The sequence below is a fragment of the Peromyscus eremicus genome, chromosome 22 (assembly GCF_949786415.1).
Source record: "Peromyscus eremicus chromosome 22, PerEre_H2_v1, whole genome shotgun sequence".
NCBI lineage: Eukaryota > Metazoa > Chordata > Mammalia > Rodentia > Cricetidae > Peromyscus > Peromyscus eremicus.
In genome coordinates, this window is record NC_081437.1 from 42,088,904 (window position 1) to 42,377,261 (window position 288,358).

Sequence of the window (288,358 nt, forward strand, 5' to 3'; positions counted from 1 at the left end):
CTGCTTTCAAGCACATTCTGTTCCTTCTACGAAAACTTCTCAGAAGTAATTCATGTTTCCCTGGCACCTTGTGTAGGCATGTTACACAGATGGGTGAGAGAAAGACAGCATTTGAGGATGTTCACAGGGCACTCTTAGGGCTGTGCCTCTTCTTTCCTGTCTGTCACTATTCTCAGGACAGGCACATGGCGTTCATCTCCAGCAGAGGCTGCTGAACTTGAGAGAAGTTGCCCACATGGCAGACCTGCTGCAGGGATCCCCTGGTCTGAAGACACATGCCCACAGCTTAGGTGTTTCCTTAGTACTGCTGTCCCATGCCTGGGTAGGGGTCTATGATGGAAGGCTCACTGAGTCTGTGCTGCCAGGCTCTAATCCTGGGTTGTCAGCAGCAGTGGGGACTGAGACACAGCTCCACACTGCCTCCAGGAGCACTCTGAGAATTCCACTAATCTAGGACCTCTACTTAGGTAAAGCCGGTGAGTAGGAAGCAGAGTTGAAATTTACCCAAAGACATATTAAACATAGATTAAAAAAAAAACAACTTTTTTTTATGTCATGTGCATTGGTGTTTTGCCTGCATGTATGCCCATGTAAGGATGTTAGATTCCTTGGCTCTGGAGTTACAATTTTGAGCTGCTATGTGGATGCTGGGAATTGAACCCAGGTGCTCTGGAAGAGTTACCAGTGCTTTAAACCAGTGTGGTACTTCTCCAGCCCCTTAAACATAGATCTTAAGCACAGGGATGATGGAAGAGAAATTCTGCAGAAGAAAGACACATCTGAGAGCACTGGCCAGGATTAAGTGCCTCCAGAGCAGCCATGTGTAAGGACATATTCTTTTCATGGAAAGACCTTGGGCTGGTTCCTGCTGCTTGTGGTATGGGATTGCTGGATCACAGCTGACGAGGTAAAACCCTAAGTCACAAGGGTTGCAGGGAAGTTAAGATGTTTACAGTACAAACAAGGTTTAGTCCTGTTTTTGAGATTAGCAAAAAGAAAAAAAAAACTTGTCTAGGGAAGCTATAGACCATACTTGTAGGTCACACAGGCTTAGGTCTTAAGTTAATTGCATTGCTCTTTTAATGTTCTCCTCCATACATAAAAAGAAGGTTGTCTCTTTGTCAACAATTTCTACAGCAAGTTCTTTTAATTGTGCTGGAATTCTTGATTCTTAGCTGGAGAGAGGGAGAGGGAGAGGGAGAGGGAGGGAAGGAAGGAGAGAGAGAGAGAGAGAGAGAGAGAGAGAGAGAGAGAGAGAGAGAGAGAGAGAGAGAGAGAGAGGGGGGTTTCAATCAGACTGTGGTGTGAGGGGCTCCTTTTTCTTTTTATGTATCCATAATTTTCCAGGGTCAGAGATGAAGATCAAAGCCCACCTCCACCATGACAGCAGTTGGAGGCCTTAGCTCTGCCCCCTTGTGCCCTCACATCTCATTTTCAAACCCCCTTCAGTGGAGCTGGAGTTGCCGTTTTAATTTTATTTCTAAGAGGCAGTGGTGATCTCTGTTCATCCTAACATCATATGGTCTGGGATGAATAGGTTGAGATTCTGAGTTGATCTCCCCATGAAACCCAAGAGGAGGAGATAAGTAACTCTTTAAAATGCTTGTGAAAGCATAAAGAACATGATCAAAGACAGTATGTTGAACTAAGAGTTCATTGAACATGAATCATGCATGTGTGGACTTTCAGCAGATCATGAGAGAAGGTGTGCTGAAGCAGGATAGAAAGACCAGTGTGAGGACAGCTGAGGATGCCATGCAGGCAGTGGATGCTGGCCAAGTTCATTTCTATTCTGTTTATGGGCTGTTTCCTTTATCCCCTGTTAAGATAGCTTTGTCCTTATTATTCTAAGCTTATGTGAATTCCTCTCTCCCTGCCTCCCTTCCTTGGAACTGTGATTCACAGCCCTTCAATCCTGTCTCCTGATGGCTGAAGCCAAGGCCCCAACGTTTCGGAGATTTTGAATTTGTACTGAACCACATGTAACAGTCACTGTAGATCACAGCTTTCCTTTCACTAAAATGGGAATTAGAACATTACAGAGTGCTGCAGGTGGGGATAAGTACTGAGTACTCCGTAGCACATATCCTGCAGTGAATGTTAAATTCCAACTTCTTCCCTTTCAATTCACTTCCTTGTGTCATTTCGGCCATTTCTGGCAATGTATAGATAGAATGCAGATGATACAGAGGAAGAAATCTTTCTTATTTCCCCATGCCTCCTTGATTCTCCTGTAAATGGGAGTTGAAGCCAAGGAGAAACACAAAGAGAGGCTTGGGTGCACACCTCATCGCACTCCTGGGGAACTCAGGACTTGGGTTTAAAGGACAACAGGGGACAGGGCTCTGGCTGCTGTTTGCAGAAGTGGCTGTAGGAGGGTGGCCAGCACAGAGGTGAGGCAATGTCCTTCAGGAGAGGGGCTCGAGGTTAGAGTCACTACCTCTGCCCTGAGCTGAGCTGTGCAAATTCTTCATTTTTCAGGGCAGACTAGGAGACATGATCCACAGGTGAACATCTCCTTTAAGAGAGAAACTCCTCTCCCCATGTCAGCATTTTTCCAGGCAGTGGCTGTTAGATCACAACAACCCACATGCCAAGAGTTCAGAGATGAAACTCCTCTGTTACTGCTTTTGGACTGTGATGGCAGCTGAGTGGGTAGGTGGGTGGGTGGGTGGTGGTGGTGGTGGTGGTGGTGGTGGTGGTGGTGGTGGTGGTGGTGTGTATGTCCTTGCTTGAGTGGTGTGACATACAAATTATGAAGACTTGAACTCTATAAAGAACTAATACACCTGAAATAGAAAGAAGCTTTTGTTATTTGTATAACAAATCTTCATCCAGCACAGCTCCTTTCTGAGAAATTACTGACACACTTACAGCCTCGTAGGAAAGTTTGTACTTTCTAATACACCTAGAATTTGATTTGGTTTACACCATTTCTAGTGTGTTCCAAGCTACTTAGAGAAAACTTTATGAATGTTAGGTGTTGTGACTCCAGACGGTTTTAGTCTCTTGCTCTTAAACAACTTCAATTAAAGGCAGGATGGTGCTCATTTTGAGTGTACTAGAGCTGTTATGGTAGAGTATAGAGAGGTGTTCAATGACAGAAGGACCATTTAAGTCCTACTTAGGAAAGGGGCTCTTCCTCAAGTCCTGGGACTGAGAAGAGTTGGATCATGTTCAAGTTCATTTGCATATGCCAACCTGCCAAATTGACTCATCTCCTCCGGTGTTGGCTTCTGGACCCAGGATGAACAGATATACAGGTATCACAAGGTCATAGTTCAAGCATAAAGACTCACATGAGTGGATCTACCTCTTGGTTGGGGTTCAAGGTGACTCATGGCTGCAAGAGCTGGAATAAGGCTCAGCATCTTCCCCTCTACAGGAAGCATAACAGATGATGTAGATCTCATCTAGGTTGAAGATGCTGAGCTGCCAAGTTTCATTGTCATGCTTCTCAGAACAACACAGCAGCCATGTTGACATGGACTCCTTGTGTTCACACTTCTTAGTGGATTTCTGAGCTTTCCCAGTGGGAGTTGGTGATTGGCGAGGAGTGCAGTCTTTACATAGGCAAAGAGTTATATTCTCTCTCTAAGATTCTGTAATGAGTTAGTTGTGGGCTTCCTTCTTTCCTTCCTTTTTTTTCTTTCTTCCTTATGGTGATATTTTATTTGTACTGAAATGTGATTTTATTTGTATGTTAATAACTAAAGTTGCCTGGGGGTCAGAGCTAATAGCAAGCCATAGCAGAGCTGGGCGTTTGTGGAGCATGCCTTTAATCCCAGCTCTTGGGAGGCAGATCTAGGCGGATCTCTGTGTGTTCAAGGATACAGCCAGCATGGAGACCCATGCCTTTAATCTCAATACCAACCATAGAAGACCTGGAGGTCTGTACAGAAGGGCAGTGACGAGGAGGTCATGTGGTTGGGTTTACAACCAACGAGAAGGCAGAATAGAAAGTCAATAAAAAGCACAAACACACAGGAAGTAGGTCTCTTTCAGAGAGGTAGGACAACAGCAACAGTGAAGGGTAAGGTTTTTAGCTCTTAGCTATTGCTCTGATCTCTTGGCTTTCATCTCTGTATTGGCTCTGTGTTCCTTATTTAATAAGACGGTTACATCTACACTTCCTTTCTTTTTTTGTGGAGAGATGGTTCAGTGGTTAAGAATATTTGTTACTCCTGCAGAAAACCTGGGTTCATTTCCCAGGCTCATAACCTTTCCATAACTCCAGTTCCAGAGGATCTGGACCCTCTTCTGCCCTCCCTGGGTGCCAGGCATGCCTGTGGTGTGCTGACACAATGCAGTCAAAACACTTGTGCTCATAAATGAATAAATGTAATTTTTAAAAGATTTGCTTTACTTTAAGTATTTATGTGTATGTGTGTCTGTGTGTATGTGTGTGGATATGTGCACATGAGTGAAGGTACATGAGGAGGCCAGAAGACGGCATCAGATCTCCTGGAGCTGGTCACAGGTGGTTGTGAACCAATAGCTGTAGGTTCTGGAGACTGAACTTGAATCCTCTGGAAGAGTAGTACACACTCTCAATTGCTGAGCCATCTCTCTAACCCCAGTTATTGGCATTCTAAGTGACACTCAGGCTAGCCTCTCTATCTTGTGAATCTATATTTCAGGTTTTCCCAGAATTGTTCATTATATCCCATTAAGTAACAAATGATCTTTAAAAGCCACAGGGCAGTCTTCCTGCCTAAAACCCTTGAACCAATCAACTTCAACAATTTCCATACCTGTCACAAGGATGGTGCTTGGTGAGCAGAGTGTATTGTTTCTCGATGGGCAGTTTCTGTGCTTAGATTTAGAGCTCTTTTGCCAACGGGATGTGGATACACATTTTGACTCCATAATGGTCTGCATGGAAGATGCTGATATCCTAGACAAGGAAAACCTGCACCCATGGGTCAGGAAGAGAGGAAATGTGAGTAGCTATCCAACTGAGAACATCTATGCATTTGGGGGCATTTGTCCAAGCATGAGGTTAATCTGCAAGACCACCATTCCCAAGACTCAGGAAGTCTAAAAGGTCTGAATTCTGTGCATGATCCTGGCAGGCCTCTCCTTAGGGGTTAAGGTCAAAACATTTTCAAGAGGTTTACAATATTAAACTCTGCATGGCTGTCCCAGCGTTGGACATACAGCTTTCAGTACCCTATCTAAACATTCAAGTAACACTGCTACCAGCAAAGCTGGAACAGACTATCTACACTTGCTTTGATGCAGGAGACAGTTCTGTGAGACATGGTCTAATCTGGAAAAAAAAAAAAAAAACCTACCCAGGTAAACTCTTTGAGAATTTAATTGCTTTGTGTATAGAATTAACAATAGATTCTTATGTTCATGTATAAATTTTTTTTTTTTTTTTTTTTTTGGTTTTTCGAGACAGGGTTTCTCTGTGTAGCTTTGCGCCTTTCCCTGGAACTCACTTGGTAGCCCAGGCTGGCCTTGAACTCACAGATATCCGCCTGGCTCTGCCTCCCGAGTGCTGGGATTAAAGGCGTGTGCCACCACCGCCCGGCTTCATGTATAAATTTTATGACATGTTAATTTTGAACTAGGTGGTTTACAAGGATAGCTTAGCAACCTTGGATCCCTATACATACCCCCCCACACACACACACCCGTCCAAACAAAGCAACTGGTTACTACTCCCTAGTACCTTCCTAGCATCCCACTAGAACCTCCCTACACACATTTTTATTTGTTTGCCAAACATATGCTGGACTACATCCTGGAGCTAACATCAGTATGTCATCGAAGCCTAGAATGGTTTGTGGTATGTGCACAGTAAAGCAAACTGTGTCCTAAAATGAACTTTTAGGGGAGGGGAAATCCCCTATTTACCATCTCATGCCTTTGTATGATTGGCCACTCACATTATTAAAATCAGATGCATCTTGGGAAAGACTATGAACAGAAAAGAAAGTCTTATGTAGCCTGTCAATCAAAACAGAAAACATCAATTCTCCTGCTTCTAATGACCAATTCCTCCAGATCCCATGGAAAGAAGCCCTATGAAGTAATCTAGAGTGCTTGAGTAAATCTCACTCAGGGCCCACAGCTCTATTGCAGTGAATCTCCTCTACTTTCATTTTGCCTTTGAATACAATCTCTTTATTACCTTGTTATTTATGTGTACTTTTCAATTCTTTGACCTAGACATTAAGAACTTGATTTGTACTAAATGTTTCAACTCATAATGATGATACAACACTGTGTCATGTGATAACAAGCCTTATAATGCTTCCTATGGCCAAGTCATAGAGCTATTCTAAGGAAATAATGAGATAAATGAGGTTTTCATTGGGAAAACTATTTTTTTATGTTATTAGATAACATAAGAAACAGATTTCCTTTCTTTTTTTATTTGGATTTTTTTGCTGAGTACTTGTCAAAGCAGAATGAAATAAGAAGACAGATGACACATGTTCCTAAAAAGAAATCAACGTCTATTGTGTTAGCACTATGTCTATGAAATCCACAAACAATTGAGGTAGAAGTCTTTTTCATTTCTTAAGACAGGGTCTCACTAAATGGCCAAGGCTGGCTTCAAATTGGTGTTCCTCCTGCTTCAACATCCTAAGGGCTGAAATTACTAGGCACTACCATGCCTGTTTCAAAATTTATTTTTTAAGGAGCCAGGAGAAAATATTTCTCCAAGTTTAATACAATAATGAATATCTAACAAGGTCAAAATCTTCTTATGGACAAAGTCACAAGCTGCTTAATGTAATAAATTATTTTCAAGGCTCAGTATTTCAGGCAGAACAATATTAGCAGAGTGATAAACATATCAATAGGAAGAGTCCTCAGCAGATGGACATTTTTATGGAAATTCCAGGGGAGTCATCACTCAGTAGTGGTAGAAATGAACAGCAGAGTCAAGGAGTCAGTAAGAGAGTTTTTTTTTTTTTTTTTTTTTTTTTTTTGCAACTTTGGATGCTTGGACTGGACAGTGGACACGTGTGGAAAGGATTGATGGATGCGAGAGGAGGACAAGTGATGAGACCATACTCAGATGCAAGGCACCTAGATCCTGGCTCCCCATCTCCTACTAACCCCTATGGCTTCCATTGACATTTTGGCTTTGGGATCCCAGCAAGGGGCAGCCATTGCAGTCCTGTGTTTATTGTCCCTTTCCAGACCTTTGTTCTTGTCTGCTCTCCCTGACTTGGCTGGGTGCACTCTCTCTGTGAAGTTTGATACTGTTCTCTGAGGTATCCTGGGCACTAGCATTATTTTCTTTTGGCCAAGTACCTATCCCTTTTGCAAACCTGAGTGTACTGTGCACCATAGGTGGGGTTAGATGTCATTATCTCTGATTTCCCATCAATGGTCTGCATTCCAGCTGCCCTGGAAACCTTTTGTAAATGGAAGATGAAGTCTACACTTGAAAATCAATGGATAGTACACGTGCTGATAGATCTTGAGGTTCAGTGTTAGTCAAATTTTCCTGGTTCCACTATAATGCAGAGGCATCTGGGAGATTCAGAGATGAAAGAATGTAGCTGTGCATCTAGGGAAGGGATTCACAGAAACAGCCGATAAAAGCAGATCTGTCCCAGGGCTGCACTTTTACTGATGTTTGCTAGTCCCTTCACACTAAAAACACCGACCAATTTAAAATAGTAGAGACAGCCACACAAGTTCTGTGTGTCCTAAGTTTACAGCCAATGGGGACGCATCCAGAGGAATTCATTATTTTCTTAGTGACTGTGCTTAAACAAGGGCACCACTCTACAGCCCCATACCTGCACTGCTTTCCAGACACACTGATCTGGGGGAAGTGCAACCTTTGATAGCTCTTGGTTTCTTTTCCTGTTGCTGTGATAAATTACCCCGACTATATAGCATCTTATGGGAGAATGCATTTATTTTAGCTCACTGTCTATAGTTCATCATGGTGGGGAAGGCAACACGACAGAAACTCGAAGCTTCTTGCTGGCTACCTTGTGAGGTGGAGAAGCTCCTCTGTCACACCTTCCCACTGCCACGATGTTATGCCCAGACTAGTTATCCTAGACTAAAACCTTTTGAGACTGTGAGTCAAAGTAGTGACCTGCTCTTATGATGTTTACATCTAGCATTTTGGTCATGGCTATGCAAAAGTCACTAACCCCTCTCCTCCTGCCCCAGGATTCTGGTAGAACCTATAAATCGTCCCAAAAAACAACCTGCAAAGAAAACCTGCTTGTGCGTGCACTCTCCTCCCTGCTGGATCTGAAGGTTGAGCTGAAGAACAGCCACAAATCTACCTGAAAGGGGGGTGTCTTCCCTCTTGGCTGTGTATGCCAAGCCTTGCATTTTCTCTGAATCTCAGCTTTAAATGAGCAGTTTATCACAAGAGAAACATTTTTCATGGTGGTAAATACATGTTGTTTAAATTTCTTAGCTGTTACTCTGGTGAAAATATAAGAGTTAGGAACCAGTAAAATATCCATCCTTCACCCAGCCAAATCCTGTGGAATCTATTTTGCCACTTCCAAATATAAAATAGTTCTTTTAAAAGTCAAGTGTTCACTAAAGCTGTCTCCACTGCCTCCCCATGCACTGTTCTTTTAATACTGCTGTCATACTGCCAAAACTGTTGGGAGATTTATTTTTAAATGCAGAGATATGAATTTGGCTTTCCACTCACTTGCAGAACCATTTAAGTTTCTTCAGCTTTTAGAACGATGCTGATGCTGTTCTGTCAAGAGATGCAGTTTTTCTGTTAGATGTCTTCACTGCTGGGTTAGTCAGGGTTCTCTAGAGGGACAGAAATGATAGAGCGAGTACATATTACAAAGGGGATTTATTAGCTTGACTTACACAAGGGCTGGGTAGGTCAACAATGACAGTCTGCATGCTGGAAAGGCTGAGAAACCCTTAGCTGCTCAGTCCATGAGTTTCATGAGCCTGGTGGTCCAACATCCCTAATCTGATCCCAAAGGATGGAGATTCTAGAGAGCAACTGATCTTCAGTCCAGATTGGAATGTTGAAGCTGGGTTTTTATGTCCACAAAAATTGGCAGCAACAGTGCAGAAATGATTCCTCAGAGCTTCCTCAGGATACGATTCCAAAAAGTTTCATTTGTTTTGTCCATCTCTGTTTCCAGTCTTTGTTGACTGGGGACAAATGTTTCCTCCATGATCCAGAGAGAAGTACCTGGACTTAGTTGCAGACAGATTGGAAGTGCTCTGGGAAATGGGGTCTATTGTCTTTCTTCAAGGATATCCTGCCCCCAGGTCCTAAACATAACCAGTGGCAGTAGGAAGGGGAGGCTGTGACAGATGGACACACCAAGTTCCCATAAAATCAGGCGTATTGAAGAATTTCTTTAAAAAGGAATTTATTTTTGCTCTGTGTGTGTGTGTGTGTGTGTGTGTGTGTGTGTGTGTGTGTGTGTGTGTTTCTGTGTGCCTGTGTTAGCACACATACATATGTGCATGAGGGTCAGAAGAGGGTGTTGGCTCTCTGGAACTGCACTCACAGGCAGTTGGGTACTGGGAACTGACTTTTCATCCTCTGAAAAAGTAACAAGTGTTCTTAACCAGTGAGCTATCTCTCCAGCTCCTATTTAAGAGTTTTCAAACCCAATCTTCCTTTCTGAGGAGAGAAAAGGCTTCCACAATAATAATAGGCACAGGCACTCTACATCAATCATAATTAAAGAGTTTGCCACAGGATGAAGCCCTGGTCTTATACCCAGTGTTCCAGTCCAGCCTAAGAAGCCCCACTTATACCTGTGCACTCCCAGTCTCCAGGCTTGGGACAAGATACATATCCTGTCTCCAACCTACACATTCTGTCTGCTAGACTTTGCCCTGATAAGCCCTTTGTCATATTCATCTTCCAGGCCAGCCCAGCCCAAGCCTGGTGAGCTCATCATCCTAATCCTAAGGCTTCTATGCATACCCCAGTCCTCAAGTAGAGCCCAGGTACCACACACAGTGCTTCAGTCCACTCAGAAGCTGTGCCTTCTAAAGCTTCAAGTTTGGGCCAGGATACTTATCATGTGTGACAATCCAGTCTGCTGTGTCCACAACAGAACACAACTAACCATAAAGTCCACATGCTCAGGTCTCATTTAAAAAATACAGCAGTGTGAAAGGTCAAAACCATATGACTTCCCCTCAAACTATCAATCCTATAAAAGTGTACTTCAATGAAAATTACCTAGAAGAATCAGAGTACACAAATATTAAAAGAACAATCATAAATTTCATCAAAGATTTAAGGAGTTTAAAGAAAACACAAACAACTTAATGAACTTATAGAGAATGAATTCAAAGAGTGCCTGAATGATACCCAAGAAAACACAGCCATAAGCTTGAATGAAATGATAAAAGCAATCCAGGAGTAGAAAACTGAATTCAATAAAGAGAAACATTGAAGAGAACTCAAGTTGAAATGAAGGTAGAATTGAAAAATCCAATAACCCAATTAGAAACTCATGCGAGTGGATCCAATAGAAGACAGAATATCAGGTCTCAAAGGCAAAGTACTGGAATTAGACCACATAAGCAGGAAGTATGAAAAATACAGAAAAGAAACATTCAGGAGCTGTGGGATACCATGAAAGAAAAAAAAACTTTTGAATTATAGGCATAGAAAAGCAACAAAAATCTGAGGGCAATGGCATAGACCAGATCTTACCCAAATTTAGGAAAGACACACTCACATAGACACAAGAAACACACAGAGCATCTAATAGACAAGACCATAAAAGAAACTCCCCAAGTTATACCATAGTTAAAATGCTAAGTATACATAACCAAGTATATTGAAAGCTGCAAAAGAAAACAAACTAACAAACAAAAAAACCCAGCAAGTCACATGTAAAGAAAACCCCATCAGAATAGCTGATTTCTTAATAGAAACTCTGAAATCCAGGAGAGCCTGTAGCACTCCAAGTCAAAAGACCATGCCTGCCAATTTAGGCTACTGTAACAACTAAAACTATCTGCCATAGTTGAAGGAGAAAGAAAAAACTTTCCAAGCTACAAACAGGCTAAAAAAATTCATGTACACCAAAACAATCCCATGGACAAGTATGGAGTGAAGAGAAGTACATGCAGAACCAAGACACTTGGAAGAAACAAATGAATCCTAATTACCGAAACAATATGTCAAGGTAAAGATGAGAACTCAAGGCTTATTAAAAGGTATTAGTTGTTTGAGTCACATACTCAAAAAGAAATTCAAAGAAATACTGAAGGAGATTCTGAGTGACCTGCTGATATTCTCAAGATGATTTTTCCTTTTATTTTCTGTAAACAAATGCTGTGGAGATACCAGAATGAACTCAGAGGTCACCAAAATTCAGATCACAAAATGAGAGTAAACTCATGTGGATCTTTAAAATCTGTCTCTAAGTCAAGTCTGATTGTGCAGGCCTGTAATATCAGCTATTTGAGAGGTTGAGGCAGGGCAAATGCAGCCCACTAGGACTGCAGAGTGAGTTCAAGGCCAGCCTGGGAAATTTAGTAAGGCTTGCCTCAACATACAATGCAAAAAGAGAGCTGAAGATATGTTTGATTGCAGAGTGCTTTCCTGGAATGAACAAAGCTCTGGGTTCCATCCTGAGTATCCCTTATTGCCCTGCAAAATTCCCAGTGTTCAAAACTATTTGTTATGTATATCATTCTTACTAAAATTTAACCCTGATACGCCAAGTGTTAGTTATCAGAACGTGCCATGAAATTAATATATTTCTCTCTTTTCAAATCTAGTTAATGCTTATTGAAACCTATTTTTACCCCTTGGCTTGAGACCATAGTGTTAAGCTGAAATTGTGTCTCAACAGGCCTTTTTTTTCTAAAAGAGATGAGGTTCTTAAGTTTTTTTCCCCCTTCTATGACAGAGTTCATTCACATGTGTTAGCTTCACTTTGTTAAAATCCAAGGTGCTGTGCATGAACCACATAAGCTCACTCTGAAGGCAAGACACCTAGATGGGTTGGGTGCCACTCCCCATGACACACACAATGAAATACTTGTAACCTCACTTCTTTGCCTTTTAGGGTCATTGGCGTTCCTAGTCTTCCTCAGAAAGGCTGTGAATAAAATATCAAGATCAACAATTATCAAGAAATGCTACTAATGGTGGGAATTATCTACTTGAAATAATCTTCTGCCCATATTTGAATTGTAAATGAAATGAGGGTTGATAACTTGGATTAAAATAATTTTCAAAATGAGATTCTTCACCATTACTCACATTTCATTAATAGAAAGCTTTCTGTTCTTACTATTCAAATGAGACATAATATGCATAAATGATCATGTTTATAAGATAATCGCCGCTATCATTTTAGAGTCTACAGTTTATTTGGTAGGACTACAAACACTGAGTGGGATGTGATGAGCACTGGAGAGGCTGGGCTTGCCCCATTGCCAGTCACATGAAGAACCTCATATGTAGATGTAACCAACCGTCTTATTAAATAAGAATCACAGAACCAATACAAAGAAGAAAGCCAAGAGATCAGAGCTAAGAGCCTTACCCACCTGCTGCAGCTAGCCCCTTCAGCCAAGAGACCTCTCTGAAAGAGACCTACTTCTTGTCTGTTTGTCTTTATATAGACTTTCTGTTCTGCCTTCTCATTGGTTATAAAACCAACCACATGACTACCTTGTAACTATCTGTTGGCTGTATCCTTGAACACACAGAGATCTATCTAACTCTGCCTACCAAGTGCTGGGACTAAAGGTGTGCACCACCACCACCCAGCTTTTGCTATGGCTCTAATAGCTCTGACCCTGGGCAACTTTATTTATTAACATACAATTAAAATCACATTTCAGTACAAATAAAATACTACCATACTCATAAACCTCAGTGTCTTCACCCTGGCAGCAAGAGCCCAAGACTAATTTTACCTGCACCTAAGTGAGCTGTGAGCTTCAAGGACCCAGTGGGAGACCACAAATGGCCTCTAATCAGAGATCACAGTGATTTCTGTCATTTTCTAATAGAAATATAGAACCGAGGTGATCTTGAGATTAACTATATAATCCAAATAAAAATAAAACAATTTCTGACCCAATTCCCACTGTGAAGGGCTGAGCAGGAGCAGATACTAAGATCCTGGAGGTGTCTTGTTCTGAGAATGGTGAACGATTTGACACCTGTAGGAACCTAGACTTAAAATGCGCCGGTGGCCATTCCAGGGTGCAATACTTGGCACCTGAATAGTGTGCAGAAGGCAGCGAGCATCTGGTTGTTTTTAAAATGTGCATCTTTCAGAAAGAGCTATGCATTCATATAAATGTAAAAATACACTTTAGGGTATCATCTTCTGGGGGAAATGCTGTGACCTTCTCTGGTCCATTTTTGATACTGAGATTTTTCATAAAAACAAAATGAAAAAATTCCCCATTTCCTCAACTCTAGTCCAGAATACCTTCCAATTTTGAGTGGGTTTGGCTTTTTCTGTTTTTGTTTTTTCTTTTGTTTTTTGAGACAGGGTTTCTCCATGTAGTTTTGGTGCCTGTCCTGGATCTCGCTCTGTAGACCAGGCTGGCCTGGAACTCACAGAGATCCATCTGGCTCTGCCTCCCAAGTGCTGGGATTAAAGGCATGTGCCACCACCACCCAGCTGGCTTTCTTTCTTTTTTTTTTTTTTTTAATTTTTATTTTGCAATACAATTCAGTTCTACATATCAGCCACAGATTCCCTTGTTCTCCCCCCTCCCGCCCCCCTCAAAATCTGTTAAACTTTGAGACTATGTCCCAAAAGATGATTTGGAGAGAAGGAATTTATCATTCTTTTTCCTGAGTGAATGTTCACAGAACTCTTAACTCTTGTTGCTACAGACATTCCTACTAACAGAAGTTTGAGTAGAAACATGAGAACCAACCTCCACATAGACAATGCTGTCTGGTCCTCCATGGATACAATTTGTAGGGTAGAATGGGAGGACCACTCCACTCCCATAGCCTGAGAGAAAACTTAAGTGTTCAGAGGGGTGCCATGTACAACACATATTCTATATACATGATGGATATACACTGGGTGAGGAGGCTGTAATTTCAACAAGAGAAACACATACTATATTTGATATGCTAAAACTATTTCCTTCCTCTCAGATATCAGATAAACATGGGTGGATGGCAGTCAGGGGTCTGTGGCTGATTGCCAAACCCTTCGCTGCTTCAAGGTCTGGAGGATAGCTAGACCCCAGCAATATTTCTCTGCTTCCCACAGGGCCCATGTGTTTCCTTAGGCTTCTTTGCTCTTCAGTCTGATGGTTTATGTTCACCCTTTTCTAGAAGCCTTGAGAAATAAGAGCACAGTCACACCTTTTCCTAACCACAGCCTGAATTTCTGAAAGGAAACTCAAGAATTCCATTAAATTTTTTTTAATAAGAAAATAGAAAAGTCCCAGATTTGAAGTTATAAACAATATGAAAGACAAGGAAACCAAAGCATGTGCTGTATTTGATTAATTAGGAAAAAATAGAATTTCACATTTAAATGACATATAATTCAATTACATAACAAACATGTAAGCATTTAATATAAAACTAAATAATTAAAATTCCCTCATCCCCCCATTCATTTCTCAACCCAAATGCCCGTCCAACCTGTGACAAAGGGAGAGTTACCAACATGCCTGAGGGAAGCCCCTTCCTTCTAAGAAAGAGTAAGTGGCAGCTTCCTACTCTCCTACCAGGTTCTTTGCAAAAATAAAATTTGGATTTCACGAATGCAAGCAGTAGACTGTGGTGTTGCATCACTGTCTGTTTGAGACAGGCTGGGATGGGATGGTTTCAGAGGACCCTGAGTTCCCACCACCACTGTGCCCGGTCAGAACTGTACCCCACTGTCAGATTCAACAGTCTGACCCATCTGTGAAACTAGTGATGTCTTTATTGGTATCACAACTATAGGCTCATTATAAAACCACACAAAGTTGCAACATTGTGCAGGAAATATTTGTTTCTTAAGAAAATAATTTAATTGCTTGTAGCACTCTCCAGACTCATTTTAGTTGTTGCACATGTATCTTCTTGTCATACTCTGGCTGTCCATGAACACAGGGTCCAAGGAGGCCACCTTGGCAGCAATGAAAGAGTGGATACAATGGAGGACTGCCGTCAAGTCCTGGAACTCCAGCTCCTGAGGGGAAATGAAACAGGACTGTGGTCACTAGGAAGATGCACTGTGGCAACTGTTCGCAAACTCAGCTCTTTGTATACTCCAAGACTTTTCCTCAAATAAATACAAATACACATTGAAACAGGTAGTGTTAAAATAAAGGCAGCATAGCACAATGAACATATATCTATAAAGATGGATATACTGTCATTTGTATTGATACTCTGGCAATGCAGGATGTGTTTCCTTGATTCCATACAGGGTAACATGCAATCCTTTTATGTGGCATTCTTCCTTAGTTTGTGCTCAGTCTTAGGTAGACCTGAAGATCACAGTTATGATTTATGTCTTCACCATAAGCTGGAAATGCCAGGGCTAACAGTGACATTTAGATGAGGGTCCCATGGCAGCAGAGCTAGCTGTTTGCTTACCCTGGTTGCAAGTGTGCACTCTCCCATGTGTGGCTTGTAAAGGGCATTTTTGGAAGGACAACCCGAGCCCTGCTGTGTGAGCAGCACACATAGGGGGAGACCTTGGTTCCTCCTCATCCAGTTGTCATGCCAACAAAAGAAAGAAATGATGCTCAAGAACAGGATTCTTTAGAAGATTGTGGGCTTCACCACCACAGAGCATATGAAAAATACCTTAAATTCCTAGGTCCTTACTTCTCCACCTTGACGCTCTCAAACACTCATGGAGACCAGAGGAAAGGTTTACAGAACCAACTCTCTTCTACCATGGTTTCTGGGATCAAATGCAAGTCTCCAGCCTCAGAGCCATCCTGCTAGTCTCTGGGATTATTCCTTTCCTTACATACTTCTCCACATGAAGTCCCCAGCCCAAACCAGCAATGAGCTTTGTAGGCTAAATAGAAGTTTATCAGTCTTCAAATGTCATGCTGTTATTGGGAAAATCAGTCTTCATGTCTTGGGATACAAATCCATCCAACAGTCAGAAGAGATGTTCTGAGTGCATCATTGGTGTTTTTATTTTTTTCCTCTTCTGTGTTGTTCCAATGTGGTGAAGAACAGCACAATTCCCTTAAGGTTACTTCAATTATTGACACTCTATTTATTCAATTTCAGCAAAATTCTATCATATTCTAAACTGCCAAGACAATACCACAATACCACAGAAAAAGCTTCATTATTTTCAGGAGGACAGCCCACTCAGGCTTGTCAGTTCCCCAGTTGTGCTCCTTGAAGCCTGGCTAGGTAGGACCTCTGGGATGGGAAGTCAGTCTCCCTCCCTAAGGGAGGGATGGAGCTATCCACAGGTGCTGAAGCTCCCCCCACCCCGACATGAACCCCTGATGGTTTTACTAAGGCATTTCTCTTCTTAAAGGCAAGGATTCCATATTTCAAAACCAGCCTCTACCTTCCTTTACAAAAGACTCTACCCAAATGCCTCTCCTGTGATCTTGTCCATTCCTTTCAGAAACTGCTCCTGTCCTGGGGCTCAGGACCTTGAACCAACCAAAGTACCATGGGAGGGTGACTGGGAAAGGGGACCGGAGATTTCACTTTGGAATGACTAAGAATTTGTGCTGCTGGTACATGGAGAAAACGAAACAGCTGAAAAATGAGTCCTATGGAATCATACCTGGCCAGAGACAGAAAAGACATGGGGATGGGGTCCCTTGTACTTGGAAGCTGTCCTCCACCTCCTTATGCTTGTGACTAAAGGGCTCTCTTTTCTTTCTGCCAATGTAAGATTCTCCTTTGCATGCAGGTGAAGATTAACTTTGATTTTACCTGCATGATTTCTTTTTTTGTCTGAGTAATGAACAAGATATTCTAGATGCTTTGGGTTCTCTTTATATTGCTAAAGGGGTTTCATAGTGAAGCTCTGTACTTGCTACACAGGTGGCCCCATCCTAGTTGTTTGTAGGATCCAAGAGTTACCTAGCTCCTTTACCCAATGTCAACCCATCCACTTATTTTCTGCATACCATGAGGTGGTAGTTAGGAATTTTTTTTATTAGGTATGATTTTTCTCCAGAAGAGAAGAAGACTAAGTAATATTCTAGAACAAACATAAGATTCTTGCAAGCTTAACAAAACTCTACTTCAATCTGTGCATGCTCTTGGTAGTAATCTCCTTCTCAAGGGGACGAGTAGAAGAATAAAGCCACAAAGTCCACATCATGTGCATTTCAGCAGCTGTGCTTTATGTATGGGAACTGAAAATTGCTTTACAAATTCCTACAATTTACTCAATAACAGCATGACACACTGGAAGAAGAAGCAACCAGATGGCCACATGACATTGAGGCATAGATCCCAAAGCAGACTTGGTATTTCCTGGCATGGTAAATTTGAAGCCACATCAAAAATTTTTGAAAAGACTATCACAAGAGAGTTGCTCCATGCAAAATCTCAGCCAAGAGCATTCCTATCCAGGAATCAAGTGTAAGTCTCTGGAGCAGGAGTCAGTCTTGATCCAAATATAGCATCTGAACATTTCACAGAACATCTTTGGTTCAACCAAGGGCCAAGTCATGACACCTGCTGCTCCGCCTAGATCCCAAGCAGACTCTGTCAGCAAGGCCCTTCTGAATTGCAGCTGTGCAGGTGTTGTTGACCAAAGCCATGTTTGGTCTCTGTTGAACAGGACATTCATGGTGATCCCAGTGCCTTTCTGTGACCGCCGCTCCTTGCTGACCCCTCAAACATGTGTCACAGGTGGTGGTGTGTTGCCACCTTCTACTTGCTGAGAAAGAGAATCTATAATTGACTAGAAAAACATACAGCAGGGGCATAGCAACCTCCTCCAAATTTGTCTGACAGGCCTGAAGTTTATTTAATAAAGATAGTTCTTTTCAAAACTAGTTTTGAGAAAAGCAGGAAAAGCCAGATAGTGTTTGTAACTGTAGACTGTTGCTGCCCCTTCCCCACATCAGCTAGGCTGTCTTCTCCAGGAGTGTCATATGTACTTTTCAAACATATTTGACATTTTAAGAATGTGGGCTTCCAGATGAGCACTACCCACCAGTGCAATGGAGCCATGAGAAGCCCAGGTTAGGATAAAAACTTTCTGATTCTTGGTGGGATGTGATGTATTATACTGTTAGAAAAGGTACTTCTATGTTTAATCATAGCTTATTGTCAGTATTGTTTAGTCTCTGAGGTGAAGTGCACGAATCTGGAAAGAAGTCCTGAAGACCTGTGCCTGTTTACCTGTGCCAGCCCAGGCTGGAGCTGAGTTGATGGTTCATGTCCCTGACACATAGATATCACCTTGCAATTCAGACTCTGGCTCCTCCATTTACTGGCCCTGCAGTCAGGCAGTAGGACATTGTCAACTGCTCCCAATGTTCCTGACATTTGTTACTTGTTCTGCTGTCAATTGTTCTGCCATGATTATCTTTAAATTATAGAAAATTTTCTAAAAATTTACTCCATGAATCTAGTGTGGTTCTGATCAAATGCAGTGCATGGCTGAACTGGGCAGCCTGGAGACTGTGTACCTTGGAGGTAGTTTCCCGGTCAGTGAAACTGACACCACACCATCCTTAGCATCCCAGTGTGACTGAGGTGGCTGAGAACAGGGGACAGTTACTGGAGCCCATCAGTGTGAGATGGATATTATTTATTTATCAACATAATTAATAACATTTCCTCAGCCTCAAAACTACCACATAAACTAAGATAAAAGTCTGAAGCTATCACTTCCAGTTTCCAAAAGAGGAAATGGACTTTCAAAGCAATCTTCCAAAGTGACAAGACCAATTAGTTGCAGAAATGTTACTTGAAGTCAGGAATCCAAGAAGCTTCACAGGGCTTCCCTGCTCCCCCTGCTAGAGTTTTAGGAACTTGGTACTACAGTGTCACCATGTTGCAAGCTATCTGAGAATGAGAGTTAACCTGAGAAGCCCTGAATCACCAGGATTCCTGAGATTCTCTCAAGTGCAGAATCTCAGCTTTACCCAACCTCCTTCCTCTCTGGCTTCCTCTCTTTGTCCTGGGCATACCTTGAGGACTGGGTAGTGCTATTGAAGTGACACTCACAAGCCAGATGCCGTCATCTAGGAGGAACAGGGAACAGGGCCAGTGACTCCATAGTAAAGAGGCCAAGGAATAGAGGAGGTGATATTGATGGTACCTTCCCATGTGTATCAATCAATTTAACAAAAAATTCTGCATTTGGGCGGGGGTAGGGATGGAGGCATTACAGAAAAGGGCAGGAACCAAGGACCAAAAGCAAAAAGCAGGTGGTAGCTGTGGGTCTGTGTATGGGTACTGTCACGGAGAAAACATGCTGGGTAGGTTCTGGGAGGTCTCTAAGCTCATAGCACAGAGGACAGCCCTTTAGGAAGTACAGGGAGCTATGGGTAGAGGGTGTATAGGAGAGAGACAGAATCATGTCTGTGGGGCAAGGACACTTGTCCAGTATGAGACAGAAGGGAAGGCCTAGGGATAGGAATTCTCATCAGAAGAGGACAAGAGTCCATGAGAAAAGATGAGGGCATGAGTTAGACTAGAAAGGAAGCCAATGCCAGTTTTGAGAGAGGGCAGATATATTCAGGATTGGTGTTCTTTGGCACAACCCAAACGAGAGACTCCCCTACAGCACCAGAGAGAGGTGTGCTCTCCAGGAATGGTGAAGCAACCAGTGGAAGACACACACACACACACACACACACACACACACACACACACACACACAGAGAGAGAGAGAGAGAGAGAGAGACAGAGAGACACAGACAAAGACAGAGAGACAGACAGAGACAGAGAGATAGAGACAGAGGAGGAGAAGGGAGGGAGGGAGCGGAGGATATGAGCAGGAGAAGGGAAGATCAACTCAATACACTGATCCAACTCAAGGAGCTGGAGGGACTAGTGGAGAGTGTAAGAATATACTGCTCTCCTCAAAGGAGGCTCCTCTTCTAATTTTATTTGGAATTTAATTGCATCAGCTGGGGTAGACTGTGGTTTTACTGTCTGGGTCTTAGCTACATGTGGTTCACTGTAACATAAAGACTGGAAATTTTCAGAAGTCAACAATTTGTAGGTTTTAAAGTTGCCCACTAATCTATGCAGCTTGATGGAATCATACACTGTCTCCTCCATCTTACCCAGGATGTGAGACATCCTTCTGTCCACTGTCTACACACTGCCTACACTGCCTGCTGCTAGTCATTTAGAAGCCATCTGTTATTAGATCAACTGTCTTGGCACCACCATGACCATTATTTTACTTAATGGTGACTCTAAAGTAGAAGACTTTAATGGCAACTCAAATGTGACAATTAGAAACCATAAAGTGCTTCCCTTAAACAAAAAAAATTGTTTATCATAAACTTGTATAGGAGTACTTGTATGGCGTATGCTGGAGAAAACACAGATGCACAGATTTCAGTACTAAATTAGTAACTTTTTAGTCATTGTGGCAAAGTCTCTGATAGAGGGAACTCCACACAGGAATTTTACTTTGGTTCAAGATTTCAGGACATTGCAGTTCATCATGGTAGGCGGGGGCTGCTCATGGTGGCGGGAGTGTGTGGAGCTGTGGTGGCTCCTTACATCTTGAAAGATCAGGAAACAGAGATCTCAGCCAGAACCAGAAGCAGATATATAACCTTTAAGTTCTACCCCAAACAACTCAAGTCTGCTAGCTAGACCTCAGTATTAAAGTTTCTACAACCAGGTGGGGACCAAGAATTCAAACACATGCAGGGAACATTTCAGACTCAACTCGAAATAGGTACTATTTGGGGCTTTTGGTAGCCACTGGGTGGGGGATGTTTAAGAACGCTGCCCCTGGAAATGGAGACCCTGTCATCTCTTCTGCCAAGCTCCTGTTTGTCCCTGTCGGTGTTCTATTGCTGTGAAGGGATATCACGGCCATGGGAGATCTTATAAAAGAAAGTATTTAATTAGAGGCTTTCTTACAGTTTTAAAGGCTTAGTTCATTATCATCATGGCAGGGAGCATGGCAGCATGCATAGTACTGGAGAAGTACCTGAGAGCTTTACATCCTAATCTATAGGCAGAAAGAGACTAGGCCTGGCATGGGTTTTTGAAACCTCAAAACCCCAGTGACAGACTTCCTCCAACAAAGCCACACCTACTCCAACAAGGCCATACCACTTAATTCTTCTAATCCTTTCAAGTAGTTCAATCCTTGGTGACTAAGCATTCAATTATATGGGCATAGGTGTCATACTTATGAACATACCACAGTGTTCATTTGTCAGGATTTGAAGGTGTATATGCTTTTTAAAACAAACAAACAAACAAACAAAAACATTTGCTGTCACCTTCAGAGTTGGTTCTGTAATCTTTCTCCAGGCTGTGGTGTGTGTTAGGTGGTGAAATCTTCTAGACTTTTTCTGGTTCACATCCTTTTTTAAAAGAGGGATTTATTTTTATTTTTAATTATGTGTATGGTTGTATGTTTATGCTGGGGTATATACATGTGACTATAGATACTTGTGGAGGTCTAAAAAGGGAATCAGATCCCCTAGAGTTGAATTATAAACACTACAAGTTTCAGGGCAAGGGTCCTATAAACTAAACTTGAGTCTTCTACAAGAGCAGTACGGGCTTTTAACTACCAGGCGATCTCTCCAGCACCTCTGTGTGGTGGGATGTCTTTGTGTATACTGTGAATATATGTTGTTCCCATTGGTTAATAAATAAGCTGCTTTGGCCTATGGCAAGGCAGCTTAGAGGCCGGCAGGAAATCCAAGCAGAGATATAGGAAAGAGAAAGGTGGGATGAGAGAGATGCCAGCCCGTTGCCCAAGGATCAACAAGATGCCAGCAGATCAGTAACACCATGGCCACGTGGCAACATATAGATGAATAGAAATGGGTTAATTTAAGATGAAAGAGCTAGCTAGCAAGAAGCCTGAGCCATAGGCCATACAGATTGTAATTAATGTAAGGCTCTTTGTGTTTACTTGGGACTGAGCAGCTGCAGGACTGTGTGAGACACAGGAAAACTTTTACCTACAACTCTGGTTCACATTCTTATTCTTCCTCTTTCAGTAAATAACAGAATTACAAATTAATGCATTTTATTGACTTTGGCAGGATGTTAAGAAAAAAAAATGACTTCTGCAAATGACTCTGTTACTTTTGCTGTTTCCACATATTTTAAGATGAACAACTTTTGGCAAAGCTGTTTTAATTAATTCAGTTTTTTCAATTTGCCGTGGCTCCAGAGTAACTCATACATACACTGACAGCAAGAAAGCTTGGGATAAAGAGTGTCTGTGGTTTCACTTTTTTTTTTCCTGTGCTGGTAAATATTTTATTTAGAAATTTCCAAGTTCTGACAAAGATAAATAACTCCTGCACATTTTATTCAACCAAGGTCAATATCTTGAAGGACAGTATAAAATTTCTCTCATTTTTAATTTAATGCCAGAGGGTAAAATATTGATAGTGATGCACTGGAAAGAGAACTTCAGCTATTCTGGTGTACAAATAATTTACAAATGCACAAAACTGACTGGCACTGACTCACACCAGTATGTACTTTGCCACTTGGCTAATCATTAGCCTCTGCAAGGCTGCCAGTACAGCCTCCTGTCTTTCCTTCCTGTTCTAGTGAGGACAGCAAGATGATAACCTCCTTCTCCCTCTTCTGGGGGCATACCAACACTTGTGCTTCTGTTTCCCTTTTTAAAAGCACAGTGCTCAGATCGACTTTTCATTCTATCATTAACACGAATGATGTTTCTTTGAACCTAAATCTTCAGCCTTCACTCATCTCCAGGGCTAGTGAATAATGAGAGCACACTGGCATTCCACAACATAGATGGAAATTAGGTCCAGCTGTCCCTGCTTGTAAAATCTGTTATTTAATGAACTATAATTAGAAGAAAAATGGTTAATAAAATGGACAGGGAGTAGAAGGTATAATCTAGGCAGTTTCCTTGGATACAGAGAAATCGAGTCTACGGCACACATGTGCAGGTGCAGCTAGGCCAGCCACACTTCAGGGTGTCCAACACACATGTGTTGCTTGGCCGTGGGGACAGAGTACTCTTCGTATGTGGAGATAAATCCTTTAATAAAGCTCCCAGGAACTCAATTAGCTTTCTAGATAACACCTCTTTCCAGGTAGAGCCTCATCTCTGTGATGTTTCAGCCTACATTCACTTCCAGGGGCGAGGGGGTTGTCTGCCTTTCCCAAAAACCTAACTGGTACCCAGAGAGTGGTATTTGTACTCTAGAAGGGACCCTGGGGCATAAGAATGTGACTAAGGGACCACTCAGGGCTTTCTGATCATCTAACTGGGTAGCTTTTCCTTGTCACTAATAAAATCTTTAAATTTTAATTAAAAATTAAATTTTAAACAGACACCTATGATTTATTACTACCTCCAAAAATCTCATAGCTCATTCTTTTAAAAGAATTATTTCCAAAGGTTGGGGTGAGCTGACCCTGAAGCACACTGCATGTGTGTTGTACTGAGTTTAACTGATAGTGATGGTTAAGAGCACATTCCATGCCTGCCCACAGGTATAGACTTCTGCCCTGGAAAATGATGTCCATATCAAGAATTGGACATGTGCGTGTTTTCATGCACACTGGCCCTTGGTTCCAGGCCTCATTTTCAGCAGGATGTCAACTAGCTCTGAGTGTCATGGTTCCTGTGTTCCTGGACCAAAAGAAGCCTTGTAGCCGCCAATGGGCCATCATCAGTTTGTCTCTTGGTCACCCTTACCTATCAGGCATGGTGATGAGAATGCCACCTGGACACGCACTGCTGAGTATGGAAGACAGGCAGAAGAAAACAGTCCTCTCAGGGGAGATTCCATGCTTAGTGATAGAAGAAGGTTCTGGAGATGGTGGGGCCATATGGGTGGGGCCCACATGATGAGAGTTTTGTTCTTGTTTAAAAACTCCTTTCACTAAGTGAGGACACAGAGAAGGTGGTATTTGTGAACAAGAAAGCCTCATATACCAGAAGCAAGATATGGCTGGACCTAGGACTTGAAGCTCCCAGGACTATGAATCGACCTGTTCTCAAACTCAGCTCCATGCTGGCGTCCACCTGGTGTCCTCTGGTGCCTCACTCTGAAATAGCATCTCAGGGCCCTCTCCCCAGTGTCTAATTATGCTGATTTTTTTTCCGCTTCAGGCCCTTTTTCTTCCTTCCTGCATTCATAGATTGTTTCAGGGAACAGGCCCATAACTGCTTGCCTCACTGCACGGCCAACTCGTTCAGTTAGCTTAGGATCTGAGCTGCCAGAGTGCCTTAGAAATCTCATCTCAGCCCAGTGATATCCCAGATGGGCTAAACTTATTGTCAACTCACCATTTCCAGTGTTTTCCTGATGGAAGAAGAGTTATACACTTGCTTAGAGATTACATTGTGTGGGAGCCCGTTTTCAGGTTCCTTGTGGCTTTACTCAGCAGGTCCACATAGAGAGGATGATTAGGACCATGGGCCTGAGTGCAGGTGTCTCAGATGGTCTGCACTTGGCTGTGCTGGGGGGAGATCTTTTGCTCCACTCCTTGGTGTCTCTATAAATACCCTGGGGCAGAGACAGTCGGGGCTCATTGGAAAAGGTTCCAGGCCCTCTCAAGGCTATCCTTTATTTTCTATCTGTTTATCTCCGCAATATAAATCCTTCTATATAATATTTCCTGCTGCTCACACTCAAGAAAACTCTGGGGAGCTGTGGGGTTGGTGGGTAAATGCCCCACAACATTGAGCTATGTGTTTCTGTTAATGCAGTAATTCTAATTCCATGAACAGATAGGACACAGTAACTTTAATTCCACGACAGACAGGCACACTCAAAACCAAACAAAGGTAAAGTAAACCACCTGCTATTGTGGGTTGGTTAAGTTGTGTGAACAAGCTTGTGTGGAAGCAGACTCTCAAATGACTCTGAGGAACATTTGGGACTGGGCATTGCACCTGAGGGGCATTGAATCTCAGAGTTTCTACTCTGAGACCTCTACAGAGGTCTCTACTCTTCCTGATGCAGACAGAATTCACCTCTCCCTGATTCCTGCTCAGTGTTACAATCTGTGTAATGATTAGGTTGGGTTAGGTTGCCCACCCCTCTTTGTTCCTTCTGATTTTCTGAAATAGTTTTTCAGTGTAACTAACTCAGCAGCATCAGCAAAGCATGCCTGGCACTGGACTCTGTGGGGAGACTGAACAGCAGTGTGCTGCCTGCTGCTCTTAGCTCACAGTTACCCACACTCAGTCCTTCTCTCAGCATCAGATAGGCTTCTCTGGCTTCCTGATGATACACAGATTGCTCTTGGAGGGTGAAAATTATGCGCTATTGTTTCTCTCAAAGACAAAATTATTCTTCATTAGACTGTGTTTTGTTACATGGATACAGACGGGAATATTAGGAGTAAGATGAGTGCATCACCTGCAGTGGTGAAAGTGTTTCCTTTTAATCATGGGAAGTATTTTCTCCTCAGAAACTTGAAAAACTCTGAGTATGTTTTGGTAATACCTCCCTTTCTCTTCCCCTCTTCCTTCTCTCTCCTCCTCCCCCACTCTCTTCCTTGAGCCAGGGTCTCACGTATTCCAGGGTGCCCTTGAATTTGTTATGTAGCCAAGGATGACTTTCAACCTGTTATCCTCCTATCTCCAACTCCAAATTGCTGAGACTGCAGGTGTGTGCCACCACACCCAACATTCGACAGCATTTCCTGCACTCAGTTTCTTTTTCAGTGTTAACATATTAATTTAAAACACATTAGTAAACTACGTTCAGTGGACCTCATGCTATAGAAATAACCTATCTAAACCTGCCCTGAGAAACTCAAACTCAGACACAAGGCTGGGGGCGGGGACATCACAGCGGGAGCTAGGGGTGGGGTTGGGGACTGTTCTTCCACCGCTGTCCCATACTGTGTCTCCTCATAATCTCACTGTAAGTCACGCGTCTCGTCAGCCTTTCACTGACGAAGATTTCAGAAGTGGAGGAGATGCTCTGTTGGTAAAGTGTTTGCCACACAAGCATGAAGACCCGAATTAAGATACTCAGCAACTGCACAAAGCTACCTAGCACTAGGAGAGCAGAGACAGGTGGATTCTCAGAGCTCATTGCCTGCCAGCCTAGCTGGGTTAGTGAGCTCCAGTCTAGAGAAAGTCCTTGTCCCAAAAAATAAGGCAGAGAGAGAGAGACAACTGAGCCAGATATCAAACATCAACCTCTGGCCTCTACACACAGTACACAGACATATATGTACACCTGCATGCACGTGTGCACACACCTGCGTGAACACAGGAATACATGAACCACACACGAGAGAGAGAGAGAGAGAGAGAGAGAGAGAGAGAGAGAGAGAGAGAGAGAGAGAGAGATTGAGGCTTTATTCTAATTCCAAGAACATCTAGAGGTCTAACTATTTCCCCCCTGTTTCACATAAGCTACAGCAGATGTAGCTAGGGCCATTATTTCTGAGATGAGCAGGGTTATGTGAGGAATCATCCCTGTTTCTTTCCCTCCAAAGCCCAGGCGGTGCCCTTGGTTCTTGCTTCACTTCAGTTAAAGCCTCAGCCTTTTTCTGCCTATTCCCTGCTTGTGTCCCAAGAGAAGCCCAGGTAGTCTGAGCTCTATGAAGCCTCAGGGTTGGGCTGCAAGTATGTACATTTCAATTTGTTGAGATATATTCACACACCTTCCAAACATTGCTATGTATGTATGTATATAAGAGTTCTCATTCTTTTCCTAAAAATATTCTCACAGAGTGTTTAATTTTCAGCATTATTCATCCAGTATTCATCTCTATGGCCTCTGTAAATTTTAGATCTTTTTCTTTTCTAACAACTAGGATGGAAACCCACATAATCCAAACTAAGGGTCACAAAGAGGTTAACATTCATTTCAAATCACTACACACCCATTCACACTCATCTCATACTGATGCATTCACTCCTTTATCAACACAGCCGACCTACAGCTGACTGACTGATGGCTGAAAGATAAGAAATTATGCCTTTAAATCCCACAGTACCACCCGCTGAGGGGCATCTCAGATGCCAGGCAAGCATGTGCTGCTCTTTCAGCTGGTGTTCTAGGCAACAACAGTGCCTCAAGCATACTCTGGACCTAAGTCCTCAGGGCACTGTGACTCCCAGGCTGAAGATGTGACAGTGACAGGACCCTGCCATGGGTGCCCCATCAATGAACAGACCAGGGGGGAGAAAAAATCTTGACATGAAAGTGATACAAGTCACTCTCTGCCCGACTCTCCCCACTCAGTAATTCCCACTCAGACCACAGGACTGAACTCACAGTAGAGTGGCAGGATGCAACCTCTCCAGCCAGCCTAGTGTGCCAAGAGTCTCATCTCCCCACTTCCAGCTCACCACAGAAGCCCACAGCCTATCCCAACCCAGGACTTCACAGCTGGCCCATCTCCAGAGCTTCACACCCTTCCTCCAGCTCAAGGCTCCGCAGCTTTTCCCCCAAACTCAAGGTTCCACAGTACATTCCCTGAAGCTTATCACCACAAACCTCCATAGTTTGCCCTCACCTCAGGACTTCATAGCTCGCCTCCCCACACTCAAGAACCCAGAGCCTGAATGCCCCATCTCAGAAACCCATAGCTTCCTACTATCCTTCAGGGCTGTACATCTTGAACTGTCCACAGCCTGCCCAGTATGTGCATATCCTACTGACCTTGGCCAATTCTCCACATAGAAGAGCCAAGCAATTCTGCACAATCTCTCTTCTACTTAGAAAGCAGTTCTGAAACACTCTTTTGTGGAGTGAGACAAGGAAAAGATAAAAATAGACCCTAAACCTTTACATATAACAATATCAGGTGGGTTGTGTTGCTCAGGTTAATTTCCTAAGAAAGAAATGCAAGGGAAGAGGTGACATTCTAAACAGTGTTTGTGTGTTCCACACACAAGTCTTTCAATGTGCTAAATTTATACTTTCATTCGACCGTAGTCTGTATTAAAGCTAGTTTGTTGATGATATATTTATATAAAAACATGAAGGAAGTCTACCTATTAATTACAAGAAGATACCTCAGTGTGGTGCTTTTGAAAGGCACAGGGGACTTTTCTTACATTCACTGCTATAGACATTCCATCAGACAATGCAGTTTGCAAAACTCTTCTATTAGATTTCAGCTTCTACAGCATTTTAAAGTATTGATTTCCTGCTACTATTTACCAAGCAGTGTGTGGATTTTGATAGAATTAAGTACTTTGTTTCATCTGTCACAATTTCAGGACACAAACTCTCAGCGAAAAAATATCAGCCCTGGGTTTGTTAAGTTGATTTCCAACTTTGGGATGAACTGGTCTCCTTCTCATGCTATATTTTTACCAGCTGACCCCTCTCCTTATATGTCTGTGGGTGCAGGATATGCAAGCTTTACCTTCGTTTTGATCTGTTTGGTGTCTGGATTCTGAAACAGCAGCTTTACTTTAGTTTTCCCATCATCTGAAGATCCCTTAAGCTGGGAGAACTTGAATCTCCAGAGCACGTTCTGCAGAGAAATGAAACGAATGAGTGATTCATAAGCATTTACTTTATCATCATTTAATTAATATCTAATAAATCAAAGCACCTATCAGGGTAAATGCCATTTGTTATGACATGTCCACCCTCAGTGTGTAGAGGCTGATCCCCATGCCCAGCCAGCTCAGGGTCACACACTGGCCTCTTTAGTCTTCACCCTGCTTTTATCCTCCTGGTCTTCCTGGAAGTTTTCTAAGACCGTTGCTTCCTTCTTCACTTGCAGAACTATGAAGTCTACTGAAGGCAGGCCTCTTATCCAGTAGGATACCTGCCACAGTGCAGTTAACATAGAAAGCTTGGATCCTGGCTATATCATCCCACCGTGGCTACACACTCATTTCAGCCTCAGGTTCCCGAGAACCAACAGGACAACATGAACAGCATGACCTTACACTACTGCTTCAAGTTTGCTTAGCACTTGCTGAGATGCTTCAGAGGCAAAATGTCATCTCAGCTCTCAGAAGGCTGAGACAGGAGGATAACCACAAGTCTGAAGGTAGACTGGTTCACATAACCAGCAAGGGCTCCACAGGAAGAACCTGCCTCACAAAACATGAAAACACAATCCTTATCTTCCTAGTAAAATACCAATGGGAATTAGCATTTAGCATCCTGCAGGTCAGGATTTTATTGCAAACACTGATTTCTAAGTAATGAATAAAGAAACATTGATTTCTAAATGACCAACAAAGCATTTTCATTGTCAGCTGGACAAGGAGGAGGGGGATGGAAAGTCTCAAGATGCTTTTGTCCCTCCAGATGGCAGGCTGTGTGCCACACTGTCCACGCTAGCCTCACGATTCCATTCCTCATTATATGTTTCATACTGAATTGAGGACATGGATCAATGGAAAAGTCTCAAAAGCCCACGCTCCTTCTATATTTCAAGGCAGCTGGAATCCACAGTATCCTGGGAACCACTCATTCCATCGTTGCCTTTTCTTGGTGCTGAGGCTGAGCGTTCTGGTAGATCCAGGTACATAGGTGTTTTCAGAGAAAAATTACCAGAGTCTGTTCAGATTGAGAACTTGAGAAATCTCACCCTAGTCACTGCGCAAGACTGTCAATTTTATCACGTAGCCCTTGTTCGTGGGTGATGTAAGACAATGGTGCTTTTCTGCTTCTCCTGGTTTGGGATGTGAATACACGGTGAATTGGGTAGTAAATAGGCCTATTCTCCTTTTTTCTTTTTTGACTCATGTCCTAAGCATGGCAATGCCATAAGCACTCTTGGATGGTTGACACTTATATAGCTAGTTGTCTTTAATGACTAAGAATCATTTGTTTCAGATTTCTCATGCTTTCTCTCATGAACTTAAAATGTAATTTTTTTTCAAAGAAAACTATTTCTGAAAGCTGTGAGTGTTATTTCTGCCTGTGGTCTAAGTGAGCTACTTCATTTCTATACTCTGAGCCCTTCTCAATATGTGACTGAGCCTCCGTACACAGGTCTGGGTATGCAAGCTGGGAACTCAGAGCCCAGACTGGCTGCTTGGCAATAACAGTGCTCTCTTTAGTTAAAAACATCAGGAGATGAATATGAAAGGGTATTGGGTTTCCCACTGGAGTAATAAAGGCTGAAGGGCATCTCAACACTCAACTCTCAATCACAGAGCTGGAAGGCATCTTTGTGTGGTTTTAGCAACTGAAGCACAGGTCTCCAGTTACATGACATGCATATATTAAACACAAGACCTTCCCCCTTTGCTTTCATCATTGACAGTTTTGCTGACAGCCACTTCTCACCCTTCAAAACTACTTCGGGTTTTAAGGCATTGCAGGTGGAAAGTGACACCAATACTCTCTTTAGGGTGCCTGATGGCATCCACAGGGGCCATGATACTGGAATGGTGATGTTTTGTTTCTAGCAGAGTGACCTCCATACCTTCCCTTCTACCAGACAATGTCCTTTTTCTTTTGAATTTGGTCTCTCTGTGCCTCCACTTCCTCTAGCCTTAACTCAACCTCCAGCCTGGGGATCAGGCTTCATGGGCACCAGCACAGCATTGAGCAAACAGGAGATCTGCACTGAGCAAACTGGAGTATTGCTGCTGTGATCGAGGAACATCTCTGAGGCGAGAAAAACAGATTTCCACCATTCCAGGAGTTCTCCAGTTAATGGCACCAGAAATATTTGCCTCCTCTGATCCTGAGTGGCAGAAAATTCCCAAGTGTGGCTTCTTTCAGAGAGGGTAAAGAGCCTAGGTGTTGTTGGAAATCTGAGTGACACAAACCCTGGAGTCCTAGGCTCTGTGTTGCTGCTGTAGTCCCACTAGAGACAAGGCTGGGTGTTCAGACTGTTCACAATAGCTGGTGAAGGCAGCTCTCCTTATTGGCTTTGGGTATCTGGCTGCTCTTTATTCCACACACGTGTGTCAGGAACTCAGTCTCTGCTTCACCTCTTCACTTCCAGCTCTTCTCCTGCTTCCATGTACCATGACAAGACCAGAATGTCAGTTAGTATCAATCCATAGAGCAAAAGAAAGCTGTGATGACCAGTGTTCTAACGCCAGCTAGTCCATAGATACATCAGGTCTAGGGCTATGGCCATATATCTAGAATGGTGTTCTGGTTTATTCTCACTTTGATGATTTTGAAATGTCCTTCTAGAAATGAACAAATGTGTGCTAGACTATGGTCTTCTCACTTAGTATCCAGGTCCAAGCATGTTTCCTGCCCTTCCTAATTATTCCTTATGTTAATGAAATGGATAGCTAATAAGAATGGATTGTTGCTTGGAGACACCTGTTTGTCTCTCTCTGGTAAAAGAAAAGTAGGGATGATACAATTGAACCATTAGTGTATGAGAGATGACTGTGGATATCCACTAAAGCAGGAGCAGTTATCCAGAATTCTAGCACTGTGTGTGTGTGTGTGTGTGTGTGTGTGTGTGTGTGTGTGTGTGTGTGTGTAGGTACATGTGTCTATGCTGGTATATGCATGTATGTACTTGTGCATGTGGAAGCCAGAGGATTAACCTCAGTTGTTCCTTGGGTGCTTTCTACCTTATTTTTAGAGATAGGCCTGTCATTGGTCAATAAGCCCCTGGTATTTACCTGCCTTTGCATCCTCTGGCTTCCTTATGTGGGTTCTGGGGCTAGACCTCACGCTTTCAAGGCAAGCACTCTATTAACTGAGTCATCTCCTAAGCGCCAGTGAGTCTAAGTTTTACACACCCAAATCTCAACATGTCTAGCCCACAGATCTATTTGGTTTTCTCCACAATGACTTGGACAAAAGGCACAACTATCCATAAATATTTCATGCTTGGTTGTTATTTATATTTCAGAGTTTACAGAAATAATTTAAACCTCCTTACATGGAGTTTACAAATGCTGTACTTGTTTAGGGAATGAAGACTTGTAATTAAGGCCAAGAGGGGAGTGTTCCATGGACTCAGGACCTTGTTTACCTATCACAGCTGTGTTGGGGAAACTTTCTCAGTATAGAACTTACTGAAGAGGTCACCATGAAAATGATGCAAGGACAGGAAGTGAGAGCTCACCTTTAAAAAGGCATAGTCAGGAGGTTGTGGCCCAAGCTCAGTAAAAATCATCTTAACCGGATCTTCAGGAAAACTTGTCAGATAATGGATGAGGTAGTGATCCAGTGATTGGGTGTGAAGCTCACAGGGAGATACTGGATGAGGTAGTGATCAGGTGTGAGGCTCACAGTAGTGGTGGAAAGCTGTCTCCCAGAAGCAGAGAATCTGGGAGAACTAAATTTAGAAAAGGATCTGCTGGGTCTCCATGGGAAACCACAGGCCAACTCTATCATTACCCAGAGGTGCTGTGGGATATTCTCTACGCTGTGAATGCGTTGCTCTGATTGGTTAATAAATAAAGTGCTGATTGGCCTGTAGCCAGGCAGGAAGTATAGGTGGGACAAAGAGAGAGGAGAATTCTGGGAACAGGAAGGCTGAGTCAGGAGATGCCGCCAGTCGCCACCACCATGAGTAGCAACATGTAAGATATCGTTAAGCCATGAGCCATGTGGCAAGGTATAGATTTACAGAAATGGGTTAATTTAAGATGTAAGAACTAGATAGCAAGAATCCTGAGCCATTACACCAAACAGTTTAAATAATATAAGCGTCTGTGTGTTTATTTTATAAGTGGGCTGTGGACTACAGGGGCTTGGCAGACCCGGAGAGAAACTCTCCAGCTACACAGAGCATTCTGGGTAAGGGGAAGTCACTTTGTCTAGCCCAAGGAGGCATTAAAGGACTGACATAAATTCTAATGTTTAATGGCCAAAGTTCAGGTTGATTAGATCATCTAATCTAATCAAAGGTCAACCTCAGGAACAACTGAGGTTAACCCTCTGCCCTCCACATGCGTAAGTATACACAGTCACTGGTGAGTCCAGATCCCAAGGGCTCATAGCAGTCATGTACAGTATTAAGAAACAAATGATATCATTGGAAAACTTGGTTATGTTAATTTTAAGGGAAAGATGCTAGATTCAATGGTAAGAAATATCCCTCAGAGTACCATTTGAGACTTGCCTTGGAAATCAGGAACATTGCCTGAGGAAAAGGAGGGCAGGAAGCAGGCAGGGATTCAAAAGTGAAGGAAGGTGGCTGATGTATGACTGAGCTGATAATGTAACATCATCAGTTATAGCTATCCACAGGTTCAGTATTCAACATCCAGAGAACCCAGCCCTCACCCAAGAGGGAAAGTTTGTCCACCATGGGATCAGCCTCTACACAGGAACAAAGGGCCATGTAACCACGAGGCTAAACTCACTGATTGGGTTTTAGCTCAGAACTTCCCACAGACCCTTACAGAAACAGGAAGGGAGCTACAGAGTACTAGACCCCTCCTTCCAGGTCACCAGGAACCAGAATTCACATCAAGACCTCCTGGCAATGTTGCCTAGTCCTGGCTACTCATTGGACAGTGGGTAGACACGGTAATAGCCTCTTTTTTTTTTTTTTGGTTTTTGGTTTTTCGAGACAGAGTTTCTCTGTGTAGCTTTGCGCTTTTCCTGGAACTCACTTGGTAGTCCAGGCTGGCCTCGAACTCACAGAGATCCGCCTGCCTCTGCCTCCCGAGTGCTGGGATTAAAGGCGTGCGCCACCACCGCCCAGCATGTAATAGCCTCTTGTACAGTCACGAAAGACCCTCTGCAGACTCTTGTGTGGACTGTGCTAATCCCTATACTGACAGGAAGCCTGGGTGAATAAACCAAAGGCAGAAGCACAGTGAACCTCCGTGGGATCTCCAGCAGGCAGCAGGACTTGTGTGCTGTGTTTTGCTCTTCCTTGGTAAGGGCCTTGTCCAGGATATATTCCAGGATGTTGCCAAGTACAGCAGAGAAGACACACAGAGACTCCTACAGGCTCTGTAGACATAGACCACACAAAGTTGCCCTTAAGGTAGAATCCAGAAGGTCTCAGATTTGGTGTCCTGAAGTGCAAGGCTGTGCATCAGAGAAGCAGCAGTAGATACTACATGGGGTGTTCTCTTTCCTCAAGGGTAGATGCTATAACATCACACTCATCCCAGAAGGTCATGTGCAGCAAGAGTATTCAGGTCTGCCTTCCTGCTCATATTACTAGCAAGTACAGGTCCTGTGCCTGTCTGTGTACATACCATGGTCAACAGAAAGGTACAATGAAAATAACCCTTGACAAGGGTCAGAAAGTCATTTGCTGACTGTGGGCTATATGCATGGATGGACTTTGATGTTGGATGCAGAATTAAAATCCATTTTTGATATTAAATTTTTATGCTATTGCATTTTGTTATTACTACAATCACTGAATGAGTCCATACTGGGAAACATCATGATAATTTCCCTGGCAAGAAGTGAAGTGAATGTTTTCAGGAGCCAGGATTGTGTGACAGAAGCAGCTTCCATCTCTGTCTCAGGATTTTTCCACCTCTGCACACAGAGTGTTTAGATACTATAATTCTATATGGTACTCTCCTGTTTGTGGCAGGTGCTGAGCCGCATAGCAGGCCTCCATCATAAGCATTCCAGATGTGGCAGATGGTCCCTTCCAGGTCCTGGCAATGAAAAACCTTCTTCAGACATCTCCATGTGTCCCCTAGAGGGCACACTTGTCCTGACTGAAATCTTTGTTCTGGCAGAAGGAACAGAAGTGGAAGACTTTTAGATAAAGTCACTGTAAGTACTTATCAACCGGTTGCAGAGACTGGGTCACAGAAGATGTAAGTAGCCCAAGAGGCTTAGATAGGGCAGCTTGGAAATAACTACCAGAAGAAAATGATTGCTGGTTTTTAGGAACCTTCTATGATGCTTCACTTCTTCACTGTAAGCTCTGGGAACAGTGAAAGGCTGAAACTGAGCTTGCACAATGTATCTGAAAAGCAGGTTTCTGGAACTCTGATTATGGTTAGTGATGGTAATGAAGACAGGATCTAGTAGAATCATGTGTATGGGTGAGCTCAAGCATGAGCCCTCAAAGACCAGACCAGAAGAAGGGCATCACTCATGTCAAGTGGCACATCCACAAACTGAAGCTTTATAAAAGAAAATCACCAACAGTCCAGATTTTCCTAAGTCCAGATTGGCTCCTGCTTGGAAGGACTCAGATAGCCTGAGTGGACAATAAAGACATCTTTTCTGCTTTGTTCTTTTTTTTTTTTTTTTTGGTTTTTCGAGACAGGGTTTCTCTGTGTAGCTTTGCACCTTTCCTGGGACTCACTTGGTAGTCCAGGCTGGCCTTGAACTCACAGAGATCTGCCTGGCTCTGCCTCCCGAGTGCTGGGATTAAAGGCGTGCGCCACCACCGCCCCGCTCTGCTTTGTTCTGCAAGAGAAGCTACAGGAATCAGCTCCCTATGAGCCATGGGGTTCCCTTGCACGAGGTCCCTTGATCCTGCTCAAGACTTCCACAGAAACCACTCTTCTGCTCTGTGTGTTTGCAGTGTGCTGCCAAGCTTTGCCCTTGCTAATGAAAGCCTGTGAGATCTCTAAACTAAATACACTGGCAACCTCTTTTCACAGCAGCATACATCATAGGCATGCTTTCACAATCTCCACTCATTCTTAATTTTAAAAAAACCAGATTTTTATAAATATTATGTGATAAAACATTGGCTCTTCACTTTGGCAAACATTTTTTCTTATTACTTATGTAATTAGGAGAGCCCTCAGATGATGGTGGAAATAATCCAGTGAGTTCCACTACTCACACAGGTGGCTTTAATCAATGATGCTGGAATTGAGGGTAGCTTTCTATTCATGGATACATTTTACCAATATGTAGAGCTTATTCTCACCAAAACTACTCAGGTTTTAAGCAATGGTTGGGATTCTTTTCACTGTGTCTTAGTGTTGTGTGTTTTTTCTTCAGAGGGATCAAGAGAACCCCATTCTATGCTTTCTTCTCTCTCCTTTCCCACTTCTCTCTCCCTCCCTCCCTCCCTTCCCTCTCCCCGTCTCTCTTTGTGAATCATACTTCCCAAACACCATTTTGCTGGAGTTTTGCTGCATGGCTCTAGGGACTGTGAACACTCAGGGACCCCAAACTAGCAAGAAGGCAGGCAGGTTATATAGGCAGACCTTTGGCTCAGTGCACAGCTGGTGGGTGCTGCCTGCTCTCAGACACTTCTGAGTAAGTGCAATGTAACATGTATAGTGTCTACAGGGGGTTCCTACATCTTACCTTTGTTTTACCGTCAAAGCAGGTAAATCCCAGAGCAAAATCCACCGTGAAGCACAGCATTTCTCCTTGCCAGCTGCACAGATATGTTTTTGACTAGAAAAGAGTATTAATTTTGAGTAAGCACTCTACAATAGTTCTGGTTAACTATAGGAAGGTAGTTGGCACATTACTACTTTAGCCAAAGTATGCTGTTTTAAGTCTAAACACACAAATTATGTAGAATAAATTAGAGGGTTTGGGGGTTGCAGGGAACTGCACAGACACCAATAGGCAGGGAGATCTTCATTGTTTTCTGTGTTTAGACAGACAAGGATGTCTTTAAAGGCATCAACTAAACAAAACCAAATCATTAAAACATTTCGACAAGTATCTGTTCTCCAAGGTACCTCTAAAAACACTCACTGGAGTAGTCTAGAGCATATAAAGTACATATAGAAATAAATAGTCCTAAAATTGGAAAACGTCTTTTTGTCAACTTCAGCAATCAGTTTTCAGGTTAAGTTACCCCAGTAAACAGAAGATCCGAAGCCATCATTTGAGTGGGGAAAATCTGGGTGCTTTTCATGTGATAGGGATGAAGGTGTTGCTTAGGGATGACGATGAAGGGGGCAGGACTTGATTTTCTGTGTGTGTGTGTGTAATATCAGTATTCCCATTGTGTTATATATTTACTCCTTCTTTTCCTTAATATTTTGGGGAAAAAAAAACTGTTTCCAGTTTGCGGAGAGGAGTCTGCCTCATGGTCCATTGAGTGGGACAAAGGCATCAGAGGAGTGGTCATAAACATGACCACTTTGAAGGTACTCTTGTGGACTGCTTACATTTTTAAAATAAAATCAGCAATTTAAACCTTTTAATGCAACTGATGGGGGGCATTTTCATGACACATATTTGGAATTGCTCAAGATATGGAGGCTATAAGAATGACTTACTTAATGACTTTAGATCTACTGGTAAAAGCATGGATAAAAGTTGCACACAGAACGCCAGCTGCTGGGTAGAGGAGTAAGATGTGTCTTTTCTTGAGGGATTCTATCTAAAACATGTTATACAATGACCTACAAAACAGTGCTTAGTGGTTGACCATGGCATTGGACACCTAACAGAGCTTTGTGAATAAATTACTGTGCTCAGGAAAGAAGTACTAAATGCCTCCCACAACAACTGCCCAGACTTTAGAACAAGTTTCCAGAGCGTTTTAGAACATATTATATGAAAATGTCAGAGAGGCCTTAATAATAGCTCAAAATACACGGCTGTGAAGGTCAGCTTCAGAACAAAAGCAAAGGCAACAAAAAAGAGCAACCAATGTTTAAGAAAAATATCAAAAACTTCAGGCACAGAATCACCTGGGGAGTTTAAAAAAAAACAACAAAAAACCTAAGACAAAACCAAACGAGAATACTGGTGATCATAAAACGCCTTCTCAACTTTGTTCTGGATAAAGAGCCTTGTTGCCTAGAGATGGCGCAGAATCAACCCCAGAACAATTGCTCATGTCCAAGGAGGAAATTATGTTAAAAGAGTGAACAGTCAGTTGGGTTTAGCGCTGCTTGTCTGTAATGCCAGCTTTCGGGAAGCTGAGGCAGAAAGACTGGTAGTATGGGCTAGCCTGGCCTACATAGTCAGACCCTGTGAAAACAATAAAAATGATGATGATGATGGTGGTGGTGATTATGATGATGATGATGATGATGATGATGATAAAGACATCAAGCCAAGCAACTTGAAAAGGTCCTGGACGCCAACACAGAAAAGTGAGGAACAGGTCTAATCACATTCACCATGGAGAATTGGTTTGTATTCATGAGGAATGTGGTCACAGTGTCCTTTCTGGTGCTTTCTTTGTGCCTCCTACATTCTCGTGTGTGTGTGTGTGTGTGTGTGTGTGTGTGTGTGTGTGTGTGTGTGTGTGTATACATCTGTCTGTCTATCTCCATTTCCATCCTTCCTTCCTTCTCCCCTTGATTATGGGTAACTGTTTTCAATTTTTTTCTAAATATTTAGTAGAAATCTCCAGGTGAGGCATCTGGTTCAAATATCCCTTTCTTGGGGAAGACGATCTGCCTCACCTTGATGGAGTTCCCCTTGATTTTTGCCATCTACTCTATGTATGCCGAGCTCTGTCATGGTCTTTATCTTTCCTGATTCTAGCAATTTATGTCCTTTCCTCTTTCTTTCTTGGGAGCCTTTTTGCAAGCTTGTCAAAGTTAATGATATTTACAGAGACCCAACTTTGTGATTTGCCTTAATGCTTCTCTGACATTTTGGTGACTTAGCAATTGTTGTCTTCAAGTATTTCAGTATGCTCCCATCCATTATCTTTCAGTTATTGATTACTGTTTCCAATTTGGTTGGAGCGCATACTTTGAATGGCTTCAGTTCTTACCAGTTTGTTGTGGTTGTTTCATAGTCGTGGTATGGTTTATTTTGGCAAATGCCCCACAACCCTTCAAGATAACCTCCAGTAAGCTACTGTTCAATGGGGTGCTCTATAAATGCCTCTTGTGCATTGCTGTTGGTTTGTTTCCCTTGGCTCCATCTGCTTTTACCTCACATATTTTGCAGTTCTGTGTCTGGTGAACACATGCATGTTGGCTAAATCTCCTTGGCCAGGGAGTTGGTTGCTCATCCTCCCACAATACCTCCTGTGATAACATTTTCTGCTTTGGAGTCTACTTAATTTGACAACAGCGACCCTTGCTTTCCCTTGACCTGAGCCAAATGGTGTAGCTTTTTCTGTCTTTTCACTTCGAACTGTGTGGCGATATTTGAGGCAGCCTTTCTGCAGACATCCTATGGTTGAGTGGTACTTGCTGTCTGTAAGTCATTTCATCAGTGGCATACTCACACAGCTTCCAATTGATGGGATTTGTGGTGTCATTACCTTCTGTTTGCTTCCTTTCTGCTTAATGTCAGCCTTTAGTTTTTATTTGTCTGAAGGGTTTGGGGTTTTGTTGTGGCTGTGCTCACCCCAGGGACGTAGAGAAGCCTCACCTGCTTCCACATGGCTTCTCCTCACTGTTGCTCACTTGCTTTAAGCATTTTCTCTATGCACATTTGGACTCATCTTAGACAGTGGTATGGTTTTTGCTTTAACCATGAATGTGACAATCTCTATCGCCCTTTCCCTTTTCCAGACACTTCTGGGTTCCAGCTTTTGTCATTTACTTTCTGTTTAGAGAAAGTCTCCATCTATTCCTTTTAGGTATGTCTGCCAAAGGCAATTTATCTTAATTCCCCTTAATTAGGAAATGGCTTGAAAGACATTTTTCATTCTTGAAAGGTATTTTCAATGGCTATGGGATTCTGTAAGATAATGTCTCCTTTCTGGAACTTAAATACTGGAACCCTTACTTCTGCCATCACTGTTCATAAGAAATTTCATGTAATCTGAATTATTTTGCTCTGTAATCTTCTATTACTCCTTTCTTACTGATTTCAAGATATTTTTATTTGATTTTCTGAGCTTTAATAAACAGGGAAAGTCTTAGTATGGGCTTCACAGGGTGTTTCTGTTTTTAACGTACTGTCTTCTCAGATGTACAGGCTTATAGCTTTAAAAGTTTGAGCTGTACTTTCTTCGAGTATATTTGTCTTTCCTCTTGTCTCCTCCCGGGTCTCCAGTCACGGGCACTACACTTCAATCTGTGTCTTGAGTCTACTGTTTCTCCAATCTGTGTTCTCTCTGTTACTCACAGAGACAATTTTTGTTAGCACAGATTTGGCCACAGCTCCTCCCTCTGCCCTTATTTTACCCCCTTGCCTGAGCTTTTAACTCATAATAGTTTCCCCATCTACATTTTCATTTTCTTTATTTCTATCCTCTGTTGTGTTATATCTCTTTGTCTGTACTTATGATATTTCCATTCGTTAGAATATATTCATACTTGCCTTTTGAAGCATACATTTTAAAACCACAGCTGCCCTCAATTCTTTCCCAAATAAGTTTAACATTTCTGAATTTCAATGTTGGCACCTGAGGACTGTCTTGCAGTCTCTGAGAATTTCCTGGTTCTTGGCATGACAGGTGGTTTTCTTTTGCAATCTGGGAAGTTTTGTATTATGAGACTTCTGATCTTAGGCTAACATTCTGTTTTGAACAATTTTCTTGACATTGTTTCAGCAGGGGAGGGGATACCAAGTATGCTGGACACCCAACTCCTCTCTTGGCTTATCTTGTTCCCCCTGAATGAAGGTGGATATCCTGGCCATGTACTTGTCTGCTGTGAACCCACCTGTGAGGGATGTTCAGACTTCCCCATGGCTGACAAAGGTAGAAATCCTGGCTCAAGAAAATTCCCCACACTGAAATGAGAACCATAAAACAGGCCCAAGCCTTCAAGAAACCTGCAGCCCGAGGAATTCTGGTAAGTAGGCAATATCCATCATACACCCTGGAGCCAGGGGTTGCAAAACAACCTGGCTCATCTCTTACCTTGCAGTTCATAAAATAATAATAATAATAATAATAATAATAATAATAATAATGATAATGATAATGATAGCAGCCACAGTTTGGGGGCCTGGCAAAGCCAGCTCCTCCCCTGCACTACTCTCAACACAAAAACTGATTCTCAGATCTTGCATGACACATTCCCCTTTAACCTCAGATACTGAGCTGCAGGCTTGTGGTCACAAGCCTCTTAGACCAATAAGACTGTTCTGTTTTGAGCTGAACAGTCATTGTATAGATGATTTCTGGTTTACCAGGCTGCGTTTTTTTCATGGGACTCTTCTGCGTCTGACTGTTGGCAGTTATGGAATTTTCTGGTCATAGTTTCTTTAGCTCCAAGTCTGGGCAAGTAGCAGAAGGAAACCCAGGAATCACCCACTTGGTTCTTTCTGTCCCAAGGCCTCTGTCTAGTCAGTTTCTGCTATGGGTTGGATGTAACTGACCCTGGAAAAGATGGACATATTGGGCAGTTGGTCCCTAGATGGTGGCACTATTTTGGAATGGTGCAGAAACTTTAGAAGGTAGGACCTAGCTAGAGGAAGCTGATCACTAGAGGTGACTCTTTGGAGGATATTTTGTTCCGGTCATATCCCTCTCTCTGCTCTGTGGCTGCTGAGAGCTGAGCAACTTTGCCTGCAGACTCCCCTATGATGCTCTGCCTCACTATGGGCCCAGAAACAAGTGATTATGGGTGGAAGTCCCTGGAAACGAGAGACATTTGCCCTTTGTGGCTCTGCTAGGTGTTCTTTGGTATCAACAGTTTCCTGTTTTCCTCTTCTCAAAGCTACCCTGTACATTATGTGTTATGTTTTATTCCACTTAGTGGAACCAGAAAGGGGCCCCACACTACTCTTTAGAAGTAATAGCTTCATATTAGTATTTCCAAAAATTTTATTTTTAGTTTTTGGTCACAACATAATGAAATGTTTAATAAAAAAACACTTAAAAATAAATTTACTGCTATTGAAATTCCAGTGTAGGTTTTCTGAGGTAATCCCCAGGTTTCTTAGTACTGCACAAAATTTTGTCTAGAACACATGATGAGGCTTTCCTCACTTCCCAGTGGTCACAATGGTTCTGTCTATTGCAAGGCTACACAGGAGCACAGGAAAACACACTTCAGCTGGGTGCATGGTGGGCTGTAGAGGCAGCAGACTCTGCATGCTTTTCCATGTGAGCTACATTCAGGGACAATCCCAATCTCTTCCACCTGTCCCTGAGAAGTGTGAGAGTCCTTTGCCCCCTTCCATTTCTCAAGCATATGACTCAGTGATCAGCTACAGAGAAGGATTTACAGAGCCCCTGTCAGCCCTCAATGTGATAGGGCAGACCCTGTCTTCATAAGAAAACACAAGAGATTGGATTTGGAGCTGGCCCGTGTCCACGGACACGTCATTCTTATTAAGTATGGATTGATCACTGAGGCTGTGGAGGACCCAGCATATGGGTGTTTTCCACAGACAGCACAGCATAGATTAAACCCAGCCTCAAGCTGAGCCCGTGAGAACTGCAGATCTTGCAATGCCCAATGTGCAGAGCTGCAGGCTTCAGCTGCTAGTTTCTTTTGGCACAGTGCGCCTGTTGCTAATCAAGACTTACAGGCCCTGGGAAGGCACAATCAGAAAGGTTCTGAATACCTACCTTTGCTTTCATCTCTGAACGCCACTCCAGAAAATTACATATGTGGTAGTAGCACAAAATCAAGATAATGAAGATTAAAATAGCTCTTTGTACGATGGTGGGTTGTGAACTAAATCAGACTGTGCTAAAATGTAGTTTTAAATAGCACATTTGGGTTCATTTTCACATATTAAAAAAATATTCACACTCTGGTACCATTAAATAAACAAAGGCATGAATATTAGCTTTTGAAATATCATAGAGAACATGGCAGAATGTTTAAATGGAGGCTGATAAATAACAAAGGAGCTGAGGAAGCAATTCTTTTCATTGAGAAGAACAGGAAGCCCGGGGCTGTTTGGAGATACCAGAGCAGGGAAGAGCTTGAAAAGCAGCTGCAGCAGAGGTACTTCTCAGGGCAGAGCAGACAGAGGCCAGCCTCTAAGCCTGGGCTCACTTTACCCACCCTCCTGTTAACAGTGGTAGAACTATGCTAAGTTCTGCAAATCACATCCTCTCAGTAGCCTAGGAGGTCGGTACCTTAACTACATTTTAAGGTGCGCAGCTTGCCAAAACTAAAGGAGGTGCTCACTCTCCTTATCCTGGGGCAGGCTCCTAACCACTCTGCTTTCTGCACAAGAGATCAGAGCTGCAGCCTAAGTGTTCACATCCTTTATAGGTTGTAATGTGCTCTACTTGAAAAGTATGTTGTGATCCTAAATCAGGTGGACACAATGCTAAATGGGAGGTTTACAGTGATAAATGTGAAAGTTAAAAAATACAGATAGCCAATCAATATTATGCTTTGATGAAAAAAAAGAAAAAAAAATGGAATCAAGTTCTACAAGAAGGAAGAAGACAATATTAAAGAAGAAATATAAATAAAGGAAAAAATAGAAAAACAACATAGAACATTTACAGACTCAAAATGTGACCTTATAAAAAGTCTTAAAAAAAACCCAAATTTTATCTATATTGATGAAATACAAAGAAGACTCAAATAGCCCAAGTCAGAAATCAAACAGGGCACATAGTTACTGATTGTACAGAAATACAAAATACTGGAAGGAAACTTTAAACAACCTTGCACCAATAAACTAGATAAATTATATGAAATAGATGTGTTCCTAAGAGATACACAATCTGCTAAGACTGAATCATTATGACATAGAGAGTGGGAACATTTATTTAACTAGTAAAGGTGCTGAGCCACAGCCAGTATCCCAGATGTAAAGGAAAACAACAGACCACACAGTTTCATTGGTAAATTCTACCAACTATGCAAAGAAGAATGAAGATCTCTTTAAAACTTAAAAATTGGTGTTTCTAAACTTGTCCTCTCAAATCTATATTGTTTTAGTGCCAAAGCCAAAGAGACCCCCCAGGAGAAGAAAAGTAAACATCAGTGTCTCTCATGGATACCAACCAAGTTTACCACAGAACACAACATGAACACCCAGAATTCAACAATGCATTACGGCCATTATACACCATGACAAAGTGGTATTTATCTCTGCAAAGAAAAGAAAGCTTGACACCAGAAATCAATCAATGCCCTGCACTGTATTAAAAATGGAAGGAGGAAACTTTATAATTTCAACTGATGTAAGAAAGGCAAAATCCAACACCGTTCCATGATAAAAGCAAAGAACCCACTGCTGGAAACATAATGAAACAATCTCATGCATGTGAAATCCCACAGCTAATGTCAATGAAGAAAGACTGAAGTTGTCTCTAAAGGAAGCAAAAGGCATCAAATTGGAAATAGAAAAAAAATGTAAATTGATCTTTGCTCATAAATGATATGAACTTATGTGGAGAAAGTCTTAAAAATTCAACAAAATTGAACAGTATTTGAGCATAGGAAATTAGCAATGAAAGTAAATTATGCTTCTACATGCCAATCATGAACAGCCTAAAAAGGGTGTTAAGGAAATAATCTCATTTACGATTACATCACAAAGAATAAAATATGTAGGAGTAGAACAGTCAACTAAGGAACAAAATGAACTAACCAATGAATAAAGCATTTAAAATAAAATATTTAACCCAGGAATTAAAGAACCATAAACTTAAAATTTGAAAACTCGGGGGATCTGTGATTGGTATGTAAAATGAATAAAAAATTTTCTTAATTAAAAAAAAAATTAAAAAACTCACCTTGTGTTCCTACATCAGATTTAATGTTGAGGTGCTACTACCACTGGAAGTTACTAATGACCTCAATGCAATCCCCCAAAAACCCCAAAGGCATTTTCAGAAGATTAGAAAAAGTGTTACAATCAGGTTGTGCTCTGCTGTAAGTTATTCCAGTTCTGTGAACCAGTGTTTTTGTCTCCCACTGAGAGGGGGGGGAGTTGTGTCTTGTTTTGAGACGCATCATTTTAAATGCAGCATTTCATTCCAACTTCAGCGAAAGCACAGAAGCAGGAGAACTCTGCACTTTGCTATGAACTTAAATACCACCCATCTACACACTCCAGGAATTGTTTTAAAATTTCTAATTACCAATCATTTACCAACAGTGAAGCAACCCTCTGCGATTAATTCTCTATTCCATTTTATAGAAAAGGAAACCAAAGGCAGAGATATCAAAGTTTTCTAGCTTGTGTGCAGTGAAGCCAGGTCATTGGCCTGGCTTCTAAAGGCTGTACAGCTCACGGTTGCTGTGCGATGTCTTTCTGTACGCTGTGAATATGTGTTGCTGTGATTGGTTGATAAATAAAGCTGCATTAGCCTTTGGCAAGGCAGCTTAGAGGCAGGTGAGAAATCCAAGCAGATATACAGAGAGAGGAAAGGAAAGGAAAGGAAAGGAAAGGAAAGGAAAGGAAAGGAAAGGAAAGGAGAGGGAGAGAGAGAGAGAGAGAGAGAGAGAGAGAGAGAGAGAGAGAGAGAGAGAGAGAGAGAGAGGCAGCTGCTACCTAAGGAGCAGCAAGATGCCAGCAGACTGGTAATGCCACGCCCATGTGGCAACTTATAGATTAATAAAAATGGGTTAAGTTATAAGAGCTAGCTAGCAAGAAGCCTGCCATAGGCCATGCAATTGGTAGTTAATATTAGGCCTCTGAATTATTATTTTATAAGTGGCTGAAGGACCATCGTCATGCCGGCCAGGACTGGCCAGGACTGGAGAAACCTTCCGGCTACAGATGGTGGTGTCTGGTAATGGAGTGAGTGATTTAGGGCCACTGAAAGGAAACTCCTGTTAAGACCATCATTGGTTTTTTTGTTTGTTTGTTTGTTTGTTTTTTGTTTTTCATGGAGTCAACTTTAAAATCCAGGCAAAGAAAACAACACCTGCTGCTCCTCACCTCCATCCTGCAGTGGAAATGCCACAGGGCCTTTTCTTCACTTCATGGATGTTTCAGCCTGGCCTTTGAGGCTCAGAACAATAGACGTGTACTATGAGTATATGTATGGTCTTGCTCATTGTGACCTTGGGCCTTCTGTTGAGTATTCCACGTAATGTCTACAAGGATGGTGCTATTAATAGTGTTCTAATTTAGCTTCCAAATCAAGAGTATTTTATTGTTTCAGTTTTCCATATCACACTGATTGCTCAGTCCAGAGCTGCTTGCTCCTGAGACCACTGGCACTGTGGATACTGCAGGGTAAAGTTGAGTTCTCCATCACTGGTCTATCAATAAACATTGCTGTGAATGGATCATAAGCAGCATGTTCCATGAGGAGACCAGAGGGCAAGGCACATTGCTGATCTCCAACTTTTCTTGCTGCTGACTCAGTGAGTATATCCTGTTCCAGCAGAGACCCTTACTTCCTGGAAGTATGCTATTCATTTTAACCAGTAGTCTTAAGAAATAAAATGTTAGAAAATTTTTACAATTTAAAATCTTCTCAGTGTCCTACAAATGTAGAGAACAGCAGCTTGTTTGTAGATGAAGAATTGGAACTCAGAAGCTGTGGGCTCCCCCTGGTATACTCAACACGAAAGGCTCATGGTGGCTTCAATGTTCTCTTGTCACAAGTGTGGTTTCCTATACTATTTCCATGACCTGTGTGAGTGGATCCCAGTAATTTGGGTGTGGGGCAGTGAGGGTGTCCACTGGAAGGCATGACTTCTGTAGTTTCCCCAAGCCCATCCATACCCGAAGCCCCTGGCTCTGAGAAAGAAGAGAAACCAGGTGAACAGGCTCAGGAGGAAGTGAATAAGGAAGGACAACAGCAATAATAAAGGCCATTTGTTGACAAATTTTCTTTGAAGTTGGTTGTCCTGGCCTGGTTGAGTTGTTTTTGTTTTTGTCAACCTGACACATGCTAGAGTTATCAGAGATAATATTCTACCTGTTTTGTAAAAAATGTTGTTGTAAGTAAAAATTTAAAAGTAAACCAATTTTCTTTTGCTTTGTTCAGAGGCATATTTTCAAAGAGATCCATATACAAACTGCAAACTATAATTGTTTGGAATGTATTACAAAAGAAAACAAAACCCACTTTTCATGGTTGCTTTGTAAGTTTTGGGGAGTACCTGATCTGTGAGACAGTTCTTTGAAAATTTGGGGTTAGAATGACAAAGAAAATAGGGTACTGGTTACCCTGAGATTATGTTCTGGAAAACCATCTGGATTTGACTGTTAGACATATTACCAGGTCAATGGTCATCCCTTCCCACACCATCCACCAGAATGGGAATGCTAAAACATGGAGGGCAGAAGCTTCAAGATGAGCGCAATTAATAAAAGCTAATTTGGCAAGCTCTTCTGGAGATGGGAATGTTAATTGAAGGGTTGGATTAAACCCTGAAATAAATTAAGTTGCAGAAATAAAAACAGTACCACTACTAATCTAATTAAATTAAGCTATGATGGGCTTTAGGGTAATGCCTTGCCAGCTCTAACCCAATCTATGCTCCAACAGTTTTTTGGATAATATTCAGGGAGGCTAATTGTGCCAAGAACACTAAGCAAGAGTCTTCATCACCTCACATCATAATATATTCTGGATTTAACCACTGAGCCCCCATACAATGACATTACCCTAGATTGACCTCAACTTACTGAATAGTCACACAGCAGCTGCTAGGCACCTGGAGTGGGGAAGCAGCACATGATGTCCCCAAGCATTGGTAAGTTGTCAGGCAGCCCAACAGGGGCATGGACAAACAGAGAAGACTGATATGCACAAAGTGTGGTGAGTCTAGCTTGCTGGAGCACAGGATGGGACAGGGTATCTAGTGGCATCATGACAGAGAGGTCTATCAGAGGACAAACTCTGCAGGTCTGGCTTTGATCATGGAAGAGAGCCTCATAGAAGGATGTTTGCTCTGCAGGAACTCTGGCTCTCGGATGTGTGACAGGACTAGTGAAACTCAGTGTAGAGTGGGCAAGGGGCATATACAGCAGAGAAAAATGGTTCCTAGACATTGCTCATCAATGCCAATTGACAGGCAAATCACACCAGACACAGCCAGATCTAGGAGAGTAGCTGAAGGACCTCAGGGTCAACCAGTGGCAAAAGGGACATAGGCACAAACATGTCCCTCCTTGACAAAGCAGGATCCCAGCAAGACACTCAGAAACTATCCTTTCTTCCTTCCTGAGAATTTGGGCTTCAGAGTGGATGCTGCTTTTTGGCTTAGAAGCTGACACATATACATCCTGTCTCCATGCCTGTGTTCTATGCCTCTTGATGATGCTTTGAACTTAACACAGACAGTATAAGTGCTTGTCTGTTATCACAGGATGCCATAATGTATAAGGGGAACCCAAATGGCTTCAACGAAGAAGAACCTTGTGGTTATGGGAAATGCAAAACTCCATTCTGACTCTGTCAGTGGCATTAAAAAAATAAAGAGAACCGTACTCTTGAAACAAAGACTGAGGAACAGTGCGAAGCAGAATGTGTTGACCTGGTGTGAAGGATAAGAGATGCTCCTGAGAGTGTATACCATGAAGAGAAAGGATCATAAGACACAAACAGATGGATCTTCTTGTTGGGTGTATTAGTTGTCTGTTGCTGTGATAAAACACAATGATCAAGGTAGCTTATAAAAGAAGAGTTTATTTAGGTTTATGGTTCTAGAGGGTTAGAATCCATGACGGCAGAGCACAAGTGGCAAGCAAGGTGGCTGGAAAAGAGAGTCAAGAACTCACCTCTTGAACTTCAAGCAGGAGGTTGAGAGACGGAACTGGGAATGCTAGATGGCATTGAAACCTCAAAAATCTGCTCTCAGTACATACTTTCTAGCAAGGCCATACCTACCCCCTAAACCTACACAAAAAGCCCTACCAACTGGGGATCAGGCATTTAATCATCTATGCCCATGAAGGACATTCTCATTCAAATCACCACATTGATTATGGCTGAGAGGCCTGCAATTCAAATTAACCCAACTTTGAGTCACTGAGCCATCTTGAAGCTCAGCATTCTCAGAACACAGGTAAGTTTCTGATTTCAAAGCATGTAATACTCTCAGATAAATACCATTTCCAACAGAAAGAGTTTAAGTAAGGTCAGGAGTGATGAATGAAGAATAAATTGGAGATGCTACCTTCATCTAAAAGGATTATAAGAGAAGACACATATACAAGTATATAGTGCTATAGTAGTTTCAAGTGAAAAATGGAATTGTTATATTTGAATGTAATTCAGGTACAATGAAACTATTTTTAAAAAATAGATCCACATTTATATCTTTGTGAAAGAGGATCCTGGGCTCCTTTACAGTGACTAGAATGGGGTATGGAGGAAAGTTACTGAGGACATGTCAAGTCCAGTGAGTAATTTGGGTGCACATGACTCTCATGCACGCACCTGTTATAATCATATTCATTAATTGCTGTAGTGCATTTTTTATTGTCTTCACTAAGTGCTACAGACTGGTAACTAATAAAGAAAAGTTCATGTAATTGTTTTTATTTTTTTTATTTTGTGTATGTGTGTGCATATGTGTATATGAGCATGTATGTTGGAGCCAGAGGACAACTTCAGTTGACTTCCCTCAGGTTCTATCTACCTTCTATGTAGATAGGGTCTCACTGCCCTGGAACTTACCAAGTAGTCTAGGCTTGATGTTAGGGAGCTCCAAGGATCTGCTTGTCTCTGTCTCCCCAGGGCTGGGATTACAAGTAAATGCTACCACACCCAGCTGTGTTTTAATGTGGGTTCTAAGTATCTAACTTGGGTCCTCATGCTTGCGACGGAGGCACTTTCCAGGTAGAGACATCTCCTCACACCAGAAAGGTGTGTAAACTCATGGTTTTGGAGTGAGGTTTATCTCAGTGATGTGGATGCCAGACTCCTATAACAGCATACAAGACCCTGAGACAGTCTAACCGCTTTTCCCAACAGACCTAACTTCATATAATGCATAAACCTGCTAACCTATCAATTTATTAATCCATGAATTGATCCACCAATTAGGGCAGAGTCCTTATGACTCAACCACCTTTTAAGTGTGCTTCTTAGTCTGTCTCCTTAATACCTGCCAAAGGGGACTATACTCAAGACAAATGTTTCACTGCACTGCAATCCAGAAACAGGAAATTCCAGGAAGGTTATAGGGTGTGAAGTGTGTATGTTAGCCAGATCATCAGTGGTTGGAAATCTTTCTCCTGGAGAAATAATCTTAGAAATGGCAGCAAAGTCCCAAGGCTGAGCCATCCTGTTCTGGAAGTTGAACAGCAAGGCTACACAGAGAAATCAAGTGATACACATATGCCGTATGATGTTACTTCATTTTGTCTATACACTTGCTCATGAAGGTGAAATCTGCTGGATAAGCAAAGACCCTGGTCAGGGCTTGGGCCAGAGAACTAAATAAATCTCCGATTAAAAACAAAACAAAACAAAAACAAAAACAAAAACTCTTTCCTAAGGTGCAATTTTCTCCTTTGTAAATGTAGACTGACATTACTCAGAACATGTTTGATTTCACAGCAGCCAGCATGCTTTGAGTGCTGTGTCCTCAGGAGTTGTGCAGAATACCTTCTGGTGTCCTCAAATAGCTATAATGCACAGCGCTGTCACCCTGTGCCCTCGTGGAAACAGAGTCCCTAACATACCTGTGCTTTTGATTTGACCATATGTGACACCATTCAGATAAGAACATTTAAATATCTCAAGAATGATTTCATGTTTGAATTCAGGAGAGAGGAAGGGTCATAGGCCAGTTTCCCAGCTCAGGTGCTATCTTGGGATCACACTGTGCTGTCTGACTTCAACCTGAAATGTGCCCCGCCCATCCCCAGAAATGCAAACCCCACAGCACAAAATGATAATTCAATAAGTGTCTGTTATAAGGGAAAAGCATGCCCACTGCAAACACCCTGTTATCTCTTAGAAGGAGGTGAGTCTTGTGCAACTAGAAAATGGATGAAAGACACTGAAAGAAAAATCAGCTTCTTTTCAAACACAGCAAAGACGAAGCTGGTACACCATCTTCTGTCAGGCTGTATCGGTCACTGGTCATTCACTTCTCTGCTTCCAGCCTGGCATCTGCTCATACCCCTTGTCTAAATGTATCTCCCGAGGGCCTCCAACTGCAAGGGTACCATAATGAGTTATTTGAGGACGAGGGCAGCCCCGTGTGCCTTTCCTGATTGATATGTGCCCAGGGTCAGGTTAGAGCCTGAAGAAGATGTTTGAGTTAGTATAGACTCCAATGTTCTTTTAGGTTATTCCCTAGTGCACAGCCAAGAGCAGCCTGCCAACCTTGGAAAGTTGTGAGTGTCACATGTTAATGGCAAAAGGCAGATGAGATTCCCTATTACCCCAAGGACTGTTGGTGAAGAGCTGTCTTATCTTTCCACAGTCTGACTCCTGCCATATATTTTCATCCAACTGCCATGTTAAGCTACTTGATCTAAAGTCCTCTGCCCATTCTGGGCATCTGAAAGCAACTCTCAAGTTCCCAGATTTCTCCTATCTGGATGAAGTGCCTCTCAGGAATTCCTGTCATCAGACTTTAACCTCTCATGTAAATGACAATGACATCCTCCTGTAATCTGTCCTTGAAGAATAACTGAGCTCAGCTTCAAGCTATCCACAGAGCTGCTGATGGTGCTCACAGAGAAGGCTTTCAGGAAGGAGGTCAGAAAGAAGGTGGTTCATATGCTTTCCTCCCCAGATGCTCCTCTCACTCTCCTTAAATACAATAATTCATTTTATGAGGACGCCTGGCCCTGTCCTACGGTAGTGAGATGATATTTAATGTGAATATAATTGTGATGCATGGGGGAGTGGGACAATAGAGTCAAGAGTTGAATCAGATCATCCATTGCTAGGAAAAGAAGGCCCAGGTTTCTCAGATCAGAGACTGGACAGACAGAAGCCACTGAGGCAGAGTACTGGGCAGGCATCCAGGGAGAGGTTGAGGATCAGTGGTCTAGAAGACAAAGAAGCTCAGCAGGGCTCTGTCCAGATACTACACATTCCTACATCAGCAGGGGGTGGTGGTGGTGGTGGGGAGGGTGGGGCATGATCTTCAAGTGCATAGAGAGTGGATACACACGGGGAGGAGGGGGCTCAAGCTGGGAAGGGCAGAGAAGGGCTGGGGCAGCAGAGTGAGTAGAGGCAAGGAGGATACTGGATCATAGGACTGAGTCAAGAGGGCTGCAGTACTTGTGTGTGTTCTCACCACAGCACTCAGGAAGTATGCAGGCTCCAGCTGGAGCATGAGGAGTTTGAGCACTTTCTGGCTGTGGCCAATCATGAGGCAGGACACTGAGCTTCCTGAGCCTCTACCACCCAAGAGGAGCCTAGGAAACCTGAAGAGGGATTGCACACAGTATACTCAGTGGCTACTTCATTAGAGTCTCTGCTGTCCTTTGCTCTACAAGCTGTGCATGCACACAGGAGAGGGGACAATGGATGGAAGGAGCAGCTAAGCTTTAGGCTGCATTGCAAGCTCATGTCGGAACAACAACAAAAACTTAGAGTTAGCAAATCAGCACACAAGTGAATAGTTTTAGAATAGTTAAAACTGTTATGTATTTCCTTCTAGTCAGGTTCGCATTCCCATGGGAGTCCAACAGCAACATCAATCAATATTCTAACAAAATATCTTTGCTCAAGGGCCAAGGTCTTCTTGAAATGACTCATTTTTCTCCTCCACAAAGTCACAAGAAAAAAAAAAACTTATTGCAAACAGTTGTTTCCTGGCAACAAGAGCCAAACTTGGTCACTATGTATACCTGGTTGTATAACACACACACACACACACACACACACACACACACACACACACACACACAATCTCCAAACACTGGATAGCTTCAGGAAAGCCTGAAACTATACATACAGTGATAGCCTAGCCTGAGAAGGTTCTGCTCAGCAGCATCATGAACTCCGGACATCCATCTAGTAATGCCTAGGACTTTGGGCTGTTCACTCCCTAAAGTGACTGAAAGGGTTCTGCAGGTATGATAATTGAAAGACCTTCAGGTCAGGAAAACAAACTAGATCATCAGTCAAACCTCATGAACCTCACCATGGAAAACCTTTTGCCAGAACTGACCTATTCCTGGATTTAGATAGAGCAAAGCCAGGCCAGGAGTGTGGGGTGGAGCTTCTCTGCCAGTAGCTGGATGTGGCTCCATAAGCCCACCCCAGACCTCCAACCTACAGAGCTGCGGGAGAGATTGCCCTAGAGCCAGGTAAGCCACAAAACACATGTTAATCCCTGTAGCAAATATACCAAAGCTCTCATGCCCAGACTGTTTTGATATTACCATTTTTCTGTGATTGTTAGCAAATCCATTATCTTATTTCACTATCAAGCTTGGCTGAAAAGACACGATTTTCCAGGCTACATCTCCATTGCTTTACATTTCATATTTGCCTTTTCAAAATAGTTTCCTAGGGGTTGTTTGTGTTGGACAAACATAAACACAATTCAAGTCTAACTCCTATGTGCAAACACTAGGTGGGACAGCCACTGATAAATGTTTTCACAGATATGTATCCCCACATCTCTTACCACCCTGACAGGAAGAGCTGGTGCTGGATTCATCCCTCCTGTGCTCTCCTGTCAGGAACCATTAGTATTAGCCATATTTGATGACATGATTTGAGGTTATGAGCTAAGCCCAACTGAATACAGACTGCCCAGAGAATGAGTGGGTAGTACAAAAGGTGTGTTCAACATGAGATCCCACTACCTCTACCTTCTTGAGACTCTATGACTCTACAGGAGTTTGCTAGAGAGCTGTGAATTGTGGATATCTGAGTTTGACCGGTTATATAATACTGCAATATGCTTAACAGAGACAAAATACTAATAGAATTATAAAATTCAGTTAGATTTTTTTAAAATAAAAAATTGGTATTTTTTTGTGTGTATCCATGATGCACGTTTGTGACAGTGCACATGCAAAGGCTTACATGTAGAGACCAGAGGACAATTTTACACACTTAGTTCTATCCTCCCACCTTTAGGTGGTATTTGGGAATTGAACTCAGGTCCTCAGGCTTTCATGGCAAAGTGTTTTACTCCCTGAGCCACCTAGTCAATGCAGACTTTAAAGAAAAATTTAAGTGAATGTATTGGATAACATCCATACGAAGATACTTGTGAATTTATTGAAAGTCAATATTCCCCTCATGGCTATGAACATCTCACAGAGAACATTCAGGCAAGCGAATAACAGGAAAAGCTCATTTTAGCATGGATTTACTTGGAACTTCCAGAAGGAGGCATCCCAAGTGTCTGTCCTATGCTCTCAGAAGCAACAAGAAGAAGAACAAGATGCCATTTCAAGAGTAATGGGCACCACATTGATGGTTTTAAATTAAGATAAACCTGACTAATAACTTACTTCTCCAAACAGCTCAGCAAACCAGCACTATGGCATGCTGTTTTGTGTACAAAATTAAAACAAGCTAAAATTTAATTGCTTTTGGTAGCAAAGTGGTGATGATCTTTTAATCATCCATTAATCTAACTCAACACTCTTTAATATTTCATTTGATGTTTCATAGGTTCTTTTGTCTTTCAGAAGAAATAGTAAAACATTTGTAACAGTCACATGGTATTAGAAAATCTCTCACTAACAGTGGTTTTTTGAAGTAACTCCAAAATTGAGATTTCTCTAGAAATTATCTGGAAAATTAATTGAAGCACTTAGGGAATTATGTTTTGCATATTTCAATGTGAAGTGTATTTTAAACATTAATTAGTTAAATTACTGGTATCACTCAAGAGATAAAATAGTAATCTCTTTAGAAACAACATCCAAAAGGAAGGCTGAGGTTGCTTTCCCATTCCCTTACAAACTCAAATGAACAAAGGTCAGCAAGGGTCCACTTCCCCCAAACACCTCCACAGCACACTCTCTCACATATGGAGTTTTGATGTGCAGAAAGTATCTTCTCTGTAACCTCATGTTATCTGTGATGATCAGAACCAGTCCTCTCTTGTCTACACCTTTTGCCTACAAGGTGAGAATGCCTTTGGAGGAGATGGTTGCCATCAGATGTTGATCATTGGTACCCTAAACAATAGGCAGCTCATCAGGAAGAAAGGATTAAAGATTTACCACAGTACCTAAGATAATGCCAACCAGACCAGGAACCTAGACAAGCTAAGACTCCAGAGTCAGCAGAACAGCTCACACACTAAACTCTAATTCCGGTGTATCATCCACACTCATATCTTTACTTGGGTTTATTTGCTCACTTCTGAAGAACACTGAAGGGTGTCACTGTTTCATTTCCCTGGTGACAGAAGACATGACAATCTAATTAGGAAGAAGAGGGTGTAAGCAAGAAAAAAGAATTAATACTTAAAGGATGAATGGGGACCTAGAAAATCCATGAAATGAAAGGATGGAGCAGATAAGACATTTGGCGCTAGGTAAGAGCAGGTTTCACCAGTATACCCAGTGTGCATCCCAGCCATATGACACTCTGGTTATTTTGTGGGTTTGCCCTAACTGAGATCACTTGAAGTGTTGTAAAGAGATGAAGAACATACAACATTTGGAATCTTATCCATAAAAAGGTAGTTGTGGGTTTGTTTAGAACTGAGATAAACTTCCTCCAGTTTTTAGAAAGCTTCTGATAGTCAACCGATGACATTTGACAAGTGAAATCATGGCAATGATCAATGATATCCAGTGGATTTGATGCATGCCTTGGTGTTGGAGAGAATTCTGCTAACTGGGAAGCCATGCCAGTGTTATCTCTATCTCTTTCCTATCTGAAGTCATAAAATGGGCCAGTCACATGTCTTCAGTATATCCCTTAGGGCATGCCTTGGTACTGAACTCCTCCTTCATTTCTTCAGAGGGAGAGGACCTGCCTCCAGGACTCTACTGTACATCTATAGCCAGCTTTCCTGCAAAATGCATGTGGTAGCACCCAACGTGAGAGGCATCACCCTTGTCTTTCCTGGAAGAGAAGTGCCTGGTATCCCCATAGAGCCCACAAGAGAGACTAGCAGTTGTTTTTGTTGTCACATGTCATCTAACAGATAAATCCTCTTCAATCCCACGGCTTTGGAGTTGCTGCAGATTTCCATTGTTATAAATGTAGCTATTTTGAGCATTTTCCTGTACATTTAGGTGAGCAGGGCATCACTGACCTATGGTGAGTACTAGTCCACACTGAAGACCCTGACAAGCCTGTGACATTTTCTATTTTGCTAACAGAGTGGAGACTCTAGCTTCTTCAGTCTTACAGGTAGAACCTTTTCTACTCATGTGCTTCTTCTTGAGTCAACCATTTATCACGTACTCTCCTCTGGGAATTACTGACAAGTGAGCTGGTGATCACTGTCCCCAAACCAGCCTGCCCTGCTTTTAAATAGCTCTAGAGTTAGAACACATATCTTCTCACCATCACAATGGCTTGGTCCTTTCCTATGTACTGCTTATAGACTAGGATGAGTATCTCACTTATCTCTAGACTGTCCTTGCATGCCACCCTTGCGACATAGGACCAGGTTTTATGAAGGAAAACACCCCAAAGCATCTCCTGGATACAAAGGGGTTTACTGTTCTCTATGCCATCCCCAATTCATCTTCAGGCACCCTGGGAAGAGTCATTCAACACAGCTGAAGTCAGGGGGATCCTCAGAGGATGCCACTGAGGAGCTCTCGGAAATATGTGACCTTACATTATAGTACTCACAAAGGCTACATTCTTTCATATGTGGCTGGCTACTTTCCTGTTTTATATGGGACCACTGAAAACATCCAAGTCCATGTAAAATAAATGACACCCCCCATCAATCACATCACCCCTGGTGTGGTGACACTTCTGAATATACTTTGAAAACAAAGATTGATGCACACAAATAATTTGTAAAGCACTGGAGATCTGGTAGACAAGCAATGCCGTCTTCAGGAAATCATCTTTCAATCCTAGAGACACCAGGCAGTCAGCTCCTATGGGCAGCTGAGGGTCTTTGATGTGAAGCACAAGAACAATGATATCAGAGCATCAAATGTCAAAACCAAGGCTTTGATCTTCCTGTACTGTGAGCCTTGCTGCTTACTGTCCAGCGCAGGCATCTCAGAGGCTCCAGCTACCCTCTGTCCATTCAAAGGTGAGAGAGGTAATCTCTAGCAAGGAGATCTGGAGATTAGCTTGTTTCATCTGCTGTAGAGGGATGGTGGTGGTGGTTCAGGGAACAAATTCCATCGCAAGGGCTCTGATGCTGACAGAGGCTGTGCGCACAGGTATCTCCAAAACTATGAATGAAGGCCTGCAGCTAGGTGAGAGCAGTGCTGTTCAGACAAACCTCTCGGGCCTGAGTCTCCACATCATGCTTCTCACCTGCAGTCCCTGGTCACTCAATGAAACAGTGTCCTTACTAGCTAGTCACCTTTCACTCATCTAGCTCATACTCACTTCTTAAATTGCTCACACGCCATTTGAAAATAATTCCCTCCTTTTCAGATTTCTTTTCTATAGCCTTAGTTACCTGTACTCACTGTGGTTGGAAAATATTAAATGGAAAATACCTGAAAAAAAATTCATGAGTTTAAATGTACTGTTCTGAGTAGTGTAGTGAATTCCTGTTTCATCTCCCTCAGTGTGATAGAGGATGAGTCCTCTCCTTGCCCAGCATGTCCACACTGTGTGTACTACCCTCCTCATCAGTTACTTAGAAGTCAGAATGATCCTCAGGTCACTGTTGAAGTGTCATATTTCTCGTTTATACAGTTTATGGGTTGTTTTTTTTTTTTTTTTGTGTGTGTGTGTGGTAGCTCACATGTTACAATGGCTATGTTGGCAACTCCTTCCCTTTCATCAGGTTGGCATTGCATCGTCTTACTTCATCACTAGCAGAGGGATGAAGGCAGTATAGAAGATAGTGTAAGAGAAATGGGTCTCCACATAACCTACTACATTGTCAAGCTACATGTTTTTGCATGTATCCATGTGATTGCTAATCTCTACAAATTATACCTTACCATAGGTAGACATGCACAAATAAACATTGTATGTAGGATTCAATAATCCAAGGGTTTTTTTTTTTTTAATCCACTGGGGGCCTTGGAACATAACCACAGAGCTTGAACATACAGGAGATATAAAAATGAAGACATAGCACTGTTTTCCCACTGGATCTGAGATGGCATGTGCTTTAATAATCTCCAGGGAGAACAGAGTTCCTCTTATACTCAGATCTCCTCATCCTTCAGAAAGTCTGCAGTGGTCTGGTTGTCTGACATCTATGCCCAAGTCCTCTCTTCACATAGGGCTCATAACTGAGGTGCTTCCATTCCTCTCCCACTATGCTTCAGAGGAGCTGATGTCTTCCTAGTTCCCAGAGCAGAGGCTAGTGACAGAGACCCTTTAGCAGATGGTGTTCCCTGTATAGCCATGTGGTCTGATGAATTTCTGTTTCAAGCTGTCAGAATCAGTCTGAAGAAGAGACCTCAATTTAATCATTGACTATGTCTTCTTGTTCACTAAACATTCAAAAGGAAACATTTTGTTTCTGAGGAATGGTCTGTAACCAGGAGAGTAGTTACAGTAGTAGCAGGGTGGAGTTACTGGGGCCATTTTTTCTTCTTACTGTTGATGGCAGAATGAGTCCTGTTACTTGTAGCTAATCAAAACCTATTAGATAGGTATTTTAAAGTTGCTGGCTCTATGTTATTATGAAAAAGATATTTTATTTCCATTTTAATTGCTAACCAAATACTGATGGCATTTAAAAAATCTTTAGAGGAATTGATGTGGAAAATGCATAAAAATATTTCATGCTGCAGAAAAATATGCATTAAGTATATATTTTAATAAAAAAATATTCTGCTATATATGTCAAAGCAGCTTGAAAGCTATCCACTACAATCTTGGCATTTGAGCATGAGTTTGGGAGGCAGTAATGGAGCAAGTAGACCCATGGAAAAAGTTACATGTTTCTGAGTAACACTGAGACTTTAATAATTTTTGATATCTGTGATATAGACATTATTTAAAACAATATTGCATAGGACAATGCAGCTTGAAGAGACTGTTCAATAGAGAAGCACTGACTTTTTTGTTCTGACATCTTAGGGTTTTTCTGCACAATGCCTTGGCCACATGGGCAATACATGAGGAGCTTATGTGTAGAAATGTGTCTTGAGTTTGAAGGAGAGTCCATGAGGCACAAAGAGCATCATTCAGACATCTTTCTCTAGAGGTGATCCATTAGCCAATGCATGCAGGAAGATGAGCTCACAGCTGCCCCAGGGAAGAAGAACCTTGTTATCAACACTACAATCATGCACATAATCCAGATTTAAATTGGAGAACCTTGAGTTGGAACAAGATCCAAAGTCAGTAAACATAAAACCAGTGAAACAAGAAAAAGTAGAGATGGGAGATGGATGAAATAAATATGGCTTTGCTAACCAACAAAGTAGGTTGCTATTTATTGTGTCTGAAATATGCTAGTCACAAGGTGTTTTCCTATAATTTCATTCTGTCTCCAGGGAGGCTATATGTCTCAGTACAGTACATATATATAGCTTAAAAATTCTTAGACTATGACACTATTATATAATTTGTAGGTGGCCATGGAAAAGCCATAGAGCCCTTATGTGCTTATGAAAAGAAGATAAAAAGGAAATCAATAGTTACACACAGCACATTTAAAAATCAAGTGTGGTGTGTGGAAAAGTATGCATGGACAGTAGCACAGCTTCTAGGACAGCTTTTTGATATGCCTATGTTAGAACACTCCATTTTCAGGAATCATGCTGCAGTTTGGAGAACTACTTTGAACAAGTAGGAAGAAGGAGGAAGAAGAAGTGAAAGTCCAGGGTTGATCTTGCTTGAAATCAGAAAGGCATCCTCTCTCCTGTCTATCTGTTTCCTAGAGGGACCACAAGAATACAAGGACTGTAAGTTGCTTCCTGAACAGAGCCTTGAGAATAGCTCCAGGGACATTCATAGGTCTCTAGAAGGAAGTATCAAATAAGAATGGATAAAGAAAATGTGGCATATATACACAATGAAGTAATACTCAGCAGTAAAAAACAACCATATCATGAAATTTGCAGGCAAATAGATGGAACTAGAAAATATCATCCTGGGTGAAGTAACCCAAACTCAGAAGGACAAACATGGTATGTACTCACTTATAAGTGGATACTAGATGTAAGGCAGAGGATAACCAGACTGCAACCCACAGCTCCAGAGAAGCTAGCTAACAAGGAGAACCCTAAGAGGGACACATAGTTAGCCCAGCGAAGGAGAAACAGATGAGATCTACATGAGCAGACTGGGTGTGGGGGTAGGTAATGGAGGGCAAAGAATGGGGGATGAGAACATAAGAAAATGGGAGGTTAAAGCCATAACAGGGACAGAGTGGGAGAGCAAGGAAAGAGATACCATGATAAATGAAGACATCATGGGAATAGGCAGAGGCAGGGTGCTGGGGAAGTTCCCAGGAATCCACAAGAATGACCCCACCTTGGACTACTGGCAATGGTTGAGAGGGTGCCTGGACTGGTCTACTCCAGTGACGGGATTAGTGAATAACCTAACTGTCATCATAGAACTTTCATCCAGTGACTGATGGAAGCAGATACAGGAATCCAATCAATGAGAGAGAGGAAGAATTCTGTGGGCAGGGGACGTTGAGATCATGATGGGAAAATGTGCAGAGACAACCAACCACACTAGTGGAAACTCATGAACTGTGGACCAATAGCTGTGAACCCCCATAGAACTGGACTAGGCCCTCTAGATACGTGAGACAGTTGTTTAGCTTGAACTAACTGAATCCATCCCTGGTGCATGTGCAGGCTTTTTGGAGCCCAGTGCCTATGGTATGACACCTTGTGTAGCCTTGGCACAGTGGGGAGGGACTTGGACCTGCCTCAACTGAGTGAATGTACCAGGCTCTGCTGACTCCCCATGGAAGACCTTGACTTGGGGGAGGTAGGGATGGGAGTAGGTTGTGGGGGAAGGCTGGGGGCAGGAAGAGGGAGGAGGGGGCGATATGTGGTTGGTAAGTAAAATGAGTAGAAAATTTTGTAATAATAAAAAAAGAAGAATGGAGCCTTCAGAATCTCCAGAGTTTCTGGGACACACTCACTCCTCCCTTCATCAACCGTGAAAGACCCGTACAAGCTCAATACTGGATGCTAACAGTATTTTCTTCAGAATTTGCTTTCTCTCTTCCAATCTTAATCTCAATACTCTCTCCTTCCCTCCCTCCCTCTCTTTCTCCTTCTCTTTCTCTCTCCTGCCATCTCCCTCTCTCTCCCCCTCTTTTTGTCTCCCCCATCTCCCTCTCTCTCCCTTTCTTTCTCTTTCTGTCTCCCTCCATCTCCCTCTTTCTTCCCCCTCTCTCCGTCCCTCCCCCCTCTCTTTTCCTCCCTCCCCAACCCCCACCAAGGTTCATCAGCTCACACCTTGATATTCTGATTCTTCCTACAAGGAAGGACTCCTCCTGCTCTCTTGTGTGAACACTGTCAACTTCTGGAGAATAGATGTTGTGACTGTTATTGCTCCAATCCCTCAGCCACTTCTATCCTCTTTTAGAAAATGACAGTTCTAAATATAAAGTAGGACTTATTGACCGTTGTGAAAGAAGTTCTCCTGTCTATCAACACTACAAACACACTTATCTATCAGACTGAATCACTCACAGTGCCCACTATGAGAAGAATGGCTACCAGCTTCCAAGTTCTATGATGGAGCTTCCTCTTTATCTCAGGACATCTCATGGTTGCCCGTCACTTGTCTTTCAGGGAGACTGTATTCACCTGATTACATTGTCTCAGGTGCCTGACCTGAGCTCTGTAGAGCAGTGGCCATGGCAACCAGATGGGTACCATCCTTGTGTCTCCTACTCTCATGTTGGAAGCAGAATGTGTGCTGCTGTCCTCAGAGCAAAAATAGCTCCAAAGTCCCCTCCCTATAATGGGCATCATAGAGTTGCCTTCTGGTGGCATGGACTCTCTGTATAGATAATTTCTAGGTGGCAACAAGTCATCACATCCAGGAAGTGCTTGAAGAAGGAGAGTCAACGTTGTGGGTTTTCCTTCCAATGTAATATTCTACAAAAAGTGGCCTGGTGTCTCAGCTCCAAGATGCTAGGGAGGATCAAGAAGCAAGTTACCCCATACCATGCACAGGGACTAGTTCAGGGGAAGATCTCAGGGGCTGGGTGGAGCAAAACATTCAGTTTCTGTGGACATCTAGATGTTAGGGCATTTAGTGGTCTAACAAACTTCACATATAATGAATTCTCAGGAATGATCATTTCCCAGTGACAGCTCATCCCATCACAAAGCCCATGTGTATGTTGAAAGTCAAGTTACAGGTAAGTAAACAGAATCTTCTCATACTGGAAATGAAGTAATTGTCTTTAGTTTCTATGCTTACACTTTTAGAGTTGTCATCACCAGGCTAGTCATGAGCCCAGACTCTTGACAAGGAGACAGACCTTGTCTGATGCATTGCTTTATTTATTTTCTGTCATTCTTTTCTTCAGCAGGACATATCCCATGAAGAGGCCCATATTTATGATAACAGAAACCATAACGCATCTTTTCTTATCTGCTCAGTGGATACACATTTAAATTTGTGGATGATTTATTTGCTGTCTTCAAGAACAGAGAAGCAATTCAGACACATTGCTGTATCATATTCTCCTTTGGACTATTAAGTCTGAGAGGAAAGGCCATTAGTGTCTTAAAATATTGCACATTCAGGTGATTCAGAGCTGTCTCTGAGGTGACTGCTCTGTAGCCTGCAAACTCCTCCTACAGTGGCAGGTGAGTCCCACAGCAGAAAGAGATTTGGCCCTTTCCTCACAGTAAACATGAATGCACATATGAACTAGATGCATGACCCTATGACAGACAGCGCCCCTTATTAATGAAGGCCCTGCTCATCATGGAAGATTGCCTTGACATGGTGACTCAGATGAAAAACGTTCACCTCTCATGGTTTACTTTCCTGAAATAAAATCCTTATTTATACTCCATCCTCTAGCTGTCAGGTGCTGCCCAAAAGCTGATAGTGAGAAAAGTGTGAATCCCGTAACATACTCACCCCAATTCTCTGAACTTCCATGAAAGTTGCTCTTTGGAATGACTTCTCCCACACGGCCAGCTCACTGCCCAGCTCCACACTGAAGATGTGGCTCTTCCCATGGCTGGCCAGGACACTGAAGCAGTATGATCTGGGGTCTTCACAGTCAAAATCTTGGAGACCCAGATACAAGTTTGCCTGCAGCCAGTAGTTGTCTGAAAGCCAGAACTGAAAAATAGTGTGGATTGGAAATGGGTCAGGATTAGAAGGTTGAGCCCAGACTACAGACCACAGCCCACCGTTTGGGAAGAGGGTTGCATTTGCCTTGTCTGATGGAGGTCACCTCTTCCTCACAACCACCCAATGGGGCAAGTGCTTTAGTAACATTTTCAGAACAACAGCTGGAGCAAACGAAAAGAAGGAACGCACTAGATGATCCTGATAATCTCACAGACTGGCCAGTCCCCATCAAACAACACCTTCCAATGATGTGCTTGTTTTGGAGCAGCCACACCCTCTCAGGATTTCCTCCTGTCAAGGTTAGCTACAGGGACCTGGATGCCATCAGTTGTTACCGCTTCCAGATGAAGCGTTTGGAAGCAGGCAACAGGGAACACTGAGAGGAGTCTTCTGGAACAGGCTCCTTCTCATACACAGCTACAGAAATGACTCACAAATATATTGTACATAAGCTATGCCCAGATTCTGATTACCAGAGGTTAGCTTTTCCTCCTAAAAGAATGATAACTACTGTTTTTTATATTTTACTTTTAAAGACAAAAACTTTGAGACTCTGGTTTAGCATAAACCCAACAAACTGAGAAAAGCCCACAGGAGCTTTTTGCCTACAATGATTCCCAGACGGCCTGGGTGCACTTCTAAGGAGGAGTTCAGGCCCAGGGCTTCAGGATGGAGCTACTGTTCTAACACCTGAGTTTTGAGGTGAAATATTATTCAATAATAGGTCTTTAATGCAGAGACAAAAGTGTGCTCTTGTTCTTTCTCTTTTCAACCATAAATTGTAGTGAAGGAGTTCATAACTGAAAGAATAAACCTGACTGGGGAGAGAGACAGTACTTAGGAAACTGAGCTAAGAGGTATAAATGAAGACCACTAACATCTTCATTAATAGATTTATCACAGCAACTATGTATTTAAACTGTCTTGCTAATAGTGCTAAAATGACAGGAACTCCGATCACTAAGATACATCTTGCTTGATATCTAATAACTCTACATAATTGGTGAATAAATTACAGTTTATTTATAAAGAATTGTTTCAGAATAGACTATGAAATGCTGAGTGGTAATTCACAGATCTGGCCACATAGCAACATTCCCAGGAACCTTTATGTAAAAAGAACTCAGATATCTGAGTCACATCTCACAGCATGTAAAATTAGATCCTTTGCCTTTGGTGAAGCTCCCTCCAGATGACCACAATACAGAAAAGGTTGAGAATCCTTGCAGTGCAGCACCCTGGCCTTGCAGAACTAGAAACTACAGTCTGTGTCACAGGGACATGAAGGATATGGTGGCAGCATGTCCAGAAGGCTTTTCCCCACTGCCTGCCATCATCTTCCCAGCTCTTGGTTGACAGAGGCCACCCTCAAGTAGAGATTGAATTTGAGACCAGCCTGGGCTGCATAGACTCCAGTTTAAAAAAAAATACCAGCAAAAGAAACAAAAGACAAAACTTCCAACAACATAACTAAAAGAACCAAGACCCTGAATCTCAGTGAAATCCTATGTGTTCAGTGGCTCACCTTGGTGGGCTATGCATTTATAGGTCCTGTTCATTATTCCCAGCAGGTCAGCACAGCAGTGGAAACAGGAAAGACTCACAAAGACTCTCTCCAGGTAAGCCTGTATCCCTTACACTGAGTCCTTGTCAGCAATGACACCTTCCCACTAAGGGAAACTGACTTCCTGCCTGTGGATCTGCTACATGGGAACTGTGCAGTACACTGGACAATTCTGACAGCTTCATGGGACTGCTGTGGATACCCCTCCCCTTCATTATCTTTGAATACTTCCCTATAATTGGTTAGAATCGCTTTACTCATTATTCTGGCCTGTTCAGTCCAGGATTAAATAAGAAATCTTTTTAGGTCACAAATTTGAATTTGAATACTAAAATATTCCTCAACAGGGCTGAGATGGTTGCTTAGCAGGTAAGAGTGCGCAAGTGTGAGGACCTGAGTTCAAATCCCCCATCTGTGCAGAAAAGCCAGGATGATCCTCTGCATTTGTAACCCCAGCACAGTTAGGGGCAGAGAGAGGAGGATTGCTGGAGCTTGTTATTGGCCTACCTCCAGGTTCAGTGAAAGACTCTGTTTCAAGGGAATAAGGTGGAAAAAAAACAAGAAACCTAGCATACTCTCCTTGCCTTTGCATATTCAAGGGTGTGGGCACTTACACACACACACACCACCACCACCACCACCACCACCACCACCACCATCCATCCATCCATCCATCCATCCATCCATCCATCCATCCACCTCAATAACCAATAGCATTTATCATGGACTGGACTGGGCTGGAACAGCTAGTGGAACAAGAAAGTTTCAAGTTACTTTACTATCTCAAAATACCCCTCAATGAACATACTGCTCCTCTCAGTCTGTTATCTGAAGGGTATCTTATCTATGAAAGTGTCCAAATGTCAAGGATACCCACCTTGTGAACTTTAAACAGCACCTCACAGAGGTTATAGGCACGTTCTGCTCGTCCCCAATCCAATGTGCTTACCTGTGGGAGATAAACAGATGCATTTGTGTAGGAAGGGGAAGATCCTTCAGCTAAGTGCTCCAGTGCTTACCACTATGGAGCAATTCCATATGTCTCACCTTAGATGCTGGACTTTCCTTGCCCTAGGTGACAATGAACTTTATAGTCTGGTGTGGATTCCGAGTCTGTGTCCTCCTCTAGTGTGCAACGGGGATACAAAGGATACTTTATTGAGATACACACTGGCAATATGAGAACTTTATACTCCTGGGGATAAATTTAGGGATCCATTTTTGGATTATCTGTCAATTAAATTTTAGTTTAAATGCAGAAATGTAAGAAGAGTATGCATGTGAGATAGTGTGACAATCAAGCAGACACACTGTTGACCAGCTGTCTGTTACTCCGGACTAAACTTCCTAGACATTTCTGCTTCAGAAATGAAAGGAAAATTTACCTAATCAATTTATCTGAATATGTTTTTGGATGGCTTGTCATATCATAGCTCATAACTATTCATTTTTGAGTGATGTGTTATGATTTATAATTTACACTCACATATATGATCTCTGAGTTAAAATGTTTTTGGTAAAAATGTACATAATTATCAGCAGTGTGAGAGATTTGGGTCTTTTCTGTTGACCATGCACTTAGCCTTGCAGTTAGTAAACTTAAACAGGGATTTTCTGTGTTATCTTTGAGGCAATGAATCCACATGTATTTAATCAGCTGGTGGCTTCTTAGCAATCATTCCACCACACAAAGTGCTGCCAAGGTACTTAGATGCAAAGCTACTGAAGCCAGAGCACTAGCCAACAGTGAGTGTGACATGGAAACAACATTGATGTGTTACCATTTAACATATCATTGCTCCAGAGCCAGCTTCTGCTGGAAATGAACAACAAAAAAATACTAGAAAAATACACCTTAATAGAAAACAAGTAGGATTAAAGTGTTGACATGAAGCTTGGCTTTGGGTCAACATGCAGGCCTGGCCTGGCTTCTGGGATCAGCAGATCCTGCTGCATCTTTCAGATTCAAAATATCTAAGACTTTTGTACCCCTCCCCAAGGCCATGGTGCTCAGGGTTCCCAAGACAGTATTGTCCTAACTCAAAGACAATGCTCACTGAACCTGGAACTGCTCCTGTCCTTTTGACCTATCATACTGTTCACCTGGGTAAGGGAAATGCAGATGCCTCTCAGGGTAGAGCCCCAGGGCTGTTGGTATTACCAGCCAAAAATAAATCACACATGGGCAGGCCCTATGCTCAACTTTCCCATTAGAGAAGAGCTGATTATTTTGAGAGAATTAAAAAAGAAACACAAAGAAATGATTAAACACATTATTCAGAGACATGCTCCGTTAATAGCTGACGTGATGTTTAAATATGCGTTATACATATTCATAATTTTGCCTTTTCAAAATGTGGTTTGTAAAATAAGCATTTCCCATGCCATTAATTTTTTTTCAGAAATAAAATTTAAATGGTAGCTTAGAATTTCAGTGTGTAGATTCATCATTTTTTTAAGCCTGAACTTTATGCTGGACATTTTAGATTGTGGTTATATTTTAATCATTCTAACAGTGACTTGATTATCACATTGAGGACATTATGTTCTGATATCCTGTTGTATCAAATGCATCTTCTTCATTAGCTTGTCATCAGTATGTGGCAGAATAGCCTGCTTTCTGAGCTGTGTTCTAAGGTAAGGGCGGGAGGAGGTGGTGCTCCTCCCCTGCTATATTCAGGGTATTTTCTGGGTACCTGATTTCCTTCTGTCTTAGTTTTCCTATCAGGAGGTCATGCCTGTCTCATGAGGATGACCCCAACTCCATTTTAGCCCCTGAGTTGCTGAAAGTGACTGATGTTCCCATCTTGTGTTGTGCATAAATCATGCCTTGCCCTTCATTATCTCAGTCACTGTGATGGATTCAGGGAAGAGACCTCAACAGAGATACAGAGGAGGTAGAAGGGCTAAGATTTGTTGGTAAGAGACATTTCATCATTGGACTTGGGGCAAATGCACTACCTGAGCATTGCTGGAAGTCACAATAGGCCTCAAAGACTTTGGTTACTGCTAATGTCTTAACACTACTTCCTTTGCTATAACAACATGTCACACCAATGCAAAGTGACCCAAATGGAGGGAGTCAGGTAGGTTGTGGCTGCCTTTTATTGTCTGCTTTTTCTGTACAGCTAAAACTCCCTAAAATCAGACTGTTTAAAAAACAGGTCTCTCTCTTCATTCCCTTTCCCCAGGATTCCTAAACTCTTCTTAAAGGCTTAGCTGAGACCCAGACCAGAAGTATTTCTTCCTATCTGGAAAAAAGACTCAGTAGCCATGTACCTGGTCCCTCAACCTTCACTCACCTAACACTGCATCCTGTCAGCTTTTGCTCACCCAGTGTACCCTGGTCTGCTATCCAGCAGGCCCTGGGAGAGAAGGGACAGGCTACATGCTCAGAGAAGAGCATGTGTGCTCAGCAAGTAGTCTTAAGGCTGAGCCAGTAATCAGACTTGATAGCCCATAACCAGCCTGGTTCTAGACCGCACAGCAGCCGCTCCCCATGTGATTTTGGTGTAGATACCTCTAATCCAGTGGAAAAGCAAACAAGAGGAGTCTTTGAATTTCTCCTTGCAGAAAATCATCAACAAAGTATTTGTCACATTCTGCATGGTTCTTTTCACTTTTTATTAGTTATATCTCTAAAACCTGGCTGTGAATTCTGAATTCTGAATATAACAACCTTTCAAGTAGTTATCCTGATATCCACATTGCTTGAGTAGGAAACAGTTGACATAAACAACTATTTGACATATAGTCACATATCCATAACAGAATATAAATGCAAAGTTCAGAATCTTAGGTCTACCTGATCAACAGTATTCTGACAAAAGTGAGGGTTTATTGAGCTCTGCAGGTCCCTGACTTAGTGTTCAGGGCTGAAATCTGGGTAAAGATACAACACCCGCCAAGCTCACCAAGACAGAGGTCCTTGGCCTTGCTGTGTTTCAGATGAAGCTCAGTGACCTTGGTTTTAATTTCTAAGTAAAGTGACATTGGTGCATCAGAAAAGACTCTCTAGTGGGGCAAGTGAGGTGGCCACCTCAGCTTCTACCGACACTTGTGAGCAGTGGAGTCTCAGGTGACCCAGGACTAAGCATCTGTGCACACTGCTGAGAAGCTGCACAGCCACACCATTCTCCTTGTCTGGTGGATTTGTGAGGAAACACAGAGTCCCCCAGGCTCTTGAGAAGGGAAGAGAGAAAGACTGAGGAAAGAGAAAGGATGTATTTTGGATAAAAAAAACACTGTATTACACTGCAGACATGCGTTTAATTATTGCTATCCATACAAAAAAAGAATTCCTGATTTTGCAAACCAGGTTCTCTGTGATATCATTTCCTCATGTGAAAGGTTCCCTCACACAGGAAGTACAACTTTTTTTTTCCTGCTACAATACTTTCATAGTACCCCTCTCATGGAAGGGATAAGATCTCAAAAGAGAGAAGGGGTACTCAGCTTAACACTCTGAGCTATCATCTAGCTAGATTCTTTAGAAAGTGGCTTCATGTGTCAGTCACTGGCCCTGACTGAAACTTCGCCTGGTGATGCAGAATCAACACAAGCAGAGACTAGGCCCACTGATCCCAGACCTCAAGGGTGCATTGCAAAGGGTGCAGGCATTCATGTGAGAAGAGACTAAAGATTTCTAAATCACATATCCTTGCTCCTCCAAACAATGGCACTTGATGGCGTTCTGACCTGTCTGGCCATATGTGGCTTTTGGTAGAGCAGTATATTTTACTATAAGACACACTATGTTGGTATCTTTTAGGGTTTTCATGGGATAACAGGATGATGTAGCAATTCTACACTGGATTCATTCTTGTCTACACTCTGCAAACTTTACTTAATTCAGTTCTTTCCAGATAAACTTTTACAAGTGATAGAATATATCTGCCTAATTGACTGCTAATATTTTCTATAGGCACAAGGGCCTTTACCACATAATTTTTCCACTAATGCTACATGATGTTGTTAAAATTATTTTACAACCTTACTTTTAACACATTTTAATGGTGTTTGAAAACATGAATAGCTAAAATATCACCTTTTGGATTCCCATTTGCAAGTCAGAAATAAATATTCTGTCAATGAAGTTGAGCAGAGTGAAAGCAGGGCTGAGGGTCTCAGCCTTCCAACCCTATCTTTCCAGGATCTCTGAGGGTTTTGGAGACAGGGGATGGAGAATGGATGATGAGGTTCCTTTCAGACTAGACCCTACTTCTTCCTCAGCAGGACACCTCACTGCAAAGGATGCTGACCCCTATATTTCTCCATCTCCCCCCCCCCCCCACTTCCTGAAGGAACTCAGAAACAAACTGTCCTTGATTGAAGGATATTATTTTTTTTTAGCTCTTTCCAAATTTTCCATAATAAGAATCTTTAGGTCCTTCTAGAACCTATTTAAAAAATTCTGACAAGACATGTTGAGAACTACAGCTTAGTGAATATTTTGACTTTTCTGCACTGTCAAGCTTTTATAAATGCCTATAACTGGCCCTTAGGATGAAGGCTGGTTGTGCTGTAACCACTTCAGGAAGCTAGTGACAATCATCTAGGAATATTTACAGAATTTCTTCTCTCTAGAAGTCACTTGTGTAGCTCCAAACTCCTGGAACAGAGACTTGACCTCCTTCCCCTAGGGAGGACATGTTGACTTTACTGAGATGAAGTCCATTCTTTGGAGACATGGGTGGGTGTCCTGCTTCATGTACAAGGTCCCATCTGAAGCTCAGGCCTTTGCAGGTGAGGGGACCATGAGCCCTCCTGGGCCCACACACTGGGGAACCTGGTTCTGGATGCTCTGCAGGTTATTAACTGCCTGTCTGATCCAGGAGCTTCAAGCTTCATGCAAGGTTAATTTATTAAAACTTAACTTAATGTTTCTGATTTAGGCAAAGTAAAAACTGTTATTGGAAATTACTAGCAATGCCAAGATATAAATCCTAGGCCCAGCAAACATACATAAATATTTAGGTATAAATTCACTTACCACATTGTGTGCATTACTATGGCAACAAAAAGCTGTCTAATATTAGTAGTATGATTTTTATCTTTTAAATTTAATATGCTTCAGAGGCTTCAAGGCACTTATGTAAGTAAGCTATCCTGTGTTCACTGTGGCCCGGTGGGATATTCCAGTCAAGATTTATTATCTCTGACATATAACTGGGGAAACTGTTGGATAAGGAATGTAAATAAGTTGTTTCATGTCCCTGGCTAGTAAGCAGGACAATTATGCTGAGAACTTACAGCTCCAAGTTATTAACCTGCAGCCAATTCCACTGAGACACAGAGTAATTCCTCATTGTTCCATACCATCTTTCCTATCTCGCTTTAAAAATTGCTTTGGCTACTGCGGATAAAAGATGAATTTTTTAAAACATTTAATTTTGTCCAACACCATTCTATTATGTAAGGTAAATTTTTATCTTTCTATTTAACATGTTGTCTAGGCTGCTTGTAGCTCTTTACATCTTTATTTCATACAGGGCTGTCCATTTTGAGCACGCTGCAAGTGAATGAACCTCACCTGTTTGTCTCTAGAAATGGACAGGTGTTGAACTACGTCAAACATGAAAACCCTGCTTTCATGGTCTGGCTTCTAAGCTGTTGATGTCATGTGCTTTCGATTTCACTCCTTCTTGCTGATGCTATACAACACGTAACCAAGGCTTTCAAATTACTCAGAAACTAATCATAGCCTCTTTCTTTTGTTGTCCTTAATTATCAATGGAAACAGCTGTCATGTCTACTTAATGGTGTGCCTGGTCATTGTGGCCACCATGACATTGTCCTACACTGTGAAGACCCTTGTCCTGGATGTCCCTGCTATGTGGAGCTCTTGTCCCATGGGGCCAGCTGACTTGGCCAAGAGCTTGGATGGGCTTCCTCCATCTACCCTCTATAATTCTTTTATAGAATAAAACGATGTTTGTTTCTCCCATTCCCCGCTTTCCTCCCACCGGGGATTGCTTCATGTAGATTTGAGGGATTGAAGTACAAAATGCTTTTGAGATTTGCTACCCACCCCTACCTAAAAATATCCAAAGGGTTGATTTTTCCCCTTCATATCCCATTTAGAGAGTTTTCTTACATTTCCAATTCACTGAGCAAAGCTGTTGGGGTTTACTATCTCCTAATACAAGGGATTACCCAGTCAGTGACCATTCAGCCATCAGAGAGTGTCTATGTTAAGTCACTTAACCTCCTAACCAGCAGCTACTTTATTATCATTTTAGAGGGATAGCAATGACAGCTATGTCACTGGAGAATTGAAAATTATATGAAGACATAGGGACTGTCCAACTGAAACCCTCTACTTCAGTCTAACTTTGGGCTGAATATTCATTCACAAATCATACTGTTTTCACCATTTGGTTTCTTTCAGCATAATTACCACAAGAAAAATGGAAATATTCCAGGCCTAGAGGAAGCATGTGGCACTTTCCCCCAACCTAGCTGAGGATCCAGCCAGATGAGCACCACACTCATGTGGTCCCCACTGTCAATATTACCTGCATGCTACTGACATCATTATTTGGGTATCATGCCTGAGTATGAGGGAAGACTCTAACACTACTCAAAAATATCCACTTACTCTGTTAGATAAAACCATATAAATTAATTTAGCAACTTTAAGGAACATTAATTAGTTTACCCTCAGGAGAATTAAATCAGTGCTTATGCAAATATTTACGTGACTGTAATGTGAGTAAATCTACAACATAAGATTTTTTTAAATAAAGAAAAACAAACTTGTAAGTAGACACATTGTTGTCCTAATTCAATCCTGGGCAAGAAAAAGCACGTTAGTGGAGAAAGCCAGTGAAGGTAGCAGTACTCCTTAGTGAGCACATTTTCTCACTTATAGCTCTTCATTTTATACAGGTTGCATACCCTGAGGGAAGTTCAGTGAAGGGTGCTTCTGAAAATATAAAATTATTCCAAACATTTGTGTTACTTTATCTCATTTTAATGGTAGAAATTTATCTCACTATTTTTGTGGATCTTGTTTTTTCAGGGATGTTAAACTAAGTTTCTTTACTTATTAGTTCTAGTGGTCAGAATCCCAAAAGTAAATAAAAAAAAACAACAAACAAATAAACTTCAAATGATGAACTTTTAGGCAGAGCACTTATAACCCATTTGATCAATCTGAGAACAGTGTGGGTAGGAACTGGAAAATAGAAGTATAGAAAACAGCATCCATCCTTACAGTTATGTGATGAGTCCCACTAAAGCAGGCTGTTCGCATTAATCAAATCTGGAAATTGTGTGGGAAAGAATAACTTCAGAAATTTCATTATTTAGACATTTAGTTAGAAATATCTAAAGAGGGGGGCTGTGTTTTGCTTTGACTGCGTTTTGGATCCTTTAACTGTATAAGTCAACCAAAGAGCTGTCTGCATCCCACCTCCACACCAGCTGATGTTTGAAGCAGAGACTTGCTATGGCTGTTTGAACTGAAAGACAGAAATGGACTCCTTTATGAGTTTGCAGTAAGTCACTGGTGGTTAATCCATAAGCAGGACCCATTCTAACCAGTGAGTCTGGAGAAGGCCACGGATAGCTGCCTGTCTCTGACTTCTTCCAGGGCCCAATCTCATATGAGTAACTCTAGCAACCAGCCCCTCACCCCCATCAGATGCAAACTCCTTACCGGGGGAGTGCTGAAAATGTAGAATGATGAGCCCTTCAGGGCCAAAAACTTGGATCTGAAGTTCTGAGGGCTGTCAGCTCCCTGGCGCCTCTCATTTACCCAGCCCATGTGCACCACCTGCAGAGGGAAATCTTGGAAAATTAAAAGCCAAGCCTTAATGAGATTGTTCTAAGAACAGAATACTAACCACACTCAACATGCTAGGCTCCTTGACCTCAACCCAGTATGCCCAGAAAAGAGGGGAAATCAAAGAAGTCTGGGTGAATCTACAAGTTTCAACTCAAGTAGACAGGATAGAAGTGTAAGACAATTTGTGGTGAATACCCAGACCCTTGTGGGGTAAGGCTCTCCACAAGCAGCTGAGTTGTGGGTTCTTTGTATGTCTTAAAAATGTGGTGTTACCAGAGAGATGGTTCAGCTATTAAAAGCACAGGATCATGACCCAAAGGACAAAAATGCAGTGTTAAATTACACTCTACGAAGGGTTATACAGATGGAAAAATAGTTAATTATATTTTCAGTGTTTATAGTAATCATGTAGTATCATACAATGTGAAAAAATGATTAAGGCCTTTTTTTTTTTTTTTTTTTTTTTTTTTTTTACAGTTTATCTACCTAGCAGTGAAAAATCATATAAAACATAAGATTCTTACAACTCAAATAGTTTCAGCCTCATTCTACAAAAATACAAACTATAAGATCAGAATGTGGCTCAGGTATATAATGGAAATACTGATACAGTTTGAGTGAAATGATTTCAGCCATATTAAGAAACAACCCTCATCTTACCTTAATTTACATATGACACATACTTTGTAGTAAATGGCATGAGTAACTTCAGTTTAACTTTCCCACCTCCCCGTTTTGCCATTTCAAGGAAAACCAATTACCTAAAAAAATCATTATTAAACAAACAAACCCTAAATTAAGACAGAGTTCCCAATTACCCTCAACCTCATTCTTCCTTCTCTAACTTTTAGGAAGGGTGTTGCTATGTAGCCCTGGCTGTTCTGGCACTTGCTATGTAGACCATGCTGGCCTCAGCCTCATAGAGATTTGCTTGTTTCTGCCTCCACAATGCTGGCATTAAAGTTGTGTGCCACCATGTCTGACTTCTCAGCACTTTAAATGATATATCTTATTCACTATTTCAATGAACATTACCCAAGGTCCTTTGGGACTGATGACCTTGTGTCTAGAGTTTTGGACAAGAGTAGAAAGCTCATCAATAATCCCCATGGCCTGGGTTAGAGCAGCCCTGAATCAACTTTTGCTCAATTACTCCTGGCAGTATTCACTCTCACACATGATAGACCTGCCCTTGAGGTCAAGATGTCAGCAGACAGCTAACAAGAAAGACAGACATGGTTTCTGTTGGTAGGGATAGTGTCATTCTGTGCAAAGTAGCAGCCATGGCTGAACATAATCACAGTATGATATGTACTGACTACAAGTAACTGCTACACAAACTGTAACTTTTGTCATTTACTAGAATTTGCATGTATATGTCAAGCAATGTGTATGAATATTCAAGCATGTGTAATGCATGTGTTTACACAGGTGCATTTAATATGTGTACACATGCACACATGTAAAGTCCTGAATTCAGTCTTGGCTATCATTTCTCAGGCATGGTCTTCCTTGGCTTTTTGAGACACAGGGTCTCAGTGGCTCGGAACTCGTCAAGTCTGGTAGGCTGACTGACCTGCAAGCCCTAGGATTCTATCTAGGGTGCTCCACAGTGGGTTACAAGTGTATGCCACCATGTCAAGTTTATTTCTTACAAGCTACATGGATGAAACTCTGGTCCTAATGCTAGTGAGGCAAAGCACTTTACCAACTGAGCTGTGTCCCCAGCCTTAACTTTGTCTTACATGTGCCCCAAGAAGGTGAGTTATATCAATGTGATGTGATAAAGTGACAATATTATTATTTTGAAAATTTCATATGTGACTTGGGATGGCTTTAACATAGTTTGCTTTTTATTATAAATGGGACTAGAATCCACAATCTCATATGATAACCATAAGTATTTAACACCATGTCTTAGAAAAGCCCCTGGCACAATGTCTGCAGACAGAAGCAGGATGGTATTTGTACTCTGAGAAGACTGCTGAAATGTTGAGTCCTCCTTGAATGTCTTCTGGATCTGGCAACATTCCAGACTGAAAGCGTGACAGCAACAGGGTCTTCTGTCTTCCTCCTCTTTGTATGACCACATACACTGCCATGAGTTCTGAGAAGGAATGTGACATGCCCACACAGAAGAGAGGATGGTGACATTCATGGGCGCATACATGAATGTGGATAAACAGGAGTACACAGGAGACGAACAGGCACTGTAGACAGCTGATTAGTGAGTCAAAGATGAAGGTGTCAGTTCTGGATCCCTGGCTGAAACGGAGAAGTTGCAATCTTCCTTCCCACAGCAGCAGAATTCAAACAAGGATGAACTATCCTTGTATTCCAGGTCATTTGAAGGCCACTGTAGGTTGTCAGAGCTACAGGTATTAGCTGGGAACCAGTGCCACCTCTAAAAGTACTGCAACCAGCATTTGGCTCTCCTTGTCTGCTACACCCTTCATGTTATCAGTGTCCTGGTGAAGCTGGTCTCTCCACACTTGGTCAATGCCATGCCCAGCACATATTCAACAAAAATTCCATACTGAAGAGTGGCGGAGAAGCTTCTGCTCTAGCCACAGTGACAGCTCAGGTTAGTAATCATCCGAATCACCAATTAGCTGGATGTGAACTTAATTAAATCCCATGTGTAATTTAATTCCGCCTACATCAGTTAGCCCAGAAGTAAGTTATAGCTTTGCTGTTATTCAGAACATTGGCTGCCTTGTGAATCTTTTTTATGTATATGTAGCTCGTTCATAAATAATCTATAGGAAGCTAATCTTATCTTTTACATTATGAATTTTTTAATGACTTGCTGCATGTTGTAAGAAGTATATATCACACTTTGGTGAATTCTGACCTGATGGTATTATATGACATAATTAACTGGGGACACAGGGGCTCACCATCTCCACAGAGGAGTACTTTGTCATCTGTCTGGTGCCACTTCTGTGGAAAGTCCTGTTTTTTGTTGGGTCAGTGTAGACACTTGGTTAAGCCTATACCAGATTGTCATTACACATGTTTTTTTTCTTCTACATGAAAAGCTAGTTTCCTGTGCTACTTACATTATTCTTGGAGTATTAATCAAGGCATCATCACATCATTTCCCAAAATTAAAATCCAAGTTAGAAATTTTAGAAGACATTTATTTTGGAAATTAAATAAAGCTGTAGTTTTACTAGGTGATCACACTTTGGCTTATCTAAAAGATTTCTCAGTTTGTGCTTATTGTCATTAGATTTAGGTTGGCTATGTGCACATGTGTGCATGCATACCCACACGTACACACACACAAGCTCACAGGTCAGAGGTCAACAATGGCTGTCATTCCTCAGGTGCTTTTTTTGTTGTTGTTCATCTTTTTGTTTTGTTTTGTTTTGTTTTGTTTTGGAAAAGGGTCTCTCATTGGTTTGGAACTCACCAAGAAGACTCTCCTGGCTGGCCAATGAGCCACAGGGGGCTTCGTGTCTCTGCCTCCTCAGTGCTGGAATTACAAGCACACACCACCACACTTGACTTTTTTTTTTAATGTGGGTTCTGGGGACCAAACTCAGGTTTTTAATGCTTTCAAGGCAAGCATTTTACAACTTGAACCATCTCCTCAAGCTTGGTCTTTGTTTTAGACAAGAGTGCTCCAGTTTGAGCAACAATTTATAAGGCTAGATGCTAATTTTTGTACTAGCCTCTAGATTCTCTTTTCTTTTTATTTGAGTTTTAGCAGTTGTTAGATGCCATGCTGGATAGTTTTGTGTCAACTTGACACAAGCTAAAGTCATCTGAGAGGAGGGAACATTAATTTGAAAAATGCCTCCCTACGATCGGGCTGTAAGCAAGCCTGTAGTGCATTTTCTTAATTAGTGATTGATGGCGGAGGGCCTAGCCTACTGGGGGTGGTGCCACCCCTGGGCTAGTGGTCCTGGGTTCTATAAGAGAGCAGACTGAGCAAGCCATGAGGAGCAAGTCAATAAGTAGCACCCTTCCATGGCCTTCACATGTGCTCCTGCCCTATTTGAGTTCCTGTCCTGTTTGAGCTCTTGTCCTGATTTCCTTTGATAATAAACAGTGATATGGACATATAAGACAAATAATTTCCCTTCCTCTCCAAGTTGTTTTTGGTCTTGGTGTTTCATCACAGCAATGACAATCCTAAGTAAGACAGATGCCTTTTTCCCCCCACATTTACTCAAGTATTACTTATTTATACCAACAACCAATGATTAACTGCTTAAAGTGGGGGAAAATAATGCTTTTCATTTTTGAAGGGCTCAACGTCAACTCCCAAGACACATAATAGAGTGTGTGGAGTTTGGAGCAAATGTGTCACACCCTCTACAGGTGCACAAGCAGACACCCAGGATGGCAGGGATGGTTTGAAAGCTGCCATATAGGGTGGTTCAACTTCAGTGTCCAATGTAAGAACACCAATAAAGCCTCTAGGTAAGTCCAAAGTAGTATAGAAATTCTAAGTCCAGAAATAAGTATATGAATAAATAAAATCCCAGAAAATAAAAGTTTAGGTTTAGAATGCCCAACATGACGTTGTTCTGCTGTTCAGATGTAGGAATTGAGGTTGCCAGTTTGTTCAATGTTTCTGCCAGAGACAGACATAGCTGGCCTTAGAACCCAGGCTTTCACTATACAGGGCCAGCAAATTAAATGTCATGTGAGCAAAGTGTGATGTGCAGTAGTATTCACCAAATGAAGCTGGTGTCTCTGGTGTAAAAGGTGATTCATGAAGTACCTGCTCCTCAAAGAGTCTGCAGTTCCCCAGCATTGCCATTTCCCTGTGGCCCCTTGATATCCAATGACAGGAAGATGTGAATTCCACAGTAAAGGAGACATGTTCTGGTCACAGACCCGTGGTCTTTCCATGTAGGCCAGTTGTTAGTATCCATCTGCAAATCCATCATTCTCTGAAGCAAGTCCGATTCATGTTCTGGAGACACAGCTTTCCAGTGGCATGCTGGAACCCACTAACCTCGCCCCTTCCAGAGGACTTGATGTTTCCACCTTGTTTATCATGAGAAATCTCCTCTGTGGTCACAGAGACCCCAGCAGGCAGCAGAGCCCTGTGGTCCCCACCAGATCAGCTGGAGGACCTGAGGACAAGGACCATCTATGAAGGGGCTGATTCTCCAAACACAGAGTCTAAGGGATGCTTCAGAGTTCTGAGAGGCTAATAGAATTCAGTTTCAAAAACAGTAAATCGTTTGCAGAAATAAGCAATACAAACTCAGTTGGGCTTCCCACCAGCAACAAATAAATTGAGAAAATGTCTATGTGTGAACCAAGTGGAGGTGTCTTAGTGGAAAAATTTGTAAGAAATTTATTCTCTAACTGTAAAGTTAAGTGGGAATATAATAATTTAGTGTGGGAAAATATAGAATGAATGCTATTCTAGTTTGAAGATGTTTATAGGAGTATTACTCATAAAATAGCTAACCACTCATTAATCTATGTAAAACACAAATAGTTGATAATTTATAAAATATTGAAAGTAATAACTTATATTTAGAAGAGTTATATTTAGAAGTTGTTTCTTTTTCCAGTGTAAAAATGCTGACTAACAGGTCCGATTGAAGTGCAAACTGAATTTCTTATCTTTCTCAGTCAACATTTAATTGAGAGGAATATTCTCCTGGGTGTCATTGTCTTGAATTTGGGTTCTTTTTATTATTATTTTTTTTCATTTATTTTACATCCTGACTGCAGTTTCCCCTCCCTCCTCTCCTCCTGCTCCCTCCTCCCACCTCCCTTCTATTCATTCCCCCAATCCACTCCTCTGTTTCTGTTCAAAAAGGGGCAATCCTCCCATGAGTATCAACAAAGCATGGCATACCAAGTTGAAGTAGGACTAAACTCCTCCCTTTGTATTAAGGCTGGGCGAGGCAACCAAGTATGAGGAACAGGTTCCCAAAAGCCAGCCCAAGCATCAGGGACAGGCCCTGATCCCACTGCTAGGAGTCCCACAAATAGACCAAGCCACACAACTGTCACACATATGTAGAGGGCCTAGGTCGGTCCTATGAAGGCTCCCTAGCTATTGGTCCAGAGTCTGTGTGCTCCTATGAGCCCAGGTCAGTTGTTTCTGTGGGTTCTCTTGTCATGACGTTGTCACCCCCTTGGCTTTTACAATCCTTTCCCCCTCTCTTCAACAGGATTCTCAGAGCTTGGCCCAGTCTTTGGCTGTGGATCTCTGTGTTTGTTTCTATCAATTACTGTATGAAGGCTCTCTGATGACAATTAGGGTTGTCACCAATCTGATTACAGGAGGTGGCCAGTGAATTTGGATTCTGATGCTAACCACTGTTTAAAGGGCATTCATAAGCACCAATTAAAACAAGAGTAATACATTAGTATTAGTTTCCATAACTTAAGGCTATAACACTTGCTTCTGAAAACCTATGAAAGATGTAGTCCAGAAACTAATGAACTATAAACAATTTTCCCCTCATGTATTCAGCCTCATATGTGACTAATAAGCATTCCATGAAAGGAAGAGCCAGGAGTACTCACTAAGAGCTGATGGAGAGCTGATGTCAACGAGGGGCCTGACAGGGGAGCCTTGCCCTAGGTACTACATGATGTAAGAACACTGCCCAGAGTGGAGTGACAGGATTCCCCCCAGTGATATTAACACCTGTTGGGTCAGCACCTTCTGGGGTCCATAGAAGCTTACAGATAAGTATGTCATAAACTGAATTCCACCACTGTGTTGAGGACTCTACAAGAATGACTTGGTTATAGAGTAGAGATGTTGCAGATTGAGAGCCAAATCATCCTGATCTATCTTTAGTTCCCTTAATAACCACTCATGGCTCCCTCCATGTCTGACCTATCATCCTTGTGACAATCAGGTGAATCCTTCCAGAATTTATTAACAGACCACTACCTGCCATCAGCTCCAAAGCTGAGCACAACACCAGACGACATATGAAACCTACAGCAGAGATTTCCCCACTTTGCTCTAAACAACCTACGTGATGTTCACATCACTGTATTTGAAAAGTGCCTTTATCTACGTGTTTCTTTGTTCTGTTACCATAAAAACTTCAAGAAACTGAATACAGTATATAGGGGGAACCTCCACCTGTGTTTCTGGGCCATGGCTACTGAAATTTGATTCCAGAACAAATTCTCATATTCCCTTTGAGATGAGAACTATGCTATCGAGTCAACAACATCATATAACAAAATGATCCCAAGTCACACAGGCCTTTCTCCATCCTAAATCCCCTCTGGGCTTACACTGTCCTCTCCAAACCCTGCTAAGATCACATTTTCTACTGGATACAACCCACAGACAACATTTATCTTAGTAAACACAGGCTATCAGAACAGTCCCTGAATGTGTTTCCAAATAAATAAAGAGCACTGAGTTCACACATGGGGCATGGCATACCAAATTCAGTATGATTCTCACTAGCATATTCCTATCTGAATTTCACAAAAGGAAGCATCTGCTTTGGGGGTTTGTTATCCTACTGAGCTGAAGGCATACACCTACCTGGTCACAGGGAGAGCAGCATTTATTTGCCATTTTCATCTGTAGAGAGAAGACAGCAAGGGGTCAATATGCCACACACATTAATGCCTTCATTTTTCAGCCTGTCTAAATGGCAGCTGAAATTAATCAGCCCAGGAAACTTCTTCGGAAGTTTTTTTCCTTTACGCTGTGCTTATCTTCAAACCAGAGCAAACACACACTTACCACAATAATCTCAAAGCAGGAAAACAATGAAACAAAATAAACTTTACAGACACACTAATGTCATTGTTCCCAAATAGCAGCCATTGAAGTGAGGGTAGCTGTTGGATGACAGATGTTTAAACATGTGAAAAAGAAATAAGGAAGATGGCCTCCACTCTGTGTCGCATTAGCTAACTACAATGACTGAAGGCTACAGTGAATAGTCAATTCTTTACTTATTTCCCCAAACCCTGTAGATGTCACTTTCCATAATTTTACCAGTGAAGAAATGGAAGTCCAGAAGAAGATATACCCCAAACTGTGAGCCCACATGTCTGCCCTGCCATGCTGCCTGGGAGTCACCTTCAATATTCATCCAATCAGGAGAACCCTGCACTCCATGGCTTTCTTCAGATGCCAATCCAGCCCCACCCATCTCCTTTTTCTTTGCTTATTTATCCATTTACTTATTTAATTTATATATATATATATATATCCATCTAGATCCTAGGGATTCAAAGTGTGGAATATTAAAACCAAGAATGTAGGAAGGCACTTCTTTATAGAATAGTAGAAAGATGGCTCCTTGTGTCTTCAGAGTAGAAATCTCACATATCACTGCATCCCTAAACATCTCAGATTATTCAGCCAACTTCTGTCTGTCAATGGGCAGACAGGGGATGAGGAGTGAGGGGGCAGCAGGCACTAGGCTATGTGGTACAGAGTATCACAGGTTGTGCCAGGCTGATGAGAGCAGATAAAGGAATGGCGTGCAAACACACACCATGGGTGTTGGAGTTAAGATGGGAGCTGGGCCAAGCCTTTGGTTAGGGGCCAATCCTGCCACAGCTACACAGCTACAGCTTGTCACACTTCATGATGTTCTTCTCCCCCAAATCATCTCTATTTATTCCTCTATTTTACAAATCGTACTGACTTTGAATATTAAACATATCACCCAAGGGCACAGAATACTTTTTTTCTGGCCCAGATGCCTTCAGTGAGACACAGCATATGTTTTTGGTTTGGATAAGTCCTTTTTAATTTTTTAAACACAAATGTTCATGGTTGGGATGTGTGTGTGTGTGTGTGTGTGTGTGTGTGTGTGTGTGTGTGTGTAAGTCTGTGCTCATGTTTATGTGTGCACCTATTTGGGGAGGCTGTAGAAAACCCAGGGTGTATATCTCATATTTTTATCCCAGTTAGTAGTTTTTCCAAATAAAAAGTCACATTCTATTTAACACATTTGTGTGTGTGTGTGTGTGTGTGTGTGTGTGTGTGTGTGTGTGCGCGCGCATGTGTCAAGAGAGAGAATGGGAGGGATGGAGACAGAGACAGGGAGAGAACTAGCCTGAAAGTTTCCAAACGTCTATCTATATCTAGACACGTTTTAATAGCTTAAGTTTCAGTTATTTGAGTTAGATATTTGATCTGTTGAGACAAGTACATATTCGGCATGCAGACCCAAACGTGCAGTGGGTTAATTATACTTGGAAAATTCTCATCACTACTGCTAATGCAGACATAGGTGGGAGTAAGTCCTGCTCACATGCTGAAGTGTCAGGTCACTGATGTTGGCTGAGATTGCACGCAACCAGTCAGCACAGTCCTGGGCAGTGGGGAACTGAAAGACTCCTGTGCTGGTTCCATCCAGGGCCAACACCTCGAACGCACTGGACCTACAGCACAAGAGAACACCAGGGAGGCTATCAGCTGAGAGAGGATGACACCTGCTCCGGTCCATCCAGCAGGGGGCAGGGGCTTCCAGCACCTGCTGTCCTATGCTCAGCTGTGGCACACCTAGGAAAGAGTAGATAGTCTTAATCTTCTAGTCAACAGGCATAATAGGTTAGCTTAGCCAAAATGAAAACCCACATTGAACTCCCCCACTAGGAACCATTTCTAATTCAGTAGGCACAAGGGAAGCATGGTAGATGGTTCCCAGTGCATACACTCAGGATGGACAGCAGAGCTCTGGAGAAGCCCCGTGTCCTTACTTTGATGTGGACATGGGGAGTGATTGACATGAAGCTGACTCAGTCCCAGTACCCCTCCTTGTTGAGAAGCCCTTAAGACCCATATCACACATGTATCCACTCTAAACTGTGTTGCTATAACCTCTCAGCTCTGAGTTCTGCTACCCAAAATGAGGACTCAGGGGAGGAGGGCTGCCGAGCCTTTCCTGTGTGTGAGCAGCTTTCAAAACAGATCCCACGAGTGAATAATCTTTCTTTTTAAAACAGATATCTCCCTGACTGTCCCTACCTTAATTAGCACTTCTTGAATGAGAATGAAGCATTTAATTATTCCCGGCTGATTCTTCAGCCTGGTGGAATATGAAGGGTGATGAGTGTATTTTTGAAAGTGTCACCAGAGGATGAACCTAAGGTGAAGGTGAGTTTTAAGTGAAGGTTCAGGCAGCTGACAGGATGGCTTTGAGGAATGGGCCAGGCATTTCACCACAGCCTTCACATGGATATTTCTAGTTGCTTCTTCCCATTGCATCTTCTTGGTAGAGCCATTTGTCTCTAACTCCTTCATTTCAAGGTTCCTGGTTCCCTGTATAGCTGCCTTAGACCTGCATGTTCTATGACAAATTATCACTTTCTCTATGTGGCACTGAACAACATTAAAAATACGTCCTTGTGTTAATTTTGGACACTGCAAGGACATGGACTTTATTCTAACTGTAAGAGGAAGTCACCAGGAGGCTTTGAGCAAAGAAATAGCATGGTCAGAAATGGATGATGGATTTGCAAAAAAAACTTGTATTGGAAATGGGCCAAAGGGACAGTGGGGAATATGAGAGAAGTCTGGCAACTGCTGGAGTAACCAGGCAAGGAGAGGTGCTTAGGAAAGCCAGCCTCGGGAGGTGACTGAGGAGGAGAAATTAGTCAAGAGATTGGACTCAGATTATGGGACAAAGAGGAATCAACACTGAACACAAGGTTTGGCTGAATGCACAGAAGTATAGCTGTAATGTTTAGCAGCTCTGCTGGAGTAACTGGACCCAGCATGTGAGGAAGGCCAGACTCGGGACAGAGTTTGGGCCATCTGCTTGCTTGTGATGCTTCCCAAGTAGAGCTGGGAGTGGGTGGTGGAACAGTCAAGTGTGGGCACTAGGGACATGTCTTGTCTAGAAATAGAAAATGTGAGCTGTCCACTGTGCAGGGTCAGGCTGTGAGAAGGAGAGAGCTCACCAAGGAGCAACATGGAAAGTGAAGCAGCTGGAGAAAGGAGCAACCAGCAGAGAGAACAAGACTGACTGGCAAAGTGGGATATGCTAAGCTGGCATGTTTCCCTGAAAGTCAGCCCCAAAGAAAGGTTTCTGCAACAGAAATAAATGTTGGTGTACTGACGCTCTCTGTACACCAGATGTGAGGACTTAAAGACTCCTGCTGCCCCCAAATATAGAAAAGTAGTGCAAACCAACAGATGTGTAAATCACAACACAAGAACATAGAACACGTGAAGAAGCAAGGCAACCAGGCTGTTCCAAAAGACCAAAGTGCCTCATCTACTAAACACAGATACTAAAATAAGCAAAATGTCAGACAAATATTCTAAAGCTTTCTGGTAAAAATGATTGACAGCCTGAAAGTGAATACAGAGTAGGTGATAAATTCAATCTAGAACGTAAAGCAGGCATCAGAGGAAAATGGACCTGGATTCTATCTCTATCATCCCTCAGGCAAATAGGAAAACAAGCCAGGGCTCTAGTCCTCATTTGTCAGTGGGGAGGGTACCATCCACCCAGGGTGAGGTTGGAAGACCTCTGACGATGGAGTAAAGTCTAACCCTCTGTCTGGATCTGAATGGAATCTCAGTAAGTAGTGGTAATGGGACCAATAGAATTTTGACAGGATTTGGTTGTATTTTATGAAAGTATTATGTAAAATATATTTATACATCAAAGAAAAACTACTAAGGATATGGAAGATGGATGGAAATCTGCCAAAGTATACTTGAGCTCTTACCTGAAATAGATACCCTTGCCTCTCTTTCTTCAAGTTGCTGGAATGCCATACAAAGCCCCTTCTGCATCTAGGTATCATGAGATCCAAAGCCTTGTGCATACTCCAGCAAGGCTTTAGATCCCCAAGATGTCCCTCTCTGAGGACAGGGCTGTTTCCAAGGGGGCTATTGCACACTTGCATGGTTATCAGGTCTCATATACAGCTAACTGCCATTCACTCTCACTGAGCTGTGCAAAGCTCATGTAAGGCTGAAGGAATAGTTGAATTTTAAGCAGCAACTCCTTCCTGAAGGCTCCAGTTAGGGAGCCCTCTGCATTCTCCAGTGTTGACCAATCTCACTGCAACATCCATATCCATGTTAGTAACCACACAATCTGCTTATAAAATGAGCAGATTGTGTGGTTACTAACCACAAATGAAAACCTGCTAGATTATCTCAAAGCCAGTTGAATACAATGTATTGATCCTACAACTGAGTTCAGAAATGGTGGTAGGATATGACTTTGTCAATCAAATCCCTCACTTTTAAACCTTCATCTTTGTTTGCATCATAATTAATAAACATGTTATTTTATAACTTGTTCCACTAGAAGTCTCCTTTTCATTTCAAGACCAAATGCTAAATGATGTCCCAAGTGTTTTTGAGAAAACTTCATCAACAAATATATTGGCTTGTTAAAGGGTCTCGTGTACCAGGGAATTGCATTGTCCAGATGCTCGTGGAGCTGGGACAAGATATGATTCATCCACACCATGCACATTGCTCAACACAGAAACAAACCCTTTGGTCACTTGTGCCTTTCTGTTTCATGAGGATACTGGCAAGAAACTGAAAACAAGTTCTTAGCCACATGGAGTTTAAATTCTACTCCAAGGAGCTGCAGGCCATGTTTTCTGGCTAGTATTCTACTGATTTTTATAGAGGTGAGGGAATGAGTGAAGATTTTTCACTGGGTGCAGTGGGCCGAGGCAGGGGAATCAGTTCAAGGCTCAGGTATAGATATGTGAGACCCTGTCTCAAAAAGAGAAAAGAGAGGGAGGGAGAGAGGGAGGGAGGGAGGGGAGAGAGGGAGATGTAGAGAAAATCCTCAGATAGTTAAAACCAAGAATATAAAATTTTATACCCCTCTCCTATTTCTGTCCTTTAAAAAGATTTTTAAAAATTCTTTTTTGAGTACATGTGTTCATGTACATGTGTGGATGGGTACCTTTGAAGGCTAGAAGAGGGCATTGGATAACCTGTAGCTGGAATTACACGGGTGCCCTTTTGATGTGTGTTTTCAAACAGGCCAACAATGCGAAAAGAATTCTTATGCTTTTTCCCCTTGTATTTCTCTGTAAGTCTTGAAGTAAAAAATTTAATAACATGGGAGGAAAAACTGAGGACACTTACACATCTTATAAACAATGGTATTGAAAATAAACAATAAAGAGAGCCAGCTGGCAGCTTCCTTTGTAATAAACACAGTACATCAGTTTTCAAACATTGCAATGGTGTTATCTTTACCTTATGAAGAAGGTACTATTACTGAGATCTACAAACAGTGTATACATGGCAATCACTTATCCATGTTTACTTATAAGGTCAGGCAGGCAAAGGCAAGGGCCCATAGTCACCACCAGGAAAGAGGAGGGGCTTCTGACTCCAGCCCTCTTTTAGCTCCTGATAGTGAAGATGTCTGATCTGGAGAAACTGTAAGATCCCTGTGAACTGAAACCATGGCAACTGCTGCTTCCAGGAGCACACGGCTCATTCTTCCCCGACCACACAATTCATTTGAACCTGGTTTCTGTTTTTGGTTTGGTAATGCTACATTGGCTATGACGGCCAGTGGTCGTCATTTTACTCTTTCCTTCTGGGACAAGACCACAGCTGCAGACTATAGATGCACGGGAGTCACACTGCTACCTGGGGAAACTGGCAGGAGCTTTGAATGGGACCTTATCTAAGTAAAGACAAAAAAAACACTCTATGCCAGGAAACTGCTTGGCTGGGAGAACTCTTTACCTTCTTAGGATCACATCTAAAATGAGCAAGAAGCAGAATGCATTTGCAAAGTGCAGCTTGAGGAGTCTCCTCTCAGCTCCACACGTGAAAAAACCTTCATTCTAGGGAAGGAATCTGGGTAGAAGAGTATCCTTGGGAGAGACTTGGTCTTCATAGGTGACAGGTCAAAGGTCTATCAACAACAGTGTCCTTTTAAAGACCCCATTAGGAGCTCCATTACCATTTCTTAAATGTGAGATCAAAGTGAGAAGGTGCCAATCCACCAGAGGGTTACCAGGACCAGTTGCCATACCTGATCTGGGACTCCACACTCCATGGTGAAAGGCAGATCACTGATGCTGTCAGGTGCCTGGGCTGTGTAGCTTTGAGTTCAGACTATATTTAATGAGCCGGATTAAGCCCAAAGGTCACTTCACACACTGAGAGAATCAGGGCCTCTAGAGCCTTCTCCATCTCCTCTCCCAACCAAGGCTCTCTGGACCTGGTATCAAATTTCCTGAATATATCCCTTTCTTTACTACTGTGAAAAATCCTGCCTCTGTGGTTCCCTAATTTTATGCCAAAGATGAGGATGCTGGTAAACTGAGGACAGACAGTCAAGATAAAATGACTTTGCATACAGCAATGAGTCAGGAGCGGAGAAGTCAGATGCCTCTGCCACTGATGGAGATGAAAGATCTGTGCACACAGCGGGTGGCCAGGAGCAAGCTCAGGGGAGAAAGGCATGCACATTGTTATGTTTCTTTCATCTATTATGATTCAATTCCTCCAACTTTAAAACCTCTTCCTATTTATTTTCATTTCAGATCTTGAGAGCCTATTAAATCTCTACACACAAAGGAAAGGGGAATCAACTTAGCATTCAAATGGGAGGACTTGTGATGAGTTTATCTTGCTCAGCTAAGAAGCGATCTTTGAGTCTGAACGTGGAGGCTTCAGGATCCATCAGCACATAGGACACTAATCCCTAACAGTCAAGATGAATAATCCTCAGAGATAGAAATGAAAGATTCTACATGGAGAAACTGACATTCTGACATTCAATGCAGGGGGAGAGACAGAGAGTTTGAAGGAGTCAGGCACAGAGGGAGTAAGCAAAAAGATTATTCGTGAGTCAATCTGGAAGAAAGATGGCTGGTTGTGGCAGCAGGAGAGGTGAGTGTGGGGATGGCTGAGGGGACAGTTTCAGCAGCATTTTGCTTCTGGACCTGCATAGACCCAGATCAGGACAATTATGCACTACTAGCCAAGGCAGTAGTGACCTGAGTCCATCCAAAGAGTCTCTGTGGCTTCTGCAGAGCACTGGTTCATTTAAGTGCCCACTGAGCAGCTATAGCACAGCAGGTATCAGGAACCCATGTAGCAAGGTATTATCTCTTTATGTCAGTCTTCTGTCTATAAAATGAGGTTCTCTGTGGATTTAAAGATAGCACATTTGAGAAAGTAACAGCAATTCTATCACCTGCTTGCTGCTGGCAAGATTGTGAGGTCCCCAAGCAGAAAAAGGCCTTTCCTGGATAGGCTGGAACAAGGTGTAGGAGAGCAGAAGAACAGCAAAGCACCTGTCCCACTGCCAAGGCATCCAACACAGCTACCTGGTATCAACGGAAGATTCCATGGTCCTGGGAAAGATGAAACCTGCTGCTCCTCTCTTCTCTTTTCCAACCTCCAGAATAAACACCATGCTAGATGATGACCATAGGGCCCCATTATTGACAACTCCCCATGCAGAGTTGACCTTCACTATCATCCCTTACAATCTTTAATCTCACAGCAGGCCCCTCTTAGTACTGAGATGTGTGATGTTCAGGACTCTTTTCCTGCATACTATGTGAAGCTGGTATCTGAGACTCACAGGCATTGAGAACACTGTACTGTGGGAGAACTTGACAGCCTGACACATTCTATAGGGAAGTTTTTTTTTTTTTTTATTTTTGGAATGAGTGTTTAAACATGGCACTATCTTTTGCAAAACAGATCAAAGCATTTATCAGGGTAATTGTGACTTGCACTATCACTTTGCAAAACGTGCTTATCTGCAACATGCCTACACATTCTGTTTTGACTCCACAAAGCCCATCTGGTCCTCCATGATTCTTATATAAGGGGAACACTTCAAAACAAATGGGGTTTTCCCTAAGTTATGAAACAAATCTTCATTGTTATTTTCAGAATCTGGACAGATGGGGCAACAGGACCCAAAGTTATAGTCTTCACTTCCTCCCATTCTCTTTCCTCCTTTCCTTCCTGCTCCCCTTTCCTGATGTGCAAAAACAACAAGGTTAATGACTCCTTATCCTTTTCAAGGTCAGCATAAAACAAGAGGTGTGGAAATGGGTCCTCTGTATGGGAGAATAGAGACTGTGCCTCTTGGAAAGGATCATGTAACCCAGGATGGTGGGTGGGTGTGGGCTCCTGCACTGTTTAGCTTCATGTATTAGGGTTCTCTAGAGAAACAGAATCAATAAAGGCAATCTATCTATCTATCTACCTATCTCCAAGGGGATTAATTAGATTAGGTTACAAATTTTGGGCTGGGTAGTCCAACAATGGTTGAACTCTGGAGAGGCTGAGGTCATGATAGCTACTCAGTTCATAAAGATGAATGCCGTAGTTCCTGGTGTAGCCCAGAGGATTCTGGAGAGCCATTGGTCTTCAGTCCACAGTGGAAGGCTGAAAATGGGTTCCAGAAGGATGGCAGCAACAGCAACAGAACAGATGCACTCGTTAGTAGAGAGTGAAGGCTACTAGGTAAAAGTAGCAACTTTCCCCTTGGGCTTCCTTGTGCGTTGCTACCGGAGGGCGCCACCTACTCTGAAGTGACTTCCTTTCTTGGTTAATCCTTCTAGGAAATACCCTTATGGACCTCCCCAGAGGCATGTTTCTTTATAGACATATAGATTATGGATCCAGTCAAGTTGACAATTAACAGTTCTTCTTTGGGGACAGTCATGCTTCATTTGCTCAAGGCATCTCCCAGCTCCTCTGCCCCTACAGTTAGGCTTTATGTTGCTTTCACAAAACCATCTCAGGAAGCAGTGAAGTGTTCATCTTGTCTCTCATTCCCTTTGTTCAGCAAGAATAAAACATAGCCAGGAATACCTTCAAGTAGCCCCATCACAGTCCCTAGAGGGCAATTGGGGCAACCCCAGGTCCCAGTCCTGCATGCTTCTCTGAAGCCTTGACTCTAGTCTCACAATCTCAGTTATGAACTTTCTTCTTACAGCATCTGCCTCCAGGCTTTACAACCCCTCTGCTCAGTTTTTCTACATATACTTCGCTATCAGAGAGATTGTCAATGGTCTGCTGGCATACATATTGCTCTTGTTTTTTTATCCAGCTACACCAATGCCTTGATCTTAGCTCAGCATGAACCCAAACAGTGACCATCTAAGTCAGGCAGTGACTGCCATGTGTCAGCTGCTATGCTTTATTGATTTGTTCCACAGTAGAAAAATCAGTGTGGTAGAGCTAAGTGAAATGTTAGCTTGCCTCTATGAATAGCTTGCCTTCTTCATAGCCATGACCAGTAGTCAAGCTGTGTTTGTGAGAGAGGCACTTTAGTAGGTAACCCAGGACTTAAAGTTGCAGCATGAGGCTGAGCAGTCTGCAATGCAACATGGCTATAGTGTCACAGAGTTGAGCCTACTCTGCCCTCTGCTAAGACACTCTGAGAACATGCTGGCTATTGTTATGCATTAGTTTCACATCAACATATTCTGTCCTCAAATTTTCAGTGAATAACTAATTTCTGTTTTGTGTGGTATAATTTTAAAGCAGTGTTACTCCCCAAAGGGCTTGGTCACAGCCATACATGGCCCAGAGCCTGTTTCTGATACCATTCAGCAAGGAAGGAGTCTCATAACAGGGCCATAGAAAAAGGTCTGATTGTTTGAGAGTTTCCCCATTACTCAGTGCAGTCCCTCAGCTGTGGGTCCAGCTCTGTCCTACAAACATATGGACCTAGGGGGAGACATAGCTAACTGTACTGAGACCTTCTAATAACTGATGCTGAATGGTTCCTGAGTGTTCATGAAGCCCTTTAGACTATGGTCCAGGAACAAAGCAACCCACATGAGAGACCCACCTACTTCTGACACTGGTCAGGCCTGTTGATTTTAGTTTCTAGTAGATCTTGACGGGTCTGGAGCTCAGGTAAGCACCTCCCAACCATAGTCTTGGGGCAGTTATGTCCAGCCAGAGTTCCATAGGGAGATGATTCTGAAGTCTCTAGGGCAGGCTTGTCTGCCAGTGTCCTACAGTCACTCCTCTGTCATTCAAAGACTTGGATCTTAGCTCCAGTTCTTTGTGGCTATGCACTGAGAAAGGCTTGCCTGTATAAGAGTGGGAGAAAACATCTCCCACAGTGCCCTTGCATCCTCTTAGGATGCCCCTACACCCAGGCTTGAGTTCCTCTCCGCCACAGATCAGAACAGTGTGGCCCACCCAGGAATCTTTCTAGCATTTCCTCAGTGTCATCTAGAGACTCAGAGGAAGATACTCCATTCTATGAACCCAGCACCAGGTTTACAGTATAAAATCTTTATCACCAGCCCCATAGAACTCCATTCTGGGAAGTCCATCCTTTCCAGGATAAAATAGAACGCATACTCCTTAGAACTCTGATGTCCATCAACCATGGCTTCCACTGCAGGTACAGTTTAAACAGCTAACTTAATCATGCAAAAGACAAAATTATCAAAGTCAAATGCAGGTTATTTTAATAAGACAATTAGTGGGAAAAAGCAAGAAAACGAAGAAAAAACAAAAGAGTAAATAAATCATGGTGGACTGAAGGGATACCTTCCAATATATAATGATGGGAGTTCTAGGTGGAGAGGAAAGAAGGAACAGGCAGAAAGCAGTGTCTGGAAATATCCTGAATCTTAGGAGATACAGAGAAACCCAGAAAAGAAAACGTGAAATACTCCTAGAGTAATCAATTCAAAATGGCACAGCCAACATTATTAATCAAATTCTCAAGAAAATTCTGAAGCAGCAAAAGAGAACAAAAGTACTATATATAAGGGAAGAGCCTTCAGATTCTTGGTCAAAATCTCAGGAGAAGCCACAGACTTCAGGAGGGAGTTGTAATACTGCATTTATAGTATTAGATGGAAAAAAAAAAACCTCCCAAGTGGGAATACAATGCCTGGCAAGGTTCTCCTCTGGACTAAAGACTGAAGGAGTTTACCACCATGATGATCACAGTAGTGCTAAAAGAATTCATTAATCTGTTATGAACAAAATGCTAAATAATGCACAAAAATGCAAGAATGTGAAACCTTATCAGCTTTGCCCCAGGGTTGATGGCACTTACCAGCATGTGGCCCTGATAAGAAGAGGTCTGAGAGAAAAGCAGGAATGCTTGCCTTCACTTACTCCTGTATGGGTGTGTTTATCACTCCTGCCACCAGCCTCCACTGACATCAAGCTCCAGCTTCTTCATTCTATCTAGGTAAGCTAAACACTAGTGACTCTTCAGGGGACTCCTGGGCTTTTGAACTGGGTGGGACTTCTGAGGCCTCTAGCATCATAGACTAAACAGCTATCAGGTCCTATGTTTCTCTAGCGTTCAGGCAGGCACTGGACTACCCTGTCTCTAGTGTGTAAGCTAACCTAATAAGTTCCCTTTATAACAGATACACACACACACACACACACACACACACACACACACACACACAACTCAAGGATCTATAGCAGTAACAATGTGAACACGTGAGCCCGTAGATTACTGTGGATTACCCTCCTTCCTACAATTCTGTGTACAGACAGACCTGTCTCAATTCACAGAGAAGAGGAACTAAAAACAACGTTTGTGGGTGTATGTGTGTATACATGTGTATATTTGTGTGTGCACAAGTGTGTATATTTGTGTGTGTATATTTCTCCCCTCAACAAATAAGAACAATAGAAACAGACTAGAAATAAAGGCAACTGAAAGTATGATAAAGCCAGAAGTTGATTCTTTGAAAAAATGAAATTGATAAAAATTTAGAAAGAGCCGGGCGGTGGTGGCGCACGCCTTTAATCCCAGCACTCGGGAGGCAGAGCCAGGCAGATCTCTGTGAGTTCGAGGCCAGCCTGGGCTACAGAGCGAGATCCAGGAAAGGCGCAAAGCTGCACAGAGAAACCCTGTCTCAAAAAACCAAAAAAAAAAAAAAAAAAAAAAAATTTAGAACGATTTAAAAAAGAGCAATCTCAAATCAGAAATGAACAAGAAGATATTGGAAATGATCAATAGGAACACAAAGGATCTCATGTGGCAACTGGGAACAAGTTATACTAATTATTTGAATAACCTAGAATATTAAGATAATCTAGAAGACAAGTTCCAAGAAACACATAAATGACTAAGACTGAATCATATTAGACAAAATCTTAGTGAGTCATTTGTGGTGGTATTGTGTTTCCCAAAATATTGTGTACCTTAATAAACTTATCTGGGGTAGAGAACAGAAAAGCCACAAGATACTTAGGCTAGAAAATGTTAGCACACACCTTTAATCCTAGCATTCCAGAGACAGAAATCCCTCTGGATCTCTGTGAGTTCAAGGCTGCATTGGAAACAGCCAGGCATGGTGACTCATGCCTTTAATCCCAGAAAGTGAGCCTTTAATCCCAGGGAGTGGTGGGTGGTAGAAAGCAGAAAGATATATGAGGCGTGAGGACCAGAAACTGGAAGCATTTGGCCTGGTTAAGCATTTTGGCTGGTTAAGCATTTGGCTGGTTAAGCTTTTGGCTGGTTAAGCATTTGGCCTGGTTAAGCATTTGGCTGATTAAGCATTCAGGCTTCTAGCAGCAGTTCAGCTGAGAGCCATTGGGATGAGGAGACAGAAGCTTCCAGTCTGAGGAGACAAGACCAGCTGAGGATCCAGCGACGTGAGGTAGCTGTGGCTTGTTCTGTCTCTCTGATCTACCGGCATTCACCCCAATAACTGGCTTCAGGTTTGATTTTATTAATAAGAACTTTTAAGATTCATGCTACAGCCATTAAGGAGGCTGGATCAAGAGTTTTGATTCTCATCAAAGAAAATGTAAGGACCTGGTGGCATTACTGAGTTCTATAAAACATTCAAAAAAGAAATAACACCAATGCTTCTCAAACTCTTCCAATGAATCAAAGACGATAGAACACATCTAAGGTAATTTCAAAAGACTATCATTACCTTTGGTCTGACCCCAAAGCCAGACAAAGACGCTACATGAAAACACTAGTATGAGGAATACATGCACATTAACAAATACATTCAACAGGATAATTAAATGATCATTCATGTGGCCAAATGGAATTTGCCCTTGAGATGAAAAGATTATGAAGTACACACAATAAACATGACACACCATGCCAAGAGAATGAAGGGTAAAAATGGCACAACCATTTCAATGGATACAGAAGAAACATTTGACAAAAGTCAACACCATCTCATAATAAAAAACATTCTCAAAAAATTAGGCATGGATTGTATCTCCATAAAACCAAAGAGTGCAAAAGAAACCACAGCACACATCATTCTCAGTGATGAAATGATGACTATTTCTTGTGTAATTGAGAGCAAGAGAGGGATCTCTATTCTCACCACCTCTGTTTGGGACTGTACCAGAAATATTAAACAGCAAGCAGGAAAGAAAAAGAGAAACCTACATGTATGTGTAGGAAAGGAAGAAATGGAACTGTCTCTGCTGATGACTTGATCTTATATACAGAAAAGATATACCACAAAGACTCCACACATGCATAAACACATAACACAAGCCATTCAAACTGACGTGTGGACTCACTACAGCTAGAAGATACAACATCAGTATACACAAATCAGTAGTGTTTTTGAACACTAGGAACAAACTGTATAAAAATAAAGAAACAATCCCCTTTGCAAAATAATAAAATAGGCATGCGCCACCACCAGGCAGAGGCAGGTGGATCTCTGTGAGTTCGAGTCCAGCTTGGGCTATAGAGTAAGTTCCAGGAAAGGCTCCAAAGCTACACAGAGAAACCCTGTCTCAAAAAACAATAATAATAATAATAAAATAGGAGTAAATTCAAGGAAGTTCAGGATCTAATCACTGAAACCTGTAAAACATTGATGAAGGAAATTAAAGAAGGAACAAATAGATGTAGTTACATTGAGTTTTCATGGATTAGGAATATTAATATCAAATATCCACACCACAAAAACCAGCTACATCGGGTGCTAACAACCACCTGTAATGCGTGTTCCAAGAGATCTGGCACCCTCTTCTGGCATCTGCTGGTACCTACACCTATTTGCTCCCACACCTCCCAAAAATGTTTTCTTTTTAAAATTTTAAATGTGAATATGCATGTGGAGAGTCTGGGGGCATGTGCACGTAAGTGCAGTTGTCTGTGGAAACAAGAAGATGGTGTTGGATTCCATGGAGATGGAGTTACAAGGTGTGGGTACTGAGACCAAACTTAAGTCCTCTGGATTAGCAGTATAGGTTCTTAACTACTAAGCCATCTCTCCACCTCTAACAACAACAACAACAACAAGTCTTGAGGTAATTATCCTGATTCAGTCATCACATATTGTGTGTGAAATATCACGCTGTACCCCCAAAATACATAGATCTTTATGTTTCTATAAAAAAGATGCCTGAGAACACATACATGCTCATACCACTTATCACATGTACAACTTTATACATACACTGTACTCACACCACATATCAAGCAGTGAAACTACACACACATATTTTATGACACACAAGGTTCAATTTGCAGCGAGATGTTTATGCTATGCCTTTGCTAATTGAAGCTGGTAGGCAGGTCACTACTGTTCCTTGTATCTGGCTTCTCTCAAAACTCGAGCATGGAGCCCTGGCCTCTCAGCCTACCCAGAAGGGTACATGAGTCTTCACAGATACATCTTGAAACTACATAATTAACAGGGCTTCCAAACAAGTAGCATTTATTGAACCGTGGAGCTGGCCTAACCCTCTTACTTTATTAATGGAGAAAATGAAGATCACTAAGTTTAAATGGCTTTTCAGTATCTATTTGTCATTTAGAAAAGTATGCAGTCTTTTATAATTGAACCTATTCTGTTGATACTTAAAGCTGAAGACAGAGTTTCTTCTTCTTAGACTATTTTCTAAGCACTGACAATTGCTCTTGCTAGAAGGGAGAGCAGTTCCTATTTTAAAAAACAAAAAGATCAGCCACTCCAATTGCTTCTGTATCCCTTTCCTCTTGGCCTTCAATACTTCCTCAAATGCTGCCCTGTAGAGACACTGCCTGTGCTCGCCAACGCTTCTGTCAGACACCGATACAGTAAATGGAATTGGCACAATGTGAGGCTTGCCAGACTTTCCCGCAATGCTGAATTTACTGCCTTTTCCTCCAGTGCTGGGTTTACTTTTCCCACTTCCAACATTGGTCACATACCTGAGCTTTTCTGTTCCAGCTTTGTACCTGGAGATTCGAGCCATGGACAAAGGGACTGACAAGGTGTCTAGCCAACGCTTCTCATACTTTGGTTCATTAGCTATGGGCGAGGAAGGTGATGATGGAGCCTGTGCAAAATAAGCAAGAGTCAGTCAACACAGGACCAGTCAGTCCACTGTTCTCTGGAGAGGCTTACAGCTGAGGCACCCATCCCACAAAACTCAGATTAGCCCACTTTGATTGATGAAAGCATACAAGATAACTTCTCAGAGATCCAGACAGAAAGCAGCACTCATATTTGAATATAAAAGCTTTTAAAATATGTTTTAAACAATATTTTTTTTGCAAAAAAAATGGAAGAAAGCTAAAGAAGAGGGCAAAGAGAACTGCATTTGGAGGAGATCTTAACTTAAAAATGTGGAACCTTAAGAGAAAGTAGTTCAAAAAAAGCTGAGCTGATGGATGTTAGGCACTCAGTAATGTAGGCAGAAGCAGAATTGCTTCTGCCAATGGCAAATGAATCCCAGTTATGAGATAGATTTCTAGAACAACATCAGGCATGGTGGGGCTTGAGTTTCTTTGTTAGACATTCAGAAAAATATGAAGTCATACCTCTTCTTGACCTGAGAGGGACATAGTCCCTAATGGGGTGACTACAGCTCTTCCCACTTAATTTTCAGACTTTGGAAATCCTAAAGGTCATGGCTTTCAGCCTCAGACAATAGGCATCTTTGAAGGGAACTGTGACAAATCTAATGGGATGGGTAAAATTTGACTCACAAAAATGCCTTTATAATACATGTTTTAAAAGTATCATGGCATCTGCTACAAAGAGAATAAACAACAAAATAATCGAATAATCAAGTCCCTGGATCTAGAGAGGGTGGGAAGCCAGACAAGCCACTTAACTGAAGGTGTCAGGGCCAAGCTGAGGCCACAGAGCAAGGACTCTCAAGGGTGGAGACACACTCTAATCCAGAGCCTGGTTATGTATGCCTGCCCATCTTAGAGTCACTATGGAGCGGGGACCTTTTGCCTTCTCACCATCTCCCTTCTTAAGAGAGTGGTCATTGTCATCAACCTGGCCCATATCCTATGTCAAGTACGAGAAATATGGCTTCTCCATTGGCCTCATATGTTCAGATGAAGATCTGCCTTGAGAGTCACACTGGAACCTGAGCCAGGAACCTCACCATGTGTGTCTGGTTTTGGTGAGGTTACTTGGTCCAGTTGCCTGCACCTGAGGCCAAAGAGGTAGATCCTTGGTGATGTGGAGAGTAGACAAGTGCTTGGCCAACAGGGGACAGGCTTTAAGATTGTAGAAAAAGTCTAATTCCACTGGGCTGTGCACACATGTGTGTGCTCTCCCATGTGGGGTAGAACTTGGGCATGGGGGGGCCTCAGAGATTGAAGTTATACTTTTTTGGAAGCTCACCTTTGGCACTGCTAACAAGCAACAAGGGAGCTCCAAAACCCTGAGGGACCTGGTGAGGAGAGATGTGAGAAAAGTGGACACCCTACAGAAGACCAGACTCTGAATGGCCTCTGGGGCTAGCTACACTAAGCAGACAGATGTATCCCCTCAGCCCTTCCCAACTTGCAGATTACTTAATGACATAAAGCACTTTATTAAAAAAGCGATGACCAGAATGAGGTACAAATCCACAAATACCAGACACTGCAGCTGTGACATAGTAATTATGAAGGAACAATTGAATTTGCCTCCTTGCATTGTATCTAAAAGGGTCATGCACCAGAGGGGCCCTGCCAGACTTCCTGTTCTGCATTCTCAATCAGCTACTATGCTCTGATAATTATTCAGGAAATAGGAAACAGGTTTTGTTGGTGAAAAGAAGAATGTGCTAACAAGAATAGTAACTGTTAGAAATGTGCTTTTCATGATAGCACATGTGGATTAACTAAAATAATTTAGACTTTCTTCTCACCCCAACAACCCAGCGGACTGAAAACTATGTTGATGGTTATGGTTCTTTAGGCTAAATTCCTACAAGTCTCATGTTCAACTGCATCAGGCTGATGAGACAGTACTCTGATCCTGCCTCCTTGTTGGCAAAGGCATGTCCTTCATCCTGAGATAGTGGCTCCTATAAGCAGTTGAGAGACATTTATCACCAGGGAGAGTGAATGCTGACACCAAAATGTCACTTCAGAAGATGTGACAACATGAGGCTCCCTGACACATTCTGCAACTGTGATGAGAAAGGGAATAGGTAAGTGTCTAAGGTGTCACCTCTCTGGATACTCAGCTGGATGGCCAGAGTCAACTGCACCTCCACTCGAAGCACAGGGAACCTCAATGTCATCCAACTTGATAGCGAGCATCTGTGTTTGTCTGGCCCCTTGGTTCCCTTCCCTACATTTGCCCTAAGCAGCCTTTTCCCTGTGTATTTGTCTGAGGATTCTGCTAAATAATGGAGATCCTGGCTCTCCTGGTTTTCTCTTGTAACCTGGTAGGTTATTTCTGCTTTGTCACATGCAGTCTAGCCAAGTCAGAAATCTGCACCTGTCCCTTTGCCTTTTGAAGACAGCAGAACAGCTCATTGTTTCTTTTCCATTGTCCTAACACAGATCCCTAGAGGGGTGCTTTCCTGTGACCTGTCTTGCTGTGAGGGCTGGCAGTCTTCAACCACTGGGTTCTTGTTGCGTGAAAGCAAGGGCCTTGCTTTACCCATCATAATGCTTTTTTAACTGCTGCCTCCTGTCACTTGGAATTTTCTTGTCTGAGAATTGTGCTACACAGGAAGCCTGGGTGGCCATTTAGATTTCCATGTCTATGTCTGACAACATGTAGCATATTGACTGAAAACTTCACTGTACATATAAATCACACAGTCAATTTCTCAAAGGTAAGCTTGCAGTCCAGTTTCAATGATATTTATTGATATTGAATGTGACCCTGGACTCGGCTTTCAGTATCCATGTTACCTTGACACTGTGGTGTAGTCTAGCACCATGGAATGCTGCCTTCATGCAATTGTTACTCCAGGTGGGATCCCCTACTCTTCTTGTACCTTGCTTTGTTACAAGAAATATGTTTGTCTCCAGCTTCCCATGTTTATGAGTTGTATAAGCATCCTTTACTGTAGTGTTAACATAAATTTGTAAACGAATTTTAATTCCACTTTCCATTCATTGGAATAAAATGCAATGCTTAACCATGTTTAAAATAACTTCACCTTGGAGATGAGCATCAAGTGATATTGCCTGAGGTCTGGCTGGTAAAGCCACAACAAGCAGGTGGAACGAGGTGACATCTAGTACCTTGCCAGTAACTCCTGTCCTGCCCTTACTTCACCTGAGCATAGTTTGTGACCCCTGCCATGCTCAAATGTTGATTAAAAAAAAACACTCTGCACTCACACTCCATAATGTCTTTGTGTAATGTTTATTTCTACGAAATCGATTTTCAAAAGCACTAGAAAAATGCCTGAGGACTTTCTAAAGGTATGGATCATGGATATTCTGATATAATATGCAATAAAAAATTCATTACTTAGTAGACATTACCAAGAAGAGAACATGCAAAGTGTCAGTTTGAACACAAACAAAATGTCCCAACACAGCTTTTAGTGTGGTGTGTGTATATATCTTGCATGAAGCTCATTACAGAGTTTGTAGGTAACCATCAAATTATTTCAGTTTTAAAAGAATGCTTTGGTCAATAAATAATCACTAAACCTAGGATGAGTCTGTCTCTAGCTGTGTGGACACTTCATGTTCAATTTAAAATAATAATGGTTGCTCAGCAGACAAAACCTGCCTGTGGGTCTCAGCTTGCAATTTCCATCTTCACAAATCCTGCTGGGGCTATGAGCCCTTAGTAATGTGATTTTAGAGAACAAAACCACACAAACATAATAAAAGGAGCAATATTTGACCAGAGCAGAGAAAAACTGATGACCCCAGGAAAGCCCTGATTGAAAGTGAAAGCTGTAAGACACTATCCATGTGCATGGTTAGTGCCATTCCCATAGGGATTTGGTCGACTCTTTCCTTACAGGGAACTGTCATTTATAAATACCTGAAAAGTATTTTAAAACAGATTTCTGTGAGAAGTCCTAACTGCTGCTGTATCTTATATCTGTGTGAGATGTCAGTGTCTGAGGTCTGGCTGGGAACCCACAGCAAGCCACGGAGGAGATGCTCACTGCACTGTCAGCAGCTCGTGGCTTTGCTTTGCTTCATGTGTGCACAGCCCACTCTAGCTATACCCACTTCTAATTTTCTGGGCTATAGCATCTGACAAAGAGAGAATAATGGGTGATAAAAAAAAATTGAAGAGCGTGGTCAACCTTGTTCTATGAGATCTGAAAAAACTTGGAAAACATTTCCTGACATGGGAGGGATGGCTGTCAGGATTCCTGCCCTGTCAGTCCTGGCTCTGTACATACTTTGTCCTGTGGACACCAAGCTTTGTGCACACCTGACCCTGCACATACCTGGTCTGTTAAAACCTTACTCCATCAACACTGGCTCTTTGCACACCTGACCCTCCTCATGCCTGGCTCCTTGGATACCTGGTTCTGCTTACCCCCTTGACTATGCTGGTAGGACAGCCTGGAAGGAGTGGTTCCAGGTCCCAATAGCATCCAGAGTCCCTATACTTGCAGTATGCAGCCACAGTTGCAGAAAAACAAAACAGAGTGACTGCAAAGTCCAAGGTCTTAATAAAGACACAGAGTTGTTTTGCTTTCATGTCCTCAGAGGTATTTAGATGAGTTTCAACTGTAAACCATGCTGAAGTGGAAACATGCTGTGAATGGTGGATTTGCTGCTACCTCTACCTGCCTTAGTAAATTCTTACTATGCTCCGCTGCAGAAGACTAAGGAGGCACCAAAAATGCTCGGGGTTTCTTCCCCACCGTTGAGAGGTCTGTCAGTTGTTTTGCTGCTGTGATAAAACACCCAGGAAAAAGGAGTCATTTATCTTGGCTGTTTCAGAGCTGATGGCTTATGGTTGGCTCCACCGCTGTGGGTCTGATGGAGGGCTGAGATGTTACCATGGAAGACTGTGGTGTTGTATATCAGTTATTTTCCTCATAACTGTGAATCATATCTGACAGCTTAGAGGAGGGCAGATTTGTTTTGGTTCACAGTTTGAGAGCAGAGTCCACGGTGGTGGAGAAAGCATGGTGGCAGCCACAGCTTGCCATTGGAGCAGCAGGCTCATTGCATCCAGTAGTTACCTGGCTAGAACTCCACGGACCTGTGTCTGCCAGCTTTGTAAAAAAAAAAAAAAAAGGCTCCACAACTGCTCCAAACAATGCCACCATCTGGGGACCAAGTACTCAAACACTGAGCATGTCAGGGTTATTTCACATTCAGACCAGAACATGGGAGAAAGCTGCTGACCTCAGGGCATTCTGAAAGCTGAGTGTGCAACAGGAAGGAGCCAGGACAAAATACACCCTTCACAGTCATGGCTACCACTTTCAACCAGGCTTCACCTCATGGCTTCCACCACTTCCCAATAATATCACCAAATTATGACTCCATCAGCAGACTAATTCATTTATCAGCTAATAATCAAACCACTTTCAATTGACTGGATACAGCATCAGGGGACCTTCCTCAAACATATGACTGTTTTGAGGAACACTTCATATCTAAACAATAAAAGGTAACTAAAGCCCACTTCTAAATGCAGTATATAAAATAAGCTTAAGTCCTTGCTTTTTATACTGCTCAGGAACTTCCGTAAACCCAAGACAACTCCACAGCAGCTCTCCAGTGGCAACTAGCACAGAGTGCTTGTCACAATTCACCAACATTTAAAGTACACTCTGTTCATGTAAGAAAGAATATTCTGCATCCCTTCTCTGTGGGGTCCTCATGAGATGAGCCCCTGCTCTTTACCCCTTGGGCTCCTGCTCCTAGACATTAGCCCTGAGCAGTCTCCTCATAGTACAGGCTTCTCCTAGTTGGGCACTGCCCCCAGCTTCCATGAAGGGTTACTTTACATGGGCCAGCACAGAAAATTGCTTGGCAGAGAAGCTGCCCACTCATGCCATGGCAGTTCTGCCAAAGAACAGTGCACAGACCCTAAGCTGTCCTGGGAAACAGCCGGCTGCTGAGTTAGCAAACAGTGCTTCAGGACACCTAGGCTTCAAGACAGACAGCAAGCACAAACCTCCAATGCAGGGCAAGAAGCCTACTCCTCTCTTCCCTTTCGAGAGTGAGGATACAGGAGAGGTAAGTCTGATAGTTACTCCCTGCATTCCTGTGAACAGTGAGTTTGTGATTCTTCCCTTCTGGAAAGGCACAACAGGACAGAGAACAGCTAGGCCAGGATATACTGAGTCAAGAAATACAATTTCATTCTGAACCACCATGTCAGATAAACCTCCTCCCCCAACACACACACACACACACACACACACACACACACACACACACACACACACACTCCGAACCATCCCAGTACACATTATTACATTATTATCTGGGGAAAACCATGCAGAACAGGAAACAAGCTGGAGAGTGGTATTGAAGGTGATTTTAACAGCTGGAGGGATTGGAATCAATTCAAACATAATTGCACCCATGTATTCACAACAGAGATGAGAAAACAGGAAGCTCTGGGAGTTAAAGGGAGCTGCCTCCACCTCTGATACCTGGAGGACACTCAAAATGCAGAGAACGGCTGTGAAAGGGCGGCCAGAATGTACCTTCTGCTCAGCAGATTTATCTGGACATCTGCATTCTATTCCTCCAAATAACACAGATTTTGGAAATGATCCTTACCTTATTAAAATATGGGCCTTAAGTAAAAATTACAGTAGTTTTAAATGTGAATTGATGCTGTAGGTTGAATATGAAATGTCTGCTATAGGCTTCTGCTTTAAATGCTGAGCCCCTAGCCTGTGGACTATTATGAAGGATCTGGAATCTTTAGGAGATGGGGTCTTGCTGGTTAAGAGGGTCACTAATAAAGTCTTTAAAGGTTGCATTCCAGGCTCTGGCCTACAGTCTCTGCTCTTGCTCTGTTATGGTGTAAGGAGCCTCCACCACATGCTCAGCTATCACAAACTCTTCCATGCCTTCCCATCATGATGGGGTGAAATTCCTTTGAAACTGTGAGCCAAATAAATCTTCTCTCCTTGGAGTTACTTCTCTGAGGTATTTTGTCACAGCACAGAGAAAAGTAACTAATAAAATTGTCTAGAATATAATTGTCTATGTGGCTTTTATAAATAGGTCTCATTTTATGGGGAAAAAGATATACATCATCTACATTTGTTTAAAAATAAAACAAATACAGATTCTAATGTAGTATGAGAAAAGTATTTTTCAGTAAGATCTAAATATAGATAAAGTATAGCCATATTTCAGGTTGGATCTCAGCCCAAATATAATATGGATCTTTGAACTTCAAACTCTTCAAAAAGAGACTTCTAAACAAATAATTTTCAGGATGTAGAGGCATAAGAGTGAGAGATGAGCAGCAGCTAGACTTAAAAGTTTCCACTCACTTCCCCAGCTCAGGAGAAACTTTTTTTTTTTAAAGGAAGCACTTTTTAATAACCAGGTAATGAAGATTGCTGTCAGTATGTAATTTAAGGTAACTACGTGATGTCGGAGATGACGGGTTATTTTGACTGAAGCACTAGAGCCCCCTTTAAGAACTATTCATAGCAGATCTTACATATTTCTTATTTTGAAAACAGAGATTCCCTGCTTCATTTCAGGGGAGAGGCATGCCATCACTCTGTCAATCTTGTCATTTTTCTCTCAGCTTTAGTGACTATGTTATGGTAAATTTTACAACAGTAATTATTCACCTCTTGATTTTATTGTCTTGTTAAATGTAATAATCATGCCACTGTCAACCATAGCTCACTTCTTCCCTGCTCTTGTGATCCAGTGTCTCCAAATGGGAATCAACCATGTCTTCCCATACAGGCAGCATGTTCCTAGCTGGGTGTCTTCTCCACCTTTGGGTGCATCTTGCAGGAAGCAGGACTAAGGTGTCTATCTCAGGTCCTTTCTCACAGAGCAAAGTTCACAAACACCAAAATGTAGTCCAAGTGCAAGTGCAAGTGCTATGCAGACAGTAATGGACTTTCTACTGTGAGAGTAGACAAATGGCTCTTCATTGTGGTGGAAATACAGAACTGACTCTGTGAGTGTCCCAGTTCATCAATGACTCCTGTATCTAAGGTAACACAGGACAACAGCCACAAGAACCATTTGCTTTTCTCTGACTTGTCTCAACTGACTGTCAATATGTTATCCAGACTGACTTCCAACTCCCAAGCTCAATTGAAGCCTCTGCTTCCTGAGAAGGTGGGACAAATAGGTGTGCTGTTGTGCCTGGCTCAAAACTAATTTTTAAAATCAAGTGATGGCTGTGAAAATTAGGATGCTGTTTGTCTATGGGCCCAAGACAGGGAGATGTGACTTATGAGTATGTTGCTTATTCTTTGTTAGTTACAGAAGCCAAATTTTAAGTTACTAAAATCTATTTAAACTGCTAAAGCAAGAAATTATGGCACCATGTAATTACATGAACCAACATGAATCTTTTCCCCTGAGTTCTACCTGCATGTGAGGGTGGGAAAGGATCTACTATAAAATATACTTTAAAATAGATTGTGGAATGCTAAGATTCTACTTCTGCACTAAAGTCTCTGTGGATAGTAAGCCCACCTACCCAGAGAGAGGCTGATCCTAGCATTAGGAGGCAGACCCAGGGTAGCAGGCACTGGTGGTTGCACTTAGTTCTAGGGTCTTAGGATAGGAGAGGGTGAGGCACAGGATTAAGCCTCATGGCAAATGTACAGTGCTCATGTTTCCTTGATGTTTCCCATGAATTTGGGGATAAATCCTCACTGTTCTCCTTTCATGTGAGTCTTCTAGAAATCTCCTAAAAACAACTTGACACCCTCTTGGCAAGGCTGCCTGAAACCCAGAGGTTACTTTGAATTCTACCTCAAAATGAAGACTAGTGTTTGCTTTCCATGCAGTTATGAACTACTGGTTGAACGTGTCTTAGTGGGTATAAGGACAAAGACCCCACATGGGAGTAAATTTCAATGGAACTGACTAATTCCTGTTTTCATTGTTTCTTCCAGGACATCTGCATGTGCCTCTGCAGGATCATGGACAGTTTTCTCCTCAACCCAGGGCCCTTGGGACTGAGGTTCCCAAGTTATGAGGTCAGGGGATTGCACGTGCTTACTGTGTGGCTGCAGTGTCCATTCAGGTGCAGGCCACTGTCAAAGAGAGGCGAAGAGGCTCTGCTGCTGTGGTCACTGGATGGCCCTGGGGACCCTGAAACAAAACGAGAGGCATTCATTCCAGATGTAGTGGTCAACTACATCACGTGTGACTATATGTCTGCAAGATAGCTAAGCATACAACAAGAGCCAGCAGTCCATTGCTAGGTCCCTCTCAGGGATGTGGAACTGAGTTGGGGATGACTCTCTGGTCTATCGATTAGCCAGAGGTTTTCCCTCTTTTCCCATCAGGCCATCCTGGCCTCCCCATCAGTGCTCCTAATGCATTCTCTTGCCTGTCATGTCATAATGCACTATCAGGGTGCAGAGCAGGGCTGTGTCTACAACAGGGCTACATGCCCTGGCAGTCTCTCATCCCACTCCATTACTATGGCATATTCCCTCAGAGTTGCTGATGGGTGGGTGACATTTAGGTCTCTCATTGCTGCAGACAGGCAGTATGAGAATGTAGACAATGCAGAAGGAGTAGCCCTGCATCAGTCACACCACCACCACCATCATAATCTATGACAAACTGAGTTAAAATCCATTTGTGTATTGTGTACAAATGCAGTGGATTTGCTTGTATAAAAAGCAAAAAATAAATGTGGCATGTGTATGAGTCATAACCATCACTGTTTTACCAGTTGGGTGACAGACGAATTTTCCTACTGTGTCTTTTGGCAGCTAAGTGTCTCACTGTTATGGGAGATGATCTGACTCAAAAAGGCTTTCTCAGGTCAGCACATTTGACCCAGTCCAGAGACAACAGGTGCCAAATAACTGCGAATCCCTTTAGGAACAACCCTGCAACCAGCTTTCACACAAGTTTAACAATCAAGTTAAACTAGTAGTTTCATTAAGAATTGTTAAAGGGAAGCTTGGGGCCATTCCCAAGGCTTCAGGCCATTCACTCAAGGTCCTGAGGGCAACTCTAAGAAAAAGAGTTTTCTGTGACTACCCCCGGCCCCATTATTTTCTGCACAAACAAGAAGTGTAGACAGATCCTGTGTGTAAGTTCTTCCATTTTTTTGTGGGGATGTCTCATAAAGTCAGATGGTTGAGCACCACCGCCTGATGACCAGACTCCCAGAGAATCTGCACAACTAGAAGCACATAGGAAACCTTCTTATGAAGGAGAGAGACAGCCCTGAGATTAGGCCTTCAGAGCCTTGGAAAGCAAGCAGAAGTGCCGAGGACGGCACAGTGGTAGGCTTATCACTGACAAGCTGCAATCATGGTGATGTTGTAATGCTATCAAAAGAATGAAACAGGAAGGCAGGCCCTTTCCCCATCAGCCACTTGCAAGAAAAGGCAGTGAGAAAGGAACCGAGAACTGGATGGGCACCATCCTGCATGTCAGTACTGGATCATCTCATCTCATTCCCAGGACTGTAGTGAACTGTCAGCCCTCCTCAGTGCATATGGACATGGGGTGCCTAGTGACAAGAAGGCTCCGAGGCTGACTGCTCATTTCCAGTCTACCTCTGCACCTCCCATCATGCACAGCCCAGCAAGTCAGTGCCCCTTTCCCACCTATGTCACATCTATTAGGACAAGCACTACGAAGCACTTCACCGTATTCCTACATGTGCTGAGAGACACAAGAACTCTTCGCCTTTATTTACACAAACTGACAAGTGAGCATTTCTCTGCTCATTTACTACCCCAGATAGATACAGTTGTTGCCCAGTGGAATCTATCCCAGTCCAGGCTTTTGTTACTTTCCATTACAGAGTGCTATTTTTACATTAGCACAGTTTTTTTTAATAGCATTTCCATGTACACTTTAGGACAGTCCATGCAACTCTTTCCAAAGTCTTTCATTTATAACCAGAATCAACTTGTCATTATTTGCAAGAAAGATGAAAACATTTTGAACTGCCTAAAACCCCCTAGATAATGCTGTTGCTCTGAGTGACACATGATAAATGTCACCATAAACACATGTCTGAAGAAGCAATGTGTACTAAGCGAAGAAATTTAAAATTGATAGTCTTTTGTAGACATTGGACTCCTATTAATTTCTCAGTGACTATCAGCTTTCCTTCTGTATCCCCAAAGAAAAATTTGAATACTTCCTATATTGTTTTGTTTACCACCAGAACATCCATTTTTCAAATCTGGTCAGTGCTAGTAATTATGGTGTGTGTGTGTGTGTGTGTGTGTGTGTGTGTGTGTGTGTGTGTGTGTGTAAGGGGAACATGTTCATTTATGAGCAGGTGTATGTGTGTGGAGAGGTACATGCACAAGTGTGCACATACATGTTGAAGTCAGAGGACAAATTCATCTGTCCTTCCTCAGGTGCCATCTACCTTGGATTTTGAATTGGGGCCTCTCACTGGCTTGAAGTCCATTAAGTAGACTAGGGAGGCCGAGGAAGCCACACTTCTCTGCTCTCCTGAACTGAGATCGTAACTGTGTCTCTCAACACATGGCTGTTTTTATGTAGGGTCTGGAGGATGTTTTCAAGACAAGCACTTTATTGACTAAGCTATCACCCTAACAAAGTATTAGCAATTATTAATTACATAAAGAGTTGTTCTAAAAAAACAAAGAAAAATACAAATCAGTAGTTATAAAACCCTTTCCTTCAAAGACTGAACTATAATCTGTCCAAAGTCCTATGGCTACTTCACTAGACTCCAAGCAGCAGAGCCACAGAGGGAAGCACTCTAGAAGACGCTCTAAGCTAAACATGGCATTATTGTAGGACCCAGAATTCTCTTCTCTAGGTAGAGACTTAACAAAGATGTCCAAACAAAGCCTGTTGATGAATGTTTGCAGCAACATATTCATAACAGCCCAGAAATAGAAACAAGTGTTCATTAGCTAAAGAGTGGATGGAGCAATGCCCTACAACCATATAAAGCAGAGTTATGCAGCTGTAGCAGATGCATGCTACCTCACCAATGAACTTTGAAAGCATCATGGTAAGTGGAAGGAACAGCAAGCCAAGGTCACAAATTGTATGAATGCATTGATACACATTTCCAGAAAAGGCAAATCCACAGAGGCAGAAAGCAGTGACTTTGAGTGATTGGGGGAGGAGAACAGGGGCTGCCTGGTAGCTTGTGGAGGACCTCCTTTGAGCAGTAAAATGTCAAGAAATTTAATCAGTGGTGATGGTGTATAACATAGTGAAATACTACAATGTGCAAAGTCTATCTGTATAAAATCACCAATTGTCTGAGAGTCTGAAAGAAAAATACACAGATCTGCTGGCTCAGTCTCACTGGGTATTTATGTTCCCATTAATATCAATTTAAGAAATGTTGAAATGGACATTTTGTTTACTATTGGTATGTTTTTCTATATCAGCAATCACCTCTGTGGGACAGATGTTGCTTCAGACAAACAAGCAACCCAACAGAATCTATGCAGGCAGAAGCAATTTTCCCTCAGTGACATGTATTCACTGGAGACCATTTTGCATGGATTGATGGAATGATTATGGCCCTTGTGTTTAAATTTTTATAGATACTAAGATTTAACTGTTTTAGGTTGTAAAGAACCAAATAAAAGGCGAATGGACATTTATAGAATTAATGGAGAACTCAACATCTATCTCTGGAGTCTACACTGCCCCTGAGCAATGGGGCTCACAGGAGTTCAGGGTTGGGCTAGCCACAATGGCTGAGCTCTGCACAGGCCCTCAGCAGGAGAGTTCATAAGAGTTCCTAGATAACCAAAAGCTATGAGCGCCAAACCCTCAGATTCCAGTCAAGCCTGTGAATGGAAGTTACTTTATGGTTCCTGGGCTTCAAGAGCTCTTTTGAGGGAAATGGCAGCTTCAGAGCCATGGTGACCTTTCCTTTTCAAGAAACAGATGTTGAAATCCTTGTGGCTGTCAGTTCTACTGCTCCTATTACACCAGTGTTAGCAGCCACCAAACATTTACCCTCTCTCTTTATCCAGAAACGTTACTGACCTCTGATGGAAAGCAGGGAAAGCTGTGCAAGTGTCCTGTTGTCTCCGTCTTTCATGCTGCCCATTGGGCCAGGCTATAACTAACCCTCACTTTCAATCTCAGTACAAAGACACACTCAGAACACAGAGTTAGGCCCATGCAGGAGGCGAAAGACACTCACCTGGAGGTAGGCTGCTATGCACGAGGCTTTACTTATGCAAGAATAAGATGGAAACAAATGTTTAGCACTACTACCAATCTTCTATACCCTGGGGAACAGTGCTGTGGGGGCGCTGGCTTGGGTACAGCCTCCCTTGTACACAGCCTTAAAAACTCCCATCACTTCCAATTAAGAAATTTCCACCATCCTTATGTGGTTTGGATATATGTGCTTCAAAAGCCATGTACTAAATGGCTAGGTCTCAGCCTGTGGCTCTACTGGTAGGCAGAAGATCTGTTAGGAAGTGGCACTCACACAGAGTGAGTCTAAATAGGAAGTATCCATCAAATACTCCCCTTCCTCAGAGTTTGTGGAACCCATGGAAGAGGAGGCCAGAAGAGTGTAAGAGCCAGAGGGATGGAGGACACAGAAGAACAAGGCCCTCTAAATCAACTAAGCAGGGTGTTTGTGAGATCACAGATACTGGATCAGCAAGACAGGGCCTACATGGGTCCTCCACAAATATATTATAGCTTTTAGCTTAGTATATTTATGGGACTCCAGAGTGTGTGAACAAGTGGGTCTCTGACTTTTGTGTCTGCTTTTGGGACTCCTTTTCCCATTGGGTTACTGTGTCCAACTTCAGTATGATAATTTTTTTCTTTATCTTACTATATTTTATTTTGTCAAAAAAAAAAAAAAAACTTAGCCAAAAAAGAAAAAAGAAAAAGAAAAGGAAGTGGCACTTAGTGGGAAGAAGTCAGGTGATGTGCTCTGGGCACCCTACGTCCTTCTTCTGTGTTCCTCTTGTTGCTTCCTGACCAGCAATGCAAGCAGCTGCCTCCACCATGCATCTCTGCTGTGGTACGCAGGGCTCCCACAGGCCCAAAGCACATGGCAATGAATTGAAATTTCTTCAACTGTGATCAGACAAACCAGAGACCCTCCACAGGGCTATTCTCCCCAGGGTTTTGTTACAGCCATGGGGCATTGAGAAACAATCCTCTTCTTTAAATTTCCCCATGCCCCCCCCCCGCCCCAGAATTTCAGAGAAGGCAGATGTTTTCTATCCTTGATGATCCACGTGTCACCATATCCGTAGCAATGGGAATGGCCATTACTGTACGCCACTCTGCTAGCCACACTTCCACATCACACCCTGTTACAAAACCTCTGTCTACATTCAGCGGGCCGTATTTCCTGACTCAGCTTCCCAACTACCGAGACCGGCTCCTGACTTCACTCTCTGAGTTGATAGAACGGGTCAAGAAGAGAAAATGCTGAAAAGTGTAACTCTCTCTTCATTTTTTATATTTGTCTTCTTTTATCACTCTACTGTGTTCTTGTTCTCTGTGTGTGTGTCTCTCTCTCTCCTCCCCTCATTTAACACTCTTACTTCTTCCATTTCAAATCTCCCTGGTAGCACTGATAGAATACTGAGTCTTGCATCACCCCCTCATGTACTAAGTGACTTGTAGAAGAGCGCTCATCCTGATGTGTGGTAACACAGGGGAGCTGGAGCCCCCTGGGATCTCCGAGTGATTGATCACAGGCATCACCACATCCCTGTCTCTGTGCACATGGGAGCATTCTTAGCATCCCTCATGAATTCCACAGTGACAACTGTAACTTCCTTCTAGTCTATAATCTGTTTCTGATATCTACTTTTCTTACTATGGAGATCTTCCCATCTGTACGTGAAACCCTTCCATGCCATCCACAGATCCTCAAGAACTTGTCACCTACTGCTCTTCCTCCATTTTACAGAGATGTGGTCCCCAGGAACCCAGGGTAAGTAGCCACTCTTATCCATGTGTCTGCACATAGGGTAGCAATTTCTCTAATAGTGAATACCACAATTATTCCTTGTGGTCACTTGGAAATGACAGGCTCAAAGGTCTCAGGGAGAAGAGGATAGGAGGAAGGTCTGAATCTAGTGGCTCTTCTGACAGAGCATGAAATGGGTGCATGGCCAGAGTCCACAGCTGACAAGGCCTCAGGAGCCAGGCCACTTACACAGTAAATAAGGGAGATGCTAACAACAGGGTTACAGTGATGGAAGAGAAGGAGGGTGAGCATGCAGGACGGACCAGGGAGAAGGAGCCACCCTTTCTTGCAAGAAGAGGATGAAGAGAAGAGTCAGTCAAGACAGGAAAGGAAGGCTGGCCCAGGCCAGGAAGGCTCCTGCTGCTATCAGCTGCCCCTGTACTTGCAGCTGCAGGAAGTTTAGCTCTACAGATGCTGAGCCTTTGCTTTCAGATCTTTCCTAGAAGCAGAAATCAGTATCTAGCAGTCAGCCCACTGATATCCAAAATAAGGGCAGGACCTTCTGTTAAATGCAACAGCTATGGAGAATAAGACACAAACCATGCTCAGTAAAGTGCTTTTCTAGACTTGATGTTTACCAGTCTCCCTGGATCCAGTACAGCAGCGTATCACAAGCTCTGCCTCATCATGGTAGGTACTCTGAAGTATACATTAGCATGACTGTATACTTAATATGAAGTCAACCTAGATATTATGAATACAAACTACTCTACAGATATGCACATGAATGCATGTGTAGTTAACTGGGTGTGTGCATGTGGGTATGTTAGTGTATGTGCAAGAGTATGTGCATGTATGTATGTTACTGTGTGTGTGAGAGTATGTAACTGTGTGTGTGTGTGTGTGTGTGTGTGTGTGTGTGTGTGTAAACATAAAAGTAGGAAGTTCATGTGAAGGAAGACACAGAGTTGCTTCTGATTATGATGCCTGGAGTGCCTTAGGATCCTGTTGTACCCCTGTCTGTCTAAATCAGTCTTCTCTCTGAGAATGTGCTTGGGAAATAATTTATACTCACTGTGCCAATATATGTGGATAAATAATGTGGGAAGGAAGAAAATCCCACAACACCCTAACATCTCTCCCCTTCCCACTTACCTAATGGGAGCTTCAGAAATGAGGGCGCTTCCCTGAGATACTCCACAGTGATGGTAACGTCATCGCCAGCATTTCTCAGAAGGTGCACCTGTTCAGAAGGTGAGAACAGCACTTCACCATCACAGAAGAACCAGACATAAGTGAAAAATAAAGTCTTTGCAGATCTTTCCTGCTTTCCAAGAACTCATTTGAGAGTTACCTCTGAGACACTGACAGTCTGTAGGATGAAAACAGGGTAAAGACAATTAGCTATGTACATCTAAGTGTGCAAATCACTTGTGCTTTGTCTATGAGTGTGTGGACATCAAAGCGTCCGTGTTTATCCACAAGGCAAGGCTGCCTGCATGACTAACAGTTTAACCTACCAGAAAGTAAGATCCCATGCACAAGAACTCAATTTGCTGGCACAAATAGTCAAATGCCAGACATTGGCAAAAGACACACCAGTTGAGTGACTGTGACATAACCATATAATTTCAAAGGTCAGACATCACTTAACTCAGGAAAATGACAGGCATCATTAACTCTGATGTGACACTTTCCATTAGACTCTCAAATTATTCATATGGGTTTGGTTTTAGTCACACATCTCATGTCCATTTCACTACTTAGGGAACCTAAAGTCAGCTTTTTGTGAATAATGTATTTGTTGTTTAAGTGGATTTTATTAAAAACACTATTGGTCTACATGCTATAAATCTATTCACTAGGATTTATTGGGGCTCCATCACATATGTGATGACAAAGTTTCACCATCCGAGGCTCGTCAGCTGTCTCCTTGAACCGTTACCATTGTGTACTCCTGACAAAAATCCTATATTCTCTCTGCTCTCCAATTTCTTCATACATCACCCTCAGCAATTCTTTATTGGACAGCTACAGTATGGAATATTGGTTTAAACTCTTGGTGGAGCAGGAGGATGGACTGAAGAATGAAGAGACACAGTTAAATGTTCTCTGGCCCCCAGCAACAACATTCTTCTATGTCATGAACGGCTGCCTATTCAGCTCCATCTGATCATACCCTCTGAGCTGACCAGATCTTGATTTGGCCAGATCTTTTAAACATATCAGACATTCTGTGCCTACCAGATTCCCTGTATCACATACAGCCTGCTCTAGGCCACCTCCATGAAACATCCTTAGGTCATTACTGGACCATGACCTCATACACCCTTCCTTTCTACTGGAATTGCTGAAACCCCACCCCCACCCTGCCTACCATCATTATGGATTTTGGGTGTCCCTCCCCTTATTGTTGTCACCCATGCTGTGGAGATGTCAGGTGCATGTTCTTCCTGTCTCTATGTGATTCTGAGTATTAACTTGCCTCATACTTTCCAAAGTTCCACCTAAGGGTGAGAGACTGAGCCAACCTGATGCTATTTCCCCACAGTACTCCTTTACGTGATGCTCTGATAAGGGAACACAAACCAAGCAAAGGGAGATAAGGGCACACAAACTGAGCACAGGGAGGGGCACATCACTACCCCCACCCCAGGCAGGTGTCATACCCTAAATGTTCAGCCTCTATCTTCAATATACTATTAGTACAAACATACCAGAAGAAGTAGGCCTCACACAAAGCAATAAACATATTGAACTGAGGAGGGAGGAGCTCCTCCTTACTTGGAACATATCTCAGAAGGTGACCCATCAGCACTTGTTCCTTGGCCAGTCCAAGAAAGTGTCACTGTCTTTCCTTGGCAATTGGAATCCAGGAATGGGTGAGAAAAGGACAACTTAGCTGTACCCTCTCTCTTCAGCAAAGGGCTGGCTTTATAAATCTCACCCAAAGATACCTTATCACTGGACACCAGATGCTTAACAGTGGGCAGAGGATGGCCACGAAAGCTCGTTCGTGGACAGTCAGTATAATGTCTCAAGAGCCCAGGGTAGGTTAGTTCCAAAGAACAGGGACAGGTTGAGATGTGTGAAACCCAGGTTGTCACAGCCTTGAGCAGCACTCTTCACTCCCCACAGCCAAGTTACAATGGTCCTGTAGATCCGCACCCTGGTCAGTTTGCTCTGAGTGTGTGTGTGTGTGTGTGTGTGTGTGTGTGTGTGTGTGTGTGTGCTCCCTGTGGAATTATTAAATAAAATGAAATTTAAATCTCTTTAATGAATTTCAGAGCTCATCAGCAATGTGGCTTGAAGCAAGTATGGCTTAAAATCTGTGATCACATATTTATATGATCACATATTTATATGTATCTTGATAGATAATTTTGTTTGAGAGTAAAAGGGCCATCTGGAAGAGTGTAGCCTGAAATATTCAAGAACTTTATTTTAATTAAAGGTTGGAGACATTTGGTTATTTCTTAAATCTCAAAATGCTCACATTTCTCTGATCTGTCAGGTTAATATACGGTTGAAACAAAGGTCTTGACCTATTAGCAATCCTTTCCTTCTAGGTCAAAGGTTGTGTGTGGAGCAAGAAAAAAAAGGTATTGGCCATGGATGTTGCCATGTTCTCAGTGACCTACAGCTCTTTCTCCCTTGGCAGATCCCTGCCTTGCACTGACAGGAGCTGGAAGCAGCTCCTTCTGTCAGCAGCAACCACAGTTGCTTTCTGTGATTGCTGCTGTTCCCTGGAGACAGTTGCTTTGAGCCACATCCCTGATTGTAGTACACATCTCTCTGGGCCCATTGGTACAGGCTGCTGTTCTCATCTCTGGTTTCTAGTCATGTCCTCACAGGAAAGCCTTCTTAGAAAGGATCCCACATCTTAATTTTTCTATACTTCTATACCATCCGGGACATTCCCTACCTAAATGTGATTACCTAAAGCTGCCTTCTCAGATTATCCAGACCCACAGCAAACAAACACCACACATTTCCTTCTCAAGGTCTGGGTGCTGGAGTTGGCAGTCTGAGCTCGGCATGTTAGCAGGATTGATTCCCATGACATATTCACTGTCCTATAGCAGGAGAACTGTATGTTCACCCATGGAGAGAGGCACTCTCATGATCTTATGATCCCCTCCCAAGGGCCCCACCTCCAAGGGGACACAAGTACTCTGCCTATAACCAAGGATGGACGACCCAAGGCAAGGACTCTGGGACCCCAGATCTGTTGAGCCCCCCAGATGCCTAGGGACATGAGTGGGTGCTCTGTAGGGGTCGGCATGAGGCAGTTTCAGAAGACTCATTGCACAATTGTGGATACAAACGTATTTAAAATGTAATGAAAGAATGCATACTTTTCACCACCATTCCCATCTCAACCTTCCAGGCCAATGTAAAGATGTTTTTCTCTTTGCAGAAAGTCATAAAAAAGTCCTGTCTCTGATCTCAAGGGAAATTTGGCCTTATCTGTAAAGATTCACTGGTCCCCATTTGCCTAGTGACCACACAACTGGATCCACCAATACCTGTGGCATGTAGGAGTGATGCACCATGAGATTACTCACAACGTTGTCTCAACTTCTGCATTAATGGATACATGCCCTGAACTCTGGCAGAATACCTTCTCTGCCTAAAAAAAATCACATGCTCATGATTTTCTGGCTTTTCTGGGTCTCATGTGTCTGATTCAGGAATGTTCCTGATTTAGGTTTGCAGAGTGGGTCTGTCACTAGGGTCTTCTCACTGATCCTTGGTTCATAGGCTTTGCCTGGTGTCTTCAAAGTAGGAACCCCGCTAATGACTGCTGATATCAACTGTGTTTCTCTCAGTGCCTCATGTTTTTCCTTTTATAAACTTGCTCATCCATCTCTGTCACCTCCTTGTTTAAATTCCTATGTTAATCCTGCTTTAAAACTCCGATGTGGAAAATAGATTAAAAAAAAAAAAACTTTCTTGGATGTTTAAAAGCTGCTACCTACCCAGAGTTATCACCTAGCTGTGTCTCATAATTCTGACACAAGAAATGTTTTAATATTGTTCATGCTATCTTTTATGATTAAAAAATATTTTTACATATGTTTGTTTTAATGGTTTATATCATAGAAATGTGAAAACATTTCAGCTCATATAATCCCTCCTCTCTCTCACCGGTTGGACTCCTGGATCTCCACCTGGGGTTTGGCCGTGGATCTCTGCATCTGCTTCCACCAGTCACTGGATGAGAGTTCTATCATGACAGTTAGGGTGTTTGGCCATCCAATCACCAGAGTAGGTCAGCTCAGGTACTCTCTCGACCATTGCTAGTAGTCTATAGTGGAGGTATCTTTGTGAATTTCTGGGGACCTCTCTAGCACTCTGCTTCTTCCTATTCCCATGGGATCAGCCTTGGTGCACGGAGGAGGGGACTGGACCTGCCTCAACCGAATCTACCAGGCTGGGCTGAATCCTTGCCTTGGAGGAGGTGGGAATGGAGGGTGGATTGGGGAGGAAGGCCGGGAGGGTGGGAGGAGGGAGGACGGGGGAATCTGTGGCTGATATGTAAAATTAAATTAATTATAAAATAAAAATATTTATTAAAAAACATTTCAAAGAAGGATCATTTTGTTGACTGGGCAAAACCTATGCTAGGCTTCCTTTTGTGGCTTAAACTACTTCAAATATTCCATGTATTCTTAGCTAATTTGTATGAACAAAGCAATTGAAAAATATATGGGGAACAGGTAAATTAATTTAAAAATAGGTATGTCCAAATGTGTATATATGTGCATTAGTGTGTAAGCATATGTACAAGGGTGTAAGTGCATAAGCAAGAGTCCATGTCTGGAAATGTGTATATGTAAGTGTGAGTGTGTGCATTTATTTACCACAAATTTCACATTCTGACTAACTGAAAGAACTTTTAGTCTCTTCCATTTCTTACACCTAGCATTGAAGAGAGTTCACAACATCTGTAGAAGAGGCAGAAGGGGCATCCATGATACCATTCTCTTCATTCTGAGTATAAGACCAGATTGGTACAAGGTCTGGAAGAGTCTATCACCCAAAGAAACAAAGCTACATGGAATCTCCATGGAAAACACCTCACTTCCTTGTAAATACATCACATTCTTGACGGCAGAGCCCAGTGGATTGAACTTAATTTGAGCATTTCTCCTATATGAGTTGTCAGTGTCTTTGAGCACAGAAACCAAGAGTCAGGACTTTATAGAGGTGAGAGCAGCATGCCAGCTTGGACTTCGGCTGAATGTAGAGCCATGCTCATGGAGCCTCATCTCATCTTCACCCTGCACATCTGAGTGTGTGAAGGATATGCTCACTGTGAATTGACCACACAGTCTCCAAGTGATCCTACTTTCCAAGCTGATTCACATCAACTTAAATTGATTTAAATGATTTAAATCCAATCTTTGCCCTATCTCAACTGAGACACCAAAGTGACCCAGGCTGTATAACCTAGCCAGAGAAAATGCCTCAGGTTCGTCCTGGTCTGAAGTAGTGGCTGTGAGTGTCTAAGCTCTTAGGAATACAAACACTTCAGAATCTAGGCCCTCCTCTTTCCCAAGATGACATCTCCTTCCTCTCTCTGAGCATCTCCAATACTATACCCCTCCTTTTCACTCATCCACTGAAATAGAGATCTTCAATCCATGTTTATGCAGGATGTGCCTGTGTTCCCACCTTCGAGTCTGGCTTCACTCTAAGTCTGCCTATCCCTCTCATGAGGATCTGCCTTTTCTTCATCTCAGACTGAGTCAACCATCAGCCTTCTGAAAGCTGCACGACATTTACTCAATTATTCAAAACATCCATTCTATGCTGAGCTCCTCCCCTTGAATAGCACCATGTCAAAGTACCTTGTGCCACAGAAACAGTCTCCAAGGTGTGTTCCATGCACACCTGTGGCATTTGTACTTTTCTGTTCACAGCAAAATGCTGTTAAGTTTGGCTTGCCCTCTAATTCCTCCTCATGTCTGCCCTGCTCAGATCTCCTCACTATATCTAGTCCAGCAAGGTAGAATTCCTAAACCTCAGCTCATGTAAGTTGACCTCCCATATACCTTCAACCTGACTGATCCCTTGCTCCTTCTCCATCAGTCTTTTCCTGTGTGTTCCAGTACCCATCTTCCCATCTGGTTACCCCTGCTATTAATGCTGATTTCTGAATGCTTGCATCCTGAAGAAGAAGTCCTTGGGCGCCTGACCTTAGCAAACCTCACTTTCCAAACACTCACTTCTAAGCTCTGGCTTTCAAAATCAGACACACACTTAATGTCTCTACTTCCCATATCAAAGCCCTTTCTTCAAACACTAACTTTCAGTCAAGTGGATATCTCCCTGTAGCCCAGCCCAGCAGCAAGTAAAAAGTGTCTAGGGCTGAGACATCCTCCATTTGCACCACTGTGGCCAAAGAACACAAACTCTGGAAGTTGACTGACATAGACAGGAGAACCCAATGCTCTCAGCCAAGAGTCTGTTAACCTAAAACTCATCCTGTCCTTAAATTACTAACATTTTGGAACTATCATCTTAATAGTTTCATGTGATCATGGGAGTGCACAGGAGCAGTATGTATCAGTTTGTGTGTGTGTGTGTGTGTGTGTGTGTGTGTGTGTGTGTGTGTATACAAGTGTGTGCCTATGCATGTCATGTACAAATGTGAGTGTGATGTGAGTACAATGTGTTGGCAGGGAGGAAGGAGGCAGCTTTGAACTTCTGAGTAAATAGGGAAATCCATTTTTTATACAGGGAAAAGCAATCTAATTTTTATTTAATGCTCCATTATGTTCATTTTGATGTTCATTTTGAGATTGGCCAGAGTTCAGAAAACATCTCTGTTTGTTTTGTATGGTGTTTGCTTTACTAACTCCCTTAACTTTACATTCTCAACAATAGTTTTCAATGTATCTGTAAAAGTTAATGTTTCATAATCTAATTTTCTAATTTAACTCTATATGATCTATCTATCTATCTATCTATCTATCTATCTATCTATCTATCTATTTACTTATTTATAGGTTTTCAAGACAGGGTTTATCTGTGTAGCCCTGGCTTGAAACTCAAAAATTCACCTAAAGGCATGTACTGACATACCCAGCTATATACAATCAATCTTATTTAACATCCATCCATCTATCCATCCATGCATCCATCCGTCTATCTAGAGAGACATTTACTTTCCTTCCCACCAGTAAGAAGTCCTGCCAAGATTTGCACACCCTGCTGCCTGCTCTGTGCTGTGGGGTTGGCTGTTGCTGCTCTTTGTGTTATCAGTTCTGGACTGGCTGAAGCTTCCTAACTTTCAAGTACACTTCCACAAATCCCACTGTTTTGGAGCTATTCCCTTTAAGGAAAATACTCTCTCTTGGGGGAAGAAGGAAGCTCTAAGACTCAGGAAACAAAGGAAACTTACAAGGCCCAGCAAGTTCAGAAAGGGACAAGATTCACAAGTCCTCTCTCCAAGGCTGCAAAAGTAGCAAAGGGAGAAGGAAACCTCTCTGGAGGAGCTGCCTGCAGGTTGGGCATATCTGTTTTATGCATCATTTCCCATTCTGAGGTGAGCCTTACGTGATGCCGATGCAGCTTCCCATGAGCCACTTACCCTTTTCCAAGCAACCCCAATACACTCATTGGCTCACCAACCAGACAGGTGAAAAAATTTCTGTGGTATGTCATGCCTGAGGTGAACAGATGTCCGTTTGTGTTTTCCTTAACAAAACAAACAACAACAAACAAAAAACAGTCATACACCAGCCCTTCCCTGTGTTTTCAGTTGGGTTTCCTGTGGTTTCAACCACACTCCTTCCCACTGGTTCAAGAAACTTCGTCTTTCAAGATCCTCTACAACTGTGAAAATTTCCTGGTTTTGTTTAAATAAATAGGTATATTTAAAAAATCACCTTGAGTGACTTCATATCAGAACCAAGATTATACCTTTTCATATCTAGTTTCTAGCATTCACTTAGCGTTTTTCACCCTGGCTTATTTTAAACATAGGCTTCTACTTAGAAGCCATATGCATGCTACAGCTAAGTCTTGTTTTAGTAGCTACCCACTTCATATCCACTGTTAGCTGCTGCAGGCATTGGGTACAGCATGCTTTACTGTGATGCTGAATTATTAGTCATTTGTGTTGGGAAATAGATATAATTCTAGCATCCACTAGGGTTTGCTGCTTTCAATCAGATGAATTTTATTGCTTGACTTAGTTACTGTGCTTAAACAGATTATAAGTACAATATGAACAAGGTCTAGCCACAGGAAAATCAAATGTCTTACTTCTGTGAATAATTATAAACTTTGAAGCAGTTCCCACCTTCTCATTTTCTTTGTATCACACAATTACCATCTACTCATGTACTTAGACAATTGCATTTTAATTATCTAAGAAGACATTCTTTGGAGTATTCATCATTATCAGGCATGAAATAGCTACATTTGGGCATTTTCATATTTGGATATATATTTTTAATAATTTCACATTTTCTTTACATCTCAAAGTAGCAGGTCCTTTACTGTGTTAATTGAACAAAGATGAGACTATTTTTAAGTGTGGGTATTTTCCTTTGCTTATTTCAACACAACCATCACATAATATGGCAGTTCATAACTGATTGTAATGGTTAATTTTGTGAGTCAATCCTGCTGGGCAATACCCAGTTAGTTATTCAATTAAATATTAACCTTGGTATCACTAGGACAGGGTCTGCAGATATGGTTAGCATCCACCTCAGCTGACACTAAGTGACAGTCTCCTATATAATGAGAACGGTTTGCATATAATCTGTTGAATCTCAAGGTTTTCAAAAGGTTTATCTGAAGAGGAAGTTCTACCTATAGCATATACACACATACACAGTTGCACATATATCATATGCTTGCACACAGGTAAAACATGCATCTACATGTCTTCTCCTCTACTAATGTCTCTGGTAGAATCAAATGCATCACTGACTAGCAGCGTAATGCTTGGAGTGACAGAGGCAGTGTGAACCATCAACTGGGGCTTCAGATTGAAATCATAGATACACAAAGAGAAGTTCAACCAAGTCGGAGCTCAGGGTGTCAGGGTCCTCCACACTCAGGGTTACAATTCCTTGGCAGCCAGAGGAAGTAAGTCCCAACGCTCTCTAGATCTTCCAGTGCTCGGGATGGCCTTTCTACCATCTCTCGTGTCCTCAGCACTTGCATAGTGTTTATAGTCTCATCACTCCAAATTCCAAACCCCAGCTTTCTGGAATCTCATTTCTAATTACTCAGAACCCTCCATCCACCCTCTAGGGGCTATTAGAATGTCTGGGCTGGAAGCCCGAACACTGTCTGTTCTTCCTATTATCCGCTCAGCTTAGCCTACCCATCATCAAGACTCCAGTGGGGACAGGGTACAGCAATGGGGGACAGTGTACAGAGGGGAGGTCTGGTGGACTGCTACCATGAGAGGTGAGAGGATAACTGTTTATACAGTCAATCACACATGCCCATTAGCAGTCATGAGTTGGGGAGGGGTTCTTCACCCCCAGACTGGGAACAGCTACAGGGAAATCACTGGAGCAATGTGTGTGTGGGTGGCTGGGCTATTCCAGTGTCTTCGAAAACTGTTATGGCTAAATCAAATAGCCATGGCAGGTATCTAAAGTAGCCATGACTTAAGCAGAGTCTCCTGAAGTTGTTAACTGTGTAGCAGCCATAACAGTTGTGACTGGAATGAAGTCTCTTCTGTGTTAGTAGCTGCCTCGAAGCATCTGCGTCTAGATCCAAGTCTCCCTGAGCAGTTATAAGATATTTAAAGCATCCAGTTATCTTGATTACAGCTGGAGTAATGGTGAGAAACATGGCTGTGTGATTGACAGCTCCTATGCACAAGCTTTCTTTTTTCTTTTCTTTCTTTCTTTTTTTTTTTAACTTTCTCATTATTTCCTGTGTTCCATTTCATAACTTCTGGTTTAATTTTTATTACTTATTTTCTTCTATTTACATTCTTCAAGAAAACATCAGCTCATTTTATTATAATTCTTTAAAATTTATTTTGAGTTGATGAATAAAAAACCATGTAACATATGTAACACAATGCTTTAAAATGGATGCAAGCCTGGATGATAACAACCATCTATTTTCTTTCTCTGAGTGGCCACACATCTCAGAATCTGTACAACGAGAATATGGACAACTTGCTGTCTCCCACAGCTACTATAATACTATACAGCACTATAACAGAATCACACAGTTGTGCTAAAAAAGAGAAACTATTAAGTCATATAATTATATGTTTAAAACTTTTACCAACCTCAATTCATAGATTTTTTTCAAATCAGCAGACTAAGATTCGCCTTGCAGATAGAGTTATGTTAGAAAAATTCTTTTCTCCGAACATAACTGATAATTTTCCTTTAAGAACTAAAACTAGAATTTACTATAAGATTGAGGGGGCAAAACTGTGCAATATATGAGGTCTTTTACAAATGGAACATCTCTATTAAATTTATGATCCTGGCAAATTAAGATTACATATATAATTAACAGTGCTCCTTTAATTTATTTTGTATCACAAAATAATGTAGCTATAACATTTGATAAAAGTATATTAGTGTCAAATACTTTTAGGGTGTAACAACATTTATAAAATCTACATGCCATTTACTCAAGAAATCGTTTCTTGGATAAATACTTTTAATTTTATTTACAATACTACTAGTGTTAAAAATGCATAGCCTTTCTTTCAATTATAATATGTTTTCCTACCATTAAAAAAATCATACTTTGCAGAAGACAAACAGAAGTATTAATTACTAAGTCTGGAAAGCCAGTAATGAGTTTGCTTCCCATAGCTGATTCTAACGCCCAACTGCACATCTCTAGAGACCAAGAAACATGTCTGTCCCTTTGTGACTCTCCTCTAGCCTGGCACACAGGTAACAGCAATATATATGCCCCGAGTGAGGAATTAATAAATAAATGAGTTGCTTGTGCTGAGCAGGTCTTCATTTGTGTACAAATCACTCTACTTATTTGGTTTCATGTGAATTCAGCTCTGGGCAGTGAGGGGACTTTGCCTTAATCCAGAATAGAGTTGACTTACTGAAAAGGCACCAATGAGTGAAAGGATGAATGAAAGAATGCCCATTAGGGAATGCTAACTAATTAAAAGCCTATTTGAGTTTTACTGCAACACAGAATGAGACCTGAAAGGGACCCTTAGGGGGTCTCCTCCAATCTCATGCCTGCCTCTTGTTTCAGTAACTCTCTGTGTCTCCTCCTTGCTCTGTTCTCACACCTCATTCCTGCTCAGCCCCTATAAACGTGGTCTGCTCTGCCAGTACCTCCCTCCCCTCCTCCTCCACCTTGTTTCTCAAGGTCCAACTTTAATGGCATCTCCACATGTGCCCCCTCTCTCACACACAGGGCAACAAGGGCCCTTATTATACAGGCTCCGTGGTACCAGGTTCTCTGAATGGCTGCACTGTGGGGCTCTCTCTCCGCCCAGACACTAGACTTGATGCTTCAAGATGAGGTGTCTCTTTCATCCTTCTTTGTCCTTTTAACGCAACATGATCTGAGTCCATTTTCTCGGGGTGAACTGCTTACAAATACCTTTGACTCACATCATCTTAAGCAACCACCAAACATGCCTGTCGGCTGACTCCTCCACATTATACATTTTACACACTAAGATGCTGGAGTGAGCCAATGTGTCAGAAACTGAAGACTATTGCACAGTGAGGAGACGTCTATGCGGTACTAGAAAGACCTTGAAGGATGCCTGGCAGATTCTGCTTTATGTCTTGAGGTGACCCTCTAGGCAATGCAGTAAGTCAAATGCTTCCTGGATTTCTGTGCCCTTAAATTTAAAATTCAAAAAAAACCTGATGTGTTCTCTTCAGTACTTGTGATGACCTGAAGGTCCTTGGTGTGTTGTAATTAGCTAACTCAAACGCTCTTTTCCAATTCTAAGACTATGTCTATGAACACATTCAGATAAATGTAGGCTAATAGAAAAAATATTTAGAAGAAAGTAACACAAAAAATAGACCCCTCCCCCATGTAAGACTTACCACTTCTTCATGGGTTGCATTTTCTACATTAATGCCATTCACCTGAACAATGACAAACGAAGAATTTTGAGGATAATGATTGATTGGAATAAGTTTAAAATTTAAAGATGTAATAGAGTTAAGGATTAAAGTTTAAGGTACTGACCTGCAGTACAGCATCTCCTATGAACAACATCTCTGTCTGGTCAGCTGCAGGGTTGCAAAAGCAGCAACATTGTTAAGGGGATCTTAGCAACCTTTCTCACAGCAGTCTTTAATCGACATTGTATTTGCATGAACTGACATCCACGTGCTTCAGTATCTGCATATGTTTGTGCATGTATGACCAAATACGTATGCTCTGGTATGTGTGCATATCAGTGTTAGTGTGACTGGAAGATAACAGTGATGAAAGTGTGTGTGTTATGTGCATGCTTGTAGGTAGGTGTGAAATGTGTATTCATGTACATGTACATGTGTGTGCATGACTATGTGTGTCAGTCTGTGCTATGTATATGTTGTATGTGCATGGGTCTGTGTGTATATGTATGTAGTCACGAGTCTATGCGGGTATGGGAAAATATAAGACACCAGTGAGCTAAGTGGATGACCAATTTTAAGCACCTTAAGAGATCTGTGATGTGAAACACAAACACCACTTCCTCTAATGACGGATTTGATTGAAGTATGTGGAAAGTTTGGTTCACACTTTTCATTAAGTCAACACAGACAATAAATGAGAAATTTCAGAAGCCATTCAGCATCTCCCTCTCCTCCACATGGATGTGCACAGATTGCTTTCATTAAAGCAGGAAGGACTGCATCACAAAGCTGAATGGAATCTCACACATTTCCACTCAACATCTCCCCCGCCATTGAAGAGATAACTCAACATGACTGAACAAAGCTGTACCATGTGAGGCATTTTTCTTTCACATAGGACGAGATAAAAGTCTGTTTATGAGTTTGTTTGAATTGTCAAAGGGCTTTTATTAAATACTGGAAAAGAATAACTTTTTAAAATACTGGAATGCTCTTTAAACCATATGTACAGCTGGATTGTGGTAGCTCATGCCTTTAATCCCAGCACTCATGAGATAGATTCAGGTAGATCTCTATCAGGTCAGCCTGGTTTTAATAGTGAGTTCCAGGATAGCCAGGGCTACACCATGAGATCCTGTCCCCCAAAAAACCAACCAACTAAACAACCAAACAACTAAAAAACACATCATATGTAGAGATGACAATTGTCAATGCTATTTCTATTTATTAACAACATTAAATCATATTGAAAATGAAACATATCCTCCATATCCCTGAATCTTAAAGCAAGGACGTTAAGTAATCCACATGATGTTCTCATCTCACTGAGGCTTACCATAGACAAGCTGCCACAGAACATCCCTTGTTGCAGCCAGGTCTCCCTTTAGTTCACTCCTGATGCTCAGAATTCTCTTTCCCTCTGTCCTTACTTCCTCTGTCACCATCCCCATCCCTCACCATCTCAACCTTCCCGCTTCTGGTTCTTTCTCATGTCTTTGCATAGCATTCATCTTCAGCTGTACCAGAGTGGGACTAGGCTCAATGAGAGTCATTGATCCTCTGGCACACAGGAGAGATCTAAGGGATGTGGTCTACAAGAGCATCAAACCCACAAATTTTCAAGGAATCAAAGTCCATCAAAAGATATTGCACACATAATGGTAAAAGTATTTATAGGCTGTGTATGAGTTTTCAGGGGACTGAGTCTATGTCTTCTGTCAGAAACGTATTGAGGAGGTTTATTTTGTCCCCAGGATGGCCAAGTCCCTCAGGGAGTAGAAAGGGTATGAGCTGGTGCTCAGCCATGCCCACATCTATATGCCTGTGCTGGGCCATGCTTGCACTTGGATCTCCATATATGCTATCCATTTTCTTCTGCACCCTGTGCTGTGCCAAGCTCATATCTGTTCCCTCCAGCCTTGCCACACCTGTACCCCTGTGCTACATGTGCCCATGCCTGCATCCCCATTCTATGTCATTCCTTTTACCTGAGTAATGCCTACTTCCTGCCATGACACATCAGTACCTGTATTTCCATACTAAACTAAGCCTCAAATGTTTCCTCCTGTTCTGCCATGCCCTGTACCTGTTCCCTGTGCTGTCTGTTCTGGATGCAGTGTATTCTCACCAGGACTGGAGATTCATTAGATGACAAAGAATGCTAGGGTGGGCTGACTATGCACCAAAGCAATTCCTCTTAATGCATCTTGCATGGAATAATAATAATAATTTGACTGAAAGGAAGTCTGCTTTATTAAAACTTATCTCAGGCCATGAGCTTTGCATGTCTGATTCAACATATTTCCTGTTCTAAATCAGCTCACATGCCACCAGAACTTCCATCTGGGAGAAGCAGCCACTTCCTGTAGTCTCTGGAGTGGATGGTGTTGTGTTCTGAAGGCTGTGCTGGGTCCAGATGCTCCATGGAAGCTGGGCAACAAGAGGATAAGCCCTAAGGAACTACTGCACAATTTTGATGTGCACACAGATAACATGTTATAAATTCCCAAGTAATGAAATTAAAATGTCAGCAGCTATTTAGGTAAATAGCAAAGTACTTGTATAAAATTTCAAATGTTTTTGAGGACAAATTAGCATCCTTAAAGAAAAAGGGGAAATCCTCTTTAAGTAGAAGTCAGTGGCACGTACCTGACTCACGTCTCCAATGCCTCTCTCTTCTTGCCTTAAAAAGCAGTTCTTCTCCATCCACTGGGAGTTGAAGAGGCAGTGGAGGAAAATGTTTGAAGAACAGACAGAGGGAAGTGGACTGTGTCTGCCTATCCTTCAGGAAGGAAATGAAGGCATAGGCAGTCTTCCTCCCACACGGTTTCTTTGTTGTTTGCTATTTTGTTCTATTCACAGCAATAACTAGCTTTACTAGAACTACCACTACTTGAATTCACATCAAACTTTAAGCTTTATTTCTAGAACGATCAAGGCTCTTCTATATACCGATGCAAAAAATAGTCACAAGGCAATTTAAAGTGTTAGCCACAATTTCACTGAACTTCAAATGATTCTTGGTGCAAATTTAATTCTAGCTTAAGAAATAAAAAGACCATAGAATAGCTGTCTGCCATGTAGTTACATGTAGCCAGTACCATTAATAAAAGCTCAGATAATGGTAATATAAAACAAACAAACAAACAAAAACAACCGAGGACCATGCTCAGCTCTGGGTCAAAGCCGATGTTGGAGATTTGGCTAGGGGCACCAGGGGGAAGCAGAAAATGATCCAGTCTGAGCTGAACAAAAGTACTTTGCAGAGTCTAGTCCCTACAAGATGCCATTAGGTCCTGTTGGGTATGCTCATCTTTCTGAACTCTGATTCAGAAAGGTACAACTTGTCCTTTCTCATCTTTTTCTTCAGATGCTGGCCAGAACCTCCACTGCTTTGTCTGGTGCCTGAGGCTTTCCACCCTTTCTCCGAAGTTTCCTTTCCTACCATATGGCTGACCTCCATATCAGCTTAACTTGACGTGCCTTTTTTCTTTTCTTTTCTCTGTTCTCCTCCAGGTAGCTTCTGAGATTTAAAATTTATGTTTGATTTCCTGAATCACAAACAAACCCAAAGCAAGTTGAAAGTGACATGGTCTGTGATAAAAGACAAACACAAGAGTTGGGTTTGATTTTAATTTTAATACTCCTAAATAATATAATCTGTTTGGTCATGTTGGACTAAATTTGTGAATTTTAGCTGAAAAGTGGGTCTAGCTCATCTCCCTGGAATAAAGTTATTAAACAATAAAAGAAGCATGATCCACATAAACATCGCTTGCAAGTAGGTCTGGTGGTGATAAAGACTTTCAGCTTTCACTTGTTTCAGACTTTATTTCTCACTAATTTCTGGAGGACAACTTTGACGGTCATAGTATACTTTTTATCAGTCAGGTTTTTATTTATTCAGTTTCCTCTTTGAGCCAGGAATGGTGTCATACACATATAATTCTAGAATTGGAGAGTTAGAAGGAGAATCATGAGCTCAAAGTTATTCTCAACTACATAGAAAGTTGGAGGCCAGCCTGGGCTACCTGAGACCTTGTATCCTCGGATTCACAGTGCAGACACAGTTAGGTACAGTTTTCCACCGTGCTGGGGTCTCTTTCTTTAAGGTTCTTCCATTAGAAATGTAATGTTCTCATGACCTCATTTTGCATGAGTGTGGCAGGCATTTATCCCTCACAGAGGACAACAGACAATATCAGAGCAACCTGGGACCAGATAGGAGCATGTCTAGTTTTTTCTTAAGTGTAAATTTTCTATGAAAAAAACAAAACAAAACAGGGTAATATTAAAATTTGATTCTGTTAAAAATAAACAACAAACAATATATTAGTATTGGGAATCTGCTAAAATAATCAGTCCTCTTTGAACTTTTTGTGTTTCTAGAATAAATATTAGAGTGCCATCCCTGAGATAATCCAGGCTTTGAAACGCCAAAGCAGCCCCACCATTGCTGAGCATTCAACTATCTTTGGTGATTTTAAAATATAATTTTCTCAGAATAAGCCTCTATTTTATCTCCCCTCCCCCATTTGGAGCGTTGGGCCCAATGCATGCTAATCCTAAGCTCTAACCTGAGCTGCCTCCTCAGTTCAGTAGCCCAATATGAACAAGAGTGCATGTGAGCACACATGAACATGTGTGAGTACAGCATAGCTTGACTTATCTAACATCTGCTGGCCTCACCTTGTACTCCTGTAGCTTCCACGTACTTTTTGTTCCAATGCCGCCATGGGAATAAAATGTTCATGCATGTTCATTGTTTTGGTGAACCAGGGAAAGCAGCACACCTGCTTATGCAGCCTTTCCCATGCTGTGACTTTCACTAGCTCTGCCTCACAAGCAGAAACCAGTTAAGCCTGTCATCACCCACCCCAGTCGGTCCCTACAACCCCTGAACTCCCAGTGCATCTTGTCCAGTCATATAGGACTAGGGTAAGCAGCCAGCCACAATGGCTATGTTCCATTTAGCCATGTGTTCAATAACCCTGGCTTAAAAAAGATATCAGAGATGGGGATAAGGAGGACCATGTGGCCTCATGTTGAGAAGATGGCTCACTACTACCCACTTCAGGGAACTCACCATGGGAGTTCAATATCCAAACTCAGTTCATTTCCCAAATACTGCCTTTGTTAAGATTTTATGTCTTTCTAGAAAGGTGTATTTTACCTATAACAGGGCCATCTACACTTTTACTGTAGTTTAAAGGCTAGACTTTGAAGTAAGATATAACTTTGACTTAAATGGTGCTTTCTGTCTCCCAGGAGGTTCTTGGAAGCAAAAGCCAAGGATCCAATGACATTGGGTGACTTCAAGAGCAGAAACAGATGACCCCAAACCCCATTCCTTGGGATCTGTGCAGGTCCTATATAGGCACTAGGAGGTTCAAGTATCATGTTCTTGGGAAATTTGTGTGGGTCCTGGCTAGGCTTGAGAAGGCTCCAGGACACTGGTCTGGGGATATGTGAAGGTCCTGTTTAGGCACCCAAGTATACATAACCACCAGCTCCATAGTGCAAGCCTGTGATCTGTTTCTGACATTAATTAACAACAGCTGATAGTGTTTGTTTACTTTTCTTCAGTTCTGCCTTAACTCAGCCATTGTGATGGAAGTTTCTACATAGAATTTAAATTAAATCTGCAGTAGATTAAGTGTGCTTCAGAGCTCTTGAAATATCTCAAAATTCTTTTGGGTGTTTTCACATTTCTCACTCAGCTATGCAGTCAATTTGATTATCCTTGTCAAGTTCTATTTACTCTGATAGCTTTAAAAGCATATCTCTCATTGATGCCTTAACAATGAAGGAAAGTTGACATATTCTCCCTTTGATTTGTGATCCAACTCAGGGGTGAAACCAGAGCATTCTTTATTTAGGTCTAAGTCAGGCTAACCTGAGACCAGAACAAAACTTATTTGGCACAGTAAACCAAGAAGGAAAAAGTTCAATGTAAAAACTCCAACTCTGACTCCACATCCACCTTGCCAGGCAAAAAGGGTTCCTTGTAATCCACTTCTGACAAGTTCATCCAAACACTGAGACAAGACAGTGTCACATGGTTCCAAACATCCAGAGAGAAGACCGTCACTGTCTTTCCCAGGGGCCCTGAGTGTTCACATTTTAAACTTCAAGAGCAATTCCCTTATAGATACACAATGAAGGAAGGGTGATACACATCGAAGAAAAGCCTTGCATTTGAGAAGCCATGTGCCATAGACAGAGCAGCCTCCAACCCAGGTGGTAACCATGACGGATGCTCCAGGGCATGTGAATAATGGAGTCACAGACACATCATGAAAAGATTATTGTTATTTAATTTAATAACATTTAATATTTAAGTGCAAGTGTGGGAATCAGAGAAGTACAAGTGCTGAGAGGAAATTTCCAATATTAGATTCAGCGACACAAACAAAAAATATCAAATAGAAAAAGAAACTAATGACAAGAATGTGTCCTGGGGGTGCATGGCAGGGCTCTGATGCCAGGTGAAAGTTGGGAGGAAAGTTAGAATATGTCTTCTACCTACCTACCTGTCTATTAAACACCATCTATTTTCTGTCATCTATTCACCTGTTAATCTACATCTATCACACATTATCTATATATCTGTAATCTATCAATCTACTATCATTTAGCATTTATCTCTCATCAACCTACCAATATTTGTCCATCTGTCTGTCTGCCTGCCTGTCTATCATCTACCTATCTATCTATCTATCCATTCATCCCCATCCACCCATAAATCCATCCACCTAAATCACAGAATGGTTTTCCTGGGTACATGTGCAAACATCTGAGGAAATGAAAACATGGTCCATGTTCAGCCTGACACTAAGCCACAGTTCAAATCATGAGTCAGTCTTTGTAAGATCCCAATGCTAGCTGAAGGATTTTGCCCACACTTCACCTAAATATCACAGAAAAGATGACAAAATGATCTTAATTTATTTTTTCCTGTTAGTCAGGATGCAGTTCTCTGTGTCTTTTCTAACTGCTCCATTTGTCTTCTGAATGCAAGCATCAAAGCCATGCAGGACCCACACCTATCCAGGTTCTTAAGAAACAATAGTAGTATTTTATTAAGTTACCATTGTTGTCACTTTTTAATTAATTTAAAAAGCTGCATGTTTTAGTAGTATACAATGAGATGATCTGCTGTGGCACAAAAAACTGTATTTTTAAACAAGAATTTAAGTTCACTAAACTGCTCTGGACTAGTGGTGAGAGACTGGGTAAGTCATCATTTCTACTTGTTTCCTGACCTATAAAACGATCAGAGCCTATATGCCATTTCATAGCCTTTCTGGAAGTTCTTTTCATGTATTGCAGTTATGGTCTCAATTTTAACTGAAAACTTTTCTACCTTGCATAGTCCTACCATTCATTCTTCATGATCTATGTGTAGTTTTCCCTGGATATTAAAATTTTGCAAAATCAGAAATATCATCATTAAAGTTTATTAAATTATTGAAGAAATCTTCATTCTTCCTCACTTTGAAAGATCAGGTGGGTTACAGAAAGTTATCATGGACAGTAACAGGGGTATTAGTGAGCTAAGTGACATATGACCTTTTATCAAGATGCACACACAGCTCAAGGTTCCCTGTGGTTCAGTAGCCTCACAAACATGTGCACGTTACACATTTCTTACAAAGCAACATGAGGTGATATGTGTAGTGGGTGGGAACTGTGTTCTCATACTTTGTAGGATATGTATGATGAAGGGAAGGTAGATCCCCTGGGAGAATGCAGGCGTGGCTGTAGATAAAGGCTGGGTTAGCGCCAATGACACAAAGAAGGGTTCATAAGTTCAGCCAGCTATTTCCACTTATACAGCAATTGAGAATCATTGTCTATTTATGGGCAGGGGGCAACAGGGTCACACAGCAGAATTAAGACCAAAGAAGATAAATATTTGAAGGAAATTTACATCCTCAATGTTAGCATCTCATTCACACAAAACAATCCCATTCTAGTAAACTTACACATGCCCTTTACAGAAAGGTGTTAAACTTGCTGCCATTGGGGGAGCTGGGTATTTAGTACTTTTTTTTTTCTCAGTGTGACCCAGGTTCACAGGCAGCCATCCTGATGAGCATGAAGCCTAGAATCTTGAACAAACAGGTTTTGTCAAGTGTACTTCAGGTGCACCTCTAGATGGAAAAGCAAGTGTTCAAGTTTGAATGCCCATGTGGCTCAGCCTGACCTTATGAGAAGCTGATGGGGTTCTCTCTCATGACATGACATTACCACTTTGCAGGATGACAACTATATGCCTTAAGTGACTGATTTTTGCTACTCTGTAGCCACTCTGGTATTAGGAGGAATGAGAAAGTGTTCTTCCTGTGGGTTTAACACATTCCGTTCTTAGCTTTAATCTTTTCAGCCATTCACTACTGCCTGTCTGCAGCAGCCCTCTGCTCAGAATTCATGCAGAGAGACAAGAAAATATGGGCAGGTCATGGGGGTGCTACTTAGAGTCATAGGCTGGTACAAAAAGGCAATGTCCTTATGAAATAGAGTAAGGCTTTGCAATGCTAATCACTCTTAGACTCTCAGAAAGTACAACAGGCCGAAGGTCTGAGGAACTTCTTGCAAGCCCGTGTAGCTGCCAGAGATCCAACCCACAGCTTCCCAGACAGGTGTGGGAGATAGCTGTAGTGGTTGCTATTGAGCAAGAAATTTGGGTTCTTCAACTCAGTCATCTTTTACAATGTGTACACAGAAACAAAACAGGGCACTAGCTTTCTCAAGACCCAAGTGAGTCCTCAGTGTGTTTTTCCAAGGATATGCAAGGTATTCCTGGCCATGGAGAGGTCACTTTGGCATCTAACAGAGGCTAGCACACTTCACAGGAGAATCCCAGGCCAGTCAAATATACTGTACATTGCAATTGAAGAGATATATTTACTTGTATCATATTAAATTTATATTCTTATGATTGTATGCTTGAGGCCATCTAACAAAATATGTATTTGAGATGAATATATATATATATGCATGTATGTATGAAGATCAAAACTAAAATGTATATATATGTACCTGTACACACAAATACTGAAAATATTAGATAGTTGAGAAGTAGATTAATGGACAGATAGAGGATGGAAGAGTAGACGGAAAGATGGATTGAGAGACAATATGATGACAGATGAATAGATTTTCAGTGACTCAGTACAGCTCTCATCACTATGCTAATGAGCTTCCCAAGCTAAGGATCTTGTACTGTCTAACTCTGTGTCCTGATAGCTAGCAAGATACTAGACACTCATGATGGGATTTCACAAACACAGAAAGAAGGAAAGGAAGGTGGACAGGGAGGAGAACTCATGAGATTATTGCAGACTGCTCTGGCCCATGCGTCCTTTGCTGTTTCTGATGGCTTACTTTGTGTTACTAAAAACTCCTAGCAAACTCCCATGTCAGTGTCAGTGGTTCTCAACCTTCTTTATGCTGTGACCCTTTAGTACATTTCCTCATGTTGTGACCCCAACCATAAAATGATTTTCCTTGCTACTTCTTAACTGCTACTGTTATGAATCATAATGTAAATATACATGCTTTCTGATGGTCTTAGGCAACTCCTGTGAAAGGGTCATTCAACCCTCCAAAGGGGTCATGACCCACAGGTTGAGAACCACTGCTATATGGGGGTAAGTGCTATCTTACTTCCTATATGGAAGAGAGTAGAATTGTGACAGGCATGGCTGCTTCTGAGGACCTCTATTTCTAGAGGTTTATCACACAGAAGACACTGTAGTCTTACAATCTGAGCAAGGAGAATGTTCCAATGCTATTTCTAATGTTTTCATTCTAGTTAGTAACAACTTATAACCATGATCAACAGGCAGAGTGCTGACACATCTTTATTTACCACTATACATTTTTCAAATTAAAATTAGCTATCATGAGTAGTGCAGTAACCCAAAAGACACTCAAAGATCATTCCCTTTCTCAATGTGTCAACAACTCTTTTGCTTGTCTCCTATTTAATTGTGCATCCCCAACTCCCAGATTTGTCCCTCATGTAGCTCCCCATAGTCTCCAGTAAAGGACAAAGATCCCTTGTCTAGTACTGAGCCATATTCTGAGGAGGTTAGCTTGGGGCCTGCTCCCCACTTCTCTTCTAACCTGTGCATGGTACCAACCACACCATGTTGTGAATCTTCTAAGTGCTATGTTAACAAAAAACCAAAAAGATCAGACAGTAGGATAGCTTGAAAGATTAGGAATGAAGTAGGTTATCTATCAAAATGGGAGAGAGCCACTCATGAACACAAGCAAGAAAAAGATGACTCAGTGGTGTATGTGGGACAGTGAAGTATATGGGGCAAGGGTGATCAGGTATCCTAGAGGCCTAGTTGAATGGACAGAGCTAGTCCTGTCTCCAGGAAGGAAGCTTTATATAGTAGTACTAGAGGGATGGACACAAGTCAGGCAAGCCCCTGTGTACTCATACATAACTACCACGTTCTCTACAATAAGAGGTAGAGTCTTCCTGAAAGGAAAATATACCCTGAAGCTTGGGGTGGGGAGAATGCTCTCACAGGAACTCATGGCAAGTGAGTTACCTCAGCTTCTCAAAGGGTGAATTTAATTATTCAGGTAGAAAGGAAAGAATATGGTAGGTTTGCCTCCCAGAAAATGGAGGTGGAGTTGCTTGGTGATTACTCACATTTCCCTCTTAAACCTGGAATGGAGATTTACCATCTTTCAATAGAGTTGCCCTACAGCATGCATGAGACAAAAGCCTGAAGGAAACCTCACAAGCTAAGGGTAGACAGACACATGTCAGCACCATTGCATGCAACTGTTGACTGATTGATGAAGGAAGTGTAAATATAAAAATGCTTGAAATAAGTGATTGACTTAGTCACTTTTCTTTTGTAGTGATAAAACACCATGACCAAGGCAATGCTTCATCTGGAGCTCACAGTTCCAGAGTTAGAGTCCGTGATCATCATGGCAGGGAGCACAGTAGCAGACAGCAGGCATGACACTGGAGCAGTAGCTGAGAGCTTACAGCTGATCCACAAGCACAAGGCAAAGAGAAAGCTAACTGGGAATGGCATGGGCTTTTGAAACTTTAAAGTCTGTCCCTAGATATCTCCTCCAACAAGGCCACACCTCCTAATCCTTCCTAAACAGTTCTATTAACTGTGGATTAAACAGTCAAATATATGAGCCTGATTCAAACTATCACAGTGGTCTAGTTATAAACTGATTTGAGAGTCAATAAAAATCCTGTATTCAGTTAAACAACCAACAACCAGAATAATCTGTGAATGGGTAATTCTGGTCTTAGAACCAAGCTCATCTGAAATGCTGCTTCAAGTGCCTTTCCCATTGGCACCACAAGCCAAGTATCACCCAGCCTTATGAAACAGCAACCCAGAACAGGGCAACACAAAGGATGCTCAGTTCTAAATGAAGAAGCAGCAGAGACATTCTGACTCTGTTGTACCAACCTCACAGTGCTGTAAGGAGCTACACAGACAGTGAAGCCAGAAACCAGGAACAGGCTTGGAGGCAAGGGCCTGAATTGCCCTGTTCCTGATGCTGCTGTCTATCATTAGGAAAACTCTTCCAGATGTCTATGTCTCAGTGTCCTCATCTGAAATACGGGGATGATCACATTGAGAACTCATGGGATTTTTAGAGGCCACACAGTGATGTGTGGAACACAGAAGTCCCAGCTCCAGTTTAAACACCTTTATTCAAGCCAGAGCCACACCTGGCTATCGAGTTTTCCCTCTCGCTTTGCAAAGCAAACTAGTCTTTCTCCACTACTCTCATCACCAAAGTCAGTGCTTATCATAGCAAAAATGTTAAAAGGGAGGGAAGGGAGGAAAGAAGAAGGAGAAAAAAAGGAAGGAATGAAGGCAGGAGGACTGTAATTATAGTAGTCATAGATGTTTTGCCTGTTTGATGGAGTTTTGCAATTACCAAATGAATCAGTTGCAGACATGTATAAAATTGATTTGAAGTAGGTGAGGAATCAAAGGAACTGAAATTTGTGATGAAGTTTTAATGCTCTTAAATTATTTTCAAGATTTCTTTAATAAAATATGCGATGACAAATTTCCCCGTCATGATGTCAAAAATCACGCCATATATTAAAAAGGATCTGGAGGCCAAGATGCTCAGATTAGCATCTGGTTTGTAGACAGTCTCAGGATCATCTGGTCTTCTAGCCATGGGAGGGACAGACCTGTAAGACTCTGGGCCTCTGAGATCATAGGGGTCCAGGATTGACCTCACCTAAAACCCAGGGTGGGTTCTAAGTAGGTGGTCTAAATTCTATGACATTCCCATATGGTGCCATCAGAATCTGAAATCTGGTCACCCTCACTAACTTGCCTCAAAGTTTCATGCTCCATAGCTGAGGCGGCGAGAAAGATCACTTCCTAAAGGATGGGAGAGCCAGACCCAAGGCAGCACTATCTTTCCTTCTCAGCTCCTGTGTCTGTCCCCTTTATCCCTATCCTCAGCATCATCTCTGTCCACTTGTGTCCTTAAGTTCACTTTTTCTCCAATTCAAGTTAAATTCTGCTTTTCTGATTCCTCATCTCTATGGTGTCCTCTGAAGCCATGTACATACACCCTTCTGCTCAGATCACACAGTGGACATGGAATATTGTTTTCCTGGCCATGCTTTCACCTAACTCCACGGGGCTTGCCAGTCACTTTGTCAAAGTCATCACCTGTTTTTGAAGTTGATGAACCAACAGTAGACAGCACTAACTCTGTCCTCTTGCTACCACATTTCGCCATCAGCAGCCTGACGCTTCATCTACAAAGAGTATGCGAACTCTGTCCATTCACTCTCAAGCTCAGCAGAGCACTTGTGCACAGTCCATCTGGGTCTCTTTACCCTGCCTGATGTTCTGTACTGCTGCACCTGCACCTCCAGGAGGTCCTCTCCTTACAGTGACTGCATGATTTTAAAGTGCAAAACAAACCTTACCACCTCACCTCCCAAAAGATTTAATGTGGCACCTCTTGATCATAAGGTCATCACCTATAGAGCAAAACAGTTTAAAAAAAGAGCCATGTTTTCTTATTCAATCATCCTTAATATCTCATATTGACATAATATCTCATATACGACACCTGGTTCCTGTTCTCTGAGTGTGTGCGGCAGGGGTGTTTACTGTCAGCCTGTCCTGCAGGACCCCACTTCAGTCTCCTCACTGAATGTTCCAGAGAGCTATTTATTGAACAACACTGGACAAATTCTTAGACACATAAGAGAGTTCCTGATTGTTCTTCTTTGATCCAACGGGCTACGTCAGCCTTGTCCCAAGAGAAAGACAGAAGGAACAGCCCGAGGGACAGCTGTGGTCAGAGAGTAAGCAAGAGCTAGAGAATGCCTTGCTTGTACAGGCCTTCCTCCTGGGGATGCTGCAACACCTATCTAAGTCACGATGAACATCTGGGAGCATGTTGGGATACATGCAGTTTCTCTTAGAATAAGCAGGTATTCCCAACTCCAATGTCTCATTCTTGTTTCTGATATTCCTGAACAATTCCAAGGCTATCCGAAGACTCCATACTTAATTGGGTGACAGGGTGTGCTCTGCATGTCCACATCTGGTGAGAAGCATGGGCTCTATTTCTCAAGTCTGGGAATAGTTAAATGTCTGATGCCTTCATATATTAGTGATGAGTGTACCTACTGTTGTGAGGTCCATCCTCCAGGGATCCTGCAATATTGGGCAGTAAGTATCACACTCCACTACCATATTCTTCATGTGAATGGTATAGCCCTCTGTCAGCCTCACATAGAGACTCGGGGTGAGCAACCATCCTTTGCCTATGACTCTGTCATACATTAAGATATAAGCAAGTGAGAACAGTCCTAACCCTAACTGTAACCACAATGCTTGTATTCCTTCAGACATTTTATGCAAGATACTATAGGGCAACTGACATAGAAGATGAACACTATGGAGACATGAAGAGGTGTCTTTGAAGCATTCTATCAAAGTATTAAGAGGGTCCCATAAGAAAAGGACTGGGGCAGAATAGCACCGTCAACAGATTCTCTGGTTTGGCTGTCAGTGGTGGATGTCAGATGGAAAGACGCTTGTGATATGATACCACCTTCATATCAGCTTAGCTGTACTGGAGTTACATGTGAGGCTTCCAAGGAGCTGAAGAAAGGAGTCCCCTCACTAAGAGCACCATTCCAGTGTGCCCTCACTCTAGACAGCTCCATTTGCAAACTTCTAAGTCCTATGCCCTCTGACCACATACATCTAATTATGGTAACCAGGCGTAGGCGATTTCAACAAGGTCACTTAGGGTCTCCTTCTCAAAACCACAGCCTCACTTCCACTCTTGTCTTAGGTGGCCTCCTGCACTAAGATTTTCTTTCTCAATTGAGCATGAAATTTTCCACTGACTTTCTGTTGGTTAGCCTCATTCCTTTTTGAAACATTTCATATTCACAGGTTAAAAAAAATGCACCAATGAAAAAGAACTGATAATGTTTACAAAGATTACCTATAGAGACAGAAATGCACACGAGCAGTTTTCCTTCAATTATTAATCAGCCAAGCAGATGGTTGACAGGGGTGCAGAAGTAATTAAACACAGCTAACATGCAAGAGAATTGATTTATTCCTTGCTTATAGAATTTCACTTTCAACGCACCAGAGCCTATACTTCTGTAAAGCATGTCAGCTCCACAATTACATCTGATAAACAACACAGATCCTGCAGTCCAATTTAACCACAGCATTTGTTTCTAAATGCTTTAAAAATCTCAAAGAATGATTATTTGATTCTGAGAACTATATAGCTCTTTCACTTTGCTGCTTGCCAAGGTTACAGCTAAGCTCATATTTTCTGATCAAATGAAATCCTTGGTGCCACCAAGGGGAGTAGGACATATATATATGTGTATATATATATACATATATATGTATATATATGTATATGTATATATGCGTGTGTGTGTGTGTGCGTGCGCGCGCACGCACGCGCGCGCACACGCATAGTAAGTGCTTCCATCTTTTCTATCCTGATCTATAGGTAGTGTCTTCTGCCTCTGTGGGCCACAGAAAGCTGCATTCCTGGGCTTATTGGATCTCAATTCTAATTAGATATCCTGTCTGCTGCAAGCAGACTTTGCCGCGTTGCTCAGAGAGGATGAAAGCATACCCCTGTGTTGACTCCTAACTGACTTAGGTGAAGGCAAATTTTCATGTAGATGCCAATTTCAGAATGAACCATGTGGACACTTCTCTCCTTCCCAAAAATGTTTTCAAAGGTGTCATGGGAGTCCACAATCCCTCTAGAAATTCACCTCTTATTTGAAGTATCTCTTCAACACAATTTGATGCCTTCTGTGACCTCTGTCAGTGGCCTGAATGAGTCTATGACACAGACTTTCAGACATCTCCTGCCATTAAAGCACTCCACCTACAGCATTCAGTGCAGTTCAGACCCAGGCTAATTGTACAAGATCAAGCTGAGTTTTTGGTCTAGTGCAATCAGGTGAAATGAATGACAAAAGTTTGAGAGAAATTTCAAGCTTATTCTCCTCTCCACACCCCCATGCCTTCTGTTTCCAGCAGGAGCAGAGCCAGGGCCACAGGAGTCCATAGCTGCTGGCCACCTCTAGCTTTGGTCTCAGCTTGAGGTGTGGCAGCTCATCAAACTGACCCCACCTCTGGGTCCTGACCTCCTTTTTAAGTTGAGGCCTAAGGATGCATGTTAACCCCACCCCATACCCTGGGACACTAGACTGCAGGGGACTGCCCATATTAACCCCAGCACATCATCCTGTAGAGACTGAACTTCCTAGGCAGGGGCTGGGGCTGGGAGGACAAAGTCGGAGAAAGGGCACAAGAGGCTGTTATGAGAAGCTGACAGCAGTGTGTCTCGTAACAAAGTCATTTTGGGACATCAGGAAATACCCTACTTTTCCCTACCCCATAAGGAAGTCTCACCCTCACCTTCTATGTCCATGTGTCCTCCCAGGAGCCACTAGTTCTATCATTACTAACTATAACTGGTGTTTCTCTCATGGGCTGATATGATAGTTAATGCCATGATGTCCATGTGCCATGGTTCCAAGCAGTGGATTTTCACTTCCCTCTGGGTCACTCTTGAGCATGCCTGGAGTTCTACAATGAGTAAGTGACTTGGATGCCCACAGGCTCTTGCCAGATACCAGTGGACACTACAGGGTTTCACCCTATATTTAAGTCTCCTCAGCTTTAAACCAACTGTAAGAGACTCACTGCTCAGACTTGTAGTAGCAAGTGCTCTCTGCGGTGACTGGACACATCACACAAGAAACAGTCTTTTATGGGCTGACAGAGAAAATGGAAAGGGAAGCCAGCATGTATCAGGGGACCAGACATGTCCTCTAAAACAACACATAGCTAGAGCAGTGAAGTGCAGCTTAAAGAAAGCAGCCAAAATAAGGGTGTGCTAACTCCTACCTCTTAAAAACTATTTTCTTAGCTGGGCGGTGGTGGCGCACACCTTTAATCCCAGCACTCGGGAGGCAGAGCCAGGCGGATCTCTTTGAGTTCGAGGCCAGCCTGGGCTACCAAGTGAGTTCCAGGAAAGGCGCAAAGCTACACAGAGAAACCCTGTCTCAAAAAACCAACCAACCAAACAAACAAACAAACAACAAAAACCAAACTATTTTCTTATTATAGTCAGTGTTCATGTCCATCACTGGGAGCAGTCTTACCTGCTTGGTCTTTGAATATTTTGGATATGACGACAGGGACTCCATGCTCTGCTCCTCCCTAGAAGGCAGAGAAATGAGAAGGAAACAGTTATCAGGACTGACACTGAATGTTTTGGGGCCTGAAGGGCAGGGGCAGCAAGAAAACAAGCTCATACCTTGATACTTAGGCCCAGGCCACCCACAGGTTGTCTGCGAAGTGTAACAGTTCTGTGCTTTAAAAAATGTTAGGAAAAAAATAAGTTTAGGTTACAATGCGTTATCAGAGAATGAACAAAGGAATGTATATATAACATCCTAATCAAAACCTAGGCAATTTTAAAATAAAAATTCCTAATTTGGCGCTTTTTGACCTCTGCAGCAGCAGTACCATTGCCAGCTTTCAACCAGTGGTCTGCTCATAGGGAAACAAGGTTGCTGGTAAAATCAGGTCCTGTTGAAGGCATCGCTGGAAATCCACACAAAATTTCTACAGACCTGGTTAGCTTGCTGTCTCGCCCTCATAGGGCTCCGGCAACAAAGCCCCATTTGGACAATGCCCATGTCCATTCTCCAAGTGGAGAAGTTGGCTCCCTTCAAACTTGCTCTCCTCCCACCGGCCCTAAAAAGGAGATCCTCAGCACATGTCACTGCAGTTTCCCCGTGTCAAGTTCCACTGTGGTCGCCACTATGCATTCCAGAAGAAACAGTCTTTTCATACCCATGAACACAGATGGCTGATAGCACTTAAATGAATATGGTGATAAAGCTAAAAACATAATACACCTGTAACTGGCAATATTCAAAACCTTGTTTCTTACACATGAAACCACGGTCTTTCATTTTGCTGTGGTTTAAATTGACTGAAAAATGTTTACACAGCTGCACATAGGAATGGGACAAACCATGCAGGAACCATGCTGGAAAGGACAGGGGAGATGGCTGGGGTGCAACAGTAAGCAGGAAAAGCATTTCTTCTTCCTCAGAAATACTGTAGGAACCATAAACATCATACTTTAACTGAAAAATAGTAACATTCAGACTGAAGGGCTCCAAAGAATCAATGTTGGAAAAGCAAGGACAGAGGCTGAGAATGACAGAACACCTGGGGACCCTGCTTCATCCTGGGGCATGGGTACCAAAATAGTACAAATAGAAAACAGCAGCTGGTGGGAAAAGCTGCTGTGGCCCTTGGCATATGTGATGTCTTCCCCAGACTGCCATATCAACCTGTAAATAAACTCTTAGGAAGGACTGTGTTGGTTGTGAGATGGCTAAGTTCTAGTTAGATGTGGTGGCATATGTCTGTGCTTCTAAGAGAGCCTCCCAGAACAGCAGGACACAGAGGTCTGAATCCATCACTCCCCAATAAAGTTGATGCCTTAAATACATCATACACTCAGAATAAAGAAAGAAAAAAATGAAAGTAAATAAACACACTTTACAGAATCCATGAGTGAATGCTCTACATAACATTGTAACTGGAAAAATTATATTTTGTGCATAGCCCATATGTCTAAATAATGAACCCTTTATAAGAACACACACAAGGAGAGAGCTGTTATTTAGAGACTTTAATGTAAGAGCAGTCATTTTCATTTTCCTCATCTAGGCCACACTCAAGTGCACCTGGCTCCCATTGGAGACACCTTGTCAGTACTTATCTGAGGGGCCAAGAGTGTTGTCATTCACACGACAGCAAGAGAGCAGCAGCACACAGTTTAAACCACATTCTTCACAGCATGAATTACAACATTCGGGATCTCAAAACAAGCTAAGTATCGAAGAATGAATAATTGATTGAGATTCCTCAGTGGAATACCAGTCAACCTTGAACAGGAGGGGAAGTTACTCATCTGTGACAACAACATACATGAGCTGCAGAGGATTATTAATACGTTTGCGACAATACAGGCACAGAAAAAAAAAAATGGCGTGATCTCATGTCTGTGGTGGGTGCTAGGGTTACAATGTACAGATGTAGCAATGTTGGCCAGAGGCAAAGGTGTGAGTTATATGATGGGTAATTTATAGCTGAGTGTGGCGGCACATGTCTGAAATTCTAGCACCTAGAAGACATAGGCAGGAGGATCAGGAGTTCATGTCTATCCATTAGTTACACGGGGGAGTTTGAGGCCAGCCTGGGGTCACAGGAAACTCTGTCTCAATAAAATATAAACAAAAAGGGTTAAGTTCTGGGGCTCTGACTACAAGATAAGGATGACAGTTCACAATACTGTACTGTATACTTGAAGTTTGCCAGGAGGGTAGATCTTACACTCCAATACCACCGAGGCCTCCACATACATGCACACAATGTAAATATGCAAGATAATACATATATATACATATATAATGAAATAGTTTAATTACAGCAATCATTTCTATATGTAAGTCAAATAATCATGTATGTAATTCAAATCACACTGTACAGCTAAATATATACGATTTTGTTTGTCATTTATATCTTAATAAATTTGATAAAAATCAAACCAGCTATTGGGACAGAGCATCCCCTATTGGGAAAGGAAACTTAGTTGGGGTTAGTATTGTGATAAAACACCATGATCAAAATTAACTTGAGGGGGAGGGAAAGGGTTTATTTTGGTTTGCAGTTCCAACATCACAGTTCATCATCCAGGGAAGTCAGGGTGGGGACTCAAGGCAGGAACCTAGAGGCACAGATCTGAACACAAGTTTGAAGCTATAACAAACTTTAATCTGGAAGTTAAGAAGTAAGAGTTATAGTGGGTAAGAAAATTCTACAGGAACTTAAAGAATACGACTGTAGGAAAGCTGCTTCTAGCACTTCAAAGCCACTTTTGTGCTTAATGAAAAGATACATAAAGGGTAAGAATCATCTGTGTCAAAGAAGACAGCTGTCTTGACATATTTATAATCCAAAGGAAATGTGGAGAGAGCCAAGTACAGTTGAAGGGAGACTACTGCCAAGGTGTGAGTACCAGCTGATGGTTAGGAGAGTATGCTAGGCTAAATGGTAAATACAATCTCTTCTAAAAGTCATTTTATAATACATTCTGGGAGTGACATGAAACAAAACTTGAGAATTCAATGAGAACACACCCACTTCCCAGACAGAAGGTTTTATCACATTTCATCATCAGTCCTGGATCTGTTCCTCTGACTAGTGAGTGAGGGCCTGTGTGTGTGGAAATGGGGGAGTGCTCATTTGTAGGGGAATGTCTAGACTACACATTGCCAGGGGTCAATCACATTACACATTCAACTTCTTATCCATCTCTGAATGCTATGGTCTTGACTCTGATGGGTGGTTCTTGACACACAACAGATTCTGTCTTGATATTTCTCTTGACCACAATGATGAGTTTACCAGTGGTTTGATCTGTGCAACAAGAGCTCTCATAATCCAATATCCTCCAAATGACTGGATCCACTAAACTTTGATGCATGAGCTATGTGGAGGACACTTCACTCCAAACCATACACTGGTTGAATAAGTCAATGCCACTCTGATGTTGTTCTGGCTCTTTAGATAGACTCTTACTAAGTGCCCCGACTAGCTTTGAACTTGCTATGTAGCCCAGGCTGGCCTCAAACTCACAGAGATATATGACTGCCTCTGCCTCCCAAGTGCTGGGATTAAAGATATGTGATATCACTTTTCAAATTCAGTTCCTAGCCAGAGGTATCTGGGTTAAGATTTGTGCAGAGATAGGTGGATCCACTGGGTGGCTAGCCTAGTCAAACTGTGGAAGTCTGGGCTCAGTAAGAAACTCTGTTTCGTGAAATAAGGAGAGAAACAGAGGAGGATCTGATGTCAAACCCTGGCCTCCACACACTCATACAAATGACTATACCATACCTCTCTCTCTCTCTCTCTCTCTCTCTCTCTCTCTCTTTCTCTCTCTCTCTCTCTCACACACACACACACACACACACACACACACACACACACCTCCCCTACCCCACCCCCACATATACACACACATACATACACCACACCTCTCCCACTCCCACATACAACATTTAAAAAAACAACCTTGGAGAAGGTATGAGATAGAACTACAAAACGAGTATTTAATCTTGGGATGTAACCAGTCAGCACTTAGGGATAGATGAATTGCAGCATGCCAGGTTCTCACAGAACCTTCCTGAACAGTGATTTTTGAAGGTCTTTTCTGACTTCTGGACCTGGATTGGGTTGAGGCATGCCCTGGAAGCAGGAGTACTTACATTAGCACCAGGAGGGGCTCCCCCGATGCAGATGACATCTTGCTTTTGAACAGTCAGCACCTCTTTTGTCAGCTTCAGCCGGACATCATAGGCATTTTCCAAGCCTTCATCATACAACAAGGCCAGAGCAGTTTTGGTCTGAGAATAAAAAGTGATGATATGAACAAGTGAGTCCAGGAGCCCTCAGAAAGGAAAGATGACAGGTGCTTCCTTTCCTGCTACCTTCTAACCTGCATATACATATTTCTCTTCATTCATGGTAGAAACTGATTGATTTACAGATATATCTTTATATACCTCTCTGGAAAGCTGGGCTTTCCTTGTACTCTATAAATGCTGCTTGGGATTTTCCAGACTTCCTGTGACATGCTTTCACATCCTCATACCAGAGATGCTGAGTAATCCATGTCTCCATTTGCAGCAGGTATTCAAGACAGCAGGGCTACTTTCGCAGCTCTAGATAGGGAGCTGCAGGATACTGAGAGTCCCTTGGGGTCAACACCCAGAGCAATAAGAACCTGTTTAGCAGTTGCAGTCCATGACACAGGGGCTGTCACCAAAGAAAGTCACATCAGGCAAGTGCCTGAGGAAAGAGCTCACGCTGTGGAGGACAAGCAGCGCTCTCAGTTGACATGGAGAGGTGAGGTATCAGTTCATGGAATGTCAATATGTCAAGCACACAATCACATGTAATACTAATTTTCAACAAATTCATTAAGTCGAGCATCTTGTGCCAGTGAGTTGTCTTGGTGAAGAAAATCCCTGGTCCCAGACACTCCAGGAATGGAAACAACTGGGATTCATTCAGAGGAGAGAACAGTTGTGTAGGATGAAAGCCAAGGAAAGGGTGCTAGCCCTTTAATAAACGAATATGATATTCTAATTATACATTTTGTGATAGTTAATCTCTGTGGCCAGCTTGGCTAGATGGAGAAGTGCCTAGGAGACTAAGTGGAGTTTTCCTGAGGGTGTCTCTAGGGAGGACTAGATCAGGCCATCTCTGAGGTGATCAGTGGTTTAACCCACTACGGATCCAGAAGTCAGACAATGGGGAGGTGATGGGACTGTGGAAGGCAGGTCCTCAATGGAAGAAGTGACTTCCTGAAGGAATGCCATTAAAATGAGTATCTTGCCCTGTCCACTTCCTGTTCTTCTCCGCTTTCTGATGCCAGAAGGTCACCCATATGCTGTAGCCTCCAAGATACCCTGATTCACCATGGCCTGAAGCAACAGTGCTGGCATAGAAACCTCTGTAATTGTGACTCAATGTAATCCTCCTGCCTCACAGTGTTCTCATGAACTTTTTCACAGCTACTGAGATGGAAGAGCACACATTTTAATATTGAATACCATCCATTTAAAAGTTCACCAAAGAGATCAAACGGGACTCAATAAAGATCGGCACAGGCCATCTGCTGCCTTCCTTTGCCATCTGAACCAGGTGACACCAGTAAATTCAGCTCCTCAAATGTTAAAACGAGAAAAATGAAAAGTCAGGAACAAAACCAATTTGGAGATAATTAAGCTTTCTAAGTCAAAACTATAATTTTATTCTAATCATTTCCTCCTATGAAAACATTCACTTACACCCAACTATAATTAGCTTGGCAGAGATAATTGTGTGCTTTGACATAAATATGATGCAACATCCAGGGGGTGTGCTGTCTGCCCCTTATTGTACCTCTGCAGACACCGGCCACTATTCTCAGAAAACTCATCAGTGTAGTCCAGATATGCTGTGGATATTGCTCTATGTAAATAAAGCACGGATTGGCCAGTGACCAGGCAGGAAGTATAGGCGGGACAAGGAGAGAGGAGAATTGAGGAAGGAGGAAGGAGAGGGAGACCAGCTGGAGCCACCGCCAAGACAAGGAAGATGTAAAGTACCGGTAAGCCACGAGCCACGTGGCAAAGTAAAGATTAATAGAAATGGGCTGAATATAAGAGTGAGAGCTAGACAATGATAGGCCTGAGCTAATGGCCAAGCAGTTTAAATAATGTAAGAGTCTGTGTGTTTATTTTATAAGTGGGCTCTGGGACTGGCGGGACTTGGCGGTGGGAGCTGGAGAAAAATTCTCCAGCTACACAGATATACTGTGAGGAGACCGCAGCTGGCACCAAATCCAGGCAGAGTGGAGAAGGGACCTGCCTCCTTCCTGCCCAACTCCAACCCTGTACTCTAACCTCTGTACCGTGGCTCCAGCAACAATGTTCTTTAACTAGATAATCAGGGACTTTTTCTTTTACACAGTACCCAAAATAAAAGTTACCTTAATCTGCTTCTTCAAAGTAAACTTAGATCTTCTCATTCATAAAGAAAAAAATTTAAAACCTAATAAAAACCCCTATCCCTTCTGTAGCTTTCCATTCTAGGGTGGACAGTGTCATTGCCTAAGGGTATATGTGGCCCTCTGACCGCCATGTCTGAATTCCAACAAACTCCTTGAAGCATGCAGGAACATACCTAACTGTATCCATAGGACCCAGTATTGTCCCAAGTCTTCCCAGTGCCACCCATGGCCCCACAGGCACTCTGCATCATCATGACCAGGAAAGGCTGCTAAAAGTTGGTCGATATGGCCTCATTCTTCTGGGAAAAAATTACCCAGGGCTCTCCACCTCACAGGAAAGCCACATTCTGCACTGCTGTGAGCTTTGGTTCCATCTGGTACCTCTTTGCTCCCACTTCAGCCTTTCTGTCACCCCGGGGGCCACCAACACTGCAGTCCTGTGCCCACCTTCTCCTTGCTAGTCCCATACAGCTCCTCCTTCATGGCCTGAGGGGTCACCACTAAGGGGTAAAATCCAGACACCATAACAAGTTATGCCCCCAATGTCCTGGTTCCCTTCTCTACTCTGCTTCCTCTTGAAATCTGCAGAAGCTGAGTTCTATGCTCCAGGAGGATCCTATTACTTTGCTCAAGGCTGGGTTCAGGTTCCTTCAGCTGGAGTCAGTATTGCCTAGGACAGAGGAATGTTCCTCTCCCCAGTGAGACCCAGGAAGAAAATCCCTCCCTCTCCCTCCCCCTTTTCCTCTCCCTCATTCCTTCTCTCTCCCTGTGTGCATGTATATACAGTGTAGTGTACTGGATTAGCATGACTTAAGAGCCAAAATAAACTGATTCACTGCACAGAAATAGTCAATCTTTCTATGACAAGAATGCCATATATAAAAATGTGAACATAGAGCAGACAATAGATTAGTGTAAATAGTCTTACTAATCAGGGTAGAAAATTAACATTCTGTTAAATTGAGAAAAGAACATTGAATACAAATCCCAAAAGATCTAAAAATTAACTCCCTAGAGAAAGAGTTACTTGAATAATAAATGATCATAGATAACAGAGTAAAGTCACACTTGTGTGTAAACATGAGTTTGTGTGTGAAGGTAGGTATGCCCAAAATTTACAAAGATGGGCTTTTTAGAAATTGTATTCTATATAAATATGGGCATTTTTTAAAGTTTTGAGCATGCATCATATACTGCTGTCTATTTAAATCTGCCAGGTTATAGCTCACTATACTTATTTCTTGTCTGTTGAAGTCGATTTCCATTTCCCTTCAAGTAATTTAAGGTAGACCTCCATGAATTTAGAAAAATTATACACATTGTATATTTTTATTTATTTATGCCTCTGGGTGTATCTCTGGGGTACAATTAGTTATGGATGAATTTGTCACAAAAGCCCCAGAAACATCTAATAATTTAGACAGAGGACATGGATGTCTAGAGTGTCCATGACTAAAAGAAGCACATGTGGCCACTCCATTGTTCAAAGTATGAAAACAGGTACAAGTTAAGAGGTGATTTCCTGGTTCATTTAGAACTGAATATGACTTCAATGCACTGTTGACATTTAGTGAATTAAAGAATGAATATCAGATGCCAAGAGAAACCTGAAATCAACTAGTTCCTAAAATGCAGAAAGGAAAAGAAACTCAACTGGTCACCTTCTCAGGCTCTTCAGAATGCGGACAGAAGGATAAAATTTAATTTAGCTGTGATTTTGGAAGCATAAAGCTGAGGTGACTCTGAGTGTTTTAGAGAATTCTAAGCCCCTCCTCACATCTTCCACATGGTTAAGAAAGCTTTCCAGATGTCAAGACCTCATGGATGAAGTCAGTTTGCCAGTTGTGTAGCCAGCCTTGTGAATGAGCTGCTGTGCGTCAACATTTGCACATTTCAGGGCAGCATACAGACCACAGTTTACTATGTTTATCTTATGGTTTTGATACTTGTAAGAAGCAAGCAGTTTACTTTGGCATTTCTGTCCTAGACAGCATAGGTCTGAGTAATCCCTTTTACAGGTGTGAGGTCTATAGATTGCCAACTGTGAAGCAGGCTGTAGTCTCCATGAAGCTACCAGCCAGGCTCTATGATTTGTTCATAGACCTTCCCATTAGTTTTCACAGCATAGTCATCACCAGATATCAACAAGTCATTGAAGCCTGACATAGATTATCTGGGAGGTTCCCTCTGTGAACCTGAACATCAGCACCATGGTGCTGTGGGATGGTCTGCATGTCAAATTGCTCTGATTGGTCAATAAATAAAACACTGATTGGCCAGTGGCCAGGCAGGAAGTACAGGCGGGACTAACAGAGAGGAGAATTGAGATAACAGGAAGGCGGAGGGAGACACTGCAAGCCACTGCCATGACAAGCAGCATGTGAAGATGCCAGTAAGCCACGAGCCACGTGGCAAGGTATAGATTTATAAAAATGGATTAATTTAAGCTATAAGAACAGTTAGCAAGAAGCCTGCCACAGCCATACAGTTTGTAAGTAATATAAGTCTCTGTGTTTACTTGGTTGGGTCTGAGCAGCTGTGGGACTGGCTGGTGACAGAGATTTGTCCTGACTGTGGGCCAGGCAGAAAAACTCTAGCTACAAATGGCGCCCAACAGCTCTAGTTTCCACCTTAAACCTGAGAATATTTAATAAGCAATTCTAAACAGAGCCAAAACCAGGTTCCTGCTTCATGTCTCATACGGCAGCTAGATGCTGCAAAATGTGGTTTTGTGCTACTGGCAGGTTCCTGACATTTGCGCTTATGAGACATCTACAAGCAGCACATTACGCTGCTGCTGTGTGGTGGATTTAGCTTTTGCTAGTACAAAACCAAAAGAGGTTTCTGGGCTACATGCTATTTTGATAAAACCACAGACCCACTGTTTCTGAGACTTCATGGCTCCCAGAGCTGGCGGAAAAGGTACCACCGCCATGTTGGGAAGCTGAAGTGGACTGAGCCAGCAGCCACAGCACGTTTCAGTCTAAGAATGCTGCAGTTTAAAGCAATAGGTTCACAATAAGACTGATTCAGATGGAATAGTTTACAATGTATGTAAAAATGTATGTAGGCTTAAAAGAGAGAAAAGAAGGAATAATACAGTTATATAAACAAATAGATAGTTTTTAAAAATAAAGTCTTTAAAGAAACAATAAAGGTAATAAGCCACGTAAAGATGGCTATCACACAGAGAATCTAGTTTATGTTGTCTTTGATATTCGTAACTGAAGAAAAACATTTGATTGTAAAAGCTGTTGAGTTATGCCAAAATGTATATTTTAAAGGTACCTTCACTTCAAAATTTAGATATAAGGATATGTTGCTTTGGAAAAGAGTCTCTGCTTTTGTTTCTACAGAAAGCCAGAGGCTATGGATTTGTTCCAGATTAAGATACATCAGGTTTGACCAGCCAAGACCCCCTGAAAGGTCTCCGATGACACCAAGGCCCAGATGATCCAACATCCAGAACCATTTCAAGGAAACTGGCTCAGACAATACAACCTCACGGATTACTCCATGATCCTAAAATTTTCTTTATGTTCCCATGAGATACAGTGCCCCCCTCCAGCAGGAAGTAGTAAGAGAAGCTACGCTCAAATTCCCAAATATACCAAGCTGGCTTTGGAGATGTGTAAAAGTTAAAACATTCCTTTTTGAAAAAAAAAAGAAAAGAAAAGAAAAGGGAAAGTGCTGTGAGATGGTCTGTATGTCAAACTGCTCTGATTGGTCAATAAATAAAACACTGATTGGCTAGTGGCCAGGTAGGAAGTATAGGCGGGACTAACAGAGAGGAGAATTTAGATAACAGGAAGGCGGAGGGAGACACTGCAAGCCACTGCCATGACAAGCAGCATGTGAAGATGCCAGTAAGCCACGAGCCACGTGGCAAGGTATAGATTTATAAAAATGGATTAATTTAAGCTATAAGAACAGTTAGCAAGAAGTCTGCCATGGCCGTACAGTTTGTAAGCAATATAAGTTTCTGTGTTTACTTGGTTGGGTCTGAGCGACTGTAGGACTGGCGGGTGACAGAGATTTGTCCTGACTGTGGGCCAGGCAGGAAAACTCTAGCTACACCATGGGTCAACTCATACCTACATCCTGACAGATTTCAGGGTTATAGACAAATTGCTTCTTGGTGGTGGTGGTGGGACTTGTACAGCGTTGAAAATGATCTCCTCATTCAGCCTCAACCTAACCAAAAAGCAATGATCTGAGGCTAGGAATCCAACAGTGATCAAGTGAGAAGGGGGTGCTATCCCCCAACTGGGTGGACAGGCTCTGTGCTTCTATCTAAGTTGTTGCCTCTGTGTGCAAATTGTCTGGAAATTTGTGCCTCTGGCAAATGTGCTGCATGGCCATGCCACACCTGCAGCCCAGTGCCACTTTTCACCAATGATTGTGCCATTTTCCATAAAAAAAACTGGACAGTGAGATGAGAACTCCCTCAGGAACAGTATCTAATGGAGAAACAATATTTCCCTCCCCTGTTTCACCCCTTCAAACTGCATAGCCCCAGCCAGGCATCCATCCCTACTCTATCGTAGAAAAGTGTGTAGAAGCCGATAACTCTCAGCCTGGAGCTGGCTCATCACCATCTTTATCCCCAGCTGCAGATTTTCCCAGTCCATAGCCATTACCACTACTTTAGAGTAGGATTCCCACCAGAATGTAGTTCTGTTTCCCATACATTGGACAGTTTGGGGAATGTAAATTAGATGTGACAGTGATTTCTCAGCTACTCTCGTCCTTCATCCCATATCCTATGGTGCCTTTGCTTGCTGTGAACTGAAGTTTCTGTATGGAAAGCCACATTTATGTTTAAAGTCTCTACTAAGATGACTGACTGACCAGAACTTGGTGATTGTGAGGAGCTAGATGTTGCAAACCCAGAGCCAAATTATCTTTAGACCTCATAATAGCTGTTGTGGTCTACATCTGTATCTGACTCACTGTACTTTGATTACCATGTGAAATTTTTTGAGATGAGTTAACTCAACAGCAGAGTAGCTTTCACAACCTCAAAGCTAAGGATGTTATCAGATAGCCTCTGAAAGTCATAGATTTTCCTGCTTTGCTTAACCTGCTTGCTAGATGGTTCCCCCAGTGTGTTTGAAAACTGCCTTGATTTATAATGTTCTTTTGTTCTGTTACTATAAAAACATTAGCAAGCTGTTACCACATTGAGACACGGTATTTGTGGCAAGCTGAATGTGTGTTCCTGGGCCATCATCACTCATATTTGGCTCTGAAATAAACAGTCTCTCATTCCCCTTGAGGTGAGAGCTATGTTTTGTATCAACACAACATTCAGCTTACAATAAAGTGACAGTTTTGTTGCAGAGATAAATCTGTAGTCATTATTTCAGGGTTAAAGCATGCAGTTGTTTATGAACCTTGAATTCAGGTTCAAACGTAGACATGATGATTGTTAGACGCATAAACATCTCGCTGCCTCACTTCACAGCACATTCCTTACTAAGAGGACTTAACAGCCCTGATCACACTATTGTTTGATAGGATAAATTGTTTTTTACCTTATGTGTGTGGTATACATGTATGTGTGCATATTAGCATGTGTGTGGGCAGTGGGCATATGTATGTGTGAGTGTACATGAAGAGGACAGCTTTGGGTGCTGTTCCTCACTTGTTTTGTCCACCTCTTTTTGAGACAGGGTCTCTCATTGGCTTGGAACTCACCAAATAGGCTAGAATGAATTTTGACCCCTACCACTCAAGTAAAAAGTCGGGCGTGGTGGCATGTACTTGTAATCCCAGCACCTAGGAGGGAGAAACAGGTGGCTTGCTAGAGCTTACTGGCCAGTCAGACTAAACTACGTGGCAAGCCCCAGGTTCCAGTGAGAGACCCTGTCTCAAAAACAATGTGGACAGTATATGAGGAATGACATCAGAGGTTGACCTCTGATCTCCATACACACAAGCACAAACATATATATAGGTATATATACACATCTACAATTCACACACATACACATTCAACATGTGTGTGTAAAAAGTAAACTCAAGGAATATTTTTAATGAGTAAAAAATAAAATGTATTTTAATGAACACTGTGTGTACAGGACGGAGTGCCCAGTGACAACACTGACATAAATTAGCTGGTCAAGAGATGAAGTAGTTTCTATTTAGTGTTATAATAAAAATCATTATTCCTGCAACTTAGTCATTGACCACACTGTAAAATATATAATACAAGATTGTTTATATGTGTAATTTCCATTTTAGCATTTTTATAACCTATAGAATTCATTCTTCAGTAACTGGGAATACCAAATCAAATAGAAAAAGAATTTCTCAGCACAATCCAAACTTCTTCTCAGTGACCTTAAGAGACTGAAATTTACAAAGAATTTGAAGGTTGTCCTAACAGTGACCTCTTTATTGTTATTTAACTAATTACTATGAAAAACCCACTATATAAACATGAGAAAAAAACTATGGTCATACAGCAAATAGAAAACTCCAGGATACAGTCCAAACCATTTTTTTATCATATCATATCACATCACATCGTATCATTATTAGCATTCATGTGTGTGCTCACACACATGCTGTGGTACATGTGTGGAAGTCAGAGGACAAGTTTGTTGAGTGAGTTCTCTCCTGCTACATTTATCTGAGGTCCAAGGATCAAACTCAGGTCAGCAGGGTGGTGTATTAGGTGTTTTACCCACTGAGCCACCTCGCTGGCCCACCCAAAACAGTTTTAAGAGGTACTTTCACAGCAATAAGTCTTTATATTAAAAAGAAAAAGGCAATAGAAATACCTTTAAATTATGCTTCAAGGATATATAAAAGGGACAAACTGTAGAACAGTCTTATTAAACAAGAAAAACAGAGCCAAATACAGAGTTAAAAGCCCAAAAGGTCAGAGCAGTAGCTGAGAGCTGAGACTTAAAACCGCCTTTCTTACCCTTCCTGCCGCTGCTGTCCTTCCCCTCAGAAAGAGACCTACTTCCTGTGTATCAGTCTTTTTATTGACTTTCTGTTCTGCCTTCTCATGGGTTGTAAACCCAACCACATGACCTCCTCGTCACTGCCTGTCTATACAGACCTCCAGGTCTTCTGTGGTTGGTATTGAGATTAAAGGCGTGGGTCTCCATGCTGGCTGTATCCTTGAACACACAGAGATCTGTCTGTCATGTGATCTGGAATAAAGGTGTGCGCCACCACCACCCAGCTTCTGTTATGGCTTGCTATTAGCTCTGACCCCTAGGCAACTTTATTTATTAATATACAAATAAAATCACATTTCAGTACAAATAAAATATCACCATAACAAACTAAATCCAAAGTTTATATAAAGAATGAATAACAGAACAAATTATAAATTTCACAAGGAAAAAAAATCAATAAATCTAAAAATAAACTTTCAATTTCCTTTGATATTAAATAAGCCTTTATCTAGACTAAAGAGAAAATGAGGGATTGCTGTGGGATGTTCTGTATGGCAAATGTGTTGCTCTGATTGGTTGGTAAATAAAACACTGATTGGCCAGTAGTCAGGCAGGAGGAAGTATAGGCGGGACAAGGAGGAGAATAAAGCTGGGAAGTGGAAGGCTTAGTCAGAGACACTGCCAGCCACCACGATGAGAAACAGCATGTGAAGATGCCGGTAAGCCACGAGCTATGTGGCAAGGTATAGACTTATAGAAATGGATTAATTTAAGCTGTAAGAACAGTTAGCAAGAAGCCTGCCACGGCCATACAGTTTGTAACCAATATAAGTCTCTGTGTTTACTTGGTCGGGTCTGAGCGGCTGTGGGACTGACAGGTGAGAGAGATTTGTCCTGACTGTGGGCCAGGCAGGAAAACTCTAGCAACAAGGGATATTCAAATGTTGAGTGGAAAGAACAAATGTGTGTTTTAGCAGAAGGAAGAATGAACCATTAAGAACTCATGACACAGTGATGAGCTGTTGATGAGTGAAAGTGGGGACATTATGCCAGATGCCACAAAAATAAAAATACCAGCAGGGGCTAAGAACAACCACATACCAACAAGTTGGGTATCCTAGAGGAAGTGAACATATTCCTAGACTAATATATGTTACCATGATTTAGCTGGGAATAAATAGGAACCACCAAATAAGACAATAGTAAACAGAATACTAACATGAAAAGCTCCCAACAAAGAAAAGTCCGTGAACAGACGGCTTCTCAGCTGAATTCTATCAAACTTTCAAAGATAAATTAATGTCAGCATTCCCAAACTCTCAAAATATAGGACCGGAGCGAATACTTCTCAACATACTTTATGATGCTGTCACCACCTCACACCAGAGACTGACAACACCACCACCACAAAAACTACACTGATGTTCAACATTGATGCATATGTCCTCCACAAAATATCCACAAACTAAACTCAGTAATATATCAAAAATAGTATATGTTGTGGCTAAGTAGGATGCATCTCTGGCATACAAGGATGGTTTAACAGATATAAATCAATGTAATATATCATACTAGCATAAAAGTTAAAAACCAAATGATCAATGATTAATATAGAGAAAGTATTTGCTAATTCAATATCCTTTCTTAATTAAAAAAGTCAGCAGTTTAGATATAGAAGGACATTTCCTCAACAATGGGAATATTATAAAAATCCTCCCACTGACATCATCAATAGTGGTAACCTGAATGTGTCATGCATCAGACTGTATGGTGGGGAATAATGGTCTTTGTAATAATTGGTGCTGGTAGAATGGGATTTCCATGCACAAAAGAGAGGATATGAACTCATATTCCATCACATACAAAAACCCAGAATACTTGTAACATCCAGCTACAACCTCTGAACCAGAAACCCCCTGAAAGAAAATATCAAAAGCTCCTTGTTATTGGCCTGGCAATGGTTTTTGGAAGGAGTATCACAAAATAAATCAGGCTATATCAGCACCATAATAAAAAATAATAGTAATAATAATAAATGATAATAATAGTAAAATCATGAGGAATGGGATTGTAGCTAGCTAAAATAATCCCATAGCCAAAAGGAAACAATAAGGAAAATGAAAAGAGAAGTTACAGACTGAGAAACAATGAATGACCTGGAATCGATAAGGAGTTAACTTGAAATTCACAAACAGCTCACACAACTCAAGAGCCAAAACCAAGTAAACTGACCAAACACTACTCAAAAGTCCTGAATAGATCTTGCCTCCAAAGAGGATGCAGGTGACCAAGAAGTATGCAGAAAGATGCTCAACATTATGATTGCCAGTTAAAACCATGATGAAATGTCACCTCTCACTCAGTAGGACAGCTATTATCAAAGTCAAGAGAGAGGAGAGGATGTATTTCATTGGTAGAGCACTTGCCTAGCATGCCCAAAGCTAGATTAAATCCCCAGTACTGAAAGAAAAAAAGTCACGTGTGTGAGAATATAATTGGCATAACCATTATGGAACAGAGTGTGTGAGTGTCTCAGAAAACTAAAAACATATCTGCTGTGTTACCCAACCGCGCCCTACAATGTGTACACTGAACCTTAAACAAATGAAATCACCACATCACAGTGATAGCTGCAACCCCACGCTAATAGAAGCATCTGTCTCAAAACGTAAAAACAACCTATGTTTCTATCAATGGATGAATAGGTAAAATAATCAAGTTCTATTCACATACACCTGAAAATTATTCAGACTTAATAAGGGAAGTGGTCCTATCATTTGCTTCAACATATATGAAAGACATTGTGATAAATTTTAAAAAGTACACACAGAAATGCAATTGTGGCATGGTTTCATTTGCATGTGAAACCTTCAAAATAAATACATCAAAGACAGGGAGCAAATTAGAATTTATTAGGAGTGAGACAAAGAAAATGTGGCAACATAGGTCAGAATACATGCAAGACTGGGCAGACAGGGACAGCATGGATACCAGGATTACAATGCATGCTTTTGAGATTTCTATTAAACGAGTACATTCCAGCTGTAGTTGTATCTTTTACTCTTTTGCTCTCATGGCTCTTTGCTCTTTGAGGGTTCCACCATCCAGCTCCCAAATAAATATACATGGAGACTTATTCTTACTTATAAATGCCCAGCCTCGGCTTGGCTTGTTTCTAGCCAGTTTTTCTTAATCTTAAATTATCCCATCTACCTTTTGCCTCTGGGCTTTTATCTTTCTCTATTCTACATACCTTTCTTTACTTCTTACTCTGTGGCTTGCTGTGTAGCTCCATGTCCTGGTGTCCTCTCTCCTTTTCTTGCTCTTCCTTCTGTTCTTCCCAGATTTCTCCTCCTATTTATTCTCTCTGCCTGCCATTCCTGCCTATCCTTTCTCCTGCCTTGCTATTTGCTGTTCAGCTCTTTATTAGATCAATCAGGTGTCTTAGACAGGCATAGTAACACAGCTTCACAAAGTTAAACAAATGCAACATTAAAAAATGCAACACATATTTGCATCATTAAAACAAATGTTCCACAGCATAAACAAATGTAACACATCTTAGAATACTATTCCACAGCATGCAGCTGCTCCTACAAGACATAAAGGTTACTCTAAAGGATGGTGGATATGTCAGCTTGTTTCACTGTAGTAATCATCTCACTAGTTGAATAGAATCTCATGTGAAATCCCTTCAATACACAGAATGAGGTTTACTTAAATATATTCAAACACACATTTGGGAATAAAATGAAATATATATTATAAGGCTCATGATTTGGAAACTACTGCTAAATTTAGAGAAGAAACATTTTCTTTGTAAATAATTTGAATTTTTAAACTGCACAAATTTATAGGAAGCAAATATCACTGCATAAATAGATACATGTCATGAAAGATAACTATTAAGCAAGCACCACTCCTGCCTGACAGGAGAACACAAGCTCCATGTGTCATCACCTGAAATGGTGCATAGGTTATGCTGGCACACCCCTGGGGACACTATGCCTCAATGTGCCTGCAGACAAAGCCAATTTATGTCTTGTTTCAACATAATTACAAATGGCCCTGTGTAGCTAGAGTTTTCCTGCCTGGCCCACAGTCAGGACAAATCTCTGTCACCCGCCAGTCCCACAGTTGCTCAGACCCAACCAAGTAAACACAGAGACTTATATTGCTTACAAACTGTATGGCTGTGGCAGGCTTCTTGTTAACTGTTCTTATAGCTTAAATTAATCCATTTTTATAAATCTATACCTTGCCACATGGCTCATGGCTTACCGGCATCTTCACATGCTGCTTGTCATGGCGGCGGCTGGCAGTGTCTCCCTTCCCTTCCTGTTTCCTCGGTTCTCCTCTCTGTTAGTCCCGCCTATACTTCCTGCCTGGCCACTGGCCAATCAGTGTTTTATTTATTGACCAATCAGAGCAATTTAACATACAGACCATCCCACAGCAGCCCTGCCTTTGGGTGTTTGCACAATCACTTGCTCAGTGACTCAGCCAGGAGAGGGGTTGTGTAAGGGGCTGTGAAGAAGGTCTGGTTCCCACTACCCAGTGGACAGGTGGTGAAGATACATAACAACCCTTCTGTGAGACTGTTCTATTCAGGAGAGGAGAGTTTTCTCATGTTACTAAGGTAACCTGGAGCTTTATATTAAACTCCTGGAGAGATAGGTCTTGTTTTTGACCTCCTTCCCACCACCTGCTTCATCTGTATGAAATCCCAGAAATGGCTCTCAGGCTTGTTTTGACCTGGAATGTCTTTTGTTTTGTCTTGTTGTGAAGCATGTTTCTTTTAAACATCATAAAGTTACATTTCATCATTTACTCGAATCATTCTTTTCAAGGCCTTTGAAGGCAATACCTGATATTATTTGAGTTAAATATACCATGATTGGTCCTTGTTTCTTGTTGGACTCTTCTGTTTTTGTTTGTTTGTTTGTTTGTTTGTTTGTTTGTTTTTGTCCTTCCTCTTGACAGGAGTTAGCTCTCTATAGGCAGTAAGGTAAAAGGTAAAGCTAAACGGGTATGCAAATGTGAGAACACAGAGACCATATTTTAATTAATAGCCAGGAAGACACACCCAATCTGGGAGACCAAGGACACCTACAAGGTTGGTGACTGGCAATGCCAGTGGGACTGACAGGAATCAGCAAAATGATTCAGCATCATCAGCTAAAAACAAGTCAAAGATGGGGAAATGGGGGCTTCAACATGTGACTACTCACCAGTTTGGGTGACCTACACATGAACAGCTTGTGATCATTTCCTGGGAGACAGGCATAGGGTATGGGCACATATACCCAATTTACTCAAACTCAGTATCCCCAGAGAATTAAGCAATCTTGATAGGCATTATCTTGTCTCCCAAGAACAAGCAGTTCAACAGGTTTTCCCGCCCTTGGGCCCTTGCATTCTTGGGAGTTTCTCTCATTTTGTCTTGATTATACTTAATAAAGCTTGATCTCACTTTGCTTCTCTATGTGTCCCTGGCTTTAATTATCACCAGTGTGAGACAAGGAGCTCAAAAGTCAGTGCCTTGGGTTGATTTTGGGTGGCTATTGACTATCCAGAAGGTTTTGAGTCAAGCACATCACTGTGACCCTTTTTTCCTTCCTTCTTTAAATGAGTCAAGTATGTCTGATTCAAGTTCATCATATTTATTATTTTTAGCTATACTTCTTTGTTGTACTTTTAAGAATTTCTCTAGAGATGAAAACACTCCAATATCATCTCTCTGCCTTCTGTTGCTCTAGCAACAACACTCACCAGCCTGTCCCAGGCCCAGGGTAGGTGGTAGAGACATATTCTGCACACATGGACCTTTCTTCATTTTCTGTTCACAATGAGCAGTGTACGGAGTAACTGTAGAGGCAAGAAAATAGCATCTCCTTTCCCAGGTTTAAAAAATAGAACAGGTCTATGGACACTATAGTGGTACCACTGTGGGGTATGATGTTAGAAGCTCAAATAATAAGGATGTCTGAAAAAGCCATAAGGAATCATATTATTAACTATCTAGCTTTCTAATTGGATCTAAGATATGCCAACAAGAAGGAAATCATGCCTGATTGTGGAAACCTTCAATAGCCAAACATTCAATGTTAGTGAAGTCATAGATCTTGAAGGATAACCTACAAACCAGCAATTTACTAAACCAACATAAACCCTAACTACATTCTAAATATTTGTCTTTATTCCTACAGATAAGTGTAGTCCTCACCCCTTGTGGTAGTTTGAATATAATTGGCACCCATAATCTCAAAGGGAGTGGCACTATTAGGAGGTGTGGTTTTTGTTGGAGTATGACCTTGTTGGAGGAAGTGTGTCACTGTGGGGATGGGTTTCAAGGTTTCCTATGCTCAGGATACTGCCAAGTGTATCAGTTGACTTCCTGTTGCCTGCAAGATGTAGGACTCTCAGCTACTATTCCAACACCACATCTGCCCGTATCATTCCATGCTCCCCATCATGATGATACTGTACTGAACTATACACTTCTAAAACTATAAGTGAACCACTCCAGTTAAATGTTTTCTTTAGAAGAGTTGCCATAGTCATGGTGTCTCTTTGCACCAATTAAAAACCCTAATTAAGACACCCCTCATCAAGTAAACTTCTCTTCGCTACAGATGGAGACCATTATAGAAAACTACAACCAGTCAAAATGCAGAGTTGTGAAGTCCATTCCCAAAGGATACATCTATCTACAAACACAATTCCTGCACCTAAGGCTCAGGAATCATTGCAGAGAAAGGGGTAGATAGATTTTAAGAGCCCAAGGAATATGAATTTGGTTTGAGATTGTGTCCACTGAGAATGTCAGAAAATATACACTCATAAAATCTAACCAACATGACTTCATAAACATGAGCTGCACAAGGATGGCATCAATAGACATGTTAACACGGACAGATAAAGTTCATGGGGCCTCAGCCCTAGACAAAAACTACAAGTAACCAATGAAAACTGAGAGCAAGAGAAACAGTCTTTCCTAGGAAAGAGCATACCGATTGGTTATCCAATGTGAAATGATTATCACTGAAACTACACACACACACACACACACACACACACACACACACACACACACACGCATGCACTCACACTCCACCATCACCACCACTACCACCACACCACCAACAAAGCAAAAAGAGGCCATGAATTTTAAAGAGAAAGGAGAGGTATGAGGGTATATGGGAAGATTTGAAGAGAGGAAAGCAAAGGGAAGGGGGAAGTGCAGTTCTTATAAACTCCAAAAATAAATGATTTTTAAAAAACTCACTCTCTTGTGGAGAAATACAAGTAAAACCAGAAATAAACTAGGAAGAACAGGAGGGAGGGGAAGAAGATAGGATGAGGATGAGGAGGTGGTGGTGGTGGAGGAGGAGGAGGAGGAGGAGGAGGAGGAGGAGGAGGAGGAGAAGCAGAAGCAGAAGCAGAAGCAGAAGCAGACGAAGCAGCAGCAGCAGCATCTGCTGGGAACTACTGGGAACATGAAAATGTATGCATTTTCCTGTAGACCTAGTTCCAAACCTCATCAACATGTCACAAATGGTGCCCAAGTCTGGATTTTGGGACACCCTTTATGTAGACAGAACCTCCATTAGTGCTATTGCAAACTCAGATGCTCCTGGGCCAGTCCTTGTGGAAGACTTGAGAACCTACACAAGCATGCTTGACTCTATGTTTCTACACATTTTCTACAATGAGTTGCTCCAGCTCACAAGTCATGAAGAACCATACCATGTTCAACTGGGAGAAAAATAAGTCAAGAATGGGTGTGTCTGAACACACAACAAGCTTAACTAAAGAACACATGTGTTGGGACACATTTAAAAGTGGATATAAAATAAATTATGCTTTTCCTCAAATGAGAAGACTGTAAGAAGAGGACAGTGCAAACATTCTGATCTGGAACCAAGTCCATGGCCTTTCCTTAGTAGTCTTTTGTATTATCACAATCACATGATTCAGTTTTGCCTTCCTTGCTTTTCTAATTTTCACCTGAAAACATACCTCTCAGAATAATGAATGAAATACTCTTGTGCAACCCCAGAGAACACAAGACACTATTACCTTCTTGTCTTGGGAAAGAAGTATTCACTACTTGAAGGGTCAGTTAATTCTTCTTATGAATTAGGACTCTCAGAAATGTCTGCCTCCAGATGTTCATAGAACTGCCACCTGACACAGCAGGGCTTAGGCTGGCTCAGATGGCAAACACTTATCAGCATCACAATACCTTTAGTGTTGTATCTATGCTGTGCCATAAAGAGAAACACAATCAGCAGCAGAGATTTTCTTACTCAAATCCTTAAGACTCAGTCAAAATTATATTCATACTCAAAATTACAGCTACATTAGAGCTAGGCAATGAAAATGCTGGACCCTGGAAGAATCAAACACATCCTTGGTCACAGTAGGATAGCCCTAAAGATCACCAGAAAAATTGTGTGTAGATATTCCTCAGGAGGGGGGACATTATGAAAACAGAAAGCCTAAACGGTGAATTGACAACTCAGAAATTAAACAGAGGAAATCTAAGGAAGATGAAAAATATGTAAAAATAACTTGGATCAAAGCCATAGTGAAATATTACTAAGCCAAATGACAGCACAATCAGAAGCCTGGCCATGCTGAGTTATCTTAAGTGCATAACACAAATGAAATAAAAATGAAAATAAAGAGAAGATGGCAGAAATAACAAGCCAGATAAGAATAAACCTGCTTCTAATTGATATTTCCAAAGTAAAGGAGCAGTCATGCCCATAGATATACCAGGAAAATGTCTTCATAAAAACATAGATGTGCTCATAAGAAAGGCAAGGTAAGACCAAGAGGGTGGAGGTGGGACATTAACAGCGACACCCCACATCACATCTTTCTAGAGCAACTGTCATGTATTAAAGGAACAATAAAATGATAAGACTTTTCAGTTTCAATATGTAGTGAATTTGATACTTCTGATTTTTCAGGTTTAAATTCACTGACATGTGGAATTTTGTATTGAATACAAAATTTTTCAAAATGCCTGATATACAGGTCAGAGGGACCCATCTCTCCCTGGGGGACTGGGGCAGGAGTTAAACATCTTTAGAGCACTGTTAAATACTGTTAAGTCACTCTGGATAAAATCCTGTACTGGCAGCATTCTTTTATAGTTGATTTTTCCTTTAAATAAGCTAAAATGTCGCAGCCAGGATGAGTTCACTTCCTAATTTACAGCTGTTAGGCCTTTCCCTCATGCCTGGCTGCCTAGTGAAGGTTTGTCGGGCAAGCAGTCAGCTTAACAGCTCTCACGTGAGCACTATCTGCATCAGACACTCCTGGATGCCTCAAGGTCTCTTGATACCAAAGCACAAGTCTGGCTCCAGAAGGTATGGCAATCACAACTGATTGAAAATAGCTCTGGCTTGACATTTTGCCAGCCCAAGCTTAGGTGGATTCTATAAGAATCTGTAGCCATTTTTTCACCCAGTCCGGAGGGGAATCACTTCCTTTGGTGGCCCTATGATTGGTGAAAATATAATCCTCTATTTGCATGGAGGTTGTCTTGATTGGTACAAACACCCTTGTCATTCTGTCTTTCTAGATTTGAAACCAAGCTACTTCAAGGATTATAATAGCTGCCACCTGCTTTCACAGAGAAATAGCTTCCTACGCCCAGAGTCAAAAGTCTTCTGAAACCTGAATGTAAATACATCTATTTCTACGTCCATTTAAAGGGTTTAGGTCATTATAAGGTTTATTATAAGCCTTTCACATAGTATAATCCAGGGCACTATATCATTATTAGCAAATTCCTCCCAGCATTTCTGGCAAGATGAACATGATACATATTCCTCCAGAAGACAGGAGTATAAGAAACACCATGAACCTTCATCAACCTCAGCCAAAACTCTACAAGGAGGGTGTTCTAACAATATATCATGTATCAATCTACCTTGTAATCAAAGATGTAAAATTCCAAGGGAAAAAAATCCCTACTTCTACTCCAAAGGAGAAATATTTTTAAAGAAATGGAAGCTAATCATAATTCACCTTAAAATTTGGTGCAACCCATGACATGAAACAGTTACTGAGCCAAGATAATAGAATATCCATGCCTGGAATCAATCACAGGGGTGGCTTCCCATGGTACAGGTCCTGAAGCAGCTTCTACATAGGACCCTGTCAGTCCCTCTTTGGCTGTTAGGGAGGCTTCATTTAGTGACAGGTCCAGAGATAACAATTTAGTAGGAAAGAGCTTGACCCTGGGTAGAGGCTGAGGACAGTATCACAGATAGCACACCATCACATATGCCTCATGGAATAGTGAGAGACTGGCCTGTTACATAGAGGCATGAGTACAGGGTGATTGAAGATGTCCACAGACACTCCATGAAAACTGTCAGTGAATTTACAGAGTTCTTCATCTAAAAAAAAAAAAAACTTGATGAAAATACATCACTCATCCCCAGTAAAATTTAATCAGAAGGAACTTCCATGGCCTTTCAGGTACAAAGGAGCATAGGGCTTCTGTGAAGTCTCCTGATGAGTTCCCAGTCAGCACAATTAATTCACAAACACAAAAATCATTCACAAACATTATAAATGAGAAATAAAGCTGTCATGCTTTACAGATAAAGCCAGTAAGTATGTACAGACTCTAAGTATATCTCTAAAGACAGAATAGCAATTTATCATTGGAATTAAATTACTACTTAATCATATATAGTGCCAATATTTAAAATTATATTTCAACATATAAGTAACAAATAATTTATTAAAGAGACAAAATGTGCAACAGCATTCAATGTTGCCATTATTGTGAGTTTACTGAAAGATTGCAGGATCTATACAGTGAAAATTATAAATGTTATTGAGGAGATTTTAAGATCTGTATAAATTATAGTTCATGCCTATGAGTTAGGTGAATTAATATTTCCAAGTTCTCAATTCCCTCCAAATTAAACTATACATTCAAAATAATAGAAATCAAATTCTCAGAATATATTTTTTAAAATTAACAAAGTGAATACAAATCTTAAATGGAAAAGGAAAAGAGCGCCTATAGTCAAGGAAATGTTGGGGAAAAAATGAAAAGCTTAAGAGTTATGTGAACAGGTATCAAGAACTATTGTAAACCTAGGATAATTTTTTAAAAAAGAATTTGTTGAAAAGACACAGCCAGAAAGGACAGAGAAAATACAGGACCCAGAAAGGATCCACATGTGTGTGTCCACTTCATTGTGATAAGAGAGCCTTTGCAGTGAAGCATGGAAAAAAATTTAAAACATTTGCAATTGATAGAAAAATGAAGCATGGCATATAAAACCAGGTGTAGCTTAACTACACTTGCACAGACAACTATGAAAGGCAAATCAGTAAACAAATTTAAAAAAAAACTTTCATTAATATGAGTGGATAAAGATTCCTTAAGCATCACAAAATATGTTCTCAACTGTAATTTAGAAATTGATAAATTACTCTACATTGCAACTGAAATATTTTGTTCAATTAAAGACACTGCTACGAGAAGAGGGAGGGACCCACACGGATAGCTGCCCCTGCTTCTCCTGTGTTTGCCTCTTTTTATCTCACAGATTTGAGAGAGTCATAAATGTAACACATCCAAAAGTCCTGTAACATTGTGCTCCTTTCCTTTCTGTTCCTGCGATAAGCACAATGACCAAAAGCAACTTGGGGGAAGACAGGGTTTGTTTCACCTTATACTTACAAGTCCCAACCCACCATTGAGGGAACCTGGAATATTAGCCATGGAGGGAATGAAACTTACCAGCTGGGGTCACACAGCCAGTTTTCTAATACGGTCCAGGCCCACATACCTAGGAATAGCACTACCCACAGTGGACTGGGCCCAGGTACATCAATTAGCAATTAAGAAAATGTTTTATAGCCATACCTGTAGGCTAATCTGATCTAGGAATTTTCCATCTGAAACTCCCATAATTAACCCGGGCCAAAGTACATTGACAGCTGCAGCTAATTGGGAAGGAATATCGTAAAAATAAAAAGCTAAAATTAGTAAATATATAAATAGGCATAAAAAGATTACCACAATCTAAGGCAGGTAAAAACAAAACAGGCAATTGATCTGAACCATCACTTCATCAGGGAGAGATACAGATGGCGAACCAGTCTATGAAAAGGTACTCAACCGTATCTTCCCAGTGAGCACTAATGAAAAGACCTAGAGCCACAGCACTAACCTGCAAACACCTAGGAGGATGGGAGCAATGGAGACTGTCACTCACAGATGGTGAAGACAGCCACTTGGAAAAGAGGTTGGCGGCTTCTTACATTTATCCGTATGTATGCTTGCCACATGTCCAGCAATTTCTCTCTTTGGTGTTTACGTAGAAGTTCAGAACTTGTGTGCACACAGAAACTGGGTGTTTACAGCAGTTTCATCCACTGGAAGCAACCAAGATGTTACTCAGTAAACAAGAGAAATAAAATGTGCTTCACCCAGACCAAGGAGTATTACTCAACACTGAAAACCAATGGACCATTAAACCATGAAGATCAAAAACATCACTCAACAAAATAAACCAGAGAGTACTTGGCCACTCCAACATCAGTATGTGGAGTCTGTTATGCTGATATTTTATTTGTACTGAAAAGTGATTTTATTTGTATTTTAATAAATAAAGTTGCCTAGGGGTCAGAGCTATTAGCAAGCCATAGCAAAAGCTGGGCGTTGGTGGTGCACACCTTTAATCCCAGTACTTGGTAGGCAGAGCTAGGTAGATCTCTGTGTGTTCAAGGATACAGCCAGCATGGAGACCCACGCCTTTAATCTCAATACCAACCATAGAAGACCTGGAGGTCTGTACAGACAGGCAGTGACAAGGCAGTCATGTGGTTGGGTTTACAACCAATGAGAAGGCAGAACAGAAAGTCTTTATAAAGACAGACACACAGGAAGTAGGTCTCTTTCGGAGAGGTAGGACCACCGTGAGATGAAGGGTAAGGTTTTTAGCTCTTAGCTCTGACCTCTTGGCTTTCTTCTTTGCATTGGTTCTGTGTTTCTTATTGAAAAAGACCGTTACTTCTACAGTCTGTCTTTTTAAAAATCTGTTTTTTTAGAAAACAAATTAATTATACACAATAGTGGATCTCAGTATGCCACTGTCATACACATGTATAATGTACTTTTTTAAACAAACAAACAAACAAAATCAAACTTACTCCCATTACTTTCTCTTGTTCTCTTCCCACTCCCGCTGATCCCCTTCCTCTTCCCAATTAGGGCATCTAGTCCCCTTTCTCCTTTTGTGTGTGTGTGTGTGTGTGTGTGTGTGTGTGTGTGTGTGTGTGTGTCTGTCTGTCTGTGTCCATGTATGATCCAATGAGCTTCATTAGGTTCACTTACAGGAGCCTGGGTGAGGGATTATTTAGAAGATTGAGGGCACCTTACCAGTGTCTACACCACTGAAGAAAATGTCTCTCACTCCCCTTGTAAGCACTAACTGCCCCAGCGAGGCATGGGGCCTCTTCAACCCTCCTTCTGTGGAACTTGCCTATAGTTTCTCTTACACATATTTTTCCTAGTGTGTTATCATGAAGTGGAAGTGTTCTTACAGTAGCTGTTGCAGCCTCCTTTCTTCTTTGTAGTGTCACACAACATGGCTGAGCATTGCTGTCAATGGGTTCTTGGAATTGAAGAAATATATCATGGAATTGCAATCATTAGAACCCTGGGATTAAATGTTGTAAAAGTGAGAAAAAAAAATCAATGATCCTCAGTAGGCTCTCAGAGTGCCCCAAGTGCCCCACTGATGCCTGGAAACCTATTCCTCACAGACCCTGCCAGTCACCAGGAACAGAAACTTGATTCTGGGCCTACTTGTTACTTACATAAGAGGAAAAATAAAACAATCCAACAATAATGATAAAAACAAATGAATCAGATTCTCATGGCATGCTGAACCTGTTAAACTATTTAAGTTGAAGTCTCTTCCTTGTTTTAGATGGGTCTTTCTATGTAGGCCAGGCTGACCAAGCACTGGAATTACACATGTAAACCACAACTCCTGGCAATTAAAAATCTTTTTTTTTAAGTTTTTTTTTTTCCTGCCTGCTGTGATTTAGAAAAGAGTTCCTTGCTGTTACAAAAGACAAAAACCATTTGGGCAAGGAACAAATACACCTTCAGATAATTGTTCTCACCTAAGAACCCAAGAGTGATACATGCAGCAGCTCCATGCTGCCTGTCACGTGTAGTTCACGTGTTTACTGGACACGGGCTCTCACTCTCCCTGAGTGGGCGATAGGATGCACCTCTCTGATTTGTTCTATAGAGAAGAGATGTTGCTTCCTGCACAAGCCACCAGGCCTAAGTCATCATGAATCCCCCTAAAAATCTACTCTTGTCACTTGATCAAGAGTTGACAGAACAAGCAACACAGAAGAACAGCAAACTCAGAAATCAAACCCCTCATTTGACACACACCCAGGCTCTGTCACACAAGTATATTTTTGAAGCATAATTTACATCTAATGTCAAGGGTGGTGGGCAGAATAGAACTTCACGGCCTACACTACCACTGTCGCTCAGCCTCTTCAAAAATGATATTTTCCACTTCATTTTTAAGTGTTATACACCATCACATCTCATGTGAATTCAAAGAAAAAATACATAAATTAGTTTTTATTTGGCAGATGAAATCAAGAAATGTGTGTTCAAGGAGACACTGTTTCCTGTTCACCAGTAGACTAATCTATTTGTTGGACAGGTCCATGTGGTTTTGGGGGGTGGCACTGAGGTCATATCTAAGTTGAAGAGCTTGAGAAACGTAGATCAAGTAGTCTCAGGGAAAGGGCAAAGGGCTAGGAGAAAGGAGCCAGGGGGTGCAAAGCTAGAGAAGAAGGACATAGGGGGAGAGAAAGTGGGGACCGAATAGAAGGATTCAGGCATTGGGTCTGTGGGCTGAACAGAGTTGGAAGCAGAGAAGATGTCCTCAAATTGGAGTGCCCACAGGAATCACCTGGTGTTGGGGCTCAGTCACCTGGTGAAAGCCAAACGTTAGGGATTTTATAACTATGCCCAGATTCTGTTGGGGAAACTGAGGACAGTTGAAGCCAAGACAAGGATGCAGAAGTGAGAAGCTGAAGGATATATGGCTGGAAACATAAACACGCTGGTGACAGGTTTGAGAGGAACATAAGATGGGTCTGATCACAATGACCCATCATGTTCTTCTAACTGTGAATGCCCTGACCAGACAGCCAAGCCCAGAGCATCCCATCCAATTCCACTATCAACGTCTGTGAGGAATTCCACTATCAATGTCTGTGCTGTGCTGGGCCATCAACCAAATGCCCCTAGACAGATACAACTCCATGTCTGATGATCACTAGTGGGAGCCACAGGCACAGTTCCCAGATGTGTAATAGAAGTAGAGATTACATTTTCTCTTACTCCAGAGAAAATAAAATTAAGTACATTCCTGAAACTGCTGCTTTAAAATGTATAGAGACTCAAACTTTAGACTAGTGGTTCTCAACCTTCCTAATGCTACTAATATAGCTCCTCATGTTGTGGTAACCTCCAACTATAAAGTTATTTTGTTGCCATTTCATAACTGTAATTTTGCTATTGTTATGAATCATAAATATCTGATATATAAGATCTGATATGTGTGACCCACAGGTTGAGAATGATTGCTTTATACAATGATAATGCCCTATGGTGATACTAAGATCTCTGTTATAGAGTATGGCATTAAAAAAACCCAGCAACCTGTCAGTAACTGGACTTCAAGTAAGATGGGTAGGACTTAGAGTTACTGAATGATTTCTCTTTCTATAAAAACAGAAACTAAAGCAAGCCACAGATCAACAGCTCCAACATCTTGTACAGCAACTAAGTAACAAGACTGGATGCACACCACATTTCAGCATTATTTAAAATCTATATCTATCAGTCTGAACTGGATTTTAAAATGCAATCTAATTGTGAGAAAAGTGTTGAGGAAAAAAGACTGTACATATATTCAAGGATTATAAAGGCAATTACCCAATCAAAACAAAGTAAATGGATTGCTACTATAGATCCAACTGCCAACTCTTCTGAGAATTACTGCTCATAAAATGCATATTTTGACTAGAGTGCTGCCACTGACTATAAAATGCAAAACTAAAGGACTCCCTACCTTTACTGTATATGGGATGCATGTTTTACATGTGAGACTGTGTGAATTTTTACATACTCCACAAGGACTTAGAGATTCACAAAGATGAACATACTGTCAGGATATATATTTTTAAGATATCCTTCTTTAGATGAGCTAAAAACATAAAATGTGGCTCATATGGGAAAAATAAACCGCAGGTAGGAACAAGATGAGAAATAAATGTAAGACACCAACATTTCCCAAATGCATGTGTGTCAGAGATGTCACATTTGACTGTAAAATTAAATTAGGCACAAGCTTCTAATACTTTAAAAAATAACAGCTTGAGTTAGTGGATTTCACAGGCTCATCAGCATCCATTTGAACATCCTGAAAACCTGTAACAAGGTTGAACTTGAACTGCCATGTGTCAAAACAATGGTGAAATTAATCATACCTTATAGCTGAGTTCTTTAGAGGATAATTCTTCTTGGCTTAATTGTTAAGATCCTTCTCCTATATACTGAATTAATTTAGAATGTTGGATTACAGTATTATAAAGGACAATAACAAAAACTGTTCATTTATACAGTGCTTAATAGAACCAGAGGCAGAAGTATGAATAGAACTTTGCTTCAAGAGGGGGTTCCTCAGTCTACCAGTGCTCCCCACTATACACAGAATTCCCCAGTACACATGATACCCCCCTGAGTGCATGCAATGTCTACTCCATGCAGCAACCCCCAGACCCCCACCCTGAATCCAGGGGATGCCCCCTTGTCCTTGCAGTGTTCCTATCCATACCACGTCCCAGTCCATGCAGTAACATCGTTCAGGCAGTGCCTTACCCCATCTTACAGTCTCAACAGCTTTGCCCCACACACAGATTCAGCCATTCTACAATCACAATTCTTTTCCACAACTAGCCATTCCAAGTTCATGGATCAGTAAGATTGTTAACCATGGCAGCAAGCCTCAAAACCTATTTACAGATTTGATCCAACCTTTCAAACAATCTCAGCTGCATCTTTTGCCAGGAACTGACAAATCAATTCTATTTGGAAAATCAAGAATTTTAGAATATTCAAAAAGATTTTGTCAAAAAGAACAAAAGTAGGAAACCACAGGCCTCAACTTCAGAACACTGCAAGGGTGAATGGCAAAGCCCTTCAAGGCACCATGGTTTAGGCATAAGTACTAGTAACTAGATGGTGTAAATAGAATAGAGAACCCAGATATAAGCCTTGAAAATGTCCTGTTCTTAAAAAAAAAAATGGTGCAAAGATGGGAGGTATGGTGGTACGTGACTATAATCCCAGTTCTCAGGAGGCTGAGGCAGGAGGATGACAGCAATCTGGGCTATATAGTGAGTTTCTGAGTAAAAACATAATGAAGAAAGAAAAGAAAAATCAAGCAGAAAAGAAAGATACCAGGATAAATGGACACACATGCATACAATGCATGTGTCCTACATCACATCATATACTGAGATTAGTTCAAGAAAATTTGAAGACTAAGGGTAAAGGCAATGCCAGGGTCCTCTTCAGGAGCAGAACTGGTAGAATGAACAGGTATATGTATTAGAGTGGCTTACAGGCTATGGGCCCACTATTCCAACAATGGTTGTCTCCCAACAGTAAGGCCAAGAATCCAGTAATTGTTCAGTCTATGAGACTGGATGTCTCTTATCCAGCCTTCAATAGTCATTAGAATCCTGAAGAAGTAGGCCTCAGCAGCAGAATAAACTTGTCAGCGAGAGTGAGAGCAAACAGGTAAAAAGCAAAATGTTTCTGTCTTCCATGTCCTTTTATTTGGGCTGTCACTGGATGGGTGGTTTGGATTTAGTGTGGGTCTTCCCACCTCAAATGATCCAGTCAAGGCAATGCCCAGTTGCTTAGGTTTTAATTGATTCCAGATATAGTTGACAACCAAGATTAGCTACCACAGGTAGTCTATATAAAGCTTTTTTTTTTTTTTTTTTTTTTTGTTTTTCGAGACAGGTTTTCTCTGTGTAGCTTTGCGCCTTTCCAGGAACTCACTTGGTAGCCCAGGCTGGCCTCGAACTCACAGAGATCCGCCTGGCTCTGCCTCCCGAGTGCTGGGATTAAAGGCGTGCGCCACCACCACCCAGCCCTATATAAAGCTTTTATAAGACGACTTGGGAGCAAAGATGTGACATTGGTTTCTTAGAACTGACAAAGCACAGATACAAAGATATAAACAAAGCAAATTAGAATTTATGTGCTACAAAGGACCACATCAATAATGTTAAAGAACTCATAAAATAAGACTAGCAAATTACAAATAATATAGAATAACAATGTTCTACAACTCATAATTCAACAATGGTTTAAAAAACAGGAAAAGGCTCTTGAACAGAAAACAAAATCCTATGAAGATGTTCAACAATGCCATTGGGTACATGCAAATTTAAACCACGGTATGATTCCATTTTGTATCCCTTAAATTGGCCCTCAAGTGAAAACAACCCAAATGTCCATCAAGTAACTGGTGAGTAAATAAACTCTGATGCATGGTAAACAAAACATGGTGAATCCATACAATCAAATACTATTTGGCCATAAAAATAACAAAGTATCCATGTATTTTAAGTTAAAGATGGACCCTGAAAATATTCTAAAGGAAAGAATATAGAGAGAAAGATCCTATACCCTGTGGCTGGGTAAATAAGTTATCAACAAGCCTATCAACGTGTTCCAGGATGAGGAGGGCTGATTTCTAACTGGCATGAGGTTTCTCTCTAGGATGATGAAAGTGTTTTAATGTAGCGATGGTTACACAACTGTGAAGGCAATAGAAACCCGAATTTTAAAGGATGAACCATTTGGCATGGGTACCCTCTCTCATTCAATATTAAGTAAAACTTGGTTGTGACAGCATCATTGGCAGCACCATCCTCCAAGTGCAGCTATGCCCCAGGGACAGTGCACCTTCAATATCACACTGTTAGAACATCAAGATGTGGAAGCTATGGTTCTGATGAGAAGTGGGCACAGATGCACTCCAGAAGCCACAGGCCAATACACACTGATGTAGGATTCCTACTTAAAGCTCAGGACTAGAACCCCTTAATACTATGGTGATTCTTAAAAAAGAGAGAGTCATGGAGGAAATAAAAGTACGGTTTTGCTTGTTCTGATGTCCTAACTTGGTGTTAAAAGCCAGACATTTTTGCTGAGAAGAGCAGACACAGACATAAACAAATACAGAGGAAGACCATGAAGGAGCTCAAGTTGTTAGACAAGGGGAAATCATGGAACTGCTCTAGATACCCTGCATGAGGGGGAACAACAGAGGTGGTTCAGCCCCTTGACTTATGCTGGGCCATGCATGGAAAGGAAGATGAGTCCTACCAGGCAAGTGCAGCTAGCAGGGGCTGAGCAGGGTGGGTGCTCATGGCCCTGCACACTGTAGAGGTGGGAATCTACTGGAAAGGCTTGGGTTATTCTACAAAGACCCACTCTGACTGCTATAGCTTCCAGGTAAAGCTGTGTGTGTGTGTGTGTGTGTGTGTGTGTGTGTGTGTGTGTCCAACACTGGACACAATTTTAGAAAGATTGGTACAATGATAATTGTGAGCTGCTTGCTTCTCCAGACAGAGTCGTATTAAATTGATGTATTTCTTTGGAATGGATTTAGAGACACATTTAAAATTCTCTAAGCATGAAGCAAAACAAAATACCAAACAAAAGCCCCATAAAAGATTAGCCTCTGTTGCTTTCCCCAGATTACCTGACAGTGCTTTGTGCTACCTAGTCCCTGACAATGCAGTGTTTGATGGATGTCACCTTAGCTAGTGTAAGTAAAGGTTCTCAGGTTATTTTATTGTTCAAAGATGCTTTGGCTGTGCATTCTTATCTTTTTCTTATAGATAAACCTCAGAGTTAATTTTTCAGTTTAAATATTCTTTGTGCTTTTGTTAGAAATCTATTTCAACTATACTTTCATGGAGAAAATAGATAATAATCTAGTGTGTCACCGAGTATCTACTGAAATATTTCTATTTCTCCTCACTTTTATTATTACAACCCTTCAGAAATGTATTTTCTCCTGTTTATTTTCTAAAGTGAGGTTCTTCCATGTGTGGCCATGGGTCAGGCCACTGACATGGTATAAGGGAAGCTTTGTGGCATACAGTATTCATCCTCTCATTTGCTCTTTCTCATTCTCTTTCTCTCTCTCCCTTTCTCCTTCTCTCTCTTCCTCTCTCCCTCCCTCACCCTCTTTTGTTTCCATAGAGACTCACAAAGCTTGTACTATTCAGTTACACCCTTCCAGACCAAGACAACCCCTGTTCTCAGTTGTGACCAGTATGGAACCTACAGCTGTCTCTCACTTGCAGCTATTCTATATAGGTCTCCTCATACTTCTAAAACTAGAAAGAATCTTATTCTGTGCTGACCACCTAACAAGGTGGTCATGGAGCAGATCTTCAGCTGGTCTCATGATCATTGTTTCACAGAGAAGAAAACTGTCTTCCTGGGAAGAGGAGACATGCTAAGTCCATCAGCAGTTATTGTGTGTGACTAAAGGCTACTGACTGGGCAGGTTTAGGTCAAGTCAATGCGGAAAAGGTCCAGAGACTAGAGATAATGGCCAGTGCTCATCCCTGGGTAGGCTGCAGGAGTTCTGGTATCCAAGAAAAAAATGGAGGGACACAAAGATGTTCAGATTAGGAGAACATAGATGCTCTTCTAAGAATAACCCATTGCCGACTTTATATAAAATTGTGTTCTTGCACTTTTACAAAATGCTGCCTTTAATATTGTGCTTGTTCCCTTGGAGGAAAAATAGCAAAACCTTTTTATTTCTCTGGTCTCAAGAAAACTACAGCATCTGTCTATACATACTTCTAAAACAGCGATTTTATCCACAACAGTTCTGTGTTCCTACCAGAGTACAGCAACAGTGGATCAATACTAAGTTCCCTCCCCATCACTAGGAGAACAGGAAGTCCAGGGGAGGCCAAGTACTAACATCTCCATCCAGGGAAGTGATGCAGAGCCAGCCAGTAGGCATCTGATGACACAGTCCAGAGCAAAAAAGTAAAACTCTTCAGTTTTGTTTGATTTGTTTTCATTGCATGAGGTGGAACCTAGCACCATGCATATGCTAGGCAAGCACTGTACCACTGAGCTGTGACCCGGACTCTAATTAAAAAAAAAAAAAAAACATTTTAAATTGTCTGGCCATAGTTTAGATATAAAGTGAAAAATGATTCATTTCAACACAACAGCAACATAAAACAGGAAACCTCACTCTCTTGCATCTCAGTGGTCCCAGCTCAGTGGCTTGTGTCTGTCAGTGGCTGCTGTATTTCTGTTCTGGCTTGGTTCCTTCTTACCTTCGGCTTCTTCCTTTTATCTTTTGTCTCTTCTCTTCCCTGAGTGCATATTAATCACTCATTCTACAGCTCTTGTCTAAAAACCCTACCACCACCCTAAAGCTCAGGTACTTAGCTGGAAGGCAGCTTTCCTAGAAAAGAATGAGGAAAAATGATTCAAAGATGGACCATTTCCTTGCTCAAGGTTGTGGGGTAGAGTTCTAAGAATCCTTTGCCCATCTGCAGCATAGCCTGTCACACTTACACTCAAATCTATATTGGTTTAAGATATGTCAAGGATTAACATGCACTAGGCACCTGACCACCAAGGAAACAAAGAGTGAAGTGCCTCTGATCTGAGATGTCCATCATGCAATGACCAATAGCCATGAAGCTCACACACTATTCACTTTCCAGGTTTGACCTAAAGCCTAGAAAAATTAGCCAGATGATTAAAATAGATGACTGATTAATCTTCTCTCTGACTGAGGTTGTGGGACACATACTTATGTTTTCTCTGGGTCCCAAAGGAATCTGAGGTGTGTCTTCAGACACTGACCAGCATATTCTATCACTTCCCTGACAAGTTTTGTCCCAAATAGGTAGCTGAAGCACCCTGCCAACAAAACCTCAGTTATTCCATTTGTAAAATCAGAGCCAAGGAAGGAGCATAATATATGTGCATGTGTTCTCTTTACTTAGAGAACACAATATCACTTTCTTGATTGTAACCATGATCATTACAGAATAGAAGAACTCATAATTCAAGCTAATAAAATATCATGAAAATCTGGATTTTTGGCAGTTGGAGATGTTATATATAGGGATCTTTCTCCATATTTAGAAGCAACTACAACCTACTGAGTTTCTATACATGTTCTTTAATTTTAAGGAAAATTCATATGTCAAAATACATTTGCTTTTCAAGCCCAATTTTATCCAATCTCTTTCAGCACTAACTTTGAGCTCAACCACTTCTCCTTCACATTTCACTGAACTGTCCAATAGCTTGTATTCCTACAAAGGTGCTACCACATCACTTCAAAACTTCATGCTTGACCATGGAAGCCAGCACCTCCGGTTATCATCTGTGGCTCATAGATGGTGATGAGACTTCCTTCACTCCATTCTGTCATTTCTTGTCAGTGGCATTCCTTGGTGGAGATGACAGACTGAACGGGACATGAAATGAGAGTAGCTTTTGTTAACTGAACAGATGGCTACTCAATCACAAAGGGCAGATGTGGACTCAAAGCCCAAATTATGTCATTAGGAAACAGATTTCTGTGCTAAGATTATCCTCTATATGGTCAGGGCAAGAAGGGGCTTGGATCTTCCCAAACACCTAGTGTTCCAGTGCAGTTTTCTAAACAAGCCCCAGTTTTATGCAACATTAATGATTATCTTAAGCAACACAAAAAAACAAAAACCATTCAGTCAAAAGTCAATGGAATTTACCCATGTTAACATGCAGTAGCAATGTATCATAATTTTTAATTATGAAAATGGTCTTTCCCTACTGTTATCATTTCGTGTTTAAAATAATGAGGGAGTGAATGGAACTCAAAAGAACTACACCAATTTTCTGTCATTTCTTAATGTAGACAAATTACTACCTAGTACAAATTAATATTTTAATGAGGATTTCTATAATTGCTTCAATGTACCTCAATATCATTAGTGACTGTAAATTATGTTCACAAATTACTCATACAGTTGCTCAGTTAATTATCTGCAGGGGAATGACTTTATATCGTAGCACACAGTATTAAACCCATTCAGAAGTTTATTTGTTAAGTCAGTAATGCATAGTTGACTTCTGTATGTGGGGATATATGGGTAAGTACATGTACTGACAGGGAAGTGCATCTCTGGAGAGCCTTCTGCCCATGTTGGAAACAAAGATGGCTGTTTTCACCTGCTACCTTTGTGCCCACCTATTTCTTACAGAGCAGCACCATTGAAGTTTTCAACAAATAGAAGAGAACTCTTTGGAATCGCACAGGTGAAAATATTTTCAACATATCTTTCAAAGGACAACAGGAGAGTAAATAGCATTATCCACAGCTTACATCCAGGGCATACCAGGGAGGCAGATCACAGGACACATCCATCTACATGTGAAAAAAAATTGTAGCATTTTAATCTCTGCAACCAGATTACAGTTCCCTGGAGCCCTGGCCTGAGACTGTCAATTGTTTTAAAGGTCAAGAAAGAAGTAGAGGACAGCCTGTAAAGAAAAATGAGTCTTATAACATGCAGTGAGACACTCCCTGGGGGGCACAATTGTGTCTCAAAGATCACTGCACTTGCTACATGACCTGTAATAATGTTTTTTAGAGTCCAGACTCAAGACACATGTTTACTCCGAAACCACGTTCCCAAAGATAGTAATACCAGTGTTATTTGTATTATGAAAGACCAAGAAGAATACTACATTTCCTCTATAAATATGTACCACACATACTCTGCCTATTGAATAACTTATAGCCATCAACAGAAATGATCATATTCAAAACTGAGGTCCATTCCAAAAACAATCCTTAAAACATTTCTATTAGAAATTAAAATTAAGCCAACAGTGTACCAAATAACAACTACAGCAGAAAAGGAGTATTTTGAAAAACTTTGCACATGGTATTGATTTTTATATTCTTTACTACAGACAAGGGTTAACAATAAGCCAATATTAGAAATTACAACCCAAAGACGAGGGTTAGTAATAAACCAGCATTTAGTTAGTTTTACTGCTGATACTGTTTTTTCATTGAAATCTCAAAAATACTGAAAGTACACAGAGGGTGAGTTGATAATGTTATTGAGGTCAAGATATTCATTCACTGAAGAAAAGAATCACTCAAAAATAATTATAAATAGAAAAAAATCTATAATGTAAAGTTTGAGGAAGTACCATTGATTTAGTGGTTTTTAAATGCTTATTTTTGTTCTGCCTAGGAAATGGTCTTATTTAGCTTTTGGTTTCTAATTGTACAGTTGAACAGTAGATTTTAGAAGTGTCTCTTCTCTCAGAAAGAGAGGACATACCATTTCTAGGTTCTGTCCTAAGGACCAGAATGAGCTATCTCTTTCTGTCAGGGCCAGTATTCACGGGGCAGGTCAGCAAGATACAAAGGCCAGCTTTCAGAACCCCCTACCAATTACGCCTTAGACAATTTAATTACAAAGACAACAGTGACCATAATTGTAACATGTTCATTAAAGTCACAAATGTGTACACATACTGATACTAAAAAAGTAAAGAGCTAGCCAGAGAGAGAAACTTTAGGATTATCACAGCAGCAGGAGTCCCAGCACCACTTTCTACTATGAAGACTCACAATTTAAGAGACAAAATTGGGTCTGGATGAAGTGCAGTGTGGAACATTCCAGCAGCCTGGGTGAGCCCTGGTTTCATTCCCAGCAATACACAGGCACACACAAAGGATAGAATTAAGCACCAAGCTTTAATTTTTAAGAGAAACTACAGTTATCCAAAGCTGATGAAGGAACACTATTCTTTATGGAAGAAAGGCTTTTGAAACATGATAGAAAATTGGGTTTCTGTCAGATTCCATGAAATAATCGATTCAGAAGGTAAAGCCAGTAAGAAAAGGAGTGTTACAAACATTATTTATGCTGGCCACAGGGACTATTGATATAGGTGATAGACAGATGATAGACAAGTAGATAACAACAGAGTGATAACAGATCAATTATCAATACATGATAGAGACACAGAGACAGAGGTATGGAAAAGTGGGGGAAGTCAGGGAGAGGCAGGACAGAGAGGGTAAGAAAGAGGGAGAGGGAGGGGGAGAAGGGGAAAGAGAGAGGGGAAGAGAGAGAGAGAGAGAGAGAGAGAGAGAGAGAGAGAGAGAGAGAGAGAGAGAGAGAGAGACAGTTAGTTAAATGTGGGAAATCTGTGACTCCTAATCAGATCAGACACTCAGCACATAAACACTGGTACAGCCTGAGAGAGATGCAGACAAAACTCTTAACATTTGCAAACGATTTTCACTAGTTTAGTAGAAACAAAGCAAAACATAAAGAAAATACAATAAAAGCTTAATTTTAGGACATAAGTGATGGCTATATGGGTGTTTATTGGCCGATACTTTTTACTTTCTGTGTTCCAGAAAACATTTACTGTTACAAATCAAGAGAATGATAATGGGAGCCAGTGCATGGGTAGAGCACCATCAGCTCCACATGAACTATGCGGCTCAGAATGACTACCAGATTTGGAACAAAGCTTTCATGCCAAGTCATTCTTAGAACTCTGGAATCCCAGACATTTTGCTCTGAGGTTCTACTGCAGGTGACCACTCAATTCAGCTAGGTTGTTCACTAAATGGTCAGGTCAGGGGTGATGTGGAGAAAAGACAGCCCCTGGACAGTATGGATGTTGTTGCCAACCTCCAGCTCTCCAGAGCCCCCTTAAACAGCTACCACTCATCTGAGCCTGCCTGGTTCTTCTGTGGTATTACCCAGAAGTAGTGTTAATTGAGAAGTTTACATAGTAAACAGTCTGTGACTACAGGCAGATTCCAAATGTGTCTACTTCTATCCCTTCCCAGATCAACTCGATAAACTACACAATTCAGAGTCACTCTGTCCCTACCCTCCATTCACACCACACATTTTTTCCCCATATTTGGTAGCATATCTGTGGCTTTTTTTTTTTCAGGTAACCTCTTCTTGCTTTTTAACTCACAGGTAAACTAATTTTCTATATAATCCCACTGATGTCCTTTCCATTCTGTCATGCAACCATTGTCAGGTTAGTATCCACCTCAGACCATTAGACCCTGCTCCAAACATGCTCACTACATAGTAAAAAAAAAAAAAAAAATCAAAAATCAAACTATGTCCTATTTTCTACAAGGACTTCCAAGACTAGAGAGCTGGCCATTGTGTTTTTAGCCTCCTCTCCCACCACTGAGACAAACCGAGATCATGCTAAGTTGTCATGTGTCCAATAGTCTCTGACGCCCCCACAAAATGCCTTGCCCACTGTCGCCTTGCAAAGTCCTCCTCCAAGGCTGGCTTCCTGAAGTGCTGATTGGCCCTGCAGACCTCACACAGGTTAAGACGTATTTTCTAGGCCAAGAAACTGCCAGGGATGGTGGTGTATATTTCTCTATAGTCTCAGCTACAATCCCTGCATCCCATGCCCAGTGTTCAAAAAAAAAAAAAAAAAAAAAATCCTGCTGAGGATGAACTAAGGGTTTGACATGAAAGTCAATTAGAATGTGAAAGCGCACTTCACTTGGGCCTTTGCCAACTGCTTTACAGAATTCTCTCTGTCCCCATGTGCATGCTTTATGACCCACACTGCCCCAGGTTTCTGCAGCATGCAAGCTGTGAGCAGCTTTCTGCGCCCATAGAGCTCACTCTGACGTTTGGGTGTGCATAGCCCTTATCTCTGTTTCTCTCAGGTTCCTAGGCTTTCTCTTGATGCTGTCTACAATAATCTCCATTGACAACTTGATGAGACTAAGAATTACCAGTCCCTAAGGGCCTCCTCGCCTCTTTTGGCAAGACTGCCCAATTCCTTGGTGCACTAAGCAGTACTTACTAGCTACTAAGATCCTTCAGAAACCAGCCAGCTTTAACGGGAGCTTTAAAAACACTGTGAATTAATTATTTTGAATTATTATATACATACTCATCACAAGTGGGAATCAATAGATTATCTTCATTGGAACTTATAGTTTGATGTAGAACTCACTAACAAACATTCATTCACCTACTATGCAGACATCAAAAAAGATGAGAAAACATCAAAGGACCTTGTAGAGAAGCCAGGATGTAGCTAAGGACAGTGTGGGTGGTTCTCTTCAGGAGCTTAGGCCTAAGGGAGCATTTGGAAGCACAAACTGTCCAAAACAAGACACACAGTGTCACTATATCCCATGATCACAACCTTCCATTCACAGAATATCAACTTTTTAGCCTGAATTTGAAAGTTGAAGGGATCTTTGTGTCTGATACACAATTGTGTATAATGACTTTCATTTGTCAAGGGCAGCTCATAGCACAGAGGCCAGGACGCAGAGAGGGAATGCCATGGTTTCATGCTTTCTCCTTTTCAAAATGCTGTATTCCATCTAAGGCCTCAGCCTATGATATGGTGCTGCCCACATTTCGGATAGCCCTCCCCCAATAGATAACCCTCTCTGGAAACTCTCTCAGACAGATCCACAGGTATGCTTCACTCACCTGGATTATCAATCCAATTAAATTCAGAATCAAGATTAACTATCACAAGCCTTGTCCACTTGACACAACATTCTTGTCTTGGCTTTGAAAGACGCATGTATGTCATACAATGAAAAATGTGCCCAGTCTATCGATAAGAATTCATAATCTTAACAGTTCCAATACTGTCTATAAGTCTAAACTGAAACATCCTCTAATACTGAAGATAAACTCTTAGCTTTAAGTCCATGTTAAACCTAAAAAGCAAGATAGATACTTATAGCATATTATGGTATCAACATTTCTATTTGAAATATGAGAAATAATGGCAGACAATAGGGATTAGACTAAAGTAAGACTAAAACCCAGATTAGAACATATTAAATTCTGTAGCTCTGCTCCTTGTCTGAGGCTTTCCTAGTCATCCATTCCACGTCCATCTCCAACTTCTTGAGGGTTCCACTACATCGCCCATGTTGCCCTCATAGATTTACTTACTGCCTTCTCAGGGGATGCCTTCAGGAACTCCAAACTCATTACACATTGTCTGCCCTCCTGTCAGGCCTTCCTTAGAAATCTTGATAGATGCATTCATGAATCTGTGAGTTTTGAATTCTGCATTCTTGCATAACCAGCATTATGTGGACAGGACCCTGCCAGATCAATAAATAGGTGGGCATTTGAAGTTTGGTTGCAGCTTCTGAGTTCCTGGGTAGATGAGCCTGGTAAAGCATATCCTAAGGAAACAACTTCCCAGGTATCCTGTCAGCAAGGTGTTCTGGTGGGGCTCTTTCCTCATGAGAAAAATCTTGTAAATGGGTTTGCGTACATATACTTTAAGTCAGGGAAACATGTGTCTTGCCTTATAGCACTAATCATTTGGAAAATTTAGCTCCAAATAAGACAAACCATTCAACATCTTAAAATCTGTTTTCTTTCAGGCTTCCCCTCCTACTACTTACATCATAAAATATAACTCTGGCAGTAGTCACTGCTTAAGCTATATATAAATTCCATATCTGAATGAGTGTTGTTGTTCCAATTACCCACCTCATGCTACAGAGTGAGGTGATAATTATGAGGCAAAATTGAAGCAGCCTAACGTCTGAGGTCCACAGAGGCCACATAAACAGTTCGCCCACAGTTTCATAAACATGTCCACTCAGAAATGCGACTTATTAGCTACAGAAATAGCCACTATAATCCAGCACTGGCTCTACAATTCAAACTCACTTAAACACAAACTTTTAAATTATCATTATTTTTGGTGGTTCTAGGAATGGAAACCATGATGCTAGATAAGTGCTTTGCCACTGAGATACAACCATAGAACCATAGTCATTTTTGTTTTGTTTCCTGAGACAGGTCCTCACCATGTAATACTGGCTGGCATGGAATTCAGGTCAGGTTGGCCTTGAACTTGCATCAGTCGTACTTTCTCTGTCTCTTGAGTGCTGGGATTACAGCTGTGTGCCATTATGCTTGGTCAATACTCTTGTCTTAAAAGGCCCTTGAATTATCTCTGAAACAGTGAAAACAATGCTGCATCCCCAGATGGACAGCTAAGCTTGGGCACAGTCCAAGAGATCATGTGAGCCGACAACCTCTCAAAGCAGGCAATTCCATGTCCCCCTCACCATTCTAAGCATCCCAGCAGTCACAGGCATACCCACTGCTGTTTGCTGCTGGGGACAGGGATGTGAGAAACACAGCATTCTTCCTCATGAAGGACAGGAATGGAAAGAAGATCATAAAACCAGAAGCATTATCCATGCCTGTTTGCCATGATTCTGCTCTGCAAAATCCTCAACCTTTTGGAAGCCTGCTTCTTGTTATACAAAAACAAGACACTAACAGAAACCCTTCCAAGGCAGCCAGCTTCACACAGACACCAAGCCAACAGGGCACCAGGATTATGGCACTGCATTGTTAAAGCACACATCCGAACTATATATTTTCTATATATCAAGAGGTATGTTATAGAAGTTTCTAGCCTGCAGCATGAATCCTAATTGGTCTTAATAAAAACCCAGAGCCAGATATCAGGGTAAATGCTGAAATATCAGAGAGACAAAGGAACAAGCCACAGCCCTCTGATCTTCAGGCAAGCTTTATCTGTTAGAGCATACACAAAATATCAGCACACTAGTCTGTCTTCTTCTGTGTGCATTTTAGTGAGCAAAACACTTCACAATCACCACCTGATAGCAGCTACTCTTCCTGAAGCATGTTATATATTTTTAAGTGAATACATCTATGTTTCATTTAAAATGGGACCACAGCAGTAGGCCAGACTTGTTATGAAAGCCCATACACTGCTGTCTCCATGCCTTGTCATTGTGGGATTCAAGTTACAGTCTTAGGGTTTTCTTTCAACATTGCAGGACTCAATATCTGCCCTCTGCCTCCTCCACTTCCCCCATAGATTCAATTAGCATACTATTTTTAAGACACGCATGACTTAGGAATTTGGATCACCCTGAAAGCTCATTAGAAATTAACATCTGAGATGGAGCTTCAGGAAGAACCAGCCAGAGTCCTTTCAGCTACAGAAAAATGAAACTCCTCCATCTGAGCTGGAGTAGATTGGATGCAAATCGCTAGCCACCAGCTCTCCCTCTCTGGTGATGTGCAAAGACACCACCAGCACATAGGATATACACGTATTGGTCTAAGGATGGTGTTTATTGAGTAGATGGGAGACAGAAAAGAAGAGCAGTAAATTAAAATAGGAAAGAAAAGCATTCATGTTTCCTTCTGAAATGATCCTCCCCATTTGCAGAAATTAAAAAAAAAATACAATGGCTTTTAAACACTAGTTTCCTTATTGATATTTTTACTTTAAATTATTTTAACTTTTATGTGTTTGAATGTTTAGCCTTCGTAAAAGTATATGCACCACATGAGTGACAAGTGCCCAGTGCCTGCCAAGGTTCCAACTTGGCACCAGATCCCCTAAGAGAAGAGGTTGTGAACCACCATGTGGGTGCTGGTAACTGAACCTGTGTCCTCTGAAAGGGCAACAAGTGTTCTTAACCATTGAGCCAGCTTCCTAGTCCTTCCTTGATATTTTAGAAAGGGGGCACAAACTCTTTCCTTTTAGTTTCAAAATAAGATAACATGTAAAAGAGATGCTGATTGGAGACCAGAGAGGCAATTTTCACTTCATATTGTGTAAAGAAATCTGGAGGTACATGTTATAAATAGCTCAGCAGGTTCATACCATAATTCTCAGAGACAAAGCTGACCGCCTGTCCAGAAGGACAAGACTAAATTTTGGAATAATAAATTACTACTTGTTTCCATTCTCTGAAGTCTGCTACTGGAGATGGGGTGGGGGAGGCAAATTTTGGGATGTTAATCCTCTTCTGTCTTCCTAGATTACCAGCAGGCTGTCTAAACAAAGCACAACTTAAAGATCCAGTTCCTGTCTCTACTTGCTGGCATGAACAGGCACTCTATATTCCAGTTACAAATACTATACACTGATTTAGTAGAGCATGCTTATGTGCTTTATCCTCAATTTTGATACAAATACCCACACCAAAATTGATGATTTATAGAAACAATAGCGGAAAGATGCCCATGATTTATAGTTAAGTATTGTTACATGCAAAGGCTCATGTTCTCCAGGACTCATATCTAACTGCAATGTGATGGTGGTCAAAGTCAGAGCCTCCGGGAGGTGGCTAGGTCTTCAGTATTGTGTCTGAAAGACAGGCTTAATTTAGTGCCTCTGTAGGATAGTTTTCTCCTTTTGCTTCAGGAATAGACAATGACAGGGACCTCTGTGTTCTAGGAAGCAACTGCCAGCTCCTTGATCTTAATCTTCTTGTCTCTAGAAATCATGAAGAGTGAACTTGTTAGTTTAGAAGCTCTTAGAAGCTAAGGGTCATGGCACCACCGTACTGACCTTCAACATCTGCTAAAGATGGCCAGTGTCTCTGAAGGCAGGCAAAACTATGAACTTTAGTATTTACAAAAAACACCAGAAAAAGATGGCATCAGTAAAGCAGATTAAGCAGAAAAACTTTCTCTCAAAGGTCAACATAAACTCAATGCTGAGTGGGAGGTAAGATGGTCAGACACATGTCTGAGAATCTGGGACCCAGAGCCAACAGCAGGGAACATCAATGAGATTTTCAATAAGAGTACCAAAGCAATTCACTGGAGAAAGGGTATTTTTAAAAAATGTTGCTTAAACAGTTGGAGAAGCATGTTAAAAAATGTTTATGACAGTTTAGGAGGAAATAAAGAGGGAAAAGGAGGAAGCAAGGGAGGGAGGGGGAAGAAGAGGAGGAGGAAGGAAGGAGAAAAAAAAGACAATCTGCATTGCTACAAAATTCCAAAATGTGCATTCTATAAGAGGCATTTTTCACTGAGACTGGAAAACAACTGAAAAAGGGAGAAGACAATTACATATTGAAACATATCCCACCCCAAACAAGAGTAAGCATTGGCTCTTTCATGTAGGATTGGGATGTGGATGGCTCTAGGGGCAGCACAGCTGCTTCAGTCATCTGATGTCTGTGTGGATGGTGACTACCTCCATCACCTGCTGACGTGCAGCCATCTTGATGGCTTTTGCCATGTACCCTCAGGCTTCTTTCCTGGCCCGCATTCCAGAAGGGCTCCATCTCTTCTCAGCTCCCACTGGATACCAGGGCCTTCAGGAAGATGGTGACTACTTAGAGCAAGGGAACATATATTTTGCTATGACTTCTGCATCTTCTAAAGCACTTGGCATGGGCAATACACATAACCATCACCTCAGAAATGTGGGTCAGAGAGTACATGTGAGTATATGAGTGTGTGTGTGTGTGTGTGTGTGTGTGTGTGTGCCACACATATATGGGATACTCATCTGTGTAGAGGCAACAAAATAATATTCAATTTATAAAAAACTTTTAAATGAAAAGTTATTGTAGTTTGTAGCAGGCTTTCTTTTGGGCCACTAACCAGCTCCCAAATCATGACACAAAGACTTGTTATTATGTATGAATGCTTGGCCTAATCTTATGCTTATCTTACTAGCTCTTATAACTTTGCCTGTTTCTCTTCATCTGTGTTTTGCCTCTGGACTTTTTACCATTCTTTCACTTTGTATACCCTGCTTTCACTGCTTCTCTGGCTGGCTGGCTGGTGTCTGCCTGGCTTCTGGTCCTGGGGTGTGTCCCTTTTTCCTCCCCTATTCTCTCCTTCTTCTCTCCCAAGCCTAAATTTCTCCTCCTACTTATCCTCTCTGCCTACTAGCCCCATCTATCCCTCTCCTACCTAGCTATTGGCCATTCAGCTTTTTATTAGACCAATTGGGTGCCTTAGGCAGGCAAGGTGAAATAGCAACACATCTTTACATAATTAAACAAATGCAGCATAAACAAATGTAACACATCTTCATATAGTTAAAATAATATTCCACAACAGTAGTTTATATTTTACCAAGTTCTGTCCCTAAATTTGTACTCGTAAAGTACTCTTAGGTGATTTTCCTGGCATGTTTCATTATTCTGGAATGTCAAGGACATTTTTTTAAACAACACAACTTGTGCTTTAATTAGACCGGGACTACGTATTGTTTTTCCCACTAAAAGAACCAATCATTTATTTCATGAAGAAAAAACATGCTTCAGCTGCTAATGAAGAATCTTTTCTGGGTTTTTCATGGAAGTTCCGAGGATATCTTTTAAAACTTTTAAAAGACCTATTTAATTTTATGTGTATGAATGTTTTGCCTGTATGTATGTATGTGTATCATATGCATGCCTGATGCCCATGGAGGTCAGAAGACAACATCAGATCCCTTTCAGTTAAGATGGTGGTGAGCCACCATTTTGGCGCTTGGAATCCAACCTGGGTCTTCTGCAAGAGCAGCAAGTGCTCTAACCACTGAACATGAATTAGAGATTTAAGAATCTCATCTCTGAGAGTCTTAGAGCTGCTTAAAGCAGGTTCCAACTTCACATTCAGCCTGGCAGACTCCTTCTTACATGACCCCACACTATCTTGCTTAGTCTCTCCTTTTTGTAATTAACCATGACTATCTTATTCATACATACTGATATCACCTTTTGCAGAGGACATACAGCCTCTTTAAACTGCCTGTCATCCTGGTAAGTATAGTTTAACTCATGCAAAAGATAGGCTTTCAGATATTAAAGGGAAACAAATCTGACTCCAGAGTTTCTCTTTTTCAAAGGATAAAGTTACTTGTGTCACCATATCCCAATAGCCCAGTAAGCACCATAGAGGAGAGGCCCCTGTCCATTGGAGGGAGCCGAGGCGGTGCTCATGCACTGTGGGGGACTCAGTGGCTAAACAACACCTTGACACAACCTCAGCCCACCTATGTGGAAGGAAAAGGGATCCTTGGCAAATATAAAATTCAATCTTCCTCCTCCCCTTGTATACAGCACTTGCAAGAAAAAAAATATGTATTTTCCTTGAAAAAACAATAAAAGTAAATTCACAGAATAAAATATATTTCATTTCCCTCCTCTGTTTTTATGCATACTGTATATGTACTTGTATAGATGTGTGCATATGTGTGTGAATGTGTGTGTGTGTGTGTGTGTGTATGCGCACACACACACATTTAGGGGCTGGAAGTCAATGTAGGGTGTCTTCCTTAATCATTGTTCACCTTAGGTTTTGAAACATCATCTCTTTGCCAAATCTGGAGTTTACTCATTTGGCTACGATGGCCAGAAAGCCCCAGGGATCCACCTGTCTCCACCTCCCCAGTGCTGGGATTAGACATCTGAGCTGTTTATGAGAATTGTTTTCTCTCTTCAAATCATTGCACTCAGATCCTCCAAAGTTAGAGCACAATGGCCCTAGGGTAAGGACTTTAGCCCTAACTGGTAATACCATAGTGGTCTAGAAATGAAAGGCCTGGAAATAGGCTCAGAACAGGGATGTTCAGAGCAGCATGCCTCAAGTTCAGAGCTGCTTTGCTGACTTCCTATAAAGAGGCTACCACAGGGAAAGAAAGACTCAGAGGAAGGAGGGATCTAATTACAGAAGTTGCTCAGTGTGACATGTCTTCTGGATTGCTTCTACATTTGCCAAATGGAAAAATCAAAAGTAAGTTTGTTTTTGTATTTAATGAGTATAAGCATGTGTGCACCATGTTCTTTAGCACATCTGATGGAAACTCACGGGTGGTGAAGCAGACGACTCCAGGGAGCTGGTGTGGTGTTTTTCTTGATGCCCTTTGCTTTAGAAACTAGCTTGTGCCTAAGAACAAAAGTGATTTTTATATATTTGGCCCTCTGGAATCACTTGGTGCCTAGAGTTTGATCTGGACAAGATACAGTTACTTGTTTTTGAAAAAAAAGGAATGAAAAATATAGTTCTTGGGAATAAAAATTACATAAAGCATGAATTCTGCATAGAAAAATCTTTCCAAGAAAATTATATAGTTTGTAACCATATCATTTCTGGTGTTGTTGGAGAAACATATATACATATATGTATATATATGTGTGTGTATGCACACACCATATGGGTGTGTATATATATGTACACACACACATATGAATATATTGTCATCTTAAATTAAATAGTAACAGCAGCTTAGCACACCTGAGAGGCTGAACACCCATCAGTTGTTTAGCCCTTGAGGCTGTGATTACACCAATTGGAGCAGTCTCACAATGGTTGTCTCACCTGGGAAACCAACAACCTGGCAGTTGCTCAGTCCACTAGGTTCAGTGTCTTGGGAGTCTGGTATCGAAAACCGGGAAGGCTTCTGGATAGCTGCTGGTCCTTACTACACAATGGAAGCCTGGGAATGTGGGTTCAGGAATCAGCTGGGAATCAGCAGTAGCAACAACAATAAATAAGTCAGAGACAAGAAGGAAGGCTAAACAAGCCAGTGGCAAACAGTCTTCCTCTGCCACATCCTTCCTTTCTGGATTGCTACCAGAAGGTGCCACCCACCATCAGGAAGGATCTTCCTGCATCAATGGAGGCGATCAGGAAAGTTCTTCAGTTGAATCTGCTTATGCAGGAAACTCTAATTTATAGCAAGCTGGCATTAAAACAAACTATAATAACGTCTACATTGATAAAATACAGAATAAAATTTATTCCGGCATACTGCATATCTGTGCAGGAACTGAAAAGCGGATGTTTTGTTTCTTGCTAATCAAAGTGGTGTCTCTGGGTGTTTCCTACCTTATAGCAACTGTGACCCTGTGTTCTTCATCCTCTACAGCCCTCACTCAGAAGTTGCTTAGTCAGTACTGTCTTGGATGTAGAGTATGAGTCCATAATGCTTCTCTCTACACTGGAAGTGCTCAGTCCTTCTGTGACCAGTGCCTATATGCAATGGAGGTTTGGGGTTCATGGGGAATATAAGTCTCACAGGCCAGGATGCAGGACAAGTTAGCACAGAACTCTTCAAGGGACCTCACAAAGAGTCCAGTCAGTGTAGCACTGAGCTCAGAAGAGGGCTGAAGTCTCACAAAGGCTGATGCAGGACAAGTCAGCACAGAGCTCATCAAAGAACTTCAGAGAAGGATGCAGGACTAGTCAACACATGACTTAGCAGAGCACAGAAGTCTCACAGATGAGGATGAAGGACAAATGATCATGGGATTTAGCAGAGGTCAGGTACCTCACAGACAAGGATTCAGGACAAGTCAGCATAGTACTCATAAGAGGTGGGAAACCTCATGGACAAAGAAACAGGACAAGTAAGTTGAGCCCCAGGCTCCAACAGAAGGGGAAGAGAAAAAAATGGGACAGGTTGATGACGTCTATTAGAAGACAGGAGTGTGAACCAAGGTCCATCCAGTGTACTGCAGGATTCTTGTTTGACTGTAGGGACATTAACCAAGCAGAGGAGTCTTGTCCTAGCTAAGATGCCACAAAGCCCACTGCTCAGGACCAAGTCCACACACTTGCCATTTCTAAACCTGGCTAAAGGTTTGCCTTTTGTTTGATTTCATTCGTTGTGGAAGGGGTTGCTATTAATAAAATAAAATTTTGTTTGTTCCATGGTGGGATAGAGTTGGTAGGGAATGGTGCTTTTTCCTCCTCCTCTCAACAGAAAGGATTGGACAGGAAGCAGTAAACTCAACATTTGAGAAGAAGATTTAACATTACAGATTTGCCAGTGAGCCTACTGAGATTCAAATTTCAACCAAAGCTACACTCTAACCTTAACTCTACACTGTTAACCCTAGGGTTAACATCTTCTTGCCTCAATTTCTCACGTGTAATCCAGTTCCCCAACAGGGCTATCACAAAGATTGTTTACTTAGCATCTATAAAGCTAACCTTAACCCTTAATGTATGTAATGAAGTACAGAGGCCCTAAGCTTAGAAAATTACTATATCTAGCATTTCCTTAATGTGTTTCAAGAATAACAAAGTATTTTCTCTTTTGTGTGTGGAATGGCAAATATTAAACAAGGTTTCCCTGTGCACATTTTCTTTGTGTGTGTATTGGTATAGGTGCACATCTATTTGCATGTATATATGTGCACATGGAGAGCCAGAGACAAACTCAGGAGTCATGCCTCAGATGGTCTTAACTCTTTTCTTCCTATCTTCTCTTTCAGACAGGGTCTCTCACTGGCCTAAAACCTCCAAGTAAGCTAGGCTTTCTGGCTTTCTGGCCAGCATGCCTCAGGAACTCACCTGTGTCTGCCTTCCCAGCACTGGGATTATAAGCACACACTATCACACTTGATTTATTTATATGGGTTTAGGGGATTAAACAATTCAGGTCCTTGTGCTTGCATGGTAAGTACTCTATGCACCAAAACATCTCTCCATTTTCTGAAGCACGTATTTTAATATCACACCAGTACATTTATTATGCATGCTAGATAGCACATAGAACTAAAATTGCAGATAAACATCAGTAGCAAATAGTGAGCTTTGTAGGAACCATTGTATTCTCAGCAAAACAAGTGATAAACCCAAACTTCTCCTTCTCTTCAATTTAAATATAAAATGGAATAGAAATGTGGGTGTTCTAATCTAAAATTTATCATCTATGTGCTTCCAGCAGTCTCTGTGACTTGGAAACACAGTATTTCCTATGCTGATACCAGATAGTAGGAAGCAGAATGGAGCCCATGAATTATTCATCTCATATGCCCAAGTCCTGGAGGCGGCCATCTCCCTCTCACTGATCACTTGAAACCATCTTTTCTGACCTGTCCACGTACAAGGAGAAGTCCTTCAATGAGCTGACATATTAATAGTTAAGGGGTGTGGGACTAAGAATCCACTGTAGAACAAAGCATATGGAAGTCTCAGAAGTGCCATAGAGACATGGTAGTATTATACAGAATTATCTAGCATCTAAGGGAATTCTTCCACTAGAAATGTTGGGTGGTAATTTATCTACTAAATTCTTTCTCAATGTCTGATTATTTATTACTCTTGAAGACTTATTTTTGATAGCACTCAGAGACCCAGAAGCAGTTCTCAGTGAGAACGGCCTAGTCTCTTGCAATCTGTCTCTGGTGGTTTTTCTTTCTTGCTTGCTTTTTCTTCCTTCCTTTCTTTCTTTCTTCCTTTCTTCCTTCCTTTCTTTCTTTCTTTCTTTCTTTCTTTCTTTCTTTCTTTCTTTCTTTCTTTCTTTCTTTCTTTAATCCGTCATTCTCTTGACCAAAAATTTAGTATATTCTGAAGCCTCTTCCATGTTTTTCTTAGTAAGTTGTTTATTCAGAGCAATATGTCTATATTTGTGTTGTAGTACACACAGAATAATAAAAGGCTGAATCTTGGGTGCTTCGGCCCCGGGCTTTTCACCTTCATTGTTTAAGGGCTTTCTGACAACATAATGGGTGGACATCATCTTCTTTAGAAAGATTGAAAAGCTTTCAGATTCTGTTCTTTGGAGGCCCAGCCACTGAAGCACAGTAGTATCTGTCAGTCCAGGAATATTCTCCTTTCTCCCACCCTCTTTACAATAACCAAGTTGAGAACACTCAGATTGGAATCTATGATACACTCATGAATAGTTCTTCTTTCTAATTATCCTTAGAATAATTAGAATTTATAATTCTATAATAGGAATGTCTATAATAGAAATGTCCCTTACGCAATATCATGCACATTCTGCTATGGGTTAAGACACACCAATTCATGGGAAAACCTTGTCAGTCATTTTCACTGATTCAGACCATATAACCCTTCCACTCTTTATCTAGAGCATCAGCAGCTACTTGTGTGGTCATGTGCTTCTCACAGAAACTACAAAGCTTGTGTTCATCTTCTACTTCAGCGAGTTTCTGACAACTGCTGGTTGGGAAGGAAATATTCAGTTTCATTTTAACAATGCCTAGGAGTTCCGCCCCCCCCCCCCAATACAAAGCTAGTTTCTAAATTCTTAATAAAAAAGAGTGGCATAATAATGTGTCTGTAACTAATCCCTACACATGGGAACACAAAGCCTACCCCAAACTGGAGGCAGGTCACACAGAACATCCTTTAATTTGTGAGTGAAAAATTATGCAAGGCAGAATAAACTCAGACTTGATTCTGTTTATGGCATCCACAAAAACTCCTGTTTAGTCACTTATTAGATAAGAATTAAAGTTCTCAATATTGTCCTCCAAAAATATCAGATGGCATTTACCTACCAAGCTTGACCAGAAAAGCAATAATTTCATAGTTCTTGAAGAATATACATTTTAATAATTCTGGAAATGTTTGCTTCCAGTGTGCTCTTCTCAGGCATTTCCTGATTGGAGGCATGACAGTTCTAGGAGTGGGGACAGACACACATTTTCTTGTTATCTCACATTCTCTTGGACTATCACCCTCAGTGCATGGTAGAATTCATTCATAAAATTATAGTCCCAAAGTATATGCATCCAACAACACTTCAAGGCATACAAAGCAAAAGCAAACAAGTACAAAAAGAAATAGAAAAAGTCATGAGCTACAGTGGAGATTTCTGTTTCTTTCTCTCAGTAATTAGTGTAACAAAAGTTGACTGAAAATCAACAAAGATACAGAAGATAAGAGCCAATTGCCATACAACTTTATTAGTGACATCTGTACAAAAAAACTTGCAGAATACACATTTTTCAAGTACACCTGAAACATCCATGAAGATAAATAATGTTCAAAACTATCAAACCAATTCTGAAAATGCATAAGGACTAATCTTACACAAAGTGTGCCCCCATTCATACTATTAAATAAACAGAAATACCACATGTACAGAAAGAATATCACATGACTTTCTCTAGCCCATGATGTAACACTGTTAGAAAAGCTACTGTGGGGAATCAGGGACTGAGCTGAGGTGTACCCTAGAAAATTAGCAAGGATTATGCTGGATCTTGAGGGAAGACACCCAGTCTATAGGAGCCCTCAGTAGCCTGCAATCACTCTTCCCAAGAATCACAGTAACAAGGGACACAGGTGTGATGTTTCCACCAAGATTATACACAGCAGCACAAACAGCACAGGCTTCTGCTGTGCTCATCCTGCAGAGATCTTCAGCTGGCACATACCAAGACTGCAGATCCCAGGAGAAGGTGGTTCTCAGCCCAAACCATGTCATCTGCACAAACTGTACACCATCTCCTTGTTGGGCGGGGGAGTGTGGACACAGTTCTAAGTCCAGCCACAGTCCATTTTTGCAAACAGACCTCCATAATGGACAGAAGTTTGGGACCTACTAGGATAAAGTTTTGTAAAGAATAAAAGAACTAAATTGAGAGGCTTCTGGAAGCAATGGATACACTGCCTAGTAGAAATATGTACTATTAAGTGCTTACCAGTAGGAGCAAAGGGATGAGTTGGATCAATTGTATGAGATTCCATCTAAAGTATGAAGAAAAAATAAAGCAAAATAACCTCCAAAATAAGGAAGAGTAAGAAGAAAATAGTAAGAGAAAAAATCCAATAAACTTCAAAGACAAGAAAAATATACAAAAAATTTTGAAACTAGTAATGCACTAAAGAAAGCATGAGAGAGAAAACAACAAACAAATAAGAGGAAGAAAGAAATAAGGAAGAGAGGAAGAAAGAAAGAAGAAAAGAAAAGAGGACTCACCATAATGAGGAACTGTATAACACCCCTAAAGAGCATGTGGATTTTAGAACCCTGATGAGGAATACTAGGAACAACGATTTTTGCAAAGTGAATGAGTATCACAGACACACACTCTCTCTCTTACACACACCATACTGTGATTGAGTGAGGTTTTTCCCCTAACCAACACCCACATAGCAGCTCATAACCATCTGTATCTCCAGCTCCATGTCATTCAGCATCCTCTTCTGGCCTCCCCAAGAATCAGACATGTACACACACATGCAGGAAAAACATTCATACTCAAAATAAAATCTTTTATTAAAAAAGACCCCACATAGCTGAACCTGATGATGCAGGTCTGTCATCCCAGCTACTTGAGAGGCTGAAGCAGGAGGGTTGCAATTTTAAAGCCTACCTGGACTGCATAATGCATCCAAGACCAGCATGAGAAAATCAGTGCAACTCTTATCTCAAAATAAAAGAAAAAAGAGGGCTGAGGATGTAGTAGCTCAGTTGTCCAGTGTTTGCCTAGCATGAGGAAGATCTTGCTCAATATCGAATGTTAATTTAAAACGGACTTCCCAAGGATCCAAATGATGAAGAGTAATGCCACAGTAATGACAAGAAGTAGTGTCTGATCCAACTCTACAGGATGCCACAACACACACACACACACACACACACACACACACACACACACACACACAGAAGTTCACACTTATTGCAGAGTAGTGACAGAAATGGTGGTCTGTATCTCAGCCCCAGCCCATCCAACCTGGGACACCTGAGTCATCTAGAGGATACAGCAGCCAAGGCCTGAAGGTATAGCTATGTGCCTAGCTAGAAAGAGTAACTGGGACAGGAAGAGCTGGCCTCCTACAGAAAAGTGTTTGTCACCAAAACTGCCATATGGCACCTGAACAAGAAGGAGTCTAGACAACAGAACCCTGTGGCCCTTCAGGAACATACCCACAATTCTCACAGCACTACAGGGGAAAGATCAGGGTGCTTACAGAGGAAAGGGCCACAGGAATGTGGCCTTGAGCCTCTACATTACAGAACTGGGTACTCATACTTCTGTGTCAGAGACTATCTGTAAAAAGCAGATCCACAATACAGCTGACCAGATGGGTCATTAGAAGGAAGGAAGTCACAGGCTTCACAATGGAGCTATGAGAATTGCACCTGGAGTCCAGAACAAGGAGGGCAACCTGCTCATAGCATACTCTGTGGCCATGACATAGGGGCCCAGGGCTCACAGATGCAGGTAGGAGTCCACTGGTGACCTAACCAGCAGAGTAGTTAACTGAACAGGAGGGAGACCTGAGGTTCAACCAGACCAGCTGAGTGGATAGTCCTGAACCTCTCACTCACTTTCTGGTTTAAACTTTCCTGAGGCAATCTATGATAGTCCATTTTCATTGTCAATTTGATGGGATTATAATTAACTAGGAGACATTTCTGAGTGGATCTGTGAAGGTATTTCCAGAGAGACTTAGCTGGGGAGGGAAGACCCACCCTGAATGTGAGTAGCACCATCTAATGGGTCCAGCACTAAATAAAAGAGGACAACAAAGAAAGCCAGCTCCCTGACTACCAACCCCTCCCTCCCTTTCTTCCTCTCTCTCTCTCTCCCTCCCTCCCCTTCACCCTCCCTCTTTGCTTCCAGAATGTAGCTGTAATGTCACTAGTTATCTCATGCTCCTATTGCAACGGACTATACCCTCTGCCACACACATACCAAATCAAGACTAAAAATGTATCAGTCATGAAAGGCAAAGGATAACCAGAATACAACCCATAGCTCCAGAGAGGCTAGCTAACAAGGAGAACCACAAGAGGGACACATGGATCACCCTGGGAAGGGGAAATGGATGAGATCTCTATGAGTAGACTGAGGATGAGGGTGCAATGGAGGGTAGGGGATGGGGGATGAAAACATAAGGGAACAGGATAGTCCAGCTGGAACAGGGATGGAATGGAAGAGCAATGGAAGAGATACCATGATAGAGGGAGACACCATGGGCATAGGGAGAAACCAGGTGCTAGGGAAGCTCCCAGAAATCCATAAGGATGACCCCACCTACTAGCTATAGCAGAGAGGGTGCCTGAACTGGCCTACCCCGGTAATCAGATTAGTGAATACCCTAACTGTCATCATTGAGCCTTTACCCAGTAACTGATGGAAGCAGATGCAGAGATCCACAGCCAAGCACCAGGCCAAGCTCCAGGAGTCCAGTCAAAGAGAGAGATGAAGGATTCTATGAGCAAGGGGCATCAAGATCATGATGGGGAAATGTACAGATATAAACAAACCACACTAGTGGGAACTCATGAACTACGGACCAATAGCTGTGGCTCCATGGGACTGGACTAGGCCTTCTGCATAAGCAAGACAGTTATGTAGCTTAATCTGCTTAAGGGGTCCCTTGGCAGTGGAATCAGGATCCATCCCTAGGGCATGAACAGGCTTTTTGAAGTCCAGTGCCTAGGGTGTGACACCTTACACAGCCTTGGTCCAGGGTGAGGGGCTTGGACCTGCCTTAACTGAATGTACCAGGCTCTGCTGACTCCCTATGGGAGGCCTTGCCTTGGAGGAAGTGAGAATGGGGGTTGGGATGGCGGTGGGAGGAGGGAAGGGAGGGCATCTGTGGTTAGTATGTAAAATGAATAGAAAATTTCTTAACGAAAAAGAAAAGAAAAAATGTATCAGTCAGATGTTTTGTATCAGTATAAAGAAAAGTCACTGAGGCAGTCAGTCTACAAAAAGCCTGAAGGCACTTGAAGCCAACATCAGATTCCCTGGATAAAGTAGTGCTGTAAGGTCTTGCAAAAGGCCACATTGATGTATCTCACAGTCCCCAAACAGTTCCTATTTTAACACTTGAAAATGTAACAAAAAGCACCTTCATTAGTTTTGTGTGCAATTAATTACAGGAAGGCTTGTTTCAATGGAGATTTCTTTTATAGGAATGAGCAAGTTATTTCTCAAAAGTCACAGGCACAATGTAGTTATTCATCTACTCAGAGCTTCATTAAGAGATGATGATACACAAGTAATGCCTGGGTGCAGGGGCATACTGGTGTCTGAACACTGCAAGAAAGAGAGTAAGGCCTCAGAGCCAGGGTGTTACCCAAAAACTCAAGGAAACTGATACTCATTTTTAGAATAAAACAAAAGTAATGAAGTGAGATTTCTAAGAACATGCAGTGGGTTTTCCTGGCTGTGAGTCTTTTTTTACAAAACCCTTTCCAGTGGACTTATGATATCCAATAAGAGTCACCACTACAACTTAAAAATTCTGAAGTCAGTTTTAAGTGAAGATACTTTAGCATTTACTGTTCCCACAGATACTTTCCTGGCATCTGTGGAACCACCCACTGTTGTAGGCAGTTAAAAAATAGCGTGGAAAGAGACACCAAGGCTCAACTTAGTAAAATGAATATATAAACTCAAATACATTGAGTCCAATATATTTGTGTTTTCAAATGTACACCTTTCAGAAGTCAATCCAGATGCACTCATTATTAATAATTAATTTTATTAATTCAGTTGTGAGCACAGCTGTCAAATATCAGAGGGAGGTATATCCAGGGTCAAATGACTTCCATACAAGTCCTCATACAATTTAGGCAATGTGACAGCCACCTGCTAACCTGGGAATTTTGACCAAATGTTTTTTAATATTTTCAAATTTGAGAAAATCATGTACCCATGTAAATAAAAAAAATTGTCCCTTTGGAGCATGCTGCCTTTCTTATCTGCTTTAAGATAAATATCTATTTATATTTTAATGCAATTTGGAATTTCTCATATCATTCTATTTCAATTTATGTATAGTAATTTTTCATTTCCAATAGTGCTTACTTTATAAAGAAAAAGAGGTTTAGATTCATGTTAATGTTGAACATTTCTCAAATAATGAGGTCTAACTGTGGGTGTTTTAAAATCTCAAAACACAGAGTGGTAAAAGTTGCAACATCAAAATCTCTGAGATCAAAAAAAGTGACATGAACCAGGAACTCAACTCAGTTTTATAATAACAAGAGAATAAGAATCATGTTCAAAGCCAAAATCATCAACATTCACCTGTCTCTCTTCTCCCAAATCTCCAGCTACTGAAGGAGTTAGGCCAATGACCAGATCAGAATAAGACTCCTGCTTATTGGAAAATGTGCTTATTCTCTTTTAACATTCTCTTTTCTCATTTTTTTGTTATAAAACTTTTAGTTTTCTAATTTATATACCTCTCCCCAATTAGATCAGAGGTGAGGATAAGGCGCCTCCTGTCTCTTTTATAGAATTACCTGATTTTCTTTACTTGGCTTCATTTCTTAGCATTGTAAGTAGTTGAAAGAACGCAACCTTTCCACCCAAGGGACACAGAACCTCTGCTTTGTGCCATAGGTAAGACACTCATCTCAACTGATTATTTCTATTGGGGAGGCTGATGCCATTTCCAAGGAGCCAGCGCCTAAACCCCACTCTTTTACAATTTAGGGCAATGTGGTTAAACAGGTCACGATTAAGTGGAACGGGGACAAGTCAAAGCTACAAGGCAGTAGTGTGCCCCAACTGCCCCTCAGAGCCAGGGCTTCTCTACATTGAGGCAACCATCCTCTACCATACTTAGCTGACCAAGCTCAGCCGCTGCTACACCCAACACTGGACGGCAGCTCCACTCTGAACAACCACCACTGATTTACACTGCTTCCTTGGGAATGTGCATGCATGCAGAACAAGGCAAACTGAACTCAAAATGACACAACCCCAAGGAAACAAAGTGACCACACCTAAAACTCGGGAACAAGGAAAATAAATTCTATGGTGGAGGATCTTCAGGAAGGTGTAGCTCGGGATTTATATGGTAATCTTGCACTGAGTAAGGAAACATCACACAGAGTCATGGTGATAAACCAAATTCCAGTAGTTTCACTAGTTACTTTTCTTGTTCCTGTGAGAGAAACAAGATAAGGAAGGATGGATTCAGTTGAGTTGTAGGTTTGAGGAAGTTCAGTCCATCATGCCAAAGAAGACACTGTGTGGAAAGGGGCTCATAGTTGTGGCAATGGGAGCAGGAGACTGATGCTTCTATCTTATAAGAAGTCAGGGAACAGACACCTTAAGCCAGATATGGGATAGGCTGTAACCCATAAGCCTTATTAAGAGGTGAGGACTAGCCACTAAAGCCAGAATCATGAGTTAAAGAAATGAGAATGGGAAACAAATAAGACACAGATATCTGAAGTAGTTGAGAACATAAAACTTCATTCTAGTTCATTCAAGAGTACTAACAAAATGGGAATTTCCTTTTTGCATGCCACAATTATTTATCACTCTAGAAATTCCAGCAACAGCGGTACACCAACAGAAAGTGAGGTACTACCGAGTGGCAGTGGTGCACATCTTTAATCCTCTGTGAGTTCAAGGCCAGCCTGGTCTATAGAGCAAGATCTAGCACAGGTACCAAAACTACACAGAGAAACCCTGTTTCAAAAAACCAAAAAAAGAAAGAAAAAAAAAGAAAAAAGAAAAGAAAAAAAGTGAGGCACTAAAAACTGGTGTAGGTTACCACGATCAATTCTATTTAAAATTACTACAGCCTTTATTAGAGCGAGTAGAGTAGGTATAACAATGAGCATTGTTGAATCGGTGGATTTTGAGGGACACTGAGACATGGTAGAGACCCTTCTCAGCAGGGACAGCATATTCTTGAAGATGGCTACTCTTTTCTGCTGCCACACATGCACCATTCCATTTCTGAGTGCCACTGAAGGGCACCTTGAGGCTGATGCTATCATCTTGAGAAACCTCCAAAATGAAAACAGGCAGCAACAGATGCAACCTGATTCACACTAAGGATTGTAAATAGTCAGGACTTCCAACTGGACATTGCCAGAGAACAAAGACAGGAGTCCCTAGGACATGGTGAGTTTCTACCAGTCACCCATTTGTAGATTCATAGACACATGGGCAGTAAAAGTGCATGTGTGAAGTGAGCTGAGGTCAGTCTGAGTACTCATCCTCATGTCAGCCTGAACTGCTCAGCTCAAAGTCACACACAACAGAAGCTAGTAACAAAGCAAAATACAGGTTGTAACCAGGATATTATTGAGGATAAGTATGGTGTGAAATCCATCACCCAAGGCATAGAGTAGACACCACCCAAACACCACTTTCTATGGTGTTCTCAAAGTTCACTAATGTGTTATAAAAATGTCAGCAGGACTAGAGAAGCCATTTTCTGGAAGTTATTTTTAGACAAACCTGGGTCTTCACTACTCACTAGGGAAAGCATCAGAATGTCCTGTGTCAATACAGAACAAGGGTTGTTCTGAACATCCCCTCCAAAACCCACTCTGAAAATTAACTCTTATATGGAACAAGTAAGCCTAGAGTGGCTCAGTTAATTAGAGAGCAGGTCACTTAACCCTACAGTGGATCAGTTAACACAGGTGTAGGTCAGTTAATCTATAAGGAGGTCAGTTTATCAAAGAAGGATCAGTTATCCCATGTGTGATACAGAAAATGGCTAACTACTACTCCATAAATTATAAGTATTTGGGAGAAATAAACCAAAACAATCTAAACAGGAAACAACTAAGATATACTTTAATAAAATGATCCCAACTTATAAAAACAGATGAACATGTATAGATATTAGGAACTACTTTGTGTCCCAGCCAACCTAAGCAAATGGAGTTTAGGAACTCTTTCTTCCCAATGCTTTTCTACATTTCATACACATTCTAAATTGAGGTACTGTTATGTACTACCCACACAGACCTCAGAAGCTTGAAGACCACAGAGGGTGGCATGAAAACACAGCTTGCAGCACTGGCTGGTGTCCTGGACTCTACCCAGAATAGCAGTTTTCAGAGCAGCCTCCAGCCAGGTCAGTTGGTCTGGCCATCTTCACATTGCTTCTACATGGACCCCCTACCTGCCATCTTATTCTTCTTCCTTCTCAATCCAAGGGCTTAACGCAACAGTCAACAATTAATCCTAGGGCACCCACACAGGAGCTTCTGAGTAAACTCCCCTACACCCTATCTTCTTTCTTTCTGAACAACAAAATGCCAACCTAGAAGTATTTGATCCTACATTAATAAGAAAGCAAGCTTCTCTGAGGTTATAAGAGAATTTGGCAGAAGTGCTGAAAGGGAGTAACTGAAATACCCAAGGCACCTAGAATTTTCAGAGACCTGGGCCAGGCCTGGCCTCTCCTATGTGAGAATAATTACATAGGTCACAGAGAAGTATCCTTGCTCAGAGGCAGTCACTTCAGAAAGATCTGTATTTTACCCTAATCAGACAACTTTGCCATCTCATCTCTGCCCTGCACCCTCTCCCCCCGACAACATGCATACATCACTTATAACTACCAGCTCCACATCCAACATTGTGATTATTTTTAACATAATAGCATGGTATATCTTCATACCAAAGAATGTTTCTGGGTTGTAACATAGCCCAACCTAAAAATGCTTTATTCTTATTTATTTATTTATTTGCAGACTGGGATAGAACCGAGAGACTCCCCTCATCTAGGCAAAGTACCCTATTACTCACCTATTATCCTTAGGCCTCTTTTTACTTTTTACTTTGAGATGGGGTTTTACTATGCTGCCCAGGCTGCCCTTGAACTTTGCAACCCTCCTGCCCTGGCCTCCTAAATTGCTGGGATTACAGGCTAATTCTACCAGGCCAGCCCTAGAAATTATTTTTTATCATTAAATCTGAGTAATGAACATCCTTAATACAGTACTAGATGCTCTTCCTATTTCCTTTGCTAGAAAGAACAACCCATTTTGTATACAGAAAAGGGGGTCAGCCTATGTGTGTGTACTCATTTCCTTATCATGGTTATTAGCAGTCTCTAAATTGGAATCCAATTTCTCCAATCTTAAAGTATTTTGTTATCTTTAAATCCCAAATGTCAATTATGCACATTTGATATCACAACTACATTAATAGCAAAATACTTTTAAGATTTAAGAAACAATACATTTTTCTAACTTTAAGAGAGTTCAAATAAAAACAATTTGGGAAGTTCACAGTACTTTTTCATATCTCTCTAGGTTTTAAATGAACAGATTTATTTTTAAAATACATTTTTTTACATTATAACATTTTTTGAGTTATAAATCAATTTCTACTGCATTTCATATCCTAAACACCAATTTAGACAGTGTTGACTTTAGATTTTTTTTTCTTCTAAAGCAATTACAGGAAATTTACAAAAGCTAAGCCAATTCAGCTTCAAAGAAATGTCATATCTTTATAAAACTTTTAACATGGCATTTTCACATGAAAATACTGCTCTCTGTAGTTATAACCACCAAGAAATACAAAGTAGAAGATAACCCGTACAAAGAGCCAGGCCTGGCACTGTTCTCCTGGTAAGCCCCACTTTGGGGAGTCTGAGACAGGAATGTCTCAAGTTCAAGGCCAGCCTGGGCCACATAGTGAGGCTTGAAACTCCACCTCAACAAAACCAAAATAAATAAATAAAATAAGCAGCAAAAACACTTTATAAACAGAAGTTTAATATAGAATAAAAAACTCTCCAAGACGATATTCTATTTTACAACTGTATTAAACCAAGTATTTTATTACTATAAACTGAATTATAAAGTATTTTTTATCAGTTTCAGTTTCCCATATTGTAAAAGCATACTAGAAACTATAAACTGAATTATAAAGTATCTTTATCCATTTCACTTCTCCATATTGTAAAAGCATACTAGAAACTATAAACTGAATTATAAAGTATTTTTATCCATTTCACTTTTCCATATTGTAAAAGCATACTAGAAACAATTTTTTGAGTAAACTCAAGAGGGAAAATCCTCCTCAAAATTGGCAGCCACCACCATAGAGCTAGAAGTGTCATTCACATTTCTTACATTCATATGGTTGCTTTCTCATAAAATTCTACCAGCACTCAGCTTTTCTTGTATCCCCTCACAAGGCCTCGCACGTGTGTTCTGTGCACCAGTGGCCACCTTCCCTGACCTACCAGCTGTTTGCAGTCTGTGGTAGTGAGCCAGAGTGAAAACAAGTGACTGACTTCAAATGTGGACGCATCACTTTTGTGTCACTGTAACAACATACCTGTCGGAAACAATCTGGGGTGGGGGATCTTTGTTCTGGCTCACTGTTTCAGAGGTTTGCATTCATCATGGCAGTGAACACATGGTGGGCCACACTCCAGCCTTAACAGTGGGAGTATGAGGCAGTTGCTATGAATGGCAGAATGAACCAAGAAGCAGACAGAACATCGTTGGATCCAGGAGTGAGTATCACCTTCAAACACCCACCCCTTCATCTAGAGTCCATTTCCTAGGGGCTTCCCAGCCTCCCCAAATACCATTAGTCACTGGAAACAAGCATTCAAGCATGAGAATATGAGAATAATTCAAACCCAAAGGCAGACAAAGGGGTCCCTCCTTCCCTGCTGGTTTCTGATCTTCTTAATCTTATTGATCCTGGCTAATAGAAACAGGTCTATTTAGTATCATTTCTCTTAGGTATACACAGGATGTAGAGGGGCCTTCTGTAGCCAGCTGTTGATGCAGCTGCTGGCTGGACAGTCAAGGACATTTGTCCTTATTTGATCTGTAAGTGGCAAGCCTCAACCATGCCCACCCGAAGGGCTGGCACTAACAAAAATCATGAAGCTCTGCAAAAAGTTCTCACAGCATAGCACTAGGTACACCTTGGCAACTATGTAAATATTTCTAATGGCTTTCAGGAGAGTTGTCTATTGTTCAAAGGCAACCAAAGGCATTGTCTTAGGATTTCTACTGCTGCAACGACACGTGATGACACACGATGACCAAAGAGCAAGTCGGGGAGGAAAGGGTTTATTTGGCTTACATTTCCAGATCATAGTCAATCATTGGAGGAAGTCAGAAAGGAACTCAATCAGGGCTGGAACCTAGAGGCAGGAGCTGATGCAGAGGCCATGGAGGAGAGCTGCTTACTTTGCTTCTCATGGCTTGCTCAGCCTGCTTTCTTATAGAAGCCAGGAACACCAGCCCAGGGATGGCACCACCGACCATGAGCTGGGTCTTCCCCCATTGATCACTAATTGAGAAAACTCCTTACAGCTGGATCTCATGGAGGCATTTTCTCAACTGAGGCTCCTTCCTCTCTGATGACTCTATCTTGTATAGCACAAACCTTAAAAGTTCTTATTAATAAAATCAAACCTGAGGCCAGTTATTGGGGTGAACACTGGAAGATCAGAGAGACAGAACAAGCCACAGCTAACCTCACCTGGCCAACTTCTCAGCTGATCTTGTTTCCTCACACTGAAGCCTCTGTGTCCTCATATCTGAATGGCTCTCAGCTGAACTGTGCTGCTCAAAACCTAAAAGCTTAACCAGGCAAATGCTTAACCAGCCAAATGCTTCTAGTTTCTGGTCCTCACGCCTTATATACCTTTCTGCTTTCTACCATCACTCCCTGGGATTAAAGGCTCGCTTTCTGGGATTAAAGGCGTGAGTCACCATGCTTGGCTGCATCCTTGAACACATGGATTTCTGCCTCTGGAATGCTAGGATTAAAGGCATGTGCTACCCCTACCTAACTTCTATGTTTAATATTGTGGCTGTTCTGTCTCTGACCCCAGATAAGTTTATAAGGGTGCACAATATTTTGGGGAACACAATACCACTACAATCTTGTGTTAAGTTGACACACAAAACCAACTAGTACAGGCATGTAAATCATTGAAAACCATGTGTTCCTGTTTTTTTTTGGGGGGGGGGGCAGGTGTGTGTAGTTAATGTTACTGTGACAATATTTCCAACAACCACCAAATCTCTTATTTTTTCCCTATAGTTCTGTATTCAGAAGTTCAAGATCAAACTCCTTGGCTCTTTTATACAGGATTCTGCCTCCCTTCTTCAGCACTGAAAGACTCACAGCTCCATTCTCATATTCCTCTCTGCTTCGGCATGGCCTCCCAAGTCCTCAGGCTCCCTTCTTCCTAGCACCAGAGTCCACGTGCCCTGTTAAATGCCACTCAGACCATTCCTGAGTGGATCCTCTCAGAATCCCTAACTTAGAGGAAAGCCTGTGGACTCACATGCCTGTGGAGCAGGAACAGCTAGAGAAGCAGAGGGAGAAACAGTGGATGCCAACAGCTGGAGGAGAGAACGGGGAAGACACTGGCTGGAGCAAACAGGCTGTATGCTACTTGCAATTTGCTGAGATGATACATACATACCTTAAGTGCCCTGGCTGCACAAACACATACTCACACACACAAATGGTAAAAGTAGGAGGTGATGTGTGTTAAGTAATTTGGCTTTGTAGTTAGTACACATGGGTATCCATATAATGAAGATTGAAGATCACACTGTATACTCTGAATATATACACATTTTGTCAATTAACACTTACACGTTATAAAAAAAATGTCTCAGTCACACCCTCTGAATAAGGCAATATTACCTACGTACACTTCCATGACTGCACAAATGCAGATGTGGCTTTAAGTTTAGGGGGCCATACTTCTATTCCCTATGGAAGCAGCAGAGCTGAAGGCTTCCCAGACACACTGAATATTTTGTCAAAGAAGCCCTCAATGGGGAAGCCTACCTCAGTTTGTCAGAACCCAGCAGACTTCAGCAGGAACAGTAATGGTTCTAGGTTTTCAAAACTGCACTGTACACTAAAAAAATGTACCTGTACCACCTTCTATGAGTCCCCTGTCTTTCTGAGCAGGCATTATGACCCTGAATCTCTTCCACTATTGATATACAATGGAAATAGAAACATTAACTCTAATAGCCCCAACTCCACAGACAAGTGTACTGTGTACACATGTGTGCTCTGCATAGTACATGAGTAAATGTGTTGAGTAAACATTTGTGGTCTTGCCGGGCGGTGGTGGCGCACGCCTTTAATCCCAGCACTCGGGAGGCAGAGCCAGGCGGATCTCTGTGAGTTCGAGGCCAGCCTGGACTACCAAGTGAGTCCCAGGAAAGGCACAAAGCTACTCAGAGAAACCCTGTCTCGAAAAACCAAAAAAAAAAAAAAAAAAACATTTGTGGTCTCCATCTCTGTGTTACCTACATGTGTGTGCTGAGTTTCAAGCATGTGTGCACTGTACATGATTGCTCTCTGTGCTGTGTATGTACATAACCTATATGAATGTTGATAAACATGCTGTTTATTGTACATATACTTGTGCAGATATACAGATGTATGTGCTATGTACATGCACAGATACAAAGAAATATATGTTATATGCATATGTGTAATGTGTATACATGTATACATGTTGTGTCCATGTATATAACATGTGCATTGTATACACATGTGTGCCATGTACAATTATTTGAAGTATGCATGTGTGGTACATACAGGTATAGCATACATGTGTAACTTGAATGTGTGACACATGTGTACCTGTGTGGAACATGCTGCACACAAGCAAGCCCTGAGGCTGAACAGGTAAGTCTCTGCAACCTCTACAGCCTTGTCTCCTCTCCCTCTCTACTCTCACACCAGCTGTTCCTTCATCTCTAGTTCTCATGTTATTGACTGGCTCACAGACTCCTCAACCCAAACAAAAGAGGCTACCAAAGAGGGAGAGCCCCTCCCTCTGTGCCTCCTTTATCAGTGTAATCACTAACCTGGTTAAAGGATACACTCCTGTGTCATAAAACGCCCCCTCACAATAGTCATAAAATGTGCACAGCTTCTGTGTTCTGTTCTTCAAATGCAGACCTCTCTCAGTGGACTCTGCATGTATCCCTGGTTACACTGGTCACAAGCACAGACAAGGAATCTGCTCATTGAAACTTCAGTCTGCTGGGAAGCTGAATACAATGGCATACACCTGTAACCCTAACACTTGGGAGGGATAAGCAAGCGAATCAGATGTTTAAAGTCATCTTTGGCTACATGGTGAAGCCAGTGTCCTAAAACAACAAAGATAAATGCAACCTTGGAGTCAGACAGAAGCAGAGAGGAGATGCCAGCCTGCCGTCCAGGGAACAGCATGTAAAGGCAACAGGTAAAGCCACGGAACACGTGGCAACATGTGTTAACAGAAATGGGCTGAGTATAAGTGTAAGAGTTAGACAATGGTAGACCTGAGCTAATGGCCGAGCAGTTTAAATAATATAAGCGTCTGTGTGTTTATTTTATAAGTGGGCTACGGGACTGCCAGGGCTTGGCAGTCCCCTGAGAGAAAAACTCAAGCTACACCTGGGTAGCTCAGTTGTGTCCTGTAAGTTATACATGTGTGCATATGGTCACATTCGCAATCAATCATACAGCATTTTCTAAGTGGCATTATTCTCCTCAGCATCACAAAGTTTCATTCTCCACAGACTCTCCATTCCTCTCTCAATGCACAGAAGTACTATAGCCATTTTTTCTGGTGGCACCAAGAAAAGATAGTATCTATGATGTTGCAAACACAACCTTTTTTTTAAAAAAAAAAAAAAGCTAGAACTGAAGTCTTACTGTGAAACAAGTAATATTACAACAAGGTAGCATGATCTTCTAAAATCTCCAGTGTCAGCCAAAAGACAATGCTTGGTGAAAACAGACACAGTGGTACCAAACACAGGGTGTACGTTTAACTATTAATAAGATGGCATATCTCCCAAAAACTAGAAATAACTAAGAGAATGTAACCCATGTCGACAAGGACAGCACCAGCATGTGCTTCTCAATAGGATGTTTCTGGCCCCTGTGGATTCTGAACACCCCAGATTTAAGGTAGGAAAAGTAATTTCACATCACTAGGTACATAATGAACACTCCAGGTAATTACAGTGCAAAAAGTCAAACTGATAGAGCCATTTGGAAGAGCATAATTACCTGAAGAAATCACTAAGACAATCTCCAGCATTGGGAACAGAATAAATTACATTTAACTATTAACAGTTATACTAATGTGTAAAATTAAAATTTAGCTACTATAAAATAAAAATGGCATAATTCTATTGAAGCATAAATAAGCTAAAAGTTTCATAAATGATCAAGAATCAGAAATGGAGCTTTTCCCTCTCATTCATAGCAGTGACTGCTATGAATAAACACAATGGAATTAACTGGCTCTTGTACCTGGGAGTAAAAGTGATACCCCAGGCTTGCCTCCTCCTAAGAAAAGGGGCATAATTTCCACTCATTTAGAGATAATATTGCTATCAGAGCTGGGGCTGTCCCTTCCTAAAGGTTAGCACAGGCACACTGCTCTTAAGGATGGCACAAGGCAGCATGTGGGCAGAGCATACAGACAGCAGGGGATGCTGGTGGGAGGCCCTGGCTGAGACAGAAACTATCATGAGCCAGTGACAGGGAAGCTAGAGGAAGAGCAGGCTAAAATGACTGTTCAGGAAATGAAACTACCCAAGAAAAGTTGGAAAACCAAGAGTCCAAAAGTTCAGTGGGCCCAGTCTCAATAGTCAACATAGGCTTGTGGTTGATTCTATGTGATGCTCAGACATGTCAACATCAGAGAGGAAACCCAGTCCAGGGTTATAGTAGAAGGTAAGCCTTGAAGATGTTTTCTGTGAACCCTCAAGCAGAGCTGGTCCAATCAGAGGGGCTGTAGACAGCTTTGGGGTCCACAGAAGGCAATAGTGGCATAATTCGGGGAGGCCCAGGACCAGGCCAGCAAGAAATAATACAAAATATATGGGATAGCTTCCAGTGGCCATCCCATATACCCCAATGTGAAAACAAAACTGGAACAGTCACCCTATTACAGGGACAGAAAGAGAAGAGGAGCAGTCAACAACACACCCTGAAGCTGAGAAGCTGTGAAGCTGCCTTCAGACAAACGCACAGACTTCTGGGACTGGGGCGATGGGGTCAACCCTGTCCTCAGTGGGACAGAGGACATGCTCAGCAAGTGGAGCACAGCACAATACCTCTTGCCACTGTAGAAAGAATCATAGAATTGGGGACACAAGTTGGGGGTGGCCCACTCCCTCTCCTTTACCTCATCTTGGAAAGGGCACGAGGAGGAGGAATTTTTTGTTCAACTTCTAAAAGCTGAGTCAGCCAACAGTGTGGGAATTGTCCTAGATGCAAAATATTTGTTTCTCATGGAAAATAACATAAATCTTATTGGAATTATTGGCACTTATACCACACCACAAATATGGACTGTTTTTCCTAAATATTTCAATGGTAAAATCAAAGTTTTATTGTGGAGCTGGGTGTGATACTATGGTTATATTTTACCTATAATGAAGTACTATCATTTAAATCTCTGCCTGCTAGAATCAGTTCTAGGAATGGAATTCAACTGTGCCATGTGATTTATCACCCACTTATTTCAATTAAAATAAAAATAGATACATTTATTTTTCATTGGTCAGTGCATAAATGACTTTACTACTGTCTGGAGTAAGTTGTACATTTGTTCCTAGAGTTGGGGTCCAAGGAACAGTGATAAGAGAAATAAATCCTCAACAAGGAAGTCAATGAGCGTACAATGTCGTGTGTGCTTATATTTAACGTAATACAAATCAGTGCTGTAATCAAGTGGGATCTATCCAAATGTCAAATGGATTTTGGTGCCTATCCCAGCTGGGAAAGTCAAAATGCTGACAGTTTAGAATCAGCATCATTCTTCCACAATAAAAAAAAAAATACTGTAAATAGTAAGACAGATAATGTATTAGGCAAGTAAAGATAATGGAGATAAAACAGGTTAAACAGAATGAAAATTCAGCAATTTTGGAGTAAGTAGTCTCTGAAATTAGAATACCTTATGTGTTAAAAATATAACCTGACATTTTTATAACTTTGCAATTACAGCCTTAAATAAGCTAAAAGGCATAGTCATTTTCCTTAAATCTTAATTATTTGCCTAATAAAAATGTAACGGATGAATAATAATACCAGATCTGAAAAGAAATATTTAGCAAGGACATTCAAACTGAAAAAGAATCTCAAATCCTTGCAGCACTTTTTAATAGCATGTGTTGAAGCGTGCCGGATGGTAGTGTTAGAAGTCATTGTCACCGGCAGGATAGGATTGCAAAGATGCCCTGTACGTCCTTGGGGGTAGAGAAGAACAACAGCAGATGCTCCCAGAGGAAGCCAGGAATGTCCGTGAGTGGGGATCAAGTCAGCAAGGGGAGCTTAGTGCAGAAATAGAAGGGATAAGCCGGCTTGTTTCCAAGGTCTGAATGGGACTCCAGTGAGGCCTAGGAGACAGCACCACCTCCTGTTAGCAGAAAACAATGCAAGATTTCCAATCCCAGTCATAGGCTTATTGGACCACAAGGGAAAGAGCTCACGAGTAAAAAACCCAAGTGCCTTTTCCGTGAAATTATTGTCTTTTCCCTAGAAGGACTTTTGAAACCTTCTTTATTTCATTTTATACAACCAAAATTCTCAATCTAACTAAATAGCCAGGTTCTGAGATCATACCACCTAAATGTACGCATAATGTATGCATATATCATAACACCAAGATGTACTACACTGATTATATGGAAACTGTAATTTTTAAATGACAATTAATTGCTAAGGGTGATTGGTATTAGAATCCAAGTGACCATAAGAATTGCTCTGGAGAGTTTACAGGTGAGAAGCGGGTCCATGGACTTCCCAGGCTGGGGTTGCTAGTTTTCTCCAATGCTAATCAGTGAGTCCATCTTCACACTGTAAATCCAGTGCATCCCCTGGGTACCAGCACAGCATGGCACAGGGAGCAGGAAGAAAGGGAAGTGCCTTCTTAACTGTCACTCACCCTACCTGATGTAATTAATTACCTATGCTCACAGCAGAGCACAAAACCAGGCTCCAGAGAATGTAACCATTTAATAACAAAGAATCTGGTGCAACAGCTTACCTCTCATTCTGTGCTGCAATGCTACCTCCTCCAGCCTCTCTAAAGATGGTTGTGTGAGTTGCCTTGGAAAATATATCTATATTAAAACTGAAAACTATGTAGATATAATAGATTTGTTACATATTTCAAAAAAAGATAAAATTTCATTTCTGATATTTTTGACAAGTAAACAGTTTTCCAAATTAGGTCCTGTTCAAATGTTCACTGTGCGACATGTCTCCTGGTAAAACCAGGTAATACCCTGCTTTAAAATACATGGATTTGACCTATGACGTCACAGGTACCAAAAAAAATTCCATAGGTGAGATCAAAAGTGTCTGAAAGAAGGAAGGACACATAACAGCAGCAGGAAACAATGGGTGGATCCTACAGTACCTGCCTAACTCATCCTGCAGCAATGGCAGCGCTAGAAAAGTGGCTAAGTGTTACCATTAATAAGCGCACCTTCCCATGGGCAGGGCACGTCATCCTATGAAACTGCAGTTTACCAGCTCACACTGTTGTGGAATGAAGAATGACCACTTAAAAACAGAAAATACTCAGTAAACTCAAGTTCTGCTTAGAATTGCAGACTCTCCATCAATGAGATGGCTGATCCTCAAACAGAACTTCATGAACTGACCTAACTTAGAAAAGTGTGTGAAACACCAAACCCAACCCAGTTGCCATGACTCAAGCAGCCATTATAAAGAATATGTTAAACTTTTGACTTCAGACAAAAAAATTAAAAGCAGTAATACAATAGATTCAGTACCATATTTGTTTTATAATTATGTTTTCCTAAGTAGATGCACTAAGTTCTGTTAACTTAAATGACTGCATAGCTGGGTACTGCAAGCTCTGTAATGTTATGCATAGTGATTGCTAAGAAACTGAGGAGTTTTTCGATGACTATGCTCCAGTGATTAACAAGGAAACACCACCCACCAAAGGTTCAAATGCTGCAACATGAAGACAGTCGACACAATGTTGGGATGCTGAGATTGTGTAAATGTCAAACTTGGAAGATTTACTTTGAATAAGAACTCGAGCCTCACTCATTAAGACTTAACACCGTACCACAGTAAATCTCAGGTATGTTCTGCATATTACTGAAGTGCATGGCCTCAATGGTGGCAAAAGTTTCCTTCAAGGACAGTTCTGATGGGCCATTTCACATCATCAAGGCTGCTGTTACACCTGAGGCACTGAGCAGGTCTTGTGCTGCCTAGCAACTTAGCGAGGGACATGGAGTTCAATGAGCCTATTTGAAGGCTTCCAGGTAACACATGCGCTTAAAACTGAAGTCTGCCAAAACTCATGGGTAGGTTCAAAGTAGAATAAACCACTTCAATTTTCCTCTAATTACAGGAGTTACTAACAAGACTTGTTGTAATAATACTTCCCAAAATGCACCGTGGGAGGACACCCTATTAAAGTCCCGAGAATAATACAGAAAGTTAGCGACTCATGAGCTTCTGCACTTGCTTTCTACTATTTCCGGATAATCCAAGTGTATTTTCTAAGGTTTGAGTCTGCTGTAGTTGGGTAACTATTCATATCACAAAGTATTTAAAAAAAACAAGACAACAAAACCCCATCATATTCCACCAAAAACGTTAAAGATGTCGAAGGAATCGCTAGAATGGAACAACTTGCAAAGCAGATACATTGGTCTCAACACATTAAACATACCACTGTGCAGTACCTATTTCAGAAGACTGGACACCTGCAGCCACTCCAGTCTGTAAAAGGACCTTCATCTCCTGTAATGCTGAGGGCTTGGGCTCTTGAGCAAAGTTAAAGAGGAGGTGTGACTGCACCCCAGGACACAGGCACACAGCTTCCTAAGGCCGTGATAAACAGCTGCTGTCTTGCACCCTTTCCAGAACACTCGGTTGTGTCGTGTGGGTGGCAACTTGAAGGTTTCCAAGAACTTTCCGTTTTTGTTTAAGCCAACAATTCTGGGTTTTGTCAATCAATAGTTTTTTTGTTTGTTTGTTTGTTTTGTTTTGTTTTGTTTTGTTTTGTTTTTTGGTTTTATAAGGATGGGGGGGGTGATAGGAGCTAAAATAGACTCGAAAAAGTTGGCCCATCAGCGTCCCCTTGGTTTCTGGAGGTCCTGAGCTGGTGGCCCAAGGGATAGGCAGAGGCATTTGGCACCACACCCCATCAGGGGGACAGCAAGAACCCCTGCACAGTGTCCGAGTTGCTGCAAGAGCCCCTGCCTGGAGCAGGAGGGACCATTCCTCGGAAGAAATGCTGGGCAAAGCCCAGACCCCACGCTCTGGAAGACCATAGTTACCACGCAGGAAAGCACCTGTGCCCCATGACCCAGATGTTCAAGATAAGAAAATCAAACCCTGCATGCTGGTAGCTGTGATGTAAGAAAGACGAGGTTGCAGTGCCCAGGGGCTAGTGATGTCCACTGTGCCCAGGGCCCAGCGCCAACCCCCGCCCACAAGAGCCACCCGGATAGGGGGACACAAGGACGCGAAGAAAGGAGGGGGCGCTGGGAGAAGAGGGGAAACGGGGACCAAAGGGAGTCAGGGGAGGCAGAAAAGGGCCTCTAGGGGACCCCACTCACCCGCGCGGGCACCAGTAGGTGACTAGGACGTCCGCGGGGGGCGGCCAGGGACTGCGATCCCTCGGCGCTCATCGCCGCCCACGCGGCTAGGCGCGCGCTTCGGGCTCCGGAGCTCCCAAGTCCAGCGCCTGCACGGCGCCCGCGCCCCTCTCTGGATGGGCTGGGGCGGACGGAGCCAGCAGCCACTGCGCTAGCAATCAGGGCAGGCACGGAACCCCGCCCACCTTCCAGCAGCCCGGCCCCTACTACCCTGCTCACCGCCCATCAAGCTCCGCCCATTACCATCAAGCCCCGCCTTATGCCCGGTAACCCGGCCCATCAGCTCTGCCCTTCCACCTCCAGCCAGTGCAGGCAGTACTGGATTGTGAGAGCTGCAAGTGGGGATCTCACCTCCTTACAGGGACCATCACTTCCCCACCGGGGCCGGCAAAGTGCAGAGCTGAGGCAGGGTCAGAAGCGTGCTTCCCTTAGAGCTGGAAGGCTAAGAGGACACCTGGACCATTGGAGACTAGGATGCTGTTCCCTGTGGATACCACCAGTGGAACTTACAGACGCTTGGTGACCATCTCCACTGGCAAAGCTTCTCAGATTCTGAGTGTGGTAACGCTTTGCCCCGACAACATTTTTGGGTCCTCTTGGTCTTTGCGGATCTCCACGCCATAACCTGGCCTGGAAAGCTTCAGGACCCACTTTCTGGAAAAAGAAAGCATACTAAAGTACCAAGTCCTTCAACCTCAGTGGTCTCCATTCCTGTGTGCTCCTCTCTTGGTATCTAATTAGGCTCCAGTCCCCAGTCACTGTGAGGGTTCCTTCTAATGTACGGGGCTGGGGCTCTGATTCCATCTTGCCTCCCACACTTTCCAAAAGGGCTCCAGCTTCGTCACCAGTTTCAGTTAAGAGTTTCTCATATCAGGTTTGTTTCAAAAGAAATATAAAAGCAATATTGGGTTTTATAGATCCACACTATCCTAGTATAAATATAAATGGAAACTTGTTGGGAACCATTCAGCCTAGTACTAGACCAATATATGAGTGCTTGTCCAATGGGTCTCCAGATGAGGCAAAAGCCCATGGGGACAGTCTCACTCGGCAAGGACCAGTGGACTTCTGGACAGCACAGGATACTGCTGGGACCGCACGGCCTGCATGCTCTCTTCCCTCTTGTAATATTGATGATTCTCTTGGCAGTTTTAGTGTCATTTCGTCAATCATGAATGGGACAGATATAATCATTCTTGGAAACCCCGTTTTTTTCTCAAATATCTTCCCCTAAAATTCTTTGGGAGCTGATGCTTCTCAGGTTTCTTGTCTGGGGACATCAGCTGTCACTTCAGACCCCAAGAGGTGTTCCAATTCAGTGCTGACAGGATCGGAGGTAGATCACCCCTATTTCTGTAAATAAGTTTTGAACAATAAATAGCAATTGTAAAAAATATGTGTGCCTATGTTTATCACCCTTGGTTTTGTAAAGACAGGATGTACCTGGCTCGGTATTTGGCCAAGTTACCAAAATGATAAGTGTTGTTCTGAGTTTGAAGATGTTTTGATGTAAAAGTTGGGAAAAACATGTTTGACGTATTTGTTTTTGCTGGAGGCTAATGTTGGAGGATGGGAAAAACTTGTTTTTTACTATGGAAAACATGCTTGTTTTTGAAGTACAAATAAAGATGGCTGGAGCTGTTCAGGGCACACCTCTTGTGTGAAACTGATCTGGTGGTTGGACACTTTATTTCTTCTCAGTGTCGCCCCTTCCTTGGCTCAGGATCTGAACCCAGGCTGCAGCTAGACCGGGGCAGAAACTAGTCTTTTAAGACTGTGCATGCCTGCACCCTCACCAATGGCCTGCCAACACCCGATTAAAAAGCAAAGCTGTATTTTCCTCCTTTTTCAGGTCTTATGCCCCAGCCCTATGACTCACAGGCAGGCATCCTGAGATGCTCATGTTGGTTTTACTGCTGCACTGCTGGGGAAACTGGGAAGTCTAATGTGTGGTTTTCATATGGCCCATGATAGACAAGCAAATATGTAACAATCCATTTACAATTGGCCACTGAGCAGCCCTGGGTTTGTGAACCAGAGGCACAGGAGCAGGGGGTTTCTGATTTCCCAGTCTTATTTATCCTCAGCCTGCAGTTCTACAGCTTTGGTTCATGGACAAAGAGGCTTATAACCATCCCTTTATGCTTGCCCAGTATAAAATACATGCCTTAGATGACTGGAAAAGGAATATTAAGCAATTTTTGTCTGTAGAAAAACCTAGCATAAGTATGAGATCATGTAACTCATTTGAAGTTGAATTTTGAAAAGCAAAAGCACATGAGTTCAGTCTCTGAGAAATCAGAGTTCTAAAGAGACTTTTACCTAAATTACAAAGGGAAGATTCATCCCATGATCTGAAGGAGACACAAGCATTTGGTAATTCATTATGTTAGAGTTGATAGATTGGATATTAATTCAAATATTGCAAGCAAATAAACATGGGTATCTTTTGATCAAATTTAAATTAATTATTAGTTAATTTGATAAATACTTTATCTTTCTTGGTGTTCATTGGAGCCCTTTTTGTGTTCATCCCATGATCCTTGATCCAGGATACTTGACATGCACTGGGCTGCCTTGGGAAGCTATACAGTTCAGGTTTTAACTGTAGTAGCTCAGATTTTGTGCATTCAGAGCTAGGGCTGCTCATAAGAGTTGTATTACTTCATTTCCTAAACATTAGAGCTTCACTTCATAAAAGTATCAGTAAAACACCAACTTATCCAAAAACCTGAGAGGGGCTATTAGATGTGAATTTCCTGCAGTCTGACTCAGAAGTTTCCATGGTGCATGTAGAGTTCTTTCTGGAATGTGCTCCACAGTGAGTCAGTGTCTCCTTAACCATTAACTTAATCCCAAATTAACAGAAACATTGTAAATGCAGCACACAGCCATCATGGTAAGGAAGTCATGACAGTGGGATGTTAGATGCAGCTGGTGCTTTGCATCTAGAATCAGGAAGCCGAGACAGATGAACACTGGTCTATTCCCAATTTCTCCTTTTTACTCAGTCCAGGACTCCAGTACACAAATTGGTGCCACTCACATTCAGGGTGTGTTTTCTCACCTCACTTAAGTCAATCTAGAAACCCCCTTACTAACATGCCCAGATGCCAGAACACAGCCCAGGAATGGAGTCCTATGAGAAGAATTCTGAGTGCTTGTGATAACACTCCAAAAAAACAAGGCAAGTGTCTTATGACCTCAGTTTCTTCAAAACAAGGAGTTGTTCTTGGAATGTGTTTTCATGCTCCTCCCAAGTATAGAGAATAAAAGTGAGTTTACTTCAGATTACTCATTATTGCTTGCTGCTGTTATTTAATTCAATGTTTATGCCTTTATGGAAAAACATGATTTTGACCATGTAGGTCGTCCCTGTGACTGTATACAGCTTGAACTCATGAGAACTTTACTCATGAGACCTTTCTTAACCCTCAGAGTATAAATTGTCTGGGGCTCTGAATAAAGTTGGCTATTGCATGGGACTAGTCTACTTCATTTTTTGGCTTCATTTCCCCAGGTCCTACTGTCTCTAGTGCAGTGACACCCAAAATTTTGTCTCTTAGGTGATTCTATGCCCCTCCAAGTTGACAGTCAGTGTTAACTATATGATCACCCCATTTCTGGGAAGCAGAAGAGAGGAGGAGGTGAGGGGGCTTAGGTCCTACTGTCTACATCAGAAGGACACAACAAATGTCTGAAAGACCAACCATTAGGCCTGCCTACTTTGTGTAGTGCCTCCCAGCGACATAGGCCTTGGGAAATATTCAAAATGCCTCTTTGACACATAGGCCTGGGAGATATTCAACACCCAAACTGTGGTCCCATCCTTGTGTAGGAAAGCTTATGCTTCACAATCAGAATTTTTTTTGCTAATATAGCCAAGATTAACTCAAATTATACAGATTTTCCTAATGAAGGTCATTCCCTTTGGCTTTCTTTGTCTTTAGGTCCAGTTCAGGATCATGTATTACTGTGACAAGGATTGCCTTAGTCTTGATATTTTGAGCTTGTTTAAACTCTCTTCCTTGTTTGATTCATATATTATATATATATATTCACATATATATGAATATATATATTAGGAATATCACAATACATCAGACTAGAAGGCATGATGCTAAATCTGCCCCAACTCTCATCATGTTAATTAAATCACTTGGTTGTTAGTGAATGCAGATTTATCTACTATAAAATTAAGTAATATGTATTATAAATACCAAGTAGTACATTTCTGACCACACACATGAATTAAGTTACCCACTTCTTGAAGTGCAATACCTCAAGAATGAGTGACTGTCTCACACAGTATTTGTGGCCCAGGAGCTGAGAGTTATTGGCTATGAAGGTTTTCTGAGGTCAAATTGGCCCTGGAATCATGTTCAGTTCTCAGTTCTTCTCCACTTACCTCCAGGGAATGCATGTACAAGCCAGCTGATTTCCCTCAGAACAAGCAATAAGATATAACCTCTAAATACTATGTGGCCTAGATTCAGAAAGTACTGTCATGTAGGGAGACTGTGGGCTATTCATGGGCACCCTTCAGTCCCTGTGTGAAGACACTGGACATGAGGACCAGCAGGAGTGAATCTCGTAAGAGGGGCTGTGATGTCTCATGTGTGACAAGTGGGTAGTTGAGATGTCCATTGATGATCCTTGACTATGTCTATCATTGCTGTGACAGCTGACAAATGACAATTTTATAGTTTCTTGGTGTGTGTGTGTGTGTGTGTGTGTGTGTGTGTGTGTGTAGGGGGCTGTGCACTAGAGTTGTATTGATCACTTGAAAAGTACTTTGGCTTTTTACTCATCAAATTTATTATTATTTCCTTCCACTTTTTACAGGCTTAATTTCTTGAGTTCTTTATATTTATTGGGAAGGATATTCAGCACATTAATTTTATTCTTCCTATTTTTATAAGCTGTCTATTCATGCTATAGCTTCTATCAAGCTTAGTTTTGGTATTTTTATAATGTCATTAAATATTAATTATGCTTATGACTATTTTAATTTATAATTATAGTTTTAATATGTCAAATTTAAACTGACAAAACTTTCATTTACCATTTTTTATATTTAATTCTTTTCAACTAAACAGGTTTTATTGTTTTCTTTTTAACAACTCAAAATTCAGTCATACTTGTCAACTGTCAGTTTTTCTGTCTTTAGTCATTTTTAATCCAATTTTCTTATCATTAGCCAATAGGTATAATAAGGTTTTGAACTCAGTTTTGGCTCTGTGATTTTGGAATAACAATATTTTACATGAGATAGTTTATGATTGCATTATTGCCCTCATGGGTAGTTTGTGGCATGAGCTTTCTCAGAGAGACAGAGGTTGACATAACTCCCAGTATAGGGGATGCCACCATGGGCCACATAGGGGCTGGACATTGGTGCAAGCAGATCTGTGGGTCAGTAGCAGAATGGGAGCAGTTATGCCTCAGACCCACAACAGACTTGATGAAGCTCCTGTGTGGCTCTAGAACTCCAGAGATGGGGGAGCTAGAGTCTTGTACATTGTCTCCATGGAGGACATGAGCAGGTTGTCCTTGGCTGTGTTGAATAATCAGATTAGAGGAGAGACTGAAGTACTGAGGGTGACCTACCTTGTTGGAGATGGTGGAGGAAGAGGCAGAGATAAGTTAGCAAGTGACACTGACTTTGTGGTTTCTAGCTCCAAGTCTTCAGATGCAGGTATATTACAGAGTATCTGCAGAAGCCAGAAAAGTAAAAGGGGATAATGGCCATTGTGGGGAGAACAACAGAGGTGGGAATAACAAGATTACAAGTGATTTGAAGGAGTAAATGGGAAAAACAGAGGGGGGCTTTAATTAGGGAGCAGGGAGAGAGATAAATACAGAAGAAGGAGGAAGGCTGATAAAACAACAGTAAGACTGTATAAAGAAACTCATAAGGAATCACACTATTAACTATCTAGCTAAAATACCAGTAATATATGTAGTCATTGCATAAATATACATATATACTTTTAATAATAGTTTTCCATCTGATAATGCCCCCTGCAAGAGCCATAGACTAACAAAAGCCCAAACTCCAGTATTAAGAAGCCCTTTTTAGCCGGGCAGTGGTGGCGCACGCCTTTAATCCCAGCACTCGGGAGGCAGAGGCAGGCGGATCTCTGTGAGTTCGAGGCCAGCCTGGTCTCCAAAGCGAGTTCCAGGAAAGGCGCAAAGCTACACAGAGAAACCCTGTCTCGAAAAACCAAAAAAAAAAAAAAAAAAGAAGCCCTTTTTAACTTTTTGGTCAGAGTTGCCCAAGAGACTTCCTGAAATTATAGGCTATTACTACTGCCTTGTTGCCTCCTAGGGATGGAATCAAGTCCCTGTTGCTGAGGCCACCATGCATTTTGGATACAGGACCCACATGCATTTTGGAACTGACCTGAAAGCCTCCTCCTTGAGGACAAACTAGATTTTATGGTACCAGAAGGTACCATGCAAGCTTCCAAGGGAGGAAGCAAACAACAGTCCTACCCAGCTATGATACCCATGGACCATAACAGGACCAGTGTGACATGATAACCCTAAAGGTGCAATATTGTCATGTATTTCTTCATAGTGACCAACAACTCTCCAATTAGTCTTAAGGATCATTCAACAAGAGAGAAACTATTCCTGGTACTGGAAACTTAGTCAATACCTAGGGCTAGTAAAGTCATGGATCTTGGAGGAAAACCTACAACTACCACTTTACTAAACCAGCATAATTCTTAACTACATTTTAAATATTTATTCTTCTACCCACAGGTAAGTGTAGTTCTCACCCTTCATCAACGAAAATAACCTTTGCAATAGATAGAAAACATTACAGAAAACCACAACTGATTAACACACAGGGAACAAGAAATCCTGTGGCTCCCAGTTCCAGTTAATCTAAGGATCAGGAATCACTGCAAAAGAGAAGTTGGGCAAAGACTGTAAGAACCAGAGGGGGAAGTTTGTGGTGTGATTGTGTCTCCTGGAAATGGCTGTCTAAACAAGACAGAAACAATGGGCATGCCAACACGAAAGGCGGAAGAGCTCAGGAGGTCTCAACCATTGACAGAGCTACAGGCTGACAGAGCTACAGGGCAATGCTGAGAGTGGAGAAATGGTCTTCCCTGGAGAAGAGGTTTTATTATAATTTCAAAAGTGAGAGAGTGAGAGAGAGAGAGAGAGAGAGAGAGAGAGAGAGAGAGAGAGAGAGAGAGAGAGAGAGAGAAAACAAATCATTTAAAAAGACACTAACTTAAGTCCACACAGCACACCCTTCAAGTCAGGAGTGTGTTTAGGGACAGGGACTCACCCCACAGCTTCTTCTGTCAAGAAGCTGCAGAATATTTCCTCCTCAGTGTTGCAGGCTTGGTGTCCACAATAGTCTCCTTTAGCCGTATGTTGCCATGCACTTATTCTCAGCCTGTCTGACATTCTTTGAATCTAACTGGAGTCTTTCTTGATGTTTTATATATTGCTACATATGTAGATTTGTATCTTCTTTTCTAGATGTCTAGTTTTTCTCTTGAATCTTGTTTTGAGCCAATCATATTTTATTTATATAATTTTTAGTTGTGCTATTTATTCAAAACTTCTTGCTTATCTTTTCAAGTGTTGCCCCTGAAGCTCATCTTCATAAAGTGGCTTTATCTTGCTACTTTTTCACTACCCAGATGCTGTGGGCTCTTTTGAGACTTCAAAGAAGATCATTCTCCTACATGCCTAGGCTTCTGTTGAATTATATTTTAACTTCAGTAGGGATAAAGTAATATTGTGCCTCTTTTACAGAATTTGTTGCATCCACACAGTGGTGTGTGCTCCCTCCTCACCTTTCTTTTTGTGTCTTGGTCTGTCTTCCTCTCTTTCCTGGCATCATTCCTTCTCTGGCTTCCATTAAATTCACTGTTCATTCTCCAAGTGCTACTTTATCATGAGGTTGGCATTCTTGGGAAGACCTGTGAAGGTAGACCAGAAGAATAATACTTTAAATGCACAGAATTAAAAACAAACCAATCACAAGGAAACAGGACAAACAACTTTAAAATGTGATTTATTGTAAGTGTATAGTTTTCTTGAAACCTCCTAATGATGGTGTTGTGGAAATGTTTGATTCACTGTGGTTTACAGCTCCTGCTGGTTCTAGCTAGGGATTAACAACAACAACAACAAAAGGGTGGCTCTCCAAGTTTTCTCCATAAGTTTAGATTCTCTAAGTGCTCAGCTGGACCTTAAGACTGCTAATTGACTTGTTTTTAATTTGAAGATTTCATACATTAGTACACATACATTTGCATTATTTTCAACCTCTTCCTCCTCCAGTTCTTGACTTCATGCTTCATGACCACTTCTTCCACACATATATAATTTATCCTCCTGAGTTCAGTTCATGACCTGTTATTTGCATTCATTTAGGGTTGATCACTGAAGAAAAAGAAAAACAAATAAGCCCAAATCCAGTAGATATGATTAATGAAATAATAGCTACAAAACAATATAAAGAATCAATGAATCTAGATCTGCTTTTTAAAACAATAACAACAGAAGGATTTACAGACCCTTAATTGGATTAACCAAAAGAGGAGACCCAAATGCATAAAATTAGATATGAATAGGGAAGCATAACAAAATATACAAAGAAATTCAGAAAAAAAATGATAAGGAATCCTTTAAAAACTATACTCAATTAAATTTGAAAATCTAAAAGAAATAAACATTTGTAGACACATCCAAACCACCACAATTAAACCAAGAAGAGATCAGTGACTTCAAGACTCATAACAAATACAAAAAGTCTCCTGACTAAAAAAGCCCAGGTCCAGATGAATTCACAGCTAAATTCTATAAGACATTTAAAGAACCAATACTTCTGAAAATATCCCCCCAAATTAGAACCATAAGGAACACCAAAACACACACTGAAAAGAAGCTGGCACCTTCAACAAATGATATTGAGAAAACTGGATGTCCATATGTAAAAGAAAGAAATTAGACCCCTATTTATCACCATGCAGAAAAGTCAGCTCTAAATGGATTAAAGGCCTCTGTGTGAAACAAACTATGAAACTACTAAAAGAAAAGATAGAGAGTACCCTACAAAATATGGGGACAGGAAAGGACTTTCTGAATAGAATTCCATTTGTGCAGGAATCAGTCCCAACAACTGACTCATCCCCAGCCCTCAGATCTGCTCTTAGACATTCAGAGGCCCTCAGGTGACAACAAAACCCATAGCTTTTCATGGGAAATGGAATCAGTAGGAATATTTGAACAATGTTATGGGATTCTTCCTAATTTGTACTGTGATAGAAGTAACTACAAGGTTGCTCTAATCTGATGTGTTCTTGTTTCTATAAGCTGAGTTAGAAATATAGTAAGTAGATTATGAGCAGGTTGAGGTTCTGATTTTTTTTCTTATAGAAACATTTAATTCAGAGACTATGGTTAGAAAAGAAGGGCTTTCACAGAACACCCAGACACAGCCAGGGAAATTGAGGTTCTTTTGCTATTATTATTTAATCAGGGGCCACACATCTGTCCCATTACTTATTTACTCAGCAATGTGTTGAACTTGCACTGTGTGCCAGGCACTATACTCCTCAAGCTCTTGCTCCTGAAGAAACACATTTTTAGCTCTCCAAGATCTTTGACCCCATGAGCTAGAGCAGTGGCCTTTGACATCTGTCCTTCAGGCATCCTGCTCTTCCACCAGCTCATGCCCCACTAGTACTCATCTGCCCAGAACCAACAGGCAGCAATGCTGTGTTGTCCAATATTTCCAACATATTCAGCGATGCAAAGATATGTAACTAAAATATGAACAATCATTAAGAGAAGAAATAGAGATCATAGAAAGCAAAGGTAGTGAAGAAAATAATAACAGTGAAATATAATCATGGCATTAAATAAGCCAAGAAATATAGAAAAGAAAACCAGATGTGGGAAAATAGAAAATATATACTAACATTGCTGATTTAAGTACAGCTTGTCAGTTATTTTATTAATATAGAATTGATACAAACAATAAAAAACAGTCATTGAGGATGGAAAAAAAGCACAGCTAGCAGGTGTATATTATTTACAAAAAGCACACATGTAGATAGAGTTTTCTTGCCTGGCCCACAGTCAGGACAAATCTCTCTCACCTGCCAGTCCCACAGCCGCTCAGACCCGACCAAGTAAACAGAGAGACTTATATTGCTTACAAACTGTATGGCCATGGCAGGCTTCTTGCTAACTGTTCTTACAGCTTAAATTAATCCATTTCCATTCATCTATACCTTGCCACGTAGCTTGTGGCTTACCGGCATCTTCACATGCAGGCTTGTCCTGGTGGTGGCTGGCAGTGTCTCTCTCACTCAGCCTTCCACTTCCCAGCTTTATTCTCCTCCTTGTCCTGCCTACACTTCCTGCCTAGCCAACGGCCAATCAGTGTTTTATTTATTGACTAATTAGCAACACATTTGCCATACAGAACATCCCACAGCATTCCCCCCCCCCTTTTTTTTTTTCAAAGAAGAAAGCCAAGAGGTCAGAGCTAAGAGCTAAAACCTTACCCTTCCTCCTGCAGTGGTCCTACCTCTCCGAACTCACTACCCCTGTGTTAATGTCTTTATATAGTGTTCCTGTTCTGCCTTCTCATTGGTTGTAAACCCAACCACATGACCGCCTCGTCACGGCCTGTCTGTATAGGCCTCCAGGTTTTCCTTGCTTGATATTGAGATTAAAGGCATGTGTGTCCAATAATGGCTGTATCCCTGAACACACAGAGACTTACCCAGCTCTGCCTACCAAGTGCTGGGATTACAAGTGTACGCCACCACTGCCCTGCTTTCCTATGGCTTGCTAATAGCTCTGACCCCCGGGCAACTTTATTTATTAACATACAAATAACATTTTAATACAAATAAAATATCACCACACACAGGCCTCAAGGCCAAGGTTGAAATGGAGGCTAGCAAGGTTGGAGTTTTAAGATGTACCTGAGAGAATCCTTATCTATCTGTCAGAATTAGGCAAAGTAGGCTTTCAGAGGAGAAGGCATCAAAGGGCTGCTTCATAACAACAGCAGTGCTTTATCACAAATGTAGTTTGTGATATCAATACCTCATAATAACATTCAAAAACTTAGCTACATAGCCTAAGAAAATTATGTGCTAAAAAGAAAAACGTAATTTCAACATAAAAATTCTAATATCTTCTTAATATATTATCACTTAAAAATAAAGGAGATCACAGGCTTGAATCATGTTTTAAATGAACCTGTCTACTACATTGTACCCACAAACTGGAGTGGTATTTTTATTCATGTGCACATTGAACATTTAAATACATACAGTACACTATGTAAGAAAGACCAAAAATATCTTCAAATGACTGTAATATAGTTTGTTCTATGACTACAAAGGAACTAAGATCAAAATAAAATTTCAAATGTTAACTATTAAACTTCATGTATTTAGATATTAAAGGTCAATTTCTAAATAACCCATGGACAATTGGACAATTACATCACAAATTAGTAGATCATTTGAACTCAATATGAACATCATAGCCTTCATATCAAAATTCACCAGTTACCATTAAATCATGCCTTGAAGAAAATTTACAGTCTTCAAGTCCTAATTACAAAAAGAAAAGGTTAAAAAATTCATGAAGCAAACATCTGTCTCCTGCAGTTAGAAAAGGAAGAATAAATTAAGCCAATAACTAGATGAAAGGATGGAACAAAGAAGAGAACATAAATTAGTTAAATAGCAAATCAAACATAGTAAGTGGATCAAAGGAAAAGCATAAACCCTGTGGAGCATGCATAGCACATGTGAGAAAGGCAGAGGGCTCTCTCCCCTTTCTAGAAGTGGCAGACATTAAACTAGAGAAAGGTGGTTAGTCACTAGGCATGTTCCTTGAGACTGAACCCCTCATAATCTCTTCTGGAGATTTTGCAAGTTACTTATTATTTTCATCTATTTTTGAAATTTCATTTGTGTTTGTGATATATACATATACATATATATACATATATACATATATATATATACACACAGACAAGTGTTTGTGTAGATATGTATATATGTGTGTGTGTACATGTAGGTACAAGTTCATGTATGTGTAGAGGCTAGAGGTCGACAACAGGTATCTTTCCCAATCATTCTCCACCTAATTTTTTTGAGAAAATAACCTGGGGACCCATGAGTTCCTATAGCCTGGCTACCCTGGGAGCACCAGGGATCCACCAGTCTCTGATGTGTGGCTTGGCTTTTTATGTGAGTGGTGGGATCTTCATCTTTCACAGCAGAAATTTACTAACTCTCTCTAGCCCCACAAACTACCATTTAAGGAAAGTAAAAGCCCCTATATCTGTGCTCTGAGTCTTGGTTAAAAGTGACATGCCATCTTTATTTTTTGTTCCTTATTTTTTTTTTTTTTTGGTTTTTCGAGACAGGGTTTCTCTGTGTAGCTTTGCGCCTTTCCTGGACCTCTCTCTGTAGACCAGGCTGGCCTTGAACTCACAAAGATCCACCTGCCTCTGCCTCCCGAGTGCTGGGATTAAAGGCGTGCACCATCACCGCCCGGCCCCTTATTTTTTGAAATAACACTTCACTCTTTAGCACGGGCTGGGCTTGAACTTATGACAACCCTCCTGCCTCAGACTTCCATGATGAGATTACTGGTGTGTGTCACTACTTCTAGCAAAGTTTATCTGATTTTTAATGGTTATCTTTGGAACCATCTCCTGAGGCTGCTGTATCAGAGACAGAAATATGTTTTCTCACAATTCTGGGTAGCTGGAATCAGAACTGGATATCTACAAAGCACTCCCTCTGAAGTTGGATACACTGAGCTCCTGGACACTCCTAATGTCTCAGGTGCCTTCTGGGATTCTGGGTACATTGTTCCACATTCCACTTTCATGGTTACATGATACTCTTAGCTCTGTGTTATCACAGAGCTATCTATACATAAGGACACTAGGGTGACCTCATCTTAATGAATTGTTCTTATATGTGATCTAGACAACATTACTTGATGTTAGGGCTTATCAACAAGAATAATAATGCCTCCTCTGTGGGCTCATATATTTGAATATTTAGTAATCAGGGAATGGCACTGTTTGAGAAGGATTAGGAGGTATGGTCTTGTTGAAGACTGAGTGTGTCACTGAGTGTGGGCCTGGAGGTTTCAAAAACCCTCACCTAGTTCTCTGTGTCTGTCTGTCTGTCTGTCTGTCTGTCTCTCTCTCTCTCTCTCTCTCTCTCTCTCTCTCTCTCTCTCTCTCTCCACCTCCCCTCTCTCTCACACACATACTACACTGTGGATTAGGATGTAACTCTCAGCTACTGCTCCAGCACCATGAGTGACACTATGTTCTTGTCATGATGATAATGGACTAAGCTTCTGAAACTGTAAACAACTCCTTAATTAGATGCTTTCTTTTATAAGAGTTGCCTTGGTCGTGGTGTCTCTTCATAGCAATAGAATAGTGGCTAACAAAGGCTCTAGCCAAAATTAGGCATTGCTTAGTAGTTTCATTGAAAGCATGATTTTCTTTTGTCAGAAGTGGAAGGAGATGGTCTCTGGCAGTCTGAGATGGAAAAGTGGGCACTAGAACTTACTGGACCTGGGAACAGCTTTATCGATTAGAACAACAATAGCTTCAATTTTCCAAATCACTGGGATGGATTTTCCATTTCAGTGGTTACAATTTTCCAAATGGCTGAATTTACTCAAAACTGACAATTTTAAGGCCTCTTGATAACTGCTGGTTCCTAGTTTGAGAATGTATTTTATTTTGAAGGTATTATTAACTGATGATTTACTTTCTTTTATTTAATCAACTGATAGAGTTCAAATCCTGTGTTCATCTAACTATCATTTCAAAGATCGGCATTCAGATGAAATAAGCTTCTGTTGTCTTTGCTTGCAGGGGTGGAATCAATGCTCTTTCCATCACCTAGAACTAATTCAGAATGTGTGTGTGTGTGCGTGCATGCGTGCGTGCGTGCGTGCGTGTGTGTGTATGTGTGAAAGTTAAAGATCAACACTGAGTATCTTCTTTATCTTACCCTTTGAGATAGGATCTCTCATTGAACCTAGAGATCACTGACACTGCAGTCCAACATCAAGGGAGGTCAAGGAAGGAGCTCAAGTCAAGAATCTAGAGGCAGGGACTGAAGCAGAGACCATGAAGGAATCCTTCTAGCTGGCTTGCTCCCATGACTTGCTCAGCTTGCTTTCTTATACAATTCAGGGCCACCTGCTCAGGAGTGATATGGTACACAGTGGGCTGAACCCTCCACCATCAGTCATTAATCAAGAAAATGTTCTCACAGACGTGCTCATAGGTCAATATGACACAGGCAATTCCTCAACTGAAGTTGCCTCTTCCCAGGTGACTCTAGTTTGTGTCCTGCTGACAAACACTAACCCACACAGTCTTAAGAACGTAAACATCAAGATGAGAGGTTGAGGGTTCCTTATCTGCTACTATTATCATCCATTGCCATTTAAAACTCCCTCTGAAACCATCAGCTTCTTTCTTCTTCTACAGGCTTCCTGGAAACCAGTAGCTTAACCTGTGTTGGGGATATGGCCACCATGGAAGTAGCAATTGAGAGGATTAATCTCTTACCCTGTGTAGTGGAATGTGACCTTCACATAGTCTTGTAAACCAAGTTTCTCTGTCCCACCCCATTCCCACAGCTGCTTCCAAATAATCACTCAGAGGCTTATATTGATTACAAATGCTTTGTCAATGGCTCAGGCTTATTACTAACTAGCTCTTTTATTTAAATTAACTCATTTCTATTAATCTATGAATAACTCATTCTATTAATCTATGCATCACCATGTGGCCACGGTTTACCAGTCCTTTGGCATCTTTCTCCTTGGGTGGCTCTGACTTGCATCTGCCTGACTCTGCCCTCTTCATCCCAGTTCTTAGCTTGATTTTTCCACCTAACCTTATCCTGCCTGGCTATTGGTCAAAACAGCTTTATTATCAACCAATGAGAGCAACCCACATTCACAGCATATAGAAGGACCATCCCATAGTGTAATTTTGCATTCAAGATCGGAAGGACCAAGGTGTCGGACACACTACCAAAAGGATCCCACAGTCCTTTCTCTCAGGTCCCCTGGGTCTGTGCAGAGAACAGTTTTTGATCAGTGTGTTCACAGTTTACTGAGAACTGAGTCACAGTTCTTGTTTGTACTGTGAATGTTGCTTATGTGCTGATTTCTTCTGTCTATCAGGCCTTCAACCCTTGCATACATCTTCATAGTTACATTAACTAGCATGGTATGGGCACATGAAAAAATCCCCAGTATTTGTTAAATATGAACAGTTAGACTTTCTTTCTCTCCCATATTTTGCTAAGACAGTTTCTTAAATACTGTTAAATTAAAAGAAACAAACCAAACGTATTCAAATATTTAGAAAAATCCAGAACGTAAATGATATATTATTTTGTCATATATTTTTGAAGTGTCTTTTGTGTCTGGGAACTGTGAGACCAGATACAAAGTCTTTTATGGGGTGATTTGATCTTACCTGGCAGGGGTGAGACCTTCACCAGAGGGAGGAGCAGTACAGTAGAGTGTGGAGGGCCTGGGCCCTGTAGAGCTTGCCTGGATTATCCTCCCAAGGATTTGAACACTCATTTTTCCTCCAGAAAAGTAGCCTGGAAAAGAAGCTGGACTTTCATATCCTTTGTAAGAAAGACAGGTCAAGACTCCTTGAGACACTGCCCATCTTCTCATCGGGACAAAAACTGCAGTGGAAGATATATTCACTTCAATTCTCCTCACAAGTTGCTAGTGTCACTAAGGGTTCTGTGCATCTTCACCACAAGGTAATTTTTCTACCTGTTCCATCTCAGCATGCATGGAATGTGCTGGCTAAATCTTACCTGATCATACTGCTTTGGGCTGGAGTAGTTCTCCAGTATATGAAACTCAGAGCCCAGCATGCAGGGGCTTTTCGGAAGGGATCAGGTTAAATGAGGTCATGAGTCTGAAGACCCAATGATGATGCCCTAAGAAAAGGAGGCCAGAAAACCTGTTCTCTCCACCATGCAAAGACAGAACAGAGAGGCAGCCACTTACAGCCCAGGAAGAGAGACTGCTACCAGATCTTACCATGACACACCTTGTCTCAGGCTTCTAGATTGCACACCTGGGAAAGGATAAACTTTACTGTTAAGCTGCTGGTCTATGGTAATTTGATCTGAAACACAGCCTGGGTTACTGATATAGCTACTTATCTTTGGGTAACACTTTAATTTGTTATACCTACTATTGCAGGAGTATAATTGAATTCTTTATAACTCATTTGTCTTTATGAAAATATTGCTATTATTGATATAATAAATATATTCTCTATTTTTCCCTTTAGATAACCTAAGATATTCGAAGAAAAATTGGAAATACAGATTTTAAAAAATCTATAGAAGGTCTAGGGAGATACTTCAGTTGGTAAAGTGCTTGCTGCATGATGACCTGAATTTGATTCCCAGAACCTCATAAAAATTCTGAGTATGATGGTGTGTACTTCTAATCCCAATCCTAAGTAGGATTCCTTGGGTCTTGCTGGACAACCAGTCTGGTCTAATTAGTGAGATCTAGGCCAGTAAGAAGCACTATCTCAAAAGAGATGGAAAGTATTCCTGAGGATATCTCCAAATGCACATAAACATATGCATACTTGCATACACATGTTCACCTGCACACACAAACATAAGCATATATGTGCATAAACACTTGCATAGAAACTAGAGAAAGGTTCCACAAGGTTTCATTGCATAGGTAACCTATTTGTGTTAAAAGTGCTCTCTTACTTTCTTCCAGTGTGTATGTTAGTGGCATAGGCATAACACATATGTAACAGGAGTGGCAGAATACATTGTAATTTACTCTCTGCTATACTTTCTCAGTATCAATACATTAAACATTTATCCATATAATTGTATGTTACATCACTTTAATTATTCTATAATGCTCTCTTTGGGGTGTAGAGATATTTAACTCTCTTTCTATCATTGGTACCATAATTGTCATCAACTTGGCTAAGCCTTTCGCTGCTAAGATATCTGGTCAAATGTTATCCAGATGCATTAGTTACTTTTCTATTTCTATAATCAAACACCATGACCAGGGCTACTTACATAAGAAAGAGTTTACTTGGGCTTACGGTTCAAGAGGGATAAGAGTACACCATGACAGGGAATTGTGGTGGCAGGTGGCAGGCAGCAGGCATGGTGGCATGAAGAGCTGAAGGCTCATATCTCAAACTGCAAGCAGAAACAGAGAAATCACATTGGGAATGATAAGAGTCTTCAAGCTCTCAAAGCCCATGCCCCGTGACATACTTCTCAAAAAGGCCATATTTCCTAAGCCTTCCAAATAGTGGCTCCTGCTGTGGGGTGGTCCTTCTGTATGCTGTGAATGTTGTTGCTCTCACTGGTTGATAATAAAGCTGTTTTGGCCAATAGCCAGACAGGATAAAGTTAGGCAATAAAATCAAGCTGAGGATGAAGAGGGTGGAGTCAAGCATATGCAAGCAAGCCACCCAAGGAGCAAGATGCCAAAGGAGCAGTAAGCCACAGGACGTATGGTAATGCATAGATTAATAGACATGGGTTAATTTAAATGTAAGAGTTGGTTAGTAATATGCCTGAGCCATTGGCCAAGCATTTATAATTAATATAAGCCTCTGAGTGATTGTTTGGAAGTGGCTGTGGGACTAGGTGAGACGGAGAAAAGCCTCCATTTACAGCTCCAACTGGTGACCAAGTATTCAAATGCCTGAGACTATGGTATGTGTGTGTGTGGGGTGCGATTCAAACCACCATACCAGGGTTCCTGGGAGGCTGGCTATGAGTGACATCAACCCTGGAATCTGTCACCCCACTATTATCCCCCCAATCCTGATGACTTTATCCATTGGGTTCAAGGCCTTTGCAGAAAGAAAAAACTCACATAGGAGGGCATTATGTTGCCTCAGACAAGCTGTAGCATCTACCTCCCAGTCCTTGGGCTAGCTTATCCCAAAAGTCTTGTGACTTGTCAAGTTGTCTTAGTGATATGAGCCAATATTTTAGAGTAAGTTTCCACAAATAGACACACACATAATATTTATGTAATTCTCTCTCCAGTTATATATTTACAATACTTATATAATTTCTTTATAAATATATAGACAGATACTAATCTCTTTTGATATAGATAGGTACAGAAAGACATTCAATTCATTACCCCATTGTTTCTATTTATCTGTGATCTTTGACTAAAATATTAAAATGTTTCCAATCATTTTAAAGTTTAAAAGGCACTACAGAGAGAATCTCTTTTGCCTTGGTGGTATTTCTAGCAGTGAGATTGCTGGTCTATGCTGAGTATGTTTGGAGACTGGAGACAGAAGGTCATACTCTGAGTAGAGATGGCATCCACTTCTCCTCTAGGCCCTCTAGATCTCCATTCCTCATGCTGCTACTGGGTCTCTGGAGTGTTCTTACTATCTCAAACATGTAGGGAAACACTGAGTTTTATTTTTACTTTTTATTTATCAACCTTTATCTCAACCTTAACCTGAGGTTGAGATTGCTCTCACTTATTAATTGGTCATTGTTCCTATCTATGTTGGGACATATCCTGTGTACAGCATGCATTTCCTGCAGGTACACTACTCATATGAGTCTCAGTTCAAGTATCCCAGTGGGAACATTCTGTCACAATCCCAGTGCAGGTCACAAAAGCTCCCAGTGGACTCCCTCTTAGTACACTTTACCCAGAAAGACGTTTCTGTTCTGCCCTCTTTCAAATGGAACTTCTCTGATCTCTCCTTATCCCTTTGTGTCTGTTTTAATAATTATTTATAAATATTAATCTCTACATTATGAAACCTGAAAGAAGAACCTTGTATTTTTCTTATCCATCACGCTAAGTAAAGTGATCTGCATGGTAAGGGCTCAGACACACTTGTTGAAGGAATGAACAAAACCTGCTCTAAAATGCAAGAAGGAGACATAAAATAGAACTAAAGATAAATAAGAAAGATACTTACTTTTGATGAGATATCTCTAGAGATAGGACTACTTTAAAATGGAGTTGTTATTTCACTTTGAGTAAATTTATCCTTGACAGAATAGCATCTTATTTGTTACCACATTTTAAATAACGTGTGAGCCAAAAATACAACTCCCAGGAGGTTTGTCTGAAAAATATCAAAGGCAGACACAGGGTATGTTTCAATGTCTTTTCTGGTGTGACTTCTATACTGCTGGTGACAGCTAAAGTAGAGAAGTTTTGGTTATATGGAAATATTTTGCTTACGTTTGTTTCTTTCTATGTTTTTCCCCCATAGAACTCAGTGGTAAGGATGCGTGAACATGTGCTGGCCAGCTGTGCAGGCTCTGTGCCACTGTTTCCCCATTATTGCTACCTCAGTTGTGACTTTCCTACTCTGAGATCTCCGACTGTCATATGGCCAGATAAACTGTCAGGTATCCAGAATCATGGGAAATACAGCAGAGTATCCAGTATCAGTATTTTGGCTTACTTCAAGAAAAATTTATGAAAATTATTTTTTTTCTGTGAGACTCCACAGGCTCTGTAGCAAGGTTCCCTAGTCACCAAGTCTCAGAGAAGACTTACTTAATTAGTAAATTAATTTTTCTGTTTCTTATTTGTCTTCATATTTTACTTTCCCTGAATCACCTCTAATTCTGATTTTGAGTATTTCTACCCTAGCCCAGCCTTTCTCAAAAACAAACAAACAAACAAATAAAACCCCCACTGTCCTTTGTTTTGTTTATGCCATTGATAAGTACATTTGAGTTGTGTTGCAAAAATGAAATAGTCACATGTTAATAAAACTTTAGTTATTGGAAACTGGAGCAAAGAAGAAGAAGAAATTTTTTTTTTTCAGGAAGGAGGCAAATGCTCTGCTGCTGAGCTTTGGCCCTGAGCCTGAGAATATACTTCTTAATTAGCAAGGCCCCATGAGGGGGTGCAAGCAGCAGATCATAAGTGAACTAGAACTCCAGGAGATGCCGATGTCTAAGATAAAGAGATATACCAAGTGATAAACAGCAGCACCGGGCATTCTCAGCTTGTCCCTGATTTCAGAACCTATGGAAGCAGTACCACAACCAGACTCAGGAGGAGCTTGCTTGGTCTCAGTTGGTTCATCCCTTTGCTCTGCTGAGAAAGTATATGAAATCCCTCAGATCATTGTTTACAGTAGTAACTTAAGTAAGACACACTACCCTTTGAAATGACCTAGAGAACATCAGCAAATATATTTCTAAGCAAAAAGTTCTTTTAAAAATTATTTTAAAATTTAGAACTTTAAAAAAAGGAAATAAATGCCTAAGTGTTTCAAGCAAAATCTGCATGGTTGATATAAAAACCACTGTCTGTTACTTTTTAATATTTTCCAAAATTTCTAATAACTGTGAATCCAGCATAGTCTGAGTAGGCCATTTTTATGCAGCTGAGTGACTGTATCAAAGTCAATCACTGTATTGTACAATGTGGTCAGAGAAGATTCCTTATAGAACAGGGAGGAAACTTCCTTCCTAGTTTGAGTTCTCTTCCACATATTTTGCACAGTGCCCAGCATGCGTAGCATCTAGATATCCAGCTTTTAGTAGGTCCCTGTCTGATCCTGTGACCCTGCCCTCTTCTCCCACATTCCAAATTCCTAAGCCCTCCTGGTGATATTACTTTGCATTTGAGCAGAGCTTGTATTTTTTAAAATTGAAGTTTTACTTCATTCACTCTTCATGATTCTTCCAAGTGGATGGCAATACCATCTCATTTGCAGAGATGACAAAGCCAAGTGTTAGAGATCCCATGCGACTTGGTTCCAAAAGCTTACCTCCTAATGCTTGGTCTTGGATATTAATACATGACAGCCATCTGTCTAATCAATACTACCCCCATATCTTACCTGAGATGACAGATTATATCTGCTCTCATTTCTGGGGATGATGTCCATCTTGAAGAAAGTAGACTTCACAATTCACATGCAAAGCATCTGATTCCTCAGCTTTAGTTTCCTATCCTTAGTCAAGATTTCTCACCAGTTGGACTCACTGAGCATCAGCTCCTATAGTTCTTAACATAGACTCAAATTAAAATATGCACCACAGTTCAGAGTTGAGTGGGTGGATGAGGTGCCCATTGTTTCTGCATGGCATTAACGAGAACCAAGAAATCTTGGAAGAGGGTATTCAGGCAGATATGAGCTTTTGACCAGTTTAGATATCACCGTGAGCCCTGCAGCATTGCCCATGGAGCTCCTAGAACAGTGATATGCAAGTTTGTTATCATGAAATGAAGCAGTATTTCAGCAGAGACTATTAGAGCCCTGTCCTCAGAGCATGGTGGTCTTTTTGCTGAGTAAAATAAACAGAAAGTGAACAGTGGTGAAGAAATCACCACTTAACTATAGCTGGAATTGGTTGCATGGCCTCAGGCCATCCACACTTGGAAAATGTGACAGAGCTCATGGTTCAGGGTCTCAGTTGACCTGGTTCTCACTTTCCACTGATGGCCTGTAAGCCCAAATGATTATGAGCTGCTTGAACTTCAAATTTTACTAACTCTCTGCTGTTTTCAAATAAAGGGATGAAATATAAAACAAATTCTTCTCCTTTTGTAAAGTTAAGCTCCTTAAATACTAAGTTCCCAAATCTTCTAACCTCTACTGTCTCCTCCTGGTGGGCCCAGAGGCAGGACAGAGGACTATGTATTCAAAGCAAAGTTTGCCTTCTTACGGGATTCCCACCATATCTAGAGGCTCCTATAAAGGCTTTTTGCAAAGAGAAGGACAGATGAGCCATGCTCCACCTTGTTTTGTTGTCCTCACAGTGAAGGTTCTCATGGGGATTTGGGAGTCTCTGTGTATACACTTCTGTGATGTCCACTCTTACCAGACTGAGGTGAAAGGAGATATTGAGACACCACAAATGCAATGTGATATGGTCAACAACTATACCTTGGTGTTGGAGCAGCAGGAAGGTGTAGAGCTACAGAATGGGTGTCTGCACCAGCTCAGGGATACAAGACCTGCTGAGAGACTCCCATGTCGAGTGCCTAAGGCCCTGCCAACATGCAACTTTTCATGCTACAGTTTCTGGTTTCTTGGTACTCATGAGCATCACCAAGGTGGAGAGAAGCACAGTTTAACTAAGGACTTTAAACTTTAACCTGTGCTCTTCTCTGCAGAGGTCAACAAGTCAGCCCAATAACGCTAGCTTTTGTGTCATCTGAACAGAAACACTTGCACGAAAGATCCCAGTATCCCTGGAAACAGAATCTATGATTCATACATGAAAGTCTGCGGGTGTTTCCAGGACCTATTTGTACAAAGGTTAGGATGGGAGAAGACATGGCAGCATTAGTTTTCAGCCCACAGGCCAGGCAAAGAACTCCCCACAGCCCTGCAGCTCTTCATTCAAGTGCCAGCTCCTTGCTTGAGGGCCCCCATTTCAACCGAGACAACATTGTCTTCATCAATCATCTGCACAAAACATTGATAAATCAGGTGGATGGAGAAAAGAGAAAAATATCAGATTTGGCCCTCCTAATAGGCAGCTAGTCTTTCTCGGGAGCTCAGAGTTCCTTCTGCTCCAATTTAAACTCATAAGTGAGATGTCAACTACAGTGCCAGGCTTCCAGTGAAGTTAGGAAAGACATACAGAAAAAATAGATTTTCTTGGTGTCAAAGTCAGAGGCATCAAATACCTTGCCTTCTAAAACTTTGCTACATGGGGAACTGGTGTTCACCTCCCTTCTGTGATATTCCACCTTAGATCCATTCAGCTGGGAGGCAGCCCCTGTCTAGCTGGCCTGAATGCTGTCTGTACTTCCTGCTGATAGGAGGAGGCTTAATGTACACTTTTCTTTTAGCAATAAACACCCCAGGAACTCATGTGATGTATAATATCCTGAGGTACAATCTCTTGCTAGTGTCCCAAGAAGCTACTGTAACCAGATTAAACTCTGGTATGGATTATAGTTCCCATTCATTTTCTGGTTGCATTTGGGCTTGCCAAGCCTGGTGGAACTTGAACTACATCACATGGTGAAAATGGCCATTGGTTATAGTAGCAACACTTGCCTCTCATGGGCAGAACTTGATTCAGGGTTTAGGTCTGTCTTGTCCTGCCAGTGCTAGAGCTTTGTGTTATTTCCTCTGTTCATGTAACATTCCTCTTGTTTCATTTTCTTTCTTGTGATATTCATGTCCAGCAATCTGTTTCCTAATGGATTCCAGAGATCTGCTTCCTAATGGAGTACAGAAATTTGTTTCCTAGTGGATTCTTGTGAATCTTCTCTAACATAGTTGGATTTAGACTTAAGAACACATTAGGGTCACCTGAAATCTTCTTTTGCTCAGGTCTCTTGTCTTATCTACCATGCTCTTGTTTGGGAGGTATGGAAGGTTCAGAATCAGTTGATCAGAGCAGTTGAATTCTGTAACATCTGTTCTGTATGCCCAAGGATATCTGTGGGCATCCTCCATGAGTTCCTGGGTATCCATCCACAGCTCAGCAAGGTTTCTCCTGGGCTTCTCCATACACCACTGATGAACCTTATCCCCAAATAGTTCTTACCTTGGAACTCCTTTCCAGATGTTCATAATACATACTCTTACAAAATCTGACTTTTAAGTAATTTCAATCCTTCTTGCTTTTGTTGGTCTACAAGTAAATCATTAGTGAAATCAGCTGTTAATTTAGCCATAAATCTTTTAGAGAGTGACAGTCTATCTAGTTCAGGTAGATAGTACAAAATTAATCTCTATATTGAACAGAACAGAAGCAGAATGCCCCAAAACATGTGTCAGAGGCTCTCAGAGTCAATGGTAAAGAAGTTACCTGCCTTCTGTTGTTCCTCCCACAGCCAGTCTCTCTTGTCTATCTGTAGGACTACTTCTTGTCAGGCTGACTGGAAGCTTGCTCTGCTTTCTGGCTCTTATAGACTGGCCATCTCTAGGATGATGCATCTATCTTTAGCTGACCTTGGGTTTTGATGTTGGCATATGCTGAGTGTCTTTGGCAAGTTCTTTGCCTGCTATGCTATTGAGAAGACCAGACAGAGCAGGTGCAAGAAGACAGAGGTAATGTCTCCAGAGCAGTGGTGGGGAGACTTCGTATCACTGATCATTCATGGTTCTATGTGAAGCCTGAGAGATAAGACCATGGAGCCCTGACTGTGTTAGTTCTGTGATGAGCCCCACCAGGGCAGAGATACTTCTGATCTCAATGTTCATTAAAAGTTCTTCTGATCCCAATGTTCTGCTGTCTTTCTGAGAGACTTAACACATTGTCATAGGCAGCTAACCCCAGAGGACATAATCATAGCATATTTCCAGTGGCCTTAGAGCCAAAGGCACAACCTGAAAAGGTTACCAGAGTCACACCTTACCCTGAGAAGGTGGTCTCCTCTCATAAGCTGGCTATGTGTTAGCCTGTGTGTTTGCATATGTGTACAGATGTACATGCAGCATGAGTGTTTATGTAAAAACTAAAGATTCAGTGAACTTTTGGGAATTTTGGAGAGATAGCTTAACTCAGTGGACTAGAAGACAATGTCAACATGTTTAATACAAACATATGCCAAGTAGATAACTCCAGAAGCCAAAAAGTGTGATTCAAACACCAGAATGATAAATAATTCTACTCGTTGGTATCAGAGCTACCATAAAAACAGCTCTATGGCAATGTTTTGAAGAGTAGAGATAAAGATTAAATAGAGTTGTGTTTGTTTCCTTTTAAAAAGCAGCATTATTCGGCTTCTTGGCTGGTCATTAGCAGTGGGAGCAGAAGAGGATTTTCAGACTCTTTCAGATGTCAGCATGGTTTGGCAGTGCCAAATCAACACCACTGGACTGGTTACCTAAATGCTTACCCACCCACCACACCTAAGCCTTTTCTGTGTCTCCTGGGTACCTCAGTGGGAGCTTTCTTATATTTAACAACTCTACTCTGACCACTATTCCTGTGCTCACCTATGATGGTTGACAATGTGCTAACCAAGCTTTTTGCTTGTTGTCTTTCAGATACTAAATAAAGGTGTCACTGTATTTTCAGCAAGACCATTGCAGAAGCCAAAAAGCATCCTTGAAACTCTCTATGAAATTCCAGAAAGTATTTTAGTTCAGTTACACCCTTAGGTACCTTATCAAAACACATAAATTGACCAAATTGCTTCGTCATGAGCTCAAGTGGAAAAGTTCAGGTTTTGACAGTTGAGAGATACATTAAAAAATTAACCAATTCTTAGAGTTCTTCAACATGTAACACCTGGAAATGACAACTCTGTGATAACTAAAACAGGAAGAGGACACAACACAAGTAAGCAGAGATTCTACCCCAGAGTGGCATGTGTCAGGCACTGACCTACTGTGTCCCATCCTAAACTGTCTCCAGCAACACTGCAATGCCTCACAGAAGGGCAGGATTAAGGTCATTGATGGTTCTGGAATATGATAGGAAGAGGTTGGCTGTCAGCCAAGTATGAGAACTGGGACTTCCAACTGAGGAAATGTGTTCAAGGTGAGCAAAGACATACTACTGATAGATGTTGAGGCAATGACCCTTCCATATTCAGATGGATTCTATTCTCAGAATTCATGCCGTTTCAAAAAAGAAGCTGAATTATGAGGGTCAGTGTGCCTCTTTACTCTCCAGAGCCTCCAGAGTGTAGAAGAATGGACCAATGTCACAGAGTCCCACATCTTACCTGGGGTGTCCCTGCTGTGCAGCAGCAAGGCTGGAAGCTAATGTTGCCTGATACTGCATGTTACAGAGGTATGGTCCCTGGTTCCAGGGCTTCATATTGTGACCAAATAACCCACATGAAGCAACTGAAGGAAGAAAGGGTTTATTTTGACTTACAGTCAAGCAGATACATCCCATCATGGTGGGAAGGCATGTGGAAGGAGCTTCGAGGTCATGTTGTACTTACAGTGAGGAATCAGAGAAAAATAAATATTGGTTTTCAGTTCTCTTTCTCCTTTTTATTCATTTGAAACCCTCAAACCATGAAGTAGCGTCACCTGCAGTTTGGGGAGGATCTTCCCACTTAAATTAACTAATCCAGACAATCTTTCACAGACATGCCTAGAGGCTTGTCTCTAGATCCTGTCAAACTGGTATTATTAATCATCTCAGGATATGACATATATAACATATCCAGAGTGAGGCAAGAGAAAGAAATCACTAAAATACAAAGAAGACAATGAAGGTAAGCCTGATTTCTGATCCAGGAGTGGAGCTAGGGAGAGTGTGGGCTACATATGGAAGTGAGAAGAGCATTGCCAATAGGAGACCACTGCCAAGCTCCCAGAACATAGACTCTCTTATGACAGAGCACAAGTAGAAAACCTCAGCTTCTTTCCTTTGACAACTGAGAGGCATCATAATGCCCAAAACTTGGGCAATAAGCCCACATCAAGGACACTTAGCTTTGACCATGATACAACCTTGAAGATTTTAAAGACAGGTAGATACTCTGTGCTGTAACCTACATTATTTTCCAACTTTTTAAAGTCAAGGTAACATCTCTTATCTGTACTGTCCCCTGTGAAAGGTCACTAAGGCTCTTCTGTTCAAAAGACAAACATACTAATTTTCTAGATTTCCTAGGATGATGACCTAGGCTTTCAGCCTAGAGATCCCCTGGAATGTGTGTGCACAAGGGGCTGCATCTTAAAAAGGATCCAACATTAACCAAAAGTGCTGTCTAGGGCTCCCTGAACAGTCTCAATGTGAAGAGTGGCTTTTAAAAGACTGGAGTGACTCACAAGAGGCAAAGTGTCATGCAGCAGATATTTGGTGTCTCTTTCTGTTGATTTAGGATATTTTGTCTTTAGCAGTAGGTCTTCACTCTTTTTTGGTCCTTTGGGCACCTCTAGAATCTAGTTAGGGTCCAGGTAGCTTCATGGTTCCACATACCACACTTTTTATACAGACTTGGGGGGCATTCTACATGGTTGACTACTATACTCCCTACCCAAACCCCATTTTCTTTCAACTGATGACCATTATGAGCCAAGCTGCCACCTGGTACTTTGTGTTGAAATCTTTGATATAGTACCTCAGAATGTAATTATACTGTAAACAGGATCTTTACAGACTATCAATGTTAATAAGAGGGAGAAAGCTTGGTCTCTATTCCAAACAACTTTTGTCTTTATCCAAAGAGATGAGGCATGCTGGCAGGCTGACAGAAGAGGCACAGGAGAGTAGCATCCACAAACCTGGCCTGAAGTAGATACTTTCTTCTTGAACTCAAAGGGACCCAACCCTGTTGACCTCTTGACTTCAAACTGAAATATTCCATTGACTCCTTGAGTGTTGCACTTTATGATGTGGGTCAGCAAACTAAATTTCTCTCTTATACAAGCTATCTTTCCTCAAATCTTAGCATTTGATCTGTTCTGATTATTTGATACCTGGGAGTTGACCTCAGAATAAGAGCCTTTATTAGAGCTTTGGTGCAGAGATGAATCTTATAAAACCAAATTAGAGCCAACCTGAGATGTCTAGGCAGGGCCAGTGAGTCTATCTATCTATCTATCTATCTATCTATCTATCTATCTATCTATCTATCTATCTCTCTGTCTATCTGTCTGTCTGCCTATCTGTCTATTGGCCTATCTATCATCTATCTGTCTGTCTGCCTATGTTGTCTATCTGTCTTTCTGCCTATCTATCTATCATCTATTAAATCTATCAATTATCTATCATCAATCTATCTATCTATCTATCATCTATCTTCATCATCATCATCTATCTTTCTATCTATCTGTCATTTACCTATCATGGTTTATCTATACTGTCAATTTGATCTGGAATCAAAGTAAGACATATGCCTCTTGAAAAGTCTATGGAGGAATTTATAGGTAAGATTAACTGATGGAGAAGACCTTCCTCCACAGTAGGAAACACTTTCTAGCAGTAGCCAAAACTTTTAAGGTCAAAGGGAAAAACAGTGCTGCTGTGCTTCTCTGCCTGCTTTTACTTCTTTCTGATAAGTCCATCTATTCTGCTATTGCTAACACTTCTGTGTTCACTGACATTGGAACCAAGCTTCTCCCAATGTGAACTAAAACCAAACGGCTCTCTAGAAATTCATCAGGCCTACAGTACCAGATTGAGATTGCTGAAGTTTCTAGCTTCAAAGACTGAGCAGCTCCCAGGTTCTTGTCCTCTATAGAGAGTTGAGGATCATTGTTAGACTAAACATTAGATACATTTATCTAATAGGTTTCTTTTCACAATACATATTTATCCTATTGGTTTTGTTTTTCTAGAGAACCCTAATTATTTATTTATCAACTATCATCTATCATCTATTTACCATCTATCTATCTATCTATCTATCTATCTATCTATCTATCTATCTATCTAATCTGTCATCTTCCTACTTATCATCTATCTGTCTGAAAATGTTTAGCATTGGCAAAATGACTTTTATACTCTGATCACACAGTCTTTAAGGGAGTGAGGACTGATTTGAAAGCTCTTCTTATTTAGCAATATACCTGATTAACTTGGACAACTTGGATAGTGTCTCTAAAGTGCCATGATGCATCCATTGCCAGTGTAAGCACATGCAGCACACAGATGCTTCTAAGATATGGAGGTGAACAGGAATAGCTTCCTGTACTATATGGCATCCTGTAGTAATTGTAAATTGTTTGTTCTCCTGGAAAGACTGTGGGTCTTCAGAGCCTGGGTGAGCTTTGATCTTGATGTTTCTTACTGGTTCTGGTACCCCTGCACTCATAGTAGATTTTAGATTTAGAGTCGTTTAAAAAAATACCAAAACATACATTTTCAGGAAAAGTATCCAAGCTAATCACAAAGTCCTCTGTAAACATTACATTCCTACAAAGACGATTTTTTTTTAACAAAAAAACCTTTGTTATAAAAAAAAAAACCAGTAAGTAAATCCCTGTATCTGTGTATCTTGCTCAGCCTTGATGCAGGAGGGAGGTGCTTGGTCCTGCCTCAACTGAATGTACCAGGCTTTGCTGACTCCCCATGGGAGGCCTTACCCTTTTGGAGGAGGGGATGGAAGGTGGAAATGTAAGGGTGGATGGCAGGAGGGGAAACTGAGGGGGAGCAGGAGGAGGGATGGAAGGGATCTGTGGTTGATATGAAGAATGAGTGGGAAAGTTTCTTTAAAAAACATAAAAACAAATAGCAAGCAAAGAACCATGCCCATTTTCCACATTCCCAATGCTAACTGTCTATCTTGATAGACAAGCTGCCAAATGCTTGATTGACGTGGTGTGGATACCACCATTTCAGCCGAGACTGAGGTGCTTCGTTTCCCTCATTGACAGTTTAAACCCTCCCTGCCCATAAGCGGTGTGGGAGGTCAACAAGATTCTAAGATAACCACCTGTCTGGTCCATTGGAAGGATCTTGATGGTAATCAGGGAACCATTCATTCTATCATTTCCACTGTACCTAGGAACCTGTGGGGCAGAGATATTTTGGAGGATATGGATATGGATACAGATGACAGAGCCTTTTTTGATGGCATTGAGGTCCATGAAAAAGTGAGTCCTACAGTCCGTGACCCTGCACAAGATCCACACCCCTGATTCTAAGGGCCACTGTCCCCATAAGATTCACTGAAATTGAGCCCCCTGACCCCATTCCATTGATGTGGCTCTCAGATCAAGAGGTATGGGTGGAACAATAGCCTATAATTGAACCCAAGCTGTCAATCCTAAAGGAATTAATTTCAGAACAGATAAAGATGGGACACACAGAACCATCCACAGTAAACGTAATACCCCCATATTTATTACCCCTAAGAAATCGGGATACTACCACCTCCTGCAGGATCTTCATGTAGTTAATAATCTAATGGAAAAAATGGGATCTATACAGCCAGGCCTCCCCCACCCCAGCACTATTCCTCCATCTTATTATATTTTAGTTTTAGATATTAAGGATTGCTTTTTTCAAATTCTTCTGATGCTACAGGATTGAAATCATTTTACCTTTACTATGTGAGAACGTAATATGTATAAACCAGCTAAGAGATATCAATTGGCTGTTTTGCCCCAAGGAATAAGGAATAGCCCCACATTGGGTGCCAGATGTTTCTGGATCCTAACAGCTCCTTCAGGGGAGGGGGTAAGAAGGTGTGGTGTCAATGACACAGACATCAGGAGTCTGCTCTTTGCCTTTCACTGTCTGTGTCATTGATGCTGCACCTTCTCACCCCTCCCCTGTGGGAGCCGTTAGGATCCAGTAACAGAAAATCACATACCAAAGTTAACCAGACCCACAGACTATATAGCTCAATGAATTTCTACACAACTGGAGTAGCCATTCAGAAAAGACACTGTGGAACTTCACATTGGATTTTATATTTTCACTATTGAACATATTTTTATTCACTTGCTCACCACAAAAAAATGGCAGAGTTAGAACTAGAAAAACAATTACTTTATGTCCTCTTTTGTAACTCACATTCCTTGCCTGCATTTAGTTCTTCCACTAATGCTTAGCATTTCTTATTCTTTTTCTACATATTATGCTGAAAATACATGTACATTTATTAAATATATACATATGTTACTGAATAGATAAGAGAGAAAACATTTGTTTTCTTTCTGAGATTCTGTGACTTTGTTTAATTTTTTTTTTTTTTTTGGTTTTTCGAGACAGGGTTTCTCTGTGTAGCTTTGTGCCTTTCTGGGAACTCACTTGGTAGACCAGGCTGGCCTCAAACTCACAGAGATCCACCTGGCTCTGCCTCCCAAGTGCTGGGATTAAAGGCGTGCGCTACCACCGCCCGGCTGTTTAATGTTTTTTATTGGCAGTTTTATTTTTTTGGCAATTCTGGATATCAGCCCATTGTCTGAAGCAAATATGGTAAAGATTTATCTCATCTGTCCAGTGTCCGTTTGCCCTGCTGATGATTTCATGCAATCCCAACTGTTTATACGTGGGGTTAGGTTCTCTGCTATTGATGCTCTGTTCAGAAAATTCTTTCCTACCCTAATACCTAGAAGAGTATCACCTCTGTCTCCTAAAATTACAATGTTTCCATTTTTAAATTAAGGTCTCTTACTTTTGTATAAGGTGAAGGATAAGAATCCAATTCCATTCTTCTGCAGGGAGAAATACAGTTTTGTCAGGATCATTGTTGAACAGGCCTTTTATTCAACATAAGTTTTTCCTCTTTTGTCATTAAGTGGGCATAGTTCTGCCACTTTATTTCAGGGTCCTCTATTCCATTTTATTGGTCTTCTTGTCTATTTTTAGATGAGTACCAGGCTGTCTTTATTACTACAGTTCCATAGTATAATTTGGTTGGGCATTGTAACACCTCTGGTTGTTTTCTTACTCCTTAGGATTGCATTGACTATTTGTGTTCTTTTGTGGTTTCATATGAATTGATGAATTGTTTTTTTAAAAACCTGTAAAATATGTTATCAGAATTTTGATAGTTTGGTCATTTTCCACAACATTATTTTTTGCCAGTCCAGGAGAACAGAATGTCTAGAATCTTCTGTGATTTCCTTTTTCAGTTTTGAAGTTTTCATTGTAGAGGTTTTTCACTCTTTAGATATATAACCCTGAGTTATTTGATTGGAATATTTTTTTCTAATTTCTTTCTCTGAGAGTACATTGTTAGGATAAATTAAGGCTACTCTTTTTTTATATCTTGCAACGTTATTGTGTTTGTTGAGAACAAGAGTTTTCTAGTAGTGTCCAATAGAGTCTTTTAAGTAATGAATCATGTCATCTACAAATAGGGATACTTTGACTTCTTCCTTTACTATTTTTATCCCTTTTATGTCTTTCTTTCATCTAATAATTATAGCTAAGACTTCAAGTATCACATTAAATAAGACAACAGAGAATGGACATCTTGTTTCATTCCTGATTTTGGATAAAATGCTCTCAGTTTCTCTCCAGTTAATATAATGTTGGCTATAAGTTTGTTGTATATAGTCATTATTTTGAGACATATTCCATTTATTACTAAAGCCTCCAGAACTTTCATCACAGAGGCATGTTGGATGTTTTCAAATGCCTTTTCAGCATCAAATGAAATTAATATATGACTTCTCCTTAAGTTTATTTATGTGGTCACAATGTATAATCATAAGGTGTTTCTGAATTCAGTATGAACGTATTTCATGGAGAGGCTTTGTATCCATTTTCATCAAAGAAATTCATCTGCAGCATTCTTTTTCTTTTCTTTTCATTGTTTTGTAGTGTCTTTATCTGGTTTTGGTATCAGGATAATACTAGATTCTTAAAATTAATTTGTTAGTATTCCATCACTTTCTATTTTGTGGAACAAATTATGAAGAGCTCATATGAGAAGTTCCTTAAATGTTTGGTAAAATTCAGCAGCAAATCCATTTGGTCCTGGGCTTTTCTTTGTGGGGAGGCATTTAATAACAGTTACAATCTCATTGATTGTAATAGGTCTGTTTAATACACACACACACACACACACACACACACACACAGTTGTTATTACATGTATATATGCACATATATTCCTAAATATAACCTGCTCAGTCTATATAATGTTACTTTCATGTATTTTTTTCAGGTCTGACGATTTGGTATTGGACAGCCAATTAGTGTGCTCTTTCCTAGGGAAGATAATTTCTCCTGCTCTCAGCATTCCTTCTTTGCCTGTAGTTCTTCCTGGTGCTTTGCCCTGGGAAAAGAATGAAGTTTAGACTCCTCCTATTGACTGTGCTGATTCAGTTACTATTGCTGAAGTCCTGGCTAATGACATTTTCCCAGGATGTGGCTGCAATCCTTCCTGGGGGATATGTTGCCAGCTGATTCACTTTCTTAATATATAAAGATAAATGTCATGCCTCTCTAATGGAGGAGATCATTCATATTTATGAATTTCTTTCCAGAGAGGAAGAACCTTTAAAAATCTTTCAAGAACTACACTGAACTCACAATATTTTACTGAGGGTATATTCAGGACCAAAAATAGACAATCGAAAGATTGCCTTAGATATTTTTCATGAACTACTGTAGGCTTCGTATGACACAAATTCAAGGGCCTGTTTATAAACATGCATCTTTCACAATCAGATTATACCAAGTTAATCATATTTTAATGAATAATTGATAGAATAAAGTAATCTTTTGGAAAATTCCAGGGGAAATTAATTCCACAGTTGTTGAAATCTGTATGTTTCAGCACTAAATGAGTAATGTTGAAAATAATGTAACATAAACTTTGAGTTGGAATGGCATAAGGCTAAGAAATTCAGTCTTAAACTCCTAGAATCCTGCTCACATTTTACAACCAGATCTCATTCAAAATTATATAACCTTTTGTGAAGACACTAATAGAAAAGCCATTAAAGATAGTCACTTACAAATCCATTATCAAATTGTAAAAGAGATTTATACTAAATCATATTTCTTCCAACATTAATCTCATTACAATTTGGTCTTGGAGATAAAGCCACTTAGCTGTGCCCCCAAATGAGCTGGGACCTTTGACAATTTTTCCTTGTGTGAATCTACTGTGGACTGTTCAGTGATATCATGATTGGTGTCTTAAAATGACAGAATATTTAGTGATTTCCTTGAGAGCAGAGCAATATTAATCAAGTAACTCCTTAGAAATGCATACAATCCCCCTGTTAGGATTTCCAGGTGTGTAAGATACAATGTGGATAAAGTGTGAAAGGATTCATAGAATAAGCCTAAAAATACCATGAAAATTTGTGAGTTTGCTCTATGCTAGACAGTATTCATGTATCACCCAACGTCTGTCACTTTATTAACAGTCCTTCATGTCACTGTTAGCTTGTACTTATTGTAAGAGAGGAAGGAAATGACAATGAATGGTTAAAAAGCTTAAAGTTAACTGTGCAGTTATTGCAAACAAATGAGTAGTTGGGTGATCATCTATGGACAATCCATGAATTCTGGGGGAAGGGCAGGATTATAGAGGTTCATTTCTCTTTGTGGATGTATGCATCTGCTCAGGGATGGTTGGCATATCAAATGCTAGATCCAGTAGACATGAATTCTGCTGCTCATAAGGCATAGGGAGGCTAAAAGCCTAACCTATAATCTTACAACCCCTCCTTGTTTAGAATACAAGGCTTGTGAACAAAAATTCCTGGAAAGAAGTTGTGTCTGCAAAGACTGATTGATTAGGACTGTAGCAATATAAGGAGTTGGAATGTTACAGATCCAGAGTCAGCTTTAGCCCCTTGAATTCCTTGCCTGCCTCTGTGTTGGAACTACTATCCTGTGACTAATGAATGAAACTGTTTGGTGTAGCTAGAGTTTTCCTGCCTGGCCCACGGTCAGGACAAATCTCTGTCACCGACCAGTCCCACAGCCGCTCAGACCCAACCAAGTGAACACAGAGACTTATATTGCTTACAAACTGTATGGCCATGGCAGGCTTCTTGCTAACTGTTCTTATATCTTAAATTAACCATTTCTATAAATCTATACCTTGCCACGTGTCTCGTAGCTTACCGGCATCTTCACATGCTACTTATCATGGTGGTGGCTGGCAGTGTCTCTCTGACTCAGCCTTCCACTTCCCAGAATTCTTCTCCTCCTTGTCCTACCTATACTTCCTCCTGCCTGGCTACTTGCCAATCAGTGTTTTATTTATTAACCAATCAGAGCAACACATTTGACATACAGAACATCCCACAGCAGTTTGGAATCTGTTCATTTAGCAGATTGCTAGCTCCCACCAACCCAAAGGCTCAGAATGTCATTAGATAGTATCTGAGTCTTAGAGAAAAACTTTCTCCATCTCACTGTGCCTTCCACTACGATGTACCTAACCATGTATTTTAAATTTGCCTTGATTTATGGGTTTTTTCATTCTTTAAAACTAAAAACTTCATGAAACTGCTTCCACGTTAGAACATGGAATCTGTATAACCTAAAGCTGTGTTCCTAGGCCACCGTCACTCAAACCGGCTCAAGAGTAAACTATCTTTTATTTCCCTTTTGAAATGAGAGCTCTGTTTTTATTGTTTGTTTGTTTGTTTGTTTTGTGATGACAGGCTCCACTCAAAGGCTCCTTGAGTTTTCCAAATGTACAAGATGTTCACTGGTTGGTACACTTCCTTGAGTATTGGAAAGCTTGAACAAAATAACGGGTGGGTATGGGTCAGTGGATTCCCACCAATTCAGCACCAATGACAAATGAGGACACAACTCAAGGAGACACCCTTTCTTCACTCTCAGGTCTACTGCATGTTGATAAGGGCTCTGAATCACTGCCAACCTGATTTAAAAATCAGGTGAATTACTGCCAGAATAGAATCACATAATTCTGTCCCTGAAGGAAAGAAATGTTTGTTCACAGTTCCATTTATTTATTAGCCACTAAATCTATTATGCAAATGAAATTGTGAAAAAAAACACTGTGTTTATCCTTGTGGGTGAAATGCTTATGGAAGAGAAGCCATTGAATATTAAAATACTTGTCACTTTGTAAACTTACGTTATAACGATTAAAAAATAAGTAAATCTATTCATTTAAAGTGTGCTAATGGATGGTTAACCAGTTAAAAATAGGTAAATATTTACGTTTTACCAACTACAGGCATTTCTTTGGTCTAAGGCTCTGGAAAACATGTGGCATTGACATGACCCAGACTTTGTTCTGAAGGGAGCAGACTTAAAAATAGTGGAGAAAACCCTTGAGAAGCTTATGGGAATGTGCACAAAATTATCACAGGGTTTTAGTGAAATGGAAAACAAATGTTTTAAGGGAAAAATTGGATCTGACCCAGGTAAAAAAAAAACACAGGAAGAGTCTGTCACTTCACCTACAAAGTAGAAACGTGATAAGCTTCTGCAGGTGGGAATACCTGGTGTGTCTGTGTGAGGAGACTACAGAGGACATGTCAAGAGCAGGCTGGGCATGACAGGATGTCAGTAGTCTATTCTAGGTGTAGACAGGCTTAGAAACTGTGATTCCAGTGGCTTTCTCCTCTTTTCCTTCTTGTTCTTTTCACACATCAATTGCTCTTATGTGTTAGCTCCCTTCAGACATGAGCCTGTACTGGAAGACAAAGAGAGGAGAATGTGTATAAGAAGAGGACACAGCTTCAGGAGTCAGGGAGTAGGGTTCTCATTATACAGGTAAGTGGCAGAGGATAGAGTCTGTTATCCAAATGCTTGAAAAACAACATAGGAATAGAGGTTTAAAAGACATTCAAGGTGAATTGAGCAGTAGCTGGTGAGCTGTGACCATACTTTGGCCCTATGAGACCTATGCTTCCTTCCCTGGATCTGTACTGGTGGCGAGTCTATAAGAACCTCGGGCACAGAAATCAGTTATGGGCTCATGGTGGTCAGCAGGAGCCTCATACCAAGGAGAAAATGTTGCCCCTGTGACAGACTAAAGGGTTTGTTCTACCTTGGTAGCTGTGCTTCTTGGCTATTCCTATTACTCACAGGTGACCAGGTCATAGACATAAGGATGCATCTTCAAAGCCAGTTCCTGGGACTTCTCAGTTGACACTGGTGAGAGCCAGCTCTGCTCCTCTGTCCAGAAGTGGACTACTACATGAGGCACAGCATTGCAGGTCCTAGCCTCTTCATGAGATGTCCACATATCATGCACTGCAACCTCCATGTACTAGGTTCCTGGGGGAGAAGATGTGGTCCAGAAGGTGAGATGCCCTTTGTTGGTGGATAAAATAATGATGAAACCAAAGGCAGGAAATGTAGGTTATAAGAGGGAAAAAAAAAAAAAAAAAAGAACGCCCACATGTCCCAAAGAATAGTGGGAAATGGCACTTTTCTGCAGACAGGAGAGAGCTTGGTCCAGTAATCTTACCCACAACCATGAGCTGCCATCTGCGTGGAAGATACAAGTACACCAAGCACCTTAAAGTTATAAAAATACAAAAGCAAGTTAGAACCCCAGAGAAGCTAGGTAAAAAGTATGACCCTAAAAGGGACACACATGGAGGGCCCCAGGAAGGGAAAATAGTTAAGATCTCCTGGGTAAACTGGGAGGAGGGTAGAAGAGAAGGGATGGGGGATGGGAACAGGAAGAACTGAGACGGCCAAGTGGAGGGAGGGACAGAGAGGGAGAGCACTGAAAGAGATGTCTTGATAGAGGGAATCATTAGGAGTTTAGGGAGAAACCCAATGCTAGGGAAATACCAGGAATCTACAAGGATGACACCAACTAAGAGTCCTAACAATAATGGAGAAGGTGCCTGAACTTACCTTGTCCTATAATCAGATTACTGACTACCCTAATTCTCATTACAGAACCTACATCCAGTAACTGATGGAAGCAGATGAGCATGAGCACTGGGCTGAGCTCCTAGACTTCAGCTGAAGAGAGGTAGGAGGGATCACAGGAGCAAGTGAGGTCATCAAGATCATGATGGGGAAAACCACGGAGACAAGCCCGTAGGAACTCATGGACTCTGGACTGACAGCTGGGGAACCTACATGGGACTAAACTAGGCACTTTGAATGTGAGTGACAGTTGTGTGGCTAGATCTATTTGGGGAGCCCCTAGCAGTGGGACCAGGACTTATCCGAGGTGCATGAAATGGCTTTTTGGAACACATTCCCTATGAAGAGATACCTTGCTCAGCCTTGACACGGGGTAGGGGCTTGCTCCTGCCTCAACTTAGTATGCCAGACTTTGTTGACTCCCCAAGGGAGGCCTTACCCTCTCTGAGGAGTGGATGGGGAGTGGGATTGGGAGAGATTAGGGGGTTGGAGAAAGGGAGAGAGAGGGAACTAGGATTAGTAGTAAAATGAAAAAAAAAACTTTTTAAAAAAAATTTTAGAAATAGCAAGTTAGAATCAAAACATCTCATCTGTGGAAGTTGTACTTCCAGTAAGTAGAAGATGGTGGCTGAGTACAACCCAACAAGGCCAGGGAATGCTTCCTACAGGGCACTGTAGAGAAAATTGACTTCAATAAAAACTACAAAGGCAGTCAAGAGGGAGAATGACCAAATTAAATGAAACAGTAGCCACTGGCAAAAGATAAGACAACCACCCAAAATTAAAGTTAGTGATAGTATAGTAAGGGGTCTCTTGAGTCATGGATATCACCTTAGCTCCTGGAAAGTTTCAGGCCTGTGGGTGACTGAGAGTGGAACAAGAAAAATGACACCCAGTTGGCACTGAAGGTCCCAAAGTTTCTCATCCACCTTTGAATCCTTTCCTCTCAGGCCAGTCTCTGCTCCATCCAGGCCTTCAGCTGAGAACAACCCACTTAATCCTAAACCTAACAATATAAATGTTATTAAATAAAATATCTGACCAAAAATCTGGGCACTTTGTAGCTAAGCCACACTGTTAAGTGAAATTAACCATCAAATTAGTAAAAGCAAAAGAAAAATCAGCAAAATTATGAAATGCTGCTATATACATTACTAGAACTTCAAAAATCCCAGAGGCAAGGTCTAATGAGCTATAATTACATCTTTTCCATGAGCAAAGATGAATTGGAGCTATATATTAGAAAGGTCTACTTCCACCTGTGGAAATTGGCCTGGAATGTTTACCACTGAAAAGCAGCCCAAAACAAATAATAGAATTTAGAGAAAAGAAAAATGAATCCTAAGGACCAAGGGTGAAATGTCACATGCCTTACCTGATCAGAGAAGGAAACTAACCCCATTATTTTATGAGCATCCCTGGAGCCTGGACATATTGGAGCAGCTGTACAAAAGCCAGAAGCTTCCTGGCCACCAGCAACTCTAGATCAAAAGTCACCATTCTTTGGGAATCAGGGTCATAGACAAAATCATGGGCATGTAGGCAACTAAAGGGTGTGCCTCTGAGCTCCCCTGGGGAGCTGACTCTTACAGAGGCATTCTAGAACCACTGCAGTTATTACGGAGCTTGCTCCTATCTTCAACAGGGACCTGGTCCTTGGGAACAGGTATTTCCAGTGCCTGGAGATGTGATTTACACTTCACCTGGCTTTTCAGCCATTGATTTCAGAAGGTCAGGATTGTCAGGTTACCACATGGCTGGTGAAATAAGTCAACATTTATTACTTTGCTAGATTGGAAAAGACAAATTTCAATTTCTTCTTGTAGATTTTTTTTAAAAACTGAGTTTGCCATACATCTCTCTACACATTCGAATGCTTAGAGATGAAGTCCACACAAGGCCTGGAGTTGATGTTGCACATTCTTTGGGAATTAAAGGTAGTAGATTTTACATCTTTGATATTGAGAGGGATGATGCAGGCAATTCTTTACTAAATTTCAAACAAACTAACAGTACAGCCACTCTCCATGTACATGCAGTTCTATGGCTTTTCTACCGTTTATTTTGCCTTTTTCCTCACTATATTGTTAACGAATATCATTGAAAGATGTTATTTGATTCCAGCTTTATGTTTTTATCTAGGTGTCTTAATACAAACGGTATTTCTTAAAATGGCTCATGTAATAAGTATTCTTGGTTGTCAACTTGACATGCCTGGGAAGAGGGAACCTTAAATGAAAAATTGCTTCCATTAGATTGGCTCATGGGAATGCCTGCCAGTCACTTTCTTGATTGTTAAATGATGGAGGAGGGCCTAGCCCACTGGTGCCAACCCTAGACAGGCAGGCCTGGGTTATACATGGCAGCAAACTGAACAAAAGTCAGGGGGACAAGCAGTAAGCAGCATTTCTCCAGTGCCTCTCTTCTTTTTCTGCCACCAGGCTTCTGCCATGGGTTCCTGCCTTGGTTTTCCTTCATGATGAACTGCAATGTGTCAGCCAATTGAACACTTTCCTCCGCACGTTATTTTTAGTCAGTGTTTTATCACCTAAATGACAAGCAAACCAAGACGGCTGTGGTGGTTTAAATAGGTATGAGAGTGGCACTATTAGGAGGTGTGGCCTTGTTGGTGTAGGTGTGGTTTTGTTGGAGAAAGTGTGCCACTCTGGGGGTGGGCTTTGAGGTTTTATATGCTCAAGCTATGCTCAGTGTGGGGCAGTTGCCTCTGCTGTCTGTGGATCAAAATGTAGAACTCTTAGCTCCTTCTCTAGCACCATTTTTGCCTACATGCTGCCATGCTTCTCACCATGATGATAATGGACTAAATCTCTGAAATTGTAAGCCAGCCTCAATTAAATGTTTTCTTTTATAAGAGCTGTCTTGGTCATGGTGTCTCTTCACAGCATAGAAACCCTAACTAAAACAACAGTTTAGAATTTGTCACAGTAGAGACTCCAAAATTGATAGGCTCTGTAATTTTTTTTATCCTCCTCAAACATTAGGTTCTCTGAAGCCTATAGAGTTCCTTGCAACCAGAGGGTCAAATAGAGTCATTGAAAATCTGAGCAATAAGGTCGTGGGAGTTGCCTCATGGAGTCAGAGTTGTACAGGTGTTATTGACATGTGAATGTCCTCTATAGGAAGGCAGACTAGCTGAGATATATAGGGATCAGAGTAACAAGGGGTATGTGAGTCCTCCAAGTTCTTTTGTGGGATTTTCATCAAGTCTTGGCATAACATCAGAAATCAAACAGGGTTCTGCACTCCTCATTGGGTGTCTCCTGTCATTCCACAAGGACTACATATACTGGATTATTAACTATGCATACTTAAATATCAAGAAGCAATAACATCATGATGATTAGTTATCATATAATGTGTATTTTAGATTCTAAATGAAGCAACTTCATTATGTGTAAGAATACTTTATAAAGATACATATTCTTCCATTTAGGTTCCATATTTCTCAAAAATTATGAATTGCAAAAGAATTTTTACTGCGAATCAGATAAACAATTATTGCATTATAAATGATAGATATGTCTCTAAATATAGATCCTTTGGGAAAGCAATACAACAATAGCCCAGACATAAATTTTCATTTTAGATTTGAATAAAAAGCATTCATCACAATTCTTTCAAATTGTTATCTGAAGATGCTAATAGTGACAGGTTTCACAGAAAGGTATTTTTAGACAAATGTACACAGTACAAATTAAAAATTAATATAAAAAATTATAGCTATTATATTCATTTAAATGCCTTTCAAAAACATTTTATTGTATCAAAGAATTTAAAGTACACTTTGGAATTCACTAGAAAATTTATTTCAAATCCTCAGAATCTTTTGAATGATCCATTTTTAGCACTGAAATTATTTCCACTGTCTTTTGTGGTGCTCCACTACCAGATCATCTCCATTAAGAAATAGACCTTTGCTCTTGTGGTGTCCCACTGAAATCCATGGGTCATCACAGCTTGCAGCTCTGGTACTGACAATGAGCAATCCCTTCTCCCTTCACTCTAGTCAGCACTTAGAACGCCAGGAATAGCTGGCATGGTTCCAGTTCTAGTAACCATCTCTTGGCTAACCCTGGACTGATTAATACACTGCTCTGTGTCAAAGAACTCAACTCAGTGCAAAGTAGAGCATGAGAAATGTGTGGCCATTGAGCTTGGTGGCTGACCTCCTCTCTGCTGAGTATGACAAGGCTACCCCTCTCTCCTCAGCAACCAGGAGCAGTGCACTTAATTTCTGAATTATTATCTCTACTAAAGGGTGAGGGAGTTGGTTATCATTGGCTGCTGTACCCAGGCAAAACAACAGAGGACAGCTGCACAAGTGCCTGGCAAATGATTTCGTAAGATTTGTTCATCTTTTTTTCTATTGGTGATATTTGTGTAAAGTCTACTCTTTATCCGTTACAAATAGCAATGCAATGAGCAGTTGCATTTATACCTCACAGAACATGAGTACACTCAGTTGCCTCTGGGGCTCACAGGTTCAGTGCCTATTCATACCCTCTTCCTACATGGATCACAGGTGCATTGATTATCATTAGGCTGTTTTGCACAGAACTGCTTGACCTGTAGCTGAGTACAAGTAGCACTGTATCTTTTCAGAAGATTAGCTTTCCGTTTCCAGGTCATAAACTAACTTGTTCCCATGAACTGCCCGTGTTTGGTTGACTTTACCTTACTGCTCTCAGGTCTGTTAATGCTCTCTGTCATATTACTGCATTCCTCCATGCTGATGTGACCACAATTCAGTGGAAGGGATCCTCCTGGCTGAGGGACATGACTCTATAACATGAAGCTAGCCTCTTTTGGTGTTCATTTAACATCTCCACAACAATATCTACAGCTGACAAAGGCTTGTGCCTTTTTTTGTGAAATATACATATTTAAATACAAATTTATGCTGGTTTAATTATAAGAATTTGGAGGGTTTCTTTCATGTGATTTTAAACAGTTTCTATAATATTAGGAACATTAGGAATCCTTCTATGAATTTTCTCAAGCAGTTATATTTTTGGTGAATTAGTCATTTATCTCTTTTCCAGCCAGTTTACATTTTCTGTTAAATTGGGAGCTTACTTTGTGTAAGCTGTATTTTTGCCATTTCATCCAGAGTTCAAATATACTTGCACCAGGATTGATAAAGCACAGTATCATATGGCTTTAACATCTTTAACAATGTACCCTCTTCTGATTTCCATATATGTTTAACATGTACAGCATATCTTAATACATGTGTGTGCTACCTTTCGGGCTGGTGTGTTCTCCAGGGACTCTTGTGTTTGGAAACTTGGTCCCTAGATGGTGGCTTTCTTTGGGAATTGTGTTACCTTTAGGACCTTAGGCATGGCTGGCAAAGGAAGGTCACTGGAAGCTGGACTTTGAAGGTTATACTGGCCCCGGTTACTGTCTCTCTATGTCTTGATCAACTATAATGTAAGCAGCTACAACAGGCTCCTGCCACCATAGACCAAGACACTCCATATGCCTTCTTCTCCATGAAACATTGTAAATCTTGAGTTAAAATAACCCTCCCCTTTAAGTGCTTTGTATTAGGCATTTTGTCACCATATAAGGTAACCAATAAAGTTCATACACAGTGCATTGCTTACTCAAGTCCCACCTCCTCCTACCTAGTTAAGGTTCCTTTTCTTTGAGATAAGAGCTGTACTCTTCTCTCTTGGAAATGCCCTGTGTTCAGCACAGCATGGTGACATGTGTGCTTACTGTGTAGCACATCACCAACCTCATTCCACCTACAAAATTCAGCTTCATACTTGAGAACCCACCTCCAATCCCTCTCCCCAATCCTCTCATAGAAACATTTATGTCTTAACCATTTAAAAAAAATACATCACATGTAAGAAAGGACTGATTTTTTTAACCTGTAATATTCCTTGTTTTTCTTGGCTAGTTTCACTTCTCCTTTGTCTGTTTTGGTATTTCAGAGGATCAAGATTTAGCTTTTTGATGGCATACACTGTTTTTAATCAGTTAATTACTAAAACATATTTTTCTTCTGTTTTTTTCCCACTTTATTGATATTTTTATAACCTCTGACTGGACCTTTAACTGGAAATAAACATTCGTGTTTTTATTTTTACTGATGTGAGTGTTTAAACTTGTTATACCACAGAACTTATTAAATGCCTAATATTATTTTGCTTTTTACCTTTTGCTTTGAAATACTTACAAACAGCACAGAAAAGTTGTGACACTGCCTCAGAACTGCCATTATGACCTTCATCCTACTTCTCCATCATATTAGCTTCATATATGAGCATGGGGAATTATCCAAACTCCAGACACCCAGATTGGAACAGCTATGCTAACCAGGAGCCAAATGCTATGAGTTCCCAGGTCTCTTCACACAGTGTTGCTCCAAGGCCTCATCCTATGTTTGTCATCTACATGCCCTCCGAGTTGTAAATCTTGGTCTATTCTTACCTTTCACATGTTTGATACTACAGTAAAGGCTGTTTTGTTGCTGTTGTTGTTGTTTTGTTTGTGTGCTTGCTTTTTCTTGACATTTACTCATAATGGGTTGAAGCCATGGTTATTATTCAAGGAGTATTATAGGAAGGATGTTCCTTTTCCAACATGCCCGGTCAGGGGTAGGTGCTGAAATCTCTTCTTCCTTTTACCTGATGGTCCTTGTTTTATTATATCTTATATGGCAGCCAGGCCCAGCAGTTTCTTCTTTAAAATTGTTTACGTGCAGCCAAATTAATTTCTGTGGTTTAGTTTCATAGGCAGATAATGCATCAAGGGTGACCCACCACAGTCAAAGTTCAAAGGTTCCACCTAGCTCCCAGTCTCTCCAAGTGCCTCTCTGTGGGAAAAGTCTCCCAACCTCCATTTCCACTTATTATTTTTCTGTCCTTTAACTTGGTTTATTACAGATTGCCAATGATCAGAAACTTGGGGCCTTAGTTCCCAGCATGGTTCCATTGGAAGACAGAGAAGCCATTAAGAGGTGGGACTAGTGGGAGCCATTAAGTCGCTGGGAGTGTGCCCTCGAGGAGAATCATAGGACTCCTCTTTCTCTCTGCCCTGTACTTGTCACAAGGAGACCAAGTTTGTTTCATGATTCAATGTCACTATTATATGACCTGCAGCCCAAAAGTTACTTTGGGTCTGTGTTTGTTTTTTCATCAAACACCTTGAGTGATAAAATGATGAGGAGAGTGTCTATCTCATAGAATTGACACCAGGATTAAATTAGCCTACTTATAAAATATTTGAGATCCTATTGAGCATGAAGTAGAATTACTTAGGAGGCAGCCCTCTATATACATCTGTGAGGGATTATCTTGATTATATTAATTGATTTTGGAAGATTCATCCTAATTGTGGGTGGGACCATTTCCTGAGCTTGGAATCTTAGACTAAATGAAATGAGAAAGGGCACTGAGCAATATGCATTCATCCATAGATCACTACTTCTTGACTGTGGATGCCAAGTGACCAGCCACTGAAGCTCCCACCATTGTGACTTCCCTACCATGATGGGCTGTGAGCCACAATAAACCTTTTATCCCCCAAGTTGCATTAGTCAAAGGATTTAATCACACCAAGAGGAAAAGAAACCCAGGTAAAGAGCTATTCCAAAAGTGGTTGTTGTGGGGCTCTTTCCACTGTGGACACTGGACACTGACTCTCATATACCAGTCTGTAGGATATGCATAATGGAAGGGATTGGAGAGTGCTCCTTTGCCTCCTACTGACTGTTCTTCTCACTAGCAGGACCAAGGCAGGCTTGAGACCCAAGATTCTGAATTTACAACAGGTTCTTGCTTGTTTCAAGCCATAAAGTTTCTGCATACAAATCTTCTAAAATATCCTTCCCCTTTAAACAGCTGAGTTATTCTTTGAACAGCATAATTAGCATATAAAGGGTGAGTTTTCCATCTAAAGGCACCTGAGGCATTTCAGATTCAAGTCTCTGGAAATGACCTTGCTTTTAAGGTGTCTTCAAATCAAGAAGCTCTCACTCTTCCCATGAGCGCTTTGCTCTGGAGATGAAGGGGAGGCATTGTTTCAAGCACAAAGGGGCCCTCACACCAGCCAGACCTGAAAGACTCAGGAATGCTTTTATAAAATCCCATCACAAAGCAGAGGTGTTGGAAGTGCAGGATGCTGGGACTCAGCTCATCACTGTTTACTATGCTGTCTGCCCCTCCAAACTAGTACCTGAAAATAACTGTGTGAAACTGCTATTCTTGTCACTTACAGTTTAATTTCCATATTGCAAACATGCACTTTGACCTTTCATCATATGATAAGCACCACAAGACTCACAGAACTGAGAAGATTTATGCAGGCCCATATCTTGACTGGCTCTTGCCTAGAATACTGGCTGTATCTTCAAGAGGTAGACATTAAAATCCCTCACCTCTGGATTGTTTAGGTGCATGCAGTGACTGGATTGTGGCTACAAGCCCTGAGTGCTGTTGCTTTGGGTAGCAAAATGGTTAGGAACCCCTCTCCTGTCTATGGAGACACCTAAGCCTTGAGATTTTTCATTACAAAATATTAAAACTGTGAACTCTATGATTACCCTGAGTCTGTGATTTATCTCCTTCTTTGCTTTCCCAATTCAGGAGATTTCCTAGTTGTTCTGAGTGAACACAACCACCTTTAGTCTCTTGTGGTCCTTCATGATCAGTAGACAATAGGCTGGTGAGGTTTTAAAATCTGGCAAGAATGACGAAGATTTGGACTAACACTTTTTCCTTTGCTGTGCCTTGTGAGCCAATGAAGTTAACATGGTGAGGACAGGGGGCATGGTGGTACCCAGGTTGCTTCTAGATTACATGTTCTTCATAGGATATGCCTAGGTTCTTATTTCTTTGGGCCCTGTCAGCTCTGCTTGATGGAGGAACACCAAGTCACAGCCGGAAGCAGCAGTTAAGGGCTTGGTGGTTGTGGTGGTGTGGTATCTACACATATCAGGTCTGTTATTGCCAAGAAGTCACTCTGCTGGCTAAATAGCATGCACTCCACTGTGAGTTTACTCAAGATTCAGATACTGGCTTGGTCAAGGGCACAGTGAGGATCAACAGTTTAAGAGAAGAGCTTGTTTCAGATGCCATTACAATAGAAATAAAAAACCATACATTTGGTTTGGCCAGGTTAGCAAGGTATGAGGGATCATATGACAAATTGCTGATACTGAAACAACCAAACTTTGTGAATTTATTGTTATTTATACATTCTGACATTGTGGAAAGACATAAACATGTTCATATATGTTTCAAGTGTAGTTCCTAACAGCACAGAAATAGAAACACAATAGAAATAATATCCTGACTGAAGAACTTCATAGAAATATTCTGGAAATGTTTTTGATGTAGCTTGAGTGGTACAGTGTGGCTGCTGAGTTAGCCACACAGGATACCTACATATTGGGATACAGATAATGCTACAGAGCTTACAACAGTATTGTGGAGTTAGCTTTAAGATAATGTATGACCTATAATCCTAATATGTAGAATACTTAATGAATAGTTAGCAATCTACAAAGGTAACCATCAATGCTTATGAGTGAGTGGAAGGCAGGACCACTGGCTTCCCACTTCAGCATAGGCTCCTTGGCCACATCTTCAAGTCCAGCAGTCTCTGGGTACATAATTTGAGCTTATGGTTATTTGCTCTGACAGTTGACAAACTTTGGGCCCTTCCTCTTAATTTGGGCCCTTGCTCCATGATAAAGCTGCTGTTCTGGAAGCCACCTGGCAAGCAGGTGACATGTTGGGTTTCTCTGAGTGTTGTTAGATTTTTTTTCCTCAGTATTACTTTCAAAAATGATGATCATGATGTATCATAACGAATTTCTTGTGTTTTATGCTGACTGGGGCTTGCTCATCTCCTTGAATCTATAGGTTTATGTCTTCTACAAAATTTGGAGGTTTCAGATACAGTTTCTTCAGGGTCCTCAGCATGAGTCTCTCCTGAAATGATAGTTGTGTGACAGTTGGAACTCTCTTGAGGAGAGTTCTTTGTCTCCCAGTCTACCTTCTCCTTGTTCATTTTTATATTGCATATATTTTATAATATATATATATATTTATAATATATATTTATATATATACATATATATATTTATATATATACATATATATATATATATATATTCCAGAGATCATCAGTTTATTCTCCTTTGACCAAGGGTGTCTTCCTTCTGCTTTTGAGTTTACACACATCAAGGTTGTTGTGTCTGCAGCTATAGGTATTTTTTCCAAGATCTTTTCTTTTCTTATTTGCTTTCCAGTGTTTCTAGTGGCTCAGTAAGAGTTCTAAGACCATCACTGTTTGATTGTTGTCTTGTTCCTACTTAAATCCTCTATTGGAGACTCAGCACACAGTCAGCATGCTCAAGTTCAAAGCTAGCAAGTGAGTCACTGGCTCACTCCCATTATGATGGTGCAGGGGTAGTAGGTGTATATGTGAACTCTTGACTCTGCTCTTTCTTCTGCCCATCATGCTCCAGCTCATTTAAGATGCCCTACCCCAGCTGAAGAGGCCAGGGGTGTGCCTGTTCCTGCCCAGGGAGCTAGAAAGCAGATCAATCCTGGAACTGCCTCCTCTTGACTCCAGTGTGGAGACAAGATCTAGACAGCCCCTTTCTGCTTGGGTCCCTGACCTATCCCAGCCTATAAGTATAATTCTGGTCTATTGTGATACAGATACTGATTCTCTTCTGGTCTTAATAATAAAAATGCTATGCCTAGCATGAGTGAAAATGGGGAAACATCTTGGTTGGTGAAATACTCTTCCTGCAATCAAGTGGACCTGAGTTCAATCTCTGAAACCCAATGGGGAAAAGAAAAATAGTGGTACATACCTTACCAGCACTGAAGAGGCAGATATAGCTGGGATCAGTGGGAATGTCTGGTCAGCCAGGCTTGCTTACTTAGTGAATTACAGGTCAGTGAGAGACCCTGTCTCAATACCAAGTTGAGCGACATCTGAGGAACAACACCTAAGGTTGTCCTCTGGATGCTACATACACATGAACCTGCATACACATGTTCCCATACAAACACACATGCACACACACACACACACACACACACACACACACACACACACACACGTAGGTTGAATTGTTTGTTGTTTACTTGTGTTTGTTTTAGCTTTTAACTGAGATAGATGTTTTTCAAGATTTATTTTTTGTAATGTGTCTGTGTTTGTGTGAATGAATATCATATGTGTGAAGGTGTCCAAAGAGACTGAAGAGGGTGTTGGATCCCTGGAGATGGAGTCACAGGCAGTTGTGAGCTACCCCATGTGGGTTATGGAAAGTGGAATCAGGTCCTCTGAAAAAGCAGAAAGCACTTTTAATCACCAAAAGATCTCTTTAATTTCAACAACAACAAAAAAGAAGGTGTTCTTTCTTTTGCCTGCTTGTTTGCTTGTTTTTCTCTTTGTGTGTTTGTACATGTGTATGGACAAGTAGAATTGTGGTTATGGATATCTGTAGGGACAACTGGCTTGATACATGGGTACTTGGATCTGAAATCTGGTTCTCTTGATTGAAGAGGAAACTCTTTTAACCACTGAACCATCTCTCCAGCCCTAGATAAACATGATTTGATGCATAGATTATTATAAAAATTTTGTCATGTCTTACCTTATTCTTTGGGAGGAAGCTGAGCCTAAGGAAGAGAGAAAGACACACAAGTCAAAGGCCAAGTGAAACATCCTAGCCTGAGCTCTTGTCTCCATCTACCAGAGCACAAGTCTTAAACATTCGTGGTGAGTTTGAAGTTATCCAAAAGCAGTATCCTGAGGTGTGACAAATTCTGTTCATAGCAACACATCCTCTAGCCTGTGACCAGCATGGGCTTCCAGGGTCCTGTGAGGACAGTTTAGAACCTGAAAGACGGCCTAGAGAAAGAATCTATGAGGGAAACCAGCTCTGCAAGTCAATTCCAGTGTGGAGCAGGAGTCCAAAACACAAACAGAGAAGGGGAGAGGGAGAGAGGGAGAGAGGGAGAGAGGGAGAGGGAGAGGGAGAGAGGGAAAGAGGGAGAGAGGGAGAAGAGGAGAGAGAACTTATTCCAAGGTGTGGCTTGTGTGAAATCCACATTCGTGAGCACTTCCCTGGGCCTGGCTGGCAGGTAATATTTTATTGCCTCAGAGGATGGACATCCACTTGAGATTTTGGTGGGTCAGAGGGAAGATTCTGGGGTTAAATTTACCTGAACAACAATGAGTCTTGTGTCATGTGAGGTTCCAGGGCTCTCTTCAACCTGCACAAGGAAGCAGGTTTTCAGCTAAAGATAAACAGACCCTCCCTCTGGGTTTAGTAAGCTGTATTATCTGCCTGATGAAAATGGAAGCATTAGCATCCTCTTACAAAGCAGCCAAACGTCACCCTATTGTTCTCAGATTCTCCCATGGTAGAAGTAGAATTGTTAAATTTTCTAAGTCCTTATTTATTTATTTTTTTATTGCCTTTCTCCTGCACATAAAAAGGTTTCTAAATTCCTTGGGGTTCCTTTGAGAGAATGTAAATGTATTTCATCACTCAAACAAAATGAAACCAATAAAGAAGCAACTACAGGGAAGTGAAAGAATTGTGGCTGCTTATACTCAGAAAGGTTGATGCAAAACACTTTTCATGTCTGATGAATCCCTGGTGCTGGGAAGGAGCTGCAGTATCAGTCAGATTGTGGCTGAGGTGTTGCTGTTGTTACCCTCCATTCAAGGGGACGCTAAGAAAGACCTTTCCCTTGGCTTCTTGCTAAAGATGTCTTCCCTGGAAGGTCTGTGCTGGTTTTAGAATAAGATATCACATTGTAACTACTTACCAATAAAATCTAGAGTGATCTGAAAGTAATAAACTTTATTGAGCATAGGAAGGATTAGGGACTTTAGGCCCATCACCTAAACAACTCACCTAGTTTTCTTTAGAAAGGTAGGATATATGTGTTGAGTTACAGTTTGACTCTATAGTTGGGCTTGGAATCCAGAAGGGGATAATCTGGTGCACGTGTCATTTGTAAAGTTCAATGGCACAAAGTGTGTAGAGCCCTTGAATTATGGTGACTACTGCAGGACCCATAATTATGATCTGGGTGAGCAGGAAGTCTAGTGGCTGGTGATCTGGGGAACTTCCCTGGGTATGACAAAGGGCAGTCAGACATTATATGCCACTGAGCACCCTCTGAGACAGTGAAACTGTCACAAGACCACCCTCACTTGGTCCTCATTTTAGTTTTTAGTTATCTCCTTCCAGTGTGGGAATTGTCCTCACTTTAGCCTAGTGACATCCACCCAAGGGAGTGAGGTATAGGCTGGGCTAGGGTGCAGACAGCAATTGGTCTGAATACTGAGTTACTTGGTTTGGGTTGCACGTTTAGTGGATTCCGGGTCCTACAGTATACATTGTGTGTATAGTAATCAACAGCATAGACACTTGCTTGGCATAATTAGGGTTGTTAATCCTGCTATTTCACTCCTGGGAATATGCGTAGATAATTCATACCCTATCATAGAAACATTTCCACTCTCAATGTTTATTGCTGCTTTATTCACTATAGGAACGCATTGGAATCAACCTAGTTGTCTGTCAACAGATCAGATGAATGAATAAAGAAAATGTGTGTGTGTGTGTGTGTGTGTGTGTGTGTGTGTGTGTGTGTGTACTATTCAACTCTGAAGGAAAATTAGATCACAAAATTTGCTGGAAAATACATGAACTTAGAATGTATAATAATAAGCAAGGTCACATAATCACAAATAGAAAAAAATACATGTGTCTGGGTTTATCATATGTGAAACCTAGACAATTGTGTGTGTGTGTGTGTGTGTGTGTGTGTATGTGTGTGTGTAAGTAAACAAATGCACATATGGATTCAGTGTAATGTGAAAAACAGAACAGGAAAGAATAAATACTAAGGGATGAGGGAGGACTGAATACACCTAACGAACACAGACACAAAGATACTGCTTTTCTAGTTCTAATAGTGTGTCTTGGTTAGATTTTCTGTTGCCATGGTTAAGACTCTGACCAAAAGCAACTTAGGGAGAAAAGGGTTTATAGAAGTTTATAGCTTATAGCCTCACCATCCAGGGAAGTCAGGTCAGGAACTCAAGGCAGGAACTGATGCAGATGCCATGGAGGAGTGATAATTACTGACTTGCTTTTCCTGGCTTGCTCAGCCTGCATTTTTAAAACTACAACTCAGAACCACCTTCCCAGAAGTGGCATTTCTCCCAGTGGACTAGGCCCCCAAAACAAGTAAGATAAACAGTAGCTTAGCCTCAGGTAACTTGTATCAGGCCTCTTTGCTGACACAGGCTAAGGACAGTCTTCAGAGACCTCAGGGTTGCACAAACCAGCTTGGAAGACACAGGGAAGCTGCGGTCCAAGTAACCCAAGACACCCTTCTCAGGCAGATGGATCATCTGGAGTTCTAAGCAACACCACTTATTTTAGATACTTGCCAGAGAGGACTAGAGAATCCTGGGCTTTGGACTTGTTACTCTGAGAGAATTGTCATTGAAATGAATCATATGTAGCTAAGCTCCTTGGATTACTGAGGTAATTATCGGGACGCTAAATTGAAGCAAAGTAAAAAGTAAAAAGTCATTAAGACTAAAGTCATTTGGGTTCCAGAGCACAGTGGCGTCAGGACACACTGAAGACTGGTTTTTAAATACTCCTAAAGCTCTAGAATACCAACTTTACAAGAAAAGAGATTTTATCTAAGTAATTCTCAGACATTTAAACTGTTTGAATATTTGCATAAATAATTACTTTCAGTAACTCCCAGTGGTAGTACTTTCAGTAATATGTTCACATTATTTTCCAGCGGTTGTTGCTAATGAAAGTGAACTGCATTTATGAATATAAATTATTAAGATTAGCCAACTGATACATGGCAGCTAATTTTCAAGATACTCTCTGTAAACACATAAACTTGTATTAAATATTCATATAATCATTGTGATAATTAATCCATAAAGCAATTATAGCTGAAATTAAATTGTCTTATAAATAACCAAATAAAGTAGGACTTTAAAAGCCAGGAAGGTAACACATCAACTTTTACAACTTAACATAGCATCATTTTAACTCTGCTAATCCCAGCTACACATAGTAAAGCAAAGTCTCCACCTTATTAATAGGTGTATAGCTAAGTCATGAGACTGGGAGGGGACCATTTCTTTTAGAAGAAAGCAAATGATGCCTCCTGGCAAGATGTTACCTGGCATTCAGTCTTCAGGCTTTGCCTTTCGTCCCTGTCTTGGACCAGGTGAGATCAATAGTCCCCTAAATGTCCACTGAAGACATGGCTACAATGTCACAAGGAAAGGATGGGCAGGAGGAGCATCAAGATCCAGTTGTCTCTTTCCAGCCAAGATCCTCTGTGATGAGTCAGATGGCTTAAGGTTCCTGGATGCACTGGGTGGTTCCAGGCTTGATGGGAGGGTCTCAGCGTCCTGACCTTCCTATGTAGGGAGACTCTAAATAGAAGGGTGGAGAGTATCATGAAATGCTTACCCATGTTGTGTTGTTCATGATCAGCTTTGGGCATGTTCCCACTCTCTCCATCTGATGTTCTGCTTGTGGGCCAATCTCTCTGCATGGACTCCTGGCCTCACCCTTCTCTGCTCACTGAAGCTCATATTTTCTTCCTTGTTGCTGGCAAAGAAGCATTTTTATGTTTCTGGATCCTCTGCCCAGAAGCATTTCTGTCTTTCCATAAGTCCCAGTGAGCTTTCTCCAGTGAGACTTCTCTAGGCAAACAGTTGATATTTACAGTATAAATATAAATTTATAAAAAATTATAAAATTTGGCAATATATTACTATATCAATGTGGTGATGAAGATACTATCTTTGTAGTAGAGGATAGGGGATTTAAAAAGATTATTGTAGCATATATTAGAGATAATTTGGTAAAACAATGAGTTAAATTCAATTCTAATCTGTAAATTAAACTCTATGCTTGGGTCTTTTTCTTCTCCTCCCCCCTCCCCCCACCCCCCACTGCAACCTCCTTCTCCCAGTCTCTTGCTCTGGCTTGTCTCCATATCTTTCTGTCTGTGTTTCTCTTTCATCTCTTTCTGTCTTTCATTTTGTCAGATGTATTTAAGGCTTTCATTAATACATACACAGCATTCACACATCCATATATACATACATACATATATATATATATATACATATATATATATATATATATATATATATATAGTGAAATGTCTACAGATAAGCAAGTTAGTATAGCCACTACCTTTTGATGTATGGTAAGAACAGCCAAAATCTACTCTCTTAGCATATTTTCAGTACAAAATACAGTGTTACTAATTCTACACATTAAATCTCTAGACTTATCCACCCTGAGAAAGCTCACACACCTTGTCTCACTCCCTATAATCTAGCTCTAGAGCATGTGGCATTTTCCACTCTTCCCCGAGTCCTGGTTAAGGTCACTTTTTATCAAGCACCACTTCCTCAGTAATGCTAAAGACTTTTAATTTATTCCTTTTCACTAAAGAATATTCGACCAAGCAGAATTTAAGAGAAACAAACAAATAAACCACTATAAACAGTAGAGATGTGCCATCTATCAAACATATGTGTAGCTGGAGTTTTCCTGGTCCTGCCTGGCCCATGGTCAGGACAAATTTCTCTCACCCACCAGTCCCACAGCTGTTCAGACCCAACCAAGTAAACACACAGAGACTTACATTACTTATAAACTGTATGGCTGTGGCAGGCTTCTTGCTATCTAGTTCTTCTATCTTAAATTAACCCATTTCTATTAATCTATACCTTGCCACATGGCTTGTGGCTCACTGGCATCTTTACATGTTTTCATGGCAGCGGCTGGCAGCGTCTCTCTGCCTCAGCCTTCCACTTCCCAGAATTCTCTTCTCCCCTTGTCCTGCCTATACTTCCTGCCTAGCTACTGGCCAATCAGTGTTTTATTTATTAGCCAAACAGAGCAACACATTTAACATACAGAACATCCCACAGCACATATGATGTCTGGAAGTGGGACCAACACTATCAAGCTGAGCTTTGCCTTGGAAGAAAAAAACAGCTTCATTTGTAAAGAAAAATAAAATCATGATATTTATAAGAACATAGATGCATGGATGAACCTGAAAAAAAAATGTTAAGCTATAAGCCAGACATCTTTGCAAATGTCATAATGAAACCTATTACTTGGTACGCTAGCTAAAAATTAAGAATAAAACACTCCAGCCAACTGTGTATATTATATTGTGCCTGATCTTTAGCTTGCACCCTGTCTTGACAAAGAAATTACATATTACTTGTCAACTACTCCTAGTCAAAATTCGCATGTGTAACCTTGTACCATGCTCCCAATTTTGTATAAAGTTCCCCAGAGAAGCTGCTAAATTACAGTGCTCATGAGATCCCATACTCCCTCTCTTGAGCTTGCCTTTTCAGGCTGTAACACAGTTCTTCCCAATTCTTTACTGTGTTTCCTCTTTGAGCTTTCTCTATAATGGTAACAGGAACCTACAAACACTGGATAGAGGTCTCTTTCTGTTCTTTTCATCCCCAGAAAGCTCCAGCCTTCACGATAGGCACCAGGCTCAGAAGACAAGCACTGTGGGAGTGGAGACCCATGCGCCTCAGTATTAGGACTGCAATCTAACCATGCTACTGAAGAGCTCTGAAGACTCACAGGCTGTCATTAAGATTACATCCAACCTCACTTGGTGTTTCTCACAGGGACATCTTTGGTGAGGAGAGTGGGCCTCAGAGCTGGCCAGAGGTTCACTTCATGCCCAGCTTCTTGAGTTCAGAAGAAGGCACAGGTATTGTGGTTATACCCAGACATTACAGAATCAGATTATGTGAATTGTAGTATTGCATTATGCTAAAGCCTGTGGTGACCTCACCAAAATGATCTCTTCTCTCAAACACCTCTTGAATCAATTTTGGGGTGTGAATCATGTTGGGAGTTTAATGTCTAGATGTTTGTGGTTAATTAATAGGTTACTTATGTAAAAATTACTATCATTGGTCACTGACAGTGCTAGCCCATCTTGACATATACGGGTCCCCTTTGGTCCTCTCTGACATGTGTAGTTCTGTGAGGATGCAGGGCTGTCCCTTGGAGAGTACTGAGCCTGAAGTGTGAAAGGTACAAGTGCTATCCCTTTGAAGGATGAAAAGAGCTATGAGACTATGGGAACAGTGCTCAGGTGCAGGGTGGAATTCTGGTCTCCAGTACATGGTGGGCTCAGCTGAGATGGAGAGCTGAGGTTGATCTAGTGCATGTGCACCAGCAAGGGTTCCCTGGGTGACACCACACTGCTTTGCTAACAGACCATCCTGCCTTTGTGGTGTGCTCTCTAAACTACCTCTGGTCTTTAGAAAGGGCCTACGTCATGGGTAACCCGAATCAGCACCTTATCATGGTACTGATTAACCAGTACAGGTTCAAAACCTTGCCATATAGCCCACAGACATATCTGGCTGGTTCTGACAGCTCACTCTGGACTTCTAAACTAGCTATTTTCTAGAACTGCAGCTATGGAAGCGAATATTATTCTGCATTTTATTTCCCAGATAATGTGCTTTCATGAAGACACTCAGTTCTGTTTGGCTACCTTCGCTGCTGGGGTTTTCTGAGAAGCCATGAGTAAAGCCTGGAGCTCCACATACCCCAGTATCAACTATTTGTGTGCAGGATACTAAGGAGAGAGACCCAGCAGAAGAACTCCAAGGATCCTGCTAGTTAGTCCATAGTCTTCATGCTGATCTGTGCTACTTACCTTAGCCCTGAGGGAGAGACAGAAGTCTCTCTACAACTATAGCTAAAAATGGCGACTGTTAAAGCAATAGTAATTTTGTCTTCTTTGACAAGTTCCTGTATATGTGCTCAAACTAAACTACAGTGCACTTTTCAGTTTTAAAGCTGCACAATGCCCATTATGTGTACTAGCAGCCTGAACCACTTCACACACAAATACCCAATGCTTTAAAAATGCCAATTTTAGAATGCAATTGGAAAAAATTGCCATTGTTCATTTACGAAGAAGTAAGTCAGTAAGCCATTTAACTGGTTATGAAGTAGTAGCCTTAAAAGCTGATTGGAGCCTTGCTTACAATCATTTTCTCTTTGAGAAAACATTTTTGCTTAGTGTCTTCTGAGAACGCTAGTGAACAGCTGGTCATATTTCTGAGCAGGAGATGAAAAGACTCACCATATTACAAAGGAAATAGATTTGTGTCTCTCTGTGTGGTTGTAACATGGGCATAGTAGAGTGGTCTTTCTTACTTTATTTTTTAAAACAGGATTCTAGCATGGAGCACAAATTATTTAATGAGACACCTCAAAATGTGACATATTTCATTGGTAGATGGCTTGTTATCAAGTCTTTCTAAGGTTAAGTTTGCACATTTCACATTAGCATTAAATACAATCCTTCGAAGTAGAATAGATTCCAAATTTCAGATGGCAGTGTTTGAAGACCATGATCAGCATCAGGGGGAGCTACATCATGTCACACACTGAACATGGCCTCTGACCAATCTTGTGCTGAAATCTAAAATTGGACACACAAATGACTCACATGGATCTCTGCTTGGAGCTGATTGGAGAGAAAAAGCCAAAGAGAACACTAAAAGAGTACCTGTCTTTGTGTTCTTGCTATCAGTATCCTTCGGTGGCTGCAAACTTTAAAGTAAAGCTTGCCAGCTGAGGGCCTACAACACTTTGCTTCTTTGAATTTGCATGCTGCCTTACATTTTGATAGACCACTGGGATTTTTTTTTTAAAGATGAAAATGTCACATAAAAGTGGTGGTGAGTGTTGCTTGTTTTTTTTTTGTTGTTGTTGTTGTTGTTTTTTGGGTTTTTTTTTTTTTGTAAATTCTCCAAAAAAATGAGAAAATCTGGTCTTCATGAGGCCTCTGAATACAGAATAGGGGCCTTAAGTTGAGTGGTCATCACCTTGCCCACAAGAGAAAGCGTGGCTTCCTTACCTTACCCCAACACAAAGAGGGTTTAGTATGCTGGTTAGTTTTATGTCAACTTGATACAAACTAGAGTGATTGGAAAGAAGGGTGCCTCAATTGAGAAAACGCCTCCATAATATCCAGTTATGGTCAAGCCTGTAGGGTATTGTCTTAATTAGTGAATGATGTGGGAAGGCCCAGTCCATTGTAGGTGTGGCCACTCCTGGGTTGGTGTCCTGGGTTCTATAAGCAAGTAGACTGAACAAGTCAAAGGGTACAAGCTAGTAAGCAGCATTCTTCCATGTATCCACTTCCGGACTCCAGGTTCCTGACCTGTTTTAGTTCCTTTCCTAACTTCCTTCAATGATGAACAATGATGTGTAAGTGTAAGCTACAGAAACCTTTTCCTCTCCAAGTTGCTTTGGTTGTGGTGTTTTATCACAGCAATGATAACCCTAACTAAGACATATGGCTTCCTCTTTTCCTACCCACAGGAAAGGCATGGCTTCTCAACTTTTTCCTTCCATGGTGAGGATATGACTTTCCAGCTGGTTTTCTTCTAAATGGGCCTAGTTATTAGTCAAGTATCCTGTTAACATCATCTGCCTTCCACAGGTAGGTTTGAATTTATTATTTCTGATTCATGGGTGGCTTATTATAATTTACAGAGACAGACTTCATATTGGCTTATAAGTTGCCAAGCACCCATCTGTCTGTGTGGGAATAGGAGAGTATGTAATTATACATGGAATGAAAAGAAGAGAGAGAGACAGAGGCAGACACACACATACAGAGAGGAGAGAGAGAGAGAGAGAGAGAGAGAGAGAGAGAGAGAGAGAGAGAGAGAGAGAGAGAGAGAGAGATTTGAACAGACTGGCCCAGTCTATCACCACTGTTCTAGGGTACCTGATCTTGTCAATACCATTCTCATAACACTGTCTGAACCTCTCAATGAGTAGATCACACATGTTACCATCTCAATTTCTTCACAAGGAAGCAAGAGTGGAGGGATGGTCTGGTTTATTCTTGCTTGGGGTTAGCATGGCAGGATGATGGCTTTGACTTCAAATCCACAGTGGTAACCCTGTGGTCTGTCCATGGTCACACAGGCTCTTCCAGTACTTTTCAGATTGACAGAGTACAGTTTGTCCACCACTAACCTAAGAATACAAGGTGCAAAAAAATGTCACATGTAAATTTTCTTCATCTTCACTTAAGAATAGAATTGAACTTGTCACTATTTGATTCAGAGTAGCTGTCTGGGGGTCATTGTTTGTAGCTGTTGATGTTGACAGCTTAACTGATATCAACATTTTTCTGTCAAGAAAATGAAGTAAGGTGAACTCTTTTTCTTTTTTCAAATTACACCAGCATCTGAGGAAATTGGTTTTATGTAATTGCGAATTGTAGACACTGCATGTTATGTTGGGAGTTTAATGAAAAACCTCAGGAAAGATGCATTTGACCTTCATTTTAACCGTAACTACTCTCCTGCTCATTGAAATAGGAAAATGTCTTGGAGAATCCAATTCCAGTGAAGTAAACAGATCTCAACATGATTTTCATGGGTACCTTCCCAGTCCTCAGGCTGGCTCAGGACCCCTTGAACTGCCAGTCCTAGGTGTTGTGGCAGGATAGGAAGCCCCACCCTATTGGACCCCCAGCATTCATTTGCTACCCCCAACTCCAGAGCATCCTCTTTACTAAACCCTTGGGTCATTCACTGGAAAATAAAACAGAAAGCTGTTTCAAAAGTCAACCAGCATACTGAACAGTTAAAACTCAACATGTGTCTGAGTAGAAAAGCAAATAAGGACACGCTAAGGTTACACTCAGGGTGAGGTTCAGCCTAGAGGTTGTTGGGGCAACACTGCCTAAAAAGAGGAGATGTTATCCTAAGGATGTGACATGGCCAGCATCTGCTGAGGTGTCAGCACAAGTGATGGAGAAGGAGCATGCAGATGTGACAAGACCAAAAGGAACAGAAGAGCCAGAACAGGGAGGTTGCACCAGAAGAGGACTGTGGCTGTTCAACACATAAAGGCATTGTGTCATCTTTCCTCCTTCTAGAACATTCCAATAAAAGAAATTTTATATAGTCATCTAAAAATGTGCTAGTATTCAGAAGAAACACCTTTGTCAGGCCTTGTTTATAGGCATGGTGGCAACACATCTTCAGACTATTTACAGGAATGAGTGGTTATTTGATTATCTTTCCTAGGGTGAACTAAAGTAATGTCTCATCACCCCGGATAGAGAGTGAATAGAGAGACCAGAGTAAGATTTCTATCCAAGTCCAGCTTGGTGAGCCAGTGAGTTATTTTGGAGTTACTTATAGGATTGTGGACACTTCCCAGGTATCTGCAGCACATGGAAGTACTACCAAGCAACTGCTTGCTTCTATATAACAAAAGGAATGGGGACTGTTGAGGATCTCACAAGTATCTCCTGAGACACATGAGACTCCCTTCCAGGAGGGAATGTTGGCTCCTATGGGTCCTCACAGGAGAACATTAGAGATGGAGATGATTGTGCCTGACCCCAGGAAACAGCTAAACTACAATGGCCTAATTAAAGAGATGCCTGTTTATTTATCTCGTTCATGGTTATTCACCTCATGTCATAGTGACAAGGTTTTGCTTGACTGACCTCCTGTGAGTCTTCTGGAAAAGCTAGTCACATTAGCATGGCTCCTGAAAGGCCTACATGGGAAGAACCCTCACCTTTTTGTGGACCACCTTCCTCTGAGTAAACACCTCACACCCCTCATCCATCCCAGAGTTGAGTGCCCCCCCCCCCCCCCCCCACTGACTGACTGAGTAGCCCTCACTGCTTCCCCAAACTCGGGCAGGACAAAGATCACATTGTCACAGCTGATGAAGAGGATGTTTATACAGAGGTCAAATTAGAGTAAGCTTATACTCTGAACCCTAAGGCAGCCTACAGGAAGAGTGCTACTTCTAAAGTGAGGATGTAGGGTACTGAAATCTGTCTTCCACTGTACCTGTGGGCCCGGGCCCTGCAGTGCCACAGTTGACTCCAGTTCCCTTCTAGAGACTTGTTTCTAGAGGGAGTGGTGGGAGGGTTAACATACCTAGAGACATCAGGCTCATGCTGTGGGCAAATCAGACCATTGCATTTGAATTTGTGCACCTTGTTCTTGATAGTCCTTCCTGCTAGACAAGCATTTGACCCATTGTCCATAGGAAAGAAGGGATTATGAACACATATGAAGGAAGAAGAGATACGGAAGAAGGAAGGGGGAACTCTGGAAGTATGCTATGCTGTAGTTTACCAGGAATAGGCATTCTATACCTCTGAATTCTGCATAGTTCACCAATTATTTATAGAAACCTCAGGATGCCGACATTTGTCACCATTTCCAGACAAGTCACCCTCCTTAGAACTTCATCCTTAGTGTTGTGAGAATATGGCTAAATGGAAACCCCTTTTCACTGAAAGCCTGGACAGAGGGTGAGGGAGGCTTTGGGGGAATGCTTTCATTTCCTGAAGACTTTGTGAGTAAATGAGATATGGGCAGCAGAGTCTTACTGTTCTGGGATACTGATTTTGCAGCAAATTCTTCGGTGCGGGGAACATTTGCTATACACAAAGAGAACTGAGTAGTTAGTTGTTACATTTTTTTTTTCCACAGTGAAGCACTGAGCCCAAGTCCTCCTGCTCAGGGGTGGTTTGGCAGCCTTTAAAATGCTACCCGTTTCTGACTCAGACATTCCCTTTCATGATACTCTTATTCAATGTATTACCAGGAAAACATCTGCACTGCCTGGGCGGGGAGCTGGGTTGAAATTACATTCTAGAACAAAGGACATGGTATACTCTCTGTAGGAAGTGTCACGAAAGAACTGGGGGATAGTGGTGGTAGAAGCAAGTGAAAGTTTGTGATTGTCCTCATTTGCTTATCTGTGTATCAAGAGCTAGCAGGCCTCAGAGCACAGCAGAGGTTTCTGTCTGATAGAACTTGCTGAGCTTCTGCATCTGCATCCTGCTTGCTGCTATCTCAGCCGACTTCCTTTGCTGGCTGCTCAGGCTGCGTGCAGGTGAGACAGACTGCTGCCAGCATTGGTTTGTGAAAACATCTACATACTTCAGTCTCTCTGGAATATTGAAAATTACAGGGATTCAGGGAAAAGAGCACCATAGGCAGAGATGAGAGCCAGCAGAGACAAGGGAGGGCTCAATGAAGGCAGGGCACTATGGGGACACCAGAGGGGAGATGCCAGACTGCCATGGCCTTGGAACCATGGAAATGTCTCTAGAACTCAAGTACCATAAGTATAATTACATTCTACATCTGTTCTTGTTAGTTTCAGAAAAGGGAAGAGGTTCACCCTTCAAAGTGTTCTATAATCAATCTCTCTCCATCTCTGAGGATGGAGCACACATGACTCAATCATTTCCCATAGTTTCCACTTCCTCACTCTAGCCCACTGAACATTAGAACCCAACATCTGAGTTGTAGGAAAATGCAGAAGAGAAATCCACAGAAGCCTACCAGAAAAGCCAGCTCCCATGAAAAGGCAGAGTAAGGAAATCCCCGTGCATTGCCCCATATAAGAAAAAGGCTGGGAAAGAATCTGTTATTACTGATTAGAATCTGAATATGCCCCCCCAAACTTATACATTAGACCTTAAATCATAATGCAATTATGTCATTATGTCTGGATTGGGGCAACCACAAAAGCTCATGTGTTTAAGGCCTGGTATGTAGTGGGTAGAAAAAAAACTTCAGAAAAGTAGGACCTAGTTGAAGGAAGTAGGTCACTGAGGGAGGCTTGGAAGATGATATTTTGTAACTGGTCCCTTCCTTTCTGCATTTATGCTTCCTGATCACCATGATGTGAGCCCACATGGTCTGTGGTATGCCACCCACCCTTACCACAGACCTAGACTCTCCAGCTGTAATCCATGAGACAAGTCTTCTCTCTTGATTTTCTCAAGTACTTTGTCATAATAACAAAAGGATGACTAATACAGAAGGTAAGGCCTCATTAGACCAAAATGGCAGAGCCTCTTACAGAAGAGGTGGAAACTAGCCCTTAGCACCTTTATGCCTTTTAGTCATGTGAGGGCAAAGCACCTAGGCACCATCTTGGAAGCAGAGAGCAGTTCTGTGGTGATATTTTATTTGTGCTGAAATGTGTTATTTTATTTGTATGTTAATAAATAAAGTTTGTCAGGAAATCAGAGTTCATAGTCAGCCATAAACAGAAGTCAAGTGGTGGTAGCACACACCCTCAATCTGATCACATGGCAGAATCTCTGTGTGTTTAAGGACACAGCCAAGTGTGGTGGCACACACCTTTAATCCCAGTACCAACCATAGAGACCTGGAGGTCTGTATAGACAGGCAGTGATGAGGAAGTGATGTGGCTGGGCTTAGAGCCAATGAGAAGGCAGAACAGGAAGGCAATAAAGACACAGGTTAGACAGGAAGAGGTTCTCTTGGGAAGCTATGGCGACATGGTGAGCTAAGGTTAGTTGGCGGCTATTGCTCTGATCCCTATGGCTTGCACCCCTGTATTTGGCTCTGTGTTTCTTATTTAATAAGACTGTTTAGAAATTTGTCTACACAGTCCTTACCTGATACCATTCCGCTGCCACCTTGACCTTGGTGTTTCCAGCCTCTGAGAAATGTGTTTCTGTTCTTTATAAAGCAACCTGTCTATGGTGTTTAATATAGCAGCGTATAGAAGCTAAGGCATTGCCCATTCCACCTGCACACTATGCTCCATTTGTCGTCTCAAGTTTCCTTCCAGAAATGTCCTGATGCGTAGATGCTCCAATTCCTGAATTACAGGTAAAAGCCAATGGCACCATTGAAACTATCTGTGGCAAGACTATCTGCAGTGATATATTGTGTACCCAATAAACTTGCATGGGGATCAGAGGACAGAGCCAGCCACTAGATTAGACATAGAGGCCAGATAGTGGTGGCACACACCCTTAATCCTATCACTCAGGAGGTGGAGATCCATCTGGATCTCTGTGACTTCAAGGCCACACTGGGAACAGAGCCAGGCAGTGGTAGCACACACACACCTTTAATCCCAGCACTTGAGATCTCATGCCTTTGCTTGGGAAGCATACTCACCTTTAATCCCAGGAAGTGATGCCTGGGCAGAGAAAGGTATGTAAGGCATGAGAAAACAGGAACTCACCCTCTTTAGACTGAGGATTTCGTAGAGGTAATAACCTGTGGCTAGCTTGCTCTGCTTCTCTGATCTTTCACATTTCACCCCAATATCTGGCTCTGGATTTTTTGTTATAAGACCTTTTAAGAATCATGTTACAACTATCCTCTGCAGGACTCCTCAGCTGACTTTGCAATGGTGGTTTTGAGGCTGGATTCATGGGGTGATGACTGAAGGGTGTGCTAAAGGGGAAAGTATGTAAGCATATATATGTAGAAGGATACAGGCACATGCATATCTACTCAATGTAAAATTTCTGGAAAATTACTTTTCTTTTTTGACATATACACCTACAAAGGAAATGTATTTTATATGAGAAAAATCTATGACATTTCAACCCAAGGATAAAGTATAAGAGTATAATTTTGTAAAATCTCATAGCCAGAGGAAGCTCTGAGTCTAAAGAAGAGAGAACCCTGGGTCACAGGATGAGTTCATTGGCTGAACAAAGATGTAGCCAGTCTATTCGTAGCTGCATGGAGATTTAAAAAACCCATAGTTCCACTATAGCATGAACATTTGACTTAGAAAAAAGCAACAGCTTCATCGCTGTACCATGTGTGCTATTAATTTAAATTGCTTAAATGCATTTCTCATGCATTAGTAATAAAGCTAGACTAAATTACAATCCTTAATTTTTTGCTGATGTTTTTATTGCACTATGATATATGAAAATTTGCAGATCACTGAGAGTTTTAATTCATCTCTTTCCCTTGTCAGCCTCCTGGGACAGGAAAAAATAACAGTAAAATCAAATTCTCCTGGCATGTTAGAATGACAAGCCTTAGGAAGGCAACTACCTAGTTTATAACCTTACAGCAAAACAAACAAGGGAGATTTATAATTTCCAGTGGGCTCTACAGCAATTTATATCTGTAAACTCTTTTATGTCATGAAACATCTTTAAGAATAAACATTTTCTAATGTTTAAAGTAGATTTGGATTTGTAGAAAAGCTACAGAAAAAGAGTGGAGAATTCACACAGACCTCACACCCAGTTTCTAACATTACTGATTGCATTAATATAGGGCACACAACACCCCATTAGTGAATTAGCTTTGAGATCACTGTGAACTGAAGAACAGACCATTTCAGATTCCTTTAGTTCTTTCTAGTGTGCTGTTGTTCCAACACCCCATGCAGAGCATCAGAGGACAAGAGTTCCACTCTCCTCTCAGGTTCCTCTTGTTTTCAGTCAGCACTGCTGTGGTTTGGATACAAGTGTGCCCATTCCCCATGGTTTATGGGCTGAAATTTAATCCCTGGTTTGAGGTATGAAAAGGTTTGTAACTTAATCTGACTCTAGAGTTTAGAGGTGGCATCATTGGGGTGATCAGGATTGTGTGGAATCATGAAGGAAACTCCATGATTGCATCTTTATGAAGATGGAGACCATATATGCATGCTCATGCTTCCTGTCCCTCGTCAGGTAGTGTCCTCACTTTCTCATGACTCTTCCAGCAAAAAGTTATCACCAGGTGCTGCCTTTGACCTTAGACCTTTGGAAATTTGAACACAAATAAACTTTTCTTTATAATTTATTTAACTATGGTATTATGTGGAAATGGAAAGCAGATAGATATAGTTCTTTAGGTTTAGAAATGCTGGTGATTTTGTATTATGTCTCTAAATTAGATTTTTCTGATTTTTTTTCATGCCTCATGAGTGGGATCATGAACTTCGGGGGGAAGATGGAGGAGATAATATCCTATTGAGGACAGTGCTTCTAGTGAGTCTCAATGATGACACTGACCATGCCCTTCCCAGAGTCACGCTTGTAGGTTCTCTATGCTGAAGTCATGCCTCAGCCCACCCTTCCATCTTGTCATGCAGAGGAATTCTGAATGTACAGTTAAGAGCTGAGGTTACCTGTGTGCAGTGCCACCTGAGCTCTGTGTACAGAGCAGCCACACTCATTATACAGAATCCTTCCAATAATGCTCTGTTTTACATTGACTCACATGGTATGGTGTAGATATATTTCATACACACACACACACACACACACACACACACACACACACACACTGCCCCCCATACCACCCCAAATACTTTTCCATACAATAATTCCAGTTACAAAATGAAGCTGCTTAAGGTTGGGAATGGGCTGAGCACATGCTCATTCAACATTCACTTGTTACAGCTTGTAATACTCAAGAATTCAAGCATAATTGTAATTCACATTTAAATATTCATTTCAAAACAAAATTTGAGTGTTTATGAAGAATGAGGAGGCCCATATTGGATGAAGTGGTGGGGCTGGGCAATGAGGCTGCAAATACACTGGCCCTGGACTTGGCATTTGGGGGTCCCTGGCATTTGGGGGGAACCCTGAGGTTCTGAGCATGAACGGGCCAGTGAGGGAGGAGGTGATTCTTCTGAGGGACACTAATACAAGCTTTCCAGGAGCCTACTGGGCAGGGCAGAAGGAATGAGTGAGAAAGAGGGAAAGGGGAAGCAGAAATAACTAGAAATCTTGTTGGGAAATGAAATATGCACTGCATGAACACAGCCATGGCGGTTAACTGTTCACTTTCCCTGAGCATGCCTTGCTGCAGCTCCCAAGAGCTCCTTCCCAAAGGAGGGATCTGTGATCAATAACTGTCTAAGTCTTTCTGGGACAGGTGTGTAGGGTTTTTAAGGAATCTACACACTCTGAGTTTAACAAGCAAACAGCTGTTTTTAAACAATGCCTCCTCAGGAATTTCCCAATCCATCTAGCTGTGAGCCTGTAACGCTTGTTGATGCTCACAGTCTGTGCTGTGTGGTGCCCCTGGGAGACACATCCAGTATGGTACAGGATATGACCAACACGCTGTGAGGCATCTGACAGAAGATGTGTGACCAGAAAGTAAAAAAATGAGGAGCTGGCAAGACCCATTCAAAGTGTGGAATTAGAAAAAGAGCCAAGGTAAATTTTCACATCAGGAGAGAAAATACAGGTTTTGGAACCCTGAGTAGGGGAGGGCACAGGGGAGACAGAGCTGCCAGGAACCTTGGCAGGCTAGATAAAACTGAGCTTCTTGCATCCCATCAGTTTCACGAGGGACCTCTTACCTCCTCAGAGAGCCTTTACTTGTTCGTGAGAATCCATCTTGTGGTCCCAACCCAGCAAAGACTCATTAAATACTGACTGTTTTTGTTACTGCCTTCTCAGACTTGCTTAGAACTAAAACGCAATTCAATACAGAATATTCTAGAAAACTCAAAAGAGGTAATATTTATTTCTCATTGAAATTTGTACTTGAGAATTCAAACAAAAAACATCTCTGACTTCTGGCTTTATCAGAAGTGTGGAGCCAATACCAGGGCACTGAACAGCTAAGTTTGTGGCAAGGTTTCAGGACCTGATTCCTAATTTGTTTGTTTGTTGGTGGTGGTAGTGGTGTTTTTTGTTTGTTTGGTTGGTTTTTTTGGCTTTTGAGAGAGGGTTTCTTCACGTAGTTTTGGTGCCTGTCCTGGGTCTTGCTCTGTAGACCAGGCTGGTCTTGAACTCATAGAGATCCACCTGGCTCTGCCTCCTGAGTGCTGGGATTAAAGGTATGCATCACTGCTGCCCGGCCCTAATTTATTAATAACAGTAATTTCTGTCTTTATGCAATTTTTCTCTAATCTCATTTAATGAGAAACAAAATCAGGTAAGCTAATTACCAAATGGAGATATGAAATAGAAACATCAAATTTGTACAAAAAGTAATACTTTAACATAACTTCAAGTAACATAAGAATTTTTGTAAATGATAATGCTTTTGGATGCAATTAAGTAAAATATGGCATGAAATAAATTAATGTAAAATCGTCAAATTTAATTTACTTTTTCCATTGAAAATATTTAAATTATTTCCCAATTAGATGTTTTTCTAAAAACATGTAACATTAAAGAGGTGGTTTAAAACTTTTCCTTTGTATGTGTTCTTTCTTTCTTTCTTTCTTTCTTTCTTTCTTTCTTTCTTTCTTTCTTTCTTTCTTTTCTCCTCCTCCTCCTCCTCCTCCTCCTCCTCCTCCTCCTCCTTCTTCTTCTTCTTTTTGGTGGTGGAGGGCTAGCAAGGCCATGGCACACATGTGGGTATCAGAGGGCAACTGTGGGATTCGGTTTTTTCCTTCTACCATGTGGGTTCCCGAACCTGCCCTGCTTTGGAAAATTCTATCAGCAGTCATTGTTTCCATATTGCAGAAGAATCCTCTGTTGAATGAATAAATCCTCTGATATCTCCTGATTTCTTGGCTAACAGTGTTTTCATTGATCACAACCTAGGAAGCAAGGAAGAGTGATGCCTGATGTACGGAAAACAAAGAGTGTACCACTGAAGGAGACATCCTGTGTAGCAAACCAAAACACAGGATAGACATGTAAACTAAAACGAGTTTTAAATTTGTGTTCATGAGATCACAGGAGACACTGTAATTCACTTTAAACTATAAATGTATAGATTTAATGCCTTTCTTTAGTATTTCCAGAATAGTTCAGATTTCTTCAGCAGTTTCCTGTTCTGAACTTTTTTCTCACAGGACTTCTTGTAGTTTAATCTCTCTCAGAACATACTGGCTACCTTGTCTGCATGAGGTATTTTGCTTTCTGCTCAGTGAACATTTGTTGTTGACTTACTATGATCCACCTTAGCACTATGAGCCAGAATGTGAATGGGAATTTTGTGAAACAAAGGTCTCTGGGAACAATCCCCCTCTGCTATGCTAAGCATAGGACATCAGCTCCCATGGTGAGATTTATAGTATAATCCAAAGCAAGAGAAAAGTTCTGTGACAATATCTAAGATCCAATGTGTTACATATCTCATCTGTGTGACCAAATAATAGACAAAGAGTAATTCCATTGAGGAAAGTTTATTTGGATTCATAATCCAGGGTTTAGGGTCCATCCACACTGGTGGGGGAAGCATGGTCCAGAAGCAGCTCACAGCTGAGGGGTGCAGGAACTTGCTCACATCTGGATGGCTCAGAAACAAGAGAAGGGAATATGATGCTCAGCTTTCCTTCTCCTTTTTCCATTTTTATTCAGTCTGAGGATCACTCATGTGCAGGGTCAATTTTCCCTCCTCAGTTAAACCTTTCTGAGGCTGGAAGCAACCTCACTGATAGACTTAGAAAAGTAACTCCCGGGTGATGTCTCAATCTAGTCAAGTTGACAGTGACCATCAATCCAGTGAACATCAGTTGTAACGTGAGATATGTGAGTGTCACTGGTGGAATGCTCTGATAGCATCACACAAGGTTCTCCTTAGCTTTGACTAAGCATCGTTTCCACCCTGACACAAGCCAGCTGTTATATCTGTATTGTTTCTGTCAAAATCATTGTGACTTCTCTCATTGCCCCATAAATCATCAATAGATCTTGGAAATTTGCTGTGGTGTCTGATGGAGATTTTATTCTTGAGCATTTCTCAATAACACACACACACAAGATCTGGGAAGATTTTGTGCATGGTGGTGTTACCATCAGAATGCACTTCTTGAAGGAAGCAGTGTGCTCTTTTGTTAGCGCTAAAGAGCTGATAGTGTTACAGAATTAATATATCTTCCCAGTGAGAAATCACTCTGCCAATTTAGAAATTAATAAAGAAAAAAACTCTTCAATAATAGCATGTTACTGGTTCTGGCTAATGCACAAAAAGGGACCAGCCTCAAATAGAAAATTTTACCAGGTTATATGGGCCGTAAGCTTATACATTTCACATGTGCTGTCATCCGTAAATCTCCCTCATGTCCTGGCCTCAGGTTACACTTTGAACAATTTAAACAGAGACGGGAGACTGCAAGTCTGGACACTTGGGCAGATGGGAGATTTATAGAGAAAAGATATAACAAGAATTATTTTTTAAGCACACCAGTGTTTTTTGTTTTGTTTTTTGTTTCTTTTGAATAGTTGTTACCTAGGGTCATCTTTTCTACCTGGCAGAATCATGCTTTTCCTGATAAGAGCACAGGGGACTTGGCAGATTATAACTTAAGTCTGTGACCCTGTGCTGTCCCCTTGAGCTGCCCATGTTCTTTCATATGAGGATGAACTTAATGGCTTGCCCCGCTTTGTTATGGGAATGGAGCCTAAGTGGAAGTCAATCTTGGTGAACAAACATTAACAGAAACGATTTCTCAGCAACCCTAAACTTCAATTATGGTACAATTTTTTTTTCCTACAGTTTCTAACAAGCCTGATTATTATACTACTTATCTTTCTGTCACATGGGAGGCAGTGTCCTTTAGCTAAATTCTACTTTGTATAACAATATTTCCTAAGCAAGTTTATTAAATCCTTTATAGCATTAATTTTACTACTTAAAGTTTCTCCTGCATCAATAGGACATAAATTGTGGAAACCCCAATTTCCATGGGATTATTCTACCTTCTTTCTCTGCCAGAATCTCAATAGTTAAAATCAGGTAACAGTGTTATGGTTGAGAGTTTACTTCTCTAATGCTTAGCTGCTAGTACAAGCTAGATTTGTGTGGCTTCCTTCATTTTTGTCATTGAATAATGACAAATATATACTGTTCAAAGAACAAAGACAGTACAATATTGATGATGAAGTATGGAATTTCAAAGGTCTAGAGACTGTAAAGCAGTATGAAGTGGAAGCTGGAAGGATAGTGATGAACTTTTTAGGTGGATTGAGTGACCAGAGGACACAAATCAAGACAGTAGCCATGTGATCTAAGACAGATTAATAGACACTATTCCAGCTGAAGCATGCATAGGTAATTTGAATGATGTATAAATCTATGAAAAGCACAAATTTCCAAAACTGATGGAAGAACACAAAATAAAGTCAAAAGATCTTGAAATGACAACCCATAAAGGATCAAATGGGGAAATGCAGATCAGTCATAGTTACGAACATAGTTAAGGATCTCTTAATGAGTCAAATCCCCCAGGAGAATTAATGCATCAGAATGACTGTTGCTTCAGGTTACACAATTCTCAGACTATGTGGTCTTCAGCCTTTGAAAAGTCACTTTGGGATAGATTGCCATTGTAACAGGTTCTACCTACCTCAGGAGATTTAAAAACCCTATATCATTCATGATGTGAACTTACACAACCCAGGAATAGTGCACGTCTTTCTTTGCTCCCTAACACCCCTCCATAAGCTCCCCTGCTTTGAAGACTCACATGATCTCACGCTCCCTGTTGCATTGCTTCCCTGGGCATTGCACACACAGAAATATTGCCCTATTCCTAGCCCTGAGGTGCTCCATGCCAATGGTTGAATTTACAAACAGAAGGATTGAAAACAAACATTAAAAACTATAAAACAAAACTTACAATTGAAAGTGTTTTAAAATCAAATATATATATGTAGTAAGATATTCTGCATATGTATATTATACATTCTTGGTAAAGATACATTTAGATAATTAAAAAAGAAATATAATCATATTTCAAGAGTCTTTAAAATATTTACACCTTCAAATCTAATACTTCTACCAAGAATTACTATAAACTTGAGAAACATAGAAATACTAATATGTAAAGATCTTCAAACTGCATAAATAATTTAAGAGGTTAGAAAATATATACATTGGGTACAAATCAGAGCTTAGAGAACTCCAACACTGTGGCTAGCCAAGAATCAAACTCCACTTGAGGAGACTGCTTCCCTCAAAGGTCACTTTGGAATGAAAGCCCCTGCATGTGTATAGAGCTGCCACCAGGGGTCTGCATGGCTTCAAGGTTATCTGGGAATGCAAGGATCAGGCAAGGCTTTGGAAGGGCTAAAAGGAAGGAAGCAAGGCTTAGTAGGCTGGTTCTGCAATTGTTTTTCTGTCTTCTCACCAGGTACCTACAGAGTCCTCTCTCACCCTTCCCTCTCTTTCACTGTTGCTATACATGTGGGGGGCCCCCTGTCATAACATTTAGAATTACAGCAGAGCTCATGTGGAGCTGAAGTCAGTGGACTTCCAGAAACCAGCATGTCGAGAAACCAGCCAGGACAGGTCCAGAGACTAGCCAGACTCCACTGTACTGGGTCCCTGCCTCCCAACACAGCATCATCCCATGTCTTGCACCAGCCCTTCTCCAGGACGCTGTTTTTTGCCAGTGACACCACTAAGAGGTGGCCCTGGCTCTCAGGAGACTGCAGGCCAGGCTGCTTTGGCAAAATCTCTGCACTTCCTCCCAACGACAGTGTATGGTTTCAAGAGCACACTGTAGTTTACTGAAGCAGATGGCCTGTCTTGTGATGATGGTGGACTATGGTGGACACTGAACTTCATCTAGTACATTTAGCTCTTAAAGGTAGATTATTTTAAATGATTTTTTGTGTATTCTTAATGAAAATAAAAAGCAGTAAGTTGCCTAAATCATTTTTTTTTATAAATTACAAACAAGAATGACAATTTTAGCTTGGAAATATCACTTAGACTTGAAATACATTTTAAAATTAAAACTATGGCATCCATTGACCTCTCTTTTTATACAACTATCACTATGATATCCATGCAACTTAGGAACAGTCAAGCCAAATTTAGTTTCTAAGAACTAATGAAGTTGCAATAGATATGAATCTCTCTGTTTTTATATTAAGAGCTCATAAAATTGCTAATGTTATATTTAGTGCAGCTAGGCATATTTAATATTTTTGTCTAAAATAAAAATTATTTACACACAGTTTAACAAAGGTGTTTAGCATTTAATTATAGGGAGTCTAGCATTGAGAAATATGACTTTAAATTACCTCTATGTTGTCATGCTTCTGCATAAACATATATAAATTTCCTTGTAAATTAGTTTTTAATGATTTATTTTAAGTATGAAATTAAAATTTTGATGCAGCTTCATAAGCAATGAGATTGCATGCAAATCCCTACATTACAAATGTAATTGCTGAAATTGCTTTACCGGTAGGGTAGTGAGGGATGTTGGTGTGAGGCAGATTCCCATGCTTTTTGGTATAGAATAGAAGAAATTACCATGACACATTGGCAAAATTATACTAGTTAAAATTATTGATATTGGTTCAGATGATTCATAAAACATGCCAGGCATGGTGGTACAGGCTTGTATTCCCAGCACTGGAGAGGCAGAGGATCAGGTAGCTTTCTCTAAGTTCAAGGCCAACTCAGTCTAGGCAAGAGGTTGTAAGCCAGCCAGGATTATATAATGTTTTTTCAAGACATATAATAAAATAAAAATATGTAAAACAAATACAGGAAGGGCAGGGTCATGGTTTTGTTCATCATCTTTGCCAATAGCTCCTGTTGGATGGGTTGACCTGCAGTGGGGGTAGGGATTTTATAGGTGAACAGAGGGGAGAACAGTGGTGTATCCAGGTCTCATGTTACCATGTTGAGCACACCCATGGCTGACTCCACTCACTCCTTATGCTCTGGTCTTCACTGGAAACTCCTGGCTTTGGAACTGACCCACTGCATTCCTCACATATTCTCTGGAGTCTCATTCATTCTCCCCTCTTCCTGCAGGTCAAGGCGAGCAAAGCAGAGCTTCTCTTTGGGAATAGCACAATCTACCTGAATGGTGTATTTTTGTCTCTGGTCTCTCAGTCACTCTCCGACTGTTGTTTGTGATAAACAACAAAAGGAAACAAGAACTGGAAGTTAAGCAGACATTCGTGGATCAATAGGAATGGGTATCTTAAGAAGATAAATGTGATGTTCAAGCCACACAACAAGAAAGATGGTCTTTGGGATGTTTCATGGGTGCATTTTTCTCATACATTTCTTCAGTTTATTAAGTAGGAAGTGAATGGTGGTTTAGCTGCATTGGGTAAACATGGTTATAGACTGTTTTCACTGAATCTGGGACAGGAAAAGGTAGCTGAGCTATTCTCATCAGCATCTAGCTTCTTCAGCAGAGATGAAGATGTGTGGGAAAAGCACCACCACCACCAGATACATGGGTCATTCTGAGAAGACCTATACATCCCCCACAGAGACATTTGAGCTACCATGTATTTCAGAGGCAATCCATTGCAGCAGCAAAGAGAAATGAATGCCAAAAGTAAATATTTTAAAAGATTTTTACTTTTAAGTATGTTCATTTGTGAGCCTGTGTCTATGTAGGGACATGTATAAATGAACACAGTTGCCCATAGA

At 41.4% G+C, this 288,358-nt stretch overlaps 1 protein-coding gene across 3 annotated transcripts; it reads right to left on the bottom strand.

Moving 5' to 3' along the window:
• Positions 1-14,861: 14,861 nt before the first annotated feature.
• On the bottom strand, positions 14,862-214,895 carry Sntg2 (syntrophin gamma 2). 3 transcript variants are annotated; one of them, XM_059248530.1, is made up of 17 exons: positions 214,782-214,895; positions 145,477-145,614; positions 141,441-141,497; positions 141,286-141,343; positions 124,693-124,736; positions 124,548-124,589; positions 112,654-112,741; positions 105,625-105,716; positions 96,423-96,550; positions 82,575-82,704; positions 80,843-80,881; positions 73,210-73,326; positions 65,425-65,496; positions 62,765-62,971; positions 36,223-36,315; positions 28,439-28,549; positions 14,862-15,128 (listed from the first exon to the last, which is right to left on the bottom strand). In XM_059248530.1, the coding sequence occupies exons 1-17, from the start codon at positions 214,851-214,853 to the stop codon at positions 14,997-14,999; spliced, it is 1,620 nt and encodes a 539-aa protein (XP_059104513.1). In that variant the 5' UTR covers positions 214,854-214,895; the 3' UTR covers positions 14,862-14,996. The 3 variants fall into 3 exon arrangements, with proteins under 3 accessions (XP_059104513.1, XP_059104516.1, XP_059104515.1); XM_059248533.1 differs by having other exon boundaries at positions 141,441-141,492; positions 214,782-214,891; XM_059248532.1 differs by lacking the exon at positions 36,223-36,315.
• Positions 214,896-288,358: the final 73,463 nt, after the last annotated feature.

Excerpts from the sequence above, each read along its gene's own strand:
- Sntg2 (XM_059248530.1), bottom strand. The coding sequence starts at position 214,853 with ATGAGCGCCGAGGGATCGCAGTCCCTGGCCGCCCCCCGCGGACGTCCT. Across the intron at positions 82,705-96,422 it reads GCTGGAACAGAAAAGCTCAG|GTCCAGTGCGTTCGAGGTGT; the intron begins GTATGTGACCAA and ends CTTGTGCTGTAG. Across the intron at positions 62,972-65,424 it reads TGCTGTTTAAAGTTCACAAG|TTCTGGCTTTCAGACAACTA; the intron begins GTGGGTATCCTT and ends ACTATTTTTCAG.